The following is a 276,850-nucleotide window of genomic DNA, read 5'->3' as shown; positions in this document are numbered from 1 at the left end:
AAACTTCCCAAAGTGCACTTTAATTTTGAATGGTTTCAAAAATACCTCAGTAGATATGGATAAGATATTTGAAAGAAACTGTATTCATCTCTGCGTTTCATAAATTATGCATTAGTGACTAACTCGTCACATCAGAGAATTCAAACTGTCAAACTATCAATTTCCAGCAACATCCATTGCATCTACTTAGCACAGACAACACAAACATACTTGTCAAGAAATGGCACGATTTAGAGGTACTAAAGGTCTCGGTTATCATAAACGTGCCACAGAATCAGCATAATCATACGTAAGAGATTGCTAGTCCTCACCTGGGTCTAAAAGCAGGTCGCTGGTGAAAAGGTTCTTGACGGACATGTTGGCACACAGCTTGATGCTCTTCAGGTGGCTGTGCCGGCGGTTGAGGTAGACGGACAGCACGTACTGCAGGTCCATCATGAGACAGATCCAACGCACCATGGGGGGGGCCGGACCTACAAGGTCTGCAGCACGCCAGCACAGAGGTTCCTTTACTAAACTCCACACAACTCACAGAGCCATCAGACCGTTGTGCTTTCGTCTACCGGACCCCGTGCTGTGTGTGGTAACCGTGTGTGCTTACTAGGGGTGGGAATCTTTTGGTACCTCACAATTCGATTCTTGGGGGTCACGATTCGATAAAAAATTGCGATTTTTAACCCCCCCCCCCCCCCCGCCAAATTGTAATAAAAAATAAATAAATAACATTTAACAAAAAAGACTGATTCGCGATTCAATTGTGAATCAATTTTTTCCCCTACCCCTGGTGCTTACAGTGTGTGCTGCTTACCGTGTCTTGCCGTTTTGGCGGTGCTGTCGTACACAGAATCTTTGGCTGCTCCACACAGGAAGGGGAACTGCAGCCAAGTGGCCGTGGACTTGAACTCCTTGAACAGGTTGGAAAAAGAGACCCGGATAACCTGGCTCTCCTAATAAATAAGAACAGAGGCCAGAAGTATGTTTAGATAGGCTACAATGTCCAGTTATCTGTTCAGTTGGTATAGTAGGTTGGGTACAAATATTGTTATCTGTTCAGTTTAGGACTGGACCCAAGGAACACACACAGGACATAATAATAATAATACTGTTCGGAAATATTGGGTCTTGAATGCTTAATGTAATGGTTTGAGACAAAAACATTTCAGGTTTATAGTGCAAGAAAGCTTATAGTGGTGGAAATTATAAATGCAGCCTGTTGGGGAAACAAACATAAAGGATACCAAAGTGAATAACTATTTTAAAGAGTTAGATAAGTATAATCACTGTCAAGATAGAATAATTGAGGGTCTTTCAAGGCACCTTATCATACTTGTCAATCAGATCAGTCAATCAGATCCTTCTCAAGGACAGAAGTTATTCAAAGCCCATGCAGATCTTGTGTCAAATGATATACCTACATCTCCAATCTTCACCTCAAGTGTAGAACTAGATCGAGCACACAAGTGTGTGCTTGTTATCTTGTGAGAATGTGCCAGGGATCAGTGTAGGATCAGCTGTGAATTTGACAGGCCGCTTGTGGAAATTAGAGCTGAATATTGAATCCCTGCCTGCTCAGGTAAATGTCACGATATTAAAATGTCAAAAACATAGCATAGCATAGATGCACATAGGATCCGTCTGAAGAGAAAAAGACAATTCAAAACTTCTCCGTGACCATCACTGCTGGAGCAACAAAAGCCAGGTAATTACCGAGCGGCTGCATTCTCAGGTAATTCGAAGGAGAAATCAAATAAATTTTCTGAGGGACAGACAATTAATTTCCAAGAGCAATGAGGATTTAAATGTCATTTCGAAGTGCACAATAAACAGCTATGGATTCAAGAGCTTTTAAATGGGGAAAAGCTTTAAAAAAATGCAAGGACACTTAGATCTCAAGATGCCGGCTATCTGGTGGTTCCCAAAATTAAGAAAAAAACAGCTGGAGGTAGGGCGTTCTCATATAGAGCGCCTCTTCTCTGGAATAAACTACCCGTCTCAATTAGGGAGTCTGATACTGTTTCGACGTTTAAAATTAGGTTAAAAACGTTATTGTTTAGTCAATTCTGCGACTGTTAAAAGTAAGTATGTTACTAGTTGGAGGCAACGGGGGACGGGTTGTTTCCATCCTTATTCTTTAAGTATAACTTATTTTAGAGTTCTCTTCCCCTGGAACAGGTTTCATGTTCCAAATGAGGGGGGCTGTCGCTGTCTTGGTGTGTGGGGTTGCATCAAATTCCCCTTTTTTGCTCTGTTAAATTGCTGCACCAGTCCACACTTGACCGGTGGGGATCTCATTCTATTATGACTGTAACTGTTAGCTGCTCCTGGCATTCTCTAATCCCTGCTCTCCTCTCTATGTCCCCCCCACACACATCCCTTGTGGTGTGGGGGGTTTGAGTTGTCAGCACCTGCCTGGTCGTCGGTCAGCCAACGCTGGACCTGGTCGCGAGTCTCCCGGTCCTGTCCTACATCTATAAAGTTGAATAATGGATTTTGGCGTTTTAAAAACCCATCGACACTGTATGACTATGTTTAGCCTGTGTTCTGCTCCTCTCTCCCACCAACCGTCTCTGGAGGAGGGGATCCCTCTCTGAATTGCTCCTCCCAAGGTTTCTTCCATTTTTTTTTCTCCTGTTGAGAGTTTTTTGGGAGTTTTTCCTTGTCTTCCTTGAGGGTTTAGGTTGGTTGAGGGGCAGTTCTATGGGCATATGTGAAGCCCTCTGTGACATGCTTGCGTGTAAAAAGGGCTATACAAATAAATTTGATTTGATTTTAAATGTGTTTGGACAAGTGAACTCAACAGTATCTTGCAGCACCTTTACAAACCACAGGCTGCCTCATTCACAGGCTAAGGATTTTGTTCATTAAATTAATTGTTAATTTGCAAAGACAGGTGCACCTTTGTGATAAGATCTGAAAACTAAGGCAAAAAAATACATCGATGATAGTGTCTCCAAATTAGCTATTCAAGTGCCACAATAGGAAAATTAAAAATAACTGCAGCACATCAACATCAAACTGTCTCATGTTTATGATGATGCTGAAATCCATGGATATATCGCTAAAACCTGGCAAAGATATGGTAATCTTTTCTGACACAAGTAACAGTAATCTGCATTCTGAACTTACATGTTGTTAATAATAACTAGGCTAAGTAATTAGCCTGCAGCTGTATACATTCTCTATTACTTCTTGGGAACTGTAAGTCTATCTGATGTCCCCTACAATTTGAATGTCCCACAGATTCAGTACAACATAGCTGTATAAAAAAAATAAATAAAATAAAAAAAATCCTAGCTTAAAGTTAAATGTACTATATGTGAAAACAAAAACACACATGAAGATATGTGATCAGTAAAGCGTACCTCTGCTGCTATGTCCAAATGTACCACAAAGTGTTTGGCAGGACTGGGTCTGAAAAGGAGGTAGATGAAACGTCCAGTCAGCCCCAAGGACTGACTGCTGGTCTTGGGTAAGAGGATGTAGTTGCTGGCCGGGATGGACCCACGGATTCTGAACACTGAGCATTTCAAAGTTTTGTCCTGGCAAGAAAAATAAAATAATTTACAATTGGCTTTGGTAAATTGCTGTAAACATGGGAATAGTGTGTATCTAGCTACCATGTAAGCAGTCACATCTCCTTCTCTTGAAGACTTCTTCCACTCTTCAATCTTGATGTGCTTGAAGATGTTGACGTACGGGTGCTGCCACACTGTCATGACACAGTTTATATATTAACGTTTAGCCAGCAGCGCAGCACTATTGCAGGTGTGTGCTACAAACTCATTGCTAGAAAACGTCACTTTGCAAGTGCAGTTGAGTACATATTGAGGGCTACCCTGATGCTTTGAATATTCATCCATTACCTCTCGAGGCCATTGTTGGAGATTAGCGTTCAAAATATCCACCTGTTGACTCGAAGATAAACTGGCGGATGTTGCTTTTAGCTAGCTAAAGGTACAGCCACCACAGTGTTAACGGGCCGCTTAGCTACTTACTAGATCTGGACGGCGTTATTTACTAGCTAAAACAGATAGCTAACGTTACTCGTATGGCAAACTAGTTAGCTAGCACTCGCTTTTGAACAGAATATTATCCCCAGGCTTCAGTAGGCATGAAATAGTAGGCTATGCATGTTTTATCTGACATTAGACTTAGGTTTTGTTTTACTCCAAACCTCTAGCGAGGGTAGTGCATGAAACTCTTCTTCAACCATCTCCATGTAAACAAGCCAGCATTTTTTTTAGAATGTCTCGGAACTCCCGCTACTTTCACCGCCGCTTCCAGTGTCGGTAGACTACGTCCCAAGATGACTCTGGGAAATGAAGTCCGTGAGATTCACGAGAGATCAACTTGCACCCTTGCACCTGTGGAAGTTTTTCCGGTCATAATTCAAACGATAAATGAAATGCTCAAATGATGCATTAACTATTAAAAAACTATTAAAACTAAGTATCATGTTTGCAATAATTTTTCCATATGAGAATGCATTTATTGTAGCAAAATTAAATGGAAAGTATTGCATTGTCATTTCAATGCCGTCCAGTAGGCTATTTTTTACTTGAAAACATATTTATTTATCATTTGAGCATTTAATTTATAATTTAAACCTTTAATAAATAATTTGAGAATCACATTTTTCATTTGGCTTATAATGGGAAACATTCGTCCATAAACCCAGGCCGTGCCGTTGTAAAGCAACCGATGCCTGCCTGTGTAGACAATTGTATTAATCACTCTCACTGGGTAAATCAAATTGACTACATAGTTGATACACTCCATTGCGTAGGCTAATGCTTAGGGTTATTCATTTAGTCATTTAGCAGACGCTCTTATCCAGAGCGACTTACAGTAAGTACAGGGACATTCCCCCTGAGGCAAGTAGGGTGAAGTGCCTTGCCCAAGGACACAATAGTTATAGGTTATAGGTTATAGTCTATTTCTAGAGGCACGTAGCCTAAATGTATATTATCTGAATAATTCAGAAAGACACATCTCCCAATATCTCTTTTAATATAATTTTCGCATATTCCAATAATATTTTTTAAAATAATGGATGTGCAAAGACATGCGACTTGTAAATACAAATATATTAACAATATATAATATAATTCACAATATACCACTCTTGATGTGGATAAACACAGAACAGAACACATCAACATAAGTAGGCCAACACAAGTAGAACATCACTTAATCAGAATCTACATCTACAACGTTTGGAGGGAGCTCCACAGGGTCTCTCAGGTGAACCAGAAAGGACACCTGCATTGACAGAGTTGACCCTGTAGCCTCATTGCGAAAGGACTCTGGCACGTTGTCGTGGTTTGCCTCAGGGGGGCAGTGTGGTAGAGAGGTCCGTGGCGCATGGGAGATCATCAGAGGTAGCTGCCTGACAGTTTGCGAATGTGGAGCCAGTGAATCATCCGACATGGCTCGAGTCGGCGTGGCCGAAGACACGTTATCCACTCGGGCGGTTGCGATGGAGAAGGGCTCGACTCGAGATTCCGTTCCGGTTAGTCACTGTCTACAGCACATGGTCTCCACATCCATCCTCCAGTTACGCAGTTTATTTCGCAGCTCTGTCTTTACCTGACGTCACAGCAAACAAAACAGATAAACCACCCAAAGCAACAGACATTTGACAGAATGGAATCTGGACAGATGCATAAGCAGTCCGGCCAAACCGGCTGCTGGAAAGCTACCAACACAGGTTATTTTCTAGCAGCTTCCAATGGAAGCATAAAGCACTAGATTAGAGTTGTGAGGCAGAAAGGGCACAGGACGGCACTGTGTCTTTCAGGAACAGGGATGGACAGCACTACTCCAGAGACCTGACCGACTTTCAGTAGTCAGCAAAGGGAGAATATCAGAGAATTTCGAGAGACACATACCTCTTTGTTTGAGTAACAGTAAAGCACAGCCACCAAAAAGCCCTGGAGAGAGAAAAGTTGTCTCTAAATTGCCATTGCAATATGTTGCAATAACTGTTGGATTCTCACAAGAAACCATAACCTTCTGTCATGTACTGATGACATGATTAGCAAGGGACAATGATCTGCAGTGTATAGGCACAGATGTATCAGAAATGTATCAATACTTACCTTACGGAAATACTATCTTTGATATTTAGCAATAATATGACGGGTTGTACATCTTGTCCACCATGTAATATGTTGTCTTATACACAATAATGGTATAGAATTACTATACAACCACAAATGTACATTTAGTCATTTAGCAGACGCTCTTATCCAGTGCGACTTACAGTAAGTACAGGGACATTCCCCCGAGGCAAGTAGGGTGAAGTGCCTTGCCCAAGGACACAACGTCATTTTGCACGGCCGACAATCAAACCAACAACCTTCTGAATAATAGCCCGACTCCCTAACCGCTCAGCCATCTGAATGTAACAGCTGAGACAGGTGTAACTTGGCCGACTAAATAAATCATCACGGACACGCTTTTGCTCACAAGCTCCTTCTGCAAACAACTGTTATTGTACAGGTGAACGTAGGAGAAACCGACCTAAAAAACGGTAGGTTTAGTTTTTGAGCATACTAATCGATGAATTCTGCTGTAATCTGCTGAGATCCTGAACATAACACCCTCATCATTTGCCTCGGGGGAATGCCATTTCACCTGCCATTTCACGCCATTTCATTTTGCATTTCACCTACCTGAAATGAGTTGAGAAACAGCGTGAAAAACACTTTGATGTAGCGCAGAGTATCAGTGGTTTGTTCATCAGTAGCGAAGATGAAGATGACTTCATGTATACCAAACAGAGGGATGAGTGTCAAGGTAGCCTTGGCCAGCCTATTACATCACAGGAAAGATAACCTCAATTATTGCACTTGGTATCTAATTTGATTTTATCCCCTTTTTGTCACAATCAATTACTTAACTGCTGCAGATGAGGTACATGATATCCATGCAAAGTAATACCTTTAAGTCAGAGAGCAAAACATATGCTAATAAAATCTGATTATAATAATCATAATGGCTTCCATTACTTACCGGAACTTGTAATCAGGGTAGCCATTCTGGTTGCTGGCACGCAGTTTGGAGAGTATAACCTTCACAATCTTCATGAATATCATAAAATTGATCTGTTGAAGTTATTGAATAATCTTTTTAAAATCTCTCAAAACCAACAGACCAACGTGAGACAACACAAACCATGCAACGAAAAGCACAGGAAATACATTTATGTGTGTGATCGCACACAATTATGCATGCACACATATACACAAGCATCCAAGGGGTTTGACAAGTTTACGCTAGCTATCCTCACCAAGGAAGCAAACAGGATGGGAAAACGAATTATCCACCAGTAGTTCATGTTCTCATTAACAGCCCAGCATCTGAGAACACAAATGTTTTTGTTTACTACAGTTTTTCACATAGGAATCAATATCACAAAGTAATTGAGACAACATGGGAACACACACACTCACTCATTGTTCTCTTTCAACAGTTTAGCCAACATCCAAGGTATGACAAATAATAAAGGAGTCCCTGGGGAGAAATGAAAACATCACAACAAATACAGTACATGTGCAATACAGTAATGACCAGAAATTTACCTTGGTTTGAGAACGCAGCACTTACCCCAACCAAGGCAGATGTATGGGAGGTACTTGTTGTGGTCTATGAAGACTGAGGCAATCAGCACGGAATACAAGTAGATGGCTTCTCCAAAAAACCAATAATGATTGGCCAGAACACAGTACTGCATCAGTACCTGGGCTAACCGGCAGCCAATTGCAGCCTGGGAGAGATTGAACATTTATAATTATATAAAAGATCAATCAACAAATACAAAATGCTAGAAAAACCATATCCATACTGTATCTCCTTACACTTGCGTAAATGTCTGCAAAACACTCAAATCTGATTAAATATGATATAAATATAAGCCATATGGCAAATGACCCATAGTTAGCTTCTTATACTGATGCCCTACTGTTACCCCGTTGAACTTTGTAACCTTAGAAGCTTTAGAGAAGAGTCATGGGGTTTTACTAGGCTGTAACTAAATCATCAAGGGATGACCTTTGACACCCAACCCACCTGGTGACTTAGCATCTCTCCCAAGTCCGTCTGCCTCATGATCTCTCGGCCCCAGTGACGCTCCAGCATCGTATCCTTGACGATAACTGACACAGCTCGCAAGATGAAAGACACAAACAGATTGGCGTGGATGTAGTTCCTGGTGCAGTGTAGTTTCCTGTCAGGGAAGCAAAACAACATTTGAAAAGTCAGTTTTACTCTTAGATATGAGTACATAATATCGTGGAGTTCAGCATTATAACATTATGTTTGAATGTCTGTTGTATAAAGAAATGTTTGATTATTGGCATTATGTTTGCGTATTAGACCAAGTTAGGTGGGTAAAACTGCTTTCACACACTTGAATGAAATAAGTTTTCAAGAAAAATCTCCCAGAAAGAGTAACTGTTAATTACTCAGTGTACATTTACATTTTACATTTAGTCATTTAGCAGACGCTCTTATCCAGAGCGACTTACAGTAAGTACAGGGACATTCCCCCGAGGAAAGTAGGGTGAAGTGCCTTGCCCAAGGACACAACGTCAGTTGGCATGACCGGGAATCGAACTGGCAACCTTCGGATTACTAGCCCGATTCCCTCACCGCTCAGCCATCTGAGCCATCTGTACCCCTTTCTGAAACTACACAATTATGTCTGTCATATTTATTCTTTATTTGTTAAGAGGCCATCTGGGCATTTATAATGAAATATTCAGTCAGAACATAGAGTAGCAATACTATATTTCTCATTATATGAGGTATAGAATATCTCACTGAACAGCATGGTTAGTCTGACATTATTCACATTACTTATGTTATCTTGTGGGTAATAGGGCTTCCTGGGAGAATTTCCTTAAGGAGTCCACGCTGTGATTTGTTTCTGAGGCCATTTATCATTGTGAGTGCTTACCTTATTCCCAGGAGAATGATAAGAGCTGAGATCAGGGTGCAGAGAGACAGGGTGTAGCCCACTGTGTAGAGAGTTTTGAAGCTCACCATCAACTGCTTGAACCACAGCTGTGAAGACAAAAGGGTGACCAGGGCAACTCATGTTGTTGTTGTGATAATAACAAGTATGATTCAGCAGCAAAAAATGATTCTATGTTGGATGAAAAATGTCTGTGTAATACTGTTTATTGACAAACAAGGTGCTTTGGCCTCAGAATAACACTTTATTCTAAATAATACAGTAAATACAGTGTTATTGTTCGGTATGTGGCTAGACACCACAGAGATTTCCTTCCAACATTTCACTTACCAATAAACTCTATTACCCTGTTTCCCAGACATGGATTAAGTCCTCAAGTAAGAGAAAAATTATATGAAGATCTCCATTGAAAACGTTTTTATCCATGTCCATGTCTGGGAAACTGGGCCTTTATCATCGTTTTTGATACCACCATCTGAAAACACCATTTCATTCTACAAATTACTAGTTAATAGAAGTACAAACTATTCAAAAACTAGGCTGCTGTTACATATGGGATAAAAGTCAGTGTTATGCATCTGAAGTTTTGGGAGAAGCAAGTTCCTCGATATACCTCGTAAGACGTGACATCCGGCTCGTCCTCGCATTGGGACATGTCTCTCCAAACCTGTCCGTCCTCAATCAGCACCCAGCGTCCGTTAAGACCACACTGGCGAAGCACCACACCGTGAGACACTGGACAACCATGTGTGACAGGCACAGAGATGCTGTATGAGTCACGTTAGTGAATGTTAACACACGTAGCCACAGGTATGCACAGACACTCGCAAAAAAAACATTTGCTCACATGAACACTAAGATTAATGCTGAGATGCAGTATGCAGTTACGTGTCCTCCATTTTCCTTTTCTCCAAGAAATTATACAATTAATTCAGTTCAAAATCTTGAATTGCATACAGTTGTATTAAAAACAAAAAGCTTCAGGGTTTTTGAAATAACTCGGAAGAAAGGAAATTCAAATGACCACACGTAGATTTGTCCATGCATAGAGTTATATAAAAAGTCACCCTTGTCAAACCAAGGCAGGTAGGAGGGACAGGACACGTTGATCAAAGCCCCTGGTGTCCCATCAGGCCAGCAGGCATATCGGTCAAATGTCCTGTTGCAGAAAAGGCCTACAAAAGAAGTCAAAATTTGCTAACTTTTCTGCACAGTTTGACAGAAATCAGTGAAGTGAGACAGGAAGGTTCTGGGGAGACATGCAGGAAATGGCTTAGGCTGGTTTTGAACCCATGCCCCTGTGGTAAGGCATCAGTTTACATTTGGTTTTACCTTGAGGAAAGGGCTCATCTTGAATCATTTGTCTACACTCCTCTCGGTACTGGATCCATTTAAGGTAGGTTTCTTCCAGCACCTTTCCATAGACCATTTCATACTAAAAAAAAATTAAATAATGCACATTTTATTGTCTTTTTCAACACCAGACGTTGTACAAGATCTTTCCACAAACCGCCATTGACATTATAATTATTTTAAATGGTCACCTTAAGTACATGAAAGATCAAGAGGCAGGCTAGGAACATTTTCATCACTCTTTGTGGATGAGCTTCAATCTGTGAGGGCAAACAACAATAACACATTTTATTTGAAAGATATCAGCATATTAAGCATATCAAATTGCAAATTGCTAAATCTTCCTTCTCACCTTATCGCCAACACCTGTGTGTGATAAAAAATATATGAACCACAAACGGTCTATATGTAAATCTTGTCCCATCCATATTAAAATGAATCTTGCATACTTTTTAACAGAGGGTTAAGGTTAATTGAGCTAGCTGAGGCTCTATAGGACATTTGTAACTTTTCATACAGCACCTGTATTAGTTGCTAGGCAACATTCTTGCGGTATCTTGGCCTCCTGACCAATGAAGTTGAGTTGTTGATGGAATACCGTGACACAGTATCAGAATGCTATTTTTGTGAGCTCGTAAGTACAGTACAACATCTGTTCATCTACACTAACCTTTCAAGCCTGAGGTAATCTATAGTTGAGAGGTCAACAATAGATTAGAGAATTTTCTTAAATTATTGCTAGCAATTGTCATTTGTATGCAATCAATGCCTGAACTCTGAAATCTCTAGCTATGGCCTGTATCCATAGGTTATGGCATGTTCTGAGGAATCAGATTACATCATCATATATTTCTCTGCTTCTGTGCAAAATCTTCTGCTTTTATATAAAGAGTTTCAGCCCTCGAAATCTGATCTGGCACCTTCTGATATAATCCAATTCACTTTGTTGATCCTGAAGGAAATTTCCATTACAAATAACTATTATTTGCAAGCTTTGGTTACAAAGGCTTGTTGTTTGATTGCTTGTCAAATGTGAAAATAGCTTTCTTAGCTGACTGTAATCTAAATTAAACCCTCCTCCCTATAACTGACTGATGAAGTGTAGGATCTCTGGCTTTGCTTATAAATGTAACAACCTGTAACATAAACTGCAACCAAGACAGGTGGTCAAATTAACTAAGAATGTCCCACAACCAGGTACAAGGGATGTTTGAATACTGGTCCTATGTCTCAAACAAACCAGTCAGCTGTGGCTGAAAGGTAATGTGCCAGAGATGATGAGAGGTTAAAGGATCTCCCATGTTGGGAAATGAAGAATCAAAGAAGGATGGCAGAGGGGGTAGAAAGGTGAAAGTAATCTGACCCTATGAGAGGCTCATACTTCCTGTCTATAACACTACACAGCAAGCTCAGGCACAAAACAGTCATTTAGTTTGTCAGCGAATATATTTTTTCATCTCAAGCATAGTTCTACCAATCGGAAGTATCAGATGAGAGCCACCATAGTTATTGACAGTGCAGTCCTTCGAAAACAAACACACTGTTGTTTCAATAATTCTATTTCACCTTGAAGATGAAAGGCAAATGTCACAAATCTGTCAGAGCTTTTATAGACAAGCTGTTTGACTGCATACTGAACTGTTTATATATGTAACAGATGTGGTCTTGCAAGGGTTCGAACCTGCCACCTCTGACATCCCAAGCGCCACCACTACCAACTACGCCAACGAAAAGCTAGCAATACGTTGACGCGGTTGGCCTGTTACATACCTGAGGAGTGAGTTTCACCGATACACACTGGCTACATATACATTACTTTTTCTGTTACCATACCAACACACAACCAAACCCAGCAAGGGCAGCTTTGTGGTAAGTTAAGATATGGGGAAAGCTCCAATATATTCTTAGAAAAACTTAAAATAATGAATACAATAGAGAGGAACTAAGGAAAATAAGGAAACTTTTAACCACTTTTATTTGGGAGAGACTTGAATCCAAGAACATCTCGTAAAATGCTGCTGAATGTTCTTTACAATCTCTTGTAAGGCACAACAGTTCTTATCACTCAAAACAGAGTGTAGGCAAAGCCAGAGTTCACAGTTACACCCCAAGGGACTTTGGGGGAAATGACTTGTGTCCTACTGAATCTTGTTGATAAATTTGATGTGTGGAACTCACAAACCGGCCACAGTCAAGTAACATAGCCTGTGGTTGTGACATGTTCATCCACTTCATGCTAACCCCATGAGCCTTCCAACACAGCCACAACAACACACACAGGACAGCTACAATGCTAATCAGTTAGCCAGACACCTGGGCCTCTGGAGCAGCCTGCGCCACAGGTTAGCATCTCTGTGCCTCCTGGGCTGACAAACACAGACACGTCAGAATGACAGAAAGTACTTGGGGTTTTTTCTCGCCTGGCAGGAGGCTGCTGGTTAGTCTTTGCCTGTGGCAGACAATCGCAAGAGTCCCCATGGAAACAAATCCTATTGGGTCTTCTGACTGACACAAAAGCAAGAAATTGTGGCTACTGGCATGATCCTAGAGCAATGTGGGCTACCGCAACATGTTTCGCTTTTCCTATTCTGTCAAATCCTTGTAAATGTCACTGGTAGGGAAATAACCCTGCTCTACCGTCAACGAAAAAAGAAAAATGTCTTGGAGTGAAAATCTGGGTGGGTTCATGTCTATAGAACAACATCATTGAGTGTCAGGGGGTAGGATGTAAGGAAATCAGTGTCAGTCATGTCCAACAGGCATGGCTCACATACCAGGCTTGCTGTGCTGTGTAAATCTCTCAAGATCACAGTGAAACAGACTTATAATTCATTATAAATTGTCCCGCAAAATGATTGTATTTTCATCACCACCACTTGCTGGTATTTCACAGAACTTAGGAAGTTTAATACATGGCCTGCGAAATATACACAAAAAAAACGCCAAGGAAATAACAAATAAAGCATCATAAAAGAGATACAACTAAACTATAACGATCCTAGAGTAGTTCAGACCTAAAATATTTTAATATCGTGCTCTAAGGAAGGTCATATGCTGAAATTTTAGCATCCTTTGTTTGGTGACCGTAATAAATTGGTGAACCTGAGGAACTATCCCTGTTCTTTTTCTCAAAAGTTGGTGAGTGCTACCATAAATCCTTTTATGTTTTTTTCTGGAATATGAAACGTTCCTTATTTGTTTACATTTTATCTTTAAAGTCTGATATATAATAATCATTATAATAAACTCTCCCTAACCTAAATGATGGGTAGATATTGAAAGTTTGTTACATGTGGACCTTACCTCATTTGAGGAATAGTTGAGCAAAAGATTAAGTTACAAAAAGTAATTTACTATTTGTGTTCAAAGCAGATTAACTTACTTAATTACTTTTAAAAACATTAAATGTCTGGTTGTGAATATTATGTTACTAGGTTGTGAAAGGAACTTGGTTCCTGAATTATAGATGCATGTGATCCAATGGATTTGGCATTAGGAATAAATCATCATACACACATCAACTAAGGCGCATATGGGAATTCACATCAGCTCCCACCATCCAACGATTTAACACTCTACTTGAACAATTCCCGGTGCTATCTAACATTAGGCAAATACGTTTATAATTTACATAACTTTCTAGATACAGTGGTCTCTCTGTATTTGAGGGGCACACAAATCAACAATCCCCCCCGACCAAAAAAAAAAATATATATATATATATATATATATATATATATATATATATATATATATCACACGCGCATACTTACAATCTATTGCCAAAAGCAATTTCCCATAAAAGAAACAATGTCTGAGGCTGTGATAATTGATGGAACCCAAATTGCTCCAACATTGGAAGTGTATAGCCACTTCCAATTAACCTGACAACCTGGGTATACGGAGATCGAGTGATGACTCACACTTGCAGATGATCAGTTAAAACGGTCTATTATGTATATAGGATTCTAAATGAGCTAAACAAAGTCATCGCAGATGTTCAAAAAACATTTTCCACATTAAAAACTAAGAACTAAAATTCTAAATGACTAACTGTCACTTCCAACAGGTGATACAGATTAGCCACTGAAGTATCTATAAACCATATCCTACTTTATGTATTAAACGGATATGTACTGTCCTATAATTTATAGTAGGCTACGTTTAACACACGATCCAAACATCCAAGCATCTAAATAGCCAATGACAGCGTGATTGTGCAAAATATTTTTTAGAAAGATGCTCACAATCCAATAAAGCCTTTTTTTTTAAGTTACATTTTGAGGAGAAAAAAAAGCTTATGTAGAAAGAGTACAAAAACATTCCCCAACACTGGAATGTTACAATGCAACCAAACACAAGCAAGCAAACAAAAAATAATGTTGCAAACAGAAAATTACCAAATAATTCTCATCATTTAAAATGCATACAACGTAGTCGATGCGAAACAGAATAACCAATAGATGGCTAAATATGACCTTTTTTATAGTTGATTCATTACATGCATGCAATAAAGAATGACACTGCTTACAGTCAGGGTTCTTGATAAGATGCTCCGTGGAAGATGTTGTCTGCTGCAAGACAGCCTATGCAACCATGTCTGCGCTTTCGAGTGCGCGAGTGATACCACGAGTTGAGAAATAGACAAGTAGACAAGTAGAAGCAGGGCCGGTTCCAGGGGGGTGCAGGGGTGGGAGCGCCCCCCCCCCCATTCCCCCCCCCCCCCGCTCCTTCTGACTTCAGCCAAAAATGTAACATTTACATTACATTTATTCATTTAGCAGACGCTTTTATCCAAAGCGACTTCCAAGAGAGAGCTTTACAAAGTGCATAGGTCACTGATCATAACAACGAGATAGCCACAAAACATTGCGAGTAGCCAAAACATGAAGCACACATTGTGAACAACCAAAGTAAGTGCCAAAGGGAAGAACCATAAGAGCATGTAGTTAAACAAGTTACAATTAAACAACATGAACTGCTATAAGTGCAAGTGTACCTGTGGAAAAAAAAAGACAAGCAACAATAAGAAAAAACAATATATCACAGCGAGTACAAACAATTTTAAATCAGTTACCACTAACCACAAGAGCAACAAGTCTCTGAGCAAGAGTCATTGTGATCCTTGAGGAAACTAACATCGGGTCAAGCGAACCATTCCTAAGTACCGTTGTACTCCCGGAACAAGTGCGTCTTGAGCTTTTTCTTGAAGGTGGAGAGACAGTCAGTGTCTCTGATGAAGGTGGGGAGTTAATTCCACCACTGGGGGGCCAGACAGGAGAAGAGCTTGTGTTGGGACCGGGCGGTCTTGAGCGGTGGGACCACCAGGCGGTTGTCTGAAGAAGACCGTAGGTGACGGGTGGGGGTGTAAGGCTGCAGGAGAGACTTGATGTAGACGGGTGCGGGGTAACATGGGAGCGTCTGGGTAGATTGTAGACCAGGCGGGCCGCTGCGTTCTGAATCCTCTGAAGAGGGCGGGTTGCACATGCTGGGAGACCAGCGAGCAGCGAGTTGCAATAGTCCAACTTGGAGAGGACAAGTGCTTACATACAGATACGGATATTTTGAAGGATTTAAAAAAGTAATCTGATTGTCACAAGGTTCCATGACTTTGTCCACAAAGGGCATCTGAACACACAAAATACATTCTGCTGATTTTCATTTCATTTTATTTTTTTACGCGATTACCAATCGCGTTTTCGATAGGTCACTGATTTTGGTAGGCTTCAACACTCGTAACACGTAAGTAATTAACATGAAACGAACACAACTGGAACGGTACAACAGAAAAGTTTCCTAGCCTACTTCGTTAAAGCCATTCGAGTGTCAGTGTACGAGTCTTTCTGTGTTGCCTAATACATTTGACACCGCTGGGGTTCCGTTGTTGTGAACGGATTCCATAGAGACGGGCAAATGCCAACCACAAACTGGTAATCAACAAGCTAGCTATTCAGCTAGGTAGCTCTCCAATTTCCAACGTTTCTGGGGTGTTTTTTGATGAGGTAAATAATATTTTAACGTTATTGTGACCGCGACTTTGGGTACAGTATATACTAAGCATACATGCATTTTAAGTATTTACATTTGACGTCGCTTGGTATATGTCATGTTTAATATGTATGGTGCTTGCTAGCAATGCTAGGTACAGTAACGTTGCGAGCTAGCTCAGCTGGCTCAAATTCAACTCATCATTCAATGAGAATTAAATTACATTTTTAGCAGTCAAGAGAAGAGGAAAAGTAAAATATCTCCCACTGTCTTATTTCAGATATCTTGTCTGGGGAAGCAAAGACGCGGCACAGTAATTACGTTAGCACTACTACTGTACTACAATACAAAATACGATGTCCTTCAGAGACTTGCGAAGTAAGTGTGAACTTTCTAAAGTCGATCTGAGCTGATATCAGATGTAACTCGTGCTGACAATTCCAACTAGTCGATCAATACAACATAGTAAAATCAGATCAGCCAACTTTACTGGGTCTCTGTTTAGATTTTACAGAAATGATGCGAGCCCTGGGCTATCCTCGTTTAATATCCATGGAGAATTTTAGGACGCCCAACTTTTCTCTGGTGGCAGAAATTCTAATATGGCTGGTGAAAAGGTAAGCAATATGGAACTGTAAGTTTGACAGTCGACTAATACAAATAGGCACCACCTTGAAGCTGTCCTTAATGTACTACTGCTTAAATATCTCTTTGTGTGTGTGTGTGTGTTAAAATTCCTACAGATACGAACCCCAAATGGACATTCCAAGTGATGTGGACACAGAATCTGACAGAGTTTTCTTCATCAAAGCAGTGGCTCAATTCATGGTGATGTTAACCTTGATGTGCATCAACAATTTGGCATAATTGGTTACAACCATTTGTACCAGTCATTTCCATCACTACTAGCAATGTACTACTAGTAACATATTTCTTCACACGCTTGTGAGAGGTGTGCATTGACTCTTGACATGTAACAACCTCTGATTGCACCTGTTTACAGGCCACTAAAGCTCACATCAAAGTGAACACCAAGCGCCTGTACCAGGCTGATGGCTATGCGGTGAAAGAGATGCTAAAGATCACCTCAGTGCTGTACAGTGCCATGGTCACCAAGGAGATGGTCACCAAGGAGATGGCTTCCGGGGACAAAGTAGCAGAGGACAACAGCAAATTCAAGTTCGACCTGGCCTCAAGGGTGAGATTGACATCTGTGTGTTTTATGTGCATAGAGACTGCTGGTAATATCACATGCTGTTTTTTGACGCTAGTCGACAGTCCCCACAAGACTGATGTTCACAACAAAAGAGGCCTAGACCAAAGTGCAGTTAGTGGACAGCCATCATGATTGACACATGGCCCACCTCAAAGGTCCTGTGTAGCTTAGAGGTTGATAAAAAATTAAGTCCTACAGTGCAAAGGTTACATGCTGTTTCCCTATGGTCCCCTATGGGTCATTTGCATTGTAATCTATTCAGCCCCACAGCCAAAGAACCCTGACTGCCGTCTGAGCAGTACAAGCATAACAGCACCCCGATATTTAGATTGCTCGGGGTCTCCCCAAACTCCTTACTGATAATATGCAAAGTTGAGTGTCTTTTAAGTTTATTGAAGTAACTATTTGAGAGAAGAATTGGAATTAATTAAAAAGGAGTGAGATTCTAGAAAGGTATTTCTCAACTTAGTTTGACAGGAGCACTACTGCAAATCACAACTAACAAATGTGAATAGCTACCACTCCAAAGTGTGTGTGAGGGGTTATCTAACTATCTACATCCCTGTATAAGACACATTCAATCAATAATAAGCAAGAAATATTCCTTTGGATATGTTGGCCTTATTGGCTAGAATTGTTATTGTTTAGGCTAGTATTAAGCATAAATTCAAAATGTATGCAACAGAAGGTAGTATGAAAATTAAGTATAGGACAATCCTTTTATCTTTCAAAAATACATCTGAATACAGATCGGTTTGAAATAATTCTGTTTAATAATATAAAAGAACTGCCATAGGCTCAAGCATTGCTCTGTTCCCGATTCAGATTGCAGAGCTGAAAGCAGCTAGACAACTAGCATCGGAGATCACATCCAAGGGAGCATCTCTGTTTGACTTGTTGGGAAAGGAAGTTGACCTGAGGGTAAGGATTGAGGAACACACAGCCACCAAACCCCAGCCAGCCTGAGAATACGAATGAGACAGACTGTCTCCTGGGAAGAGCTACTGTTTAATTTAAATCAAATTCAATATAGAGAGATCTCAAAAGAGACTTGGTAACACCTTTGTACTTCTTCACATTCTCAAAATCAGGCTCTTAAACCTTTGTCTTGAATAGTAATATTTATCTACATGCAATATTATATTTCAATTTTTGTTCTAATAAGAGAATAATTGAAGGTTATAGGCTTTATAATATTGAGATCCCTTATGTCTGTCTCATAGGAAATGAGAACTGCTGCTATCGCCAGACCACTGGAGATTAATGAGACTGAAAAGGCCCTGAGAGCAGCCATTAAGGAGGTTTTGGTGTGCATCGTCCTGACTTGGACAAAACGCACACATTGACACACACACACAAACATACACACACACGCACACACTGACACACACACACTGACACACGCACACACGCACACACTGACACACGCACACATTGACACACACTGACGCACACACTGACACGCACACACTTACACGCACACACTGACACGCACACACTGACACACACACCAGTACAATAAGACCATTTCTGAGATCTCTACTTCACACCACAATGAACTCAATTCACTTTTTCTTTTTTAACATAAATCTGCTTTGTCTCCTGTCAGGAGAATGTTGAGAAGACCAAAGACATGCTGAACAACGTCTCCTCAGATGAGACCAGTCTGGAGGCCAAGATGGAGAAGAGGAAACAGGAGCTGGAGAGGAACCAGAAGAGGCTCCAGACGCTACAGAGTGTGCGGTACGATTCATCTGTGAACCTGTTTGCCACGGGATTCATCGGTGAACCTGTCCGCCACGGGATTCATCGGTGAACCTGTTCGCCACGGGATTCATCTGTGAACCTGTTCGCCACGGGATTCATCGGTGAACCTGTCCGCCACGGGATTCATCTGTGAACCTGTTTGCCACGGACTGCCTCACACGCACAAGGACACACCGAGCGGAGAGGAGTTCACACACGCGCGCGTGAACGCCTCTCCGCTCCAACTGGTGTGTCCTTGTGTGTGTGCCACAGAGATGTTGACACTATCAATTCAATTTCACTAAGGATTTGGTAACCAACACCAATGTAAACAAGGGATCATTAGCATGTTACCACTCCCAGCAAGTACTGTACATCTCTTACACTCTCCCCTTCCACAATTGTTCTCTCTTTCTCTCGCTTTCTCTCTGTGTCTCTCTCTCGCTCTCTGTGTGTCAGACCGGCTTTCATGGACGAGTACGAGAAGATCGAGGAGGATCTGCAGAAGCAGTACGAGACGTACGTGGAGAAGTTCCGTAACCTGAGGTTCCTGGAACAGCAGCTGGAGGACCACCACAGACTGGAGCAGGAGAGGTTTGAGGTAGTGGACACGTTCTTTTCTTCAGAAGGATAGAGATCAGAAGTCGGAGACAACAATCCGACAACAATCTTTACTCTGGTACCCTTTCTCGGCTGTTCAACTCTACAACCCCCCTGCTTCAGCATTCCTTACTGGAGACTAGTTCAATACATGTTTCTGCTGTACAGGCAATGCAGCTCAGACCTAGGCCTTCTCTTCCTCACCACTGAGTCCCCCCCCCCCCCATGTCTGCCACCCCCGCCCTATATCAATAAACCACGACAGTAGCCAACGTTCCACAGCAGAACCCTTGTCTGATATTGTGAATCTCTTGCTCACGCTGTCCTCCTTACTGGTTTTCTCCCTCACAGGAGACAGAAAACACCTTGAGAATGATGCAGCACAAATTGCGAGAGGAGGAGAGGAGACTGATGAAGAATGGGGGTGAGTCTTACACACTTGTGTGTGCACACACACACTACACTAATATTCCAATACATGGTATTTTAGTGCAATACACACAACTTCACGCATACGGGCAAGCTATTTTCAACCCTCACAAACAGTCATGACGAAGTGAAAGCCTTAAATTGGAGTCAGGTGGCTGAGCGGTTAGGGAATCGGGCTAGTAATCTGAAGGTTGCCAGTTCGATTCCTGGCTGTGGCAAATGACGTTGTGTCCCTGGGCAAGGCACTTCACCCTACTTGCTTCGGGGGAATGTCCCTGTACTTACTGTAAGTCGCTCTGGATAAGAGCGTCTGCTAAATGACTTTAACGTCAGATTTAATTCCTTTTGTTGTGCCAGCCAAAGACGAGGACTCGGACATGGACATCCCAGAGGACGAGGGCTCTGACAGTGACATGGAGGACCGCAGACCTCCTAAGCCACGGCCGACCCGTAACGTGCCCGTAACGGGTACACAAACATTACCCCCCACCAAACCATACTCCAATCTAAATTTTTGATTCCTATATGTTTAATGTTTGCACCTTCCTGCCAAAGCAAATTCCTTGTCTGTGCAAACTTTCATGGCGAATAAAACCCATTCTGATTCTAAACATTACTTCCATCCCAAACATTACCCCCCAGCAAGCGATACTCCCATCTAAACATTACTTCCATCCCAAAAATGACCCCCATACAAACACTACATATAATAAATATATATATAACCTATAACCGATTATTAGCTTCAACCAACCAGTATCTTATTATAAGTGAAACACCCAGCTCTCCTCTACTTATACGTATTGACTACATTGTACACCAGGACTTTCCCCCACCCCAAAAAATAACACAAAATAAACGTTTCTCAAACAGGAAGAAGTGGAACCCAAATCATCGGCAACATGCAGGGAGGAGACAGCGATGAGGTCAGTAAAGTGGTAACTATGACGATGCTGGCAGGTCCAAAGTGTCAACCTCTAAGTAAGCATTATATACACCTTTGTCCTGCTTAATAGGTATGTCTGGGGATAGCTTTTGCTGAAGTAGTACTGGCTGTGGCTGTGAATGTGAATTTAAAGTAGATTGACATACTGGTGCAGTACAGACAGAGATGGGCAAAAATACATCAAAATGTATTTTGATACAAAATACCCCTCAAATAAATGTATTAAAATAAACTACAAAATACTGGTGCCAGAAAATGTAACAAAATACATGTACAAAATACATGTACAATGTAACATTGTACATGTACAGTCCACTACTGCACCTGGAGAGGACCCTCCACCTGACGAGTCACACAGACTCTCACACACACACACACACACACACACACACACACACACACACACACACACACACACACTGAGGCGTCAGAGGATGAGTAGGCACTCACTCACTCTCACTCACTCACTCACTCTCACTCACTCTCACTCACTCACTCACTCACTCACTCACTCACTCAGTGAACAGGTAACTTAACAAGTGAGTTGAGAGCCAACCACTGAGTAGCCAGTTTAGTTGCCTTTAAGAACAACTAACGTTTCCAATATTTCTGGGGTTAACCGCCTCCTGTGCGGATTGAATATTATTCCTGCAAACGAGAAGTCTCTCAACCGGAGCTGAAGAGGGGAGGGTTGTGTTAAATCGAACAAAAAGGAGCTTGATAAGAGGGTACTGCTGAAGAGAAAGCAGGTCTTTTCTGGTGTCCTCCAGAAAACGAAGGATCTCTAACTCAGCTTTGATCTGAAGACTGAACTTGTGAACTGTTTTTTGATTCATCGAGAAAGTATTTTGAGTATTTTAAATACAAAATTACTCCACTCTGAAGTATTTTGTTACAAATTACATTAGATTTTTTATCGGCCCTATCAAATACAAATTACAAAATACTCAAAAGTCTTGAAATGTGTATTTCTAATACAAGTAATTGAAATACTGCCCATCTCTGAGTACAGAAAGTGACTCATGCTCGAGTGAGAAAGAGTTGATCAAGGGGAGGGTGATTGAGTGATGGAAAGTGTGAGAAGAACAGACTTGAAACTCATGCAGGAGTACTCGGAGAAAGGACGGGGGTCAGAACAGAAACGTGACATTGCAGATTTGTGTCAGTCTGTTTTATCTGTAGTTGTTTTTGCTCCTCGTCGTCTTTTTCCATGTTACTTTTATCTTTCTCCCTAGAGCTCCTTAAAGAGCTGTTACTTAACGTCACTTAAATGACCAATTTCTTTCCATTATATGCCTTACTAAAGACCAAAGCAGCTCTGTCCAGCTCTCGCCCTCGTGCCCCCACAAGGCGCAATAAAAAGGTCTGTGAAGGATATTCCAGTCTGCAGACTGATCTCATAGTCCCTCGATCTGACATTAGATTCTCCAGAAACTAGCTAGCTCCTAAACCCATGTCTAGTAAGTAGCTAGCTCCTAAACCCATATCTAGTAAGTAGCTAGCTCCTAAACCCATGTCTAGTAAGTAGCTAGGTCCGAAACCCATGTCTAGTAAGTAGCTAGGTCCGAAACCCATGTCTAGTAAGTAGTTAGGTCCGAAACCCATATCTAGTACTGTGTCCTCTATAGGCTGTCCTGTAGTTAGGCTTTGTGGCTCCAGTATAATGTACCGTCATGTTCAAACCTCAGATGGTTGTTAGCACCAAAAACTAGTAAACCTGTGAGCCCGCGTAGTGAGTCTTAGGAGTCGGCAAGCTTTATTGGGTGTCGCAAGCACACCCTACAATTTCCCCAGAAATTTCCCCAGAAATTGTACCCTCTCTAGTTGTGTAGTACAATCTTTAGGAACGGGTCTAGTTGCACCCCATGGCTAACTACCAATGCCCTATACAAAGCGATTGGTCAGGTGTATGTAATAGGCCTTAAGTACAGTACTTTCACAGTCAACCTTCCATGTGATGGATGATTGGCTTTAGTGGCAATTAACTAAAGCTTGAATGGATCTTGAAGTGCATGAAGGGATGTAATTTCTAGTAAATGCAATCCCTTACAAGTCCATAAAGATTCCATGTGCTGGCTATGTACCTGTGAGCAGAGGGTGTACCTGAAACATCCTGGGCTAAGTTAGTGGAGGCGTCTACAGTCGGGCCTGTTTAGTGTATATTCAACTTAGTTTAATTAAAGATTACATTTTGGATGGCTTCTGTTGTTTCGGGAGAGGTTTACGGCTTAACGACCCGCGGACCTTATTAACCACATGGGACCGGTTTGCTCTTTGCAGATGGAGGACAGTGAGATCGATGTAGATGAGGACGACGAGGAAGGCGACGAGGAGGACGAGGCAGATGATCTGGAGGAAGATAAGGACAGTCTGGAAGCTGCTGCTTCCAAGCCAATGCGGCCCCCCAGAGGATCTCTGAGACCCCAGCTCCTGGAGGAAAGTGACAACGACTTCTGAGCCTAATGTGCATAAACAAAAATATATATTTATACTGTGTATATATATATATATATATATATACATATGTACATTTATATATGTACTACTGTATTTGTGTGTGTCTATGGCTTTTTTCAAGTTCATTTCAGCCTTCAGTCAAGGACTTAAGCAATCACTTCTGCACTGTACAAAAAGGTATCTGTTTTGGGAAATTATTCTTTGAGGAAATATCCATGGTTTATTATCACAATACATTATGATAAATTGTTACTTATTTTTTTTACCTTGATAAAATGTTATATTGCAGGTAATGTTATCACATATGCAGTTGATTATTAAAATACATACACAAAACACATTCTGTTGCTAGGCAGAAAGGGTAGAGTGGCACTAGGTTTCATGGACATCATTTCCTCTATATCCATTTAACAGACGCAGGTTTGTACAGTGATAATGAAATGTATTAAAATAAATATTGTGTACATAAATATAATTTCATTTTCTGGGTTCATTTGCTCCTGTCATTATTTAGCTAAGATACAAATCGTTTTGTTTACCATCTATTTAACTCAAAACGGGTGAATAATTTACATAGCAACCTCTGAACAATTATTTTAATTGTGGTCAAGTTGGTTCTAATCAGCAGGCTTCTTTCCAATGATGCGGGTCAGACAGTGGTCAGATCTCAACCATGCAGTCAGAGGAGTTGGTTTTGATTGCATCAGCGATGACCTTTGCCCCCGACTCGCCGATGCCATTCCCTTGCAAGCTGTAAGAATGAAGGTTTACTATAAACGCGTGTGGATTTTAATGTGTGGATAAATGTAGAAGGACGCACTTACTTTATGTAAGTTAGTTGGTTGTTTCCTTTTAGAGCCGTGGCGATGAATATGGCTCCATCCATACCAAGAGAATTCTCCTGAAGACTGCAAGAGGCATGGAGACAGATTTACACGGTTAAAAAAAACGGGACAAATACAGAAACTAAGTACCCCTTTTCCACCCACACGTTTGGAGTGGAGACTTGTCAATCATCTACACAAAATTGTCCATTGTGGGGGTTTTTTTAACAGAAAATCTAATGATTTCCTCACAATGGAGCATGGTTGAGGCAACAGCAGGTGATTCTAGAAGAATACCTGCCTCAGTCAAATAGAGACCCGGACCTAGAGGTTCACATTTCAGCAACCAGGAACACAGTCAAAGCTAGACTGAAGTGGTTTATAACCAAGAACAAGAATGTCTTCAAGTAGCCCAGACCTTTTGTATAAATCTGTGACTGGAAATGTGCTACAACTCACAAGCAGTGCCCATCTGATTCGTCTGAGTTAGAGAAATACTGACGAGAAGGAAGTGCCCAAATCAAAATATACATTGCTGCTAGACACTTACCTCTTAAGACTCAATTGTAATTGAAGATAGTTACTACCATGCAAAATTACTAACTGAGTGGCACATTTTTCTACAATCTAGTAGTGTTGAGTATGTTGTGTCCATTAAATTATAAAAATCCTCATTGCATTCATTTCAGTTTTAGGTTACTACAAAAAGGACAATTGAGTCAGTGCAAACATACTGTACACTGTTAATGTATTGGAGTGATTTATTGACAATGGCACATTTGGACCTTTACCAGACCTGGATTGGAAATGATGAAAGATTAATTGTGTTTGGATGATTGAGAATGGCATCAAATGCTTTACCCACATGGTTGCACATAAACACTACAATTATTGTACATACCTAAAAACACGATCTATCTGCCTTTATTGGATGTATGGATGCATTAGGACACACATTGCCATGGTAACCTATAAGTCCACTTTACAGTATGTCTTAGCTCAAATATTTCGAATGTAATGACGTCATTAAATGGGTTCTGACTCACAATTCATAATATGTTTGATTGGCTGCTGATGGACAACATATGGATGGAATTTTCAGCTTTAAGTGAATTGAAGTACCGGTAACCATTTATATTAATGGCAAAATAGATACGTACATGTATTGCATAATGGCAGTTGTGCATACAACAAACTGCTGGTCCAATATAACTCACTTTAAAGACTTGAGAGTTCGGTTGGTTTTCAGCGCTCTGGCCAGAGCCTTGGCTCCCTCCATGCCTATCGTGTTGCCACGGAGACTGAGAAGAGAACCAAGGAGACGGTCAAGAAAAGGAAACAGGATGGAGACTCACATTGTCGCTTCATCTGGCTTTAAAAGGCTAGGTTGGAAACCTTGGAAACCACATAGGCAGTCAGTTTTTTTTTTTGTCGGAGCGACAGAAAAGCAAGACAAGCGAGACGCGAAGGGGACAAACAACATTGAAAGCAAAAAGATGGAACAGAGAGATATGAAGTACACACTTGTACAATGGTATAGTAAATACTTACTCCAAAGTGTGCAGGCTTTTGTTGACCATAAGTGCCTCAGCCATGGCAATGGCTCCATCTCTGCCTGCTGATACACCCTGGAGACTTCACAGGGATGAAACAACACACACACACACATACCAACACACACACACACATACCAACACACAAAGAGATTAGTGGTTCTTTCCATTTCAATAGAAAGGTATCCCATGGGTAGCAGAGATAATCAGATTTGAAATGAGAACGTATTAATAGCATGGGGCACCAACCACAGAGTACAGAGAGATGTGTTGGTCATTAAGGCCACTGCCAGAGCTTCTACCCCTTCATCTCCAATTGCATTCTCCTGTAGGCTGTGCGCACACACACACACACACACACACACACACACACACACACACACAACCTTAACCACAAACACGTCTCTTGATGTTTGAACTGTCTGATGATCCACTTGTAGTTCGAGAAACAAAGTTTGAGTTTAAAGATCGAGTGCATAGGAGATAAGTGCATAGGAGATAAGGGAATGAGGACACAGAGAACAAGGATGAAGGGGAGCTACCTGGGCCAAGTAAATAAGTCTGATCATATAACAGCACTCACTCAAGAAGCTGCATGGTGGTGTTGGTTAGCAGTGCATCAGCCAAGGCTTTGGTGGCGGTGCACTTAATGAAATTCCACTGTAGGCTGATAAAAAGAAAGAAATGTCAGTTAAGCTTGGAAGTGTGAAGTTTCATTTAGTGTGTTTGTGTGTATTTTTGTCTGCAAGTGTATTTTTGTCTGTGTGTTGTGTGTGTGTGTGTGGGAGAGTGAGCGGTACGTACTGTAAGGAAGTGAGTGCTTGATTGACCTTAATTGCTCCAGCTATGGCTTTAACTCCTTCATCGTGTAGCAGATTGGCTGTAAGACTGACCCACATACACACACACACACAATAAGAGAGGGAGCAAACAGGAAACCTTACACTGTATTATGTTTTCAACCTCCTCTCCTAATACAGCCTTTTGTATGCATGTTATTTGAGTGAGGTGAAGAGGGTTGGGCTCACTCCAAATGCCGGAGAGAGTTGTTCTCCTGCAGTGCTTCGGCCATGTCTCTCGCCCCCTTCATCCCGATAGAATTCTCTCGCAGGCTGGCATAATGACAGAGGAATATATAGAGGTTTATATTTCAATAGGCGAAGATGCTGTACACTCGCAAAAGTAAAAACTCAGAAAAGTCCACTTGGGGGGGGGGACGGGGGGGGGACATCTGGTCAAAATCCAAGAAATCCCTCTTCTGATTAGACTACAGTTGGTTTGATGTTTTTGTCATGATGCTGCACCCTCCAGTACGGCTGTACACAGGTTCATTCGTGCCATGAAAATCACCAGAATGATTGGAAATGGAAGAAATCAGGATGCACCTGCCCACTGGTGGCACAATCAACCTCATGATGTGATCTTTCAAGAAGAAACGTTTACTGTGGCAGCAGGTCTAAAGCAGCATGGTTAATAGAGACTGAATGAGAACACTTCAGGTGAGCAACAAACGTGTGTTAACATCGGCCCTGCTCACTTCGGTCGTACTCACTTCAGGAAAAGGAGACCGTGGTTTGACCTCAGCGCCTTGGTCAATGCGGTCATTCCCTTGTCACTGATGGAGTTACTCTGGAGGCTAAAATCACAGCACGCAGAACAGACGTTTGAGCCGGTACACTTTATGCTAACTGAACTAGGCCCTACATATAGTGTTATTTAATGGAGGTATAAAGGGTTCATATACACGTTAACAAATTCAGTCTGCTGTATCTGGATGGAACTTTGTTTATCTCCAAAAGGAAAATTCAATCTACTCCATTATCCGTTCTTGCAACCTTGTATGTGCTGACAACAGCGTACTTATTAATCCATACATTACATGTGTGCTTTAAAATGACTATAAATAGATGAACTGTGTGGCAATCCAGTTGTGTGGGTGACTAACTGCAGAGAGAGGAGGCTGTGGTTGCCCATCAATGCCAGGGCCAGGGCTGAAGTTCCTTTGTCTCCTAGCTGGTTACTACACAGGCTGCCGACAAAGAACATAAGGACAGAAATTTACATTTAGTCATTTAGCAGACGCTCTTATCCAGAGCGACTTACAGTAAGTACAGGGACATTCCCCCCCGAGGAAAGTAGGGTGAAGTGCCTTGCCCAAGGACACAACGTCATTTGGCACGGCCGGGAATCGAACCGACAACCTTCTGATTAATAGCCCGACTCCCTAACCGCTCAGCCACCTGACCCCCTAAATCTAATGTAAATGTTTTGTAAAATGTATGAACACCAACTTTAAGTACATAAATAGTATTTAAGTTACGGTTTGAAATACAGTATGAGCTGTATTCAGTCAATATATCTGACCAAGTTTTTAGGGGAAATTAAACTGGAGAAATTTGATGGGTTGTCTCCAAAGTGCATTTGTAAATTATATTCTATTTAGACAAAAATTCAACATCTTCTTTCAAATTATCGATCAGTAATCAAAAGAGAAGATGACCAAAGATTTGGTTATATAATATATCATCACATTAGCTCTGTAAGAGTCCGGTTTGTCTTCAGCGCATTTGCAATCCACCTGGCTCCATCTGGTCCGATTGAATTCTTCTGTATGCTGGGAACACAGAGGTACATACTTGATGTGCAAGAAAAACACATCCATGTCATGCTGTCAATCTATATCCCTTTTTCTCCCTCTCACTACGATCTCCCTCTCTCTACCCCTGTTTCTTCCTCTCCCTCTTCCATCTCCCTGTCCTTGTATATCTCCATCTCCCTTTCTCTCTTTTCTCTTTCTATCTCACTCTTGCTCTCTTACTCTCTCTCACTATCTCACTTTCTCTCTTGCCGTCACACTCGCATCTGTAAACGTTGAAATGTGAAAAATTTGAACGTCTCAAAATTTGACAAGCTGGCAAAGTGAGGCAGGTGGGAGACTTACTTGAGAGAAAGCAGTCTGCGGTTTGACTGCAGAACCTCAGCCATGGCTCGAGCTCCCTCCTCTTCGATCTGATTATTCTGAAAACTGTAGAACACCGCGGGAATTCACACATCCACTGACACAAATTACAATTTCCAAGACATGACTGGAAAATTATTAAAGGTGTTGTTTGTGTTCACAATGTTACACTCAATGATTATCTGGGACTCACTTGATAGACACCAAAACTTGGTTCATTTTGAGGGCCTCAGCGAGAAATTTGGCACCTTTAGCACCAATCCTGTTGCCACGGAGACTAGAACCATAAAAAAAACGGATGTTAGGCAGAAAGTAGAGCTTTCTACATGCAATTACATAATATAATGTCAACAAATCAATCTCAATTCACAGCTTGTGGCAAATCGCTTTGGTATATTTTTCTTACTTGCAAAATACACCATAACAAAGTTAAATGAAAACTTTACTTGTAAATTGCTTAGATTTATGAACGTTAAGCCACAAAGACAAACCATTACTAACTGTTCTTAATCGCCAGCATAAATCTGACTTCGGTTGTGGAACCCACATGGTTGGGTGACGCAAATGCTCCTGACTCACTCAAGTGTGGATAAGGTCCGGTTAACCAGCAAAGCCCGACTCAAAGCCTTGGCTCCTTTGTTGGTGATGCCGTTGTCAGCCAGACTGAGGAATACATCAAAAGTTACACATCTGCAGTACTGACATTTACCCAACTGTACGCAAAGTACTTTTTTACTTCTTACTTTGTTTTGCATATTTGCCTGACCTGAATCCTGTGCCTATAATTACACAGCTAGGGGGTCAAAACATTTCTCCTTCAGTCGTGAATGGTGATTACTAAAATGGTCTCTTCACAGAAATGAATCTAACCTATTATTTTATTATTAGTCCAATCACTACCTCTCAAAAAATTTTACTAAATGCCATTTATAGGAGTTTCAACCAAACAATTGAACAATGTTTGATATAGTACTAATGTACAATGTTTGAACATTAACAAAACTGTGCGACAGCTATAGAAAGAATATATTTATCTACTAAGTCAAAGCAGCTGTCTGATGTGAGAATGATTTAGTGAATCTGACATGAAGGCCATCCAGACCTTAGCTTCTGAATGTGGCAGTCCTTGGCACTGAGCAAACTCCCCAGGAGTTCCATCACATCATCTTTGAAATGATTATTCTCCAACCTGTGGATTTAACAGACAACTAAACTATATAATTGTGAAATATGATTGTTGTTTTTTTTTAATGGGTGGTATATAAACATAATCACTATGTGCTACTGACTATGATGATTATTAACCGCATATGGCTCAAGCAAGACAGTATAGTATGTGTAGTAGTCTAGTATAAAGTAATGGCAATACTGTCAACCACATAGATGACAACACAGAACAAAACCTTGTGTGATACAATAAATGTGTGTTCATAATTAGGATCGATGTCTATGAATGACTTCATTTTAACGCTATTGCAAACTCCTGAGATTACCTAAGATGGTTACAGTAGAGCAACTGTGGCAGCAGGCTCTTCACGGTGGCGATGTTCATACAAGATGACAGGTTTGTCTCCTCGGTGCATTCTGGGGACACATGCAGCAGATACGCCAGAGTCACGCAGTGCGTACGAGTCAGCTTCCCTCCAAGACTTCCGTTCTTCAGGTCTTCTTCTACGCTCCGTAGCAGCTCTGTGTGCTGCAGTTCCTGTAAGCAGTAGGCGATGTTTACGGAACGCAGTGACACCACAGCGCCCCCGCTGGCCAGGAGGCTCTGCAGCAGTCCCGCAGCCCATCCCTTTAGTCCTCCATTGTCATCCTTCCCCAGTGCCAGCAGTCCTGCTAGTGGGCGCACCGCCGTTGGGCACAGCAGACCTGCCAGAAAGCGTACAAACACATCCAGGTGGCCGTCTTCAGCTTGCTGCGAGCGCTGCAGGGCGCTCCTGAAGTGGTTCTGGAAGCCGATCTTGGGCCAGGACATGGCGCTCTCTGTGAACAAGTCGAAGATGGCTCGTTTGGAGGAGGTGTGATAGTACGTGGCTGCCAAGAACTCCTGGATGGACAGGTGGGTGAAACGGAAGGCAACACAGACGGGAGATTCCTCGCAAACCAAAACTCCACTTCCCAAGCTGCTTTGCGTGGACGGCAGGTCCACTCCATATGCCCTCATGTCCTGCTCACTGAAGGTGTGCTTGTGCTTGAGGAGTCCATAGAAGGCCAGTCGGCCTAGCGCTCCCAGCAGCTTCCTGTTTCCGTGCAGCTGTTCTGCCTTCAAAGGCTCTCTGCCTCTGGGTTCTCCCGCTTCAGCCTTCATGGAGCAGAAATGGGAAAAGAACTCTGTGCAAGTCCTTGGTAGTCCCTCCTGACAGCCACTCTGAAGGAGGTACCTAGCAGTACTGGCTAATATCCAACAGATGCCAGGAACATAAGACATCACCATGAATATCTTATTGGACACTAAGTGGGCCCATATCTGACCCACCAAGTGCTTGTCAGAAAAACAGTTGTTAAGAAAGAGCTGGATGTCCTTCTGGCTGAAGCCAGGAATCTCCGTCACCCTGTCGACAAGTCCACCAGGGACATTTGAACCAACGGAAGGTCTTGATGTTACCCAAACCGCTGCTTCCGGAAGGAGATTGCCTCTGATGATGTTAGTGACCAAGTCATCGATGGGCACTTCCTTCTTGGGGTCATTGCAAGGTGCTGCCTCCGAAAAGTCTAGTGGACAACGGAACTCATCCAGACCGTCCAATATAAGCAACGTCCGACAGGAACCACTCAGGACCAGACTAGGATCAAGTAGGTGAGGGAAGGCCAGCTTCACCAGCTTTTCCGCCGAGATCTTCTCCAAAGCATTCAACTCCCAAAAAGCCAAGGGCAAGATGAAGCTCACATCCGTACAGATCTCTCCTTGGCACCAGAGCTGAACAAAGGCACGGACCAAGGTGCTCTTTCCGATACCAGACACCCCCAACGTGAGGGAGACCCTGGGGGGCAGACTGATCCGGGAAAGAGGTTCCAGGAGCTTGGCCAGACCCAGCTGCCGTATATGGTGTCTCTTAGTCCCGCGTGTGGCCTCCACCTGCATCAGGTCGTGTTCCTTCTGCTGGAGGTCTGAGAGGCCGTCGACCAGGAGCAGGGCTCTGGAGGCCACGTTCAGGCCGGGGTGTTCAGCTGGAAGGCCGTCTCTGTGAGGCCCGAAACGATGCTGTAGAACCTCCTTGTGCTCCTTCACCATGTCATCTGTAGATAAGAAGGTGAGGGGAGAGACGGCAGTGGCTGCATGTGCATGAAGGAGACTGACACATATCAAGAAAAGTTATTTGGTCTTTCACTAACCAGTTTGGACATGTTTCTGTTATCTAAAAGACTTCCAGATGAAAGTTTATGCAGCCTGAATTTCCTAAAAACCTTGTGATGCAAAGTCCTACGAACTACAATGCAACGCAGCTGCTTACCATGCATCGTGATAAGCTGGGACACCTGGGAGTCGTAGTTCTCGATGAACGCTCTGAGGGCGTCAGAAGCCTGGGGCTCCTTGCTCATCAGGATGGTGGTGAATGTGTCAACCTGGTCCTGCAGCTTGTCTGCTGCCTTGATCTGGGTCTCCTCGTCTGCACAAAGCAGTTCCAGCATCCGCATGTGGGTCACGGCCCCCTCCAGGAGATGTCTGGTCGTGAAACGACAAAGCGCTCCTCTGTGCTCCTTGATCCAGCCAACATCTGATCACAGCAAGGAGAAGGTGATTGGTAACTACTAACTACACTAATATTCTGCCCGTCATCCATTATTTTTTGATAATGGACGCCACATCGGGCATTAGCAGACAGATAATCAGAAAAGTACAACAGTAAAAAAAGAGTTTAAGGGTACTATGTCTAGATTTGTCAGTTGGATAACATATTTTTTAAGCTTAGACTACCTTGCTCTACTTTAAATGAACACATCCATGACATCAACTACAGTGACATTTTTGACACAGCGTCATGGTGACAGCAGAGTCAGGAAATTACCTTCCATCTCTGCTTTTATGGATGGATTGCTGTGTGTAGACTGGAGGTCTACATAGCAGTCCCCTTGCCATGTGATGCGCTTGTTTCGGTCCAGGATAAAGTCACAAAGGGAACTTTTCTCCATGAAGGCCTGGACTTGTTCCTACTCAAAGAAATCCCAATCTTCTGCTCCTGTCCATGCCTAAGCCTGTAAGACTGGAATACAAATGATGAGACTGGAATTTATATGAGGGGAAACCATTCCTGCTTGCATGCTAGCGGATAAGCAAATCTGTTACATACTGAATTAGATGTGAATTGTCTCCATTCTGCAGAAACCTTAACGGACCCATCGTTGGCCATGTCATTGAAGCAATGGGTAATGAGCAGTACATGTATTCCCTGTAAATAAACTGGTATTTTTCCTTCTTAATGGAAAAAAATTAACCTCAGCCCTCCCACAGTCCCTGAACAAAACAATTGTATTTTGTATAGCAAGACACAGACGCAGAATACACAATGAACAGCCTTCACTGTAGCCGTAAATATATTTACAGCATTTGCTACAACTATATTTTCACAAACGTTTCATTGGATGTACATGTGCTCCTCCCATGTGTGTCCCATCTCCTCTAAGCAGACACGTCTCATAGGCCTGACTGTAATCCCAAACTGAAGTGCCTTCAGTGAGTTGAAGAGATGTGAATGAAAGTCAGTGAGAAACTGCACAGGTGTAAAAAGTTAACCTGGTTAGACGTCAGTTTGGAAAGTGGATTACATGTTTGCATACTCTGACAGGCCCTCTCAGAGGGTGAGAGACAGAAGCCCTACAGTATCACAACTGTCACTCCTGGAGAAGGTTGCAATTTGTGAAATTCAGACATACTTTCCCAAGGCCTCATTCAAGCAATATAATGAACTAAAGTGCAGATCTCTGTATTGAATTCCCTCAAGTTGTTTAACAAAAATGTCAAGGGAAGATTGAATCTTTATATTGTTGCTTTTAAAATGTAGCACTTGGACTCATATTTTGGGGCAATGTTTACTCTGTCATCTTATCAGCATAGAAATAAGTATTCAAGCATTTACTGCAATGATAAAATGTGATACATAGCGGGAATAATAGGAGCCTAATGGAAAGATTGACAAACTAAAACGTACACACCTAATTAAACGCAGTCTACCAATTACCAAACATTATTGGTGGTGTATTTCTTTCATTTTAGAGAGAAAAATTACAATAACTCTATGACATATTGGGGTTAACAATTTCAAAAGGTCTGCAGAGCTACCAATGCTCCCTTCCTGTATAATTTGATGGCTATGTTGTGTCTGTGCTGAACGGAAGCTGACAGAAACCAGCACTTGTGCTGCAAGCTTACCGCTCAGATTTCACAAACAGAAGAATCTGTCAACGTAGAAACCCCCTAATTCTCTGTCTGTGACATAAGCAACATCACAGCCATTTATATTTATACATTTGTAAAATCCGCCACCAAAATAGACAACCTGTATTATGTCGTTTTGAAATACATGTAATCTAGCCATATCATGTGCCATATGGTTCGGACCCCTTTTAAAAATAAATGAGTAAAACATTACTGCCCATGCTCCAAATAATAAAACGTCCCAGAGTAATAGGCTAATAAGGCTATGCTTTAGGTCGGTGGTTAGACCTTAGGCTACTAAAGTTCAGGTGCTAATTACGGGCCTGCACGTCGGCCTACTACATAAAATAGACAGCTCACAAACATCAATAGGGGAAAACAATGTATTTGGCTATACATTTATAAGCAGGAATGGTTGTTGGACTAATTGACTGAAAAGAGAAACCAAAGTATGCAAGAAAATGAAAAGGGTCATTGACAAATGATGTTCCCCATTGTGGACGTCAGGTACGAAAGTGAATTCAGTTATTATTCCTGATCCCAGGGCCCAACTGTTAAAGAGGGAGAAGTGTGAAAGCTACGCATGTAACCTCTGCAGAGGGCAGAGACAAAGGCCGTAGCCATGGAGTCAACATTGGGGGGGACGATTTTTTTTTTTAATGATAATTCCGGACAGCGTGCGTGGTTGCCTGTCGTAGCGTAGCACATTTATATTTTTATATCAATATATTGGGGGGGACATTTTGACCAGATTTATATGTATTATGATTACGGCCTTGGCAGAGACTAATGGAAAAATCAAGGAGAAGCTATTGCGGGAAACGATTCAAAAGAAACATTTCTTTTCATATACATGTAGCCTAGCAGAACAAACATGAGACAAAAAAATAACGTCTCTAAAATTTGAAGTGAATGAATACCCTGGATTGGTACATTACACCCCTAGCTGTTAACCATTAAAAGGAAATGCAGTTTACCACAGAGCATCTATGAGCTCATGCTGGGTTCCCTGCATCTGTGAGGAATATCTCGAGAGTAGGCCTAGGTTAGAATCATGGTAACTCACCACGCGTGATGAATACTGCAGATCACCGGGAGGCAGGACGGGGGGAGGGTCATAAACTGGAACGTTTTCAGAAGCAGATCGATGTTCTATTTTACGACCTCTTAGGAAGGTGTTGCTACAGGAACTGAAAGTACACGATGTTACCTACTCGGTCTATCTATGGCTGCCTAATACACGAAAGTTGAGCAAAAGAAGCAGTTTCTAGCAAACGCACATCTCCACGGTGATTAAACATGCAACCAGCACGGTTCGCATCTATCTGGCTGCCTGGTCTATTGTGAATACCTACTTAAGAGTCACAGTAGGCTATGAAGTCAAACGCCACCTTCCTCTTGCCGTTATCTGACTTCCTGTGCTGTGGTTTGAGGTTGAAGAGATGTCTATGACATACATATTTATGTTCAAAAAGTGCTGTTTTTCATACACACTAAACCATAGTTTTGAATGCATGTAAAGCCACCCATGTCCTGTTCTCTCACCATTGATTGATTGATCACTATTCAACTTTATGTAAAACAAAAATATTAACAATACCAGACTGAATGAATTTGCTCACCACCAAGACAGGAAGCTAGCAGAGTGTCTGGTTGTTAAAGAAGAACAGTCTACAGCCTGTGTTCTCTGAGTCAGGTGGCTGAGCGGTTAGGGAATTGGGCTAGTAATCCGAAGGTTGCTGGTTTGATTCCTGATGTGCCAAATGACGTTGTGTCCTTGGGCAAGGCACTTCACCCTACTTGCCTCGGGAGAATGTCCCTGTACTTACTGTAAGTCGCTCTGGATAAGAGTGTCTGCTAAATGACTAAATGTAAATCTGACAGTTGGTGTTAGGCAGGCGCTGTGTATTCTGTAAAGCTAATTCCATAAACAACTAAGACATAGGACACCAGAGAACACTAGTAATGAACATCACACTTCTATAATGCACTGAACCTTAGCTGGACGTACCCTACAGGATACATCTGTCTAATCATGACACCTTGTCTTGACATCCTATTTTCACAGTCCCTGACCTGGTTTTAAACTGGTAGGAAGGACTTGGACATGACTCTGGGGGAACAGGAGGTTCACTTAGGAGCAGGTGGTAGCATGTGTGGAGCGAGAAAAAGGCAGTTATTAATTGTAACTGTGGACAATAGTACCCTGACAGCTTCCTACCGAGAACAGCTGATGGTCTCATTAACCTGCTAACCGTCAAAGAACGAGATGAGAGGAGAATGGAGGGAGATTAAGTGCACATTGGAGGTAGTGACACATCAAGGATGGGGTGGCAAGAAGCTGAAGCAAATACATGTTTATATACGTACATCTGATGAAATATATTTTATTTTGATAAAAACTTGCTACATGGCATGGAAAAATATATCTACCAAAAAGTGCATCACCTTCTCTAAGCACAACTCATGATTTAAGTGGTCAAGGCTAAAAAAAATAAAATAATAATAAAATAAAATACATTCTTAACATCTGTATCTAACAATGATCAAAGTAGTTCGTACAGCTGTATCTTCTGTCCTTGTACCAAAAAAGAATACCTTTCAAAGCAGAAATGTTAACTTATCATGAAATAACAATTGTATTTAAAGTTGTTTTGAGATTTTCTTGGATTTTTAAAAAGTAGTTTTTTTAATGTTACAAAGACTGTTTGGTTCACCTACAGGTAAAAACTAGGGGATATGTTTTTGGAACAGAAATTTCAGTTATCAACGGCCATTCTGCAAGTTCTAAACACACTTCAAATAGGGTAAGCAAGCTTGCTTGATTAATAACTAATGGGAGTGATGAGCAAGAAACTGACGTTCTGGCTTAACAAGTGGTTACCCAGGTCACCAAGGTAACAGATGTACAGCCCAGTAATGCTGAGGAAAAGCTTGACGGGTTACAACACAACAGACGGCAAACTACATTTTGGAATCCATTGTACATTATTATAACAATTTTCTTCAACTAAACTGAAAGAAATCTATATCAAAATTACTGTAAAAGTATTAGAGTGCGTAGTTTTTGCTTGTTATTCAACAAATCTTCATCTCTCCTGATATATCAGCATGAAAAAATAAGTGATTGCAAATATGATTCTCCCAAACTTTTGAAAACATATTTACACAGAAAGCCGTTGCAGGCAGACAGATGGGTTTCTCAATGAATAATGTTCAGCCAACAAGCCTTGTATGAATCAGTAGGAAACCTACAAAAGGCACACAAAAACATTCCCACAATCGAAACAGTTTTAGGACGGTACCGTTTCCTGAAAACAAAGAAGATACTTTTGACACTTTCTAGAGTCTCCGAGGACCACAGATTTTTACAGAACCAAGCAACAGTCTGAGGCGTGTGCAGGCAGAGGTTTGAAACCTATCAGAAGGAATGAGGTCCCTTCACATTCCTTTTTTAGTTTTCAAGAAAATGTAAACATGTTTTCAGCCGAAGTGTTCATAGACACTCATCACAAGTTAATGAAAAACCTTCACATTACTTTAAAAAGCAAGAATGTTCTGCCACTAACGGGTGCATGTTAGATTTGCAGTACCATCCCTTTACTAATACAATGTCAAATGAAGGTAAGTTAAAGACTAAATACAATACATGGAAACAGACTAAAGGAATTGTTGCTATAATCATTTCACACAACATAAAACTTGCGCAACATAAATTAACAACAGAACGAAAGGAATGTGAGCAGACTGCAACTCTTACTCCTCACAAAAAAAGCTTCTGTATCGTAGCAGGATCATGATGTTGACTGAATGATAGTATTATAACAAGGTTCAGACAGGTAGTTCAAACTAAAGCCTTTGCTAGAACAGTCAATCAATATCACTAACTTTGAGGGGGGTCTGTCATTCAGTACTGGCTAACAAAAGCGAAACACACTGTTCAAAGACACAGGCAGAAGTAACACTTCACCTTATGATGAACCAATATCTGCCCCTCCACCCCCCCCCTTCCCCACACACACACACACTTCTCTCAAACCTTTCTTCCCCTGTTCCACCTCCCACACATGAACAAGGTTCACCCAACAGGATGTCTAGGTTACAGTTCAGACAGTCCGTCTCCATGTTCATTCAGCTCCATGGAGTAATAGTCCAGAGGACGCCTACGAGCAGACAGACATCATATACATCTGTGTGAGCTGAAAGCCATGTGAGTGGATTAAGACATTCAAACTATCAATATCCAATTTTTTACAGTCTTATAAAGCACATGAATGTGTGTGTGTGTGTGCGTTTGAGTGGTTAAATGCAGTATGTCTGTGTGTGCGTATATGTGTGTGTGTGTGTCCTCACCTCCTCCTATAGAGGTATGTAAAAAGTGCTGCTCCAAGCCCCAACAGAAGCAGTACTCCAGCCACCAGCCCTATCTGCAGACCCAGGGCAGACTCTGTAACACACACACACACACACACACACACACACACACACACAAACCAACAGTTATCAACCCTCCCCCAGGACACACACACACCTGCTTCTACCATCACAGTACCAACACCAGCCTTATTTTCTGATAAAACGCCCTGGAGCCTCGTCTCTGGGGACTGTTACAAGGTGACCGTTTTCTGTTCTCTGTGTTGTGATGGGTCGTCGTGTTTGGGAGGCATTTGGGAGCCAAAAGAGACGGCTGTTCTTGGTGAGCTGAGCCGAATGAGAAAAGAGCCAGAGAGCTCATCACTAATGTCGAAGAGGGCCACCTTCTGGACAACATGAGTAGTGCAGGTTTCGAGGTAAAGACTTGGATGAAACGTACAGATAATAACTACTAGTTAAAATGTGACTCAAATCCTAGGCCTTGAGGCAGCTGCAAGAGATAAACACTCCCGTCTGCCAGCCTGACTGAAGGAGGTACAGTTCATCTCTGAAAGCATGGGATAACCCAGAAAGCTCAAACTCACAGCCTTGAGGGCTTTCCTGTGTGTTTTTGCGTTCATTCCATCCAGTATCCTGTGTTTTGATTGGCTTTTGGCACTTAGCTGTCTGCCATTTCTCATTTCTCAACATCTGGAACACGTCTAACGACTGGACACTGCTGTTGTTTTCAGTCGAAAGAAAACCGTTTATTTATTTGACAGACTTTGTGCGGTCTACGTTTTCTTCTTACTTGTTACAGCAAAACGTAGCTTGCAGTTCCTGTCTAACCTTCAGAAATGTAAACAAGAGGTGGATCCAGGTTGGTCAGGTGAGGAGGCTGGAGAGTAAAGGGGTACTGCAGGACTCACCTGGGCTCATGTGGCGCCCAGTGGCAGGGGAGGAGCAGACGTCCCCCTGTAGAGGGGAGGGCTGTGTATGGGACATCTGGAGGATGAGCGCCCTCTGGTGGGTTGACAGGGCCTGGATGTTCCCTCGCACCCGCAACCAGCCATCCACACATGAAAAGTTAGCCCCTGTAACACGCACACACATCATCATCATTCAACGATAGGTATTTACATTTGCATTTAGTCATTTAGCAGACGCTCTTATCCAGAGCGACAAGTAGGGTGAAGTGCCTTGCCCAAGGACACAACGTCATTTTTGCACGGCCGGGAATCAAACCGGCAACCTTCTGATTAATAGCCCGACTCCCTAACCGCTCAGCCATCTGACCACCCAGATACACACGTCATACAGTACGTGTGTGCTCGTGTGCGTGCGTGCGTAGTGTCTCACCCTGCAGATAAAGAGCAGAGATGCCACAGTGACATCGCTGCTCCAGATAGCCCGCCACCTCCATGACTCTGCTGCCCTGTATCAACCCACTGCAGTCTAGACAGACAAGACAGATCGACACAAAGAGTGAGAGCAAGAGAGACAGAGGGAGGTAGAGACAGAAAAGAGAGAGAGAGACGGAAGGGGGAGGGAGGGAGAGAGAGAGAGAGACAGAAAGGGAGAGTCAATTAATTCATATAACAATGGCTAGGCAACAGATATATCTTTTTGCCATGTGTCATAACAACAAGATTGTCTGAATCCCTCTGAAACAGTCAAACATATAATCATAGCTATGCACTATAATTTTCCAGTTGAAACTGCGTACTTCCTGAATGCTCCTGCCAATCACTGCTGAGAGGCCCCAGGCATAGGTCAATGGCACTGGAGTAGGCGGGGCTAGGACAGAGGTTGGTCAGGTGGGGGGTGGGGGAGGAGCTTGTCCAGGAGAAGGCGCTTCTGACATCACAACACGAACAACGACTGAGGGAGACGGGACCGTCCTCTACGGACCTGCGTAATGACACACATACACACCAACACACACACCCACACAGAGCTCGTCTCACTCTCTTCACTAATACCCGTTATTCAGGGACGACACGCATATGGGGAGCTCAGAGCCAGTGCGACCTTACCTGAGAGCAGGCATCACCTGCTGCCCCCAGCTGGCGGAAACGGTGGAGAGCAGCGGCGGGCTGTCGCTGAACACCAGCGTGTCTCGCAGGCTGCTGTTGGACAGGGAGGTGCCGGCTCTGCACACGCTGAGAGAGCCATAACACAGGACCACCGCCCCGCGCACCGGCACTGTGGCCCCGTCAGGGAAGGCCTGGTCTGGGGGGGGGGGGGGGGGGGGAGAAGAGAGAGAGAGAGAGAGAGAGAGAGAGAGAGAGAGAGAGAGAGAGAGAGAGAGAGAGAGAGAGAGAGAGAGAGAGAGAGAGAGAGAGAGGAGGGGGATGGATGGATGGATGGCATTTAGAGAGATAGAGAAGAGAAGGGTGAAGGGACAGTCGCAGAGAGAGAGAGACAAGGAGGGAGGGAGATAGGGGGAGAGGAAGAGAGAGGTGTGAAGAGAGAGCGATGGAGAGAGAGAGAGAACGAGCGAGAGAGGTGGCCGTGTCACTCGGTTACTAACGGTTCCTCTCTACCAGCTCTGCCCTCACCTGCTCCGGTGACATTTCCAACGAGGTAAAACCCGTCGAGGTTGGTGAACCGTGTCAGAGGGAGGGCCATCACTGTCCAGGTGTGGTCCTGTTCAAACACGGTCAGGTATAAACCCTTCAGAGCGGTCAGGGGCGGTCCGAACAGCTCCACAAACGCCCTCTGCTGGCTGTGGTTGGTCCAGCGGGCGCTGGCCACCTCGCTGATGACCAGACCCTCTGGAGGGGGGGGTGGGATCGGACAGGCGTTGTCCTTGAGAGGGGTGGGCACGGCCACCTGAAACACAAGTAAAAAAAAAAAAAAAAGTTTTGTCGTTACCATCTAGGAGAGAGATGCGCCGCACCCTGCAGCCATGGCAACCGCAACCGCACCCGTGCCAAAAACGAGGGATCAATAATTCACGGCGCCCCCGTTTCAGCGTCTGTTCCTCGACCCCGATGACTCAAGAGCTGGCAGGCGCTCACCGTGAAGGCGGACAGGTCTGCAGGCTGCAGGCTGCCACAGCGACTCAGCCCCTCGTCTCCCGCCAGCGCCTCTGGGTCCTCCAGCAGGGGGAGCTGTTCCGGCGTGAGCGCGTCGCTCAGCTCCTGACACTCCTTGTCCGAGCCCCTCAGGCGGTACACCACGGCGTCCAGCAGACCCCGGGTCGGGATCCCCGTCTGGCCGGCCGAGGGCGGGCTGTAAGGGCTGCGGTAGAGCGCCACAGCGTCCGGGCCGTTCTGGATGGTGTTGGGCGGGAGGTGGACCGAGGGGGCGGGCACCATCTTGTCGCTGCCCACCAGGAAGAAGCCGTGGGCGTTGGTGTAGTATCCACTCAGGCTTATCTCGCGGTAGGGCTTGCTGTTGTGGCCGCTGAACAGCAGGAGCCAGAGGCCGTCCAGCGAGGCGCGGCGGGCGGACGGATGGAACAGCTCCACGAACTCGCTGTCCTCGGCTGAACCAGGGGTGTCGCTGTTCACCTCGCTGATGAGGAAGTCCTGACGCGCCCATGGGGGGAGCTCAGGAGGCATGTCTGTACCCACAGGCACCACTGGGGAACCACAACACATGGAAGGAAGGAATGTTCAAAAGAGGAATTATGTGTGCGTGTTCTCACCCTAACCCTTTTCTTTACAATGAGATATTAGATATAGACCAGGGAGTCAGGTGGCTGAGCGGTTAGGGAATCGGGCTAGTAATCTGAAGGTTGTTGGTTCGATTACCGGCCGTGCAAAATGACGTTGTGTCCTTGGGCAAGGCACTTCACCCTACTTGTCTCGGGGAGAATGTCCCTGTACTTACTGTAAGTCGCTCTGGATAAGAGCGTCTGCTAAATGTAAATGTAGATATGGCTTCTTATTTGCAGTGTTTACAAATAGTATCAACTAGGCTTTGCACAGGGGGGTTAAGCTATACAAAATATATTTTAGCATGTGTTTTTTTTATGCATCTGTGTTCTGTTAAAATTAATCCAGTTAACTCATCTTCCTTCAAAACAGAGTTGCTTAGTTTTGGTTGAATTAACAACATTAAAAAACCCGTGCATCCCAAGCCAGTGTGGTAAGCTTTAAGCAGTCTGCAGTGCCCCTCACCCGGGTCGTGAGGGCAGATCTTGGGCCAGGGACACTGGTTGGGCTGTCCTGGTGTGGGCGGAGCCTCCCAGAACAGCCCTGGGTTCCTCGTCCCACTGGCCGTCCCACAGCGGCTCAGGGGGAAGCCGCCCTCTCTGAACCTGAGGGGGTCAAGGGTCAAGGTCCAGGTCAAACGTACCGTCTCGCCAGCATCCGCCAAACAGGGTCAAATCCCCCCACGCGAGAGTGTGGGAATGAACAAAGGATGTTGGGATGATAGACTCACCAGAACAGTAAAGAGTTTGCAGTTTACATTGTCATAGGTATGTGCTATGCATAATGTCAATGGAATGAAGGTTTTGCTAATATGGTTGAAAGGTTACTGCAGGGCAAGGTTACGCAGTACTAGCAGTAAAAGGTTAGTGGCATCTAGTTTGGCATCGAATACACTAACACTACAGTGAGAAAGCTCCCTGCAGGATATTTACTGTACGTAGCACCCGTGTTGGCCAAATCTGCAGACACGACATCCTAATCTGCAGTTTACTAACATAGCTGGGAAAATTAGAGCTGTTTTTCACTGTGGATCATGACTTGTTAAATAAGTTATAGGAAGAACGACATTGAAAACAATCCAACAATCTGTTGCAGGGTGCGGCTGAGAGGACAGCAAACAGAAACTACCGAGCCCACATATGAACACACAGATACAGGAGAGGTTTTATACTGTAGCATGTACAGCTCTGGACAAAAACTGAGAGACCACTGCACCTTTTTCTTTCATTTAAAAAAAAGTTGGCAAGGACAATTTTGGGCTAGGAACAGAAGGGTAAAATTTAAGAGGCCATTGCAAATTTTACCCTTCTGTTCCTCACTCAAAATTGAATCAAAAAAATGAAAGAAAAAGCTCAAAAAAAGAAGGATCGCTCGTTAAGACAGAAGGATCACTCCTTAGGACAGAAGGATCGCTCGTTAAGACAGAAGGATCGCTCGTTAGGACAGAAGGATCGCTCGTTAGGACAGAAGGATCGCTCGTTAAGACAGAAGGATCACTCGTTAGGACAGAAGGATCGCTCGTTAGGACAGAAGGATCGCTCGTTAGGACAGAAGGATCACTCGTTAGGACAGAAGGATCACTCGTTAGGACAGAAGGATCGCTCGTTAAGACAGAAGGATCGCTCGTTAGGACAGAAGGATCACTCGTTAGGACAGAAGGATCGCTCGTTAGGACAGAAGGATCACTCGTTAGGACAGAAGGATCACTCGTTAGGACAGAAGGATCGCTCGTTAGGACAGAAGGATCGCTCGTTAGGACAGGAGGATCTTGCCTGCTGCTGAGCTGGTACGGCTCTGTGTCTGGCACCAGGGTCTTTACAAGGTCGTCACTGGGCGGGCTGCCGGGCCCAGCGAACACGAAGGCGTCCAGGGGGACCTCGGTCCTGCTCAGGGCGCTGCCCGCGGGGAAGTCTGCCGCGCTGCCCCAGTACAACGCCACCGCTCCCGAGTCATCTCCTGGGAAACACACGACACACATTCAAAACCGCTGCTTCGCCGGAGGCCAACACTCATGGTGGCTGTGTTGGTTTAGCAGAAGCTAAAAGTACAAGGGGGGGATTTGAACTGGTAACATCTTAATCTCCGGGTCAAATGCTTTAACCACTGAGCTATGCCTTTCTCATGGTATTCTATTCTATTATTTTATTTGCACTCTGCGACATAGGGAGAGAAGAGAAGATGACTGAAGGCACTCCAGAGCTCCTGCCACACAAAATTGTCAGCATTCATCGTGACACAGCTGGACAAGGATCCTTTAGATAGACAAAAAAGTAGATTATTGAAACTAATGAAAGTAGATCGTCACAATTGAAAAAAGTCTGCTGGGTCACTCTCACCTTTCATGTTGTTCTTTCCTACGACGACGGTGACTATGCCCTTTCTGGAGACGTCTACATCCACACTCATGCTGACTCTGTCCGTCCTCCCGTCCAGTACCACCAGCGCCAAAGAAGCAGAAGACAGCATTTTTATCTCCACGTACCCGTCCACCTGACCGCCTCCCAGCTTCAGCTCGTTGATGACTGAGGTGTCAGCGGGGTACCCTAAAGTTGAACAGTTGTTGCGCTGGCCGGGAGAAGGCGCCGCCATCCGGAAGCCCCAGTGGTCCCAAGACAGGAGACACCTCTCAAGGGACTCGTCCCCCTCGTAGAAGCCTTCATCCTCCACAAAGGCCTCCTTCCCGGGGGTGAGGATGTCCGCGAGGACCTTCGGAGATCCTCCGGACCGCCACGACGTGTAGACGGCCGCGTCCACCAAGCCCACGGCCGTGACGTTCATCTTCTCGCTGTAGCGGGCGGCCGACGTGTGGTAGAGAGCGATGGCGTCCGGGCCGTTCTGGACCGTGTTGGGCGGGAGGAGGATGGCCGGTTTGGGCAGCATGTCCACCGAACCCACCAGGAAGAAGCCACGGTCGTCGGTGGAATGGCCCTTCAGGTCCAGAACCTTGTAGGCCACGTTTCCATTGCCGTTGTAGAACACCAGGGTGTAACCGTTCAGGGAAGCCCTCTGGCCACTGGTGTGGTACAGCTCTACAAACTCAGTGGTGTCCAGTTTGGGGTTGTCAGCGTTGATCTCGCTAATGATGAGGCAGGATTCACCTCTGACCTGCAGCACCACCAGGGACACTGAGACCCAGACAGTGACCACAGGAAAGGAAAATCTTAACACCATGGCTTTCAACTTCCCCAAAACGATAAGTCAAAGTTGAAATGCATGGACGGGGGTTGAGGTTCTGCAAATTAAAATAGAGGATAATGCTTACTTAGACATTCAGACGATGTGGGTATTGCAAAATAATCTTGCAAAAGGGATCTGATAGTTGAATACGAACAATTGCAGGCTTTGGGAGTGTAATTCTAGCAATACTGTCTTACAATCTTACTCATCACATTCATTAACCCGTACTGAGGTTGAAATACTTTAATCATGAGCGATTGGAAAAACAACAAAAACCACATAGGGCCTACCTGTCTATTTTCAACAAGACTGAACAAGTTGAGAACAATATCACAGTCAACATTTTGTGACTGTGTTGAAAAAGGGCAGACGTTTAAAGGGCAGACGTTTAAAGACAGTTTTGTTTTCCCAAAGGACTGGCAATTCTTATAAGGGTTGTTTACTGCATGTGGAATTATTCGTCTGTGGAATTAATGTGGAATACACGTTTCAGACAGCCGCGAGATGTAGTGGGGGTAAATGCAAGCAGCCTTTTCTTGATCTGCCACTCGGTGATGTCGAGATTGAACAGACTTAGGTATTGTACAATGTTGTGAGTCAATGGTAACATTCAATGAAGCTTCATAAATCCAATGAACCTGTTGGTGGATGTTATTCTGGACATATAGACCAGGCTACATTTGACAGATTTGCGTAGATTATTTTCGACGTATTGGACCAAAATACGATAGAGAGGCGATATGTACGGTCATATTGGTTACAGAGTCATGGACAGCCAACAAAGTTTTTTTTTTCTTCAAGGCAAGCATTTAGTTACAAATATGCTATATGGATGCACGATCCAACAACTGGAACTTCGGATAAGAACAGTGGGGTGTGATTCACTCGTTATATCCTACCATTCATCACCGCAACAGTTATTCAAGCCACGATAACGTCGGCTATACTAGCTTTATTCTTCGCTTCGAAATCGGTATTCAATCAAATGCCACACAAGATTACAAGCGGAGACATGACTTACCCTGGTCTTCAACCACCTTCTCCTGCGACGAAACGCTTGCTATACTGTTACAATCCCACGGTCGATGACTAAAATGCAGTAATCCGAGAGGGATATTTAGAAAACTTTGTTACTGTCTCTGCCGCTCCCAGCGTTGTGAGTCTCCTCATTGACAAAGCACTTTCTCCCCCCTCTCGCGTGCGTGGGCGGTCGGAAGGGGATGATGCTTTGGGATCCTTCTCGTGCTGCGTAACATTCCAGGCCAAGTTCAGCTCTGTGGCAGGCTGGTCTTAGAATACAATGTGTTGAAATGTTAACTCTAGATTATATTCCTGTTGCTGCAAAGGGTATCTGGCTTTTGTAAAAAGCGTTTTACATTGTTCCTAATCATTTAGAGATTAAAGGAATGTCCTGGAAGAGTTTACTGCGCCTTGATTTACGGCCTCTGTCAGTAAAATCGTCAAAGAATGCGTGATTGACATGGAAAAGGCGGCAAATAAACCTTTGCCGTAATATAAAACAGCAACAATGTATGAACCATTATATATATATATATATACCTATAAATATATATATATCAAATATATTGACATTTGGTTGCAAGGTATTAAACATTTTAACAGAATATCTATAGGCCTATATCTAAAGCCAAAAAACCTTTCTGTAAAAGGTACCCCAGTCAGTGGAGCTGGGGCATTTTGCTGGACATTGTATGAAATATGTTGGGGTGGGATGGTTTATAAATCAAATCCATATCCATTTTAATCAAAAGTAATAATTATTTAAAAAGCACGACATGTGCAGTAGCCTACATTCAGTAAGTTACATGCAACCACAGTTTCCCTATCACACGTATAAATATATCTAAAGGGTTAGCTTTAGACCTATCTAAGGAGGAAACAAACGGTACAAATCCCCCCAATATTCAAATCTGGTCAAAATGTCCCCCCCAATATATTGGTATAAAAATATAAATAAAATATAAATGTGCTACGCTAAGACAGGCAACCACGCACGCTGTTCGAAATGATCATAAAAAATGTAATCATATTCATAACTAAACGTAAAAAGTAAAAAAAAAAAAAAGACTCCATGGCTACGGCCTTGTGACTGCAGAAATAAGGAACCAGTTGGATGCAGAAAAAAAGAGTGAAAGGGAACTAAATGTATATATTTTTTTTAAGTGTTGGGTGTTGGACACATTTCACAAGAATTTTGAGAGAAACAGAACGACTGCTATGAAATAGACACTCCTCACCAAGTCCCTGAAGGTAGGTTCAGATGAATCGGGCCACCAATCAGAAGGTTGCCGGTTCGTTTTTACGGCCGTGCAAAATGACGTTGTGTCCCTGGACAAGGCACTTCACCCTACTTGCCTCGGGGAGAATGTCCCTGTACTTACTGTAAGTCGGGATAACTGTGCTCTCTATAAGAATAGGAACAGTAAAGTCCCCCCCATTGTTTGGGGGTGCCAGAAATAAAAAGTGACAATCATTCTCATATTCATTCACATTTTCATATGGCAAATTAACTTAAAATTCTGTATTAAACAATTGTAGACAAATGCACTAAATATCCACTAGATGGCCCTATCTGCACAGTTATATAATTACATTTTGAACCTGAAAGCAGGGTTCATATTACAGGGGATTTGGGGGGGTCTGACCCCCCAAAAAGAGGTAAAAACAACAAGTCGGTGGGGTCGATACATTTATAAATTGGTACCTGTAATGTTGATAGTGTCTCTTGTTCTGGTACAGCATTGTTTATATATATATATAAATATATAATGTTAACCCTATTTATTAAAGGTAGGTTAACCTGGCTGCGCTATATCTGACGTAAATGTAAAAAAAAAACGTGTCTGGACTGCAGCCTCGAAGCTGGATTGTGCCGATTCATTAACAGACAGGCCACTCTCGTGCCAGGTCCCCACCGGAGCTATATTGTCTGGACTAGTTTAGCGTTGTTTGTCTGTCTTGAATGCAAAACACTGTCATTCAATTTGTATGCCAAGGTATGAACTCGTTAACAAAGTAGTGCCTTAACCCCCCATTAAATTACAAGTTTCAGCCCCGTTCGCTGAAGTCTGGTCTCGCGCCATCTAATTAGCCTGTGTTCTGCACCTAGCGGAGTGTGAGACGGGCACACAGCGGCCCGTGCAGCAACGTTAGGGGAGAACACAGGAGAAGGGAGACGAATTAACAGAAGCTAAAACTGTAAAATGCCAAGCTAGTTGACAGTGACTTCACTGTTCAGGTCAAAAAGTAAATGAAATTGTCAACCATTGAAAATGAAGGCCGGAATTGCGAACTTGTGAGAAACTGATTATTTCCTGTATAAACTGTGGCATTTGTTAGACTCGTCAAACCGTTCACAGCAATGTGTTTATTAATTGGGAAGAGTAAGAGCTAAAAACATCCATTAATAGGCCTACATCAGCTTTTGACATTGAAGAAGGTCAACTGGAATGTTAATGTGGTACACTTGTGCATACCAACCGCAACCAAAAAGCCTGTCAATGACATTTCACTCACTGTGCATGTGAGTCCTTGAGCATTTTCAATTGAATTTCTGTCAAAACACTTTTCACTGCTCAAAACGTCCAAGCGGAGACGTCGACAAACCTGCAAGGTATTCTCTGACAGCCACACACCCCTTCCCCCCTCCCCCCTCCCTCCCTATGTGCTCCATATTTCCCTCTCTCTCTCCCTTCAATCATCCAGATCAGTTTTTCCTTCGGGCTACACTCACAGGCTTTTACAAGCCTCAACTGGCAAACTACTAAGATAAAACGAGAAGCGAAACATGACAGAAAGCCCGGCGTCATCAGACCTATTTAAACGTGCGTTGCGGTACAACGACATTGGCCCATCCATCCCGGCACAAATAGGATCTTGATGTTTCTGTGAGGCGGATGAATGTCACGTCGCTCACTCTGTCAAAGCGTTGGCGCGCCCGTGCTTGGATCTGAATAGTGTTGACTCATTCTGGCGACAGGAAGATGCTGAGCGTCAAGCCTGAATCATCTCGTAGATTTTACCACCAGCACCAGCCTGGCCTGTGGGAAAGCATATGCACTCGCCCGGAGTATTTTGCCAACCGCAAGAACAACACGGTTCAAACAACAGGCACAATCCCAGAACCTCACACATCCTGCCTTAGACTCCCTGTGGAGAGCCACTTGAATTGCAGCACAAAACAAGAAAAGCATCGATAGTGACCTAGTGGACTCATGTTCCTGAAATAAGCCAACCTACCCATCTGTCGTGGTCATGCAATTTCAGTGCTGGAAAGCGGGAAAAAAGATTAAAACATCGTCTTTGATAGGCCCTTGGTTCCTACATGAGCATAAACATCATATCCCCGGATATACCACCAGTTTTCTTGTCTGACTTTGCATGCCGAGGGCCCTGATGACATCCCAAGGGTTCTCCAACCTCATTTTCCGTCTCATTAGTCTGCGCCGGATGAGCTTGGCATTCTGGGTCCAGAACCGCGTTCGTGGAGGAGAATGTGGGGTAGAGCTCAGGAGGCGGGGTAAGGGTGGAGTTAGACGTGGACTGGGGGGTTTAAACCATCGTTTTTAAGGAACAAAATAACAACGAGATATGTGTTTGGTAATGATGCAGTTCATGTGTGTGGTGTGCGTGTATTGTGTGCAGTCTGTGTGAGTTAGTGTGCGTCTGTGTGTGAGTGAGTGTGTGTAGGGTCTACCTGGGGCAAAGAGAGTATACCTCACTGGTATTTGACATTGATAAATGATGAGAAACAGACTATGTTGCCTCTGTGAGACACACGCACAAATTAAACGCGCGCACACACCCTTGACACACACACAAACAATGTACTACCCCATCCTACTCTACTCCACGACAGCTGCCCAGACCACCCCATCAGCATTCACCATGCATCATCACCTCACTCCATCCAATCACGTAGGCTTAACCATGTACAGTGTGTATGGAGCTCACGCCAAGAGAGAATCCTTTTGTGTTCCCTCAGTATTCCCAAGGTCATCTAGAGGGATTCTACATTGCCAGCTCGTCAATACTTCAATTACCACCCCCCCCCCCCCAAAAAAAAAATTAACATTTGGGTCAGCCAACTGACACACACTCATGCATGTTTGTTATTTATACACGCATGCATGTATAAACAACAGTTTGTGTTTATACATGTATATATTATAGTCAGCTTCCAGGTTAATGATGATGACCACCAGGGTGTAGCCGGTCAGATGCTGTCTGGATAATTGATGGATGTGGTCCTCTGCTGACTCCCTCCTTAAGGAAATTAAACCCACCCGTCTATCAACCGTATGAATCCTCACGGTCATGTTATGCCTGTTCAGCTGATGTCCTGTGGGAATTTCCACACATAATCTAGGAGCGGTCCTTTGAAAGGGTTAAAAGTAGCGTGGAGAGAATGAGGGACGAAATACCGTATTTGACATCAAATTCAATCCACTTTATTAATCCCGAACGAAATTCAAGTGTTCATGAAAACTCTGCGGTGCAGGATCAAAGATGAAGGTTCCTATGGTAACTACTGACCTCGACGCACCTGACCTACATATGTTGGCGAAAGTACGTAATGGCGGAATGCTAACCATCTGTTGTCAGCACTCTTTCCCTTCTTTTGAAAAACCCATCAGATCTTCAAGAGCAAACAGGCAGCACTGGGCTGTTGTCCTTGGTTTGTGGGACAAACAACCTTCCAGACAAGCAGTGCCAACACTGACAGCTATTTTCTAAGATAAACAATGTAGACTGTGTAAGTTAATCTGAGACGTCTTATCTCCACCGAAAACTGACTTTAATGTAGAAACATTTGGCTTGAAGTGCATTCTGTTGAAACGTGCTCAGTAATTGATGGGTGGAGTTTTCAATGGGATGCAGAAGTTCATGGGTCTTGATTTATGTTTCATCATCAATAGACAGGATCTGTATTGTATATCTGTCAGACTGATGGAAGACCTTTCCTAGTTGGTGGCTATTGATGTATCTCACAAGAATGAGGCACTACATTTAGAATTAGTAGAGTCTGTCTGACGGGAAAGAAAGTGTCTTCCGCGAATAGTTGTTCCTGGATAATAGCATGTTTGTTCTAGTTCAGTTAGTCCTGATCTGAGACAAGGACGGTGATTTGTGATCTAGCAATGTGAGACCCAGCGAACGGAATCGCAACTCTCACCATGGGCCAATGAGGAGTGTTCAGACTTGACGGAAGGTCAAAGGTTAAAGAGCCTGTAACCCCTAACCCCCCCTCATGCTCTCTCGTCTCATTTTCCCCTTCTCTCCTTCGCTGGGAGCCTGTCACTGCATTCTCTCTAGGGTGCCCTGCTTGCGAAAAATAACCACTCTCCATTCCCTCCTCCATTCTCTTCTCTATGCTTCTCTTCTCTCCTAGTTTCATTGATTCTGCTAAGACAGGGCAGAGGACAGTGGTTCCCCATGGGGCACTCTGGGTAATAAATCTAATTCCTGTCTGCATGTGTGGAGGCTCGTGGGAAACCGATGGCCCAGTTTTCGCCCGGACCAATATATCCACAAAATTGCAGAAAAGTGGGCCAGAAAGAGGGTTTAAAGATACACCTGGACGTTTGTCTGCTGAAACAACCCGACGATGGTGTGACGTTGTGTAGCTTTACAGGAAGAGGGAGGTTTGTTTTGCCAACATGTTGTCTTGGTCATTTAGAAGGCAGACCAAGGGCTTGTGTTCTTGATATAAATTATTTTCAGAGAAAATAAGAGACTGTAGAAGGCATGAAGGTGTTAAGGAATGTTGAAGGTATATAATGTTATTTTACATCTTCTGTCTTGTTCCCGTTAAGAACAACTTCAAGAACCACAGAAGTGTCAAAACTTGCTCCATGAACAAAATATGTTGACCAAAACCTGTGGGTTGCTTGAATAGACCCACTTCTACCAGAATGGAATCACATTTTTGTTCAATGCTTTCCAAGTTTATTTCAAGTGTACCCTGTCTCCTCAATGGCAGTGGAGCATCCAGCCTTAGACTCTGTTCATACACCGCAAAGATTCAATGAAACTGTCTTATGACGTCTCCCCTGACAACCTGACTGCTCTCCAGATTCACATTGCTCCTGTCCGACTCCGAGAATGCCAACGAGGCAGACAAAATGTCAAATCTTAGAGAGAGGCTCTATTAAATGTGATATAATACCCAGCCTAGGCTGTTTGACAATACGGTGGGTCTTAAACGTCAGAGAGCTTCGGCTCATGAAGGTGTTCCCAATGACTTGGCTTATTTTTTTTGTTGGTGTTTTTTTAAATGAAACGTCAGTTTAGAGACTGTTCTCTCTCCCCTCCCACAGCCTTCTCTCAGAACATCTGAGAGCTTCGCCTTTTCCCCTTGGTTCATTTGCATAAGTCATCAGGAAGTGGGAATGAGTAACCGCAACACATCTCCAGTGATGGGGGAAAGATGTGAAAATGTCATTTACAGGACCTCAGTGTGGCTCTCTTTTCTGCTGTGTTGAAGAATGAACCTGTAGAATAGGGGAATAGGACTGGCCAGCTATGACTGGAAGAAACATAAGAGCATGTAGTTAAACAAGTTACAATTAAACAACATGAACTTCAAAAGTGCAAGTGTACCTGTAGGAAAGCAAGCAACAATAATATAATTCACAGCGAGTACAAGAAGTTAAATCAGTTACAACTAACCAACAAGAGCAACAAGTCCCTCAATAAGAGTAATTGTTTTCCTGGAGGAAGCTAACATCAGGTCCAGCAAATAATTCTTAAGTACCGTTGTATTTCCAATGTCCACATCTAGAGATACTACCATAAGTGTTATATACTTTACATACCATGCATAACGTTTGAGAACAACCTAGTGGCAGTAGCAGAGAGTGTTGAGAGGGAGGGACTCAGGTGGCTGAGCGGTTATGGAATCGGGCTAGTAATCTGAAGGTTGCCAGTTCGATTCCCGGCAGTGCCAAATGACGTCCTTGGGCAAGGCACTTCACCCTACTTGCCTCGGGGGGAATGTCCCTGTACTTACTGTAAGTCCCTCTGGATAAGAGCATCTGCTAAATGACTAAATGTAAATGATGAAGACGGAAGTGTTGAGGGGCATGCCGCTAAACCAAACTGGGATGTTAACTTTGACGTGGTCCCACCAGGGTTTTTGCAGAGTACACATTGTCCCAAACAAAGATCATTGTTAGCTTCCAATCCAAGTGGAGGTGACGGTGAGCAGGGAGGATACAGGCAGGAAGACATCTAAGTCCACCAGTCTCTACACTACTGACACAGAATCCTCTCCTATGCCCACAGAGGCCTAACCCACTTTAACAAGGCTTGAATTATGCGAAGGCTATACGGAAAATAAAAAAATAAAAAATAAATAAAGAGAAGCTCCAGATCTGAGCGCTGGTGTTAGAGGTGCTGTTGCTGGGAGGCAATGTGGCAGCTAACAGATGAGAACAGATGAGACAGACTGCTCTAAAGATAGGCTCATGTTCATGTACATCAACTGAGAGGTTCATAGGAAACTGTGACGTCAAGCTGTCCACAAATCAAAACAACGTCTCATAAACATGATCATGAACATGACTTGTCTACGTGAGCATCTCATTCACATCAACATGCATAGATGTAGTATGACTAGAGAGACAAGACAGAGATATATTTTAACCCAGATGAACACTGCCTGCCCCCTTTAATGTTTGTTCTATTATGATAATCTCTTCACTGAACAACTCTAAAGAATCATTGCAGTTCCCTCAGGCAATTACTGCTCAACCTAGCAAAGCCTAGGGGGAAAAAATCCTTTGCATTATCACAGCCAATCAGAGAGCTCTCTGGTCCCCCCCCCCCCAGCCCTTTCATCCTGAATAGAATTAATACGCAATGCAATAGAACTGTATGAGTTTTCTGTCAATTGCCCTTGCCCGAATGATTGTTTAATTATAAATGTTAATCGACTGGACAGCAACCATTTTTTGAATGGTTCATAAAAAATATATTCAGGGAGTCAGGTGTCTGAGCGGTTAGGGAATCGGGCTAGTAATCTGAAGGTTGCCAGTTCGATTCCCGGCCGTGCAAAATGACGTTGTGTCCTTGGGCAAGGCACTTCACCCTACTTGCTTAGGGGGGAATGTCCCTGTACTTACTGTAAGTCGCTCTGGATAAGAGCGTCTGCTAAATGACTAAATGTAAATGTAAATATGTTTTGAAGGAAATTGTTATGAGGAATGATGTAACACACTTCCATGTCTCCTCACACCTCCCTCCTAAACACATCAGAGCAGAGGTGTTGTTAGACATAAAACTCTACTGGGGCACAGGCCCCTATTCGTATTCCTTTTTTTCTGTCAAGCTTGCTGCGCACAATGCACTATAGGCTATAGAAACTCCCCTTGCTTAACCCACTATACAACAGTTCAGGGACTCAAGTTTGATATCATATTTGGAAGGGACATCAATACTTAATACGAGCGCGCACATTTCTCTGCATTCATTTGAACGCAAATACAGTTTTTTTTATTTTACAAGCGTTTATTGGGATACTGCGTAAATGTTTTCAGAGATTATCAATCTAAATGAATGCACTGACTAATAAAGTAAATTGTTCAAACTCAAATTTTTGATTTTACTGGGGCACAGCAGATTTATACTGGGGCACGTGCCCCAGTAAAAAGGGTCTAACGACGCCCCTGCATCAGACTGTGTGGCACGTTGTGTACATTTGGGTTCCTCTGAGAAACCCCATGACCCAAGTCGTTCTGTTAAAAAAATTATAAAATGTCGGCACCCTGCACAAACCCTGAGGAAAAAGCTTACATTTGAATTTCGCTTCATGCCAATGTAAAAATCATGGTCCGAAACAATTAAATACTTTAGTCTTTTTTTCAGTTTTGGGCCCACATCGTTTCCTCTCTGTTGCCTTGGGGATAATGTTTCCGCAGGCTCGGAGACTTAAGACACAAAGCTGTGTGCTGATACGGTATGCATGAGGAACTACCGCAATTAGACTGGATCGCTTTTCCCTTCCCCAAACCATCTTTTTCACTTTTATCTCCTCTCCATTTGCACCATTAGGGGTTTATTTTTGCATTGCTCACTAGTCACAAAGCGAGGACTACATTGCAAAGGGAATATGTGAGGGGAAAATTATTACACGAAGAGTGGCTTTGTTGAATGTATTGGAAGCTTCGGGAGTATATTCCTCTTTGAACAAAAGTGCAGCTGGTTGGCAGATAAATCACATTCGAGTCTTCAAAATGTTGTCTTTTCAATTGACTACTCCGTGATTTTTTTCTTTTCTTCTTTTCATTTATTTTTCTCGTTGTTTTACGACCTGAAATGTTTTGACTATTTGGTGACTATTTCACTTCACTTACAAGCTCATGCTGATTAGTGAATGTCATTAGCATTGTTAATGAGAGCGTGTATACTAGGCCAAAACAGACACACCAACACATACACATACACTCACATAGACCAATGTACACACAAACACACGCACACACATACACACACACACACACAGACACAAACACACAATCACTGAGAACTACAGCCAGAACTCTTTCATGATTCCCCTACAGATTTTACATGAGTCATCGTTTGTTATAGAAAAATCCAGTTGGAAGCACAAACAACAAAGAAAGCACCTTGTGAAATAATTAATGTGCAATGATGAGCAGAAAGTTCTTGTTCCGCAGAATCATGTGCAAAACCCTCAACCCTCAACACAGCCTGTAAAATGCTGGAGAAATGTTGATCTGGAACAACTTAAATGCCTTGTACAAGATCTGTTCTATTGATGTTGCTGCTATGCATGTAACCAACCACAAATGCTTTGATGATTTTTACATTGGCTAATTTGGCTTTTGCATTGTCAGGTTTCAACCTCAACAAGCTCCTGGAATCCTGCCTACGTAAGAATACAAAGACGTGTTGTTTGTGAGCAGGATTTGATATGAGAACAGAGAAAATCTACACTTCTTCTGTAACTGAGTGGACATGTACAGGTCCGAATTATTGTCATTACAGCAATCAAGCCTGATAGAGTTCCAGTAATTATGATTATAAAATGGATGGCATTGGCACTACTGTGCAGACCTTGTTATTTCATCTTTACACTGCCATTAAATGCTGGGAAAATAAAGACTTTGAATCAACAGTAAAATAAAACAAAATCAAGACATTTACATTTATGCATTTAGCAGACGCTTTTATCCAAAGCGACTTCCAAGAGAGAGCTTTACAAAAGAGCATAGGTCACTGATCATAACATCGAGATAGCCCTAAACATTGCGAGCAGCCAAAACATGAAACATACATGGTGGAAAATCGAATAAGTGCCAAAGGGAAGAACCATAAGAGCATGCAGTTAAACAAGTTACAATTGAACAACATGAAACTCCCCCAATGAGGTATGACAATGAGGTACATGATAAAATACCAAACACAAAGATATGTCAGCCAAGACAAGAGGATTTTACGAGTACGCATTTTCTTGTCTCTGAAGACAAGCCATAAGGTTTGTATTATTCGTCAATTACGATTCCAACAGGCAGAAATAGAGATAAGTGTCAGGGCCTGGTGCCAGAAGCAATGACTGGTCAGCACCTCAGGAGCACTGTATCCTTTCATGGTCAATCTGGGTGCACCTGGAAATGACCGGAACTGATTTCTAAATGTACGTTATTAATGTGCTGGAAAAGCGAGTGTTCCGGAAAGTCACTAACTCCTAAACCTTACCCTTACCCATGCATTCAATCAGAGGGGCTTAACGAGTTGTAGAAATTTAATCAATGAGAAGGTCGTTAAGAGCACTCAAAGATGCCTCGCTGTATTACAGTAAGAGAAGGAAGCGATTCCATATCAGTGTCCTGTTACAGAGCAGTCATGCTCGGTTGATCTGTAGAGACAGCAGACATCTGTAAAACCCGAGATATAGAGTGGATCGAGGCTGATCACGACACAGATGTTGAAACATTTGGAGACTAAGAGCAGAAGAGAACATAGGACTCATCCCTTCCAGGAATGGGGAGAGGCTGTTTGTGAAACTTTATTCGATCACTGTTATCTCTTTTTTATCTATCCCCCTCCCTCCCACCTCCCTGTCCTACCCCTCACTACCCTCTTTCCTACTGACAATGCAGACTATTTTAAGTCACTTTAATCTTTACCGACAATGGTGTCACATCCCATAAAAATTACACCATGTGTTCTCTGTGTTTTGCTGCAGTATTGAATTATTTTTCGTTGTTCTAAAGTCTCAGTGGCAGAACCAAGATACATCACTGTCTGTGGCTTATTAAAATACAGGATCATTTTGCTTTATTGAACTCCTCTGTGATGAATAACAGCTATCAACATATCAGCCATCTCTCAGCCTCTCCAAACACCCATTCATTCTTTCATTCTGCTGCTGCCTGTTTGTTGAAGTACACTGTAAGGAAATAGAGGTTTAGGGATGGACACAGACTGCAGCTGTGAGTGCGTGTGTGTACAGTAAGTGCGCATGTGTGTGTGCGTGTAAAGGTCATATAATAGACACAAATGACAAGTACTGCAATGTACATGTGTTTGTGTGTGTGCGCTCACCCATGAGTTGCTCACCCATCACCCGTTCTGTCGGACCACTCGGTGGGCTCAGGAAAGTGGGTCAAACAGGGATGCAGACACAGAGACCAGGACCAGCACTGCTGCCTCTACAGACACAGAGACCAGGACCAGCACTGCTGCCTCTACAGACACAGAGACCAGGACCAGCACTGCTGCCTTTACAGACACAGAGACCAGGACCAGCACTGCTGCCTGTACAGACACAGACACAGAGACCAGGACCAGCACTGCTGCCTCTACAGACACAGAGACCTGGACCAGCACTGCTGCCTTTACAGACACAGACACAGAGACCAGGACCAGCACTGCTGCCTGTACAGACACAGAGACCAGGACCAGCACTGCTGCCTCTACAGACACAGAGTCCTGAACCAGCACTGCTGCCTGTACAGACACAGAGACCAGGACCAGCACTGCTGCCTTTACAGACACAGACATAGACAATGACACAGACAATGACTCAGACACAGACATACCTCGCAGAGCGAAGGAATGAAGAATATCCACTGTTCTGGAAGGATAAACTGAAGCAACTGGAGTACAATATACTAGATCAGTGCTGCTTTGCTGAAGGTTACCCATGGTAACCCTGTTGCAACTTCCTTTACTGATACAGTAGATGTAGTTGTGGGAAGAAAGTAATGTGTGTGTTCTCACATCCATCTTTCCTAACCCCAATCTTTTTCTTTCAAAATAAAAATGTCACACTACGGTCTTCCAAGTCATACCATGATATTATCATAAGTGGGTGTTTTCATGAGCAGACGTGTGTATCATATCTGCTTTTACAATATCAAGATCTGAGTATGTTGCCCTTCCACAAGCCATGTTGCTATTTTTAGCATCCTGTCAGAACCACTGCTATGAGTCAGTATGCCAGGAACAGATGGCATTTTCTACATAAGCCCCAGCTTTCTAATAAAGAGCAGCATATTATGAGGAGATGAGAGAGAAAAAGGGTTGGCAGGGGGCTGTTGTAGAGAGGGGAAGCCAGCCTATCAGTGTGGGTAAATTAATTTGAGCGTCGTGTAGGCCTTGTTAAAAACATGTTTCCCCCGAGCTTTTGATTCAGACGCGAGCCGCCTCAGGTAATGTCTGCAGATATATCCATCTCAGGAATTTGAACATCCTTTTTTGTTGCTATTCATGGTTTCAATATTGTAACAAGGATATTTTGGAGGGAGGACATTTGGGGACTCGAGTGTACCTGCCAATTAGAGAACAAAAAATCATCACCAATCAGTGTTTTGTTATTAAATTGGTGGCTCTATAGGTTGGTAATTAAACAAGCACCGCTGAATACTTCCTACTGGCTTTTCCCTTGCAAAAGGGATTGAAATACCTAATCATTGAGAAGACAGAAATACAAAGTCTTCTTCCTCTCTTTCATATTTGGGAGCTGATAGGCCTTTGAAGATAAAAGCGAGTGATTAATGAGAGATAAGTCCCCGAGCAATAATAACAGACTAGTTGTCAGTGTCAAGGTTCTCTCTCTCTCTCTCTCTTTCTCTCTCTGTCTCTCTTTCTCTCTCTCTCTTTCTATTTCTCTTTTCTCTTTTCTCTTTTCTCTTTTCTCTTTTCTCTTTTCTCTTTTCTCTTTTCTCTTTTCTCTTTTCTCTTTTCTCTTTTCTCTTTTCTCCCTCTCTCTCTCTCTCTCTCAGAGAGAGAGAGAGAGAGAGAGAGAGAGAGAGAGAGAGATAGAGAGAGACAGAGAGAGAGCCCATTAGCCCATTGCATGAAAGTCTACTATCATTATCATTATGCGTGAACATGCCAATGAACCTTATGTTGGCTGCCTGGTACCTGGACCCACCATGCTCACTTCCTTATGAGCATAAATATGATAATATTTATATATGACATGTCACGTTTAGAGTTCAAGGACAGACAAAAGTAGAGGCCTACCAAAACTTTCTAAGCTGGATAATTTTTTGATAGATGGTGTGCTGGTGTTTGTCGGAGGGAATTTCAGTTCCTTACACAGGTTGGTGTCGGCTAGGCGGAGGAAAGATTTTCTTTGATCGCGCTACATCCCCCTTCAGGCAGAAAGACCTGCAGGGGGAATTTGTCCTCCTGTGAAAATAAGTGTTGGCCCTCCTTCTCCCCCTCAACACCTCCTGTGTGTTTTCTGGTTCTCTACCTCTCCATCTCAACGGTCACCCCCCCCCCATGTGTGTGTGTGTGTGTGCGTGCGCTTACTTTTTTTGTGGTGTTTATGGGTGTACATGTCTTAAAGATCAATAGTGTAGCTGCAGCAAAATAGATATTCTGCCATGTTTTATATAATCCTGCAAAAACCTTTTTGTCTGGTAGTCTGGGCAACTCCATCCACATTGCAAGAACTATAAAGGACAGGTTGGCAACATTTAATACGTTTATGACAACTAATATTTTCAATTCATATTTGTAGGCTGGCTTGCTGATAATGGAGGTGTTGATCGATGTATAATTTGGGGTCCACACTGTACAATTTGTCTGTGGCAGCATGTGTTCCAGATGGCACAAATACATTCAGTCACATTCGCTCCCTTTATCTTAACACAAATCAGTCAAATCTCCATCAATTACAAACTGTTTAGCGGAGTGTGGCGTACATGTACTAATATTAAACCAGCAATGGCTTCATCTCAATACAGTATGATATGTTCTAACCCTCTGGTCCACAGGGTAGGGGTGGTTACAAAAGACTGAACCCTTCTCGAAGAGGAGGAGGTAAATGTACAGTCGATGTTCCTCTTTTTCATGGATAATTATGCCATCTACTTACTGAATGATAGTGATCCCATTGGAGATTGAAACCGAACCATATCACTGTACACACTTGCACTGCAGAACGGTTTGTAATATATGAGGAACAAAGAGGTTTTGTGATTGGCAGAGTGTTTGAATTACTTGGTGAGAATGAGACAAAGGGCTAGAGGTCAGAGGAAGAAATGTCCGTTCAATGTCAGGTGGGAAATTCCTGAATTGTTTAACAATGCGTGCCTCAACAAGCCTTGTTCAAACATGCTAATTTGATTTACTGGGTGAAGCATGGTGTCAATGTTTAATCATGAAGGTGATCTCAGTGTGATCCCTTAACTATGAATTAATCATAGCATAATTTAAATGCAAACTAGAAGGGAGTGTGCTTCTAAAGCTTTGCATCACGCTTGCTGATATAAAATGGTTTTAAACACTTAACAATTATATAAATTATGTAACCTTAGGTGTTCCATAAATCACTTCATGCCTGTTGCTTCTGCACATGAACATTGTTTATGAAAAAATCCAAACCCTTGATTGGATGTCATTATTTAGGACCACATGCTTTTCCCAGTAGTCTAGTCTGAAGATAACAATAGCTTTGGCGCAAGAGTGACTTTCGTGCAGTCACACAAAATGACAAAACCAGAGCATGTAAAAAAGGAAAACATTTTAATTACATACATTTTTTACTTTGAACCCCTCTGGTCCCTGTTTCCATGGCTGTTTCTCAACTGATACAGACCCCACTCTAACTGGCACAGCCCTTTAGGATAATTAACCGCCCCTCATATTACCTCCTATTACACAGCATCTTAATTGGCGATCCAGGGACTTTAAGAAACAGCTTATGTAATACAACCCAAACCTAATCAACTTTTACCACCCATGCAGTGTTGCGCAAGCAGCTTGCGTCAGAGCCCAAACATATTGTAATTATGTCTGGCGGTTTAATCCAGCTATAGAGGTTGACATGGGTCACTTGATACTTATTCAGTTGGAGGCTGTAAAGCTGTTTTTTTTCTTCATTCAAGTGTGTTGGAGTTAGTCTTGATATTGTTTAACCCTTGTGCTGCCTTCGGGTCACATGACCCAAAGGTTCATAACGAACCATCGTTGCGTTTACCCAATTTTAAATACAAAAACAAATAATTTTCTTTTAACGTTCGCAATGTGGGGGGTCTGAGACAGCCCGACGGTTAAAAGAAAATGCTTCACTTTGTTTTTGTATGCGGTAAAGTTGTCGCAATACGACGATGGGTCACAATGACTGATGGGTCAGAATGACCCGAAGATAACACAAGGGTTAAACTGGTCCTGGCTCCAAAAACATTGGTATTTGGTGTTGTGTTTTGGCAGAATTTCTAAAGGGGTGTTTAGGATCTTTGCATTGCAACTAAAAATGCATAAATGTAATGTAAATGGGATTGTTTGATCTGAAACCGCCTAAAGTAGATGAGATGCTGAAATGATTCTGGATTTTCTTACATTTATTCCCCAGAGGAAAGTAGGGTGAAGTTCCTTGCTCAAGGACACAACCTCATTTTGCACAGCCGGGAATCGAACTGGCAACCTTCTGATTACTTGCCCGATTCCCTCACCGCTCAGCCACCTGACTCCCTAGAAGAACAGCTTTCCACGTGCTGCCAACTCATGCAAGTTTCATGAAGATGTTCGAGGCTAGCTGTAATGCAGACTGTAACAATAATTTCATCCATGATTGTAACAGTATTTGTAATACTGGTTGTAAGTACTTTGGGCTCTGACATTTAAACATGCGTTAAAGCACTGGTTCTGGAACCACCATGGCAGGCTCTGTCAGCTTGTTTTGTGTCAGATGTCTAGAACATCCTCCATATTGTAGCAGCTTGTGCAGTCTGCTAGGGTACAATGCTCACCCTTCACAAACACTTCTACCGCAACTCTGACGGAGTGTTCTACATATCCCCGGCACGTCATTCGAAGCAAACATGTCCCCGGAGGGGCCATGAGAGAACTCCTTATTTAATTACATCGATGCCTTAACCCTCGTGCTGCCTTCGGGTCACATGACCCAAAGGTTCATAACGAACCATCGTTGTGTTTACCCAATTTTACCCAATACAAAAACAAATTAAAATAATTTTCTTTTAACCTTTGCAATGTGGGGGGTCTGAGACAGCCCAACGGTTAAAAGAAAATGCTTCACTTTGTCTTTGTATGCGGTAAATCTGTCGCAATACGACGGTGGGTCACAATGACTGATGGGTCAGAATGACCCGAAGATAACACAAGGGTTAAGAACAACACCTTGAACCGCACAGCTTCTAGTCCCTTTCTTGCATTTCACTCATTTTAAGCACAGAGCAAAGTTTAAGGGGGATGACTAAGACCCACTTTGATGTCAACCATCCGTAAAAACAAAAGGAAAACAAACAAAAAAAATGCTTTCATTCTCAGAATATCATAAATACAGATGGCAGCGCTGCATAAGGTTCTGCAGGCAAGCTGAGCCCCATGCAGACCCACACCATGTCCCTGGTGAGCCTAGCTACAGCATCTCTGCTGTGGGGCAAAATGTCAAGATCTGATGAATGTGCTGCAAGATATGCTCTGTGATAAGGGGCCATGGTGACTGTGACCTTCATTTGTTTGCCCACAGCAGTGACCTCATCAGCTGGGTATCACCTTGCCCCAAGTGGCCATCCAACAGAACAAGCGTTGCACACTTTCACGGCTTGTTGAGCTGAAGAAGTGGAAGGAAATGCTTTAATCAATGTTCCGTGCAAAGCCAGGATTTATTAAGGACTTTTTCTTTGGTTTTGGTTTCTGACAGAATTACCAAAGTTAACCAGATGGGTCTTTGTAATCTTTATAAACTGGTTGATACGCGTAACACAAGAGGTTCTTCAATGGAATTAAATTTATTTTAGCGAGGGATAATTAACGACATCATCGGTTGTCTTTGGTGCCAAACCAACTACTGAAAAAGTCTTCACCTGCATGCCATGTCACCACTGAGATAATAAATAGTATCTCATCTCCATTCATGTTGTGTCTTCTCTGGGAAGAGACCAATCAGGAAATGAAAAACCTTGTCAGCTATAAAAGTAATATATGCTCCTATGAGAGTTCCCTCTGTTTAAACAGTTTGATTAAAATCGTCATATCCTGTGTCTGAAGATGGTGATGGATTACGATTACCTAGGCAACAAGACATTGGAGTTATAGGCTACTGAGTGCACAAAAAAGTGAAGGGGGTCACTGCCAAAAAGGTGAGTATGTCCTCTATCAAACTACCCTCCTCCAAAGCAGACGAACAACATCCGACTTTTTCATGAATGAATCGCTGGTAGGCTGTGTCAACATTACCCACACCTTCTCTGCGGTGCAAGAATGATTCACGACCCCCTGGGGTAGGTACGTAAGTGTTGAGAGTCATTCACAGTGTTGATAGCTTGCAGCATACAGCAAAGCGAAGCATGTTAGAGTTGCACACCTTTATCTTCTGTCTACACAACACTACTTTTATCATGACAGGCTGAACATTCTAAACAAAGTGTCTGGTGGTCTGGATCCATCCCGCGGTGTTTTCCGATCACTGTACAATAGCTAAGAGCCGCGACTGTACTGCAGCGCCATTAACAGTCTCTCTCACACAGTCAGGAATAGATCGTCAACAGGTCCCTGTGGTGAGGTCACAGCTAGCAGCATGTTAGCGCTAGTGCCTGGTACCGAGAGCGGAGTCACAGAGCAGTGAGGTCACCATGTGTATTAGCCCACACTTGTTAGCAGACACTGGTACGAGTTGTGAAAAGTGCAGAAAGGAAAGGTGTAGGCTATTTGACGACAGAAGCAAGAGTTCTTTGTTAGCCTGCGGTGGAATGAATGCAGTGGGATGCTGGTGGTGTGAATGCTGTGGAAAGATCCTCGGCTAACGAGTGAAGGTGTAAAGGACGACTTGCAGAATGTGTTCTCACGAAGCACACGGAGAACGCCCCATCCCTTTCCTCCCCACACTGCCGAGAAAATCTCACAATGTTTGGTGTCCAAGATTCACTCTACCAATCTCCATCACTGCAGACGAAGCAAACACAGACATTTTAGGGTTGAACGACGACCCGCCTTTTCAAGAGGTCTGTAAACTGAAAACCGAAGACACATCGGTAGAGCTTTAGTAGCCTACCGTAAAACACGTCACAAAAACAACACAAAACAAGGATATTTACCTACATCATCTAAAAGGATAATATCAGCTTTTTATTTCAAACCGTAAACCAGCTGAATCCTCTGGAGGTTTATAGAGGCTTAAGTGACATCTCCACAGACAAAGAAACAGTTTAGAATAATCGAATCAAGAGAATGCCTATGTACACCACGTCATCATGTCCAGCTGGCGATCAGCACACGGAGCCCAGCTGTAATCAGAGAATTAGACTGTCTTGAATTATCGTTTTTTCACCGACTGTAATTCGTGTGTCACAGCTGTACATATTTCACTATGCCGGTCGTTACCCAGACTCATTAGAGGGTAATTAAAAGTAAAGACCGCAATTATGAGCAGCTCTTCAGCAGCATCCTCGGGGACAGTCCGCCATTTCTGAACAGGCGACGGCGCGGATTATGCTATCGGTGAGGGTGTGCAGTTGCTGTTCACATGTTTATTCATTTGTTGTGGATTTTTTTGTGGTTTTGTTTGGTCGTTGCAGGGTGTCTGAAGACGTGCCTGAGCGTCAGGGTGGCGGGGTTCTGATAAGTAGTTCATTTAGAGAGTGAAAATTGATAACGGGAAAAGGGGAATTAGGACGATTCTAAGGGCGCTGGTCAGACGGGGCCCAGTAGAAATGGGACTTTTGGCCCAGAGTACAAATTACCCTTGGGGCCCCAGAAACCCTAGCAGCGCCCCTGATTGTAGCAAGACAGGTCTTCAGGAACTAAAGCAACAGCTCATTGGCGCCATCCGAGTTCAGGTGTCATGGATGATGACAGGTGTTACTGGGTGGCAAGAGCCCCTTCTAGTTTACAGACTTCAAAGAGGAAGGAGAATCTCTACGGCAGATGAAGGCAAGCTGCTGCCGGTCCAGTTAATTCAGTGGAATAATTGGATTCACACAGGGATAAAACAGGATTCAAACTACACAGTGTTTTACGGGATCCATACAAGCTGCTAAATCAACTCAAGAACGTAATGGAGTGGATGATTCTTTTTTATTTTATGGACAAAAGATTCACACATCCGTGTCAGCAATACAGTGGGCTTTCTGCAAAGTAACTGTGTGCTGGCCTAGGATCCAGACCATACCAGATAATGCACAAGGATGATACAGTGATGAAAAAAAAAAGAATCTCTCCAGAGATGCAAGCTTCTGTTCTACTCCTTTGTCAGTAGGAACCATGGGATACACACACACACACATACCAATCACACAACACACACACTGACCAGTGCATATTCACAAATGTGGCCACAAACACAATCAAATGCAGGCACAATAATGGAGAAGGTGATGATTTCGCAGCCCGGAATGCACAGGATAAACTGGACACGATGTAAATTTCAGAATCGTTCTAAATTGGGCTCGCCTTGGTTGCTATGGAAACGGTGTCAGACGGCCCGAGAGTGTCTTTCTGGCTCCGGTAGAATTTAGAGAGACATTTCTAACAACAGACACACAACCACACACATCCCTAAGTACAGGGACATTCCCCTGAAGCAAGTAGGGTGAAGTGCCTTGCCCAAGAACACAACGCCATTTGGCACGGCCAGGATTCGAACCAGCAACCTTCTGATTACTAGCCCGATTACATGTGCAATGCAATTCAAATGGTTCACAAATATACTTCACGTTTTATCCTCCAGTGTCCTCTTGGTGGATGATCCTGCATGTTGTCTGTGGGGGTTCAGCTGGGGTTATGGTCTGTCTGGTCAGTGTGAAGTGACCTTGTCCTCTTGGTACAGTCAAGGCTGATGGAACCAGCTGTCTGAAATTTTTACCAGTGACTGTACATCCCCATTATGCAGACTCCCCACTTCCTAGGTCTGTGGGGAGTCAGGTGGCTGAGTGGTTAGGGAATCGGGCTAGTGAAGCCCGATTCCGGGCTAGGGCTATCTGAAGGTTGCCAGTTCGATTCCCGGCCGTGCAAAATGACGTGTCCTTGGGCAAGGCACTTCACCCTACTTGCCTCTGGGAGAATGTCCCTGTACTTACTGTAAGTCGCTCTGGATAAGAGCGTCTGCTAAATGAGTAAATGTCTAAGTAAACATCAAAAACTATACTGTACACACACACACACATGTTCACAGCTGACACAAACACATCTGTTCCCGTTCTTTTCCATGACACTTTCCTCTGACACACACACACACACACCCTCTCATGCTGTGTGATCTGACAGCAAGAAGAGAATCGTGTTTCCATCTCCCTTAGACCCAGATATGACAGAGCGCAGAGCATCCCAGTGCTGTCAGCTGTCACGGGTTCTAATAATCAGATCAAGACCTTTACGCTTCTTCTGGGGTTCCCCACTCTATACAGAGAGCCTGTTTCTTCTTCACTAAAATATATGACACTACCAGTCCATCTTCCTACTCGGGGGATTGTAATGTCAACATACGTAACCATGAGAAATCATCAAAACCCTCCATTGGAATTATTCAAATAAGAGCTCATCTCAAAATTCAAAACCTACAATTTTGTTTACTAAGGCATTAATTATTTCTTAATTAGTGAACCCTAAGGCGTAATGTGTGACCCACATTTGACTTAGTTGTCCATTCAGAGGCGTCTACTGATGCAAACCAGGTTATTCTTCCTCCAGCAGCTGTAGGCTGATGCATCATACATTCACAGTTGACCAGCCTAGTAGTCCCACTCCAGAGTGGAGATTATTCTGTTTTCTGACGTTAATAAATAGGAATATGGTGCCTTGTTACCATCTGATTGGAACGTCTTGATTTTGAGCCGTCAAAGAAAATATAGGCTCACAAACAGTAGCTCATGCAGTCCTATCGTTATTATTGATGTACACGCCGTGTAATCATGTATGCGTTGTAGCAATCAACATTCGGATCTAAACTGTCGTTCAGATGAGACATTGGTGCGTCAAACTGGTTGAGAGAGTGGGCTGCTTGTCAGTCACAGTCCACTCATATTACCGATATTAGTCTCCGCTGAGAAAGCGTAACCAGAGAGGATTTAACACATGATATGCAGACAGCTGCTATCCAGTCGGTTCACTTTATCCTGACAATTCCGACTGAATTTTTCGTCCCCATTACAGGCCTACGCTATTCTGCCTAGTAGGGCCTACTTGGGTTTATCCAAAGCCATAGCGCGCTAGCAATTTTTGCTTAAATCTAACCTCTGAAAACCACAACACTTTGTTGACCAATTATTCTGCCGTGACGTATCACGGACACGGAGTGTAAGATAAAAGTCTCCCTAAAACCATGAAACTGCAGCGGCGAATGCTAACACAATTATCCTCAAATTCATTAGCTAAGTGTAGGCCTATTTCCAATGCCTGTAGGGACCCGGGAACAGGCTATCGCATACGACTTGTTTCCACTGGCTAAATAAGCTCCATGTGCCACGTTGACCTTTGCAGTGCGTCCGCACTGTCTGAAACGATTAAGTTTAGTGCTGTGGCTGCTAGACTACAATGCAACCACCAACTGTCCCCAACTGCACAGCTTCACGAGGAATACAACGCACGCAGAAGCTTGGGCCCCGGTGATAATTGTTATTGTGTCGTCCGCGGTGCTGTAGTCTAGCCTACCCATTTCTCATTCTCATCCCGTTCTTCGAGGGCTCTCGATAACTCCTATCTACGGATGTGTTAATTGGGCTTTCAGCAGGAAGTTGGCTTATTAAAGCCATCTGACATCAAGCAAACGCACCAGACCAAAGCCTTGGGAAATTAAATGCTATTTGAATTGACCTTCAGCCAATGTGCTCACATGGATAGTTCTGAAACGGCTCTTGATATGCAAGGGGTAGCCTACATGAATAGCTGTAGTTTAAAAAACAGCTCTCCACCGCTTTAAATTAAATGCTAATGTGACTTCAACCGTTATTTTAGAAGAATTCAGTGATGAGAAATTGTTAGTAAAAAATACTTTCTGTTAGAAGTTTGAATTCAATCTGCTATAAAACATTTCTTTATTTATTCGTGTTAAAGACACAGTACATATGGTATTTACGTCAACACAATTAAACTTCTGGTAGAGACAAGACAAAATGTATCTCAATCACTATAGTTATAGTAACACTTACAAAGATGAGATCCTTGTGCTTACATAACCTTCTCTTATGATTTGACATAGTTCTCTTCATAACAGTCCATGTAAATCTGTCATGATGTGCATCATGTTGGACAACATCGAACTTCAAATATTCACATTTCAGCACTTCACAGTGCATGCGACTTGTCCCAAGTGGAAAGCTGCACATTTAAGTTATGCACACATTCTAACTGCTGTTTTTAGAATATTAAACTACCTACAATATCTGGCTATCCACATTATTGCAGACAGCGGGACCTATGGCAGGGCTAGTTTGCATCCTGAACCTAACTGAACTGAACACAAGTAACATGGGACTGTTGCCACATGAACCATTAACAGATCTTATCAGTCATCATCTGATATTACCACACATATCCCCACACACAATCACCTCTGACCTCCTGATCAGCAGGTAGAAGATGATGAAGATGAGGAAGATGAAGACCAGAAGGAAAGGAAGAGGAGATGGAGGGATTTGACAAAAATGTACTATGTGCTGGTGAACAGAGAAAATCCTATGTTTGTGCAAATCAGTGTGGTGTGATGTTCCGGCAGTTGCCATGAGAACTCTATGGCTCAGATGGGGGAGAAGCTGCTCGTATTTGGGAAGTGTTGCGGAAGGAAAGTCGGTCAATTATGTTTGATGTGCGAAAAGTGGACGGGCTGGCACAGCCACCAGAAAAAAAAAAACAGAAACTTGTCACTATAGCGACAGAGATGATAGGCTTTTGTGAGGGAGAAAGAATCAAGCACACACACGCACACAGAAACAAACACATATTTATGACATAACAGAACTGCAGTAGGTAGACAGGAACATTTAGATAAGCACTGAAGCAGGTTGTGCTTCTTAGACGCTTACATAATTCTATCTCATCACTAGCTCAGACAGCAGACTGGAGCAAACTCGATCGATCAGCAGCCCTCGGCACAACAGAGGAGGGGAGAAAGGTTTCTTCCTCCCAGACGACAACACAGCTGGGTTCAGCCGCTCAGGTGCAGGGAGAAGGATAATCCCTGTAGGGAGTCAGGTGGCTGAGCGGTTAGGGAATCGGGCTAGTAATAATAAGGTTGCCGGTTCGTTTTCCCGCCATGCAAAATTATGTTGTGTCCTTGTGCAAGGCACTTCACCCTACTTGCCTTGTGGGGAATGTCCCTGTACTTACTGTAAGTTGCTCTGGATAAGAGCGTCTGCTAAATGACTAAATGTAATGTAATGTAAACCCAAGAGAGATGGACAAGAAAAAAAAGAAGAAGAATGAAGATGAAAATGAGGGTGAATGTGAAAGGTGGTGTGTAGGATCAACGGGGGGGCTTGGGAGTGCCTGGAGCATGGATGAATAAACTATTAGAACTGGCTTTGATGGAGTCGGAGAATGAATGTGAGCAGTACACCAACGTTCATGTGCTGGGAAGTGGTGTACTTGAACAGTGTCTACAGAGAAAGGGAAGAGGGAAGTCGATGGGACTGTACCAGAAAATTATGCACTACTGATTGAAATGTGGGGGACATGGTTTAGGTCACGACGAGGAGGAAGAGAAGGGGTCTGGCCATATATATATATATAAAGACTAGATGTCTTGCGGCGGAGTCTAGAACGTCCGCACATGGCAGCCATCTTGCTACAGTCAACTCGCAATGCAGTGGCGTAACGAAATCTCTGACATTGATAACAAACCAAACCGTTTAAAAATCGGTTGAAAATTTAGCAAGTTATGGTCATTTAAAAAGTACATGTAGCATCAACACAATGTTATGGGTGAGCGAGTTGACTGTAGCAAGATGGCCGCCATGTGCGGACCTTCAACTCCGTTGTCCGGCAACGCGGACGAGACATCTACCCTTTATATACATCTATGGGTCTGGCAAGGTGGACAGCAGGAATGACCAACACCCGTGAATCAAGCTTGGAGATATCAGTGTTATACAGTACAGTGCTTTAATGATCCTTGGTCAGGTCTCACCCACACAGTCTTTGCTACACTCCACCACCTAACATTGTGAATCTAACCACTATAACATATTTTCATATATCTTTATATTTTGTATACTGTACATACTTTGTGTTTCTCTGTTGCTACATACAGCGCATTGTTCAGACAATGAACTTAGAACCCTGTCACCCAATCCCAGCTGTAGAAAAACTGGAAGAGCTACATGATTGAACTACCTGACATTACAGTGCACCGCTTGACATATTCAATATTTACAGTATAAAGTAGATTTTTCCACTAGCGATTAACTCCCGTTACAAAGAACTTGTGCTTTATTTGTTCAAACGCTCATGACCATACACCCATATCCACACATGATAGGTATAAAAGAAACCATTCCTGTATTCAGGAACAGTTTCCTAACATTTGAATGTCTCTAAAATGCATTTAATTTGGAAGAGGCCAGTTAGATATTTTTTTTTAATGGTTATTTTAAACAGGAAGTCACCTATTACTCTCAACCTTTGAGACAGGAAGTGACCTGCTGATGTGCCCCGAGAGCATGTTGTCTGACAGCAGGATCCCAACAGTTAGTGCTACATGTGGGGTTCACATTGATTCACATTGTCCCTTCTTGAGAGCAATTTTCAATTTTACTTTTTACACTTTGGATACAGCATTAGAGTTCCAGTTGTTTTGTTATGTGTCCATCAAATGTAGTCGAGATCAAATGCCTAAAGATCATTGGCCCATTTTTCTTAGCCTAAGTTTAGCATAGCACGTCACCTGACCAGCTGTCACATAGGCCTCCCTGGGGCAATTTTATAAATAGATAGATGATCGAGAAAGAGGGATTTAGGGAAAGGAAGGTGGGTTATGGCAGAAAGGACTAAACATTTCTAACAGACAGTCTTGAAATGGTGAGTCTTGTTTGTAAAATTAGAATCATTAGGATGGTTATTTTGTTTTCCAACAAAGAAAAATGACAAATGGCTCAGCAAAGCAACAGCGCACTTGTCAACATTGCCTCACCAGAACTGTAAACGGTGGGTTGCAAATCAAAATGACAAACGTGTGCGCTGAAAATGGCTTGTCCAAAGGAGAAAGCGTGAGTTGAGTGATGACGTTTATCTCGATGGCATCAAGATTCGATACGGGGCTGAGTTCAAGGCAGTGCACGTGGTTCTCTTCAAAAAGCTCTCGTCTCTTCGTCACTTATCTCGGCAAACGCCCGCAAACCCCGCCGCTCTTCCTGCCGCCCTCAAACGCAGATCTCGATGGCCGTCGCCATCACCATCTGGCTCTTGGCCTTGTCTCGGCCCGGCGAGTGGTGCTGGCCGGAGTCGTCTCTGGAGGAGAGCGGATCGGACAGGACGCTCCGCTTGAGCGGCGCCGGGCGGAGGCAGGCCGTCCCCGGCGGCGTGGAGGGCTCCGGGTGTCTGTGGGAGGAGCGTAACGAGGAGGAGGACGAGGAGGTCACGCAGCTCCCAGGACACACGCCGGAGCTGGACCTCTCGCTCCTCTTGGCCCGGCAGGACGCCCGGCGCCGCAGCTCGCTGACCAGCTCGTACTTGACGAAGCAGAACACGTCCTTCACTCCGCAGCGTTTCTCCGGCTCGGCGGCCAGAAGCCTCTGGAACATGCGTAGGGCGTCGTCCGTGAAGCGCCGCCACTGGGACGGGTAGGCGCTGGTGGGGCACCCCGCCCTCTGCCAGCGCCGGAACTCCTCATAGAAGGCGTCGGAAGGCAGCGCGGCCTCCCAGGGGAAGTTTCCCGTCAGCATGCAGAAGACCAGCACGCCAAACGCCCACACGTCCAAGCTGGTGGTCACGAGGAAGCCGTCGGCCCGGCTGGCCCGGCAGACCTCCGGCGCCGTGTAGGGGATGGTTCCGCTCACACGCTTCACCCGGCAACCCACACGCCGTGTCATGCCGAAGTCAGCCAGCTTGACCCGCCGGCACTCGCGGTCGAACAGCAGCACGTTCTCGGGCTTGACGTCGCGGTGTACCAGGCTCTTACTGTGCATGAAGTCCAGAGCCAGACCCAACTGCTGCATACAGCGCTTAACCATCTCCTCTGGAAGACCCACCTGGACAGGGGAGGGGAGGAGAGGAGGAGGAGGGAGAAAGATGGAGGAGGACAAGAGGCGGAAAGGAGGAGGTGTGGACAGATGGGGTTGGAACAAAAAAAAAGGTAAGTACAAATTAATTGAGTACCGTGGGACCAAGAGAAGAGTACAATACAACACATTAGACAACATTCAGATGAAGACAAACAAGCTTAACAAAAGAGGCTCATTTCTAACAAGCTTCCGTAAGCATGTTGGAGCACAGCATTCTCCCACCAAGACGTGACAAAACGAGAGTTGTTCTCTGCCCAGTTACAGAGAGGCTCCAATCCCACGGGAGCTTGTTAAAACTACGATGGAACCATAACACTGCATCTGATTGGACGACAGCAGGAAGCTGAGATGATGGGACAGGAGGAGTGCCCGGGAGGAGGGGTCAAAGTCCTACCTGGGGGGGGATAATGTCAAACAGGTCTCCGGCGGGGGCGTACTCCTGTCCAAACACGTAGCTGTCCTCCGTCTCGAAGAGGACGTCCAGCACCTTGATGATGAAGGGACTGCAGCCCAGGGTGCCGGTGAGGCTGAACTCTCTCAGGAAGCTTTTGAGCTTTGTCTTGTTCTTGGTGACAAACTTTAGAGCCATTTTGGTGCCTGACGTGTTGAAAAGACACAGACATGTAGAGGGTATACATATTCTGAATTAAGTCCGGGAGTTCATTGACTCGCACATTTTATTGATTCATTTGAAAATGCTGTGTTACGCTGTTAGAAACACAAATCACTTCTGGATCACACATTTTATTGTTGCAGGAAACAACGTGAAATTTATCTCAGAGGGACAAGTTCACATTTCAACTGTCTGTAAGTATAAATTGTGGGTTCACGCCTCATTGCCTCTCAGTACCAGCTGCCAGTCTGCGGTGACGAACACAAAGTTTCACACACACACACACACGCAGCTGTGGATACAGAGCTTCTTAGAAAATGAGCACAGCACATCTACCTCTCAAGACTCATTCAGTATTCAAGTGTATCTCCTGAGCATTTTCAGACACTCAGTGATGCTCTTTACCCCACAGTAGCCTCTCACCCTATTTAACCCTGCCTCTCACTCTGAGATAAGCACAAACAACCAGGCTGACACCAAAGTAACTTCTGACCTCCTTAATCCTTCCAAAACTCAGTGCATTATCTCCACTTTAAATTCACATCAACATCCAAAAAGATACACTGTAGTAAATAACATCCTAGAGCAGGCACCAGCCTTAAAAACTAACTAAAAGATTATGCCGATCATGTTGTAACCTTGGTCTCACATTGACTCTGACTCACCCTGTGTGCGGTGTGCCACCAAGTCCACCTTCCCATAGGTGCCCTTGCCCAGTTCGCGGATGTGCTCGTAGTGCTTGGCTACGTCCGCGGCCGACAGGGTGGTGATGGCCAGGGCCTGCATGTCCTCGACCGGTACCCCGCCACTGTAGCCCACCTTGGAGGAGGGTGACCCTCCGCTGCCCCCGCGCCCGGACGGGGACAGAGACAGGCTGGCCTTGACGCTGTGTGGCAGGCTGGGGACGAGAAGACACAGAGAAGAAGGACATGTGACGATGGAGGGGTTTCCAGTCAGTACGCAGGGCTTTGTGATGCTGTGCACAGGTGTAAGGATCGGACCTCTGACGTTGTTTGCGTGTGTGTATCTGTTATCTGTGTGTGTGTTTATGCGTGTCTGACATGCATGCCACTGGGCGTGTACGTGTGTACCTTCGCATGTGGCTGTGTCTATGTGTGGAGCTGACAGCACTCAATAGAAACTCATTAACATGCGATCAATCAGTGAGTGGAGGGCTCAGAGGAGATTAGGCAATGTGCTGGGTAAACATATCTGACTCCAAGTCCCTGTGGGTAGAAAACTGCTAAAACCTAAACCAGAGAAGCCCCTCTGACCTGACTGGAGTGAGATCAACACACAATACTGTCCATTACTGGGAAATCGATATGGGTAGGTGGAGGCAGGCAAACAGCTGACACAGACTGGGTTAAAGTGAGTTGCTATGGAGGCATGGTGGACATTTTCTACAGCGGAAACGCTAGGCTCAGACCTCAGGTACATATTCATCTCCATACAATCGATAGCGTGACAGGTGTAAAAGGGATTACTTTAGCAGTGCTCAGTAAACATATTTGGATTGTGGTTGCTCCGGGCAGTCTGGTGAAGTTGCTGAACCCTAGAAAACTCATGGGACAGTTTAGTAAGGAATGCAGAGGGACCTCTAGGAGAAAGTGCCTTGTGTCTTTAGCATAAAAAGATTGATTAGATAATGCCTGATAAATCGTGGATCTAAATAAGTAGTGATTTGTATCAAACCTGAGGCCTTTGATATGTTCATTGTGTCTGTGTGGAATGGATGAAACTGAATCGACTCACTCTCTCTCTCTCTCTCTCTCTCTCTCTCTCTCTCTCTCTCTCTCTCTCTCTCTCTCTCTCTCTCTCTCTCTCGCACACACACACACACAAAGAGATGAGTAATCTATCACAGACACAATCAATTGTTAATACATTTCACACGTAGATGTAGTATTAGAACTGATCTTGCAGGCGCATGCACAAAACACACGCACACACAGACTATTCTACGCCTTTTCTCTTCCTTTCCTCCCTGCTTTTGTTCACTGTTCCACTCTTCACTTGGCCAATTAGGATTACTCAGCTATGTTGCAGGAAGACTGTAATAAATATTGCAGCATACATTAAAGAGGAAAAACACTGCGGATGCAAGCGCTTGTTTCCCTGCTGCCTTGTTGCCCTCCTTGTTTTCTTGATTCCTCACACGCAGAGGCTGAAAACAGCCGCAACAAACTCCACCAAATGTTTTCGAACTTGCCATCCCTTTTAGATCACGTTGGAGGTCACAAAGGAAAGTATGGAACCTTGAGTATGGAAAACTCAAGGTGTTCTACTGAAGACAAACTGTATGTTCCTCATACTAGGGAGTCAGGTGGCTGAGCGGTTAGGGAATCGGGCTAGTCCGGAAGGTTGCCGGTTCGATTCCCCGCCAGGCCAATGACGTTGTGTCCTTGGGCAAGGCACTTCACCCTACTTGCCTCGGGGGAATGTCCCTGTACTTATTGTAAGTCGCTCTGGATAAGAGCGTCTGCTAAATGACTACATGTACTTTGACTAAAGCTTGGTAAGCGATGAGGGACAGTCAGAAACAGGCTGAATGAAGTTGACGATCCATCCTGCTTTTATAGGTCCATTAATCATAATGCACTCAGACAAGGGAGAGTTTGTTTACCAGCACTCCTTCAGTGCTGGCGGGCTCCACGCTCCCTGGGCTCTACAGAGTAGGACACATGGCTAAGGCGGCGAGCTTAATCGCATTACTCAACCCCCAGAAAGATAAAACCACCCTGAACCCAGGACGTGCAAGCTCATTTCCTTTGCACAACATGATTAGGAGACCCCAAATGGGGCAAGGGAGGAAGGGAAAGATGGCACCTTCCGCTGAAGTGACGCTGTGAATGTGAAGTGGAACGCTTCCGTTTGTGTTTCAGCTGTGTGGATGTGGTGTGTGTTTGCATGTGTTTGTGTGAAGGTGAGAGTGAGTGACTGAGTGAGTGAGGGGAAAGACAGACAGAGAGAGAATGTATTTGTTGTGGAGAGTGTGTGTGTTGTGTGCACTTGTTTGTGCTCACGTGTAAACACGTGCGGGTGTGTGTGTGTGTGACTGTGTTTGTGTGTCTGCTAGCGGTTTGGCAGTGACAGCCCTATCAAAGAGTTCCATTGTGGCCCTATCTCTGCGAGGAAGCAGCTGTTGGGCTCCAGGAAGCCTCTTCTGGAGTCAGCCCCAGCCCTCCTCGGACACACACACACCCTCACACACACACACACACACACACACCACCTCCTGTCAGACCAGGCTGAGGAGGAAACAGGCCAGCCAGGACACACATTTAAATGGGTTTCATTCTTCCTGGGTTCATGTTTTTTTTCTCAGCTTTAAATCGCTCACAGCTTTGATTGGACACTTTCCTCAGACAATGAGCTTGAGTTTGAAAGAGAACACATCCAAACTTCTTCCTTCATAGTAAATGGAACAACAAAAGCAAAAGGCATCAATTGCCAGGGTTCAGGCAATCCAGGCATTTGCAGTCCCTCTCTGATTACCAGGACACTGTTATATGCACAAGACACAGGCCACAATGTGTTCTTCAGGACTATATCACACCTTCCTGTCAATGACAAGGATGCAATGACAAAGTAAACCCTCACAGGTCCAGACTCCAGAGGGCTCAAGGCGGAGCCAGCTGACCTTTGCTGAGCGAACACTTGGCAGGACATGAGGATCACACTGAACCCTACGAGACGATTGGCGTCCACATCTTTTGTTTCTATTCAGCCTCGATTCAGACTCGAGTCTGTCACAAAGAGAGGCCTTTTCTGTTCCTTGTTGTTGTCGAAAAACATGGGAAGTGGTTGGCTTTGTTACAGAACGTTTGAGTTCATTCGTATTCCCTGTTCCACGTAGCGCGCCATCTATGCTATCCTACTCGAACGTTTTGAGAATTGATTAAGCCCAACACAGGGACACAGTGATAATTAGATCGTTTGATCTTACAGGAGTCGGCGTTGAGAAATTAACATTACATTTCCATGGGAACCATTTTCCTCATAATAGAATGCAGGGCCGCTTCCAGCGTAGACTTTTTTCCTTGAGTAATGTGACAGATCATACATTCCCTGTAACTGTTTAATATCTACTGTGCGCTAACTGTCTCCATTCAAACTGTTTTCATACCTTAATGCAATCAGGAGGAAATTCACTTGCTGATGAGCTGGTACACCTCGTCAGTGAACATGTGTCACAAGAGGAGAGGATTGCCATTAGTGAGGTATGAATAACAGTTTGATGAATCACTTTAGATATTATACTTTGTCACAGCATCGGTCGATTAGAAATTGGACCAATTTTAACTCAATTGGGATTTTCTTTTTTGTATATGTATCACCTAATAGATCAGATATTATTTTTAAATCGATGAATGTGTTTCATTCAGATCACTCCCTGCTTGTATATAGTTTATACTGGTTATTTTTTTCTGGTATCTCTATAAGCATCACACAAGGGTTAGACAATCGTGAATGTCTGATTGATGCCAATTGTCGATAAAAAATAAATGCAAGAAATAAATTGATGTTCCACTTTGTCATCTGTTGTACTATGAAAATGTAATTTGCGGCACCAATTTAACATGAGTATAGAGTGGAGGCTTCTGTTGGTCTTTCTGTGCTGTCCATTCCATTCTTGTGGGTTGCCTGGCGACCTTGAGGGAAGGGGGGCTGGGTTAATGGGTGGGTAGGAAAGGGGGAGGTGGGGGGGGGGGGGGGGCGATCTGACCAAGCAACTTCCCAAACAGAAAGCCAATCACAGGAGGTTTTCCTCCCATTTAAAGCCAAAGAAGTCTCTCTTGGAAATGTAAACATGGGACTAATCAAATAAATAATTAGATTGTGGTGTCTGCATCACATCTCTGTTGCGCACTGACCCCTCCTCCTCAAAGACAGTCATTATCTGTTCAGACCGATCTCCTGTGTCCAATTTCCCATCAGGAGCCCAACCTTTGCGCTCTGAGCAGCCAAAGTGCTCACACTGCTTTTGTGTAGCGCAGACTGGCCCATCAGCAGCTTCATTGACAGCCTCCAGAGCCCTGGCCTGTAATGATGAGAATTATTCCGAACTGATCTGTCAGCGATTGGGTCTCGTTAAACCAATCAGGAGTCCATTTGGGGTAGGGTTTATCTCCCTTATAGTCGGTACAAGGGGCGCTGATTGGGCAAGTCATTTTCCTGATGGCTGAGGTAAGGGCCTGTCTGGGGTAAGATTGGCGGACTGTACCAGTGATGGGGAAAATAGTGCACCCATGTGGATTCATCTGGGTTGAATTCTTTGAATCACCTTCGGCTTAACATGTCACGTGTGAAACTCTTTGTAACTGATATTCTCTGTCTGGAAGAAAATGACCATGCTGTCATTTTCTTAATGTCATTTTGTCACTTTCAATGTGTTTCAATGCTGTCAAACTGTTTCAATGTGTGTCTTTCAGTTTGCATTCATAAGAGAATTGTACAAAAGAACAAAACGTCAGTCATCCTGAGAAGTCCTGACTTTTCACTTCCTGTTGGCTTTGGCAGTCGTTCAGTCTCCAGTAAATAACTGAATCATCTACCTTAGCAACTCGAGCGGCAGCGCCCAGGAAAGGGGGGCTAGCGAGTTAGAAGGCCTGGCGCCCTCCTCAGTCAACCACACACACACACACACATGCACACACACACACGCACACAGATGCATACGCGCGGCCACACACACGTAGCCTAGAACACCTCCAGACGAGCTGTGATTGGACGACCAGGAACCTGGGCCACGGCCACTCATTTTGACAAATCACCTTTACTCGGCCGAGCCTGCTTTCATGCGAGCGCTTGCTTCGTGTCCTCCGCACCCCGCTGTGGTCCATGCGTACCGTGTGATCCCCTCTCCACTCTCTCTCCCTTCCACCTTCCTCTCTCCATTTTCACCATATCTGCCCTGCCCGCCCCCCCACCGACTAGCGCTCTCCCTCCCTCCCTCCCTCCCTCCCTCCCTCCCTCCCTCCCTCCCTGCCTCCCCCCTGTCCCCTTCCACTCTATCCACCCGACCCCACCTCCCCTCCCTCCTCCCTCCCCCCCTGTCCCCTCCCACTCTATCCACCCCACCTCCCCTTCCCTCCCCTCCCCCCACCCCCCCTCCCCTCCCCCCCACCCTCCGACCCCCCCTCCCTCCCTCCCACCCCCCCCTCCCTCCCACCCCCCCCTCCCTCCCACCTCCCCTCCCTCCCTCCCACCTCCCCTCCCCTACTCTCCCCTCCCCCCCTCCCTCCGACCCCCCCTCCCTCCCTCCTACCTCCCCTCCCTCCCTCCCACCTCCCCTCCCCTCCTCTCCCCTTCCCCCCTCCCTCCGACCCCCCCTCCCTCCCTCCCACCTCCCCTCCCACCTCCCCTCCCTCCCTCCCACCTCCCCTCCCCTCCTCTCCTCTCCCCTCCCCCCCTCCCTCCGACCCCCCCTCCCTCCCTCCCACCCCCCCTCCCTCCCACCTCCCCTCCCTCTCTGAATTCTAATTGCACCCAGTCACCCAATAAGAGAACAGCCTGTACTTTCCCCACCGGTACGCACGCGCATCTCTGATGCCTCGGAGCACTGGGAGCGATGTAAGTTGGACTGAAGCGATGCATCCGTCCCTAAGGCGGATACAAGAGAATGGGGCCCTTTGATGTGAAATGGATTAGGGAGTGTGACTCCACGGGTGTTTGTGTGTGTGTGTGTGTGTGTGTACAGTACAGTACATGGGCACCAAAACCACTAACGTAGGGGAACGACTGGTTGTGGGTTGATGGGTTAGGGTGGAGGATGAAGGTGGAAGTGGGAAGTCTGAGGGGGGTGGGGGTTAGGGTGGAGGGCCACTGAGATCCAACAAACCAAAAATAAATGACCAACCATTTAAACGAGAGAGGAACCATCTCTTCATACACACCAATGAAACACCATGATGTTAGGATCCAGCATCCAGCTCCTAGCCTTTAGACCTTAATATCTGAATCCCTGATGCTGATAACCAGGGGTGCTGAGTAGGAGAGCTGCAATCCAATCCATTTCAATCCCTTCCTCTATCCCTCCAGTCTGCCTCGGTTAACTCATTCCGGAATGCAACCTCAAGAGAAGCTTCGACCTGCCCCTCCACACAACCCAGCACATCACATGACCTGTCCCTAAACTCTATCATCCCGTGGAAGCCTCCAGCTCTCTCTTTCTCTCTCAGTCTCTCTCTCTCTCTTTCCCTTTCTCACAGTCTCTCTGAACTGAACTCCTCCTCAGTGCACTGAGAACCTGTCTACTACCAGCCAGAGCACACAGCTTTTTCACACCCCTCGATGCAAACTGTGAAGCTTGCTGTGTTCTGTGATGTACGCTACATTCTGTAGCCGGGCCATGAATTATAGAGAGAGGTGGTGAACTGCTGGGGTATAAAGGAGCACTCGTTTATTTCATTGTTCTGTGACGGCATTTGAACAAAATATGACCCTACGGTGGTGAGCTGAGTCAATGTGTTGTTGACAAGGCATAAAGTGTGTGTGACAAAAATGAAACACACCCCTTAGCACCAAAGACCATCATTAATAGTCCATTATGGACACAGGGCCTGGCTGCTTTTATTGTCCGATAGAGTCAGACATGCATTATCCGGCATTACTAGGCATTATGAGTATTATATTACCCTTCCCCGGACTGAAGTCTGGGCCATTATGTCTTGAATTATCCTTACTGCCCTCTTTGTTGATCTGTTTTTTTGATGCTGAATAACAAATGCAAAGCATTTCTGTAAAATGAACTTCTGATTTAATATTTGCTGGCACCATGGAGAAAAATCGAGAACCGAAACCATCCAAGCTCATGAATAAGTATAATTTCATTATATATCTGTATTCAGGAAAGAACATATTTACATATTGAGTGCTTATATTGACTGCAATTTACCACCATAACATTTTAATGCTATTGACAGCTCTCCACTGTATGAAGCTCAGACCTTGTTGAACCTTGGACTGATTTTAGGATTGCACCATTGCTATGTTGAAGACGTCACTTTCTGTTCACAAAGTGGGCATATGCTGCATATTTACAACTGATGTGTGGATGTCCCCAGTCTTACTGACTTTGCTATCGGTAAAACGCCGAACATATTTTGCATTTGAACTGACACGATGACGCTCATTGGGGACGAGCTTTACTAATAGAAACAACCGAACACAAAACAATAGAGTCAGTGCATGTTCAACATTAAGTTATCATTAGCCAAATGGATTTTCACGGTATTCAAGAAATGTATGTGTTGCTAAAATTAAGCAATATTCATAACAACGTAACATGTAGGACTTGTAGTCCAGAAAGCACCACGTCCATTTACCTGCGGGCTACCTGTCTCTCTTCTCCATGGTCCTGCATCGCGCAGCAAGCAGAGCACCTGCGCTCCGCCTCTGACCGATTGATCCACCAGTGCCAATGGCAATTAACAGAATGGATGCTCTTCTGATCAATTAGAATTGGACTTGGAGAGAAAAGCAAATGACACAAACATACTACATGAGTTTTCCTTCCAAGTGTTGCAGAACTTCGACAATTTATCTGGGCTTCTGATGAAAACCTGTTCTATAATCTGTCTCAAAAACGTAAACACTCCGTTTCGTTTCAGTGTCCGTTTGTTGTTTGTTGTTTTCGTGCGTAAAGGCGCGTCTATGTTTCAGGCTGTTCTTTGGCAAGGTAGATAATTAGCTCCTGGCTCGTCAGAGATGAAGGGATGCCTTTTGCAGCTGAAGCCGTGAAAAAAGGTTCTCCAATTCTGTTATATTCTTCTGTGGAGAGCATACACCGTCTCAACCTGCGAGACAGTGGGAGGCGGGTGCGTGTTTATCTTCTGCTCTTCTAGGGGTCTGCCTGACCCAAATAAGCATCTCACTGTTACATGCAGGTCCTTTCGTTGACAGTGCTCCTTTCAGTATGCGGGTGAAACTACATGTTCTTTCACCTGTAAACCCATTCACTCGGCGGCTTCATTTAGTTTAATGTGTAACAGGCGAGATGGGTCCGTTACTTGAGGACTTCGTTTTCCAACAGCGTTCACAACAGTTCGCCACTCCTTTGACACAACGAGCCAGCTCTTTCATTGTTCGCTTGCGCTTGCCTCGGCGTCTCCACCTTCTGGGCATCACTCAGGCTCACGTGCACCGGGTCCTAGCGCCTGGTTCCAAACACTAAATAAATGGCTCTTGCTAAGCTTTTACTCTGGATGAACCCAATGACTGTTGCATAATTCAGTTGCTTGGGACTTTAAGTACTTTATTGGGTAACAACGTGGCAAGACTTTCTATTAATTTAAGAGTGGTTGTGGTTCCCATCACATGTTTGCCAACAGGCAGTCTCCCAAACATGTTTTGCCGACCAGCATAGATTGGATTGAAGCAAGGGGATTGAAATAACAGCGATGGTGTTATCAACCTCAGTGCGTAGTCCCTAATCCTCTTTGTGCATTATCAGAAATCAAGGACCACAGTAGTTGATTACTAGGTTTGTGTATGCGGGTGTGCGTGTGTGTGTGTGTGTGTGTGTGTGGGGGGGGGGGGGGGTGTATGCTTTGGTAACCAGTTATTTTCCTAATGCAGTCATTTCTTCCACTTAACCCTTATGTTATCTTCGGGTCATTGTGACCCTTCAGTCATTGGGACCCTTCAGTCAAAGACAACTTTACCTCATACAAAAATAAAGTGAAGCATTTTCTTTTAACCGTCGGGCTGTCTCAGACCCCCCACAGCGCAAAGGTTAAAAGAAAATGCTTTTTATTTGTTTTTGTATTGGGTAAAGTTGCCGCAACACAACGATGGGTCGTTGTGAACCTTCGGGTCATTGTGACCCGAAGGCAGCACAAGGGTTAAAACACTCCAACTCCTAAATTGAGACAAGCCCACATGGAGTGCAAGATAAGCTGTTTACACACAAACAGGGCAGGGCAGTCCACAGAGGAAGAAAGTAAGGGAGAGGACGCGTAGCTTGTCAGTGCTAGGAACATGACCAGCCAATGTTTTGAGATGTACCTTAATACCTTTTCCCTGCTGCCGTTCAGCTGTTTTCTTGTCCCACACTGAAAGACATGTATTGAATACTACAGTCAGGGGGACCGTAACTGGGGGTAAGATTACATTTACATTTAGTCATTTAGCAGACGCTCTTATCCAGAGCGACTTACAGTAAGTACAGGGACATTCCCCCCGAGGCAAGTAGGTTGAAGTGCCTTGCCCAAGGACACAACGTCATTTGGCACAGCCGGGAATCGAACTGGCAACCTTCTGATTACTAGCCCGCTTCCCTAACCGCTCAGCCACCTGACTCCCTTTAGGACGAGATTAGGACGACTCTAAGGGAGCCGGTCAGACAGGGGGCCCAGTAGAACACCATACTTTCCTGTAGGATTTAGATTTGAGGGCCCAGAGTACCAATGAGCCAGAGGCCCCAAGAAACCCTAGCAGCAGCCAGGTCTGGCAGTTCTGTACTTCACCTCTTTCAAGAGGGATTCAAGCTTCACACTTTTGCAATTGGGCAAGGGTAGATAAGACAGAGAGTTTCCTCCGGGTTACCGTGGGAACCAGGCTGCCATAAATCATGTTGAAGGTCAAGTACCCTGAGCTGACAGAGTGAGAGGGGCGGGTCAGACACACTTGGGGTGGGGGTGGGGGGGGGGGGGTTGTGGTGGGGGGGGGGGGGGTGGACTGTAGGCTGTAAACAAATGGAGCAACAGTACTTGTCTCCCTGTCTCTCTCTTTCTCTCTCTTTTTCTTTAAAGCATTCTTTCATCATTCTCCTCCCCCTCTCTTTTTTAAGACACCAGCCGACTTTTTTCCACTCCTGTCCTAGTTTTCTTTTTTTTTGGTGTCACCTCAAGCCTTCCACCCTGCGATGTAGGGTGGCCTCATTCCTCGCTGTCCTCAAACTTGTTGTTCTGTTTCCTGGACTTCAGTGGACTTTATGTAAGGATATTCAAATTGTGAGGAATATCTCATCTATCTTGTCCTAAAGTAGATCATTGTTTGCATAAGGCAGCTCTGAGTCATCCAGTATCAATATTCTCTCTGAAGCAATCCACCCTCTTCTTAATTATTTGTTTTGGCTAGGGTTACTGGTGCACTCGTCTGTATGAGAGCGTACTTTAAAACCCAAGTCTTTACTTCCTTCGCCTAATTAATCAGCTTTTGTTCTATGTTGCCAGGACAGGATATCTAATATCTGAGAAATCTTTGTGAGCACAGTCAAGTAAATAGCAGACATATTGATGTTAATGCGGAAATTATAGTTGACTTGAAATGGGAATTGAAAGGTAGCCTACAGGTGAAAATGTATCGAGCCTTTTCACATTTCACAATGTATCTAGACTTTTCACATCGTTTGAGGTAGTCTGCTACTTGGGAATATATCATTACATATATATTAAATAAATCGTTTAGCGATAAACTAATGTGAGCAGAGGTTCATGTTATTCACTACATTTCCCATAACCCTCTCAAGAGCTCTAACTCCTCTCCTCATCGGATTGGCCGAGTAGTACGTGGTGGGTGACGTCTATTAGCGTGCGCCTTTAACCTTGTGCTTGAGTAGCATCATCAAACCTGCTATTAAGGAAGTTACACAAGTGATTTAATGTTGTTTTAACGTGTATATTCCTGACTAACAATGAGCAGATATATATTACCAGTTTCGGTGTTTGGAACAGTGTTTGGGTGCGCTGTGTTACTGAAGTGAGTATGGAGACAGAGTAGGATATAGCCTAATTATTCTTTGTGTTTTTAGTTCATATATGTAATCAACCGTTGAGCTATATGTTAAGGCTTTAGACTCATTTATGTATCCTGCTGTCATTGAATACATCATTATGATTGTGTTGAAAGTTGTCCACAAATGCAAATTCTCAATTGAAGTGCATGACATAACTAGGCTTTTCATCATGTGTTGCCAATCACTTGAACAGTGGCGATTTCTTTAAGACTGCAAGGGAAACTCGACTTCCCCTAAAATGTCCAAAAATGTATGGTCAAATATTTACTATAGTGTTAACATTTTAAATGTGTAAGAACACGTTCATCTCGAAGACGAGTTCGTTCAGAATCAGCTATATTAGCAGGTCGACTGACTCGATTTCCTTCTCATACATTCTCGTAGCTTCACAGTGCATTTCCCTGTTGAAGCCTGGCGTTTCAGTGCTTCAAAACTATACAAGAGCCCGTCTACGGAGAGCCTGTCCACTCCCTATTGAGTCCCTATTAAGCCCCATTGTACCGAATTTGAGTTCCACTGGGGGTGATCGCGGGCGAGTGCAAAATGAATGGGTCTATGGAGCTAGACGGCTAAATTGGTCTTTTTCGCTTGATTGTCGTTGAGAAATCTCAGATTTGATTGTAGTTTTTGCAAGTTCAATATGGATTATAGGTCAAAAGTTGAATGAACTAGTACTTATGTCCTTTCGATAACTTACAGGGTGAGTCGTTGTTGCCCATAAATTTCCCGAGAGTGGCAGTTCTCCCCATATTAGACATTATCTGACTATACGGTCATTGGATAAATGCTGCGATTATGTCCCGCCCACGGACGCTCAGCGTCTCTGAGGGTGAATGGAGGAGTGAGCTGGCCTGGACTCCGAGCTTCTGCGTAGCTATTGCTATTTCATAAAATTATACACCACATTCCTTGTTTCAGTTTAACCGAATTCCCACAATTCCTCCCTCGAGTTTAATATTGTTTCGTTAGATTGTTCGTTCATTAACTCAATACAGTAGGCTAGGCTAGTGTCGTAGGGGTGAATTAGCCAGCTACAGTAGCAAACTGCACACGATGGCAGACAATGCTAATATTGTCGACCTGATTTTGGCGAAGCCATTTGAAAGTCTTCCTTACGAGGAGAAACTTAGAATTAAACAACAGGGCAGATCAACACATAAGATTGATTTGGTTCAAAGTAACAGGTCTTTTCAGCTCTCCTGGTATGACAAAGTTAGCTGGCTGACTGGAAGTGCTGTGACAAAGAAAATGTACTGCTGGCCATGCCTCTTGATGAAACCATCTCACGGATGTGTTGTTTGGTCAAAGGTGGGGTTTGGAGATCTGTCTAACTTTGACAGGGCATATAAAAGGCATGAAAAGAGCAATGAACATGTAAGGTCATGTGCAAGATTAAGTTGCATGGGCAAGATCAAGGTTGAGCATGCAATCAATGAAGGTGCTCGCATTCAAGTCGCTAAACATAATGAAACGGTCAAACAAAACAGGGCCTTCCTAAAACGCCTAATTGATGTGACGTCCTTGCTTGGCCGGCAGGAGCTGTCGTTTAGGGGACGTGACGAGAGTAGTGAATCATCCAACAAGGGGAATTACAGGGAGTTCACAGAAACGTTAGCTAAATATGACTCTGTCTTGTCTGCACAATTCGAGTCCTCAACTGTGTTTTCTGGTATGTCCCAGACTATTCAAAATGACTTGATCTTTGCTCTTGCAGCCACCGTTTCTGATGAGATCAGAGATGAAATTCAGGATGCTCCCTTTTTTGGATGGCAGGTGGATGAAACAACTGATATATCCTGCCGTGCCCAACTCTCTGTCATTGTTCGCTATGTGGATAGTGCAGGTCAAATTCAGGAGCGCTTTATTGGATTTTTAGATGTTTCTGGGGGCCGAGATTCCCGGTCTGTTTTTGATGTATTAAATGAAAACATGCAGGGCTATAATTTTAAGGATAAGCTTGTGGCACAGACCTACGATGGGGCTGCTGTCATGCCTTCAGCTCTCAATGGTCTGCAGGCTAAAGTGAAAGCAATAGCCCCCAGTGCCATGTTTGTGCATTGCTATGCACACAGACTGAATCTGGTGCTGTCACAGGGTGCTAAATGCTTGCCTGAGTGCAGAATCTTTTTTGCATCACTCTCTGGGTTTGCCAATTTTTTTTCCAAATCCACAAAGAGGACGTCTTTCCTGGAGTGTGCAGGCTGTTCAAGGTTTCCCAGGAACGCTCCTACTCGATGGAATTTCACATCACGGATAGTGAGCACTGTGGCAAACAATTATGATGGTCTCCTGCAGACATTTGATAACATCATTGCAGATACGACAATGGATGATGATACACTGGATGGTGCCAAAGGCTTTGTGAGGAAACTGGATGATTTTGAGTTTGTGTTCATGTTGTACACATTTGAACAAATCTTCTCTGAGACTGATGTGGTCTTTGATATTGTCCAGCAGAGGGCTATGGATGTCCTTTACTGCAAGAAAATAATTGAGTCTGTTCTCGCATTTGTCAAAGAGAAGAGGTCAGAGGGGGCTTTCCAAGCTGTTTATGCCAAAGCAGCAGATCTCACATCAGACCCACGAGATGAGCCCATGAGAAAGCGCCGTCTGACCCAGGATCCCCAAGAGCGCTTCAGAAATCTGTACATGGCCATCCTTGATAACATCTTGGAGCAGATTCCTCAACGTTTTTCAAATTTGGAAAGTATGCTCTTCTTAGAATTAGTCAATCCAGGGAAGTTTGATGACATGAGACGAGCGTTTCCAGAGGAGGCCTTCCAAAGTGTCCTGAAAAGTTATGGCCGTCACTTTGATTCAGGGAGACTGAGGTCTGAACTTCAAGTCCTGTATTCAGATCAGGACTTGCAGGGTAACAGGGGAAAGCTGTGTGATTACTTGGTGTTCCTTAAAGACATGGAGTTGGACAGTGCAATGCCTCAGCTTTACAAACTGTTCTCATTAGTGGCAACCATTGGAGCTACATCTGCAGGTGTAGAAAGGAGCTTCTCCTGTTTAAAGCGGCTCAAGTCCTACACCCGTAACACAATGGGCCAAGGCCGTTTAAGCAGCCTAGCTCTGCTGGCCATTGAGAGGACACTGGTCAAGTCACTGGAAAAGACGCCTAGTTGGTACGACAGGGTCACAGAGCATTTTTGAAAAGGAACGTGAGGGTTCGAACTACCTTGAAGAGAATGTGCATTTCAGTCAGTGACGTGAAGGTCTGGAACAAACTACAAAAAGAGCTGAAGCAAAGTCCAAGGATGAGGCTGTGTAAAAAAAAAAAAAAGGCTCAAACTGGTGATTTTCAGCAGGTACTGTGATGAAGAGGGGAGGTGAATGGTATCACTACTCAGCACTGTATATATGTGTGTATGCTATGTGTCTGTATGTGGGGCATTTAGGGGCGCTTGGCCCACTTCACTTCTCCTGGTCCTCTGTTGCTGCATCCTGAGACTGCAGTTGTTGATGTCTGGCTTCTCTCGCTGGGGGTTTGGGGAGGGTCTCTGTACTCTGTGTGCTGAGGTACAAGGGTGTGAATGTGTATTTAGGTGTGATCGTCTCACAAGGGCCTGCTGTAGGGTTGTTGCTATATAGGTTGAATACAGTTTGGTACGTGGATATGTTTTTTAGTTTGTTTTGTGAATTTTGGATAAAAGCCTAGTAATCAAACAGGAAGGTTACTATAAGGGCAATTAGAGGGAGAAGGGGTATGAATAAATAAGTTTTGCTTCTTCATACCCCTTTTCAGACAATTTGTATTAATTCATGTCTGAAGGTATATATACTTACACGTTTATTCAATTGGAAAACTTGTTTATATTATCAGTTTCTATTTATGTTCAAAATGTATATATGAATATGTAAGTATTAGCTGAGCTAATACTGGTGAATATGTATATATTGTTCGGGATTGTTCTTTTCTTTTTATAACTACTGTTTACCAATCACTTTTGTGGTAAAATTGTCTGAAATAAATTCATTCAATAAATTCATTCATTCAAACGTAGGGCTAAATTTACGTATGAATAAATGGACCATTTTTATGATGTAGGCGTGAAAATTAGCTTCCCCTCTTTAAAAAAACAGCAACCGCCACTGCACTTGAACTACTGTGGTGTTCATAGGAACCATTTGACAGGTGGCCCCTGTCCCAGCAAAGCCACCATCAAAGGGAAGACAGTGGTCATAACAGGAGCCAACACAGGCATCGGGAAAGAAACAGCTCGAGAACTGGCAAGGAGAGGTAGGCTACTGAGCTGTGAATGCATGCAGTCTAGACACCCCAGTATGGTTTGTGGAGATGGGAAATGTAGTTCTAAGCCACTTACTTGTTAATGTCGTAAACTCATCGTTGTGCTTGTTTCATGAGTGCCTACTCGGACCTACCTCTTCTCGTCTCCATACCGACAGGGGGTCGGGTCATTATGGGATGCAGGGACATGGAGAAGTGTGAGGACGCTGCCAAGGAGATTCGAGGGAAGACTCTGAACCCTCACGTGTATGCACACCACATCGACCTGGCCTCCATCAAATCCATCCGCCAGTTCGCAGAGAGGATCAAACAAGGTCTGGAAGAGCTGCATGGAAAGCGGCACGATGATGCAAGAGGATCTCTTGGTCGTTGTGTGATTTTCATGCGTGTTTGATGTGCGTATTGTGCTTCAGAGGAGAAACGTGTGGATATACTGATAAACAACGCAGGTGTGATGAGATGCCCTGTTGGAAAAACTGAGGACGGCTTTGATGTACAGTTTGGAGTCAACCACTTAGGTAAGCTTTTGACTTTCAATGTAGGTCACGTGGACTATACCTGGCTTGATCTGGCTGGCTGTCATGCAAACAAGTAACACTTTCTGGATAACCCTTTCAGGACATTTTTTGCTAACAAATCTTCTGCTGGACAAGTTAAAGGAGTCTGCCCCCAGTAGAGTGATCAACCTGGCTTCTCTCGCTCACATCGTTGGGGAAATAGACTTTAATGACCTCAACTGGGAGAAGAAGAAGTTTGACACCAAGCGGGCCTACTGCCAAAGCAAGCTGGCCAACGTTTTATTCACCAAAGAGCTCGCAAAGAGGCTTGAAGGCAAGTTCAGCTCTGTGTGAGCAGTTAGTATGCTGTATAAGTATGTGTGTCTAGGGAGTCAGGTGGCTGAGCAGTTAGGGAATCGGGCTAGTAATCTGAAGGTTGCCAGTTCGATTCCCGGCCGTGCCAATTGACGTTGTGTCCTTGGGCAAGGCACTTCACCCTACTTGCCTCGGGGGAATGTCCCTGTACTTACTGTAAGTCGCTCTGGATAAGAGCATCTGCTAAATGATTAAATGTAAAATGTGTGTGTGGGTAGTGGCACTGTATTTTTGTTCACTGTTTGGTCTGGATTACAACACCAATCCTACATTGTAGCATTTACCTTTCATGTGTGTTGTTGTCATAGGGACTGGGGTTACTGTAAATGCCCTGCACCCAGGGGTTGTTGCCACAGATCTGGGGCGACACACTGGCCTGCACCAATCACAGTTCTCCAGCTCAGTACTGAGTGAGTACAAAGTCATTTCATTGGTTGTTGATACTAGGTTATGTTATATGTACAGTAGATGTTTAATTATTCAGATGTTGTCTAGAATGTGTAGATCCATTAGCCTTTTGTGCATGTTGTTGCACATAAATTTGTCATGTGGTCATAATTCACCATATTGTACTCCAAATTGCCCTTACTTCCACTGATTATTTTATTTTCCATAGGACCAAATGAGTTTTCTCCCAGCTGTTAGAATGAGCTCTTTCGCACTCAATCTTGTACTGACCCCAACTCTACATTACTGCCATACTTCCCCACCTTCTCCTCAAACATTGTCTGAATAAACTCAGCCTAGATTCACTGTACTGGAGCCTTCCACTGACACTTCACTATTTACATTTAGTCATTTAGCAGACGCTCTTATCCAGAGCGAATTACAGTAAGTACAGGGACATTCCCCCGAGGCAAGTAGGATGAAGTGCCTTGCCCAAGGACACAACGTCATTTCGCACGGCCGTGAATCTAACCGCCAACCTTCCGATTTAATAGCCCGATTCCCTAACCGCTCAGCCATCTGACTCATCTTCGGTTCCCCCTGCAGGTCCTTTCTTCACGTTACTGGTGAAGGGTCCGGAGCTGGGAGCCCAGCCCAGCGTCTACCTCGCGGTGGCCGAGGAGCTTGTGGGGGTGTCGGGACGTTACTATGACGTGATGACAGAGAAGGAACCGGCGCCCAACTCCCTCGACCAGGAGGTGTCTAGTAGGCTGTGGGAGGCCAGCGCCAGGCTGGTGGGGCTGGAACTGACAGGAGGGGAGACGGAGAAGGAGCAGGCCAAGACGCCCACGCCGACAGCAGCACCCGCAGAGACTGTCCCCCATCCATGCAGCCCAGACACAGACACAAGGAGGGAGCCCTGAACCTTGAATGGGAGTCAGGTGGCTGAGTGGTTAGGGAATCGGGATAGTAATCTGAAAGTTGCCAGTTCGATTCCCGGCCGTGTCAAATGACGTTGTGTCCTTGGGCAAGGCACTTCACCCTACTTGCCTCGGGGGGAATGTCCCTGTACTTACTGTAAGTCGCTCTGGATAAGAGCATCTGCTAAATGACTAAATGTAAATGAATGTCAGTCTGACACTGTAGCCATGGAGACCTAGAGTATTCATATTGGCTCTGACAGGGACAAGTAGCCTTAGAGGAACTATTTAATTGAGAATGCATTATTGTTATTGACTTATTTTGACTGTGTATTGGGAGATTTTTGGAAAGGCATTGTGACAAAAATTGTTCAGCCCCCAAAATATTTTTTTTTATGTCTTGGCAGTCACGTCAACTTGGGTTTCATTTGAACTATTGTCACAATAAAGTAATATTTATGTAAATTGGATGTGTAGAACTGTACCACAAACTAAAGTCCTCTGAGATCTCCTCAGGATATTCCATATCTTTAAAGAATGTCCTCTAACGTGATCTAGTCGTAGACACTTCTGTTGCTCCGTGGAGCTATTGAAGGGCTCAAGGGGAAATATTGCTTGTAATTTATTTAAACAACTGACATCTGAAAATTCAATACACAGTTTATTAAAAGCTTAAGGGACATTTATCATTGAATAAACTATTATTGCGCAATGAGGCACAGGATTAGGGTTGGGGGACAGTGTCCCTGTGACAACAAGCTTGGACCTCCTTGTGGCCCCCCTAAATGTAGATTCAAAATCATTTAAAAAAACGGTATTTTGCCAGTGAAGGAAACCACATGACAACAATAATTTTTAATGTCCTAAAATGTTAGTCTGTATCCTAATCATGAATTGGCTTGAGGGGTAATTACATTCAAAGCACTGACAACACCGTAACCAGATTTACCTCGCGTCCTCTTAGATCCTAGAACACACACATAAGGATTTGCCCAGGCACACATGATATTGTGTACTTGGGAGTCGAGAGCCCCAAAGCAATCCGTTTTACTCGTTTTAGGCATTTGTGGATTTGTTCATGGTTTTGCTCTTGTCTCTCTTGATCTTATCATGTTTAAATAGCCAGTGGCTCTGTGTTTACCCCTCTCTGGTTGGAAGCAGCTCGATATCGCCATCTGGGGGTTACAGCCGATGAAATACAAAGAATGAAGCTTCACTTAGTATTGATGCGTGTCAATTCTTTCTCAGACCTGAAATTATGTTAATTTAATCTCAGGCTCTTTGTGGTGTATTACTAACGAGTATGTCTTGATCTTTATCACATTTGTCCTCGGAATTCAGCCATCTACAACACTGTATGACTGGCTCATGTCCTGAAAACTATCAGAAATATTGCCTGATCTAATGCACATTCCTTTCACTGTGAAGCAGAACATAAAAATACAACCATTAGTTAATCTATACAGAATTGTGGTCATTTCTCTCTAGACATTAAGCAGAGTAGCCATGTAGGCTGAGTGCTTAGAGAGTTGAACCCTGCTTTTTTCAGCGATCCATTTCATGGGGCTCTTCCCATCGATAAATCCCCTACTTCACATGAGACGAGGGCTTTCTCCGTGGTAATGCACCGTGCTCAGCATCGATCCTGGAAACTAGCAGCACCCAGGCTAGCAGCTAATCTGGTGTCGGTTTGCAAACGAAGACGGATACGTGGAGCCATCGTAAAACAACAGTCACTGGAGGAGGAAAAGGGGATCGATTTCTGCAAGACTCATGACCTCATTGGCACAATCTGGAACATTAAGAATGTATTTCAGTTTGGATGTAACATTTTGATATAAGTGTTATCTTTCAGTCTTCAGGATTGTAAACCAGTTTAATATAGAACTTTGAGTGAAAGTTATAGCTACAAATGTACTACTTTTTAACTTGTTTGAGGTATTCTGTAGAACAATGATGATCTTGTTTTGCACATCTTTTTTGGCCTTGAAGTAGCATAAACATTTTAACCAGCCGTGAGCCGGTTGAATCAAGATACAGATCTCTGTCCTTTTTTAAGCATGACTGCTTTAGTATATTGAAAACATATAACTCTCTTTACCATGTTATAATTCTGATCCTGAACCTGTCAAAAACTGGGTCGATTTGTGCTCTTGAACATACAACTTCGCTGACTACATTTCCCACAATGCACCAATTACAAAATGGTCCAAAGTGTAATGTATTTTGATGTTCAGGGGGCATATTTGCTTGGCATTTTTCTGCTTTTGTGAAGTCTTCAGTCGTGTTTTGCCAGGCGTTTTGGATAAAGGTAGCACAAAAGGTAGCACAGTCTTGGTGAGTTTGTAGTGCAACGACATTGTTTTAACTGTATGCCTTGGTAGTGTTCGTTTTTTGAGGCAAAGAAACAGCAACGTAGTCCAATCGCTTAGTTTGATAACTTGTTGCCTATACTTTCTGTTTCATGACTGTATGTGGGCGTACGTAGGGGGGTCACATACAACAACTTGCAATGCGTTTCATGCTCATGAATGTGTTTTAATTTGTTTAATTTGGTTTTGCCTGTCAGTAGGTATGGCACAACCGCAAAGAGTGGGGGACTTGCCCGAGGATGTCGACACAGATGACTGCATGACTTCATACACACACATCTACAGTCCTGATCTACTCAAGTAAGTGGCTGTGGCTAAAAACCACAGCAGTGTATCTTAGCAGAGGATGTTGTTTTATATGCCTAATGAAAGATTGAAATGAAACTTTATGGTACTGCTCGTTACAGAACCTTACATAAGAAGCAGAGGTGAAAGGAGAGAATTATGCAAAGTTTATTCTATTTTTACATTCAGAGACCAAGTGGCTTTCATCACGGGTGGAGGGTCTGGAATTGGACTCCGCATAGCTGAAATTTTAATGAGGTACCTGCACAGGCCATACTCCTCGTGCCTCATCATGAAGTTAACTGTACTTTAACCCCAGGTATTATCAGAACCTTGGTCTCTCTGTCTTCACAACTCTAACCCTGTTCAAAGCTTATCACTTACTTATGAGGAAATGCATTCACACGTGAAATGTTTACACACATTCATACTACTGAACATTTACACATACTATTTACACAACGATGGTTTGTTATGAACCTTTGGGTCATGTGACCCGAAGGCAGCACAAGGGTTAATGTGGGGCCGGGTCGTTCTGTAACAGAAAATTACATGGGCCGGAGTGACTACCAGTATCATTGTGGAGATTTTATTATTATTTTTAAATGTATTTATTATGCTAGATTAGTTTATTTTTTTATGCACCGTACATACTTACTAGTCCTTTGCCTTTCACCTTTTAGATATTTCCCATCCATCTTGTATATTTTAACACTAAAGGTGTCTTACCTCTCGTCTTCTTGGCCTTACGTTGTCTCTATGCCTGCACATTCAATGTTTCACCTGAACACTCATAACGCCTGCTCTTACAGACACGGATGCGACACCGTTATTGCCAGCAGAAACCAGGATAAGCTAAGAGAGGTAGCCTTATACATGTTTATATATTCTTTAGATTTACATTTACAGTTAACGGAGATTCAAATGTTCTTATTAAAAGTATGATGTAATTTGATGTAATGATGTAATTTTGTAGCCTAATACATATTTATTTGATTGACAGTTACAGTTAACAGAGATTAAAAAGTTCTTACTAAAAGTACAAATGATGATGCAAAAATTTTTTTTTCCAGGCTGCTAATAAGCTGACCGCAGCCACTGGTCGTCGTTGCCTCCCCCTGTGCATTGACGTGCGTCAGCCTGAGACGATCGGAGTTGCCGTGGACGACACGCTGAAGGAGCTGGGACGCATTGACATCCTCATTAACAGTCCGTGGTAGTAGTTCTCTGGTTGAATGATTAACTTTTCACAAGTTACATCTCTGTTTATCTTCAGAGACCATCAAATAATCTCCTCCAGCTCTTATGTCATGTTGTGATAATGCGAAGATACAGATTCTTCTTGCACAATAAGATCGAAGAGTATCTCTTTACTGTTAGATTTTACTTTATGTATTTATTAGGTCCCTTTTAATTCACATTTTATCTTACATATTCCATCATCTCAATGCAACACGTGTTTAAATGTGAAATTAGGTACAAATGTACATATTTACCACGTACTGTCACCTGAATTCAAGACACCTGATTTGTTTTGTTTTTCAGATGCTGCTGGAAACTTCCTTTGTCCAGCAACGTCCTTGTCCTTCAATGCCTTTAAAACGGTTTTGGAGATAGACACCATGGGCACTTTCAACACCAGCAAGGTGGTCTATGAGAAGTGGTTGAAGGTACTGACCTCTACCAGCCTCCAACAATCTGGAAAGAAGCAATTGCACTAAAGGTCTTTGTGTAAATACAATATAACTGGTAAATAATGTAGTAAGGGTAAAGCATAGGTTAATATAAAGATGCAAGACTATTTGTGATTTGTTTGTTTTTAGGATCATGGAGGTTCTATAGTGAACATCTCTGCAACCCTTGGCTACAGAGGACAAGGACTCCAGGTGCATGCTGGGTCTGCCAAGGCCGCCAACGGTACGAAAAGTTCTTCACAATGAATAATTTCTTATTCAGAATTTTTTTTGCAACTCATTCTTTAACTTTGACTTCTCCTATCTACCACCTGACCCCCAGATGCCATGACCAAGCATCTGGCTGTGGAGTGGGGGCCCAGTGGGGTCCGGGTCAACACCCTGGCTCCTGGCCCGATCTCTGGGACTGAGGGCTTCCGTAGGCTAGGTGAGGTGCTTCAAAACTTCAAAAATATATTTCTCTGTGTGTGTGTGTGTGGTGGTGGTGGGGGGGGGGGATCGCAATCTCTTCATGGGGACCAAAATAGTTCTCAGCACCCATGTTCTCATCCCTCTGTCTCCTGTCCCTAGGTGGTCCCAGAGGGGAGACTTCCGGAGCCTTCCAGTCCATCCCTCTGCAGCGGGCTGGGAACAAAACGGAGATGGCCCACAGCGTGCTGTTCCTGGCCAGCCGTGCCTCCTCCTATGTGACGGGCGCCATCTTGGTGGCGGACGGTGGTAGCTGGTTGACCTCTGCCAATGACGTGTCCATGCTGCTGGGTATAGCCTCCTCTAACTCTGCTAAACTCTGACACGGCCCCTCTCCTCCGTCACCCAGGTGTGTAGGACGGGAGAGGAGACGGAGCTGGAGGGAGGAGGAGGCAAGGGGGGGGCTGTAGGGAGGAGGAGACATGGGGGGGGGGGCTGTAGGGAGGAGGAGACAAGGGGGTGGGGCTGTAGGGAGGAGGAGACAAGGGGGGGGGGGCTGTAGGGAGGAGGAGACATGGGGGGGGGGGGCTGTAGGGAGGAGGAGACAAGGGGGGGGGCTGTAGGGAGGAGGAGACAAGGGGGGGGGCTGTAAGGAGGAGGAGACATGGGGGGGGGGCTGTAGGGAGGAGGAGACATGGGGGGGGGGATGTGTGGTCCTGGGACCGTGGTGTGGTGTGGAGATAGTTCAGCAACTCCACTATCTAATTAGTGGGGCATACATGTTTAATATAAAAAGCTACTTTTTCTGGAGCAGTGGCATAGTTTGCTTTTTTTGTGGTCTCAGTTATATTTGGCTGGCTTGCGTTCTATTTTTCTCTCTTTCTGAAGTGAGGGCTTCGGGACACAATAGAGAGGAGGGTTGTTAAACAATGCTGACTGATGAACGTGATAATTCTTTGTTTGTTTTCAGGTTACTGGTCATCAGAAATGAAAAGGAACAAGTGAATGGTGAAGATGGAAAAAAACTCCAACTGCCTTTGTCCTTGATGTGCCATTTTGTTTAGTGTTACCCGAAGATGCCTAAGCTGTTTTCTATGACCCCCAAGCTCTTGATGCTAATGATAATGAAAGACAAACACTGACTTAGTCAAGAAAACATATAAAAAGATGGACCAAATCATATTGAAGTCTGAGGATGAATAACTCAACTTGACAAATCATTAACTTCAATAAATAATTAAGAGTTGTTGGTAATATATTGAATATCAATGTAAAGCACCAACATTTACATCAAGCATTGTCACTGTCCTGACACTTCCTGTTCATATTTGTGGAATGACAAAAACTAAACTGTCTGATGGGTCTCTGAAGGCAGATGTGTGCATGTACTTTTCTTAATTAAGCTTTTGTAGGCCCTTTTTTTCCGCACAGTTTTCATCACAAGCCAGAGTGCAGGGGTGTGTGAAGACAGGGCTAACATACCCCAGTAGTCCGAAGTTATTTTAATTAGTCTGTATTTACCTAGCTCCAGCGGAGAGCTCAGAACAACATCTGTAGACTATGTGACCTACTTGAAAGATGTAGTAGGATAGGATAAATACCGACAGTGAGCGCCTGATCAGATTTGAGAACGTTTATTCCCCTTCAAATAATGCATCTATTGAAACGGCCGGATGAGGGCGCTGATGTATCATGCGGCACAATTTTATAATGCAGTTGGCACATAATTACAATTTAGTGTGAATAATGTGGTTGGAATTTTTAATAAACAGCTGTAACTATAATCGCTTATGGCCTTTTTTTTATCATATTACCTCTACGATAAATCTGATTATAAATACACCACTTCAGATACACAGCATGGACATCACATTTGGCGTTGCATCATGCATTCACGAATGCAATTTATTTCTGACCATTGGTACAGTAAACTGTTCAATAAGTGGGATGTTTATTTGGCATTTTACACCCCCGTTTAGGAGACTGCGGTTCATTCTCTACGCGTGCGTGAAACGTCAACAGTGTATGCGGCTGAGGAGGAGCGGAGGACAGGGACATCGTTGCTGATGCTGATGATGCGAGTGCGTTTGGCCTCGGTGTAACCTCGGTGTATTTAAATGGACTTTTGAACATTTTTGTATCGCTGTTTGAGTATTTAAGTGCCAGAATATGTTGTTGTTAATGCTGTAGTATGTCTGAGACTATTTGGCATCTGGACTCGACGATTTTTTTGGACCAGCAAACGTTGTTATTCCTCTCTTCCTGACTGACACAGGTGGAAGGTTCTTGCTTGGAATATCTTCTATGATTCGGGAAGAAAAATCTTGGCTGGCAAATTCAAGAATAAAATCGTATCTTATAACGTCAACCTCAAAACATCATTAAGGACAGGGGGATCATTTTGAAGACGAGAATTCGGCAGACCAGTCAGTCTCTTTTGAGCTAACTAGCTAACTGATTGGACTAAAAGAGGCAGATACAGACGAGTCGGCCAGTTAGCTCGTTAGCCAACAAGCGAGCTAGCTTAGCCATCTACTTTAGCGACTGCGCCGCGGCTCCAAACAGGATGCTCTGAATTTAAAAACATCTGTACAAGTCGGTATTTTTACTTGAATGGCTGCATAAACCGTAGAGAAATTGAATTTTGTTGGCGATAAGGAAAGGTTGAATGTGCACTTGATAGCATCAGTACTGTAATTAGCCAACTGGAGTGTTCATATTTTGCCGGATTTGCCAGGTCCAAGTAGCTAGCTCGTTTGACTTAATTGACATTTTTCTTAATCTGTTTTAGCGATATGATATGGCAATACACGGCGATTACTGAGCTAGAGCTACCTTGACCTGTAGTTGTCTAGCAAGGTGATGCACTCGTACAACAATATGCCTTTTAAGCTGAGACATAGACACAACCTGTGACAAGCTGTTGCCCCAGAAACATTGATTACAATGCAAATTTTTCTTTAGTCTTTGTAAACTATCAGCAAAGTATGATCATGCAGTCAAATGAATTAAGATGACGCTCATAGGTTTTGCATGTCACGCCTAGCACATATAGTTGAAACATACTTAGGATCGATTCTGTAAGTTGGAGATAGGTGTCTATGGGTTCACTACACTGACAACTACCCATGGATCCTTGTTGGTGACGTCCAGCGCCATGTGTGGCATTATGACGATAATTCGTGTGAGGAAAAATTGGACATTGACTGTCAAATAATACAGACAGCTTTCTTTTCCTCTCTTGCTCAGGAAGAATTTGCTTAAATGGAACAGACTTTTATGTCAAGCCCTTTGGGTCATTCGGAGTGGGAGTCCGAACATAAACTTTCCCATGGATTTCTCCTTAGTTCAGAGAAAGGACCTGTCTTGCCTCAGAAACAAAATAGCCAGACAGGTTTGGATTTTCAAAGGGATGACCAGAATATCTCTTTAAGCCTTGAGGAAATTTTCCACGAAAATGCCTTAAATCTTGACAGCCTTTTTAGGGGCTCCAGTTATACAGGAGAGCCAATTTTGCAAAGGGAGGCAGAACAATCAAATAATTTCGAAGGTGATCATAATATTACTACTCAAGGGATATTGGCTCTTCCAGACAAAACCGAAGGACAAGGGGATAGCAGTGATGGTTGTTTCTCAGATCCCTTTTCACTTTCCAACACCACTGACTGGCTTGGGGACAACTTTGCTGGTGAGGAGGCACCTAGGAATGACCCTGAATCTGCCAGCAGTCTTGACCAGCTGATAACCATCCGTGACCCTCCCTCCCTCCAAAAGGTTTCTGATAGAACTCTAGATACCAACACAGAGTCTCTGTTGGTTGATCTACTCTCTGAACCCTGCCCGAGCCCTCCTTCTGTACAGGCGGACCCACAGGGTGTCAGTGGGGAGCTGTTACTCCCGTCACTGGACGAGCACAGAGGCCTCCCTCTCTCGCTGGGCGGAGAGATTGTGTCGCCCGTGTCACCTGAAACTGGGAACAAAGGTTTATTCCAAGAACCCGTGACTGACCCAGCCACAGTCGGTAACACTAGCCCTGAAGGTTTACCTGAGAGTTGCCTCTCACACGACGCTGACCCAGCGGATGGCCACAGGGAACTGCGGGAGGCCCTGGAAGGATCCTCACCGTTGTTGGATTCGGAGGTGCCTGAAGGGGACCACAGCCTCAGCCTGTGTCCTGTCAGTTTAACTTCTCTCACCAGTACAGGTGCCCCTTCAGATTCACATGCAGAGGACCCAGAGCAGGAGCTCACATTGGCTTCTCTTTCGACCGTGTCCTCGGGGCACCTAGGTAAAGGGGATTCGTCATCGCCACAAAGCAGTGTCTTATTGACTAAAAGTGCTCCTCGAGGGTCTCTCTCTGATGGAGACGCTTTGGGTTTGGCTGACTTGCCCAGGGACAGCAGCAGCCCTGAGCATGCCTGCCAGGATTTGATGGACAATTTTCTCTGCAATGTCAAACATGAGGAAGATAAGGAAATGGCTTTGGATCACAGCTTGAACGCAGATGAGCTGCAAGATAAGGAAATGGTAGACCTGAAAACACTCAAGGGTGTACAGGAGGGGAACGTTTTATCTTCCCAAACGGGACAGGACGATGGGGACAGGTCGACAGGTTCGGACCAGGTCAGACACCAGGATTGTCACAAAACAGATGCCTTTGGTTTTCCAGACCAGGAGTTGACAGATTTTTCTCCTGAGGCCGGATGGACTAGTGAACAGACATTGGAGACCCTCTCTCTCTCTGAGATGGTAGTGTCTGACTCCATGGCTGGGGTTCCCATGATGAACCAGAGGGAGGAAGACCATTCCCCTCTAAAAGCTGTGTTCGACGCCCTGGATCAGGATGGAGATGGATTTGTCAGAATTGAGGAGTTTCTGGAATTTGCTGCAGCTTATGGGGCAGATCAGGTGAGATTCCACACATTCTCAGACCCATTTTTGCCCTTTTAACCTTTCTGTGGATGATGCAGTATGAAGTCATGGGGGTTTAGTAACGTGAAAAGGTTATTGTATGCTTGTTAACCAAGATCTTAAGAGGCTAGGTTTTTGCGTGAATGGTTTACTATTGATTTTCCACTTTACTTCAAAGAGCTTCTTTTAAAAGCTTGGTTAATTCCATCAACTGAAATCTATCCCTTCTGATGTCAGTAGTTCCAGATTCTGAAAGCCCTCAGGGATTTTTTCTTGTAGCTAGTAAATAGGAGGATTGTATGCAAACCTAAGCAGAGCTGGTAAGCTAATGGGTCTTGATGGGTTGGAAATTCTCTCTAAAAATCATTACTGTAATAGGCAAGTCAAAATGGTAGACAAATACGGTTGAGAATGTTGAAGTAAGAAGTGTCCCATTTAGGCTAGCCCAGTACTGATCCACTCGGAAACATTTTCTACGCGTTATGTGTTCACTTTTGCTTCAATTTCCCGCATACTAGTGTACATTTTGATTTGCAATATTTAGTCTGAATTAGGTTTCAAAACATTTAGCCTAAACATTAGGCCATCTGTAAGATTTGTACTTTAATCATCGTCTAACTTTGTCTTGGTACAACAACAGTTTAAAACCAGAAGAATAGTTAATAGGTTGCTTTTTAACCCTCGTGCTGCCTTCGGGTCACATGACCCAAAGGTTCATAACGAACCATCGTTGTGTTTACCCAATTTTACCCAATACAAAAACAAATAAAAATAATTTTCTTTTAACCTTCGCAATGTGGGGGGTCTGAGACAGCCCAACGGTTAAAAGAAAATGCTTCACTTTGTTTTTGTATGCGGTAAAGTTGTCGCAATACGACGGTGGGTCACAATGACTGATGGGTCAGAATGACCCGAAGATAACACAAGGGTTAAGAGCGTCTGCTAATATATCAAAATCTCTCCAGATTGATATTTAATCTCTATTTGGAGGTTGTTAAAAAATTGGGATTGGGGTCAAACAGTTTCGATCCTGACAGAACGTATTGACTGTAATGACTTGTGTCAGGGCTTGTGCCTTTTCATTATGTCAGTAATGACTAAACATGATGACTTGCTCTCCCATCTTACCTTAGTTATGGGAAGGGATTGAATCTCACACAATGTGGATTCTTCCCCACCCCTGACCCACTCAGAGAGCCCCCAAAACACACACACCTCCGGGATTCCATCATTTCTGTGGTTTTGCTCAGGAGGTGAATGTCAAGTTGTGGGAAGTTGGAATGTGTCAAATGTTAGTTTGATTGGCATCCATCCCTTCTGAGGAAATGGCCTTGCAGTAGTTTATTTGACACTGTGTTAGTGTGCAGACAGGGCTCTCCAATTCCTTGCTTTGTTTTGGTTTCCCGTACTTCCTTATAATGTTTTACGCTGCTTGATCCACCCTGCTTGATTCCTATTCGAGGCCATTGGGGTCATTCTTAATCATAGTTTGAATAAAAGTACAGGGTTGAGTTATATAGTCATTTTTATATATTATATAGTCATTTTGATGAGTTGATGTGTTGGTTGTGGTATTTTCAGTGTTTCAGTAATTTCCTATAAAAAAGGTCTATAGCTTGCTCTTTTATTAACCCTTGTGTTATCTTCGGGTCATTCTGACCCATCAGTCATTGTGACCCACCGTCGTATTGCGACAAATTTACCGCATACAAAGACAAAGTGAAGCATTTTCTTTTAACAGCTAGGCTGTCTCAGACCCCCCACATTGCAAAGGTTAAAAGAAAATTATTTTAATTTGTTTTTGTATTGGGTAAAATTGGGTAAACACAACGATGGTTCGTTATGAACCTTTGGGTCATGTGACCCGAAGGCAGCACGAGGGTTAAACAAACTAAATGGCCTTATGTTATTTATCTTATTTACACGACGGCATGCCATTTCTGTCTCATGGTCGCACCCCCCCCACACCTAGGGGAAACACTTATTTTTATACAAAAGCTCAGTACTTAACCCTTGTGCTGCCTTCGGGTCACATGACCCAAAGGTTCATAACGAACCATCGTTGTGTTTACCCAATTTTACCGAATACAATAACAAATAATTTTCTTTTAACCTTTGCAATGTGGGGGGTCTGAGACAGCCCAACGGTTAAAAGAAAATGCTTCACTTTGTTTTTGTATGCGGTAAAGTTGTCGCAATACGACGGTGGGTCACAATGACTGATGAGCCAGAATGACCCGAAGATAACACAAGGGTTAAACAAAGACGAGGCTTTTAAATTAAACAAAGTGAAACGTTTCTCTTGGCTAACACGTTTGTCTGTATGCTATCCCCAAAGGTCTGATAAGAGGGTCCACAAAATTAAACAAACTTTCATTTGCAAATAGCAGCAAAAGGTTGGATGCAAATGTTGATGTAACTGGTACTACCAGCAGGCTTGCACTCTGATGGAAGGAGCTTCTGAAGGTCTTTTTCAGTTAATGAATGATCAGAATGAAGAGTGGTTAAAATCAGTGTCATGTTGTTTCTGAACGAGGTAGGCCTAACCTTGAATGGCCCTTAAACGAGGGCCCACCTGTCTTTCACAGGACTTCGTTTAGACTTCCTTTTTCTTCCAACGTCATGTTCAGAACACACCACATTTACATTTACATTTAGTCATTTAGCAGACGCTCTTATCCAGAGCAACTTACAGTAAGTACAGGGACAAGTAGGGTGAAGTGCCTTGCCCAAGGACACAACGTCATTTGGCACAGCTGGGAATCGAACTAGCAACCTTCAGATTACTAGCCCGCTTCCCTAACCGCTCAGCCACCTGACTCCCGATCACCAGCACTACCATGCCATCCCGCCGCACACTCACTTTACTTTTCAAACCTCAACAGTCAACCAAACCCACACAGTGATGCCATCACCAACTAGACCTGACGGTTTGCTTAAAAACATCTCTCTCCAGTTTCCAGTGGGGTGAGATTAGCAAGCTCTGTTGCTAGTTGACTAATCAGCCCTCTAATCCCCCTCCCCCAGTTCAGAAAGCCTGTGTCGCCCCTGTTCCTCCCTGTGCACCCCCGGAGCCCTCTCTGGCTCCCCAGGCAGACTGATTTGGGAGGATTAGGCTTAGAATGTGTTCCCCCCCCCCCCCCCCCCCCGCTACCTGAAGTTGACCCTGTGCTTCTCACATGCCGGGAGAGGGGGGATGACACTGTGGCTGGAACACCTCCGAGGATATCTCCTCCATACTTTACTTTTGGTGTGGGGAAGATAAAGGAGCATCTAATGGCGTTATGAATGCCTCCCAGTAGAAAGCTAGCAACAATAAAGTGGTTTTCTGTGGTTTCTGCTGGTCTCCTTGCGTGGTATGGTGTAGTATTTGGATCCTTGTGGTTTCCTCTGTGTCTTTTGTTTCTCTGTGATTTGCTTTGGACGGCTAACTAGATCGAGCGGATGGATTACTCAGTGTGTCTCTCTTTGAGTGTTTGCTCAAACAGTGTCCGGTGTCCCAAGACAGCCAAAGGGCAAGTTTGTGCCTTACTGTGGCCAGCCAAGTTCACTTGTTTTGCGGATGTCTTGCCTTTTTGGAAGGAGAAAAGAGGCATGGCATATTAGACCTGTTTGCTTTTCATGAGGAACAAAGTAATCCAACAGATTAGACAGACTTATTTTTAGAATGTGAAGAATTTGACGTAATAACCTTTGGGTAGATAGATTTGGTGTTGGTTGATTCAACCAGTCTTTAGTGGGTGTGGCTCCACACGGTTTCATCCGCCCATGCAGAGCCCAGATGAAACCTCTCTCTCACCCACACGACTGCTTGAGTGAAACATGAAGTCAATTAAAAGTAGGTTAAGAATGTAGAAAAGTAGAATGTGGTTCCTTATTGGTAATTTTGAGTTCCGATCGAATCCCTCTGAACAGTGTAGAATATTGTCACACTTACTCATAGGTTTCACAAAAAGTTTCACATTACGGCCAAGCAACCATCATCATTTTGGTTGAGTATATGTACCCACTACTTAGGGGCCACTTTTGGGCCTTCAGCAGCAGTAAAATGAAAGATTTGAGTGAAAAACTCACAGGCCTATACAATTTTTTTACTACTTGGCTTAGCCCTTCATGGTTAGGGTTAGTTATCTGCCCTTGTGGCTGTTTTATTCTCCCTGTAAGATTCGCAAATCATTTCATTACAGTGTGGTTAACACTGTTGACACGCCTAAGTCTTGTGTAAGCTTATGTTTTCTATACAGCTGAGAAATTAATGAACCTAAAACCATACTTTGTCCCTACAAGCTAGGTTTAGGACAGTCTCCTTTTGGTGGAGGTACGTGGGTGGGTGTGTGTGTGTGGAGAGAATGATAACAGACTATTTGCATGAATGACCTGATATGTTTGCTGGTACCTCAGAATTAATGTTCAGAATGCAAATATCATTCCGGAACTTATCCAGGAAGAGGATCTGGGTACGCCAGGTAGGAGTGGGATGTGATTAGGAGAAGGAAACACAGGCACATCAACAGGAACTACTCACATAAGGGGTCATGAACCTAATGGATTCATGACCAGTGTCCAGTATTGAACGAATGTCACAAGAGATAAAGAAGACTGTGAAGTTTAGTATTTTGTTAAGTTTGATCGTGACAAGTTAAATTCAACCGCAGTGAAATGGGATCGATCAGGGATGTGAATAGGATCTTCCTATTGTTACAGGAGTCAGTTGGCTGAGCGGTGAGGGAGTCGGGCTAGTAGTCCGAAGGTTGCCAGTTCGATTCCCGGTCATGCCAACTGACGTTGTGTCCTTGAGCAAGGCACTTCACCCTACTTGCTTCGGGGAGAATGTCCCTGTACTTACTGTAAGTCGCTCTGGATAAGAGCGTCTGCTAAATGACTAAATGTAAATGTACTAAAAATTCATCTGGGAGGCTTTAGGAGGGAGTAAACACATCGTGACCCTTAACTCAGTGTCTTCGTTAGCATGTTGACTGGGGTCAGGACTGCCCCCGGAGAAGGGTCATCTAGAAGGGAGTATTGTGAAAAAAAACACTCACTGGGGCTCTGACCCTGATTCAACACAAAGCCCTGTCTTCTGCTCTGTGGCGGACAGCTCTTGTCCATCCATCCAACCCCTGCAGCCAGCCAGCCAGCCTCCCTGCCCTGCCCCTCTTTTATGTACAGCCCCACTAATCCTCAATGGAATGTCCCCTGTGTAGTCTGAAATATCCTTTCTCTCCCCCTCTTTCTCTCTCCCTCTCTCCTCCCCCATCCCTCTCGGACATATTGCTGTTCACAAAAAGCTTTCTCATTATTAGACAATGATAGATCTTCCTATCTGCTGCTGATGAAGCGTCCATAATAGCATAATAACAACGTTGTAATGCACCGTCTTCTTGAAGTATGCACGGCCTTGTTGAAGTCATTATGGAACCACCCCCTCGTAGGGGGAAAATTGCCTCTCGCCGTCAGCATCCAAGTCTCTGGGGCTGTGCACAACTGAGGTCTGTGTGGGGGCGACCAGGCATGCCCAAACCCTGATTAGACTCACATGGAAGAACCCTAGAAAACCACCACCCCACCACTGCCCTGCAAAGCACTGAAAGGACGTTGCCATTACGGTGTAGGAGGTTGGTGCTGGTGTTGTGACCCCTGTTGTCCCAGTGCTCTTCATTGATGTTCTTGATGAGGTCTGTGGAACAGTGTGGTGGTTGGGGGAGGGGTTTTCTCTGACGTAGAACTTTGAATGCTCAGGCCTCTCACACACTTTGCTGTTACCTCTCTTGTGAGGCTGGAACGAAACTGTGTTTCCTGTGTGCACTGTATACCGTGATGTCACGTTTTGAGGTGGATCGCGAAACGAAAGTTCCATCGCAGGCAGGCAGGGGACTGATGAAACCACTGAACCCCCCCCCCTCCCCACCCCCGGTCTTCCATGACACTTTAATTTGATGAAAAATCCCAACCTCCTAAATTGGTGAATATTTGCTTAGCAGGAGCCAACAACGGAACAGCTCGACGCCACATTCAGCCTCAACTCCTCTGTCAACATTTCAGTGGTAGCCACAATCTTTGTCAAAACATTCAGCTGGGTTTCATTCACAGGGCAGAGAAAGCAGGCTCGGCGTCTGTAGGGTCTGACAGTCTTCAGATCAGTCAGTTCAGAGTTTGTTTTTTTTGAGAGTTTCAGCAGATCTTTTCCAAGCTGAGCGAATCAGAGCTCAACTTTGGTAAGCTGATCCGCTTGGTTGTGTGTGTAACCAATACAAAAGCACAGGCTAACAGGCAGGCCTATTCACTGCATGTTAGCTTATTGGCTTGTTTAACTTTATTCCCCCCGAACTACTATCTTTCCTTTGCCTTGTCTGACTTTCCCAAGGCCTCAGTTTGTGTTTGAGCCACTGAAACCCCATGCTAGATCAACTTCCCTAATTGCAAATGATACAGGCTCAAAATGACAGTGTCCGTGAGAAGCGAAATGTTACGAAACACCACATGTAGCCTCCTCTGTCATTTAAATAAGAAGCACATCTTATATTTTTGGAAGGATCAGTGCTGGTGGGCTCCCAATGTAGGCTAGGTTAGTTCCTTGGAAACATATATCATTAGGCTAACTTTAATAAAGTAGCATTAGGCTCATTTTAATCAATTGTAGAAATGAGGTCATAGGCGTGATTTACTTAGCCCCATTCTCCAAGAAACAAAGCCATTCCTGGTTGATTTTGAAGCCGAGACAATGCTAGTTATTTACTGGAAAGTGTTGCTTGCCTTTTAACTGTGTTTTATGGTGAAACATTACACAAAGCTTGCTTGGATACCACCTCTTGTTGCCAGGTTACTTAGTGAATGGATACTGGGACAGAACACCACTGATTGCATCTTGTCATTTGAGTGCTCCTGAAGGGGCACTGGATGAAGTTTGAGTTTTTTTGCTTTTTTAAGGGTGCCAGTTTCAGACACTTCAATTGTGTGTGTGTGTGTGTGTGTGTGTTTTTACAATAGTGGGGTTGTCATATGAAGTGGCTAGTTGTGTGGTGGGGGTAGGGGAGAGTAAGCTAAACTCCCAATACAGTATCTGTATCTCCTTGTGAAAAGTCACTCTTCAACCTTTTAGAATGGTAGCTGACCTGCGTACCTTGTAAAAGAATTGTAAAATAAAAAATATGTTGACAGTGTAGTCAGTGGAGGTCATAGTTCGGATGTTATGTCTCTTGCCGGGGATAAACAGCTGAATTGGCAGTTGAGTGGTAGTCAATCCCTAGAAACTGAATCATGAGATTCCCTTTACTTGCCCTTATATCTCCCCATTACATCATATTCATTAGGACAGAATGCAATCTAATTTATTTATGAAGCTCTCGGGCCAGAAAAAGCCTGATTTGGATTATGCAATTCTTTTTGATCGAGTTTTGAAGCGTTCTAACTGCTGTCTCTTTCAGGTGAAGGATCTGACCAAGTTTCTGGACCCCAGCGGATTGGGGGTGATCAGCTTCGAGGACTTCCATCGTGGAGTCTCTGCCATCAGCAGTGGAGGTGAGCGTGAGATTCACCCTACAACTTCAGTATTTCACTGACATTCTCCTAGTCATAATATTAATAATACATTTATTTTGTAACGTATTATTTGTAAGTCAGGGCTTGTTCTGCCATTTTTTTTATATTTAGAAAAACATTTTAAGATATCTACATATAGTGTGCACATGTTTTATTCGTAAATTTTTAGTTTGAATAACTGTTTAAAAAAACACATAATTATGCTGATGATAGGAACTTGCACTGGCTGGCAGTTGTAGGGCCCAGCAGCCTTATCAGTCCCAGGATCTCCCCAGAGGCTGCGGGCTTTGTCCTGTGTACAGTATGTCTACATTCATCTCCAAACTGAGGTGACAAGAGGGTGCTAGGAGAAGAAAAGACTGACCCATTTTATTTGAGACCGCACTCAAAATATCGTTCTTCTTCTACGGAATGTTTTTCTCTCTCTCCTCCCTCCCACTGTCCCATTTTGGTGAGGTCTGAACAGTGGGAATGTACGCATTAGCCTGTGGAAACAAAACAAGCTGTTTATTACAAAGTCACACAGCCTTGACTACCATGTCCTCAGGTTTCTCAGATTTGATCTCAGCCAGTTCTGGAAAAGGAGTGGAAATGTTACATGAAAAAAAAAAAAAAAAAAAAGAATTACCAGAAACTTGTTTGTTTTTCTACCTCCTTCTTTCCTCATCCTACTCCACCTGTGGTAAACACCTGTGGTAAACACCTGTGGTCACGAGCCAGCGAAAACCTGCCAGACCGAAAAATGACTTGACTGTAAACCAGGCGACTGGTTTATTACTGGCAGCCGCAGTGCTCATGGTGCTGACGTTACCATCAGGGAACTTGGACTGGGTTGAGACGGAGACATCATAGACAGTGTTGACAGCACCCCCCTGCTTTGTTGACACACACTGCACATTGTTTGTTGATATCTTGCGCAAATGGCGCGTCATCCAACCAGCAAAGCCTCTTTCTGGTCGCTGGTCTGTCGAGTCCTACGCTGGTGTTTCTGGGCTACACGTCTCCAGTTACCCGGACCGTTAATAAGTTATGTGCTGGAAAACATGAGACCCATAGGCACATGGGCCGCTAGGCTTGATTTCAGCGAGAAAGGGAGCAGAGGAGGGAGGCAAAGAGTCCTATTTGCCTAAATAATTCAGTGTCTTCTCTTTGCTGTCCCCTTCTCTGGTTCTCTAGCTCAAGTTGATTTGTTTTTCCCGTCCATAAAAGTCCCCAAAAACGTTTCACAAGCCTTCACATAACCTGACTGCCGGTAAGCCACAGGTCCGCCTATGTAGCCAAGCTAAGCACACTTCCTATTGTGTACCGAATACACTATGACTCAACACTTTTTTTTTCTCTCCCTAGAATAGCCCTGTGAAGGCCTCATTTGCCATTGTCTTAGTCTATTATGTATAGCTAATGTATTTGTTTTAAATGAGAACGTCTTAGCTGGTAACTATTTTGATTCAGACCTCTCCCTAATTCTGTTTTGGCGTCAGCCTGTGAAGATCAGACCACGAACTTCCCAGACTTTTCACACTATTCTGCCAGAATTCCAATTTCTCTGTCTATCATTCATAACCTGGCTGTGTGCATAAAGATCCTGGTGCCTTTCAGCTTCACTAGTTCAGTGCCTAAGCAGGCTGTTTGTTTCCTCAGTTGTAGTCCACCCACCTCTGTCCCCCTCCCCCCTCCCCCTTACTCCAGCATCAGCTACCTACGTACAATATTAGGGTGTTTATGTTTCAATATGAGACTTATGTAAATGTAGCCTTCCAGTTCCAAACTTTCCAGTTTCACTTACTCATGTCAGAGGTCGCTGCCCTTAGGGAAGAGCAACCCTTTAAGGGATGGAAATGCCCCCCAAGGCCCCTGAGTGGAAGAACAGGGTGAATGGATGAAGGATGTTTCTCGCCAGTAGCGCTCTCTGAGATGGTTCAGGAGACTGCGGTGCTCTGACAGAATCACTCGGGGGGGCTTCTTCAGTGAGCTTACATTTACATTTAGTCATTTAGCAGACGCTCTTATCCAGAGCGACTTACAGTAAGTACAGGGACATTCCCCCGAGGCAAGTAGGGTGAAGTGCCTTGCCCAAGGACACAACGTCATTTTCTCACGGCCGGGAATTGAACCGGCAACCTTCTGATTAATAGCCCGACTCCCTAACCGCTCAGCCATCTGACCCCCCTCTCCATGCTCTGAGTTCAATTCAGAATGAGATTTATTCCACCCCGACTGCACAGTAGTTTGCAACAGTCCTGCTGCAGCGGGGTTACGCAAGAGCAGGGTACCACTTCCCCACGGGCCTGCCGGCAGCTGTCAGGAGAACTGCTTGTGTTCTTTTCTCTCAGCAGGGTGCCTTTTTCCCAGCTCTGTTTACGAGCCCCTCCGGCCCCAGTGGTTGATGGGATACCTTTGCACCGTATCAGGTTCCACTGCTTGTCTGCAGGTGCTTTCAGCCAAAAAAGGGTTTTATTCACAAATATGATTTAAAGACGTGTCTTGTGTCATTTGTTCGTTTACGGTTTTATTTTGGCCGTTTTTAAGTCGCGTTGCACGCTCCACAAAGCTACTGTGCGTGGACGTGTCGTGTTACGTTGATTTGTTATCTTCTCTGCAATCGTAGAGAGAGAGACAGGTGGGAGGATGCAGGCCTGCTGGAAACACACATACAGATCGAAGTATCTGGAAGGAATTGAGGGCCGTTTAATTCGAGAGACAAATGAAGCAAACCCGAGTATTTCACCGTATTTTACAGTATCTGACAGTATTTGACAGTATTCGCATGTAATATTTGACTCAGCTGGTGTGACTGGAGCACATTTAACAGAACAACTGCAGTGTTGTATGTTGATGCAAGGGTTCACTACTTCTGTCGGCCTAACTGGCCTACAGCTCTGACTGTATCTCCCTGAGGTAAGTACCGGAGCCGCCATTTTCCTCATGTTGACCTACAGCGCTCGAATCCAAGGACCACAAACATGTTCAATATTTTAATCCTGTCTAAGCTGTGTCCTTAACGGTATCAGGTTAATGACGTCCTTTTCCCAGTGTCCTCCCCCGTATCTTGGCAGCTGTTTGTTTTTCTGTGTGTTTGAACAGCCTAACGGGCGCTGCACATGTTTTCAGTGAGTGTTTGATCGCCGCTTGCTGACCTTGTGATGGTGTGACCCCTGCAGGTCCAGAGCCACACCTGTACGATGTGCACTTCAGTCCCGGGGACTCTGCGGGAGGACGTCAGGAGGAGTACGACGAGGTGAGCACCAGGAAGGGCCTTCACATGCACGCTTCACCACGACCCTTTCACCGCTTACGTCTAGTCACTAGTCTCTTTAGATGCACCTGGGATGTGCCAGATCACACCATAAACACAGATGCTTCATAGAACTATAGGGAATTCCTCTGGGTATAAGGTTCCTGATAGAATTGTGTACATTCTGAAAGCTGCTGTTTGGAACCGCGTGCTGTTCTGTCTGACCTAAATAAGGGTTCTGTTCAGAATCAAATTTCAGTCTCACATCTTGTACGATGTAATCTTGCCAGTAACAGACAAATCCAATTACAAGTGAACTGACGTCTACCTCAAGAGCAATGTGCCTCAGTATATAACAGGGTATGTCAAAGCGGCTGACCTAACATGGTGGTTGACTATGAACGAACAGGCCTATGTGGTTACTTTGAGTGAGTTCTCAGGTCTGTGTGGTCCGGTGAGGGTTCCCCTCTGCCCTGATGTGCTGTGGGGCCTACACATGGCAGTATCCAGCTCCCAGACTGACCTCTCTGTGCACCCGCACGTCCCACAGTCATTCACAGAATGGCCAGCGAAGCTGTGATTACCAGTGCTTGCATGTCCCACTTGCTGAACACTAGGGTTTGGCACAGTCCCCTTACATCTGGCTGAATTTTCACATTTAACTTCCTTCTCCTATGCAGGAATATCGAATGGCTGGAATGTGGTTGTTTTTTACGTGTGTGTGTGTGTGTGTGCGTGTGTGTGCGGCATTCTGTTTTTTCAGCTGTGGTTAGAATTCCTGGAATTACTGGCTTCTATTGTGCACACGGACTTCGTATCATTTTCTGCGGCGTCTGCGAGTTGAAATTGCTTTTTAAATTCAGTTACGTGCCTTCTGAGCTCTTGTTTGGGCGATTGCAGTGTATCCTGCACTGCACCCCCACGCCACGCAGTATCAGCGCCCCCTATTGGTGTGGTGTAGAAGTGAGGCACTAGAGTTTGTTTGCAAACAGGCGCGTGTGTACAGTACATATCAGCTACCACCATGCTGGTTACATGGCAGAGTGCCCATACTCTGGTTCTTGGATTCATTCCTAATGAGACCAACAGTAACATGAAAAATATAAGTAGGCTATTGATATTCAGTTGTTTACTATAATGTTCTGGAGGTGGTCACGTGAAAGGAAATTACAAACACGCTTTACCGTGTGTGCGTGTGTGTGCGTGTGTGCGTGTGTGTGTGTAACGTTCCTTCTAACAGCTTTTTTTTTCTTCTTCGTGGGTCGACCTCGAAACAGTGGTAGCTACTGTGTTTAATGTGAACGTAGCTCAGAGTTTTTACAGTAAGACTTTTAGTAGGGTAGTTGATGCTTTTGAAGTCGTCGCCACACCTGTGTCGCTGCCCCCGTTGTTTTTCCCCCTGGGTTCCTGGCAGTAAAGGGTCTCTCCTCAATGGCCGCGCTGTTCCATGCCTGTTTGCTTTCAAAACAGGCGAGGCTGTCGGGAGGAGGCATGCGCTGTGAAAACTAAACACCCCCCCTTCCCCACCTCCACCTCTTCCTCCTCCGTCTTTAGCCTTTCCTGTAACTCATCCCCCTCTTCCCAGACCGCTTGATGAGGTTTCCAACCGAAGCCGCTGAACAACAATTCTCCCTCCCTCCTGTCACGGTCACATGTGCGTTTCTCTGGAAGCTCAAGGCCGTAGCTGCTCTACCTGTTCTTGTTGAGGAGAGCTGAGTTTTGTCGAGCTGCTCTCCTGTTGTGTCACCTCTCACAGCCTGAGGTTGTGGTTCTGACATGACGTCTCGCTGCTTTTCCTCCTGAAGGTAAACACCCAGTCGGTTTATGGTGGGGCTGTATAGTATATGGCCTCCTCTCAGTCTACATAATGCCTGTGGGGAGCAACAGGCAGAACATGGCTTAATGATTCACCCTGTCATATTGGTCCAGTCAGCTTGGCTTAATGATTCACCCTGTCATATTGGTCCAGTCAGCTTGGCTTAATGATTCACCCTGTCATATTGGTCCAGTCTGCTTGGTTTTACACCAGCAGGAAAGAGATCAAAGGGACAATCTCGTGACATATAGATATATATTTATTTAAAAAAATCACGATTCAGTGAGGGGAGTGGACTTGGGGGTGTGGGGGTGCTGAGGGGAGTTAAGGGGGGGGGGGGGGGGGGGTGGCAGCATAGCAGGATGTACCGTTCTGTGTCCCAGTCCTTAGGACTCTCCCTCCCTCTGTCTCCGCCCCTCTGGTGCTGGACGAGGTGTTGCACGTCCCCCTGTTTATTACTCTCTCTTTCCCTGAGAGCGAAAGGGAGGAAGCTCCACAAGGCGGATTTGTAGTGGTCTCCTGACAGGCCAGTCTTCCTGCCTGTTAGACCCAGGCAGATAGCATGGTTTTGGGCATGATGGCGAGCCCTCTGGGCCCTGCGCCTGCTGGAGTTCCAGACAGACAGGTAGGATCCGGTTCACTCACCAGATGTACGCTTGACTTGACTGACAAGGCTTTGTGTACAGTTTAATGGCTAGTGAGGTTTTGGTTGTTAAAGTCCAATAAGGGTGTGCAAAGTCTATTTTTTTTGTACAGTAAGTTCGAACGGTGACTTTGTGTTGTAAAAGCAAGCATCCGCATGGAGGGACTGGTCTGTGTGTGTGTGTGTGTCGAGGCACTGGTCTGTGTGTGTGTGTGTGTTGAGGCACTGGTCTGTGTGTGTGTGTGTGTGTCGAGGCACTGGTCTGTGTGTGTGTGTGTGTGTGTGTGTGTGTCGAGGCACTGGTCTGTGTGTGTGTGTGTGTCGAGGCACTGGTCTGTGTGTGTGTGTGTGTGTGTGTGTGTGTGTGTGTGTCGAGGCACTGGTCTGTGTGTGTGTGTGTCGAGGCACTGGTCTGTGTGTGTGTCGAGGCACTGGTCTGTGTGTGTGTCGAGGCACTGGTCTGTGTGTGTGTCGAGGCACTGGTCTGTGTGTGTGTCGAGGCACTGGTCTGTGTGTGTGTCGAGGCACTGGTCTGTGTGTGTGTGTCGAGGCACTGGTCTGTGTGTGTGTTGAGGCACTGGCCTGTGTGTGTGTGTGTGTGTCGAGGCACTGGTCTGTGTGTGTGTCGAGGCACTGGCCTGTGTGTGTGTGTGTCGAGGCACTGGTCTGTGTGTGTGTCGAGGCACTGGTCTGTGTTGTTGACTCGAGGTGTTGACGGCACAGCCCATTTTGCTTGGCACAGCGATCTGAAACTCTCAACAGATTGGGCCTGAAACATGTTTAAGCTGTAGGATTTTGTTTGGACTTTTCTCTAATTGCCATTTTGAGCCATGCATGTTGCCCCTTTGCTCTTTTCCACTTTCGCAGCTTGATGTCAGTAGATGAATACCTGTACAGCCAAATTTCATGTAATGGACTGTAACATGTAACACATTTCTTTATTCATTGTTGGCTGCCTCTTCATCTATAATTGCATAACATCTTGTATATTTTTGTTCCCATATCTACTCTGGATTAAATGAGTGTCTTGTAGAGTCGCTTTTCATCCTTGTCAGCAATACTAGGCTAGGAAAAAAGGCAGTGTAAATCTTCTGTGTAGGTAAACATTAGTTAGACAGGCTTTCTCAACTGGTAAGACTTAACACATAGCTCCAAGCCTCTATTTGAGTCATTTGTTAATAAGTCCACTGAATACTTCAACCGGTGCGGTCAAAACACACACACGACTAACTACGTGTCTCGTCTTGAAATCTTCTCCTTGGCTCCCCCCCCCCCCCATACTGTATCAATGATCCATGATCACCATGATCATCCATGATTACCGCTGTAATAGTATGTCACAGGTGGCCTAGTCTACAAGAATGTTGTTAAACCATCCAACCCCCCCCCCCCCCCACACAGCAGAACGAGGTGACGGACAGCGCCTACCTGGGCTCGGAGAGCACCTACAGCGAGTGCGAGACGTTCACGGACGAGGACACGGGCGCCCTGGTCGCCCCGGAGATGCACGAGGACGTGGAGACGGACAGCGGGATCGAGGCGGCGCTGCACGACCATGAGGATGGCAGCAACAGGTCAGTCAGAAGCCCGTCTCCCCCTACCCCCCCTCCCAGGCCTAGGACCAGAGAACTTCAAACCACAACTACAGGCCACTAGGCCATACCCCTTGGCTGTAGTTAAATGGGTTAGGGTTAGCACCTGTATCTTAAAGTTTAACTCTGCATGAACTGTTGAGCGAAGCATAACTGCAGCTGTGGGGCAGCGTTGCCTAGAGAAGAAGTTGAGGGATCGTCTGAGCTGATAGGGGGGTCAGATGGTGGTTAGGGAGTCGGGCTATTAATCAGAAGGTTGCCAGTTCGATTCCCGACCGTGCCAAATGACGTTGTGTCCTTGGGCAAGGCACTTCACCCTACTTGCCTCAGGGAGAAGGTCCCTGTACCCTGCACTGTAAGTCACTCTGGATAAGAGCATCTGCTAAATGTAATGTAAAATATGATAGGCCGGCGGTCCAGAGCTTCCATCATACCGGTTGAAGTCAGGCCCTGCATGGAAGGAAGGAGTCCTTGATGATCCATTCAGCCACTGTAGGTCAAACCCCTGGGTACTGTAGTGCACCAGCCCTCGGGCTCTTTCTTGGCACTGGACTACATGGATTCTATGTGGGTCACCAGACATAGAGATTAAAGAGAGGCTATAACAGCCACCAGAGGTACAATGGCCTAGCTCTGTAAGTGCTCTGTTCACAGATACAGCACAACGGTGCCAATCTAACTGAAGGTGCTCTTAGGTTTGTTTTCTCATGCAACCTCACGCTTTCAGACTCCCTGCACGCCCACAGCCTGATAGCTTTCTAAGAAGTTGTAGAGCTTTTTCACTCATCTGTGTGAGTTTCTGGCTTTGAAAAATAAGTAAACCGAGGGGAGGAATGTAAGGCTAACAGATCATTTATAACTAATGCCTGGAGAGCTTTGGTGCTTATTGTGAGCAAGGATTCAATTGATTAAGTGGTTATCCCAGATTTTTTTTATGGCTTTTCAGGGCTGTCATGAAATAATACTGACAAAGACCAAAAAAAAAAGACCAAAAAAAAAAAAGTTGATAAGATAAAGATAATGGAGCCAGAGAAAAGTTTTCACTGGTTAGACACTTTTTTTTTCTTCCTACAGTTGTACGACGATAGAGTTGACAAATCAGAAACCACTCAGACACAATGTTCCAGCCTGAGACCTTGAGGGGTTCTTCAGACAGAGATCAGTAGCAGGTCCTAGCAGCAGTCAGTTCTCTGCTTCTACCACGGCTCATTTGAACCTAACTCAGAACTTTGGATATCTGCTCATTAAATCTGTGTTTTTGACCGCAATGATCACAGTAAGTTCATATTTCCTATTGGACATGATCAGTCCTGTCGTACTATGCCTATTGCCACTGTATATTTTTCATCATGGCCACTCTTAAACCCCAATTTAGCTTAATTTGTGCTCTTTGTCTAAGGCTTTGTTTGGGTGGGGGTGGGGGTGATGGGGTAACCTGATGAAGAGAAGCAGAGATGATTAGCCGTGGGTTTTGGCCTGTGTTTTCCTCTCCTCCTCCCAGGAGAGATTAGAAGTGGCCACCTGTTAGGAGCTGGTGCACAGCAGGCGCAGGGGGCCAGACTCCGACTCTGTCACGTCCTTTCTCACTCCGTGAACATCGCGAGTCCTAAATCTCTCATTAGTGTCGGGTGTGTACATGGGGACATATAGGAAGTGTAGGGAGCTATCAGGGAGTCATCATGTCCCTGTACTTACTGTAAGTCGCTCTGGATAAGAGCGTCTGCTAAATGACTAAATGTAAATGTATCAGGCGTTCCTGGTGCATGGCATTATAAGCTGTCTTCAATAGATGCCCCATATCCCTGACTGACTGACTGTCAGGTCAGATAACCTGCTCGAGGTGTGTGTTTTTGCGCGTGCCTGTGGGCTGGTGCTCACGCCAGGGACGAGGGAGGAAGTATAGGGGGGGTGAGGTGTTATCTAGCTGACTGTCTGACCTGGTTCCTGGGCTTCATGACGGCTCTTAGGGCTCCGGCTGACAGGGATATATGTGTGTTTCCCTTCCTCAGCTGGGCCCTGAATTCTAGGAAGTGTGGAGTTAGCTCTTTTTTTTCGTGAGGGTCTATCTGCCCGACCCCCCCCCCCAGCTCCCTGCCACCTCTTTCCTTCATGCTGAGGTTAGCCAAACGGCCAGCCCACACGCAGACGTCTACATTCCCCTGTTTCAGCAGTCCTGTTCTTTTTGTACATTTGACAGGAAATTGGAAGGTCGTCACTCGCTGAACTTCCCAGAAACTCATACTTTGTTCTGACCTCCCTGTGGCTCAGCCTTGCCACTAAATGGCATGTGGTATTTTTTTTATATATGTTCTGTATCATTGTTCTTACTGATGCACAAACTATTCCTCCTCTGGGGACAGATAAAGGTCTGCTTTATTACTGAATGGAATTATATTTCGATGTAATACCTCCGTTTTTGTAGAGAAACAATTCTGTATTCTCAAACCTTTCTGTTCTGGTCCTCACCAGTCATCTACAAAGCTATAGTTCCTCCAAGTAACAAGTAACAATAAAGCACAACTTTACTGCGGGTGAATCACCTAACACATCATGTAGATTCCCTTTGTCAATACACACCTTAGAGCCATTTAATGTAATATTGACTTTTTAAAGGTAAGTTCACATTAGCAATTAAAGTTTCTTTCCTGGATTAGGACGTTTTCTTTGTCATTGGAAAGGTCCCATGACAGGGTTTAACTGCACTTTGTGTGCAGGCACAATAAGACCTGCTGGTTAAATGTTGTGGGGGGGGAACCTGATACTCATTTCCTGTCCACATTGTGACTCTATATTGTCAGGAACAGATAACACAAGAGCTTTGGTTTCGCAACACATCTTTATCTGGCCTAGTGTAGCCTTAGCTAGCATCTCATCCATGAGGAGACGGACGTTACATGTATGAGTGCATTCGCCTATCAGGGGGATTAGGATTATTAACAGGATTAACCACCCCCCCCTCCCCGGTCCCTGCAAAGCCCATCACCCATACATGGTGTCGGCCTGGGCGGGTCAGCACACTGGCCTGTTGGCCCTGCTGAGCCCTAAATCTGATTAACCCTCAGCCCCTCACAGCCAGCCGCAAGCCTGCCCGACTGCAGTCATGGCAACAGCGAGACACGGGTGACTTGTGAGGAACTGCTGCGTAGACTGACGGTTTGAGAGGACGTTTTAGGGGGGAGTTTTACCGACCAGGGACAAACGGTTTGCCGCTGTCTCCGTGGTTGGGGCACGGCTGAGAGTACGGAGTGGGCGTGTCCAGCGAGACTTCAGGATTCCTCTCTGGCTGTCTGGGGTTCTGTCTCCAGTTGCTCCGAGGCTTTCGCGCCAGGGCAGCGGGCGGCGGGCGAAGATGCGCTCTCTGTCCTCCCCCGCCCTTCACGTGGGGGACCTGAGTGTGGGCCTCAGCAGGGGGTAAGTGACATGGGGTGGTGACGTGGATCTGAAGGGGTCAGATCCACTCTGAAGGGGTCAGATCCACTCTGAAGGGGTCAGATCCTCTCTGAAGGGGTCAGATCCTCTCTGAAGGGGTCAGATCCTCTCTGAAGGGGTCAGATCCACTCTGAAGGGGTCAGATCCACTCTGAAGGGGTCAGATCCTCTCTGAAGGGGTCAGATCCTCTCTGAAGGGGTCAGATCCACTCTGAAGGGGTCAGATCCACTCTGAAGGGGTCAGATCCTCTCTGAAGGGGTCAGATCCACTCTGAAGGGGTCAGATCCTCTCTGAAGGGGTCAGATCCTCTCTGAAGGGGTCAGATCCACTCTGAAGGGGTCAGATCCACTCTGAAGGGGTCAGATCCACTCTGAAGGGGTCAGATCCTCTCTGAAGGGGTCAGATCCTCTCTGAAGGGGTCAGATCCACTCTGAAGGGGTCAGATCCTGTCAGAAATTCTCTCGTCGTTTCCCCTCACCTTCGACGTGGCTGTTTGTGAACGTGACTCAGAGTTGATTGTGTCGTATTGGAGGAGGTGACGAGCGCAGCAGGTTAGGATTCTGCTGAGTGAGGGACAGCTGATCGTCTGGGTGGGATACAAAGGGTTCATGTTTCTGGCCTCCGTCCTCATAAACGCCAGAGAGAGACCATGCCATTGTATGGTGATGACCCTGAGGCGGATATCCTGTGTAAGCACCACAGAGCCATCACTCATCCTGTGGGCTAACAGGAAGGACTATCTGCCCCCACCGTTCTCTAGGGACAGGAGTAAGTGTTACCCCTCGCATATTTACTCAACTTCCACGACCCTGTTAAAATAACACCACAGATAAGCGTAACGTGTCTAGCCTGGTGTCTTAACCTGCCTGTTAACGATGGCTCTGTATCCATTTGTGAAAGTTAGCCGGCAGCTAATTTTAAACTCGACAACTGTCGGTGTGTTTCTGTCCTTAGTTAAAGCCACTTCCTGAAGCCTAGCCTAGATGAAGGCCTCCTCTCTCCCCCACCCCCCCAGAGAAGCCAGCGCTGACATGCATCCAGTGCTGTCATCCCAGGCACTATGCTTTTGAAGCAGACACTTTGTTTCTGCCAAGCAGACTCAGGGGATTAATGTAAATTAACAGATTACCCTTTAAGACAAACTGATTAAAAAAAAAAAACTCATCCAGATTGTTTCCTGACCCTTTAATCTCTCCGGTCCAAATGCTCTTTTCAGGATTGAGTTATTTTGAGGCTTTTTAATTCTACACCGAGACAGTGTGCCATCTTAATATGGAGTTTGGCACAGCTCACAGGGAGCCTGAAATACCTGCACCGTCTGAAAACTGTTTAGAATAGAGATGCTGCTTGTTGGCTAAGGCCTCTGCTGTGGTATGTTGGGAACTGTAAGGACACAGATCTGTATTAATAGCCCAGTGATAAACAGATGGAGGCTAGGTAGGAAAATAGATTCCAGACGTAGCCACGGTTTTCAGCCGGTGATGCAGGTGAAGGGCGGCAGTGTACACAGACTTGAGCTCACCTGAACTGAGACGCTTGGTCAACACACCGTCTGTGTGCAGCTCACTGACCTGGCTGGTGGTGTCCCAGAAGTGGATATTTCATCCTCCTCTTCTCGTACTCCTCTGGTGTCCAGTTATGACGATGACTCGCCAAACTGCGGATCGGCCAACATTGTGAAGTGTATTCATCGCTTATGTGTCTGAACTCTCTCCCTCCCTCCCCCCCTCCCTCCCTCCCTCCCCCCTCCCTCCCCCCCTCCCTCCCTCCCTCCCTCCCTCCCCCCCTCCCTCCCTCCCTACCTACCTCCCTCCCTCCTCACCCCCAGGTTCTCCTTGAACTCTGAGCTCCATGACCACTCCCTGGTGACGGTGATTGGTGGAGAAGAAGAGCACTTTGAGGATTTTGGGGAGAGCAACACCTCGGAGCTGCTGGAGACCAATGAGGGGAGCGAGGGTGAGCCCTCTCACCTCCAGACCCCCGACCAGGTGGACTGCTCCTCCCTGCTCCTCTCTCCCAGGTACGGGTCGACCAGATCCACCGCAGACCCGTTCGATTCAGGGTTCATATCTGTGCAGTGAAAGAAAATGTTGACATGTACAGTCAGTAAAGAAAGGACCTCTTCAAGGACATGTAGTTGCAAGTGCCTTCAGTTGTAACAGTATGTTTTGTTCTAGGTTCTGCTACACGTAACAAAAAAAACAGACTTCTCTTTAACTGGTGCTTTTTACAGTGGTTCCACTTGATAGAATGTGGGAGATGGTGTCTGGAAGTGGTGACATTGTTGTCAGCCGCTTTCTGTGCCGCAGTCTTCCAGCCTACCCTCCACACTCTCTCTCTCTCTCTCTCTCTCTCTCTCTCTCTCTCTCTCTCTCTCTCTCTCTCTCTCTCTCTCTCTCTCTCTCTCTCTCTCTCTCTCTCTCTCTCTCTCTCTCTCTCTCTCTCTCTCTCTCTCTCTCTCTCTCTACCCTCTCTGTCTCTCTCTACCCTCTCTGTCTCTCTCTACCCTCTCTGTCTCTCTCTACCCTCTCTCTCTCTCTCTACCCTACCCTCTTTGTCTCTCTCTACCTCTCTCTTTCTCTACCCTCTCTATCTACCCTCTCTCTCTCTACCCTCTCTCTCCCCCCCCCCCCCCCCAGCTGTGTTAGGAGAGGTCGGAGGTCGCACATTGATAAGAGAGTGGAGTCACCTTTCCAGTTCCTCCTGCCAGCTCCTCCTGAGGGTTGAGATTAACAGAACAAGGCCAAAGATCAGTTTCCAGTAACTACGCTACTTCCTTCTGCTCACTCACTTATTTGGCCCTTAATGACACACCTTCATAATACACTGGGAGGGGTTTTAAACAGATGCTCCATTTGAGGGACCTGGTGAGACTGGGTGGAGGTAAGGCATAGAGTATGCTTGCACCAATCCAGGCCTCTTTTAATCAAAACAAAACCATGTCAGTGAGATTGAGATAGTTTCGACGGAAGAGGACACACTGTGTTTTGAAGCGGATCTGAGAGTGAAACTGAGGAGCTGTGACCCTCTGCAGTGGGGCTACACCTGAAACACTGTCCCTTCTCTCACTGCTCGCTCGTTTGCCTGTGAACGCCCCGTACAGCAGCCCTCTCCCCCCACCACACCTCTGCTACCGCTCTCTGTTTTCATCAGAACCTCCGAAGCCGGATCGCTCCTAATCCCTTTTTGGGTGATGTATGTTTCCCCATCTCTCCTGCCAAGAAGCTCTTAGTGATGCTAACTGCCTAGCGCTCTCGGCTCTCTTTACAGTATGCAAATAAGCTGCCTAACTGGATTAGGCTTCCCTGGTTTGTTTATAGTTACAGATACACAGAAGCCTATTGATATTTTTTTTGTCTCGTCATTCAACCTCAAAAGCCCGAAAGCACCACAAACATTCCCCTTTGGCGAGCAGGAGCAGGCAGTGCGGTACTTGTGGAATCTGCGTGGTTCTGCGATGTGTCATTGTCATGCCTCCTTCTCTAGGGTGTCTTCTTCTGAAGGTTCTTAGTGCAGTGCACCTATTTGGGCCAGACCCTTTACTGAATCGTGGATAACTGCTCGGACTACCTTTTTAAGAAGGTACACACACATCAGTGTGTCCCTAAACCACTGTGCCCTGTGAGGGAGCTTAAACTGCTGCCACCCACATAATGTTCTGAATACAGATTCAGACTGTTGCACCTCTACAGTACACAGTACACACACACACCGCTGTGGATGTTACTTAATGCTCAGAGTCCTTCACGCTGGCCTGCAAAAAATGCCTGATGCAGCAATGATTCTTAGGTGGCAGTGATGACAGTGTGACCCACACACACACACACACACTCCTCCACCCAGTACACACACGTACAAAACACCACGTGACATGCCATTCCTGCCTTCGCACACAGGAAGCAGGGCAGCGTGTTGCGTAACGAGGAGCAGACGAGCTCTCTGAATGATTAACCAGTCAGGATGTGATGTCAGGAGAAGGCCGCTGCAGCTGCCCACACAGCCCCCGTTAAACACCCTGCAGCCTGCAGCCCACCTCCTGGGGCACTAGCTTCAAACCTACACTGATAGTGCACTCCTACATTGTCAACAACAACACTATCTCTACGTGAGCTTAGCGTTGTGTTCTGTAAAGCCACACAGTGATGTGACCTGTTTCAGCTCTCTCCGACCAATCAGAATAGACTTGGCTCAACGTTCACTGCCTGGCCCCTTCTGTCTCACCGAGGCCCTTTCCCTCTTCCTCTCCTGCCTGAAACACGTGTTGGCTCTCGACCTCGTTCACTCTTCTACAATCCCTAAAGCTTGTTCCACACCGCACCTTGATCACCCCTCACTTTTTTCCCCCCTTCCGTCATTCACTCCTTCTCTCCTCTCTTCCTCTCCTCCTCCTCCTCCTCAGCGCCCCCTCTCTCCCCGCCAGCTTTCAGAGCTTCCTCAGAGAGGAGGTGCTGGACTTTTTCTGTAGCCAGTGTCACAAACAAATCAGTCGTCTGGAGGACATCTCCACTCGTCTCAATTTCCTAGAGATGAATAGGTAACACCCCCCCACTCCTCCTGTCCCCGCGTGTGTGTGCGTGTGTGTTCTGACTGCAGTGCCTTGTAGATGCAGCAAAACATTCATTCCCATTCTCCGTGTGTGTGCTGTGTTGCTATTGGTAACATGCGCGCACACACACACACACCTTGTGTTTACCGTGTGTGTTCTGTTGACATCTACACACACATGTACACGGAGTGTGGTTGATGGTGTGCATTTGTTGACCAAGTCTCACACATCCCTGTCACTCCACCTCACCCTCCTCCTCCTCCACCTCACCCTCCTCCTCCTCCTCCACCTCACCCTCCTCCTCCATCTCCTCCTCCACCTCACCCTCCTCCTCCACCTCACCCTCCACCTCACCCTCCACCTCACCCTCCTCCTCCACCTCACCCTCCTCCTCCTCCTCCACCTCACCCTCCTCCACCTCACCCTCCTCCTCCTCCACCTCACCCTCCTCCTCCTCCACCTCACCCTCCTCCTCCACCTCACCCTCCTCCTCCTCCTCCTCCACCTCACCCTCACCCTCCTTATGCACATCTGTGTGTGACTTGCAGTGTTTGGCTTGGTGTTGGGACCCCTTCTCAAGCTCAGACTTCTTCAAGTGTGTGTGTGTGTAGTAATCTCAGGTCGCGTTGTAGTTTTAGCACGGTGAGTTTGACCAAACCGATTGTGCTTCGCTGTAGCTGTTGGTCCTGAACGACCAACAGAAGGTTTGCTCTGAGTTTCCATGGCTTGTGTCTGCATGTATCAGGGGGCTGAGTGTTCATGCGTACCTACATGCACACCTCATCTCACATGTCTCAGTGTCATGCTCAAGGATAGAATGTGAACCTCACAGAGAGTGAAAGTGAAAACTAATGTCAAATATGTTCTATGTAACCCTATAATTACATTTCCAGGTAGAGTAAGTAGTGAACATTAGGGAGTGCGAGGGCTTGTGTAATGGCTTTCATTCTCCAGTTAGTTCGCCATCGTTGAGTTAAGACAAGATGTAAGATATAAGGGAGAATAAGCGCTCGCGGCAAAACAAACCTTTTAGATACACGTGATTGCACGCCTAATTCTGTGTTGGTTGTGTAGCTAGTTGCTGTGTTCATGAGTGTGTGTGTGTGTGGCCGTGTGGTTTGTGCCGTAAGTGTTTAAACATAGTGTAGTAAATAATTACATTGTGCTCTTTTTTGTACTACTACAATATTTACCAGGAAGAGCTGCCTGTCTGGTCCTCTCTGCCTCTCTCACTAGCAGGCTATTAGTCAGTCAGCAGCCTGGCAGCGAGAGGGGCGGGATGTCGAGAGATAGTGTCTCTTCCCTCCATCCTTTCCCTCTTCCTGACTGGTTTCCTGTTGTTCTGTCCTCCATGCAGCACGGGGAAGAGGCTGTCCAGCAAGAAAGTAGCGAGGTGAGTCTGAGTCCTGGTGGTGAGTCTGAGTCCTGGTGGTGAGTCTGAGTCCTGGTGGTGAGTCTGAGTCCTGGTGGTGAGTCTGAGTCCTGGTGGTGAGTCTGAGTCCTGGTGGTGAGTCTGAGTCCTGGTGGTGAGTCTGAGTCCTGGTGGTGAGTCTGAGTCCTGGTGGTGAGTCTGAGTCCTGGTGGTGAGTCTGAGTCCTGGTGGTGAGTCTGAGTCCTGGTGGTGAGTCTGAGTCCTGGTGGTGAGTCTGAGTCCTGGTGGTGAGTCTGAGTCCTGGTGGTGAGTCTGAGTCCTGGTGGTGAGTCTGAGTCCTGGTGGTGAGTCTGAGTCCTGGTGGTGAGTCTGAGTCCTGGTGGTGAGTCTGAGTCCTGGTGGTGAGTCTGAGTCCTGGTGGTGAGTCTGAGTCCTGGTGGTGAGTCTGAGTCCTGGTGGTGAGTCTGAGTCCTGGTGGTGAGTCTGAGTCCTGGTGGTGAGTCTGAGTCCTGGTGGTGAGTCTGAGTCCTGGTGGTGAGTCTGAGTCCTGGTGGTGAGTCTGAGTCCTGGTGGTGAGTGAGTCTGAGTCCTGGTGGTGAGTCTGAGTCCTGGTGGTGAGTCTGAGTCCTGGTGGTGAGTCTGAGTCCTGGTGGTGAGTGAGTCTGAGTCCTGGTGGTGAGTCTGAGTCCTGGTGGTGAGTCTGAGTCCTGGTGGTGAGTGAGTCTGAGTCCTGGTGGTGAGTCTGAGTCCTGGTGGTGAGTCTGAGTCCTGGTGGTGAGTCTGAGTCCTGGTGGTGAGTCTGAGTCCTGGTGGTGAGTCTGAGTCCTGGTGGTGAGTCTGAGTCCTGGTGGTGAGTCTGAGTCCTGGTGGTGAGTGAGTCTGAGTCCTGGTGGTGAGTGAGTCTGAGTCCTGGTGGTGAGTGAGTCTGAGTCCTGGTGGTGAGTCTGAGTCCTGGTGGGTTCAGATCATCGGGGGGGGGGTTTCTTAGGGAAGCGCGGGAGGGAAGAGGGTTGGACGATAGCAAAAATGTCTTTGTCTTTATGAAAATTAGTACTAAATGAGTAGCTGTGTGTGAGAGGTCATCTGTTTAAGGAAGTTTTAGCTGGAGGGTGAAGTGGTAACCTGTGTGTGTGTGTGTGTGTGTGTGTGTGTGTGTGTGTGTGTTGGATTAGACACCTGCTCCACAACAGCTCCATGACGCTGGACAGCATGGGAGAGCTGTCCAGAGACATACTGGATCTGGCTGACAGTGACATCACAGACAAGGTGAGCGATTATGACAGTCCCCGCCCCTTCCTGGAATCAGAACTGAATCATAACCATAACTGCATGGTTCAAGAAAGACAAAGGGGGAAAAAAAACCCCCAGGGAAAACTCACTGAGAATGAAATGAACACTCGTAAGAAAGAAATACATGTAAATGTAACAGCCTTCCCACCCCCCACCCCCCCCCCCTCCTCAGGTGCTGCTCCTGGAGCGTCGCGTGGCGGAGCTGGAGCAGGACTCGGAGGCCAGCGGGGAGCAGCACACTCGGCTGCGGCAGGAGAACCTGCAGCTGGTGCACCGGGCCAACGCCCTGGAGGAGCAGCTGAAGGAGCTGGAGCTCCGCGCCGAGGAGCAGCTGCACCAGGAGGCCCGCCGGCACAAGGACGCGCTGGGCAAGCTGGAGAGGGAGAGGGGCCTGGAGCTGGAGAACCTGCAGACCAGGTGGATGGGGGAGTGTGTGTGTGTGTGCCTGTCAGGATGTTAGGTGTGAGTGTGTGAGAAAAGTGGTTCAGCTAGCTAAGCCGCATGATGTATGTGTACAAAGTGTACTTCCTTGACTAGTTTACAGTACATGCAGTGTTTGTGGTTAGTAGTTCACTGTTGTCATTTAAACAAAATGAGGCATCACCACTGCCCCCTGGTGGTCAGAGGTGGCGCATGTCTTACATCAGATGAAGCCAAGCGCATGTCTCGCTGATTGTTGAGTTGATTGATGCTGTATGATGCTGTATGGGTATAGTGTGTGTGTGTATAGCCCACAGGATATCAGTGAATGTGAAGGGTTATGTTCTCCTGTCTCTCTCTCTCTCCTTCTCTCTCTCAGACTGCAACAGCTGGACGAGGAGAACAGTGAGCTGAGGTCCTGTGTTCCATGCCTACGGGCCAACATCGAGAGGCTGGAGGAGGTGAGCAGAGTCTCCCCCTTTCCCCCCCCCCTCTAATCCTCATCCCCCGTCCTTTTCTCCCCTTTTACTCACCCTCCTTTTACATCTTTGACCTTTTACTCCTTCGTTCAACCCTCCTCCACCCGCACTCTCCCCCCACCCTTTATCCCCTCCTCCGACTGCCCGTCTCACCCCTGGCTCACCCCTGGTTCCCTGTCTCACCCTTGGCTCCCTGTCTCACCCTTGGCTCCCTGTCTCACCCTTGGCTCCCTGTCTCACCCCTGGTTGCCCGTCTCACCCCTGGCTCACCCCTGGTTCCCTGTCTCACCCTTGGCTCCCTGTCTCACCCTTGGCTCCCTGTCTCACCCCTGGTTGCCCGTCTCACCCCTGGCTCCGGCCGTTCCTCCCCCAGGAGAAGGGGAAGCTGCAGGACGAGGTGGAGGACGTGACGGAGAGGCTGAACGAGGAGCTGGATTCCCGCAGGAAGATGGCCGACAGGCTGAGCCACGAACGCCACCAGAACCAAAAGGAGAAGGAGTGCACCCAGGAGGTGAGGGGTCACGACCCCGGGGTCACGGCCCGGGTCACGGCCCGGGTCACGGCCCGAAGCCTCACCTACACCAGCAATCAAATCACGACAGACATGCACTCGTACTAGGATTCTTCCAGTGCGAACCCGGTCTCTCTCAAGGCTGGAGACGCCACAGAAAGTTGTTGTTGTTGTGTGCCAGTAGTGTTTGATTTGTTGAAGCACGTTGTGCTGTAAAGTGCTGTTCTGCCCCCGCCCAGCTGATCGAGGACCTGCGTAAGCAGCTGGAGCACCTGCAGCTGTACAAGCTGGAGGCGGAGGCCAGGAGGGGGCGCTCGCCCAGCGCCGGCCTGCAGGAGTACCAGAGCAGGACCCGCGAGGCAGAGCTGGAGCAGGAGGTCCGACGGCTCAAACAGGTGAGGTCCCCCTGCAGGGTTCCTGTAGGAGCGCAGATACTGCAGGGTTCCTGTAGGAGCGCAGATACTGCAGGGTTCCTGTAGGAGCGCAGATACTGCAGGGTTTCTGTAGGAGCGCAGATACAGCACGGTTCCTTTAGGAGCACAGATACAGCACGGTTCCTTTAGGAGCACAGATACAGCACAGTTCCTGTAGGAGCGCAGATACTGCAGGGTTCCTGTAGGAGCACACAGATACAGCACGGTTCCTTTAGGAGCACAGATACAGCACGGTTCCTTTAGGAGCACAGATACAGCACGGTTCCTTTAGGAGCACAGATACAGCACGGTTCCTGTAGGAGCGCAGGTACTGCAGGGTTCCTTTAGAAACACTTCTGAAGTGTTGCCATGTAGTGTTTTTGAACAGAACATCTATAAAGCTATACAGGCCTCTCCATTTAAATTGGTGAGGCTTTCTGGTGTTAGAGGTTTGTGCTGTAAATTCTCTCTCCCCTAGAGAGAGAATACTGCACATCTGTTTCTCAGAGGCTGTCCTGGTCCTGGTTGTGAGTCTGACCTTTGACCCTCTGTTTCCGGCAGGACAACCGAAGCCTGAAAGACCAGAACGACGAGCTGAACGGTCAGATCATCAACCTGAGCATCCAGGGAGCCAAGAGCCTGGTGACGGCTTCCTTCTCCGAGTCCCTGGCCGCTGAGATCAACTCTGTGTCCCGCGGAGAGGTGAGACTGGGGGTCAGATGGCTGAGCGGTTAGGGAATCGGGCTTTTAATCAGAAAGGTGCCAGTTCGATTCCCGGCCGTGCAAAATAACATTGTGTCCTTGGGCAAGGCACTTCACCCTACTTGCCTCAGGGGGAATGTCCCTGTACTGTAAGTCGCTCTGGATAAGAGCGTCTGCTAAATGAATAAATGTAAATGTGAGACTCCTCCCTCTCTCTCTCTCTCTCGCACACACACACACACACACACACACACACACATACCAGGTCTCTACTGACACCCACATGGTCAACAGCCAAACACACAGGTCTCTGTCGTTGAGGGGAGAATCACAAGCAGAACACTAGGAATCAGATTAGATTTTTATGCTGTGTGATTTATTTAGAAAAGGGGGGCAATGGACCACAGTTTCCGGTCTGGTAGGCTAGCAGTCTGGAATGACCGAGAGGTTTAAAGATGCGTCTATTTCCTCTCTGTGCTTTTGCAGTTGATGGAGGCCATCCACAAACAGGAGGAGATTAACTACAGGCTGCAGGACTACATCGATCGCATCATCGTGGCCATCATGGAGTCCAACCCTTCAATCTTGGAGGTCAAATAGAGGCTGTCTTGAACAGCAGCTGTGGGCCTGAATCACGGGCTCTATGGACTGCAGCTCTGGCAGAGACCAAGAAAGACTAGCTACTGAAACTCTGAAGGATATATATCAGATTATTTGACTAGGTGGAAAATAAGCACTCATCCAATTCCAATTACCCTTGAAGATTTAAAGAAGATTAAAAAAGAAGATTTATCAGCATTTTGATCACTGTTGGCATCCATCTTAAATAAGCTATGTTTTGTTTGATGTCCGTCGGATGCTAGTGCTCATCTGTGTGTGTGTGTGTTGACTGGCCAGCACAGGTTTTTGGTTCTGATGACTTCCATGTAGTTGGGTAGAGGAACCAGATTGAGGTAATGTGTGTGTGTGTGAGTTTTCAGAGTTAGTCTCTTTACCCCTTACAAAATCTCTTAATCCGGCCTGGTTCAGATATGAAATGTATCCAACCAAATCTGTCCAAAGCTCAAATTACCTTAAGTATTTCCAGTCCTTAGACTCACAGCAGCTGATTGTTACCTTACAGTCAGCTGTGTTCTCTAACCAACCTCGTGGTGGTTGAGGCCGTGTTCCCCAGTACCAGACTGAATCGTGTTTGAACCGCCTTGAGCGTTTAAACCGCATGAAGCACTGGCTGGGAGGTGATCGGAGCCTGGCTTGCCTCTAGTTAATGGTGTCCTGTTTGCAGTGTGTCTCACCTATATAACCTGGAGTCTCCTCCCTGTGTGTCCTGCGGGAGAGGAGAGGAGGGGAAGGGAGGGAGGGAGGGAGGGGGGAGGAGGAGAGGAGAGGAGGGGAGGTGAGAGGAGAGGAGAGGAGGGGAAGGGAGGGGGGAGGAGAGGAGGGGAGGAGATGCCCTGAGGGGTCATGTATGCAAGGTGGTTGTTTTTTTGTGTTTTTTTGTTTTTATCATTTGTGCTTTGAGTTTAGATTGTTTGGTGAGTACAGAAGGAGTTAAACATGCTTGTTTCATTCTTGTGAGCCTTACTGGTCTCTGATGAAACTGGGTTTGTTTATTATTTGCTGCATCTCCATTTAGTTTTTGCAATGAAACAGAGTTGCTATGGTTCAGGTGGGCTGAAGACTTCAATTCCCATCACTCCCTCCAGATGTACTTCAAAACTGACATGGAGAGGGGGAAGTGTTTGGGTATTGTAATTCTACCTGGTATTAACACTGACATACTGTACAATAGATGTAAATCATTCTAACAACAGTGCTTTATAGACACTACAGACATAGATTGGAGGTGTCTCGCCAGTACTGTAGTATTCTCTTGCTGAGTGAAAGTAAGAAGGAGCCAGCTAATCCTAGGTTGTACGTTACCATTCATTTTCATTGGATAAGTGACTGACGTTCAATGAAAAAGAAATGTTTTGACATGCTGTATGAAGTAAGTAATGAAATGGGTTGTACTTTGCACTCAACCTTTTTTTAAATTTTATTATTAAGACGAGAAGTTTCTCACATGTTTGTCAAAAGAAACTGCTAGTTGTCAAGGGATGAAATACAAAACTGAAGTAAAATATTTAGGATAAGGCCCAAATCAAGAATTCTGGATAAAAAAACAATGACTTGTGTCTAAGGGGAATGTCAGAGGTTAGCTTTCTTCCTTTTCACTTAACAGCTTTTTTTGGTCTGAATGAGCATAGCAAAAACACTTTAGATTTAGCAATAACACGGAACAGTGGACTTTGATGAAGGACTGGCATAATAACTGACATACTCATTGAACATCTCTCTAAACCAGAGACCAGTACATCTCTCCACTAGTGCACACTGGGACAAACTGGACATGTACGGATGGATTTGACCTTTAACCTCCTCAGTGGCTGTAAAGTTCAGAAAGACGAACTTGCACTTTGTTCCCGAACAGCATGGCATCCTGCATCAAACACAGCTGTGCTACAAGGATGGGAACCTCCACCTTCTACACCCTACAGACTCGCTGCATCACTGCTCTTCTCACTTCGGCACTCCATGGGTAACGGCCTTGGATGTAAATGAATTGTAAAGTTTTTTTCTATCCTTGTAGATTCTAGATATTTTTATAGTCTGGAAAAAAAAGAGATGTTTTCTTTCTTTGTGTGTTCTGCTGAGGAAGGTATCCTTTCTCCCGTGAGGGGTGGCCTGTATATCGCTCCAGCATGTGGCGTGTACATGTCAGACTCTCACGTGTTTGAATCAACATGCAGATATTTATTCACCGTCTCACAGAAGTCACACTTGTATAAATATCTAACGATTCCATTGGCTTCTGCCCTAAAGATGTTTGTTAACAGTATTTTTGTGGAGATTTGAAAAGGGAAGTTCACATTCCGGGATTTAACGGGAATTCTCTTTGAGGGAAGATTAATTTGATTACAGTATGGAATATATAATCAAGGTCATGATTTTCTTTATTCAAATTGGATTAATTAATTGAATTCACGAGCATTGACATGCCTCCGCATTAAGTCTGATCGATTCAAAATGTCTGCCTTTTCTGTTAAGATCATAACATTTCTGCCTTACTCTGATAGTGTGGGTGTTGTGGTGATCGCTACAAGGGCCTGGTTATTTCCTCCCTCACAGACCAAAACAACTAATACTATTAGATCCTTGAATATCACAGTTTTGATCAATGAGTAAATACTTATCCAAATGGAGAGCAGTGTAGCTGTTCTGTTAGTGAGGCCACGTATATAGGACACGTCTGGTATGTTCCATCTGGCCCAGCAGATACAGGACCTCAGCCAATTGTTTTCCCATCAGCCATTGGTGCGTTAGGAGCAGGAAACCATTGAAACATATCTATACTGTACTTTCATCTGGCCACTGCAACAGATACTTACTGTTTCCCCCCCAGTTTGTCTTTGTCAGACAGCGAGTGTGAAACCTGATTACTGGCTGTCAGGTTCGACCAAAATCCAGTCCAGACATTCCCTAGCAGGGTTCAATGGTATTCTCGAAATGCACTTTAACAAGTTCCAATTTCATTTTGACCCCTTGCTTTCAAAATGACCAAAGACTTGATGTTTTGACTTTGAACAGACCATTTACCTACATTGCTCTCAGTCTCTCCTGTTTCGCTTAAATTTTATATCTTCATCACAGAAACGTATTCCTACCTTCGCAGTTGACTGAGTTGGACTCTGCCCTGAAAATACTGGCCTGCTAGTCTTATCACTGTGCCTCTGTCTCATACACTCCTACTGACCCGAGGAGTCCTGGGAAAGCGCTGACTGACGGGAGCTGTCGGTCTGTTAAATTATGATTATAATAACTGAAATGTGTAAATATAAATGGTCTTTTTTTTGTGAACTTTTGCTCTCAAACTAGCTTCCGATGTCCAAAGAGAGTTTGCTTAAGGCACACACATCACTACTGAAGTAGTGCATGGCTTGCCGTTTAAATGACACAATGGGAAGAAAAAAAGACAACATTATAAAAACTAAAATTGTAAACTGAAGGATAATGTATAAATTATAATAACAGTATTGTTTACTGCTGTACATTTTTTTTTTTGAAGATCCCCTGAAAGATGTAATCCTAATCGTTATTGGGGAATTATAATTTCAAGTCATTGTAAAAAAGGTAAAAGAAAACAGTGAAGTAAGATTAGAAAAATAAAACTGAAATAAAATGACCCAGTGTATGATGCCTTTTATGTTGCATTCTTGTCTATAGATGTTCTAGTAACCATGGCAAAAATATTGGTTTCCATGGATAAAGAATGCAGTATTCTTTAAGATACTTTTGTGATAGAAAATATTGTTTTCTGGATTCATTCTTTACTTTCAGAATATCTTGTTTTCATAGGTTTTGGAAGTCTTTTCTATTTTCAAGATAAATTAACTATCTAATCTCATCATATTTATACTTCATATTAATCATGAATGCAACAAGTCTGGACTTAAAAGGTAAGTTACAGGCATATAAATACTACTTTAAACACGTTCTACACATTTTCTATTTCAAATAAGTCGGTATCAACATAACTGCATATTCATGAACTTTTATTTTTGATAGGATACTAGAATTGACAGATAAAAAGAAAATGCTATTTATTGAGTTATTTGTGTTGAAAGGATTCAAGCTTTTCCCTTCTATCCCATATTCAATTCAGAGGACTCCTGTTCCTCTACATCATCCACCTCACAGGGGTGTGGGCACCCTGTCCTGCCCAAGAGCCTCCTTGCCCCCAACAATAACAACGTTTACCCCTACTACCAGTCCCCCAACGTCTGGTTCCCTCCATCTCCAACCAAACAGCGCCACCTGCAGACCAGGAATATGTACTACCACAGCCCTGAAATGACCTCTTTCTACTGGGACGTGTACAGTCCTGTCCATAGGCACACTGACCAGCAGTATGTCAGCCTCCACCATCCGTCCTCTGGTCAACACTACCGTAACCTACCCAACCAGCAGCTTCAGACGATGCTATTGACACCTGTTGTGACTGTGCCACAGCCACCCACCATAAACAGGCGGGTATTGGAAGAAGAAGGCGCTGTTTGCCCGCTGATGGTGGCTATGGCAGTGGCGGGTATACCCATTGTCCCTGTGCCAGGGGTGGGCTTGGGTAGTGTGCTGGCAACAGCGAAATGGTTCAAAAGATCGCATCCAGGGATGGATACGGTATGGGATGCTGAGATGGAGGAGATATCAGGATCGTTGAGAGAATTGCAGTGAATCGACATAAAAACAATACTGCCAGTCAATACTTCGATGAGTAGTAGAAGTACAGAAAGATTTTGCACTGAGCATATTTATCAATAACAAACTTTACTTATTGGAGCTGTAAACATATGTGTAGTCATTTTTCTCAATCCATATTTACAGTTCGTACATATTCATATACATACTTTCATGTTTATGAATTTTCCTTGATCAGGTTGTTCATTGTGACCAAAATAACACAGAAAATAACACACATGATGGCAGGACAGACCCTTTGCATGTCAGGGGAAGGGGTACACATTATATCAGGTGAAAAAAACGGCCTGATATAATGTGTATCCCCTCTGTAACTTTTGATAGAAAAGAGCAGACATCTCCATATCATCTCAGGTTGTTTATTGTGACCAATAGAACAGAGAAAATAACACACACGAGAGCAGGACAGACCCTTTGCATGTTAGGGGAGGGAGTACACATTATATCAGCTGAAAAAACGTTGCAACGGTGCAACACCGGAACGTTACGTAAATCGTGTCATCAAACACGGACATGTTCTTACAGCGTACTCAAAGAAACAGCAGGCGGCATTTATCAAAAATGTTCTGTTAGCTACTTGGCACAGGTAAGCATTTGTTACCATGATCATTAACATTACCTTAAAAAGTTCGATAGCTAGCGAGCTAATTTTTCAGCTATACAGTAGTAAGGCAACATAAGCCATTCAGACAAGAGCATGCTAGAGGTTGGTAGCTAACCATCCACACTATCAAATGTTTACAGTCAATCTCGCACTATGTTAATGTATTTGTCAATTGTATTCACGTTTACCACGTACCAGCCAGTGTCAAAAGATATTAAGGTTTGACTAACTGTCTAGCTGTCATGTTTATATGTCATGATGTCTAGCACTAGTTCATGTAAACGTGCTCTGCTACCATTCTTGAAAGCATCTCATTAAGAAATCATGCTGCCAGGCGCCTTCCACTTTTAAGAAAGCACAGTTTGAAACATAAGGCAACATTTCTTGTCCCCAGCTGGTACCTGGCCACATGAATGATGCAGGCCCTCACCCCAGACACTGACGTTCGCCTAGCGGTGGGCCAAAGTGTCAGAACTCTCACCACCTCCAGGAACAAGGAAGAGGTGGTAACTGCTCTCCACACACTCAACAGTTATCTGAATAAGGAGCCAAAAACTACAACTACCACAGTTCAGCGAGATGAGTTCAGTCGAGCCCACTACACACGGACCCTGCAGTTTTTCATCAGCAGCATCAGTGCTGATTGGGTCCAGTTTCTCACAGCTGCTCAGCGCACTGAATTATGGGATGGCTTGTTTCTCAAAGGTCCTGCTGACCAGGCTCTGATGGTACTGATGGATGGCATAGGCTCTCTGAGGTGAGAGCTGTTCCAACATGGTCTATTAGTTTAAATGTGCATGCAGGGCTGTACATTTCCCAGATTTTCTTAGTTTTTTCTGGTGTGTGTGTGTGACTGCAGATCAAGAGATCGCAGGTGCAAGTTCCCCTCTACTGTACATCGCTTTAGATGTATAGATCTTCTAAATTAATACATTATTATTTTTACCCCTAGCAACCCCAGTGCTGGTCTGGACCGATTGGTCAGCATCCTTGTGGAGTTCCTACAGAGCGGTCGTCTGATGGACTTGTTGTGGTCGTACTGCCAGGGAGCAGGACCCTCTGACTCTCCCCAGCTCAGAGAGACCTTGCTGGGCCGTCTGGTGGCTCTGCCAGACCTCACTGCCAACCGCCTGCACCCAAACAACAAACCCCTCTTCCTGCCTCAGCAGTATTACCCTCTACTGGCCAGAGAGATGCTAGCAGCACTGGAGAAGACCTGCAAGGCACTCCGAGGTACAGGTCATGTCCATTTTATACTAGAACCTCTTTAAAATGGGAGTTGGCATACAAGTCACCAATGTTTTTTTTTTATGTTTTCCTCACGGGTAACAAGTACGTTTGGGTCATTTACATGTTTCTTTTCAGATGGAAAAGACTGCTCTCTGACATTTTTGTCTCAGACTTTGGGGAAGGTGTGCGTTCAGGGACACAGTGGTAAGTTAGATTTACTTTCATGTCTTCAATGTTGAGACTAGTAATCCTAATCATCAGTGTCTGCACCACTCATGCACGCCCAATCAGAGATGGGAAGTAACAAAATACAAATACTTCGTTTGAAGGTTGAAAATATTTTTGGGGAAAGTTTTAGAAAAAAAGATTCGAAAGGTTGAAAGAATATTTTCCCAAAAAAAGTTTCTAAATAAAAGTTTAGAAGTTGAAAAAAAAAATCTGTGTTCTCTTTTCTGCAGAGTTGGTGTTCAGGGATCTTGCCCCTCTCCTCTCCTCCTACACTCGCTCAGACATGGTGTGGCAGAGGGTGTGCTGGAAACTCCTGGAGAATGTTCCGGAACGCTGGTTAGAGGCCGTGCTCACTGGGCTAATACCAGCTGTGGATGGGTATAGATGCCTAACTGACTGGATATCCAGTTGTGTGTGTCCATAGTAACATCTGCCTTTCTATGCTTAGTGTAAAATAATCCCAAACTGGTCTCTTCCACAGGCCAGATGCTTTCGGTCGGATCATGGGAAACCTTGTTCTGAAGAATAAAAAAGCCCAGTTTGTTATCACTCATAAACTGTTACTGCTTCAGTACAGGCATGAGGTGAGAGAGGTTGGCTGGTACCATAGAGTCACTAGTGACAGTACAGTTACACACAATTTAAGAAAACATGAAAATGCATGACAAAAACAAAGATGTCTGTGACTGACAGCTTTCTCCTCCTTCTAGACTCGTGTTTTGAGGATTCTTCTGGGTTATCTTGCACAGGACAGAGAGAGAAGGCCACTACTTACCCAGGTGTGTTTCTAGAACATTTACAGTAGGCTGTGTAAAACGAGAGGGTACAATTTCTTTGTTGAGGTGTGCTTGCATCAGTTGCAGCATGAACCATGGCCTGTGGCGTTTCTTTTCGCAGTTTCAGCTCCCATCTCCCAGAAGCTAACGAGCTAGCTGAACTGAGTACTGTAGGTAAACGCGCACAGGTTTGTGACTGTGGCTAGCTAGTTATTTATCTCTACAGTTACTAGCTACCGCTACAAGCAACGCTTTCTGGATCAAGACAAACATATTGAAACCGACATTGTCTATGTAATGAAAAAATTGACGAGTAGTGAGGGTGGAAAATAATACAAAATAAATAAATATATATATGAGCGAGAATAATAAGTTGTGCCCTTGCCAAAGAGGCTAGCACACCCAATAACGATGAAAAAAAATTACACATTTGCAGCGTATTACCTGCAGTATTTGTTGTTGACTGACTGTGTGTGTGTGCTCAGGTCCTGCGATCGCTGTGCCAGACCTGGGCCAACCCCAGTGCGGTGAAACACACCTCCCTGGAGCAGCAGATGTACGTGAGCAGAGCCCTACTGCTGTGTGTGGGCCTGCTGAACGACGCAGAGCTGCAGGAGCTACGGGCAGGTGACTCAGCACTACTGTCCCCGCCAGTCAAATCAGTACAGGATGAACACTGAATATCAAAGCTGCAAACAAATGTTTCTATTGATTAATTCCCTATGAAAGTGTGCCTTGTTGTATGAAAACATGCTGAAGCTCATTGAAGGTAGCTCAAAACTGTCTTACCTCCTTAACATAATTGAGTTATGTCCCTCCCCTCCTTTTATCAGCATAATGATACACATTTGTTATTGTGACCCCTCTCCTGCCAGAGCTGCTGCAGTGCATGCTGGGAGGCATGCAAAGCCATCTGGACTGCAGTGTGGTGGGGGTGAGGCGCATGGGCATGGCGGTGGGAGAGTGTCTGAGCTCACGGATGGATTTAGGCGGTACCAAGCTCAAGTTTGAGGTAGAAATGACCAATGCCAATGACCCTGTTCAATAGCCATACGGATGATTGATTATAGGCTGTCTAAAACCCACATTCGAGTAAAACCTTTCTATTAAGTGCTGTGACTGAAAACACTTACATTTAGTCATTTAGCAGACGCTCTTATCCAGAGCGACTTACAGTAAGTACAGGGACATTCCCCCAGAGGCAAGTAGGGTGAAGTGCCTTGCCCAAGGACACAACGTCATCTGGCATGGCCGGGAATCGAACTGGCAACCTTCTGATTACTAGCCCGATTCCCTAACCGCTCAGCCACCTGACTCCCTAACTTGGATTTGTCTTGCTCTGTGTCCTGGGTGTCATCGTCTTGCCTCCTCCTCCCAGTATGAGCAGAATGAGGACACCCTGGAGCTGCTCTCTCTCATGACTCCTCCTCCTGATGAACACCAGGAGCCATCTCCCCACAGGTCAGCCATCATCATCCCTCCTCCACAGGGCTAGGCCCGGGCGGCTCACACCCACCTACACAGCCGTTCTCTCTGGTGTCTGGAGAGCTAGCGATATTTATTTTTCTCACCTGTTTGCAACACTTCTTCTCATCACGTTGGCAGGATGAGCCCTGACAGAGAGGTCAAAGGGCAAACCTCACCCCTTCAGGAGGCCCCGCCCACGGCTACCCAGCAACACAGAGCAGGACCAGACTCAGATCTGGATAGGTGAGAATGAGCACTGATCTCTGTGTACCACACACAGTATGTGCATGGAAAACAATATGCTACTAATGCTGCGTGTGTGTGTGTGTGTGTGTGTGTGTGTGGACCAGCGATGATGAGCTCACCCCCTACGACATGTCAGCTGACCAGGAGATGAGCAAGACTGCCCCCCCGCGCTACCTCAGAGACTGCCTGGAGGGTAGGTCCTAATCATCACTTGCTTCGGCAACTGTTTTGGTCAGAACCCATGTATCCATCAGTTCGTCTATCCATCCACCTACACATCCGCCCATCTATTGATTCATCCGCCCTCCTCCCTGTCCAGCCTTCCTGACATCTGAGGAACCTGAGCGTGTGGAGCTCTGTTTGAGAGCTGTGGAGGGCCTGGTTAGGAACAACCCTTCTACAGCCCAGGAGGTAACACTCTCTCACACGCACATACACACACACACACACCAATGGTGTGTATGGCTAGTGTGTAACCTGGTTGTGTGTGTGTCCAGGTGGGCGTGCAGCTCACCAAGGTGCTGCTCCACATGGAGGACAGCTACAACACAGCTGGCTTCTGGGGCCTCAGACAGGGCGCCATGGTCGCCCTCGTCGTCACCGACTGTGTCCCCGTAAGAGGCCTCACCTCCTATGTGCTGTCTTTGTTGAAATCCACTCAACGTGAAATCGAAATAGTTGGTAGACGTACTGTCAGCCCAAAATAGCCCATGGCCTCACTGTAACTGAATTTTAAGATTTCATATACGTTTGATATTTCTTTTTATTTAGCTTTAGTCGCCAAATTGACACACAAACCGTAACTCTCCATCCCCTAGGTGACAGAGTACCTGACTACTGAGTTCTTCTCCATGAACTACAGTATCCGACAACGCCTGGATATCTTAGAGGTGAGGGAAACGAATGCTTCTCCACGTCTTCAGTAGTCACAAACCACACTCAGGTGACATCCTTTGTTTACGGGGTGTTCAAAGTGTTGACCTGTCTCTTTTGTATGTCAGGTCCTGGCAATGTCAGCCCAAGAACTCTCTCAACCAATCACAGCTAAAGATGGCCTGTCCAAGGGAGTTTCTCCTGTTACCATGGGTATGATCCCTTACCCCGGCAACGACCCTGTTGACTGGCGACAAGTGGTAGAGAGGCGAATCCAAAGTAAGACGACGCGTATCAGCAAGGTAGGTTGCATCTCAACTTCTTGGTTTTGTTTGTTACAAACAACAGTTTGATGGGCAGTCATTCGGAAGTGCAAACTCAAGCCACAGCTCATGTCGGGACCTATTTGACGGTGGATGACTCTGTTGTTGTGATGCCTACAGGGAGTGACTCGCCCTCCAGCCAAGGCCACCCCAAATCGCTACGCCCCTGTGGCTGGGCACTTCTTCTTTCCTTTGCTCAGGAACTATGACAGGTGAGCGTTCATCCCTCTTCGTCTCGTGTGTGTTTGTGTGTGTGTGTGTTTTTGTCTGTGTGTGTGTGTATGTGTGTGCGCAGGGCCGATGGTAGAAGGTTGTGTCTGTATTGGGGAAACTACAGCCTGTTATGCACATGGTATGTCGTAACAGAACTACCATCAGTGTCTCCTCACTGTAAAGCCACACTCCACCTCGTTCCCTAGACTTCAGGTGACCTTTGACCTCATGGGGGGGGACCACCTGGTTCTGGGAAGGCTGATTCAAACCCTGGGCCTCTTGATGCACTTAGCTGTCAACGCTCCCGTAAGTTAAAACACAGGCCTCGTCTTTAATCTGGTGTCACCTTGTGAAATGCTTAGTGGCTAGTGAATGTGTTTGACTGAAGTGTCCGTCACTGGCTGCAGGTGGCCACTCAGATGGGCCGCGCTCTTTTGGACTTTGCTTGGGCGGTGCGTTACCACGTCGACCAGTGAGTACCTATAAAGCAACGTACAGTACAGAAAGCAAAAAAAAAATATGTTGTTAGGGTTTTATGAAGTCCCGCTATCCTTTAATATCCTGCTAACCCCAAATATAATACAGAAAGCTGTCGGATAACAAGATGTTTTAGATACGGCGACAGGAAATAATTTTTTCTCATCTCTTTGTCTTAAGTCTGAACCTGTATCAGCCACAACGGTGATGACAAACAATCTCTGTTTCCAAAACAGGACGGTGCGGCGAGGCGTGCTCTTCGCTGTCTGCTCGGTGTTCCTGAGCATGCCCAGTCAGAGCCTGCTGGAGGAGCTCAGTGATCAGCTGTTGGAGACCAGGGCGTGGCTCGCAGGTGGGAAGACCTCAACCTTAATGAAGCGATTCATGTATTTGTTTAGCACTTTTATCCAATGCGGCCGGACGGAGGGGTATGTGAACCTGCAACCTCTAGATCTGCAGTCATTAACCACTGAGCTATTACTGTCCCTCATGTATTGTCCTCAGAAAACGATCTGGCGTGCCGTTTTATAAAAATATATGTTAATGGAATCAGATTAAGATGGGAGTCCCTTGTAGTAGACAGAAATAAATTAGGATCACGTCAGGGTTTTGAAGTTGGTGTATTGGCATAGAAGACGGTTTCACTGGTTTTTCTTTACCTCTGGAAACTATATGGATTTGGTCGCATTATAGACAGCTGCATTCCACGGGTGTTCCAGTTCTGTTATTGTTATTATAAAGGATCTTATACAGGAATAACTACATAGGCCTTGTTCTGGTGTTGCAGCTGTATCGTGTGCGTCAGTCAGAGATATCTATTACACCCCAATACACACACACGCACACGCGCACACACACACACACAGCTGGTAGGAACATTTCTGGGAAATGGTGTAGATCCAGGATGTTCGTCACAGTAAAAGCTGGGATGTGATCTGCGCAACACTATCAATCTCAACCCACAAAGGGCCCAACTGGTTTACAAATGTCAAACTGTCAAAATCATGAATCAGAATCTTGTTACAGCAGCACACATGGCCTGTGTAGCCTTTCAGAGTGAATGCTCTGGTTAGCGCCGATGCTAGCAGTACTGACCTGCTGTTGTGTTGTTGGCAGATGTGGCAGAGAGCGACCCTGACGCGGACTGCAGGAGTCTGGCTGTACAGAGCCTGGTGCTGCTTGAGAAGAGTCTGAAGGCCGGTCTGGAGAACCCTGCCCTGGGCTCACAGTCATGACCACCACACGGGTATACCAATGGGGCCAGAGTCTTCCTTGGTCGGATAAGGCCAGTGTTCAGTTAGCTGGTTCTGAGTGCACCGGCCTTGGGACACAGGCTGGTACGGAGGGAGGCAGAGAGCAGATGAGGACCACCGGACACGGGCAGGCAGAAGGGGTGAGAGGATGTGGAGGACCCTGGACATGTGTGGAAGTGCCCTTGTACTGGCCTGCAGGTGCTAGCCTTACTACTGCATATCCTGGAACACGTGCCCAGATGGAGGACTGACACGCACGCATTTATTTGATTCCTTTACCAGAAGAAGCCTTTAAAAGGCAGTAAAGAGGATGTCATCGGACCAAAATAAAAGGATTTAAATGTACCTAAGGAAGATGTCTTTTTTTTCTTCTTTCCTGTGTGGGAACCTTACTGTACCTCTGGCTGTTTGTTTACACAAGGATGTCCTGTAAATGGACTGACACACACACACACAATGAAAATACTATGCATCCTTCCCTTGGTGAAATACCTCATTGATGTATTTATGTGCTATGATTTGTATACATAAATAGTCCTATTTCCCAGCATCGGGCAAGAAAGGGTAGAATGAGGTCGGAACTTTTCAAATATGGCATACTTGCTATTAATAAAATAATAAAATAACTGCTTCATAAGTTGAGTATGACCTAGCTTACCCAATGATTTGTAAACCGTGTGAATCAGTTGAGTGAAACAATGATTATATCAGTGCTTTTTAAACCCAAATTAATATTTTTCTATCATTGCTGCAAACAATGGCCACATTTAAGATTGAACTCCCCATGTTCACAAATCGAATGTATTATTTATCATTCATCATTTAACATAGAATGTTTGGTTTTAATGTATTGAGATTACATGTTTGGTTTCGCAGAATGTATTAATTTGCGCCAAACTCAAAACGATTACCCTTATTTGCACTCAGTTATAGCATTAATTACACGCAAATATACACCGACCATGGGCAATACAAGATCCGTGATCGATCCTCCATCCTACAGGTAAGCGTTTTCGATAAATTGATTTTAGTATTTATCTGTAGGCATAATACAAAATAAAATACGAATGCATTGTTTCTCCTAAATCAAGATGTTCATGATGTTCGCTTTGCACATTAGTCCAGAACATCGTGGCCAGATCTCACAAGAGCAGAACCTTCCGTCAGGAGCTGGCGAAGCAGAAGAACTCTAGAAGATCTATGGGGAGTACTGCAAGAAGTTCTCAGGTCAGTCCCTGGGGATTGTGACCTTCTCCCAGGATCAGGACAGATGTCTGGTGGCGCCGGCCAACATGGTGTCTAACCTCCTGGGGCACCTTCAGCCTCGGCTGTCCCGCTCAGCCACCCAGTTTGACCTGAGCTCCTCCTCTGAGTCCCGGGGCTGGGCCCAGCCTGAGGGAGGAGGCAGGGGGAGGCAGGGGGGGCTCGCCTGCTGCTGCAACGTGTCCAATGAGGACATGGAGGTCTACAGGAGTCAGGTGGCTGAGCGGTGAGGGAATCGGGCTAGTAATCCGAAGGTTGCCAGTTCGATTCCCGGTCATGCTAACTGATGTTGTGTCCTTGGGCAAGGCACTTCACCCTACTTGCCTCAGGGAAATGTCCCTGTACTTACTGTAAGTCGCTCTGGATAAGAGCGTCTGCTAAATGTAAATGTACACCATCTCATCTCCACTCAGGAACGACATCTGAGCTCCTTGATTCATTATTCATTTGACATTTTAATAAAATCGTTAGCAGTAATATTATTTTCTTTTTTTCTTTTGTTGGTTTGTTTGACAATTGTAGGCTATGTATTGCAAGAGTTATTTGCAAGTTAATCAGACTTCAAACCTACTGGAGTGATGGTTGACATACGTAACTGAACTTCTACCTGAGCCCACAGGAGAGCAGTCTTATTAAACATTTAAAGCCTTGGAAAGCAGCTTTGTAGTGTTTTCCCCTCTGATTTCGGTTGTGTAGGTCAAATATTTGTGGATTTTAGTTTTGAATTTTTCAACCGTTGCAAAATGTTAACCATAACCAAAGCTCAACTAGCAACTTTTTTGTGCGAACTACACGGTGGCATTTTTTCTGCACTCGGTGATTTCCGTTACTCCTCCTCTCGAGTCTTCGCGACGTTGTCGGGGTAACTGGAAGGGACGCTTAAGTTCCACCCGCACAGAGCAAGAGGTACCAAACACAATACTAGACTAGATAGCGATTTCAACTGTAACAATCCTATGCTGTCAGGAGTATTTATCAGGTTTACGACTGCAGCATTTAGGAAGCTCTTCAGGTAATTCCTTATTCCGAACATAATACAACATAAGCTTAGCAAAACCTTTATACGCTAGCTAGCTGAGCTTTTTCCACACAGGCCTCTGCACACACTGGTAGCATCAACTGGATTAGCAGTTAGCACAAGGCAAGAGCGAGCTTGATTAGCTAGTTAGCTGATTTTTGGGGGTACTGATGTACTACCATTGCTTACTGCATGTGTGGTTGTATGGTTTCACGCACGTTTACAGAATGGGCCACAAAATGGGAATACATATGTTATACTTAACCTAGTTGTAATATCAAGCTATCATGTAACATTGCTATCAAGTTGGTTACCCACTTAGCAATGGGAGACAGGTACAGTAGATGGCACTAGCTATTTTTTCTACTTCCAAGCACGCTAATAAGGATGGGTTACAGCTCGTCTTCTGTTTGTATATTTGCCAGGCTTACTTCTCAGTCCCAAATCTGAACATGTAACGAAAAGTCAGATCTGTACATAATCACGTTAAGTTTAAAGTCCATGCTCTACATGTTCTATCAAACAAACAAAATTGTAATTCTATCTTTATTTTGGTCAACAATAATATATTGCTTGCTCCTTATCTTTCATGATCTCTATCATCCTCATCCTTCTGCTCCACAGAGCAGGGCAGCCGGGACATGGCGGTGTACTTTGATCACCGTATTGAGGCCCCTGAGTCTAGCGGGGCCCCTTCCCAGGTAGCATGGCACTCCACCCAGCCTGTACTGGCTGTGGCATCCAACAGCCCCACCACCGGAGGTAACATAGACCTCTATCTTCAACAGGTGGGCGAACCTCCTCGGAAAACACTAGCTCACTTAAGAAGGATAGATGTGTTCATATTCAATGTATAAAGACTAAAATGTTATAATAATAATTAACAGATAACAGTAAAACTTTTATAGAAATATATATATTTAAAAGTATTACTATTATACCTGTTTAATGTCTCCAGTGATGATTCCCGGTTTGCTTTGTTCATCCAGGGGGAGTGTGTGAGCAGCTGCCATGTGGACCGTCCCTTTCAGCCCACGGTGCTGGCCTGGCACCCCACCAAGCCTGTGCTGGCGCTGGGCTGGGAGACGGGCGAGGTGCTGCTGCTGCCTCACCCCTCAGGGGAGCAGACGTCCCTGCCCACCACACACACCGCCTGCATCACCCTGCTGGAGTGGAGCAGCTCTGGCAGTCGCCTGGTCACTGGGGATCAGGTGGGTGTGAGGAGGAACGCTGTAGAAACGTACACACACTCTCACACACACACATGCACTCTCACGCACACACATACACACACTCTCACACACACACACACACACACACACACACACTTCTCACACACAAGTCACTGGTTACGTCCACAGATGGGAGTTCTAGCGGTCTGGAAGATGGACGCCAGAGGACGACTGCAGGGAGGTCATTTTGTGAAGCACGAATACAGCAAACCTTTAACCTACTGCATCTTCAGACCAGCTCCACCAGGAGAGTGAGTAACAAGAACCCACCAGAACTCCTCATTGACTTCCAGAACCCTCAAGCTAACTACAGTCTGCCTAACCCTCTCCAGCCCGCTCCCCCTGCAGCAGAGGCAGTAGTGTCACGCTGATGTGTGTGTGTGTGGCGGCAGGGATGTGGCGATGATGGCGAGAGCGGCGGTGAGCGGGGATGAGAGTGCTCTGGACATGTTCACCTGGAGGAAGGCTGGGAAGGGGGTCCCCCTCAAGATGGGCCCCCAGGAGGGACTGCTGTTCTACGTCAGCACGGCCGATGGTTAGATTAGATCAGATATATGTTATTGAGAGACACCCTCAAAGTCTGTGTGTGTGTCTGTGTGTGTCTGTGTGTGTGTGTCAGTATTCGAGTGTGTGTTTACGCGTCTGTGTGGTGTGAAAGAGATATTTCACTCCTGTGTTTCCTGCTGTTTTGTTAAAAGATGTGAGGGTGGGCTTGATGTTAACTGTGCTAACCCCATGTGACTGTGTTTCCTGGCGTTCCCCAGGCAAGGTGCACTGTGTGGACGAGCGAGGCCGGAGCAGCTCTGTCCTCAGTGTGGAAGGTTCCATCCAGAAGCTCTTCTATTTGGAGAGGAGGGATGTTCTGGGGGTTGTCACGGAGACACTGATGCTGTCGCAGTACACTCTGGGACCTGAGGGGGGAGCCCAAGAGCTGATGAAGGTACTGCTTCACTGCCGCCATGAATTCTTCATACGATTATGTGAATAAATCATCAACCCATTCAACTATTGCCTTTATCTAATACTGTTTATTGGGTATTGCTTGTCTAACAGGCATTATACTGTTATTCACAGATGTGTGTGTGTTTCTGTGAACAGGTCAAGCTAAGTGGAAAAAGTGGTCAAACCACAGACATCGTCTGGACAGACAATGGACTGCTTATCACAGCAACAGGAGAGCAGACAATCAGGTCAGACACACACACACACACACACACACATAAATATACAGTCCCACACAACAGGACACATAAGGACAATGCAGTTGACCTTCTGTGTATGTGACCTGGCAGGCTTTGGGACCTGGAGAGGGATGATAACTACGTCCTCTCTCTGGATGAACGTCTGGGCTTTGAGAAAGGAGAGCTGCTCAACTGTGTCTCCTACTGTCCAGGCAAAGGTACCGTCAATACTGCTGATGTCTCCTGATGCTGCATCAGGGTATTCATGTGTTACCAAACGTTCAATGGATCACTCTGGATATGGGAAGGATCGTGATTGGATCGTGATTGTTCTGTGCTGGTTGTCCCAGAGATCCTAGCTGCAGGCACAAACCGTGGGCGTATTGCTCTGTGGAAGATGCTGGTCCAGCCCAATGCACGGAACGACAGCAGGACCCAGTGGAAACTGCAGACGCCCACTGAGCTGGAGGGCAGCATCAGCCAGCTGCAGGTACGCCCCACTGCAAGGCACACCATGCTACATGTGACTCATCAAGAAAGGCCTTACCAAACTACAAGTACACCCCACTGCAAAGCACACCGTGCTACATGTGACTCATCAAGATAGGCCTTACCAAACTACAAGTACACCCCACAGCAAAGCACACCTTGTGACATGTACAATATACTTTATTGTTCCTTTGGGGAATTTGACAATTCAGCTCGGTGTCACTGCATTTAACAAATAAAATGTGTGTGTGAAGGGAGTCAGGTGGCTGAGCGGTTAGAGAATCGGGCTAGTAATCTAGTAATCTGAAGGTTGCCAGTTAGATTCCCGGCAGTGCAAAATGACGTTGTGTCCTTGGGCAAGGCACTTCACCCTACTTGCCTCGGGGGAATGTCCCTGTACTTACTGTAAGTCGCTCTGGATAAGAGCGTCTGCTAAATGTAAAATGTAAATGTGTGTGTGTGTGTCTCCAGTGGGGTTCCAGCCTGAGCTTGCTGGCTGCCAGCAGTGAGAGCTCAGTTCAGATCCTGTGTGAACATGTGATGTCGGCCCACTTCAGCCAGCAGGTGGCGGCGGTGCAGCTCACCCCGTCCCAGCTCAGCCTGACCCTGTTCAGCACGACCACACAGCTCACCCTGCGCTCAGACATGCACATCAGGGGCGTCTGCGTCACCAAGGTAACCGGGGCTCCCCCCCCGGCGTTCGCCGTAGCAAGGCTTTGGGCCGTCGTAGCGTCACGCGTGCATGCGTGTGTGGTTCTAACGGACATGGTTGTGTGTGTGTGTGTGGTGTGTGTGTGATCGCCTCGTCCTCAGAACGCCGTCACCGTGTGGAACGGGAAACAGGTGACCGTCCACGAGATGGCCGGAGATGTCCTGCGCAACACAGGTGACACACCCAGCACAGGAGACACACCTAGCACACCTAGCACAGGTGACACACCTAGCACAGGTGACACACCTAGCACAGGTGACACACCCAGCACAGGAGACACACCTAGCACACCTAGCACAGGTGACACACCTAGCACAGGTGACACACCCAGCACAGGAGACACACCAAGCACAGGAGACACACCTAGCACACCTAGCACAGGTGACACACCAAGCACAGGAGACACACCTAGCACACCTAGCACATGAGACGCACCTAGCACAGGTGACAAACCTAGCAGAGGAGACACCCCCTCGCTGGGCGACACTCACCCAAACCAGAGGCTGGTGTTCTGTCCTGCGGTCTACGCCTGAGTCTTACCCTCCTCCCATCCTTCCCCCCTCACACCTCCACCTCCACCAGGGTCTTTCCAGTGTGAGTCCCAGGTCTTGGCCGTGCACGATGAGAACATCTACTCTGTGGAGCCCAACAGGGTGCAGGTCCGCACCCCTCAGGTCAGTACCCCTCCTGGAGTCCTCCACCCAGCCTTCACTGTCCCCCCCCCCACTCCTACACACAGAGACACATGCACGCTCACTCACACTGTTTGTAGACATGAATGCACACACACACACTAACACACACACACACGCAGGTATGTGGTAAGGTAGCCTGCCTGGTCAGTACCACAATGTCACATGATTGGTTTGTGGGATTACTTACACACACACACGCACAGATATTTTTCCACCCAGGTGAAGTCTTGTTTCTAATACCTGTCTACTTCTTGCCTGCTGCCCAGGGAACAGTCAAGCAGCTGTTGGCTTTCTCTGAGGCGGAGGGCAACCCTGTCCTGCTCAGTGTGTGCCAGGCCTACCTGGTGGTTGGCACGGACACCGCCCACATCAAAGTCTTCGATCTGACCCGCAGGTCAGTCAAACTCCGGATAACAGCTTTACTGAAGCCACACATGGTTACACATGGCGCAGTCACAGCTAACCCGGCTCCTGCCGTACTTAACAAGGCTGCTTCTTTCAGATCTGTTGATTTCCGTGTCTCCGCAGGGAAGCGAAGGCTCACTGCAGTGCCAAGAACCTGGGGGAGCAGATCCCCAACCTGGGGGCACTGCGCTCCGTCAAGTGTAACGCCAACGGCAACCAAGTCAGCATTCTAGTCACACAGGTAGGTGGATGATCACACTGACATAACTACACGCACACACACACTTACACACACACACACACACACACACACACACACACACACACACACACACACACACACACAGACAGACACTTAGCTTATTCGACTGTTCTCTCAGGGAAGTTAAAAGTGACTCTTGGATTGTAATTCTAATCTTAACACGTTTTGTAGGCTCACCTGTTTGTTATAATTCCATCTTTTCCCCTTTAGGTGAATGGGAGACCAGACAACAAGGTGTACTTCTATGACGTGGAGATGGACACTGTCACATACTTTGACTTTTTCACTGGCAGGCCACCAAGTGGGATCTCCCTGGCTGAAGACATGGAGAGGTACTTCCCTGCGGTGTGTGTGTGTGTGTGTGTGTGTGTGTGTGTGTGTACGTGTGGGAAAGCGTGTGTAATTCCTGTTGGGGTTGTGTTCCAGACATCACTCCCAGGCCTCGGAGCTGAGTGGCCGGTGTCCCGTGACTCACTGCTGGGACGAGAGCGAGCCCCGCCTGTTTGTGTGTGAGACGGCTCCTGTGAACAGCTCCTCTCGCCATGACGACACAGACGAGGTAGGGCCTACAGCTCCTCTCGCCATGACGACACAGACGAGGTAGGGCCTACAGCTCCTCTCGCCATGACGACACAGACGAGGTAGGGCCTACAGCTCCTCTCGCCATGACGACACAGACGAGGTAGGGCCTACAGCCACCGCTTCAGCTCCAGACAGATGTCTGTGGCGGGCTCCCTCTCATTCTGACAAGCTGCTTGTAGGGATGCTCATTTTCGAAAAAAAATTATTGGCCGATAACCGACGCTCGTTAGCGACCATTAACCGTTAACCGACAAGATACACTTTTTGAATGGACGAGTGTCTGTGACCCATAAAAATAAAAATAAAAACATAAGGGGTTGATTGTTAAATAGCAGCATAAACAACAACAGAACAAAAACAGATTAATAAAACTGATATCCATTTCATAAAACAGACACACAAAATATATCTGTACATGTTAAGGTGGACATTTAAAGCATTGAATGTAACCACCAGACCTCACCCTACCACCTTAACTAACACATTTTCTGCGGGAAACCCTGTCCCTAGTAGTGTGACACGTGGGGGTGAAGATCCAGACAGATGTTGGATCTGAGGGAAGGCCTATCATGATGTCATCCCCCCTCTCTCTCTCTCTCTCTCTCTCTCTCTCTCTCTCTCTCTCTCTCTCTCTCTCTCTCTCTCTCTCTCTCTCTCTCTCTCTCTCTCTCTCTCTCTCTCTCTCTCTCTCTCTCTCTCTCTCTCTCTCTCTCTCTCTCTCTCTCTCTCTCTCTCTCTCTCTCTCTCTCTCTCTCTCCTCCCAGGTGGATGTGCTGGTGGTGACGCTCTTCTGCACCCAGGAACATGGGCTCCTCCTGCAGGACTCCTTCCCCAGGTCTGCCAGCCTGCAGGCCCTGCTGGCCCTGGACGTGCCCTACTACTACTTCACATGCAAGGTAGGCCAGGCGGGTTGTGAGGTCATCACCTCGTCCGGGTTAGGGCCTCCCTCTCATAGTATATCAGAGGCCACGTTCATATTTTGACCTTTTTTTTTTTTTTTTCAACATTGTGCAAAATTAATTTCATGTCACGCGCATTATCTGTGTGCTTGGTCTCCAATCACACCGTCTGTGAAGCTGTTGTTTCGGAGGGGTGCTGTCTTTCTACCGGAGGTAGGTCGTCTTAGCCCAGCGCCGAGCCAGCTATACCCTGCCCTGCCAGTGACATCATCAGCAGGCCTGCGGATGATGCTGTCGTCCTAATAGAACCCTCCTAGGGGGTTAGGAGGATACAGTACAGTCTACCCCCAGTTAGGAAGCGATAACACAGGATTGAGATGCAGCCTGTAAGCTAGGCACCCTGTATCTCCTTAGGGCCAGTCCTCTCTCTTAGATGGCTTCTCCCATGCTTGTGCTGCTTTGTGTACCTCTGAACCTCAGCTCTCCCCACGACAGGCCCTGAGTCTGATGGTCATGTTAGCTGATGGCACTGAGAGACTAACCCTGGTTTGACCCCCCTCCCCCCAGCCTGGTGAGAGAGATCCAGAGGTGCAGGAAGTCCCTTCCTCGCCCCCCTCCTCCACCTCCCCAGCCCAGGCCCAGGCCCTGACCCCCCCGGCCCCCCAGGCCCCCCACATGGTGTCCAGACGAGCCCTCCGGGACTTTGTGGGCCTGGAGGGCTGTGAGAAGGCCACCCGCGACGCCATGCTCAGCTTCAGCTTCTACCTGACCATCGGGGACATGGATGAGGCCTTCAAATCCATCAAGCTCATCAAAAGGTATCACTTTTTGTTTTGTTTGCCTTTGCAGTTTACCCCGGCCTTGACATACAGCAACAGTTGCTCGACAACGGTACACCCTAGAACCTATAGTTTTACTTGAGCCTGTTGGTAAACACATGGGCTGTATTTGTGCTAGTTTCTGGATCCACTTGTAGAACTGTGTGCTCGTGTGTGTGTGCTTGTGTGTGTGTGCTTGTGGGTGTGTGTGTGCTCGTGTGTCTGTGTTTCACATCGTTCGTGTGTGCCTCGGGATAGCCCATCCCTAGCAGTGTACAGGAATGCTATCCATCACCGCTAGCGTGACTGAGCGCGTGCGTAACTCTGAGTGTCCAATCAGAGTGCGGGATGAGACGTGCAGGATGGCATGCAGGCTGCTATGCCGTCGCCACTTCCTCTGTTTTCTGTCATCACTTCCTGCTCCGGTGGTACTCACCAGGGGCCAGTTAAAAGCCTGAGAGGGCGTCCCAGGCTCAGGAAAGACTTCAGGGATGGTATTGTTAGTCCGTCCTTGACTCCTGGCCGACTCCCTCGGAGGGTTTGTAACAGGAGACCCTGGTGGCAGGTCTGAGGGCAGTCTGACGTGGACAGCGGCCATTGTTGACCCTCGCTCTTTTGATCAGGCTCTCGCATCACTCCACGCCAAGGCCTGTGTAGGTGGCGAGGGATAAGGAGGTCAGGCCCGACCCTCCACCCACGGTCAGAACGTTCCACCGACCCTCCACGTTCCACTCAGTTATGAGTCTTGGAACTCTGAGCCGTTTTCTCAGAACTCGCTCGGAACACGGATATCTGAGCTCCATTACTTTTTCTTTACTGAGGTTGAGCCCTTGTCTGTTAAGGATAAGGCAGTTGGATGCTCAAGTGGAAATATGCAGTTAGTGTTGCGGTTTTAGTTTTTTTTGAACATATTTACATTTAGTCATTTAGCAGACGCTCTTATCCAGAGCGACTTACAGTAAGTACAGGGACATTCTCCCGAGGCAAGTAGGGTGAAGTGCCTTGCCCAAGGACACAACGTCAGTTGGCATGACCGGGAATTGAACTGGCAACCTTCAGATTACTAGCCCGATTCCCTCACCGCTCAGCCATCTGACTCCCTATTTATGAGGCGGATGAAGTGTGTAGTGCTGGCTTTGCTGTGACATGATCACACCCCACAGAAATAACGTTGTCTGTTTATGTTAAGTGAACTTTTAAACACAGGACACACACTGTGTGTGTGTGTGTTGTACTGTAGCCTACATCGTCCTGAGGGGATGTGCCTATCTAAACACGCTGGGGCACAGACATAAATCCCCTCTGTCTGTTTGCTCTAAATAGGAGAGCCATTCAACCAAACAGAAGGTCAAACAGGGGATGTTCCGGTGTCCCATGCAGGCTGATGGTATCAAATGTGAATGACTGTACTGAGGATGTGTGTATGTGACAGAGAGGCTCACCTCAGTGAGTCCTCCTCCATGTCACACTACCGGACCCTTATACGGGAGTTTAGGGACTAAGTCTCTAAACTCCCCCTGCTGCTGGGTTACAAAGTGCACGTATCAACTTGCGCAAATGCGTCTTTAAATAAAACAAAACAAACCAAAAAATGTCAGAATAGCACATCCCTTGAAAATACTGAATCCCATTGAGCGGATATGCTTCAGAGCTTAATAGGTGTGATGACAGCTTTAGCAAGTTCCTCATTGACAGCTATTTTTACAGCTGATTCTTTTCGTCAAAAGGATAGAAGCCTGGAGGCATTGTGTTCGATTCCCGTTTATCCCTGCCTACAGGATGATGCACTTCCTGTTGTGTGTCACACCAGCATCAGCTCTCCCGTGCACAGCCCAGACTGACACAGCCTCTGCACAGCCCAGACTGACACAGCCTCTGCACAGCCCAGACTGACACAGCCTCTGCACAGCCCAGACTGACACAGCCTCTGCACAGCCCAGACTGACACAGCCTCTGCACAGCCCAGACTGACACAGCCTCTGCACAGCCCAGACTGACACAGCCTCGCACGGAGAACTATTAACTACACAGAGTAACCCAGGCAACTCTCATATTCTCTCTTTATTCATAGCAAAGTGTTATATATCATAGTTCTCTCCAGTGTTTGCCCTAGATTTACAGCTTTGGGGGGGGGGGGGGCGTCGGCGGTTGGGGGGGGGTCGGCGGGGGTCGGCGGGGACGGGACGGCGAACATGTAGAGACAGAAATGACATGCCGTCGTGTAAATAAGATAAATAACATAAGGCCATTTAGTTTGTTTAATAAAAGAGCAAGCTATAGACCTGTTTTATAGGAAAGGTAACCTTAAATGACTTATTTTGTGATCGGGTGCTATATATATATTAAAACATTTTTTACTTGACTTTCCAGGGGGGGCGGGGGGTGCCGTTGGGGGGGCAGGGCGCCCCCCTAATATAATGGTAGGGGAAACACTGCTCTCTCTATATGTTCTCTCTCTCTCGGTTCTCTCTTTTTCTCTCCTCTGTTTCTCCTGAAGCGGTATGTCAGATACCATGTGGGATGTCTCTCCTCAGTCCAGACCTCCAGTGCTATTTCCTCTCATTCATGCTGTCCTTGACATAAGGCGACACGCAACAGGGTTATCTGTCTGAATGAATGCAAACCTTCACTTGCAAATGTTACTTTGCCATCAGCCCTTCTATTTAAAAGGATAATACTTCATCTTTTCCATTTCCCAGTCAGACAAAACACTTCTGAAAGTTTCCAGGGCTGCAGCCTCGAGTATGTTGTGCATGTCAGCGGTCACTTGTACTGAATACAGCGCTGCTGCTGTCAAGTCCTGTTCTGTATTAATAACCTTTACTAATTAATACGTTTTGTAGCCAAACAAAATTATAATTTACCTCATTGTCATCCTAAGAAAATGCTCATTAACTATTAGCACAGCCCTCAAAATGAAAAAAAAACTTTCCGGAATCAGTAAGGCTACAATACTTTTACATCATTCTTGGCCTCTCTGGATAGGCTGGAACTCCAGGTAACTAGTCTACAAACCCAGACTGGAATATTACCTGAGTGGCTGTTTACAAGAGATCAACGAACTGAGAGGAAAAACTGTCTTTTATAAATAACGTGTACACAGAATATGAATGGTAAAACTATGGCCATTTCCATCTCCTCAATGCAGACAGGCATCTGGGTGTCTTCTTCTCTGCCCTCTTGTCTCTGTTCTGCGGAACAGAGACACCTCCTCCTGGTGCACCTCCTCCTCCTGGTACACCTCCTCCTCCTGGTACACCTCCTCCTGGTACACCTCCTCCTCCTGACACACCTCCTCCTCCTGGTACACCTCCTCCTGGTGCACCTCCTCCTCCTGGTACACCTCCTCCTCCTGACACACCTCCTCCTTCTGGTACACCTCCTCCTGGTGCACCTCCTCCTCCTGGTACACCTCCTCCTGACACACCTCCTCCTGGTGCACCTCCTCCTCCTGGTACACCTCCTCCTCCTGACACACCTCCTCCTGGTGCCTGCCCTCCAGGGTGGCTCGTAGCCTCTGGCATCACAGAGCATAGTCACAACCCGAGGCTACTGGCCACGGTGCTCGTCTAAACACTGCATTCAGAGTTAGGATGTTTGTCAGTCGACGCGCTTACCTGGGTCTCCTCAAACAGTGTGTCTCCCTTTGACTGAAACTCCTTCATCTCTTCCATGACCTGCAAGAGGGAGGCAGTGCATCGGTCTAGTTTGGCCTCCTCAGCTAAGAGAACGCTCTTTTAGAACGGAGAGAGAGAGAAACGGAATACTTGAAGAAGAGGAGTCAGGTGGCTGAGCGGTTAGAGAATCGGGCTAGTAATCAGAAGGTTGCCGTTGTGTCCTTGGGCAAGGCACTTCACCCTACTTGACTCGGGGGAATGTCCCTGTACTTACTGTAAGTCGCTCTGGATAAGAGCGTCTACTAAATGTAAATGTAAGAAGAAGAAAAAATCTAAGACATCCACGATTAGTAACTCAACCAATCAGTGAGTGTGTGGAGACCACAAGCCTGTACCTCCAGCCTGGGAAGGTTATTTTCATTCACCACGACCCACTCTTCTGCCCTCTGCAGGGCCCTCTCCTCCCTCTGCACCTGGGGAGCAGAGGCAGGGCTTGATTTTGAAAGTGATCCCCAACGATATTGTTCCGCTATATAGTTGTCGTTATTGTTGTGGTGTGGACTCTGCTATTGTTTTAAATATAGATTCTTAAAACGATATCTTTATAGCTATAGTTGTCGTTATCGTCCTCGGTGTGAACGGGTCTTTAGGACGGTTGTGTACCTTCATGTGGAGCCGGTCGCGTTTCTTCCTCAGTTCTGCGTTTTCTGTCTCCTGCGTGGGTTGCAAGACCGCAGAGTGCAGTGACTAAGCATTTAAAACATCTACCCAGTCTGACATGGAAAACTACTGCTGAGTCTTAGCATTTCCATTCGATTATTATTTTTTATTATCATAATTTTTTCCTACATCATTAAAAGACAATTTGTATTCATATGTTAGTATGTTTGTAGTTATACTTTGTAGGTATAATTTAAGTCATACTTTTCCGCATGGGTTAGTACTGAGGCATTAGTGGAAGCAGAAGTGTCGAGCCGTACGGTATGTCTCACCAGGGCATGGATCCTCAGGTGCAGGTTGTAGTGAGTCAGGACCAGGGGGTCAGTCACATCAGGGACAGAGGTAGAAGCTGTCACTGGGTCACCCAGACCAGGTGGCCCACAGGGTCTGGGGCGCAAGCCCATAGTAGGAAGAACAACTGCACCAGCACAAGACAGGGACATCTTAAAACTACCAGTAGTTGGTACCAGAATATACCAGCCCAGTTTAAAAGAATCAATCTTATTGGATGATATCGGCTGTAGGAATGATGGCTTGTGGCTTTTCAGTGAGGAGGTGGTTTTTGCCGCAGGGTCCTAAACTCAGTACTTAAGGTTTGGTGGAAGGTGTTGAGTACTTGACAGTGTTTTGGTTTCAATGTTGCAGTTAGAGCTACGTTGCCGTGGAAACCAATCAACTTGAACATGAATCTAGAATCTGATTTGTTTTTCTAATCGAGCACTGCGACTACAATGACAAAAAACAACAAATCTCAGCATTGCATAATAATGGATTGGATTCTGTTCAATTCATGTTATACGCAGCAAGTCAAAGCACAAAGTAAATCACACCCACACCACACACAGTGTCCAATATATCTGGATGCGTATCCATACATTTATTGTTTTGGTGTCAGTCATCTGTTCCTTCATGCACACCCTCCATTTGTTTATAAAAAAGTGACTGTCACACTTTTCTATCAGCGGTGTAATATGATAACAATATAACAGCAACACTACCATACAATTGTATGACATTAACTTCAGTACATGTACCACAAGCGAGCAGATTACCAAAAGGAAAGCATCACTACATAAATGAGCATAAAGGTTCAAGGTAATTGTTGTAATTACTACCACTGTTCAACAAGCTGCACTGCCATTTTGAGCAAACCTAGTCGAAAACAGGCGTATTGGACTAAGCACTGAGCATGTGAAGTGGTTTTAATATGAGTAGTTAATATATTCCTAACTTTTCAGAACGTGTCACATTGTTATCAAGCTTTTGTGGTTTGAATAGTAAACAAGGATTACTGAATTTGTGCCAAATCACCCAGGTCAGTTTGAGAATACTACGTTAGACAGTGTTTGTGTGGATACTGCAGGATGGGGTTAACTCATTTTTCAAGTCGATGCTATCTCAGGTTATAACTCTAAGGTCGCTTTTAATATTTATAATAATAATATAGATAAACAATTTGCAGGAAGTATGTGTCATTACGTAAGTGCACATATAACAAAAACATGTCAAGATCCAGCTTGATCTTTTCCTTAGAAGGGGCGTTTCAGACATACAGGAAATGCCAGTCAAGATTCCAGGTCAAACAAACATTCATCACATCTCAGCTTCAGTGACTAACATGTTTACCCAAACAATAAATTCACCACATCCTATGTTTTGATTGATACATAACTGTTTTGTCATCTCGGAGATGTATGTTTGCTGTATGGATTGGATTCCGTTTGTACATAACGGGAAACAAAACAACGGGATGTCCACAACGTCTGTTCAAATAAGCAGACAAAAGCAGAGGAGATCTGTGAGGCGTGGTTTGTGATGGAGGGAAGGGAGAAGGTGATCTGCCCAGCACCAGACTACAGTCCAGCACCAGATTACAGTCCAGCACCAGAATACAGTCCAGCACCAGATTACAGTCCAGCACCAGATTACAGTCCAGCACCAGACTACAGTCCAGCACCAGACTACAGTCCAGCACCAGATTACAGTCCAGCACCAGACTACAGTCCAGCACCAGACTACAGTCCAGCACCAGATTACAGTCCAGAACCAGATTACAGTCCAGCACCAGACTACAGTCCAGCACCAGACTACAGTCCAGCACCAGATTACAGTCCAGCACCAGATTACAGTCCAGCACCAGACTACAGTCCAGCACCAGATTACAGTCCAGCACCAGATTACAGTCCAGCACCAGTAGAGCTGCAGAGGGGTCCTTTCCTCCACACTTCCAGACAGGGGCGTCGAAGTGGGCCTGACTGACTACCCACAGCCCCAGTGTCAGGGGTGGTGGGGGGGGTGAACTTGAAGGAAAAAACTGACAACCAAAATGGGGAGGGAGGGGGAACCAAAATGGAATCTCTTCATGGGGTCCAACTTTTTTTAGCAGCGTCCCTGCTTCCAGATATTTAGGAATGAAATTGTGTGCACAGCTCAGAGCATAGTCCGTTTTCTCTGGCCTGTGAAGCGTGTGTGTGTTCAAGGACCACACCTCAGCGGTGTGTGTGTTCAAGGACCACACCTCAGCAGGGTGATTCCACGTAGTCGTTGTCGCGCCGGGCGTGGAAGGGCGCCGCTAGAGAGCGACTGATGACGATGACCCGGGGCGTGAGGCAGTCGTCTCGGCGGTGCAGGATGTTCCAGATGAGCATCGCCGCCGCCAGGGTGGCCAGCAGACAGGCGGCGATGTCTACGTAGCACGAGTAAGAGAGATGTGTGTACGGGCCGATTCTGTAGAAGGTCACCAGGCCGATCACCAGCACAAAACCTGGTGAGAGAGACAGAGAGAGACAGGAGCTATCGTCAAAATCGAGTCACATTTCATTTGTACAGCCCTTTTTATGAGCAATGTCACAGAGGGCTTCACATACGCCCACAGAACTGCAACTACACACATTAATTAATTACGCATTATCTTCATTACATACACTCATTACTAATACGACGATGTTTAGTTACTTCAGCTGTGGTTCAGTAGTTCATTATTGATACAGTAGCAGGTGGTGGGGTTCATTAGAGAGTCCTTCATATGTAAAGGGTTTAATATAAAGGTTTCCACCCCTATCGTGTCCATGCTGATGTTCTTGTATCAGTGATGTGATAGAAGTTCAAAGCCCTCCTTGAGGGGTCTTTGACTGGAGTTTCCTCTGAGGGTGAACTTCAGAGATCTCAGGATGAAAGTGTTCCTCTGTGTATAAATATCACTTAATCCGTGCTTCTCAGAACTACCTGCACAAATAACATGTGAGAGCCAATCAAATGAGGTTCTGCTGTGTCAAGCCTTGGGGTAGTAGATTGACAGGATCATTGGTTTTCTCTGTAATCCTGTTTTGCAGTCCACAGTAGCATAACGTCTGGTTCAAGGACTCATTATCTCTCAGAATGGATTGATCGTTGCTGGTCAAGAGAAACTTCTGTTCACAGAAGATGATATCAGGAGCCGGTCAGTAGTTTAGCAACAAAAAACTGGTCACACAGCCGTTTCTCAGGGTTACCGGTGGAAGTATAGGAACCAAAAATACTCCCCAGAAACGGAGGGATGTTGAGCCAGTAGGATATGAATCAGTTTGTTTCCTCTACCTTACCAGAGCCAGTGCTCTGGCTGTGTTCTTCAAATTGTGTGTGTGTGTGTGTTTCCCTCTCAGCATTAGTTAGGGGCCGTCTATTGTTCATGTGATAGATAATTGGTGCAGTGTTTGTGCTACTTGTGCCTGTGGTTCACAATGTAAGCTTGTGTGTTTGTCTGACTGAATAAGTGTCTTTGTCTCCCTGCCTGTCTGTCTTGCTGTGTGTCTGTATGTCTACCTAAATGCCTGTCTCCCTGCCCTGTCTGTCTTGCTGTGTGTCTGTCTGTCTGCCTCCATGCCTGTCTCCCTGACTGTCTCCCTGCCTGCGTCCTGTGGTTGCGTGCAAGTGTTAGCCTGTCAGTCTGCATCAGTTTAACCTGCCTGACTCCTTTTCTAAGAATGACCAGTCCCTCTCCTGGTTCCAGGCTGGGTGTGCTGTGTGAACCATCGTTTTGGCACGGCTTAATCTCTCTAACTTCCTTCCCCTTCTTCCTCTTTCCATCCTTCCTTCCTTCCCTCCTCTCCACACCCCCTGCTTGAGCTTAACATATTCAGTGAACCTTTCATATTATCCACCAAGAGAGTCTGACCTTCATAAAAGACAATGTAAACCCGCCTGGTCTCAAACCACGTCCTGAAAATCCACTGGAACCCTCCCAAACGGCTTTATCTTTACAGCAGAGATAACGGATAATGGTCAGGTCATACCTAGACCGTTCCCATTCCTTTTATGGTCTCTAAATCTTTTAAAATACCCAGACCGCTGAAGCGTCTCAGCCAATCAGTAACGGTCTCCAGCTGTGCTCGGTCAGGCTCAGTCCTGAGGCTCCCTCTGCTCACATTCCTTGACTTCTCAGCCCCAGTGCTTTGACTAGTTTTCTCTCCCTTCAAGGACAAGCACATATTTCAGTCTGTATTGTTCTTCTTGGAAGTGCTCATTGCCTGTTGTGCATGAGACAGACACAATAGCCCAAGGCCACGACTTGGGCACGGCGCCCACTGCATAATCCTCCAAACTCCCCTCACTCCTTACTTAAAAGCATCGGAGTGTAAATGTGTCCCTCCAACCCCCTTGGATCCGTGACCTATGACCTAGCAAGCTCTGTCTGTTGAGCCAGACATTCCAGAGTCGTCGGAGAGGAGAGACACTTCCAGCACTGAGACAATCCAGACTTAGACTTGGATCCAGTGTTCATATCACTGAATGGAATTGGATTTTGTTATTCCACTGTCTGAATGTGATAGCCGAGGTTTTTTTGGCCAGGGTCCGAAAATGAAAACAGCCCATTCCTGAGAAAGAGGCTGCTGGGTAAAAATAACTCCATTCATTCAGGGCCCAGGCTCATTCAGTGGCTCAGCGGGGGAGCTATGAGGGATGAACTGCGGAGCGATTGAGGTCTATGAAATGACCCATCCTCAGGAAATGAATTTCTTATGTATAGATGAAGTGAGAGCAGGACTGGTGCTGGAAAATCACTGAGCTCGCTAGCAGACAGCTGAGCCTACGCCCGTTACTGACTGTCTCTCTACCAAGACTCTGGCTAGCTGTCTTTGCATTTACAGTCTTAAAACACAGCTACAATCTCCTCCACATTCAGTTATCAAGGATCTTACTGCTTATCACTTGTCTGGGAAAAATGCCATAGTTATTTTAAATATAAAATCAACATTGTAAATTTTGAAATTCAGGCTTATTCACCACAGTGACAAACACGCTTGGCAATGTGCACCATAATATATTCCTGTGCAGATTTCCTGGTGTCTGTCAAAGGGCCTAAATATAATCATGTGCTGTTCTTCACCAAATACGGTAAGACATTCCCAGAGTGCTATATCGGTAAAAGGAATATGTCATTTTTTCCAAAGAGCAGCGTATTTTTAGAGATCAGGGAAGTAGGTGTGTACCAGTCTCATTAGTCATGTTTCTATTCATACCTAATGTCAACATGTTTGGAGGGTGTTTTAGGTTCATTTTTAGTCTGTTTATGAAAATAGCTGAGTGCGGTGACCATCTACATAAAACTGAGTAACAGGATATTAAGGACCTATTTTTACATCAAATGAATACACCCTACATTGACAGGGCAGATTAATATTCCATACGCATAATTATTATTTATGAATATATTAATGCTCATACTTGGTCTCAATAAACTGTATGACCGTGAATCAATCGTTTGGGTCGACCTCTTTATCTAGAACCTTCAGATAAAAGACCTTGACCAGGATGGCTTTGCGTGCAGAAGAAGATAGGTTTTTATCTTGTTTCTCTGAGGGGACTCTTTCTTTGCCCCTGTTCCTGGAGATGTTGTAAACACAGGCATGAAAGCCAACACAGCTTCCAGCACAGCAGCTTCTCCGACCCACTGTGATGTGTACGAGAGGACCACCCAACAGACACACACACACTCTCATACGCTGCACACTCAGGACACTCACACACACAGCCCCCCCCCCTCCCTACACACACAAACACACAGTCCCTGTCGAGCTGTCTTTTGCGTCCGCTCCCCCTCCTCCCCCCCTCCCCACGTCCCCCTGTCTTTCCTCTTGCGCGGGTTTGCATAACAGGTAGTCGCAGGCATTTCCTCGTCCTGAGCAGGGATATCCTGGCGCCCGACAGTCGCTCTCTGGCTCGCTGCAGCTCCGGTCCGACAACACGGACGAACACGTCGCTAAATTTAGCTCGGACCCCCCCCCGTCCTTGCCTGGCCGTGCCACAATGCTGCCCAGCGCCAGACGCCTCCTAAACAACACGCCGCGGAGCGGCTAAGATACGACGCCACACCTACCCAACAGGGGCACTGGGACAGGCCACGCCCACCCTGACCTACAGCCCACTGGGATAGATAAAGGAGGAAGGATAGGGAGGTGCAGAGAGGGGGGGGGGGTTGGCTTGCCAACAGTCACACACTCATACTAACAATGCTATTCCTGGTGGTGCTAAGCTTTAATTTACTTTCTTAGACAATTCCGTCTTGGACTGATAAGGCCTTTCCTGGTTTTCCTTTTTTTTCCTTTTTTACTCTGAGTTTGATTTGTTTGGTCTTTCAGGGATTTATTTACATGTCTTTTTCCTGGCCCAGTCTCTTAACTCTGCCTGCTTTCTCTCAGTGGGAACCCGGTGGGAGAGGGTCTCTTTATTGTTCAGTGGCAACAGTATTTCAATTTTCGGATGTAGGAGAGGAACTGTGTGTTGTGATGTTGCATTCCAAAAACACTCGCTTAATGCTTACCTGACATTCTTTTTAAAGTGATTTCATTCAGCCTGTCTGCTCACCTTTCTGCTTTTGCTTGATGTAACTGGTGTTGACAACAACCCACCGTGTCTCTGGTGACGTAACGAGCGCTAGTGTTGTTTTGGTCAGAACAGAGCTGTACGGACAACACCAGACTACACCACTAGAGTAGGGGGAGCTACGGAACGGGAGACGAGACACGGTTGTGGAGTACAGATCCTGCTGACGGGGGTGTTGGTGGTACTCACTGGCCAGCTGGAAGAGGGCGGCGATGGCTTCCTCCCACCACTGGGAGTCCTGGGTGATGAAGGGCAGCTCCATCAGGCCCAGCAGGAAGATGAGCTGGCCCGCCGTCAGAGCCACGGTGGCCATCAGGTTACAGGCCCGCATCATGTCGAACTGCACTGCAGGAGGGGGGGGGGGGGGGGGGAGGGTTAGGACTTAACCCTGAACACCTGACAAAGGTCATGACCCTTCTGAAGTCAAACTGAAGGCCTACTATGTATATAGAGACCAATAAATTAATGAATGAACTATGAGAGCGAGTTCAGATAGAAGTTCCAAATATGACAAGTGCTTGATTTCGTTAGAATTAGAATGCAACAAGTTATACCAATTGAAAAAGTTAATATAATGTTCTGTACATTCTTTCAAATATTATTTTTATGTAGGACCTATATTTAGCCCTTAATACAGCCTAATCATTTAGAGAGAAAACAGTAACTGTAGCTAGAACATTTTACATGTATCTACACGCACATACACACACACACACACACACACACACACACACACAATCATATATCTGAGGTGAGAGGTGCCAATGATTGGAACAACATCCTTTGGTTCATGGCAGGCCAACTGTGCCTGCTGAAAGCTCCAATTCATCATGATTTCATCATGATGTTGGGGCTATGATGTTCGAGATCAGGTTACACTGTTTGGTTAACCCACAGTGACCTGTAGGGTTTAATGGAAATGATCCATCATTGTCAGCAGACAGTAAACTGTGGTTCCTCCTGCTCAAACCCTTAACGGTTTGTCATTTATCCATCACATACACGCCAAGAGATCATCTCTGTGGGTTTTAGGTCATCGCTATACATCTTCCATAGACTTCTCACAGTTTGGACTTTCTGGGGGGGCAGGTTTATACCAGAAACATTCAATTCAAGCTGTGTTAGGCATGGTTACTGTATCAACTTTGTTTTGATTCGATTGCAGCAACGGTGTGAATTTATACATTTCTTTGAAAACCAACACTCACCCACACACACACACACACAGATACTCTCCGCCTACACACACACCCCACCTCTCCACCACACTTACGTTTCACCGATGTGCGGGACTCCTGGTAGCCTGCGAACTCGGAGCCCCATCCCAGGTCCGCACACTGTCCCTGGCCCTTCTTCCCCGCCCCGGGGTCCTCTCGGCCCCGCTCCCCCCCGGCGGGGCACATCTTCCACAGCCCCACGCTGCGCTTGCGTCCGTCCTCCAGGGCTTGCAGCACCCAGCTGGGGGTGAAGGCCGCCACGTTGTTGAGGACCAGGGACAGCAGGGCCACCGCCACCGCCGCCACCACCAGCCTCTGCACGGCCATGCGCTGGCCGGCCGCCACCTCTCCCTCCCCTCTCTCCTCCTCCGCGTCCCGTCCTCCTCCTGCGCTCCGCTGCTCCTCGCCGGCTACGGCGCCGTCGGTGCCCGTGGTCGGGAGCGACCGTCTCTCCTCCTCCTCCTCCACGGCCACTGAGCTAGCGGCGACGGCTGACTCCTTGTTGCAGCGCTGGGCGCAGGGGAGAGGGTGGGCCAACGGGTGGTGTGTTGCGGCTCAGCTAGAGAACATCTCCGTTCATCCTCATTCAGGACGGATGGTGGCAGCGGAGTCGTCTCAGCCTTCCTCCTCGGACTGCACGGTGGGCAGGAGTGGGTTAATCCTACAGACACCTGGGTCCATTCCACTGGCTTGGACCGGCTGCAGCTTGGCGCTCTTAGATCACTCCCGCTCTCCCTTCTTGTCTTCTCAGTCTTCTTCTCGTCAGACGCTCCCCCTCTCCGACACTCTTTTTCCGCTTGGTTCTGCAGCCGGGGTTGAGCTTCTCTGGGTAGATCGTCTCCGTCTTTCGTTTTTTTTGTCGTTCCCTTCGCTCTTTTTCTTTTTTCGACTCTCTTTTTTCTTTCCCCTTCGGTGGCTTGGGGGGTGGCGGGGAGTGGAGGAGACGGTAGCGTGGGTCCACTAGGTAGTGCTGCTGAGGGCTGGATCACTGGTGGCTTCGCTGGAGCTTAACCCAACCAACCGCTCTCTCAACTGGAAGAGCTCCTACTGCACATGCTGTAGTCTACCTCCCTCCCCCCTCTCTCCCTCCCTCCCTCCCTCCCTCCCTCCCTCCCTTCTCTCTCTCTCTCTCTCTCTCTCCCTCCCCTCTCTCTCTCCCTCCCTCTCTGTCTCTCCCCTCCCTATCTCTCTCTCTCTCCCTCCCCTCTCTCTCTCCCTCCCTCTCTGTCTCTCCCCTCCCTATCCCTCTCTCTCTCTCTCTCTCTCTCTGTGGGAAACAGTGTCGGCTCTGGCACAGCTCAGTCCCAGGGGTCAGAGTTGAAGTGGGGAGGGGACAGCTTGGTAGTGGAGGGTCTGTGTCTGCAGCAGGTCCCAGGCCAGGAGACACCCCTCCTCCCTCTGCTTGGTAGTGGAGGGTCTGTGTCTGCAGCAGGTCCCAGGCCAGGAGACACCCCTCCTCCCTCTGCTTGGTAGTGGAGGGTCTGTGTCTGCAGCAGGTCCCAGGCCAGGAGACACCCCTCCTCCCTCTGCTTGCTGAGGGCTTGTGCTTGGGAGCAGACCCACTGGGGGGAGTGTTTTCTTTTTTCTTCCTCCGAGAGCCTATAAGCAGCAGCGTGTGTGTGTGGGGGTGGGTGTGTGTGTGTTACACACAGGCCCCTGCAGTCCAACCAGCAACAGGATGCGTTTCCTGAGAGGAAAAGGGGCGAGAGGGGGGAACAGGGGCAAGAGAGGGGGAACAGCAATGTCTCTCTTCCCTTTTTTCTGCTGTTTGTTCTTTCGTTCTTAGTCTCTTTTTCTGTCTGTTCTTCAGACCCCCCTCCCCCCTACACACACACACACTCTCTCTCTCTTTCTCTCCCCCCCCTCTCTCTCTTTGTGAGCCTCCCTGTAAGATGTGGGCTGTGTGGAGTCGGCCTGTGACGGTGGGGATTTTCAGGGCTGCTTTCTTTGAGGTTGTGGAGAGCCTAGTTTCGGTTGCCAGTGGCTACGCTGGTCTCTCTGCTTGGCCTTCTCTCCCTGGCCTGATCCAGGCCCCCTAAAGATTCTGGGAATGTCCTGTTGCCTAACTTTAATAAACATCCCACATCTGCATCGGAGGGGAGGGAGGGCCTTGCAAATAGAGACCAGATGGGTGTGGAATGTGTGTGTGTGTGTGTGTTGGATAGAGCTTTACCATGGTGTACTTCTACTTCTAAGGGCTGGCCTACAGCCTTGGGCTTTGAGACTGGATTCTCACACACACACATATTGATGCAGTGATTAAATCAGTGCTTTTGTGTCAAAGGACTTTGGTTGGCATCTGATTGTGTTTGATGTTGATTGTTTATACTGCACAGTATAAGACTTATCCCTTCTCTCAGACATTAGAAAACGGTTTGCATTGGTCAATTAATTCAATTGTCATACAACAACTCTTAGATCCAAATGAGATTTCCAAACCAGCTTATAGGAATGAGAAGGTTTTTCTATTTTCTACCAACATTTCTCAAGCAGATTTTTTCATGTACCCTATGCATTGCATAAAATCTAAGCTCTTCGATCCAATGTGTTTCTAATCTATCCCCTAGCTAAAGTATGAGCCAACCAGATGCCAGTGTTGAGAGTAAAACAAACTAATGTCCTGTTCTCTCCGCAGCGAGGCGGTGTGGGAGAACATGGCCAGGATGTGTGTGAAGAACCGGCGCCTGGACGTGGCGCGGGTGTGCCTGGGGAACATGGGCAACGCCAGGGCGGCGCGGGCGCTGCGGGAGGCGGAGTCAGAGCCGGAGCTGGAGGCCAGGGTGGCAGTGCTCGCCGTGCAGCTGGGCATGCTGGTGAACATGGCCGCCCACCACCAACACCATCACACCAACACCACATCACACCAACACCATCACACCAACACCACATCACACCAACACCATCACACCAACACCACATCACACCAACACATCACACCAACACCACATCACACCAACACCACATCACACCAACACCATCACACCAACACCACATCACACCAACACATCACACCAACACCACATCACACCAACACCACATCACACCAACACCATCACACCAACACCACATCACACCAACACCATCACCACATCACACCAACACATAACACCAACACCACATCACACCAACACCATCACCACATCACACCAACACATAACACCAACACCACATCACACCAACACATAACACCAACACCATCACACCAACACCATCACACCAACACCACATCACACCAACACATAACACCAACACCACATCACACCAACACATAACACCAACACCATCACACCAACACCATCACACCAACACCACATCACACCAACACATAACACCAACACCATCACACCAACACCATCACACCATCACCACATCACACCAACACATAACACCAACACCACATCACACCAACACCATCACCACATCACACCAACACCATCACACCAACACCACATCACACCAACACATAACACCAACACCACATCACACCAACACCATCACACCAACACCATCACACCAACACCACATCACACCAACACATAACACCAACACCACATCACACCAACACCATCACCACATCACACCAACACCATCACACCAACACCACATCACACCAACACATAACACCAACACCACATCACACCAACACCATCACCACATCACACCAACACCATCACACCACCACATCACACCAACACCAACCATCACACCACCACATCACACCAACACCATCACACCAACACCACATCACACCAACACATAACACCAACACCACATCACACCAACACCATCACCACATCACACCAACACCATCACACCACCACATCACACCAACACCAACCATCACACCACCACATCACACCAACACCATCACACCAACACCATCACACCACCACATCACACCAACACCACACAATGAGCTTCATATAGTAAAAAAACTTGAATAGAGAGGGTCATTTCGTCCACTTGTTAGAGATGCCTCGTCTGTGAAGATAGATGCGTCAAGTTTGGATGGGAGTATCCCACCATAACTGAATTCCGTGTTTGTTTGTTATTCCGTTGAAAGAACATACAGCGTTCTGAGGTAACTGAAACATCCACATTGTGTGAAATGACCCTACCTGCATTGCCCAAGGATACAACGTCATTTGGCACGTCATCGAACCGGCAACCTTCTGACTAATAGCCCGATTCCCTAACCGCTCAGCCATCTGACCCCCTGAGCAGGAGGATGCAGAGAAACTGTACAAGAGCTGCCAGCGCTACGACCTCCTCAACAAGTTCTACCAGGCGTCTGGCCAGTGGCAGCAGGCGGTGGAGACGGCCGAGACGCAGGACCGCATCCACCTGCGCACCACCTACTACAGCTACGCCAAGTACCTGGAGGCCGTGGGAGACAAGAACACGGCGCTCGTCTAGTAAGAGACACGCCCGCGCTGAAGTTACTGGGTTACATCTGTTTATTTTATTGTAATAAAAAAATTATTATATTTTTACAGTGGCAATGCACGTTACTGAACATGACTGTAAATGTCCAGATTATGATGTGTGTAAATGCCTTATGTTGTGTGTCAGAGGAAGGGCCTTCTGCTGTCGTCAGCGGATGTGTCCAGTACTTGGTTCCTGACTGTGTGTGTGTGGTGTGTGTGGTGTGGTGTGGTGTGTGTGTGTGTTGCAGCTATGAGAAGTCAGACACTCACAGGTTCGAGGTGCCCCGCATGCTCCTGGATGACGCGCAGTCGCTGGAGATCTACGTCAACAAGACCAAGGACAAGTCAGTATGGGGCTCAGGCCATGCTCTGTTTGACCATGTGACCATGTTGACCATGTGACCATGATGACCATGTGACCATGTTGACCATGTGGTTCAGGTTATCATATTTAGGGAATATTTGGAGTTTTTGGAAACTTTCGACCAGAAGACTGGCAAACTGGCAGTTATTTAACATGTTGTTCTTTACAAGATGATGCTGTGTTGCACATTCTAGAAAGTGTACTATACCCCCTATGCCATGCCTTGAGAAGCCTTGTGACATGCTGCCATCTGGTGTGTTGCTGCAGGAGCATCTATAAGTGGTGGGCCCAGTACCTGGAGAGCCAATCAGACATGGAGTCAGCGCTGCGCTACTACGAGCACGCCCAGGACTACCTCTCTCTGGTCCGCGTGCACTGCTACCTGGGGAACATTCAGAAGGTAACACCCGTCTGAGACAGGGCCCGGGGGAAGGTTTATCAAGTTACACACTTCTGACATCACGAAAGAACTGTCAGGGGTCGGGAAGAGTTCAAATATAGGTTGTTTGTTCGCGTGTGTAGTCTGGTAACGTCGTAACCATTGCTCCGTATTTGACAGGCGTCCGAGATAGCCAATGAGACGGGGAACCGGGCGGCGTCGTACCACCTGGCCCGTCAGTATGAGAGTCAGGATGAGATCAAACAGTCCGTCCACTTCTACACACGAGCACAGGCCTACAACAACGCCATCCGCCTGTGCAAGGTGCTCCACTGTCCTGCTGCTGGACGCTGCTCAGAATACCTCCACAGTCAACATGCTACTTATCAAACTCAATGACCAAATGCTTGTCCTTTTTAATAATTTATAATTATTTTAGCGATTTAGGCTTTATTTAGAATGAAACTTGAGGCTTTGTTTCCTGTCGAGCCGTTAAGTGTTTAGTAGCTGGTGTTGACATGTTTGTTGTTGTTGTTGTTCAGGAGAACGGTGTGGACGACCAGCTCATGAACCTGGCCCTCCTCAGTAACCCTGAGGACATGATGGAGGCCGCCTGCTACTACGAGGAGAAGGGCACTCACATGGACCGTGCCGTCATGCTCTACCACAAGGTAGGTAGGGGCACGCCACTCCTGACCTTACAGACTGTCCGCTCGGAACAACAACCCGTGCATTCAGCTGTGTGCCACAAGGGGGAGCTCCTGTTCTGAAATTGCCGTAAAAAGACAGGCAGACATACACAGCTTCCTTCCTCAGCCCCGGTCTTGACGTTTACGTTTGACTCACTCATTTATGTTTGATGCATCTTAATGGGAGGCACTTGAGATGACCATTTGTCCCTTGCATCTCTCTCTCTGTATCTCTGTCCCGCAGGCTGGCCACTTCTCCAAGGCGCTCGAGCTGGCCTTCGCTACCCAGCAGTTCACAGCCCTGCAGCTCATCGCTGAGGACCTGAATGAAAACTCTGACCCCGCCCTGCTGGCACGCTGCTCCGACTTCTTTATCAAACACGCCCAGTACGAGAAGGCAGTGGAGCTCCTGGTGGCTGCCAAGAAGGTACCTGAGTGTGTGTGTGTGTGTGTGTGAGAGAGAAATAGACAGAGAAGCAACATGCACAGTGCTAAGTTAACGTGTGTGTGTGTGTGTGAACACCCCCAGTTTCACGAGGCCCTGCAGCTGTGTTTGGACCAGAGCCTGACCATCACAGAGGACCTGGCTGAGAGCATGACCGTGTCACGGGACTCCAAAGACATGTCCGAGGAGGCCCGCAAGGACCTGCTGGAGAGGATAGCAGACTGCTGCATGCGCCAGGGAAACTACCACCTGGCCACCAAGAAATACACACAGGCCGGCAACAAGATAAAGGTGTGGGGGAGTTACACACACACACACACACACACACACACACACACAAACACATTGACGTGCTGTATGTCACGGACACCAGACACAAGCCGACACGCTGTCACACAGTTGACTGATCTATTTCTCCTACCCATCAGGCCATGCGGGCTCTGCTGAAGTCAGGTGACACAGAGAAGATTGTCTTCTTCGCCGGCGTGTCGCGTCAGAAGGAGATCTACATCATGGCTGCCAACTACCTGCAGTCTCTGGACTGGCGGAAGGATCCGGAAATCATGAAGAACATCATAGGGTTTTACACTAAAGGCAGGGCCCTTGACCTGCTGGCTGGCTTCTATGAAGCCTGTGCCCAGGTAAAGCATCATAAATATATCAATTAATCATCTATATACTGTACACACGTTATTACTTAAAGTCTTGATCAGTTCACAACTTCCGGTCAGCTACTTAGATTGTATACAGTTCGGATGTCGTGGTCTTGATGTGTTCAATGCGTTCAGGTGGAGATCGATGACTACCAGAACTATGAAAAGGCCCTGGGCGCTCTGACGGAAGCCTGCAAGTGCCTGTCCAAAGCCAAGGGCCGCAGCCAGGAGGAGCAGGAGAGCCGCATGGCTGAGCTCCAGCACAAGATCAACCTGGTCAAGAGGTTCGTCCAGGCACGCAGGTGAGGACACACCAGTCACTCCGCTTCACGGCACTGTAGCGAGAATATGTGGATTTTTACGCTTGTATGTGAACTTTATGTGGAAAAACCATTGGTTTTGAGCGCTGCTGTGCCCCCTGCAGGCTGTATGAGGAGGATGCTGGTGAGGCGGTGAGGCTGTGCGAGGCCCTGCTGGAAGAGGGAGACCTGGACGCTGCGGTCAGGATAGGAGACGCCTATGGCTTCCTGGTGGAACACCACTGTCAGAAGGGCAACTTCCAGGTGGTCAGTACTGACAAAACATCGTAGAGGAACCCATACACTCGTGTTTGTATATGTACTTTTTCCCAGTAGCTCCCACCATCATCATCATCCTGTGCCCTCCTGTCTGTGCTCCATAGGCCTACCGCAAACTGGAGGAGCTCCAGAAGATGCTGCCGTCTCTGAACATCAGCTACTATGTGAGCCAGGGCAGCCTGGAGGCCCTGCAGAGAGCGGTGGGCCTACCCCTGGGGAGAGGGGCGCTGGCCGACCGGGGAGACAGCAGGGATAGTGGGGGTGAGGAGGACGAGGTGGAGGAGGATGAGACCCTGGAGTCACACCAAGGGGACTGATCCACACCCTCTACACCTGTAGGCAGGTGTGTAGCACCTGTAGGCAGGTGTAGAGCACCTGACTGGGACAAAAGCTTGTACACGTTGAGGTCCATGACAAAGTGGATACAAGCAGCTATAGAAACCACACAGACACTCCAAATGGTGGCCTTGTTCTTCGACAGGGTCACCTTATTCAGCTTGATACAAGGGGCTTGACCTACTTACACTCTGCTTCGAGAGAGGATGAGTAGTACAATGTAATCAGTAGCTTATAATGTTATCATACTACTTAAATCCATTCAAATACTCACAAATATCACTTAAATTTATTTATCAACCGACTTACATTTCAAATGTTTTGAACACTTCTAAGCCTGTATAGCTTTAAGATGAGAACAAAAAATCGGAATACCTCACACAATTGCTTATTACATTTCAAAGCTCATAAATTAATGTATTTTGCTGACACCAGTCTGCAGTTTGCCTTATGCAGTATGGTATGCAGGATATTGCCTTTGGGGACAAAACATTTGTATCTGAGGCATCTGTTTGGCTTTGTTAATTCCTTACAGAACACATGTATTTTTCTAGTCAGTACATCTAAAGAAAAGACAATACATACATTGTTATGTCTTGAATTTAAGGTGTACAATGAATATAAAACATTTGGATAAATATTTAAATAAAGATTCTGCAGCTGTGTTTTACCATAGCTGAAATACATTTTATACATTTATATGATCATTTGTTTTTTTGTGTGTTTGTGTTAAGATTTTGTACATGACCTTGGTGTTATTAAATCCCGAGATATATTTTTGTGATCTGTATAGTATGTTGCTATTTTAAATAAACTGTTTATACTAGTACATTGCTCGGACAGATTAGTGTGATTTGACATGGGTGTTGGCCTTGGCACTCAGGGCTCAGCATTGTAGCCTAATTAACATGCGAAAATGTGGTTAGCCGGTAAATTTTATTAGTCTTCAACAAATCTAGATCCTTGAAACGTTTTCTTTTTGTCTACTAATACAGTTCAAAGCTGAGCTAGAACTAATGTAGGCTACTCTAAATAAATGCCAAAAACCATGCCAACAGCGAACAAGTGCTGGTTCTCAAAGTTCAGAGTCAGAAAATTGTCCTTTTCAACATCCCACAGGGCTCGACTAGCAATTTTCACAGTCTGGCCTCTCTTTTCCCCCACAATCACCCTGACAACGTATCTGTAGCGGTCGCACACCTGCTCTTTGGTGAAGGCCAAGATATCAGCGGCGACTTTGTCAGCCACATTTCGACATTTGTCGTGTTCGTAGATCAATTCGCCGAAAGCTTGACTCATCAACTCAGTGCCTTTCTTCCTAATCAGATGGGGAAGGAATTGTACTTTTGGTCCCAATCTGTAGGTGTTGCCAAGTTTGCCCTTGAACCCTGATTTCCATACAGACGACCCCCTTTTCAGTTGGTTTGTGTCATCGTCGTCATATGGGTCAACGTCAACATTTGATCCTCTAGGTCTGTCGGCGTAGCTATCCTTGCGAAACCCCTTCGCAATGCTCATTCGACGACCACCAGACATTTTGAGTACGAAGTAAAGAACACGTTTTCTTGCGACTGAACCGTAGCCTACTCGCTCTTTGGAAACCAATATTTTGGTTGCCAGGTGTAAATGTGGTGTGATCAAGTTTCAGCATTACCAACTGCCGTAGCACGCGCGCACTCGTTGTTAAGGGGCCCGTGCACTGAGAATATAATTTACAGAACGTTGAAAAGAATTCTGGCAAAAGAAAAACAAGCGTATTTCTTAGTATTCTTAGTATAAAAGATAAAAGCATGTCTCAAAAATACAATCTGAAGCAAACCCACACACAACCCGGTTTATAACGTTTCTTCCTAGTGTTTGAAGGAGCCATAGCAACACTGTAGATAGTGATTGAAGCTCACTAACAGCCGAGTCAAACTTTTCCAAGCACATTTAATATTCACTTGAACATTAGTACTCCATATTAAACAATGGAATCTCGTGACCTTCGACCTTCTTTAAGTGAGCTTCAGGAGCGAATACGTTCTTTAACTGAAGAAAATGTAAGTCTGTATAATATTTTAGTATTTTACCAGCTACGACTATCAGATTTGTTATGTTGGTTCAGTTTCCAATAGGCCCATTTGTCTGACAGACAGAAGATATATTGTAAAGCTCATAATGTTTTTTATGAATGTGTAGGCCATCGACTGTTTTGGAAACTCAAACTCTGTCCATTTAGGTCCAGCTCCGTGACAAAAACGAGCGCCTCTTTACCAAATTGGGCTACTTTGAAAGCAGATTAGGCCATCTTGCAGGCTCCAAGACAGACCTGTCCTCCAAACTGGTTCAGAGTGAAGAGGAGAAACTGAAGGTATTTCGGAATATTCTTAACACTTCAACAGTGCATGATAAGATGCCATGAAATAAATATCCATATTTGTGTGTATTAGATATCAAAGGAGCTTGTGGAGGTGCAGATAAAAGGCAACAAGATACGAGAGCAATATGAAGAGGAAACCTTTGAGTTGAAAAACAAGGTGATCAAACTAAACGTATCCCGTTGCTTTGGTGTGTGAGCCTATAAGGGTGACCGCTTTTATGTGCTCAATTTTTTTTTCCCTCGTTATCTATGTATGTCTATGTTTATTTTATGCACCTTCCTGCCACAGTAAATTCTGTGTTTGTGTAAACTTACATGGTGAATAAACCAAATTCGGATTCTGATCTCCAACGAATTCCCCCCAACAGATTCTGAACCAGGAGAGTGTGGTGATGGATCTGGAGCTGGAGAGAGACAAGCTTGGTAGGGAGCTCCAGTCCGCCACAGCTCGTCTTCAGCTGGCTGAGAAGACCAGCGGGGACCTTGCGGAGGAGTACGTGACCCTGAAGAGGAACCACCTGGCCCTGACTGAGGCCCAGGAGCGAGAAGTGGCCCAGAACGAGGAGCTGAGTGCTGAGCTGCTGGAGATGGCCCAGGCTCAGGATGCTCTTCGCAGGAAGCTAGAAGAACTGCAGCGAGATCGGGCCTCCACTCAGGGTCTCTACGGGGAGGGGCAGGAGCAGGATAGGGTGCGGGCGCTGGTCAGCCGCATGTCACACAACAGAATCAGGGTGAGAGGGGAGAACTTCCATTCAAACTACTTATTCCATCTTTTTTTTTTTTTTTTACTCTTATACTTGATTTCTCTTTTTTGTATTCCTGTTATTCATCCCCTTTTTTGTATCCTGTCAATCTATAAGTCAAGAGAATAACTTTTCTGTGTTCTTAACAGCCTGAGGACCTGGCTGTGATGGACCAAGCACGTAAAAGCATGGAAAAGAGTGTACGTGTATCTATCTTAACTACCAGAAGTGCCAGTGGTTACCCCTCTCTCTCCCCCATCTCTGTGTGTGCCTCTCTCTCTCTTTACATCTCTCCCTGATTTGTGTGCGTTCCAGTTGCTCGGTAACCAGGATGAGATCAAAGACATGCTGGAGAAGATGAAGCAGGGCTACGAGGAGCAGCAGCGCAGGCTGGAAGAGAGAGTGTGAGGGTCTCCACTCACCTCAGACCTCCTCGTCTTACATTTAGTCATTTTTTAGTCATTCTTAGACTCCTGCACTGTAAACAGCAGAAGCGTTGAGGGATACGACCCCCTCAATCAGCATCAAACGGTCTAACTCGTCTCAGGACGCCCCCGGAATGTTCCGCGTCGGTTTCCTGGTCGTTTTGTTAAAAGCTGTGGTTTTAGCTTGGTTTTGTTTGTGATGTGGTCTCTTTGGTCCTTTTGACGTGAGTTCCTCTGGGATGTGGTTGAACCCTCTGCAGGGTGGCCATGGGCAAGGAGCAGCAGGAGAACAAGAGAGGCATTCGAAACACCCAGCAGAAACTGTCTGAACAGACTGCGGTCAGCAGCAGGGCCCTGTTCCTATTATCATGTCATCAGACTAGTCGTCTACCTCCAAGTCCATCGCAGCCGCAGTTTCACCTAAACTCACTCTGATTGTCTGCAACTTGATGGTCTGTCAAGAATGTATCTGTGTGTTGCTTGATTATATGTTTTGAATTGTGTGTTTCTGTCAGACCCTCCTGAACTCCCAGAGCCAGCTGAAGGAGGTGGAGGAGGAGAACTCTAAGTTGCAGATGCAGGTGAAGGAGCTGAACGAGGAGTACCGTGCCAGGCTGGTGCGCTACTTACATGACCTGGCTGTGAGTGAACTGCACACTTGTTTTCGAAACTTTTTTCCCAAAATATTTCTTTCAACTTTTCAAAACTTTTTTTCCACACACACAGTGAAAGGAAAAGAGAGGAGAGACAGATATCATGCCACCAAATACAGATTTAAACTAAAGTAACGAGCCTGGCTTGAGTAAGAAGTAGAAAGTACAGATACCAGAAAAACAAACCTTAAGTACAGTTCCCATCTCTGGAGCTAACACACACACACACACACAAGGGCAGCCAGCCGCAAACCACATCTAGAACATTGAGGGGATTCAAAAGGCACGCCACCCATGCTGAAACATCTGGTGTGGTGTTCTGTGTTCCTTTCCAGGAGTACATGGACGGCTTAGCGGAGGGAAAAGGGGGGAAGGGCCCCCCGGAGAGGGTGAAGATGAGGGGCTTTGTGGACAGCATGCTCCAGGAGGTGCGCTCCTCCTACAGGGCGAGAGAGGAGCAGCTGGCCTCCGCCGCTCGCTCTTACAAGAAGAGACTGCAGAGGACCTCCAAGACCCACCGAGCCCTGCTCATCGCGTACAGGTGAGCCCTGCTCATCGCGTATAGGTGAGCCCTTTCCCTTGATAAATGCATATGGCGATGTGTGCTGACAGCCAGTGCTGTGTGTCAGGGTGCTGAGGGAGCAGGTGCTGGCCCAGCCAGAGAGCGGTCTGGACCCTGGCCTCCCTGAGGCCCACTTCAGCCTGCAGCCCAGTGAGCTGAGCGGGGAGACGGAGAGGGAGTTGCAGCACCTGCGCCAGGACAAGGCCTCGCTGGAGAGCCGGCTCAGAGAGGCCCAGCAGCAGGTAGACAGCTAGATCAAATCAAATGTATTTGGATAGTCCTTTTTACAAGCAATGTCACAGAGGGGCTTCACATATGCCCATAGAACTGCCCCTCAGCCAACCTCAACCCTCAAGGAAGACAAGGAAAAACTCCCAGAAAAACTCACTAGAGGAGGAAAAATGGAAGAAACCTTGGGAGGAGCAATTCAGTGAGGGATCCCCTCCTCCAGAGACTAGCTCGAGGGGAGACCGTCTGCTCTGAGCCTCTGGTCGATCCGTTTTAGTTTTGTCAGCTTAGCTTGGAATTGAACTGTTATGCTCTTAACCCTCGTGCTGCCTTCGGGTCACATGACCCAAAGGTTCATAACGAACCATCGTTGTGTTTACCCAATTTTACCCAATACAAAAACGAATACAAATAATTTTCTTTTAACCATTCCAATGTGGGGGGTCTGAGACAGCCCGACAGTTAAAAGAAAATGCTTCACTTTGTTTTTGTATGAGGTAAATTTGTCGCAATACGACGGTGGGTCACAATGACTGATGGGTCAGAATGACCCGAAGATAACACAAGGGTTAACCTGATTTTGTGTTCCGATATACTTCTAAAGTTTTTGTTCCTTATTTTTAGATGCCTTTTTTCACCAAACCAATTCAGACGGTCAACTTTCAAGAGTGAGTCTTAAAATAAACTGTTAGAACCTGAAAAGAACTACACTTACACTAGGTGTAAAAGTATATTGATCATGCTGGGAACTTGTGTAGTGCTGGGAAATCTGGACCAATTTCCGATCTGGCCTGGGCAGACATCAGGAAACAGCTACGAGAGATTACCAACTCTACACAGGTGAATTCATCTTTGCACAAAATCCCAAAACCCAAATAGAGCAAGACAGTTACAAAAAAAAGAATGAACTAGTGTTATTGTATGAATCCATACCATGTTCCGTGGAAACGCATATGTAGCCAAAGCAGTGAGACATCCAATGTTCCTGTTCCCTCACTAGGAGGCTCATGAGAGAGAACGTGCTCAGCTGATAACCAGGGCAACTGTTGCCGAGGAGCAGGTTTTGGAACTGCAAGATTATGTTGACAGACACCTGGGCAGGTAACAACAAGAACTTGACTACTTTGTTAATGGCCAGCCAAAAAACACATTTCACTGACATAAAAAAAAGCCTATCTGACTGGAAGGTACAGTCTAGTCACAAATTATGGATAATAATATTATCTCATCATCTCAGAGTAGGCTGAAACCAGACATACATTCTCTGACAGGTACAAACAGGAAGTGACACGTCTGCGCAGACTGCATGGGCTGGAGGAGGAACGCTCACATAGCGCTGAGGCCCATAGGCCACGCCCACATGGCCGCTCCACCAGGAATCCCAGCCATGAAATCTGATCACCCTCTCTACCATCATCTAAAATGGATTATTCAGAGTTGCATTTAAAAGATCTAGAATAATGTTTGTTAAAATGTAATGGGATTAATGACAATTAAAATTACATCTATATTATATATCAGATATTCAACCAAATTGAACATTTCAGTTCTGTCAATAATGGTTTATGCAAATGCAAAGTGGAACTGAATTGCGATTAGACACAGTGATATTATAATAGTGTACACATTTAATGATATAAAAAAATATATAACATACAACTGTATGCCATATTCTATAAATAATCGAAATCTCTAGTGTGTAAATTATGAACTTAAAAAGAACCGGGCGCCGCTCTTGACGTATACAGCTGACGTCACGAGAAGATGTGGTTTTGTCGGAAGATATATAGTTAACACTGACAGGTTGAACAACACCGAGTGGTGTACTTGTCGTAACTGCACAACAATGCCAACAGAGACCGAATCGATCTGATCAAAGAGGCAGACCTGCATGACCTGGGTGTTGGTGGTCCACCAAAATGATCGTTCATCATTGAGCACAGGCTCTTCCCCATGCTGTGTGAAGAGAAATACTTTTTATTATATGTGACCTTATCATAGGCAGTGTTTCCCCTACCATTATATTAGGGGGGCGCCCCGCCCCCCCAATGGCACCCCCCCCCCCCCCCCCCCATGTGGAAGGTTAATTTTGTTAAAAAAAATATATATATATATATTTTTAGTTTGTTTAATAAAGGTGGCCGTCAGGTGGCTGAGCGGTAAGGGAATCGGGCTAGTAATCAGAAGGTTGCCAGTTCGATTCCCGGTCATGCCAACTGACGTTGTGTCCTTGGGCAAGGCACTTCACCCTACTTGCCTCGGGGGAATGTTCCTGTACTTACTGTAAGTCGCTCTGGATAAGAGCGTCTGCTAAATGACAAAAAAAAATATGTATATATAATTTTAACATTTTCTTTAACTTTTTTATATATAGCACCAGATCACAAAATAAGTCATTTAAGGTTAACTTTCCTATAAAACAGGTCTATAGCTTGCTCTTTTATTAAACAAACTAAATGGTCTTATGTTATTTATCTTATTTACACGATGGCGTGTCATTTCTGTCTCATGGTCGGGCAACCATGTCTCTACATGGTCGCCCCGCCTGCCGCCGCTAAAAGCTGTAAACCTAGGGGAATAGGTGTAACCTTTGATCTGAGTACTTATGTCATGCTATGCCAGGTTGCGTTGTCTTGTCCGTCCTAAGAATATCAGTGCTCGGTCTGACCCTGTGTTGTTCTGTGCATCTGACAGTAAAAGACTTGAACTTGAAAGTTTGGAGCGCCCTATAAATAGCTGGTAAGTTTCAGTCACTAGTAACCTTCAAGTTGTGTGAAACATGCTCAATGGTTGAGTTGATAACTTGTTTGCTAGGTTAAACCAGAGCCATATAAAAAGAGAGTTGCGACACTTCCATAGACTCCCATTGTTATCGAAGAATGCGGAAGTAAAGCGTGTCACATGCGACCTATAGTTCCAAACATCAGGTGAGTCCTTACGTCCAATCACGTGAAATGATGTACACGTCAATATAAGTTATTTGGTAAAGTTTAAAACGTTTTTATTATCAAATGGAACATTTTCCTCTTTTAGTTGTCAGATAAAGTTTTGTGATCTTATTTTAATAATAATATGAGCCGTACTTCATAAATCAGTTCAGTTTCACAAAACATCGAAATGCCTCACAGAAAATCTTTAAGCTACTTCTGCCAATCATTTAGGGGAAGTGGTTTTCTTACATTTTTGTCAGTTGGCTAGATTGTTATTGAAGTTTGAGAAACAGAAAGCACCATAGCAGGTAAGATGTATGTGTACAAAGTTGTTCGTAGTTTAAAATAAACATTAAAAAGCCTTTTGTATTTTTGGGAGGTGATGACAAAATATAATACATTTTCTCCTCACAACTTAGGGGGGAATGGCATTCTCCAAAGTTGAAAGTAAGTTTTACTGTGTACATCTTGAATAAACTGAATTTTGCTTTAGAGATGAAGAAAGTTCTGACATTTCTGTTGGCAATCTACAAGTTTAGTATTTTGGTATATGATTCTGCATGAACTTATTTTGCTGAGTAATGTGTTAACTACACTCACAATAGCTACTAGATTCTGTATAGGGTCAAGTTACGGGATAAATCTGATTGCCATGTTTTTGTTATGAGAACTGGATGGCAGGCCTGAACTTTTTCACGAAATTAGGAAGTGGTAATCAAAAATGCTGACCTGATGCTGGAAATGTATGCTGTTGACTGCATACAAATTTGAAAAAAGAAATCATTTGATTACATTACACGGTGCATGATGACTGCTCTATGACTAGTACAATTATGTGAGCTTCAATTAAATTCAAATACACTACCTGTAATTAGGAAACAGCTTTTTGGGGGATATACATGTTTCCTATTTATATAGACAATATGTTAGTCAATGTATTTCTGATATACAAACAAGACAGTTTCTCTTTGTATTAACAGGTCATATTAAACTTGTCACTGGAGATATTGTCCAGACAAACTCTGGCAATGAGCTGACACTCCCCTGCTTCCTTGATCCCAAGATCAACGCTAACTTCGTAACAATCAAGTGGTTTAAGGAGAGTGAATGCATTTACTTGTACAGGAGTGGCTTTGTGACAGAGGCAGTGGGCTATGAGCACAAAGTGAGTGTGCTCCCAGAGGAACTGGAGAGAGGTAACGTGTCTCTAAGGTTGAGAAACGTTACAAGTTCAGATCGTGGAGTCTATATCTGTCAGGTCATCAGCCAGGGACAGATGCTTGAGGTTGCAGTGTGGTTATGGGTCAGCAGTAAGTGGGCACATCAATTCTTAAAGATGAAATCCATAGACATTTAAATAAAATATGTTTCGACAACTTTCTGTCTTTTGTTTAGTTGAGTATCTATTAATGGATTGTGTTGCATAGCTACAGTATGTGCAGTAGTAGACTTCGCTAACCTTTATATTATCTGACGTAGACGCCAAAGCTTACTTACAATCTGAGACGTTGATAAACAAGAGGAGAAGGATTGAATCTGCAAACATGCTGGGTATGTTGAAGCTAAGAATGCCATGCGGGTTTACATTTTTTATCAATGTAGTGAAATTATCATGGAAATCGCAGGTCACTTTATTTGTAAAAAAAAATATTTAATCTATACGCCAGAGACCAAGAAACCACATCATTTGATTATCAAAGAACCTAGACAACTAGACAAACTTCAAGAGGAAAAAGACAATTGTAAGATGCTTCTCTCAAGCTTTTTAATACAATGTTGTTCACTGTCTGTGTGTGCATACAAATGCAAAATATTTTGTGTATATTGTTCTGTTGTGTTGTTTTTGATTGTATACATCAGTGTATACCTCATGTACTGAATGTATTCATAGGGCAATTTTAATAGTCATACAGAACATAAAACAGTATTAGTATTACTAATATTTCCAAATGTCTGTCTCACAGTAAAGCAGGATATCCCTAGAAAAAGAGCAGTGACAGAACCCATTCAACATTTGATGAACAGAACCAGTAAGAGGATTCTATTCATTCAATCCATTGTTTGTATTCCTAACAAGCTTGTTCTTTATTTATTTAGAACTCAACTATAACTATTTTATAACTTTTTACATTCATTTACTTTTTTAAATGAATGATATTGCTAGTAGTATGATCTGTGTCATGTGTTGTGTTGCAGTGGAAGATATAAACCAAGCTCCAGCACAGAGGAGGATAACCATCTCTTCATGCAGTAAGAACCAGTTCATATATTCACATCTTAAAATTTGATTAGGTTTTGACATCATCAGCAACTCATAATAAAAATTCATTCCATTATAATTATCTGCTTAAAATTCTTACAAACACGAGTTAACTACAGGGACAACTCCTACATGATGTTCCTTTGGTTGGATATTGACCCCAGGGTTTTTTGTGTTGCAGTGGAGGCAGAAAGTGTGTCTGAGCTGAGAGTGGTGCTGCTGGGGAGGACAGGAGCTGGGAGGAAGGCAGCAGGAAACCTCCTCCTGGGCAGAGAGGAGTGTGAGGCCCAGGACAGCCCCGCTGAAGTCACCCACAGTGGGAGGAGAGAGAGGGACGTGTGTGGGAGACGTCTGGTGCTGGTGGACACTCCGGACTGGTTCTGCCCTGACCTCTCTCTGGAGGAGAGGAGACGGGATGTGGGGCGGTGTGTCCGTCTGTCAGCACCAGGACCTCACGCCTTCCTCCTGGTCGTACCTGTGGAGCCCCCTGAGGGGGAGGAGAGGCGGGCTGTGGAGGTAATGGAGGAGATGTTTGGGGAGGGATGCTGGGGACACTCTATCATTCTATTCACCCACGCTGGGAGTCTGAGAGAACAAAAGATGGACGCCAGGAGTCAGAACATGCAAATGCTGATAGAGAAATGTATGAACAGCTACTGCATACTCAACATCGAGGACAGGACCCGTGGCACTCAAGTTTCAAAGCTGCTGAACCAGATAGAGGAGATTGTGGCTGGAAACAGAGAGAGCTTTTACAGCAGTCAGATGTACCAAGAGGCCCAGGCCAAAAGGATGGCAATGGAAAATGTTTGCAGGGAGAGAGGAGAGAATGCAGAGGGAAGCGAAAAAAAAGAAAGACACATATGAGTTGTGTTTGATGCTCTTGAAGAAATAGAGGAGGGAGGGATCCTCTCGCATGAGGGAGGCGTCAGAACACTGCGTGGACAAACTGAACTAAAGCAACAGATGATTGGAGTGGGACAGAGGAATGGAGGGGTTGAAGAGATAGCAAGGTATAAAACTGAAAGCTTTGGATCAAAGGGTCGATCAAATGTAAAAATATCAATGTAAATATGTTTTTGAATATGCATACACATACAGGCAATTATTTAAATGCTACATTTGTCAACGTGAAGAGACTATGAGTTATGGAGTATGGTTGTTGTACAAGATACACATTCGAAATTTTCCAGTGATTAAAAGTATTTACAATATTGTTCAGGTATCTAGGCTCAAAATTAGCATTTTAATGGCAAATAGTTTTCACAGACTGGGCTTCAGGACGATGGCGTTGCAGGCTCGTGTTCTCTCCTGCCACAGGGGGGCGCTCACGCTGCTGGTCCCCTCTATAAAAGGGCCCAAAGAAATCCAGCCTTGAGAAAAAATGCCAGGAATGTTTGGAAAGCTTATGTCAATTTCACGAGCTGGGGAGAAGAAAGCGTGCTGACAACGAACGGTAACCTGGGTGACAATAATGTCATTACATGTTATCCAGGGACACACACACATGTGAATACTACTCCTCTAAGCTGAGAACCGTGACCTAGACGACCCAGGATCTCTGAGAATGTGGGCTCGTATTGATGACATATAGGCGGTGCGGGTGTGAGCCAGTCCCTACTCCCTTTAAATCCTTTTACCAGTGAAAGACCCCTGGAACTGCACTTGTTCCCTGGCCTTGACACCAACAACTATAGTCTCTGTCTGATGACTGATGTTCAGGGCACGCCAACACGTTACAGCTGACATATAAATAAAGATCCCGTCCCTTTGAATAATGCAGCGGTCCAACTGTTTAGTGTGACTCTAGAGTTCCTCTTTACGTGGGAGCAACACTGGAGAGTGCAATGACAGCTGTGTCAGGACACACTGACTCTACTGACGGAGAGAGAGAGGGAGAGAGAGGAGAGAGAGAGACAGGGAGAGAGAGAGAGAGAAAGGGATGGAGAGTGATGGAAAAAGAGAGAGGGGCTAGAAAGACAGAGAGAGGATGCAACGGTCATGTTTGGCATATCCACCCCAATCCCCTTTATAGGGGCCATGCCAGCCAAGGGAGGCAGGGGGGATAGAGGATGGGTGGGAATGATTGTGTCAGTAATGTATGACACTCCCAGAACCTTGGGAAAAAGAGGGAGGGGGATCAGGCGGGGGCGGGGGGTACAGGCTGGGTTTGTGCCAACGTGGTCACCGTGCCAACGAGCTGTGGTGCCGGGCACGACTCCTCTCACCGGCAGATCTGTGGTGCCGGGCACGACTCCTCTCACCGGCAGATCTGTGGGAAAATCATAACCAGGTTGTGTTGTGCTGCAGAGCCGACAAAGACCGAGGGAGATGAGCGCGGCGCTGCAGACATGCAGAGCTGCAGACATGCCGAGCTGCAAACATGCCGAGTTGCAAACATGCAGAGCTGCAGACATGCAGAGCTGCAGACATGCAGAGCTGCCAGCGACCGGCTCAGGCGAAATAGAAACGGTTAGTTGTGTGAGTTCTGCATAAAAGCTTCCAATTTGCATACCATTACAAAGTTTGAGTTATCAACAGCAGAGCTCAATGAAGGCCCCTCCAAACTACTACTCCACCACACGATGACAGGAACGAACGTACTTAATACTGTTCGTAATGTGTTACATGCAATAAACCTCTCTGGTTCCCTTTATCATCTGAATATGCTAATGAGTGCTGAGGAGCCAGCCTGGTGGAGGATGGACGGAGTGGGAAAGAGCGTGGATGAATGTGTCCCTGCCTGGATGGGAAGCAGGGTGAGGAGGAAGTGGCTCACATGGCATGCGATGGGCCGCTGGTAAAGAGGGCCTTTGTTTTAAGGGTCTAACGCCTAATTGATACAGGCTTAATGAGAACGGGCTGTGTGTGTGTGAGCCAGGGTGTATGAGCTGGGAGGGGGGGTGGGGGGTGGACTCTCCGACTATAATTGGAACCGACAAGCCTTGTGTGTAGGAGAGCAGAGGGAATGGATTTGTGGGAACGCTAGCAAGAGAAGAGAACGAGAGGGAGGGGGTGAGGAAGAGAAGGTGACAATGGAAGGGAGGAATGCGGAGGCGGTGAGAGAGGAATTCAGTGTGCGATACTGAAATTATTGCAATATCATGAGAAAGAAGAGGAGCACAAGGTCAGAGGCAACCGCAGGTTCAATGAGTACTTTCCCATGGGCCTTTGTGAAACACATCCTCGCGTAAGGGTTGCCGACGGTGTCAGTTAGGCTTTCAGACAGAATTCTGACAGTTATTGTGCTATTTATTGTATAGTTTGTGTTGAGTTATTTTTTTTATTTTTTATTCATTGCCTAAACCGTATTTACATATTCCTGCTCCTGTGGAATCAATTTTTAGAAATGTACAAATTGACTTTTAAAATCTAAACTTTGAAAACCCTTTTTTTCTGAGGCACCTGTCTTTTCTTTTGAGTCACTGTTGCCCTGCCTTCCAGCTCTGTAGTTCCACACCATTCATGAGAGAGTCTCCTACTCCCCTCTAGACAAGCTTTCAATCTGAAGACTGGAGAGGGGGGGGTGGGTGGTACTGGAGCACAGATGAGCTGTGCTCTTCAGAAGACTTCAGAGAATGGAGCATGAAAACTTTGGAGAGCTGAGAGAGAGAGAGCGAAAAAGAGAGAAAGGGGGTAGTTTAAGCTACTGTAAGGAAAAACAAGATGAAAGGTCTACTGACTGTCATTAATGACCGAGGGGAACAATTAATTGACAGAAGAGAGATGAATTTTGTGAAATGAGAGTAAGGTTCAGTGAGATGTTGGAGAAAGAGAAAGAAAGGCAAGGGACCCAGGATTAAAACGAAAGTAATTAAGCAGCAAGTCTAAGAGGACGAGAGGGAAGGGAAAGAACTGAATATAGGGTGAGAATGTGAAAGAAGAAGAATTACAGTAAGGGTGAGGGGGCAGAGAGGGTGAGAAAGACGAGAAAGGGAGGGAGCGAGAGGAACAAGAGCGAGTGAGAATGAGGCTGAGGGGGCAACCAGAGAGAGAGAGAGAGAGAGAGAGAGAGAGAGAGAGAGAGAGAGAAGGAGAGAATTTCCCACACTGGGGTCTGTTCCCACAGTGGAGAAGCTAATCCCTGTCTTAATTGGGAGAGAATTCCAGCACACATGTTCCCCTGGAATGAGTGCAGTGCTGAGGGAAGGCCGGAGGATTGCCACCCTCCAACACGCTGAGACACAGCCCAGACCGGCTGCACCCGTGTGTAGGAGTGCACCGTGTTAGAAAAACATGCCACCCAACTGTCAACACCTCGCCTGCTTAAATGACATTGGCAGGTTCTCTCTTTCCTTCTTACCTCAGAGTTTAAAAGTAAAACACCACTTTGGAATTATTAGTGACATTCCACCTCATTAGCTAGCTTCGCTAAGAGAGTTATCAAACTATTGTAGTTTCTGTGTGGCTCCGTGAATAAATGTATAAAGTTACTTTCAGAGCTTTGGCCCGAAGAGAATAATAGGTCTCAGATATCACGGTTGAATCGTTCAGGAAAATGTAATCTCTAGAGATTTTCTTTTGATAAATCAAGGGCCCACAGGCCCCCACTGAAAGGAAATGAGAGAGAGTAGATACTCACAGGTAAAGAAACGTAACAAAAACAAACATGATTGGCAGTTTCGTTCCAACCTCTTTCAAACCTCACGCCCTCTCAACTGGACATGAACAATTGGAACAGCAGACACAGTGCGTTAAGTTTCTGTGGAGGTTAACTGAAGATAGAGAAGAGAGAGAGAGAGAGAGAGAGAGAGAGAGAGAGAGAGAGAGAGAGAGAGGGGGAGGGAGGGGGAGGGAGGGAGGGAGAGAGAGAAGGAGAGAAAAGAGAGGGGGATCAAGAGGCCATGCTTCAGTATTTACAGGATTAAGAGGGGGAAATATACGAATGTGTGACCGAAAGGGAGAGAAGAAAGCGAGAAAGATTGAGAGAGACAGATATGGTTGTGAAAGGACTGTACCTTCTCATAGGGAGGTTTCTCTCTATTGTTCAGGCACTCTGGTGGGTTTTGTCTGTGAACCACAATCCTGGCTGTTAATTGCAGGGTTTTAGGGGCCAGGGAGAGACAGGTGTGTTCTTCTGCAGAGGCTAGGTTCTCAGCCGGGGGCTTAGCCCGGCATCCAGCGAGACTGACGTCAGGCAGACAAGCAAAACAAGGGAGGGAGAGGAGGAGTGGAGGGAAGACAAATGTTTCAGCCTTGGAGGAGTGGAATGGTGAGAAGAAGAAGGACGCTCACATGTAATATTAGAACGGCATCTCTCTTAACGTCACATTGTACCAAATGTAAAAACCATACTACTGCCTTCGCTTCCAATACAAGAAATGTGGACAAATGAAAAAAGATTATAAATAAGTGCCCCCTGCTGCTTCATGTCTATCGACAGCAGTGTGTTTACGCCGGGTGTTGTCAAGGACAACAACAATTGATACCGTATTTCAGACATCTTGAAGACTTCCTCCCCCTTTGGGGGGAAGTTTTTCCAGGAATACAAAGCATACAGAGTGAAAGAAGGACTGACTCATATTTATGTTAATGTTACATGGGCACCATCACAGAACATTTGCTTGGGAGATGAGAATCTTTGTGAAGTTATTGTTTTCGATCAACAAAAAACTCGAACCAGATGTCCTCTTGAAATTGCCCGCCTGAAATGCCCTTGTTGCCCTTTGTATTGCCGTATGAGTGTTGCTATGAATAGCACCATGAACCCTCCCATATACAAGGCACCCAATTCATGTCATCTATCCGGTGCTTTTGATCTATAGTGAGAGCAAGACAATAAAGTGAGAGTGTGCACCAGCTCCTGCCTCTGAAACCTCTGTGTTGCACAGGTTTCGTGCACTTGCCGCCTAAAAGGGTTATTTTTCAATAACCTGAGAACAGAATGGGTGTGGGTCTCATGTCCTACACCCTTACTTGCTCTCTCTTTCTGTCTCTCTCTCTCTCAAACACACACACACATACCCTCGCACGCCCTCAATGGCTGTTCAAATGGCTCCACTCGCTTGTAATGTCAGGGTTCCCAGGTCGTTTTGATCTGACGCCTCCCGCAGGTCGCTTACATCCACCCCCCAGATCCTGGGGAGTAATGGCAGCTGTGTGCAGCTGAAACGTGGGCTGTGGGTGTTTGGGGGTGTCTCGCACGGAGGGGGTTGCGATTCACTCTCCCCGTCTTTCCTTACAATGCTGCTTTTTGGCGGGAAACGGTCTAAGACGCAGCCTGCCCTAGACGTGGGTTTCTTGTGTTCAGGGACCCCTCCCAGAGAGACGCACTCTCCCGCCTCTGCAACCACACACACCATGTCCACCCGCTCCAGATTGATTTGCTGTGTGCTTTTGGAAGGGGATTACAGCCATCTGCAAGCTCTTGAGGAACAAAAGTGGCTCCTTGCACCCCTTCGCCGCCACCCCTCCCTCACTCTCGGTCCTTCAGAGGGATAACACGGTCAGATAAACATGGTCTTGGCCCGCTCTGCACCGCCTTGTCAACCCATGTGGAAGGAAGCACATTAGAAATCCCTGATTTCTCCCACACCCTAACTACACTCACAACACCACCCAAACTACACTCTCAACACCCTCCCAACTGGCCTCATAACCCTCTAGAGCTGCCCCCATGACCCACTTGAAACTGCACTCTCAACCCAAACCCAAACTGCCCTCTCAACCCATCCAGATTGCCCTCTCTTGCCCCTCCAGAGGCCTCGGTTCTCACCAGGATACCATCCCTAGTCTGTACGAAAGGGGAGCGTCTCCAAACACAGTCTCAGAGTCCCACCACTTAAACTCCATCCCACAACTCCGCAGAAAGCTTGAGGAGTAGAGAACACTGAAGTGAGGGAGAAAAATAAAAAAAAACGTTCAATGGATGCTTTGTTTGAGTTCTGACAAAAGAAGAGTCCCTGATGCCTTGGTAAGAGACCTTACTCTCTGAGGGCATTTGTGTGATTTCCATTCTCTTTTGGGAACCATCATCATCGTTTCTTGTTCTGGGGAATGTTCTGGGAAGCATAGCTGGTCAGCTGGGAAGCCTCAGTGTGGTCACAGTGTTTAGGCTCTCTCAGCTGGAGAGAAGCTGACTAAGTACTGCCAGGGCGCTGGCTGGTGGGAGCAGCTCATATAACCCGCCTGGAGACGACACATGTGGGAATGATTCATTCTGATGTTCTGTTTTCCTGGTTGGGAAATCACCAGGGCAACGTTGAATCCTCGGGATCTACTTATTCCACCTGGAATCTTTTCGCTAGAATCTTGTGGTGACGAGCTGGTCTGCTCTGCAGAGGGGGCATCGGACAGTCCGTGTCTTATCGTACGTGTTACGTTTATTGTCTGTGTCCTTCGACAGAAACAGACCTGGGAACAGCACAGACGTCGCTGGAATGCGTTGGCTAGAAATAGATTGAAGTCGTTAAATCGAGCCTTATTCATTTACGGGCTAACTTTAATGTTTCCTCCGAGACAGAGATTCTGTCCTAATACTAAAAGAATACGTCAGGTCGATGGGTTTATGCCAGTTGAACATTTGACCAGAGCTCTTGCTGTTAATGCTATGAACTGGCTGTGTTGTTGTTATGTTGGACTACAAGGGAGTGTCCTGGAGCACTTTGCCCCTGTCTGCACTCTCTCTGGGGCTTGTGCTCCAGACACTTCCCCCGGTCTCCCTCTGGGGCCTGCGGACCCCACCCACCCTCTCCCATCCCTTTGGATCCCTCTTCCTATGAATTTCCTGTTTTCCAAATTCTATGCATCCGCCCCCCCAAACCATGCCACAGAGGGATATATATATATATATATTCCCATATTGTATGCAGAGAGAGAGAGACAGAGAGAACTTTGTTACATGTCCCTGCTCACTAAAGGTCTACAAATCCAGACACAGTCCTGTGGCTAAATCCTCAGATTCTGTGTTTCTTTAGTTTTTTTATGGTCAATGGAATTAGCTAGTCAGCATGAAATACCACACCAGAATGTATATAAATGACTACGACTACTATATTCTTCGGGATACTGTTTCTCTGTTGTTCCCTCTTGAAGGCAGTTGGTCCTAGTTTGGAGGGGTGTTGTTGTGTGAGACTACAAAGGTCACACTGAGGTTAAAATTGAGTGGGGGGGGGGGAGCGAGCTCACCCGAATGTCACAGGATGATATATGACTGCAGTGCAGTGGGCATAATTTAAGTGTTCTTTGTTTCGGCTTATCAGCACAAAAGCAGACAGCTCAAATGGACTTAGAGGTGGAGGAAAGGGGAAGGAGGGAGGGATAGATGGAGGGATAGAGGGGTGCAGGGGCCCAGGGGGGCTGACAGCTACTGATGCAGAGGCAGAAGGTTTTACCAAGGTTTGAACGAAGGGAAGTAAGTGTGTGTGACACATGCTTGTGGTTCTTCTGCATGAGTCTTACACCGTGTAAAATCCCCCACCTGCTCGCTTTCAAACAGATTTACAGTATGCAGTAAATGTGTGAGGTTTTAACAGACGAATGCATTACATTTTGAAAACGCATATGGGCATTGCAGTTTGTGGATGCCATTTATTATGGTTTTATTGGGAAATCTGCTGAATATGCTGTGGGGGGGGGAAAAAACAGGTGGTAAATTTAACAAAGTGGGTTAGTGTTATGAGTATTACATGAGTGAATGTCAGTCCGTTCTTATTGTGTTAGTGAGAGAGATTACCCATACAGAATGCCAACTGTAGTCTCATTATCAGTCGGCTTGATAATCCATGGTCACATTAGTGTGAAATGGGACTCAGACTTTAGCGCTGGCTGGTCACTGAGATAAGACTGGGGCCCATTAGTGCTCTGGTTCAGACAGCCTTGGATTTAATGGCGGTGCAGTCTGCAGAGCTGTAAAGGTTGTCTCTGTCTGAGCTGGGAGGCTGAGCAGGATCGAAGGCAGGCTGTCTGGGGGCAGGATGGAGAGAGCGACTGTGTGGCACCTCCAGTCCGCCTGCCATGGTGCTCTGCACCCGTAATGGGGATTTATGACTTCCTGGATCATGAGGCCCTCCAGCACAACAGGATTCCGAGCGTGGCTCCTACGCCCACCACCACCCAGCCCCACAGAGCCCGGAGCATGTTAGCACACCTCTAAATCTCCAGTCGCTTTCGTTTATCTCTCCCGTTAGTCGTTTGTTCTGGGTCTTAAGAGATCCGGGACTGGGCTTTTCTATGTTTGGACACTGAGTTATGACGGCGGTTTGGATTCCTGAGATGTTTTAAGTTTGTTTGTTATTTAACTATGTGAGAAAGGACCGACATTTTTACGTATGATGTTAGTGAAAATGAAGACTGAAACATCTGTTCTTTTCAACAATTTAATATGGCCAAACATAGGCCTACACATGACAATTTCCAAACAATGGTTTACCTCCATAATAACGTTTTTTTCCCCTAGAATATCTTATTTACATATTTACATTGATTTTTTTTTTTTTTTTTAAACACATAAAAGACATTGAAACAACAAAAACAAAAATCACACAAAATGGCGGTATAGCTTTTATTCTAACATACCGCTCCAGCACATGTTAATTTGGTATTAACCCTTTCCCTTCATTTCTATAGTGCACTTAAGACAGTCAGTTGAATAACCAATGCAGTGGAATCGTGCATTTTTTCTCTTTTTTTGCTAGCCAAGTCCAGATGTAGCAAATGCACTTGTTGTTTGGAAAGAGTATATTCCATATATTTATCAGGCATGGCAGTGTAGTTGTTATTGCATGAAAATAACTAAAGACATATTTTGACCAACAACGTCTGACACATTGTAGTTTTTCACTGGACCATCATTCCCAGTTGAACTCCCATTAACAGTTATGTTTATACAACATTAAGTTTTGTTGAAAATTACATACAAAAGGTGACAAAATAGCTGCTTTGGCAACAGTGCTGCAAAGTAATGGGTCGACCGAGAATGAACGCTGTCAAACCAAATCTCTGAAGTCAAATGGAATAATATAACAAATTTGCAGACATAGCATGGCAACCAAAAGTATAACGTAATTACGTAACACAACAGCAAGCAATGAAAATGCTGAAACGTTCATCATAGACATTTTTATAACATCTTTATACAGGGATCTGAGAGTCAGAATGACCCTGTGTGTACAAAGAGAAAAAGAATCTCAGAGTTGGCTACAAATGTGAAAGTGCTCTCAGCACTAGCTTGCCAAGCGTCGCTAGCATCAAACATGCTATGCTAGCTCTGGCCTAGCGCTAATTATGCGCTAGCATCGTCTGGTCATATATTACGTTCTTATCGCCCGTCTATGCTACATATAGTTGCTTTTTATTTGGTTTTCAGTGCTTGCAGAACCAGGCTTTCCAGATCAGTCCCTTTCCCTAATCAGTGCAAATTCATATTTTCAATGACAACCTTTCAAAAGAATACCTATTCTTCATCTCTGCATAAAGAACAGTAACATCGAGAATGGTCTCTCAATGATAGCTACAGATACATGGCATTTATCATGGCAATTACTTTTTTTAAACTGTTCATGAATTCAAAACAGCGAAACACTGATGGCCATTTTGAAGCCTTTAAACACTTGGATTTCAGTTCAACAATTAATAACAATCTTCATAAAACTTCTCATATATTTTCCTGAGTTTCATAAGACACAATCACAAATGGACCTGAAGTCATGCCATTCATTCTATTGGGGACATTTGAACCAAATAAACGGTGAAATCTGGAGAAATTCCTAACATCCTGCCAATGCCAAATGCTTTGGAGCCACAATCCACCATGTTGCCTGTTTCACACCTTCGTAGGTCTTCGTAAACCACATGGCATATTGCACTGGGAGTGGTGCTACGCAACCAGACAGGGAACTTCTCCATGCTTTTACAGGGCAGGATCCACTGGAGCCATCATGGTGGCATCTTCCCACAGTTGCACACTACAGGCTTCATCACACATCAACCCTTGTCTGAGGGTTGCGGGAGGTCAGGGGGGTGCAGCGAACAGGCTTGCCTCCCAGCCTTGGTTCAGTGTTACAGAAAGCTGAAGGCTCAAGTTCCAGTCGGTTCAATCCACATCCAGTTCGCAGGGGATCTCCTGGGCCTCTTTGGCCATGGTGTAGGCCCGCTGGAAGTCCTTGTAGCGGGGGGCGCAGCCAAGCCACGCCTCGCCAAAGTGGACCCGGCCGGTGAACAGGAAGCTGCCTGGCCCAGGCCGGACCCCACACTGCAGAAGGGTACGAATCTCGCCCGACTGGGTGAGACGGCCCGCGCCAGTGAACAGGGCGTACTTCTGACGGAAGACCCGGGTCGCGCTGACCTTGATCACGGCCGCCCGCAGATCCTCATCCTCCTGCACCGCCCGAATGTTCCCTCGTACCACTGTGGAGAAAGGAGCAGTTCGATGTCAGCTCAGTGTTGGATCAAACTACACAAACAGCCCATCATGTAAAGCATCGCAATACATGAATCATTTGGGGCGGGGTACTGCGGTGGATGATAGATCTATATACACATTTTGTGGCTCGCAAGGAAAATCTCACAGGACTGTTGAACAGCTGAAGTTATATCCAAGGCCAGCAGAGGACCTCACTTGGGATAGCCACAGGGATACGGGGGGAGTGGGGGCTAATCTTTAATCCCTCCGACTTTGAGTTGCCAAGAGGGGCCGGCCCACAGTCAGGTTACAGCTCAATCAGAGCCACAAGGATTAGTCCACTACTCTGACTCTGAAGGGGGGGGGGGGGGGAGTGAGGTTGGGATTAGTCCACCACTGTGCCCCAAGGAGGGGGGTTCTAGGAACTGGAGAGGATAAAGAAGTGCTGTTTCACCTCTGACCTCTGAAAACATTAAGTAGACCTAAGGTGGGAGGATTCGGATCTGAGCACTGTCGCCCCAATTTTAAACCTGGCCCCAAAAAACCCCTCTGCATTTAAGCTGATTAGACACGACGTTCCTGAAATCCTGACACAAAATCATTACGTTCTTTGGCTGCATAGAGGTAGCTGGCACCATTTGGTGGTTAAATAAATGTACTAAACCTGCCATAGAGTGGACGGGAGGGGGACGGGGGGGTCATTACACAGTCTTTGTACTGTGAGTTTTTATTGTTATATGACCAGAACTAGCGTAGGAGGCCGGGTAGTAAAGAGGGAGAGCTCACCAAAGTCGCTGGTGCAGACAGCCATTAGGATCTCTGTGTTGTTGCAAGGTCTGCAAGCACCTGGGGAGAGAGAGAAAAGGGGGGAGGGAGGGAGAGAAAAGGGAAAAAAGAAAGAGGGAGTCAGTCAGCGACCTTCACTAATTAGCGAAACTACAATCACTACGTTAGTATCTCTTTTAGGCTTTATTTACCACCGTATTGTATGGAAGGCCATGCAGGCCTAGCTTGAAGTTACTAATTGAAAGCTCTTTTTTTTTTCTCCCCTTGAAAGCTCTAACAGTGCAGGGCTTCAAACCGATCATCTACAAACATATCCTGTAGCAGACATGAAGGACAACAGCTTTAGATCAAGTTCCCAGGCGACACGTGACGGGGATAACCAGACCTGGAGCCCAAGCACACACCCCCACACTGACCCACCGCAGTGGAATGGCAGACAGCTGTTACTTTTACGGTTGTGAAAACTTAAAGGTGTGAGAGACCTCGATCCAGACGTATCTTTCCGCCTCATGAAACTTCCTCCCTAAAGCCAGCGAGGGTGTCTGTAGTCACACCTCGTCAATACAGAGACTAGACAGGGGTGGTGGTGGAGGAAGGGGGCTTTATAACTTCAAAGGATTTAAAGGGGCAAAAAAAAAATCCACTTCCACTTTTCACAAGAGCCTTCCCTTCCTACTGGACTGCGGTAGCTTCGTTCACAGCTGTTTATCAGTTTAAAGAACTTCAGAGGGAAAGGAAGTACAGAAGAACAGTCCTTTAGATTCATAAAAGGAACTGCAGATGGCCACAAGAAAGAGGCTGAAGCGAAACCAACCGCTAAACTATGGCTGCATTGATGCCACAGGGAGAGGGGAAAACACCCGAACATTTTTTAAAGTTCTGCTGGCCTTGTAGTTGTGAGAAAGGTCTTTTGCCTCCCCCTCCCCCCCTTCTGCTTCTTGGTGAAAAACTCTTGATAAATGAGATTCCTTCCTCCTTGGGCCATAGCAAACCTCCCCCTATCCCCAACCGGCCAGACTATGTGTGTGTGTTTCAGGGAGTGAGTGGAGGGGGGGGGGGGGATATACTTCCAACAGAGGAGCAGTCCAACAAAAGAAGGGAGCATCTCAGCTGGGCAGAGGCCTTTGGGTCGCCACGGCAACGGCAGTAATCCCAGAATACTCATGCTGCCCCCATTGAAAAGGGCCTCTGGACTCTGGAGAAGGCCCCACATACTGGGCTATTGTCCCACAGCCCTCCCCTCCTCCCTCTCTCTTTCCCTTTACACCCCCTTCAAACCTAAACCAGAGGCCTGATAAGATCTGCATGCCTCCAGGGAAAGTTTGGATACATTCTCCTACTTTCTGCCTGGGCAGTGGAAACTCCTAAAAGCCCCCAAAAGTCTGTTGAGAAACCTCTTCCAAAGGGATTTGGGAAAATAATGTGACAGGATTCATTGTTCTATTATGCAAAAGTAGTTTTTTTTTTCTAACTATAAATTTTTATGGAATTGTATGAGAGCATCTGATATTGCACCGTCTTTAAAGGTGAAACTTAGCCTATTTATATAACTTTCTATTTTCATTTGACCTCAAATGGCCCCTTTTTGGCAACGTCACTGTGAGCCAAAAAGTCTTCCTTCACTTCCTGTCTCATTCTTCTCACCTTCACTGCTGATTGGGCTGGAGTCGAGTGACAGCCGCGCCGTCCAATCCCCTCTCAGCTCATAGCGGAAGGACGCAATCCTGCGACTGATGTCCTGGTGCGGCGTGGCCTGGAGGAAGAGGGCCACCCTTTCCCCGGGCAGGCGGCTGAAACAGCGCACCCGCGGCGGGGGAGAAGACTCCAGGCGGTCCCCCACCAGGAGCTCCAAGACGCCATCTCTCTCCAGGTACAGCTGCGCCCCGTGGAAGTGTTCCGAGGGTTTGACACAGGCCGTGATGAGACCTGAGCTGCTGCTCCCAGGCCCAACCGCTGCTGACGGCAGGCGGGGGGACAGGGTCAGGCGGAGCGCCCCCTTAGGGTACAGCCAGTCTAGTGTACCCTCGGAACAGTGGAGGGAGATCTGCTCCACGCTGCCTTGTTGCTGGGAAAGGCCACTGTAGGAGGTGAAGAAGGAGGGAGGGAGAACCGTGTTACAAGCAGCCCTGCCATGACCCTTGGCTTAAGACAGAGTTAGCAATTTCAGTGACCACCAGCATACCAGCTATGGGAAATTATGCTATTTATCTCCAACCATGAAGGAAATGGTGCAGGGTTTGTGGTTAGGAAAGGTTTTAGATGTGGCTAATTGGGGTTGGGGAACTTGCAGCATCAAAAGATTCTGACCAAAAGTAAGGAACAGATTAGCGATTTTCCACTGCAGCTTTGGTGTATGAAAACATTAAAATAGGAACGTTTCACAAATCTGAGCGTAGTTGGGCATCAGAACGTTTCATGGTTAAGAGAAAGCGCCTCCTACTGGACACTTGTATAAAGGAACGGTTACGGTTGAAGCATTAGTCGGCGTTAATTTTAAAGATTTTTTAAGAGCTGCGGTGAAATAAAAACCCGCTTTTAAGTTTGAAATGTGCAAGTAAAAATTTAACAATTACTTTTTTAGCTTTAAGATAGTCTGCGCATCACAGTTGGTCTCATCATGACAAGTAAGGGCGCAATAGTTTGGAACGGTGCACATGAGAAATATTCAATTAGCCTATAAAAGAGACCTGTCCTAACTTTTTTTTAGCAACTAGGCCTAGAGGACACTCAGGAATGCTCACCATCAACAAGGTAGAACACGCACACAAATGTACAATCACAGAAAATCAATTTACTCTGGGTCTAGGTTTTTAATTATAGATAGATTTTATCCAGTATATTATTGGTCACACTTGCCTTCCTCTCCAACTGCACTGGTCTTCAGAATAGTTTGCCACTACCAAGTCAAAAATGGCAAACAGTACGATCCACATTTTGTTATTCCAAAAAACGGTCATTTTTCTCCTCTATGAGCAAGACGTGCAGAAGCACGTTAAGAGTAGTCTGCTGCCCAACTACTAGAAGTAACAGTTATTCCAAAGAAGCTGTCGCGTGCAAGTCACTTATAAATCTAACCGTAAATGGCTGTACTTCACTATCTCCATAGTTTGGTTATCCTCCCGCTCTAACAGATAAGATAAGATAACACTGTGCTGCTAGCTGAGACTAAACTATCAAGTGTCCATACTTCTATCTCGACTGTAGGACGGTGTAGTGACTAATGCAAGTAGAGGACCGAACTTAATCACAGTAAGCAAAAGTTCGCCGACCAATCAGAGTTGGAGAGTCGTAACTTTAAACCACTCACACAGAAGAGGGGGAGGGGTGTGGTCTATCGCTCGTGACGAGAAGAATGGTCTATCAGTATGCAAGAATAAACGATGTTTAAAGTAGATAGCAATGATGATAAGAATAAAAGCTTTCTAAAGGTCATTAGCAGCAGAGGATACAGATACTATGTTTGATGAATTAATTAAACCTCAATAACATAAACATATGTTATTAATTATTAATTATAAAATTGTAAATAGATTTACAAAAAGTGTATTCAAATAAAAAGTCTAGCCTATCGGTCTTGAAATCGTAGGCTATAGGCTATTTCCTTCCGACAAAAAGTACGATATAAGCTACTATTCTTGGCCTTTGAAAGACCTGTTATCCATGGACCGCATGCGGGTGTCAAGCCGATTTGAAGAAAGCACTTTCTTAATTACATCTGGAGATGCATGCGTATGTTTCTACTAATGTTCTCTCTCAATTTACGGTGACGCGCATGGAGATATGAGAGGCCGAGGAGGATGATGATGAAGGGTTGGAGGGTGCCCCCCTGGTAGTGCCCTCTCTCCCCCACCCCTACTGAGCTTCTCTTTCATGTGGCGGTATTATAACCAAATCAAATATTCTTTTGTGCTCATATTGCCATCCATCTCACTGAAGTGAAACAGTGACATTGAATGTACGTGTGTGCGCAAGTGGCAGGGGAAAAGAGAGTGTATAAGACAGAGAGAGCGAGTGAGCTTGTGTGCGACTTGAGAGTGTGTGCATGCGTGTGTGTGTGTTAGACTCTGACGGAGTTATGACAAGGACTCAAACCAACACAAAGACACATGTGCAGACATCTAGCTGTGCTATTGTCTCAGTGCACGGAGCCCTGTTCGCTCCGGGGAATTTCAAAGCCCCAGCGCTTCAAAGAGAGAGATGTAGGGGGTAACGGGAGTCCTGGAGAAATGAATATATTAGTACCTAAACCTAGTTAGCCATGACACCATGACCATGACTTGGCATCGGTGTGCATGTACCAACATTCATATATGGTCATGTAAGCATCCACGCAAAATGCATTGCAGCCATCACTAAATTGGTGTGCAGTAAACTAGCTTGACCCTAACAAGCAGACCTGAACAGGTGGGCAGCTGGATGTGTTTTGATTTCAATTTTGCTATGACTTTGTGCTCTATCTACAGAGGATGTTCAGGAAGGTCTGTTTGTATCTCTCTCTTTCACCTTCTACCCTTCTTTCTTTTTCTCTTACAGTTCTCTCTCCCACACTTTTTCTCAGACTCTGTCTGTCTGTATCTGTGTTCAGAGCATTCTCACTGGCCCGAGAATGCAGTGTCCTTAAACATTGCTTTTGTACGCATACGAGAGTTGGTATGTGTCTGTTAGTACTGTGCATATTTGTTTGGTTTATTTATGCTGCTGTGTGTGACAAAAGAGAGGGTATTTGTGTCAGTATGTGTGTGTATGTGTGTGTGCTTGCCATAGGAGGGACTGGCGGGGTAGTGTGACTTACGTTTACGGAACCTTGACTCTGTAGCAACTCCCGGCCTCTCTCTCTCTCTCTCTCTCTCTCTCTCTCTCTCTCTCTCTCTCTCTCTCTCTCTCTCTCTCTCTCTCTCTCTCTCTCTCTCTCTCTCTCTCTCTCTCTCTCTCTCTCTCTCTCTCTCTCTCTCTCTCTCTCTCTCTCTCTCTCTCTCTCTCTCTCTCTCTCTCTCTCTCTCACACACACACACACACACACACACACACACACACACACACACACACACACACACACACACACACACACATTCATGGTCCTGACTAGGCTTTCCCGGGCAGGTAGGTCGAGATTGGGGACATGGATGACCTCACCTGGTGACCTGCTCTGGGATCAAAGCCCCTGGGCTACAGTGCAGTGCTGCTCAAAGGAACTGGATGGCTCTGATGTATAGGAACCTGCAGGGATTGGCGAAGACTGTGAAAGCCTACTTTGTGGACTACCTCGTAGTACAATTGACACAATGATTGAGAAGACAGATTTGTCCAGATCTGTGTGACTGCTGTACTGTGCATGCATACGTTCAGTTTGTGTGTGTGCATATTTCATCTTTCAAACAGTACTCATTAAATAAGCACATTCCGCTAAAATTCATGTTTTATAGGATGTCCTCTTGCAACAAATAGAACAAATCTTTCGAAGATCATATCAGACCCATGGGAATGTGTCCTCCTGGGAATGTGTCCTTCTGGACAGAAACTCGAGAGTGGACGTGAACCTGCAGGTTTTCAGTGGGGTGGGATCGTCGAGCCGAGCGAGTCGTGGGATCGTCGAGGCGGGCGTCTTCCCATCAGCAGCAGGTGAGGGGCTCCTGTCCTGTTCTCAGAGTCATGTGACCGTCTTTCGGGTCTGGCTGGCTGGTCAGGGCAGGCTTGTGGTAAACACTAACACAGGGATCCCACACAAACTACTGTGTTTCCCCTCCAAGCCCCTATGAGAGCACTATGTGAAAACCAACACCTGTCTCTCATTGCTCTTTCTAAGGGTTGTGTTTGTTTGTGTGTGTGTGTATGTATGTAGTAGGAGTAGTTGGTGTGCATGTTTGTTTATTTATGTGTGTGTGTGTGTGTAGGGCCCAATGGGACAGTCAAAGCTACGAGAGTCCTAAAAGATAAACACAGAGTGGGTGTGGATTGCAAACGCAGCTGGAACCGCACAGAGAGACATTGAGAATGCTACTTAGCTCTCATAAACAGGTAATGCACCATTTAGCTCAACCACCACAATACTACCATACACACTCAACATGATACTCAAGACTCAACATCCTCTGTCACGTAAATCTTTGACACGGGAAAACATGCAGAAAGATCCATTTCACTTCTTGTTTCCATGAGTAAACCCAGGAACATTTAATCTCAAAATATCAGGAACAATTCATTTATCTCAGATCCTGTGTGTTGATGAAGGAATTTAGCATGAACCAATCACTGGTGGGCCTCATGGACCTTACACTCAACCCAAGTGACTTAACGTAAACATAGACTCACTTCCGGCCCTTGCCAAGACAGCTCAGGGGATTGGTCTAGAAATATAATGTAATTAGTGCTCCAAGGGTCAGGGGTCACAGCTGGGTGCCCTTGAGGGTCTTTCATTACTGAAGTGGAGGGAAGAAGGGTGCAGGTGTGAGGAGGGGGAGGGGAAAGTGGTCTTTACTATCTGGAGTGGTCAAGTCATTTTTCTTTCAAATTAGCCTTAACGGTCTTCACTAAACTTCAATAAAACTTCAATGAAAAAAGGATATATTTCTCATAAAGGTCCAGAGAGTATGTTACCATCATAGATACGATTATCAAGACAGTATCAATCCAGATGTGACGTGTGTATTTTACACTGTTCAGACTGTGTATGTTGAACTGTGTATGTTGTTCAGACATTCAGAACTACTGTTTAGTTACCCGCATTGGCAGTGTGTTAAAGAGAAATATTGATCAAGCTTGAGATATATATTATTCTACAAGAGAGAAAAGGAAGGAGAGAGAGAGAGAGACAACGAAGCTGACAGAGAGAGAGAGAGAGAGAGAGAGAGAGACAGACAGAGAGAAAGAGAGACAGAGAGACAGAGAGAGAGAGACAGAGAGAGAGACAGAGAGAGGGTGGTCTATGTTCTGTTATCTCACAGTGTAAGCAGATAACGATAGTATCATTGAAATGAAATGGGCTTTCAAAAGGAGAGGGTCAACAGAACAGCAGTCATCCCTGACGGTCGCTTGCTGGCTCTGGCATTCCTCACTGCTGAGGAGCACATGAAGAAGAGCTTTAGCTCCAGGGCAAACAAGAGCCAGTCTTTGTGAGGTGGGTCTCCTCAAAGGCCAGTCAGCAGAGAAGACAGACGTTGACTTATGACAATCAATGTAAAGTCACAAACGAGAGACTCTTCATGTGTGTGTATGTGTATGCGTGTGTGTATGAGAGATGAGAGAGAGATTGAGACATGGTGGACTATTTAGGACTGATGATGTTTCCAACATCCATTTTGGAAAGTGGTTTTATATTTATATGAATGTCTGTGTGTGCGTGTGGGAACTGTGTGTGTGAGTTAGGGGTGAGTATATTGTGTGGTGAGTCGTTGGGGTGTGTGGGCTATGGTGGGTGTGTTTTTGGAGGGAACTGCACTTTTGTCTTCTGACTTTTAACCTCCCACCCCACCCCACCCCACCCCACCCCACCCCACCCCCTGCCTAGCCAACACCCAACATTCCCCCCATGACCACCACTGTATGTTTATGAGGATCATTAGCCTTTACTGAAAAACTACAACTCCCTATACCACTTACAGTGGCACACAAGAGTAAACTGCTATTGCCATGCTATAGTAGACAACAGTAATGATGCTAGGCTGAGGGTCAGTGTTGTCAGAGTCCAGCTGGGGGTCAGACAGAGGTGTTCCAGTCTCTGACTCCTCCCCCACCTCCACCCCGAGGTCCACCATTGGCCGAAGCATCTTGGAGGGAAACCTTAAGAGTGGTATCCCTCCAAAACTGACAATAGGTAGAATGTTTTACAATTAGCCATAGCAAGACAGATGTTGCCAGGGTTGTATCCACCCCTCTTCCTCCACAGACACACACACACACACACACACACACACACTTTGTTTTTGTACAATGAAAGTCAGGACAAAAGTTTTTTGGCGGTTAAGCCCTTTTTCTTGAGTCCCTGTCATTGATATTATCACTATGTAATGAGATCTCTGAGAAGCAGAGTTGTGTCAGTGTTGGAATTATAACGATATAATCTGGGAGACATGCATTATTCAACAGCAGTTTAATCAGATGCTGAATGGTTTCTTCCCTGAATAACAACAAAACAGTTATAATAAAGTCACACCGTGTTTCACACAGTCATTATTGTAGCTTAGTTCATATGGGCATTTACGGGCACGTCAATGTAAAATACATCTTCTTGTGGTTTGTTTTTCATTATAATTAGGTATCAGGGAATCAATCAATCAATCAGTCGTTTGCATAAGTATACTACGATTGGCTGAATAATCTTGGAGGGAAATTCAAGAACCACTATCCCTCCAAAACTGACAATGGCTGTGGTGTTTAACATGTCCATAGAAAGCCCTAAGCAATCTGTCACCCCCACCTACACCCCTATTTAAAGAGCATATTTGAGATACAATGCAATTGAGAACAATTTATGTATATTCTGGCGGTCAAGATGAGCCTTTCAGATCTACGGACACCATCAGTAGCAACACAAGACAACAGACAAAGTTTAACTGTGTCTCGTTTGCATCGCTGACTGAGGTGGTGTTCCATTACGCTGTTGATATTTTTTATAATATCGAGGTATTCGTTACTGTCATTTTGTTAGACCACATATTTTCCCTCTGCCTTAGTTTTTCTTTTTTCTCTTTCTTTATGTTTCTCTCACAAACAGCCACACAGACACCACACACCCCCTCCACACCCACTGTCGTGGCAAATTCGAATTGTGTATCAAATCCACTTCTGTCAGCAGTAGGCACAGTTAGTCTTGACTCGTTATTTGTTGAATCGGTTCTTTATTTTCATTCTTAACCAAACATTTCCCCGAGCTTCTCTCAGACGGGATCCCACAATGAAAACTATTTCCAATTTTTTTCTTGGTACTCACTTGTTACAAACTTCACGTTATCTTTACGGTCAAAAAACCATTTCGCTCCGCCGTTACTGCTAACCCACCCCTTTACCTTAGAAAACCACACCCTTTTATCTGTGTAGAAGGAAACCACACCCCCTCATTGTAGCCTGGACGTAAAACCACAGTAAACTTAAACATTTAGAAAATACAAAACTCAAAATGTCTTTTCGTCGGCTTTGGTTCCTACACCCACACACACACACACACATACAGAAACAGAAGCAGTTACACACCATGTATTCAGTCACAAGGCCTGCACACATTTAAGTTTAGGTTCGCCCATGTGTTGCACGCATGGTTGGTCTTCTTCTTCTGCAGTCTTGTTAGACATTCAGCTCCCCTCCTCCAGAGCTTGCTCTCTGCTTCTGACTTCTCTGTGCATTGTGTTCGAGGGTTCATCCATGGCTGCACACCACATAATTAGCCAACATACACACACACACACACACACACACACACACACACACACACACCACACACACATTTTTAAAGATCCATACAATGGTAGGTTCAGACAATAGACACATGCCAGCCCCCCCCCCCCACCCCCACCACACACACACACACACACACACACACACACACATACATATACCCTGTCTCAACTTCGCCTGCACCAAAAGCCTTAATTTTCTCAGCCCCCCCACTTTCCCATCAGCAGTATAATGAAACTGTCTACAGATAGGATTACGCCTGAGACAATTCACTCACCCATTTCTCTCTCTTGGGTTACAGACTCTGTTGTTGTGATATGAGCAGAAGTATACAGCCACATATATTTCCATGATGTGTGTTTCCACAATATTCAGCAAAATTTCCAAGAAAATACATTCACTTAACAGTTTCATGTATTCATATTAGGTTTTATTGAGTATTAATATATTTGATTAGTGTCTTGTGGTTGTTATTTGGCAATATCCCGCATCCAGAACCATTTAGACTGTCAGATGCTGCATAATCTATACTTCAAAGAGAATTGTTCAGCCTTCTCAGTGACCTTGGTATTATCTGTGCGCTGGTCATGTTTCCTTTTGAGATGCCATCACACAAGAGACGCTGTCTCTGCCGAGGTCTCTCAACACCTGAGCCCTGCTCTGGTGACCGACAGGACTGTCTTTTAAAAACCAACACATCTGTTGCAAATGTAGACTCTTTGTTGGGGGAACCCCTTGAGGGAACCGCCAATTTTTGGTGTCCACCCATCATTTAACTGCCCCCTCCCTCTTCCTACCCCCCCAGCACTTCCCCCCTTCTACTCATCTCTCCCCATGGGGGTATCATGTCACCTGTGCCCTGGGGACATACTGGGGGGTTGTTTATATTGTCTTGGCAACGTTGACATCCGTTTGAATGTAAACAACATGCCATAGCTGGCATGTGCCGAGTGCCTTGGTGTGGCTGCTCTTTAACGGCTGTCTTTTTGGTGTGATTAAAACTAACTGACTTTGGTGGTTTTAAACTAACTTGTTGCCACAATGACTAGAACCAAACGAAAGTATAACCAAATCCAGTGTCAATAAGTATTTTTTTTTATGTATTAAAAAATAAGGTTGGTTTTGAATGATATTGTTTAATTTTAAAACATTTTCCACCTTTAAATCTTTTACTAAAACGCTAAACGTTCGGAAGTGACCAGTTACTGGCTGTCTGAATTTAAGATTCTGTAAAGCATCTTTGGAACGCTAAATATTTATCTCACAGCTCCATGTGGTCATTTGGCTCTCTCTGTGAATGATCCCGAGGCCGTCGAAAGAGTACAAGAGAGGGAGCAGACAAAACAGACTCTGTCCTGCGACTGAACGACTCTTGAATGTAGCGGGACTGTGTGTCTGCGCCGTGAACACTGTCTGTAGAGAAGTGAAGGAGAGAAAGAGGGAATGAGACACAGAGGAGAGAAAAGGAGAGGGAAATTGTGAATAATTACAGACCATATTGGAAGAGTGTGCATTTGTCTTTCAGTTCTGTCACACACAGACACACACACAAAGCCCTGACTTAAGGCTTTAGCTCGGGTCTATCAGCACATGCATGGGTCCTAATCAGCCTCTTCCATAGAGAGTGCCTCTGGGTCAGCCAGGGTGAGATGTTTGTGATGGAAATTTGGACGGCAGGCGTTGGAAAACAAAGATGAGACAAGACGCCCCGGAGACGACATACTTTACACATGAGATAACACGCATCCAGAGGGTGAATAAAAAGTACCAGGACTGGGGGCTGTAAGGCCGCTCTGTGGATTACTCTTCTGTGCAGTTAAGCCCAATTTCAGTGGTTTTCATGGACTTGATTGAACACAATTGGATTGTAAAAGCAACTTGACTTTTTGAGTTTTACATTTTACAAGAAATTACATAAAATGTTAACAGAAATAGCTTACATGAAACCAGTTCTTGGAAATAGTTGGTTTGAATCCATTCAAACATGCTTTTGAAAAACTTTATGATTATGATTTCCATCCAAGTTTCAATGGACCTGTATTTCACATTGATGCACTGGAATGCAGCATTTTGTGGGAGGCTGATTTGACCATTCGTCGCTGTATTAAACTATTCATCAGTGTATATTCATCTTATTTAGATCTACTAGTTTCTGATCTCGCTCAGAATAGATTTTGAGGGACAGGCGTGAGCCTAAACCAATTTCCCCCCTGCCAGCCAGCCAGCTAGGTTCTGGAGGAGAAGCCCATTCCTGCACTGTTTGAACCCCAGGCCCGCAGAGGCCTGCAGAGGCCTACGGAAGCTTGTCGATCCTGGAAAATATGAGGGCATCCAATGGAACCGCTCCACACTGCGGTATTGCACAAAGATGGGATTTAATGACCCTTCGATTGAGCAACTTTGAAAGGGTGACCTCCGACCCCTAGCCTTGACCCCTGGCAACCCTCACGTTCTCCGGGGTCCAGTGCTTGTCACTGATCGTCCGTCAAACTCTTTTCACTGATCTGATTACCGCCCAATTTGGATTTCGCCGACTACACACTTCTTGAACCACAAAGAGATGCTTTCAGCAACTTTACATGACAACACATAACTGGACCGACAATTTAGAAGTGGAGGGAACCAGGGAACGACAGTCTAGTGTTCAGACTTGAGAGGAGTACCAAACTTATCATTTTAACAACCGCTGGCTGCGTTCTACAAAATTCCATCTGTGTCTACCCATAAACAAGCAGAATCATCAATATGAGATATGAGGTGATAAAAGTGTCTGTACTGACTGTGAATCGTTGCAGAGCTGATAGTTAAATTATACTTTTTATACGAAGCAACATGGTCCCTCGTTCTATGTGCACCAACATACAGGTGTGTGTGTGTGTGTGTGTGTGTGTGAGTGAGTGAGTGAGTGTGCGTGTGCTTACAATTATTGAGTCTACTGTAAAGGAATGTGCTGTCAGATATTGTGTCAGCCATTTCCTGCCTCTCCCTGGATACCCCTTCCTTCCTCTTTTACCTCAGAACTCTGTCTAGCCTCTCCTAACACACACACACACATACCGACACACACACACAAACGTATTTAACCCCTACCCCCTTTCTGTCTGGCTAAGCTCTTTAGGATTATACTGGGGGGAGGTGGTTGCGAGGAGGTTACTGGGGGCTGGGGTAGGAGGGGTGGGACTGTGACCCCAAGACAGGATGACTTTATGGGGCATGGGGGTGTTGGGAGGGAGGGGGAGGGTACATCTCCCTTGGGTCTGACACAGTAGTTTTGAATTCCCTCCAAAAACTTAATTGTTAAACACCTCCCCCACCGGTGATACATGGCATGGAGCCGTTACCCACACCCCCAGCCACCATACATCCATCAAAGCAGCCAGGGTGGAGGTGAGAGGGTGGGGGGCCAGTCCAGGGCGGTGCAGCATTAACCCCCCTGGGTGTGAAAGATTCTAGGAAGAACACCTAGAATTAAAGAACAAGAAGAATTTATTCAACTTGTATTTATTCAATTTATTCAACTCAAAAAAAAAAAAGTTTAATAAAAATTGTATTATTAAATGTACATTACATGTTTGAAACAGACACCATCTTTCAGATAGGTTAATGTATTAATCTTAAATGTTTATAGATAGTATTTTTCTATGTTTATATTAGTCCCTGTTTTCTACTGTATTACTGCCTTATTGTACTTATGCAAGTACAGGCAAATACAGTCTGAATCCATGAACTCTGAGCCTTTAGGACAGGTCTGACCGTTTCTGGAAGTGGACAAGCATGAATGTGTTTTGGGGTGCTCGTGTGTTTCTGCGTTTGTGTGTGTGTGTTTATCTGAGTTAAAGACGTTGATGTATCTTTCCCTGAGGGCGCCAGGAGGACAGATGTTATTCCACACCCCTTCCCCGAACAGGAAGCTTAATCAGGCCCACCGAGGTGTGTGTATGACCTGTGACCTTTTAGGTGTCACACACACTGAAGGCCCTGGCCTCACACAGCCTCACACTTCCCTTCACATCTGTGTCAGGATGTTGACTGAATGGCCCATTGAACTACGATAAATATAAAATATACTGTGTTATACTGTAACGCTATTGTTAAAATGAAATCAAACTTTATATTTGTGGCCCATTTTACACACAATGTCATTAGGGACTTCACAGTTGCCTACAAATCAGCACTTAAACCAACAGTATCTAAACCCTCTGATCCCCTCCTCTCAAGACCATTGATAATACAGAAAGGTGCAGACTAAACAGACTGGAGACAATCTTCAAATAAGATTAACAACAAACCGTTTTTAGATCAATTGTTAGTGAAGTCAATTATAGTGAGGGGTAGGATTCTCCTCCAGCCTCACAAAATCGTTATCTTGTTCTTGGCTTAAAACAACAATCAATGGCCATGGTACCTTGGGGCACGCAAGATCTAATCTGACCATGCCACCACAACAAGCCTGGGCATGTCCACCTCAGACAGGGCCTGGCCAGTCTGACCAGACAGGAGAACAATGCCCATCTGCCTTTTCGGTGTCAGCATTGATTAGTGGTGCATTCTAATGTTCTCCAAAAGGAGGCTTGAAACCGCATGCATATTCACTCATCACTCAAACGTCAGCATGCTTGTCTCATCAGCCTGCACTACATTGTCCAATACCTGTTGCCCAAGTAGGCTATATTTGTTAATTACCATTCCTAGTAAGGTTTTATAACATTGCACTGCGAGTCCTGGCTATATCTTGTGTTTCCCCCGGAGAATGAGCCGAAATCCTTGTTACAAGGCAAAGCCATATAATTAGTCTTTTGTCTTTCCCTTTTAAACTTGGACACCGCTTCAGTGATAAGGAGAGTGTGCTCCCCTTCCCTCTCTTGTTTGAGCTTGGCGGTGAATGAGGAAGGCCACTGCCAAAAGGCTACACAGAGACAGAGAAAAGGAGAATCAATCAGGAAGTGACATCTTTTCAGCTGTGCCAGTGAAGCCTGGGCAACTTCCTGGTGGTGTTACCAAGGTGACTGAAGGCCTAGCCAGCTGGGGGAATTGGCAAATGGAAGGGGTGGCAGTTGGACGCTGGCAAGAAATGGAAGAGAAGGGGGTGGACTTAGCAAGCCTTTGGCCCATGTCATGTGTTTCATACTGTAGGGAACAAACACTTTTGAGTAAAAAAATATTTAGTAAGTCATCGCACACCAAACAAGGAAACCAAGTCTGCAATTACAGGTGTGTGTGTGTGTGTGAGAGAGAGAGACAGAGAGAGAGAGCGTGAGACACAGAGAGAGAGAGAGAGAGACAGAGAGAGAGAGAGCGTGAGAGTGAGAGTGAAAGTGAGAGTGTTTGACATTGAGGTCTGACAGTTAGCTACATCCTAGTCATTGCTGGCATTCCTCCGTCCATCTATGTGCTGACTGGTATGCAGCTATGTGTGAGAGCCTGGCGTTGTGGGATAAACTGGTGATCATGAGTAATACTCTGATACAGCTGTGGTCTTCTTTCCCCCCCTCTCCCATGGCTGAGGGCATGGGGGGTGTGTGGGTGGGGGGATATGGGACCAGGGGATCCCATGGCCAGACTGGGGGCTCTGGGTAAACACAGCTGGGTCTGCAGTTCTGGTTGGTCCCCCCGCTTTAACGACCCCTCACACATTATCAGTGTGTTTGCTCAAGGGATGGACCCTAATCCTCGCCCACTGATCTGTGTGCAGACCCACCATACTCTTTCATCCTCTATCCCAGCCATCATACGTTGTATCCCTCTGTCTGTGCACCCCTCCTGCCCTGTAACACCAAGGCTAGGGGCATGGATGAAAGTGACCCTTGTCATACCAAGGCTAATTCCCCTGTTAGTAGGTAGTCAGGTGGCTGAGCGGTTAGGGAATCAGGCTAGTAATCTGAAGGTTGCCAGTTCGATTCCCGGCCGTGCAAAATGACGTTGTGTCCTTGGGCAAGGTACTTCACCCTACTTGCCTCGGGGGGAATGTCCCTGTACTTACTGTAACTCGCTCTGGATAAGAGCGTCTGCTAAATGACTAAATGTAAATGTAGTAAACCTGAATGTTCTTCCTACAGTAAACAATCCTGGTGGATACCCAGAGAGACAACATTATCTTTTATAGCTCAGTGTATCTATCTGTAAAGTATGTCTGCAAAGAGTGGATGAGAGAGTAGATGGGTTAGGCTTGGTCTAAGCCTTGGTCATGTCCTGTCATGTTCTTGATTGTTTATCAACCCCCGTGCATGCACCAAAGTGAGAGAACTTTAATTTAATTCTGAGATCTGTAATGCCATGGACATTAACATAGGTCTGACCATTTAAATTCACAAGGGTTTGTAGGGCTACAGTGATGCCTGAAAATAGGCAATATTTTCATCTGTTCATTCACAGTACCAAAAAAAAGAACAAAAAAAGTGAATAAACTTTGCAAAGATAGTATAGAGGATTCAAACTTTTCTTGAAAACAAAAAGCTCTTTTCGACTTCAAAAACGTTTATAGATCTGGGGACATATACTGCCCTCTTGTGGACTTTAGGATCGCATCAATTTGAAGTGATATTCCTAAAATCCTCAAGAGTACGTAAAGAAATAATAAAGACAGATTCTCTTCTCTCTAAATATATTCCTTTTTATACTTGTCTCGATGTATATTGCTATTTTCTGAACGACATCTGAGCAACGTTAAGGATGTTCAACCAGAGAATGTCTAATATCCTTAAACAGGCTCTGGTTCAACTTTGCTAAAATGCAGGAACCTCGTAGGCTTCCGTCTAAAAGGACATGACGTCAGTATAACAACAAACGATGACAGCCCGTGGTGGGAAAAGCTAATCAATTAATAAGAATTGAAATATTCCAACATCTCTGTCATCTGAATGTGAAATTAATTTCCTAAGGTAAGGTGATAAAAGGTGCGTTTTAGTGGTCGGCATCGTAAAAGTAGCATTCTTTAGAGCGAAACGTAGTGGACTCGTAGATGGCTAGCTTTGATGGTCGCAGCCGCTGGGTTGTTGCAACGAAGTGTTTTTCTGCTACAGTAGCTCTAGGCTACCTGTAGTCTGTGGACTAGCTTAGCTCTCTTGCTAGCTACATTTGGGGCCTTGTTTTATCCTTATGTTCAATAAGGATAAATGCATCTAGCTACCAAGTGTTTCTGGTGTCAGTCGAATTAAAGCTCGGATTAGCTAGCCAACAATTACCCTATTAAGCAAGCAACGGTAAACTATTAAATAAATATGTTTTTTTTGTGTGCCTTTCTACCAAGCAAACAATTTAGCTAGCACTAGACAGGTAGCCTGGCTAGGGATTCGTAAACGAGCCTTGGCTTGCCTGATTGTCAGAATAGTCGTCGTGTTGCACTCAGTACAGTAGCTAGCTAACTAAAGTGTTTACAGGAACCCCGACAGGTAATTTATCTAGCAAACGGCACCTAATAGAGCTCTTTAGTCTCTATATTAGTTGGCTAATACTCAGTGGCAAACCTCTGCAATTTTTTGCAGTTTCTCCCCCAGGGGGTTGGGTTTGCTAATGTTTAGCTAGCCAGCTAAAAGCTCCGGCTATTTCTTTTCAAGTCTTGACGTAAGCTAGTCGGCTGGCTAGCTACATGCAGTTAGCTGGCCCACAGATATGGGGATGCTGATGTGATGATGGTGCACGTTCATGGGGTGTTTTTGAGTTGCCACAGCGACTGCACCTCACCACAATTTCCCAACGCAATGCAGGTGCATTGCAGCAACGCGTCAACAAGGCTTAGCTTAAATATTTTCTTTTTCGTCTAGTGTGTGAGATAGAGAAGTGACAGGACGGTCTTCAACCTGTCAGCTAGCCAGCCGGAGAAACGGGGAACAGGATAGGGAAGCAGGGCGGAGCGGGCGCCGCGGACCCGGTGGAGAAGATGGCGGGCAGCCCAGAAAAGAGTTCCACGGCGCAGGAGCTAAAAGAACAGGGTAACCGGCTTTTCCTTTGCCGCAAATACCAAGAGGCGGCCACCTGCTACAGTAAAGCCATCGTGAGTATTACTAATTTAAAGCTGTACATTGTCCTGGCCCAATTCAGTCTTCTATCACAAGGGCCTTCTTTAAATTAGCGTCACAGTAGTTGAACGAACTCTCGCCATATTAACCTGTTCTCTGAGATTTAAAGTAACCTAAAGTCAAATTAAGACACTACAACGAACGTCTGTCTGTTTGCCTTCTGTGTGCAGAACCGTAATCCTTCAGTGGCAGTGTACTACACTAACCGGGCTCTGTGCCACGTCAAGCTACAGCAGCATGACAAGGCACTGTCGGACTGTAAGCACGCCCTGGAGCTGGACAGCCAGTCGGTCAAGGCACACTTCTTCCTGGGCCAGTGTCACCTGGAGCTGGAGAACTACGACGAGGCCATCGGCAACCTGCAGAGAGGTGTGACAGGATCTCGGTCCCCACACACTGACAACGTCTCCGTGTTTGTCGTCTTCTCTTTGTCAGCTATCTGGAATGTACTAGGTCGTCTTCCCATCACATCCATTGTGAATATCTAGAGGTCTACTGAAAGGCAGTCTCGAAGTCTAACCTTATTGAAGCTATTTGGAAACCTGTAGTTGAAATGCTCTTATTTATGTATATAGGATTTTATTTTCTTCACGTTTGTGACTTGATGTTAGTGTGACTGCAATTTCAAGGCATCTCACTGTACCGTGCTGTCTCTGCCTTTCCCCAGCCTACAACCTGGCGAAAGAGCAGAGGCTGAACTTCGGAGACGACATCCCCAGCGCACTGCGCATGGCCAAGAAGAAACGCTGGAACAGCATCGAAGACAAACGGATCAACCAGGAGAACGAACTGCACGCCTATCTCACCAAACTCATCCTGGCCGAGAAAGAGAGGTGAGGGAGACCAGTCATATTTAGAAAAGGGTTCAGCGTTTGTGTGTTTGTGTGATATGAATCCGTTCTCGAAAAAACGTACATGTATTGGCTTTTTATGTTCTGTTGTCTGAGTTGAACTTGTGCTATCCCTGCAGGGTATTTGTATGTCTTCCTCAATATAATTTTTTTTTTTCTCCCCCGTAGGGAACTGGAAGACAAACAGGAGGAGGACAATCAAAATGGAAGCAACGCTGTCAAGATCAAATCGAAACATGTTAGTTCGGCTTGGTCATTTTGTGTGAAAAGAATCCTCTGGTATTCCTTTGTGTCGCGTCCCTGTACTGACATTTGTGAGCGCTGTAACTGACCTACTAACCTGTCCTGTGCAGGATAGGTTTCTTAAGGACATGGAAGAGCTCTTCTCTCAGGTGGACGAAAAGAGAAAAGTAAGTGTGTATGACTCACGCTGTGTGTTAGTGTTATGGGCCAGCTCTTTAGTAGAGCCAGAAATGTGTACTATGCATGTCTTTACGTCAAGCAAAGCCTGGTTAATCAAATAATAACATAATGCAGTAGTTATTATGTACTGTTCAGTTTAACCTGACTTTGCCACAGGAGTTTTTAGGCTGTGTTTTAACATATTTCACCTGTCTACTGTTCCCCTGACCAACACCCACATTTTGGCTCTCGTCTCTGCCATTGTTAGAATATACCCGCATCCATCTCCTTTTTCTAGATCAAGCTGTTTCTACGGCAACCGATACCTCCAGTTGCTTGTTAGTCGCAAATTAACTATGCTGTCTTTGGTGCCTAGCTTACTTAGCTCATTGTCATGCAGTTGCTAGTCAACAATGCACCAGTAAGGCTTCTTGTCACAGAGACTGTTTAACATTAGCATGGTTTACTTTAGGTTAGTTTGACGAGTGCAGTGAAGCTCCGTACTATATTCTTCCGTACTATAACTTGGTTACAGGAAGGCTATAAATTGACTTGAGTTATTAACTGGATAACTGGATGCAGTACATACGAGTGCATGCAGAGGGCTATGACATGTTGTGTCATCACCACAGAAGCGTGAGATTCCTGACTACCTTTGTGGGAAGATCAGCTTCGAGCTGATGAGGGAGCCGTGCATAACCCCTAGTGGCATCACCTACGACCGCAAAGACATCGAGGAGCATCTACAGGTAAGCTACCATGGAAACCAGTGAGCACGTCAAGTACTTCAAAGCATCAAAGAAACATGCGCCTAGCGCGGATGACGACATCTTCTTTCTTTTTGAAGCGAGTGGGACATTTCGACCCGGTGACTCGGAGTCCTCTGACCCAGGACCAGCTGATCCCTAACCTGGCCATGAAGGAGGTGATCGATGCCTTCATCCAGGAGAACGGCTGGGTGGAGGACTACTGAGCACCTATGCTCCGGGCTCCTGCAGACCTCCACTGGCCTGCAGAGAAGAGGAGGAATGTCTGGAGAGAGGGGATTCGAACCCTGGATCCCCCCCCCCCCACACCGGATATGCACTTTACACACACATGCAGGAGGGGCTGACGGTCACATTATGGACTACCTTAACGGGAGCCATCGTCTCTAGGTCTCCATTCTTTCGTGTCTGCTGTCCATCCTCTGTGCCCCCAACTAAGAGCCTTGTTCTGCAGGTCTCTCTCTCCCTTTAATGTTGTGTCATCTCCATCCTCTCTCTCTCCATCTTGCACTCCCCCATGGTGAAGGAAAACCCGCCCACCCCCATTTCTCTTTCTCTCTCTCTTGCTCTCTCCCTTTCTCTCTGTCTCTCTGTCGCTCTCTCTCTCTTTCCCCCTCTCTCTCTCTCTCTCTCTCTCTCTCTCTCTCTCTCTCTCTCTCTCTGTCTGTCTGTGTCTGTCTTACTGTCTCAGTGCCACAATCCTCTCTGAACACATCACACTGCACTCAGGTGTTTCAGAACTCCCTCTATGTACAAATACCAGTTTTCTGTCTGATATAACCATCAATATTCTGCTGAAACATATTGGCCTTTTGTTTGGCTCATCATCCAGTATTGTTTATTTAATTTAGTAGTTTTTTTTTTGGGGGGGGGGGCGCGGGGGAATTGCATGTATTGTACTTAGTTTATTACTAATGGTTTCCCTCAGTTTGTGTTGGTTCCCTAAGACATGTTGACATGACCCAGATGCCAAAATGCTGTTTTCAACAAATCCAGAGTAATTCATTTTAAATGCAGAATGTTGTTTTGGAATGGGTTCCGAAGAACTAACTAACCAAATTGAAGTCTGCATCACATAGTCACCAACAGAACTAGAATGTTGTTCATTGCATATCAGTACCGGTTAACAGACAATTATACTACGTTGAATGTACTATATGCAAACGTACAGTAAAAGTGAATAGGTTTAAGTCTTCAAGTTGTATGTATTATTAGCACCAAAAAATACATTGTTTTCATAATCCTAGGTTGAGTTATGAATGGTATAAAATTAAGTGAGCTGGAACAGAAATATAAGGGGTCCCATCTATATTTGGTTCATTATTGAAATGTCTAATGAATTTAATTTCTCCTGAGATCTATTTTCCTGTTTCTGCTTGATTTTTGAAGTTCTTGGAAGCTGCTTTGGGAAATATTCTGTAATGTTAATGCTGTAGGAAGGCAGTGGGCTGTGAGCTTGGACAATGTTTTGGGCTGGAGGAACTGCTGTTTACATAAGATGGCTTTGAGCACCTATGGAGATGAGTGTGAAGTGACTCAGATGTGCTTTACCAAGACAAGCAAACAGTCGTAGACATCTAGCAACAGTGATTGAATTTGTTCTCCCCTCAACCTTTATTTTTGAAACAAATTCTACTTCCATAATGTACACCAATCAGAAAGGTGTTACACCCGTCAAGGAAGTATTTGTAAGAACTGCAATTAAAAACGACTGCCTTTTCCATGAACCAGTGCAGAGTTTTCAGTAGGTTTGGGGTTACTCATTAAATTGGAAAATCTTCTGCCTTGTTTCGGCTTTCTAGGTAGATATGCTGTAAAGGTAGGACAATCCACATGACAGTTTCTTGGTTAGGGGCTTTAAAATGGGCATGACATCCCTTCAAGGAGACTGTTCTCTGCCCAGGTCCAGTAGTTAACAGATATCTCTACTTCCTCTTGTCTAAAGGTGTGTTTGTGCTTGGTTGAAGGTGCTGGCTATGTAAATATGTTTGCTTGCAGATCTCTGATTTTATTTCTTCTTCATGGAACCAGTCGAAGCTTAGTGGAACTATGGAGAGCTTGAAAAAAAACAACTGTATTAAATGTAGATATGTTGATAACACAAACATCAGACTTGTGCTGTTCTTTTCTCAAATCTAATGTCCATATTATAAATATGTAAAAAACTATCTAGAATGCAACAAATGGAAAATGCTTCAGCTAGTCTCAGAGAGGTACGCGGCATAAAGGTGTAGATGTCAGGTGGATGTCAGGTGGCTGAGCGGTGAGGGAATCGGGATAGTAATCCGAAGGTTGCCAGTTCGATTCCCGGTCATGCCAACTGACGTTGTGTCCTTGGGCAAGGCACTTCACCCTACTTGCCTCGGGGGAATGTCCCTGTACTTACTGTAAGTCGCTCTGGATAAGAGCGTCTGCTAAATGACTACATGTAATGTAAATGTAGATGTCCAAGTTTATCGTCCCATGAGGGCTGACCTGAACACTGCTGCCTTCACATGTCTTGTTCCTGGCAACAACACTGTGTCTGTCTGAGGCGAACATGACCAAAGATGAAAGTGTGTGTGTGTGTTTGCTTGTCAGACAGACACCCCAGTGTCAGTCAGCTCCAAAGCCACGCGACCCATTGTCACTGTAAAGGGCTGCTGAGCTGATGTCATGGTTTGTGCTAGGAGGGAAGAGGACTCAGACTCCCTGGCATAACTACCACAGCCAGCCTGACCGAGTGACCATCACAAGGCCCTCTGGAGAAATAAACATGGTAAGAAATGTTATCTTTATGTTTGAGTTATTCCAATACAAAGTACTCTGTAGCCAAGATAAGCTTGACAATGATAGGCAATTTGCTGAACAATGGATATTGGTGTTTGGGCAGCAGAGCTAGTTGTATTGAGAGAGGCAGTGTGTATTTTTGTTAATAGTTTGTCATTTGTCTGCTTTGTCTTGGAAGAGTGTCTGCAGTGACAAGGTTGCTGGCATTCTCATACTGTGCTTCTTTGGCATGTGTTCAGCCAGTGAAGGTATGATATTGAGCATAATGATTTTGAGCATAATGTGAGCATAATGGTGTCACAAATGGACCTGTACTGTTATTTGTAATATGAAAATACGATGAAAAAGGATTATGTCGATGTGTGCCAGTGCCAGTTCTGATGGAAAACAAATGTGTGTGTGTGTGTGCTGATGGCCTGTACCAGTGGGTCTGGGTGGCAAGGTCCTGGTCTTCCCTTACGAGACAGACTTCAGCTTCGTAGCCCTGATGCCCCAGAAGGAGATGGAGCTGCGCTCGTTCACGCTGTGCATGCGCGTTGCCACAGAGCTGCAGGGCGAGCGTCAGATCATCCTCTTCGCCTACCGCACCTCCGACTACGACGAGCTCAACGTGTGGCGCGAGAAGGACGGCCGTGTCTCCTTCTACCTGAGCGGGGACGGCGTTTCCTTCCACCTGCCGCCCATCTCCACCTTCCGCACCAGCCTGTGCCTCACCTGGGAGTCCAGCTCTGGGCTGTCGGCCTTCTGGGTGGACGGCCGGCGCAGCACCTACCAGGTGTACAAGCCCGGCCACACCGTGAGGCCCAAGGGCACCGTCCTGCTGGGGCAGGACCCAGACAAGCACCTGGGGGACCTGGAGGCTGTGCAGAGCTTCGTGGGGGAGGTGACCGACCTCAACATGTGGGACTACGTGCTCCCCAGGAGCCAGGTCCAGGCCTGGCACTACGGCCACCATGTCCCCAAGGGCAACATCTTTGACTGGACCACCATCGAGTACCAGCTGAATGGGAACGTGATGGTGGTGGATGATGACTGACTCGGCGTGGAGTCACGCGCTCACACAGATGAGTATGTGTGTGTCTGGACTGGGCTGGTGATACTGATGTTTTTCTGCGGTTGTTTTTAACTTCTCGTCTGTGTGTCGGGCCCTCTATTCTGCTGGTCCTGAGGAGGGAGGTAGTCCTGCATGGACTTCCTGTCGCCTGGTAGTTGCCGAAGTGGGAAATTATGGGTTCACTCACATTATCTCGAAAGCCATGAACTGTATATACAAGAGAAACTGAGCACTGGATTGATTAAGGTCATTCATCTTCCCTTTGTTCTAGGCCTTAGTATTCACTAAATAGAGGGAAAATATATTTAGAATAATCTTGGTTCTCCTTAACCAAATCCATTCCTTGTGTTATAATATTATCGTGTCATTTAACTAAAAGGATTTCAAAAATAAGGATCATTATTTTAAACGCTAGCTATTACTGAATTTTTCTAATATTTTTTTTAAATTGTGTCAACTTCTCGTGGTAGTCTTCAGCCAGGCTCTGACGTCCTGCACATCCCGAACACTGGACAGTGTGACGTTAGTGCTGTGCAAGATGTTGCCACAGGGGGGCATGATTGCTGCTCTCAACTCTGCAGACGTAATTTGTGTCAATGCACGAAGCAACACACCGGTGTGTTATAACATTATTTTATGCTCAAGGTTTCAGCAGCAGTTATGTTATATATAATATAACATAATATACCGAATTTGAAGAAAGATAAATGCTTTTGGAAATGGTAAGCACTAAGGCAGTGCATATCTTAACATATTTTCACGTCTGTTTTCTTTTTCTTTAGCCTATACTTTTTCGTTGTTTGAGGTTCTTGTGTAATTCCTACAGTACATCATATTTTTATATGCCCTATGGTTTCTCTAACAAAGTGCTCTTGCAGTGCAGTGCATAGATATCATATGTACACAATCTTGCTACGTACTAATAACTAAGGACATATATTGTGAATATGTAATGAAAAGGTGAAAAAGTCCGAGAGTGAAGTTGATTTTAATCTATACAGTAGGCCTACATATAGAATTCACAGAAAACCGTAAAATGACATGGTTTTGTGTTGTCAGTAAAAGGTTATAGCAAGAAATATGAAGTATGAAAAGGCGATTCATTATTTCTATACTTAATAATTTAAAAGTGCTGAGAGACAAACAGCAATTACAATGTTTAAAAGCCACTGCGTTAATGTTGCCTTTGGTTAGCACACTCACTCTCATAAATGTTCCATGTTTTAAGCTGATGTAAGAATGCTTTTGGGCCTGAAATTAAATCTTGACATGTGCATAACTAAAAACGTGTGTTAATAAAGAGAAATGATGTCTTTGAACTGTTCTGTATCCTCTAAGTAGAGGTATAGCCTACCTTGATGAAATAAATGGGATGTCGTTAAAAAAGAAATTGACTTTAGAAGTCAAAATTAATCTGTCATGTTTTGGTCAAATGAAACACGACACAGGTTTCAACGATGCTCTCGCATAGCAACGTGGCATCCCATGCCAACTTAGTTGACGTTAAATAGTCCCTTGAGAGGGAGAGAGTGTGAACAGTTAATCACGGCTTGTATCCTTCCACCTTTGACCACAGACAACAAACAATCCGCACCATGTTCGGTGTAGTCCCTCCGCGCCCTGCCCCAAATGCTGTCTAGTTCCGTGCACTCCCTCTCCCCAGTCACCACCATCTTGACCTCTTTGGAGAAAACAGGAAGAAGTTTCCAGGCTCCCTTGAGGGTGGGAAAGTGCGGCGTTCCGAATGTGTGTGTTTATTCTGACCGAATCCCCCGTCGGCTCTCTGGCTCTCTGGCGGCTGCTAAATGAGGAGGAGGCAAGCAGAATGAGTTCTGACTGCGGGTCAGCTGCCAAATGTTCCACCTTCTTGAATGTTGCAATGCATCAATCGCAGTGCCCACTCACTGTGTGGTAACACCTTTCTGAACCATCTGCCCCGATTGGCTTCTCAGCCCCCTGGTCCAGACACACGGCCTTCTCCTCTCTCTCCTTGTTCAGAAGGAGCCATTCCTTCCAGCACCAACATATACACGCAACCGCCCCCCCCCCCCCTTCACCTCATGTTATTCTTGCTGTTCTACATCGAGGGGCTAACTTTGAACAAATATGGAGTACAACGGTATGTATGAAAGATAAATATTTTCAACGGTTAGGTGAGTACATTCTCCTGGCCTCTTACTTGAGTTTTTGAGAGCCTCTCCTTCTACGTTCACATTGCTTAAGCCTCAATAACCCAATCAAACAATAAGTTAGGTCTGTGTTTCATTGTTTAAACTTGTCAACATGATTACTTATTTGATGTAATATGATTATTTATTTTTCACAAAGCTGTGCAAGTTAAGCAGACTTTAGATTTCCTATCGTGATATTTCGGATATCAAGGTTAACAGACTAGTAGGCTACTGCTGTAGCAACCAGGTTAATGTCATCGAAATTGTGGTGATACAGCATAGAAACGTAATATGGAAACTACATGCTCATTTGTGCAGATAGTCTGACATGTAGACTAAATTAATATTTTTGAGATGGAAAGAATACATTTGTCAGTATAAGTCCCCAGAAACTTTAGTGACTTAAGAACTCAAACGGACTTATCCTAACCTGGTTGCTCACCCGGTTTAACCTGGTTGCTAAGGCTACACAACTGGACAAGTTAGTTGCGGGCGCCTTGTCCTGCCTGATGACAAGCCCAGGAGCAGTGGCGGGCGGCAGCCTGGGAGATCTGCATAATAGCCGGTGGTGGGGCCGTCGGATGCTCCGCGGCTGGCTGCATGTCCCTGCGCGTGCGAGCTGGTGAAATGTCTTCCATGCGAGAAGAGATAGACCGCGAGAGCGAGGCCCGCGTGAGCCGGTGGGGGAAACAGAAGGAGGCCCGTTCTGGATTCCTTCCAGCAACTCCAAATAGATTTCCAGGCAAAACATATTTGCATACGCAAGACAGTGCTACGAGCTATCTGAGTGAGCTCTGGCATGTAAGCATTGAACAGATGGATTTTTTTTTTCTTATTTTTTTTTCTTTTTCAGCTTTCTTACAGAAATTACATATCATTAAGTCGAAAACGTAGATATTTAGCCATGTTTTTCTCTCATAAAATGACGCTACATGTTGGCACAATATAGCCTATCATAATTATTCATGCTGTATTCAGTTTTCAGAAAGATAAGGCATAGTAAAACTATGTCAGTTGAACATATTTACGTCCACTGGTTAATGTGAATCCATGCATATACTGATGTTGACACATGCAAATGTTCGTTGGAGGGTTAAGAGTGTGTCTGGTGTTTTATCTAATTCAGAAAGAAAAACATTTAATTGTGTGGTAAAACAAAAACTGTACACAAAACTGGCCAAAAAACTACAACTTTACCCCTTAAAAATAACTTGTCAAAATATGACAGCAGCTGTGCAACTTCGTGCTTATGCTCACTGTGGGTATAGTTTGTCCAGAAGGCTCAACGCTCTCAGGGGGACAGGAACCTGAACGAGTCTAAACGAATCAGTTTTAAGGCGCACCGTTCTGAATTATTTTCTTTCAGTACTTTCTTTTTTGTTACCCTTGTGCAGCCTTCAGGTCATTGTGACCCACCGTCGTGGTGCAAAAGGTGGGTCACAATGACTCAAAGGCAGCACAAGGGTGTATTTTATTGTGTCAGATGAACACATTTAATTTTTAAATTATATATATATATTTTTATTACAACCAATACAGTAAGTTTATTTGATTTCTCAGAAAGAGAGCAGCACAAACCCATATAGATGCAGTATATAGTTACACCGCTAAAAAATATGTCGGAAAACAAACAAATGTAAATTATGAATGTAGGCTGTAATATAAAATTGCTATCGATTTTCATTTTGAAACATTTGTACATTTTCTGTGGCTGCAAGAGAATGGTTCTACTACATCGGACATACAAAATGTGTTGGAGCTAGTTTCAGTTTTGTTAACTACTTTTGAGTATCTTCCACATGGCTAGCTGCATAGAAAGTGTGGTGTCTCTGGTGATTCTTGGCTTCATGTTGTTTAATAATTGGACACTGTACTGTCTGTACTGCATCAGCTAAACTAAACTTCTGCCATGTCTTTCTGATATCTACAACAGATGTACCAGTGAACAGCAAGGAGGATATGGGACATTGCTCTTTGTCCACCCTCCATCTCTGTCTCTCCCTCTCTCTGTCTCTCCCTCCCTCTCTCTGTCTCCCTGTCTCTCTCTCCTTCCCTCTCTCTCTCTCCTTCCTTCCCCCCCCCTCTCTCTCTCTGTCACACTCTCCCTTCCCAGAGCTAGAGGTCCATACATCCCCATCTCTCCCCCCCCCATCTCTACTCCTCCCAGACCTAGAGATGGAGGTCCATACATCCCCAACATGCTGGGTGCTCCTGGCCCCCAGGCACTATGAAACATTCAGCAGGGCTCCCCATTAGAGTCGCTCTGAATCAGGCACCAGGCGTTTCCATGGCCGCCTTCCTGGCACTTCTACCGCTTGCGACTTAGCAACGCAAATGTAAAGTTTATAAAACACACACACAAAATCACTGGAATTTCTCACTCCCCCTTGGTCTCAGAATGGTAGTGTCACCCAACTCATCACACACTTGTGCGGGCTAGCTTTTATAGACAGACTGTTAGGCGTGTTAGGCAGGTACCTCAGTGTGTACACAAACACACACACACCATAGCTTGTGAAAACATTTACATTACATTACATTTAGCAGACGCTCTTCTCTAGACAACTTACAGTAAGTACAGGGACATTCTCCCCGAGGCAAGTAGGGTGAAGTGCCTTGCCCAAGGACACAACGTCATTTTGCACGGCCGGGAATCGAACCAGTGACCTTCTGATTACTAGCCCGATTCTCTAACCGCTCAGCCATCTGACTCCCCCAAAAAACAGAGGCGTCTCTGTCATTTCACACTTCAGGTGTTAGGCTTGACCTTTGCAACGGCATGAGAACAGGAGAGGCTGGTGCTGTCCAGTGTTCCAGCTCCAGGCTTGGTGTTGTAGTGGGTTTCCTTTCAGCATCTGGCCTGTCTGCAGTGTGTCTGCTCAGTGACATTCTTCTCAGCCTGGGAACAGCGGCTCTCCGGATACGCTACAGTATGAAAAGTGAAGTTAAGTGTGTTTGTAGATTATCTTTGAGAGGATTAGGGTTCTGAACAAATGAACACTTTAACTGGCAACGCCACCGTCTGAGGATGAATTAAGGCGGGCTCACCTCTCTCAATACCACAGCACAGTGGAGATGAACTTTGAAGAGGAGGAGGGGGAAAAGGAGGAGGACGGGGAGGAGGAAGTGGAGGTGGGCTGCTGTGGTTGACTGCCTGCGTTGCGGCTTTTAGCGTGGTATTCCCCTCCGTCGCCTCTGGGCTGGCCCCTCCTGTGAACATATGAGCCGTGGCAGGGCGCGTGGTGCTGGAAGCCCGGCCAGGGCACTGATTAAATATTACAGCTCTCTAAATGGATGGAGATTAGCCTCTGTGGGAATGTTAGGGCTTAATATGCCCCCCGGCCAGCAGGGCCTCCCCCTACTCAGCATTCTTAGGAGGAGAGTAAATGGTAAACACACACACACACACACAGATGAGTGGGTAGTGTTCACACATGTAAGGGGTTGTAGACTAGGTCATGGCTATGGCTCTGCTTGCTGGTAGCGTGCGGGAAGGGTTTGAGAAAAAGACATGTCATTAATAGAAAGTCAGCAAAGATCAATAAATATGAGATGGATTAAAGCTGAGTGCAGAGAGGAAATCTTTAGGAACGAGGCTAATGACCTTGTGTTGAAAAGGACGACATACGTCATCAGTTATCTCTCATATTAGCAATTATAAAGCACGATATAACAATATTGTCTGACTTCCCGACAGTCCTGTTGGTGAGTAGCTATTCATTAATTTCGCATTAATAAATGAAACTGTATACACATGCAATTCTGTGTTACGATGTGCGACAGAAAATAAGCCTGAACTGATTTGACTCCAACAGGGCACAGGGTGTGTCTTTTTACAGAATCATTTTAAATCAAACAAAACAGAGAGAATTCTGGAGGGAATTCACATCACAGATTACCACTGCTCTGATTGCCTCTGAGAGTGACTCGGTGCGAGAAGAACACCCACATCATGCATGTGAAGTAAATGACTGTCTCTTTTAATTGCGGCTGGGTTCCCCAAACCTAGTCATGTCAGTTGGACATCTCTTCGTGAATAATTGATCTGTTGGTTTGTAGCTCGCTAGGACTAAAATGCTTTTACGTGTGTGTGTGTGTTTTGAGGTTTTGGCATAAAAACCCCTAAGTGTATTATTTATAAACACACCTTAGCAGGTCTGGATTAGTTTTTCATAGTTGTGAGCCTTGCTCTTGATTTGCTGTTGAGTTCAACTTTCTACATGTCCTGGTTTAACCAAGTAATACAGTGCACTTTGGGCAAGTTTCAAATATGGTGTGATGTGAACCATCCACCAAAATGTATAGTCTTTATTCTCAATTTACGTTCCTCTCTGAATAAACACACACACAAAGACCTCACATAAACACATAACAAACAACAACAGTTCGTCAAACAAATGCCGACACACACGCACACACGCAAACACACACGCACAAGCACTCTGTGCCACTGGGCAGGGACTAGCCTGAAAGATTGAAAGCAATTAAAACTATCATCTGCAGTGGCTCTGGGCAGGCCCCTGGCTGAGGGGAAGCTGCCATGCTGCATCAGGCTCTCTGTCTCAGCGACACACACACACACCAGAGAGGAACACAGCGGTCCGCTCCAACACTGAGGCTTCATGTAAACAGTCCACACACACACACATAAACACACACATAAACACACACACATAAGCACATACTCACTCATAGACATACGCACAGACACACACACTTACTCATCTATACACAGGCACACAAACACACATGCATAGACTCACACACACACACACATATAGACACGCAGACACAAACACCTACACAGACCGCAACATCAAACGCACATGTGATCACAGTGTGGACGTAACTCCGCCGATCGCTTCCACGTACAGAGACCCTCCACACACAACGATATTATCTGCTGCTGTGTGTCGCACCACAGCAGACAGCTGGAGGTGTGGTTCAGCTGCAGCTAACGCACCAGAGAGCCAGAGTCTGGGGCCCGCTAGACCCAGCCTGAGGATCAGCGCGCCACCATAATGACCCACGCCAGCAGCCTGAAACAGCCTCAGTGTCCGGGAAATGTCCTCTGCTCTGGAGGACCCAGCCAGGCAGGCAGTGCCCACAGTGAGCCACTACCACCACCACAACAAACACATCCAACCAATTAGCTCTCTGGTGAGATGCCGGGTTCATCTCATCTATCGCTTTAAAACAGCCCTCTGAGCGTGGCTTGGATTGCCATGAAAATCCACGTGGCTTTTAGTTAGAAAGTTTCGAGCCCTGAGAACAGGAATGCTGAGTTTGTATAGAGTTGTTTTATAACATTTGTCATTGAAATACAGAGAATGATCGTGTGAGCATTTAGAGTCAATCACTGTCGAAGATGAAAGATAACAATGATCTGTGTGATCCTTAAATGCAGTTTTCCTTAATGTAAGCATGCTCTGGAAACAAATGCACGCACACACAAAACCATCCTCGCCTCCCACTGACATAAAACTCTGATATAATCTGTGGGAAGATGCTGTGAGCTGTTTACTCATAGTTTACCTGGCTTCACATCCCCAGGAACAGTGAGTGTCTGTCTGGTCTGGCCTGGTCCCTAACAAGTCTCCCCAGGACAGCCTCACCAACATCATCAGCCACTAGTTAACTACTTATCTGCTCTCTCTCTATCCTTCTCCCCCTCCTTCTCTCTACCTCTCCCTCTCTCTTGCTCACTCTCTTTCTCTCTCTCTCACTTTCTCTCCTTTCTGTCTTTCTCTCTTTCTCTCCTCTCTCCTTCTCTCCCTCCCTCTCCTGTCTCTCTTCCTCCATCTCTGTCAATCCTCCGTCCGGCTCAGGGCTTGTCACTACTGTTTAGCGTCGACATTAGCACCGGTGGTTTCTTTTTTTTCCCTGGCTCCCTCTCCGGGTGCGTTTGAATACATATCCTCTTGATTCCCCGGCCCTGGTTCATTTGACAGGGCCTGTTTTGTCAGGCTGACAGGCGGATAGCAGGGACACTAATAGGCCGCAGAGACCACCAGCAAAGCACCAGCCAGGGCAGGCCCAGAGGTGCCAGTCCCCATCACCCTGGACATCTCTTGGGGCGGTGTGGAGGCAGGAGAGGGGGTCAGGCGCGGGCGTGAGGGGGAGGGGGGGGGGGGTCAACCATTAACCCTGTCCCACCGGCCGCAGCAGACTGGGCCAAAGCTGACAACCATCAACCTTCGCCCCCCCTCCACCCCCGCACACACACCCCACCCCTCTGTCTCCACCGCACCCTCGCCTCAAACTGGAGGATAAAAAGAGCAGCCAGTGGGGGTGGTGTGGAGATCTGATGATTCAGTCTGCCTCTCAGAAACCCCCTGGTTGATCAAATCCCAGTCAGGGAAGCCTGACGGCCAGACATGCTTGGTGACGGACACTAGGTGAAACAGCTGGGACAGGCTCTGATGTGCTGGTGGTGCTGTGTGTGTGTCTGTGTGTGTGTGTGTGTCTCTGTCCTTGTCTGTGTGTGTTCGGTCCCTCTAGGCTGCTTCTGTCCGACTGTGACTTGCCAAAGTCTGATTGGGCTTAATTGGCAGGTCGAGAGGTCTGGTAGGCAGGAGGGTCTGGAAGGTGGGGGGGTTAGTCTGGCCAAGGCAGGTAGCCTAGATTTGAGTAGGCGATGGGTGTGTTTTTTTCTGCCAAGTCTAGCTGTCGCCAGACAGTGGCACATGGAGACACAAACATGCCAGACAGGAGAAAGTCCCTCTAAACTCTATTAACCACATTAAACCTCACATCGTCAAAATGAAAAGGGAAAACCCTGTCACAGGTGCACACTAGAGAACCGTTAATAGAAGACACTAAACAAATCTACAAAGGACGATCATGTTGTCAAAATATCAACTCCTTAAGGACAAGATACCTCCTGCCTTTCATCAATCCAAACCAAAGCGACGGACAGAGAGGAGAGGAGGAGAGAGAGAATGACAGGAGAGAAGGAAAGGCCTCCTCTCGGGTCTTGGGTCTAGTGAATTATTAAGGTTTACTAATACTTGGTAAATCCCTCTTTGTCCTGTCCATTAGCACCCTGTCACATCCACTCTCTGCCTTGAGACTGACTTGTCCGCTTCATTTCGATGACAGAAGTTAAACTGTGCTCTCCTTCCAGGGGAGATGGAGGGGGGAGGGAGGAGGGGCGGGGAGGGAGGGAGGGAGGGAGGAGGGGAGGGAAGCAGAGAGAAGAACGGAGTGGGTTGTGGAGGTGGGGGAAGGCGGGAGGAGGAGAGAGATGAAGGGTTGGGGGCAACAGCACACTGTGGAGGAACCATCCAGGCCCTAGGGCTGGATGGTTCTGGAGGGTGCAGGCTTTCAGTGTGTGTGTGTGGGTGTGGGTGTGTGTGGGTGTGTGTGCAAGCTCTAAGTATGCATGTGCCCTCTTTGTGTGTGTGTGTGTGCGGACCATCTTTCTGTGTGTTGCTACAGGAACACCCAAACACTTTTTCATATGCCTCTACAGAGTGAGTATATGATTTTGTCTAAGTAAGTGTGCTTGTATCACAGTTCCTTATCTACTATCCACCCACCACCAGCAACGTTGCGTCCCCTGCCCCGCCCCCGCCCCCGCCCCCTCCACCTCCCCTCCTCCTCCTCCGCCTCGCCTCAGTGCGTGCCTGGCGGACTCTCCGCGGTCTCGACAGCCGAGCTGGTCATTGCCCCGAGCGCCGAAGAGCTGTCGCCTCTCGTTAGCGTCGCCATGCCGACCCAGAGTCCTGCCTGCCTGCTCCTTGATTAAAGAAGCGAGGTGGAGGGGCGCAGGGAGGAGGGACGGAGGGATGGAAGGAGGGAGCGAAAGGGGAGGGGAGGTGAGGGGAGGAGAGGGAGGGGTGTGTGCCTACTCACTACTCCCCCAAGCTGCTTTTAAAGATCAGTGATTTGGTCAATTGGTCTGGCAACTCCAATCCCACGGAAGGTCACTGATGACTCAATGGACCAGTCAGAGAGGCAGGCTGTTTGTCAGAATATGTGCGTGTGTGGTGTGTGTGTGTGTGGTGTGTGTGTTGTTGCTTGTGTGTTTGTGTTTTTTGCGTTGTGCGTGTGTTTTACGCACGCACAACGCGAGTTCGCTTGTGAAAGTGCCGCTCAAAGTTGACTTTACCTCAGTTGACTTTACCTCGCGCAACCACAGACTCTCCACATCAACCGAAACATGTTAGCAGATTCATGCCACCAGTTATTGGCAACTTGACAGACACATTTTTTTAAATGTCTGTCTGGTGTGGTCTTTTATAGTTGAATATATAGAAGTTAGTCGACATGATGTTTGTTTGAAGTAGGCCACAGGAAGTGTGGTCATCATGGTGGACAGGGTCTGACCTTGTGGTGACCCCCAGCCGTCTGCCTCTGCTCTGGTGAGTCCACACATCCCTGGGGGGCACAAATACTCGTCGCACTCTTAGTGATGTCACTTCCTATATGCCCTGCCCTGGGCACAGCTGTCCATCTCCGGCCAGTTTTCTCTGCCCAAAGGGAGGTCTGACTCGCCCCATGGACAACACACACACACAATGTCCATCTGTTTTGGACTGTCCTTCATTCACCTTCTCAAAATCGTGAATAGAGGACTCTATCCAGTTTAGCAAAGCTGCTCACAATTACAATTGAGGGCTTGCTTAGTTACTTAGATTATTTTAGCTGTAAATCATCCCAGGCACTGACAGCATGGATCAGCGGTGTGTGTGAACTAGTAAGCTGAGGTACAGTAGGTTTGAGGCAACACAACGTCCAGACATTTGAAGGAATGCCCAACACATTTTTTTATAACACAAAAATGAAGCTTATCATTTACATCAACAGTGGTACGATTGAAGGATGTGTCATTCTGTGTTTTTCTATTTCAAGAAATAACTAAAACGATGACTACTTATCTAAGACAAGAGAAAGGAGGCTTGAGAGACTGCATGTGTCTGAGACAAATGAGAGAAACAGAGCAAGAGAGAGAGAGAGACAGAGAGAGACACAGAGACAAAGAGAGAGAGAGACACAGACAGAGAGAGAGAGAGAGAGAGAGAGAGAGAGAGAGAGAGAGAGAGAGAGAGAGACAGAGAGAGAGAGAGACAGAGAGAGAGACACAGACAGAGAGCGAGAGAGAGACAGAGAGAGAGAGAGACAGAGAGAGAGAGACAGAGAGAGACAGAGCGAGAGAGAGAGACACAGAGAGAGAGCGAGAGAGAGAAACATGAATACCCTCTGGCTATAGCTACTGACTTGTTTATTTGCGGAGTGGGTATAAGGGGGGGAGGGGGGGCGAACATATGGTCTGCTAAAACATGGGCTTGTAGTAGGGAGGCTGGGAGACCCCAAGGGATGGAGCTGAGGGTCCTGGGTGATTGGGCCCTGTCTCCCTCCATTCCTCCCGCTTGGACAACCAGCGATGACAGTCTCTCTCTCTCTCTCTCTTTCTCCCCTCCTCTCCCCTTCTCCCAATGGACAGCTATTCCTCTCCAGCTGTGCCCCCACACCCCCCCCCCCCCTTGCGTTGCTGCAAGTCACACCCAGGGAGGGGGTCTGGATGCTGGAGGTCCTGAGGTCGAGGGGGCTGGGGGTTCAGAGGGGATGCATCTGGGCCTCTGACTGACACCATCTCCTGGTCCCTGGTCCCCAGAGTGTGTCTGAGGGGTGGCCTCCGCTCTCAGCTCTGCCGCTGAGGGAATAGCATCTCCGGTCTCTTCAACAGGGCCATGCTGTTATCACGTCCCATGTGTCGTAGGTAGCAGCTAGCTGGTTAGCCATTAGCATGGTGTGCTGTTTAGGTTTGGACATGCTGGTATTGTGTTCCCTTGGGTATAGCTTGAAGACAGCTTCGTATATTTGCTAGATTACTGTCATACGATGAAAGATTAAATAAGTGTGAGCACTGGACATGATGTTCTGCCTTAATGATACAGCTTGTGCTATCTGTAACCCCAAGGAGCGCGATGTTTGGTGATTTGGGCGGAGGTTCTCCATGAGCAGAGGAGAACTAGATGAACGAAAAAAACGATTCTGTATGTATTCATCCGCTTGTCAGTGCACTGGGACACACACACACACACACACACACAGGCACAAACACCCTCCAGGTCCATGTGTTTACGGACACACACACACACTCCCAGGGTTCAAGGCGTTAAAGTACACACATGCACACCCCGCACTGATGAGCATACACATGCATACAAGCACACCCTGTGGGTCAGTGAGTTGATGCGCAACACACACACACACCAAACAAACACACACTCGGACACACACAAATAAACACACAAATAAACACACTCTCGCTCTCTCCCTCACACACACCCGTGCGTGCACACACCCTGCAGGTCGTGGTCAGATTGACAGGAGTACTGATGCTCTGTGACAGAATCTGCTGCTACCCTTCATCTCCACTTCCTATTCCCCCGTCAGGTGACAACCACAGGTGCCCTGGCAACAGAGACCCCGCCTCCTTGGGATGCACATGGGGGCAGCTGTGTACTGGAGGGGCGGAGGGGGGTTTGGAGGGGGGCAGAGAGTGACACGATGATATGAACCAAGAGTGTGAGCACCAGCTGCTTCCTGTCACAGTCTGACTGGAGAGGAGTCGCGAGTGTCAACACCACATCTCCCCACACTGACAGACATATCCATGTCGCTACTTCGGCTCCACATTAGATGATGGCTCAATGGTGTGTCCTTCCATATGAATAACTTTGATTTCTGTCCGTCCAGTTCACCTGTTGTGACGCAGGGCTACACAAGCTTGCCTTGGGCTTGTATCTCATGTGTGTTTACGGAGTTGGAGAGTGGAGAAGGGCATGGATATCTGGAGAGAAAATCAAGAGAGTCATCCATCCAGTCATCGTGACTGAACTGTGATATTTGCTCTTTTCAGACATGAACCAGGCCCATTTGTATTCCAATGTATTTTTTTGAGGGGTTTGGAACTTGGCCATTACTCGTCTGCCCTTCCTCACGGTAATTGTGAGGATTCATTTGAGGGTAAAGCTGAACATGTGTCAATGCAGACTCACTGGGCTGTTCCCTCCCTCCGTCTAAGGGGGTTTCACCTTTGAGGAGGAGCCTCTGTCAAGACTGAGTCATTGACGTGTTCAAAGAGGTCATATCCATATCTGTTAGCAGCATCAGAACCTAAACAATATAGAAGACACCGAACCACCAAAGATATTTCAAGTTGTTTTTAACTGAGACTGTGTGTGGTTAAAGCAGGGGTTGGATGCTTGAGTTGTTCTTCTTTGAAAAACGAGGGGAAGGAGGAGGGAGGGCCGCTGAATAATTGATAGTGGCTGAGAGCGATATGAGTTTACTTAATGTGCCTGGCAGCAGTGGCTAAGAGAGCAGCTGTTAGCTATTCCTCCCCGGGCCGTAAACTCAGGCGGTCGAAAAGGCACGAGGAGAACACACCTGGGCAGAAGGCTATCGTTTAGTAGTCCAAACAGCACTCTCATCTGGCTCCATCCAGCCATCCTTCCATCCTTCCATCCATCTACGTACCTCTCTTTCTACAGCAAGGAGTCCTATGGGAGTGTGCGCATAGCTATGCTTCAAAGACTGCATACTGGAGATGTTTTATCCCATTAGCGTTGCACCGTGTGTGTGTGTGTGTGTGTCGGAGATGCACAGCTGGATCTCCCCAGCAGCAGTGTGTTAGCTGCCCTCAGGTTCCTGTCTCTGAGTCTTAATAGAGTGCTCCTGTCATCATCCCAGCTGCCCCTCCATAAGGACCCCCCTCTGCACAGCTCTCCCACTCGGCTGAAAGAGACACGCTCTCACCAGGATCCTCCGCACTCTTACCTCCACCGCACACACTGTCGTCTCCTTCAGACTCTTCAGTTTAGCATGTCATCACGCTTCCCAGAAGAGAAAGTGCACTATTGCAGTTGGCTTGTGTCAGGCCCCAGTGTTTCACAGTTTTTCCGTAGCTTTGGATTCAATTCAAAATCGAGTTTGAAGGGGGATGGGAGCTTAGTGACGGACAACGGACTGTCCTTTCTCTCTGCACTCAGTTAAACTAAGGAAGGAGGAACTGACGTCTCCTTCCAAGCCTGTCCAAAGCAGCTGAACCAAACTCATTTCATCTGACACCACCTCCTAAGTGTCCTTGCTTTGGGAGATGGATCTCTCTTCTTCTCTGTCTCGTCTCCATTGAACATCTCCTCTCCTGCCCTTTCCCCTCTCCGTCCCTCTTTCTCTTTGCAAAACCTGACATCACCTCCCAAGTGTCCTCACTTCAGGAAGAGACAAACCTCTCCCCCTCTCTATCTCTACTCATTTCCTTTACCCTCTCTCTCTCTCTCTCTCTCTCTCTCTCTCTCTCTCTTCTCCATCTCACGTTCGCTCCTCTCGTTCCTCCTGATTTACCAGACATGCTCTTCTTCCCCCTGCTGTCACATTTGGTACAGATGGTTAGGCCCTATGGAGCGGCCAGTCAGTCTCCATTTGCCCAGCGCTGTGTGACAGCGGGCCTGATGGCTCGTGAAGGGCCCCCGACTCCCCCAGCACACGGACACTGGCATTTCTCAAAGGGGCCCGCACACTCCTCCCACACAGCCAGAGGAGGAAAATGAAGAACCTGGAGTTGACCCAGAGCCAGCCACAGGCTAAAGAGACACGAAGGGAAGGAGCAAGGGAGGGATGGAGGGAACGAGGGAGGGAACGAGGGATGGAGGGAACGAGGGATGGAGGGAACGAGGGAACGAGGGAGGGAGGGATGGAGGGAACGAGGGAGGGAGGGAGGGAACGAGGGATGGAGGGAACGAGGGATGGAGGGAGGGAGGGAGGGAACGAGGGATGGAGGGAGGGATGGAGGGATGGAGGGAGGGATGGAGGGAACGAGGGAGGGAACGAGGGAGGGAGGGATGGAGGGAGGGATGGAGGGAACGAGGGAGGGATGGAGGGAACGAGGGAGGGATGGAGGGAGGGAGGGAACGAGGGAGGGATGGAGGGAGGGAGGGAGGGATGGAGGGAGGGAGGGGGGGAGGGGGGGAGGGAGGGGGGGAGGGAGGGATGGAGGGAGGGAGGGAACGAGGGAGGGAGGGAGAGGAGGAAAGGGAGAGGAAGAGGTAAAACTGAAAGTTAGTGAGAAGGAGGGAGAGGAGAGGAGAGAGGGACTGAGAGAAAGGGATTAAGTGTAAGATGGGAGACGAAAAGAGCGAGAGAGTGAAGAGAAAGATAGCTGAGAGAGGCAGAGAGAGAGGGGGCGAGAGAAGGAGAGAGAGAGAGAGCTGTCAGATAAGACACGCATCCGTCACTGCCGTTGGATGTGATCTCATGGCTCAAGTCAGTAATCTATCCAGCACTCTGGTGCTACTGCACTAATCACTTCCCTGAGAGCAAGACAGGGCTGCGCTACACGCCAGCCTAGTGTATGTCAAACCAAGCAAAGGAGAAAGAGTTTCTATCCACCCTGAAAATGTACTTTAACTTGACATCTATATCCAATCGTACCCACAATTTCAGTTTGTGAGCCTTTGTATTTTATTATTTACTGGTTAAAGTTAATTATACAGCTGTGATATTAATTAAAGGACACAAACTAATCTGTTATTTGACAAAAAAGGGGAAGGTGGGTCATGGGTCATTCTTGTCTGACAGCTAACCAGTATGTACAGTGTTTCCTGCAGCACGCGTCACAGCATGGGTTCTCTATTTTACAGGTCTGCTCATCCGGAACAATCTGACACTTAAACTGACAGATGTGGAGAGCAGAACGATCCCCACGCGCCTGATAGACAGTTTGGTTTTTGAACAATTTCTTTGTATAGCTTCGGCTAGTTGTCATTCTTGTGTCAGTCAAGTCGTGCGTTTTGTATAGACTTAGGCCTATATTAACTTTAAAAACATTATAACTATAAATGTGCATATTAGAAAACTATTTAGAATAAAGTAGGTTTGTAGCTACTCGAGACAGTTCTGTGTCAAATAATTTATTTACTTCGACTTTACGGACAGATAATATAAAAAAGTATTGTGCTGAAATATGAATGTGTGGCTAAAACCAATAGGCTCTCCGCGTGCATGACTGAATTACAAACGTATAAAACCAAACCGCATAACTTCTGCAGGCTATTAAAATGTTTAACTGGGCCACTGCACGTCTGTGCTGCACAATAAAGTGCACCTTGACCATATTCAGAGACATATTATTTCATATTTTGATGCTCACACTTATCCCCACAGTAACGCAGCATGGAATTCATCCAACAGATAAAACAGGCCTATCAGTTTCACTCGCGCGCAAGCAGGTGCAGGAACAAAGAAAAATCCGCCAAAGAATGATGACATTTAATTAACCACATTTTGTTTGGCTTCTATGATATGACAGAGCTAATTAAGTGGCTTAGTTACTGATTATCTCCAGCAAACATTCAAATAACGAACATCTAAGGTACGTTTAGACTTATTATCATGGTAAAGATAGTTTTGTATGACCTATGGTCAAAATCATGTAAAATGTATTATATTTTAATCTAGCTATATATCTATACCCTGTGGAGGATACTTACCAAATTAAGTTTGCCAGAATAACATAAAGTCTCAAATGATCTTAAATTCTCTAATTCCATAAATGTTGAACTAACCGTTGTCAGTTATCTATATAGTTGAAGTCGTTACTGTATATTGTTGCTGCAAGGTAAAGGTACATGTGACGGTACCGAGTAGGGAGGAGGCGCTTCGGTGTTGTGGCGCCCCAAGGCATTGCTCCCAGTCAATATATATCTCCCAAACACTCTCTATCTTCTCCCATTTGAGCGGAATATGCGCTGTCCGCTTGGTACCCGTAACGCAGCGAATTGACAACACACCAGAGACACACACGGAAACGGACCAGGTAGGAATACACGTTTTTCTCCCACTTTGAAACACCATATGGCATTCAATTAATGTGACATTTGGAAAAATATGGAGTTTTATCAAGAGCCAATGCCACGAGTTTGTTTATCTGTAGCCTTGTGAGGAATGCGGGGAAATGCTTTATTCAACCTTCATAGCAACTGGCAAGAAAACATTTAGATACACGACCTTGTTCAAAATATGTACCTTGTTTTGTGTAAACATTTTAACATATTTTGAACAGGCCTACGTATCCTAGGCTATTTCATATAGGATACCTATTTATCATTTAACCTATAGAAAAAGTTTTTGTGCAAATTAAATTGTACTGGAGAGGCCTAATTAATGCCAGTTTTAATAGATCTACAATTGTAGTACTTTATCAGTAGCATTTACTACTTTTGTGTTAATGTGTAAATATTTTATTGGTTGCAGTTATTTAAAGAAACTTGAAATACGACTTGAATTATCTCTGATAATTAACAGTAAAGTATAATTCATCAATAGTGACCCCTCATAAACACAAGCGCATTTTGTTGGCTGTTGATGTTATTCAAATAACTGACACTTCCAGTGAGTCAAGTTAATACAGTTTGTGTCATATAGATTGCACATATCTATAGAAATGTATACTGTTAAAAGTCAATTAAATGTAAATTTTGGATGTATATATACACTGAAATATGTTGTGAATAAAGTTTTTAACACGTTTAACACGTTAAAACAAGATTCTAATCTCTAGTCTTCCTTTTTTCAAGGCTGATTCCTCCACAGACTCAGAAGACTCAAGATCATCCCTCACACATCACTACTCTCGCAACCATCTTAGGTAAAGCTACACTTTACATGTATCAGAGAGTGAATGCGGAAATTCTGTGAACCATTAGCAAATGCCAGCTACATAAATACAGACTGAACATGCTCAAAATGCTTAATGTCCAACTCATATTTTATATCAAACTCATGATACAGAAGAGGTCTAATACACTAATACAACTGCACGATAACACACTATAAAGAATCCTAGTCTTTAACACAGTTAATTGAAATGTACCCACAGCGAGTAAATATCCATCTGATGATATTGCCTTTTGGAACACTACCCCCTCCCCCCTCCCCTCCCATCGCCTGATATCGGTTTGTTATTGCACGCAGCTTGTCAATGCTTTTAGTGAGGCCAGCCTTCTTAATTGAAACAATAGTTGTTAAAGCTGAAGCGATCAGGCTCGCCTGACCATGAGCCCTAAAAGCTTAAAACAAGGCCGTAGGGCCTGGAAGGGTTCAGGGTCGAGGCATTGGTGTAGGGTGGGGTGGGGGTGGGGGTAGGGGAGTGCACAGCACAGCACAGCTGATAACAGTGTCCGGAAGAGGGAAAAAGCAACTGTAAAAATGATTTTTATTGATTGGTTCCTAATAGCAGCTGTTAGGCACTGTTCTTTGCTAGGAGCGAGGGGTCAGTGCCTCAGGGCTGGACAAGCCAGCCAATCGAATGGGCCGATACAATCGCGCTTTACTTGTGAGGGGGTCCAACCAGGACGAAAGTTGGCGAGCGGCCTGCCACCCTGTGTTAGAGTCAATGATTGGCTGATCAGAGTCGAGGTGTATTTGACACTGACTCTAGTCACTGAGTCTCCCTGGCTAACTTCTCAATGAGACACCCGCATGCTGCAGCGATGGTTTACTCACCACAATACCGGCACTCTTAAATCAAATTAGATCTCAGGAGATAAACATTGATGACAGAGAATTATGTTTAAAGCTTAATGAGGGAGTACAAAGTGGCTTTGTAAAGTTGTACTTTTTTTTTTTTTTGCCTCTGACTTGACCCAAACTGTTTCTCTGTCTTTCATTCCTGTTTGGCCTGAAGGAAAATAGAAACCAGAAGCCTCCCAGTCACAGGGGGTCTCTTAGCATGAGGAGCAGCTTCGCTAACATGCTCCTGCAGGGGAAACCCAGCGGCTTGGCTCTGAGGACAGAAACTTTCTATTCTGTTTTCTTCTTTTAATAGAAAAAAATATACACCATTCATTTCGGCTAGCGCTCGAAACAGTTTGAGAGAGAACGAGCGAGGGAAAGCTGAATGTGTTTGAAATATAATATATATATAATTTTTGATCATTTGAGATTACAATAAATCGTATTAAGAGGATGTTTGAAATAGTCGTTGCGGATAATAGAGTTTCTCAAGTGTATCAAATCTGATTCAGATTTTTGATGTTAAATGAAATTTTATATTTAATCTACGGCTGACTGATTTGACTTATCTCTGGGATAATTAACAAATTACATGACAAGAAGTCTGTAATTGTATTAACTTAGTGTACTGTAGTAATACTTTAGTTTACAAAATCTCATAGTTTTTTTGGAAAAACTGTTTAGTAAAGAACACATTTTGGAATACATCATGTATATATGTATTCATCATTGCATTGTTTTTTCTGTAAAAATATGAGCAGGTGAATATGTATGTAGGTGAAGATAGAAGCCACTGCATTTTAGCTCTGAAGATTCTGCATTTATTGTTGCATGATAAGTTGGAACACTTGAACATTCATTATTTCATGCATTTATTTGTTTGGAAAAATGTATATAGAACAATCTTTACCTTAATAGATCTTGTTGTTAAATAAGTAAATCATTTAATATTTATAGTAAACATATCTTTACACCAGATTAAAGTTTTCTATCTAACAGTTTTCAGAGCAATTTAGGATATATACTGTTTATCTATCGTTTTATTTTATAAAATATTTGAAAGATTTACTGAGTAGTAGTGAGTGAAGTCTATGATATTGTAGACAACAAAAAAGTTACGTAAAAATTCTGTGTCTTCAACAATCCACTGGGATATCAATATTGAGTTTTAATCAGTTAGAATTGTTAGAATATCGTATAAACTTAAAAAAAAAAAAGGGAGAAGAAAAAAGCAGACAGAAAGAGCAGTTGAACTTGGGCGATGTGCCTTGACCCAGATCTCAGCACTGGCACTAACGACGCCCTGTGGGCGCGATGCCAGGCTCTCATTAACAACCAGGGCCCACACCCCCAACCCTCTCCCCTCAACGCCCGCCCTCTGCAGCCCTCACCCTGGCCGCGCCGTGCCCATAACCGGCCTCCAGGGCCCAGCCCTCCAGCCCATGCAGGCCCGTGAGTAAGGCCCCCTGCACAGGTGTTGAGCCCCCTGGGGGCCTGCCTGTTTGCCCCCCAGCCCTGGGCCCTGCTAGTGCCTGGTGCTGCACTGGAAATAATGAGTAGTGGCAGGTACAGTGAGAACTGAGTGTTGTGACACCGCCCCCTCCCCTCCCCCTCCACACCCCCAAGTTAGGTTAGTGGCTATGAGGCTCAGGCAGGCTGAACATGACACACTACACTTACACATATGCTCATGCTGATACACAGCACCCCACGCCCCACATCCACAAACACTCAAGATTCATTAACATTCTTGTTTTTGCCATATGGTCCACAGCACAATGGCTTGTCTCTCATTTAATATGTGTTTTGTTCACTGTAAAGAACCAAGATATGAATTTAATGGAAAATGTAATATATTGTATAATTTTTCAGTAAATTTCTTTAAAAAATGTTTTACTTACAAGCACTGTTAATTTTCTATCCACAGATTGAGCTTCAGTCATACGCAAAAATCATGCAATTTATCCCGCTGACTTGTACAGTCTGAAGAACCAGAGAAGAAACTCTGTTCTGCTGAATCTATCCTGGAAAGTCCCACATCAAACCTTTTATTCAGCAACAGCAGCACAGTGCGACTCCTATCCCAGCCATGTCTAAAGAGGACCATGGCTGTAAGGTCATGTCAGCCTGCAAACACAAGGAGCGCAAGCCCAAGAGGCCCCACTACATCCCTCGGCCCTGGGGCAAACCCTACAATTACAAATGCTTTCAGTGTCCCTTCACCTGCATGGAGAAATCGCACCTGTACAACCACATGAAGTACAGCCTGTGCAAGAACTCCCTGTCCCTGCTCATCGAGTCCGACTGGCCTTACAAGAAAGGAAACATCCTGCACCCGGACCAGCTCAGGCCTCTCCAGCAGGCACAGGGGCTCCGTGGGGCCGGGAAAGAGGAGCCAGGGCCCGGGGCGGGGCCAGAGGAGAGGCCCCGGGCACGGAGGCCCCTGGAGGAGGAAGGAGAGGAAGGGGAGAGTCAGGGAGGAGATGAAGAGGAGGAGGAGGGGGGAGACGGGGCGGAAGTCGTTGGCATGACCAGAGAGGACTCCAACCACAGCGGCAGGGAGTCGTCGTCTGAAGGGGCGACCAGGAAGGCCAAGCGGGCCGAGTCGGAGCTGCTGATGGCCGACATGTTCTCTCTAGAGGACCAGCTCCTGAGGGCTCGCTCAGTGGATGTGGAGGCCCAGCTGAAGCACTACAAGCTGTCCAAGACCAGCCTGACGGCTCCCGGACTCCTGTCAGAGCAGTGGAGGTTACTGGCCACCAGCCACACTAAGGCCAAGCCCGAGGTGGCCCAGCCTCGAGTGGGCAGCTCCATCCCCTGTTACCCTCCTCCCCCCAGCCTGGCCGACTACCCGGACCCCACCGGGCTCAACCTGTCTGTCCTCGGGGTGGGCTACCCGCTCACCCCTGGCCTGTTCTCTTATGTCAACTCGGGCCTCCCCACCTCTGCCAACAGTCTCACGGCCCAAACCCACGCCCAACTCGCTCAGCTTCCCTTCCTGGCTTCGGCCGCTCAGCTCATGCACCCTGCCTCCACTGCACACCCCCACGCAGACAGGACCCTCCTGCCACCTCGATTCTACTACCCTTTCCTCTGCGAGCACACCTTCGGGGGAGGAGCAGCCTCCGCACAGAGCGAGGCCAACAAGGGGCTTAAGACCTCCACCAATGGCCTGGAGTCCAGCCCCCCCAGCTTTCAGCCCAAAGTCAACCTGTGGAAGGTGCCTGCCCTGCGGCCGAGCGCAACTCCTGCCTCCCCTGCTGCCTGGGCGCCCCCCCAGAGAGAGTCTCCAGACCCCAGCTACAGGGCGGGGGACAAGCTCCAAGAAGCAGCCAAGGAGGGGAAAGCAGGCTGGGGCCTGAAGAGGACAGGGGCCCCCTTGGGGATCCACGAGGCCCCTGTGGAGAAGAAGCCGGCGCTGGGATTCACCTTGGACTTCCTGAAGAACATCCAGAACAACACGTCTATCGCCGTGGCAACGGACAAGCTTCTTCTCCACAGCAGGTGAGATATTTTCTGCTTGTTGTGATCACATGTTTGCATAACGTCCCCCCCCCCCAAAAAATTGGGATTTTATCACGTATTCTTATATTTATTCACTTTAGTTTTCGAACCTTAAGATGTGAAACCGTTTCAAAATAACTCAAATTAATTAGCATCCTGTTCTTTTTGCAGTTTCCATCGTGCTCAGACTCAGTCCCGTCAGCTAGACCAGTGGTACTCAGACCCCCCTGCCAGCCCCAACAGTGGGTCCTCCTCCCCACCCCGATGCAGCCAACCCAACAGCCAGGACTCTACCACGGGCCGAGGGACGGGGGACGCATCCTCCCAGTCGGCCGCAGCTCTCCTCAGCGACCTGTCCAAGGCTCTGCAGGAGTACCAGGAGGCTGAACGCAAGATCTCCCACCTGGAGAGAGAGGACACCCCTGCTCAGGGACACCTGTGGGAACACCTGAGCAAAATACGCAGTGAACTGTCCCACATCCACCAGGCTCTGGAGAGGACAGCCCGCCAGAGCGAAGGACCCCTGGACCTGTCGGTCAAGAAAGACCCGGCCACGACAGAGACGGCTGCCGCCGGCGACCAGGTCGCCACGAGAGACGCGAGCCTCCACAGCAACGCCACGTCGGAAACGGAGGAGGAGGACGAAGAGGCTGACGAGGAGAAAGAGGACGAGGAGAACGAGAAGAAAGCCATGAAGGCCTCGCTGGAGAGCCGCAAGCAGTCGTTAGACATGCTGATCAAGATGAGCCAGGCGGGGTTGTCGGTGGTGAAGACGGAGGTTCTGTCTCAGGGGGGATTGAGGACCGGTCCAGCTGAGGCCTTGTGGCCCGGTAGAACCACCAAGTGTGAGGCAGACTCGAGTGTGCTGCTCTGCCCTGACGGAAGGCCCGTGGTCTTCACTGACATTCCCTCCTCTGCCGCCAAAACCACAAAGAGGCCGCCCTCCATACAGCGACTAGAACCACACTGTCCACTTAGCCCTCTGACCGCAACGGACTCTTAAACAAAAATGTATTTTATTTAAGAAACAATGAAACTGACTTCTGAGAACTCTCCAACACTCGCAACACTATTTCATTGATTTAATTTGTTCTGTGTACTTTAATGTCCAGGCAACTGTATCACCATTACTTTGAAACTTTCTCTCACAAAACAGACCCTTCCTGAGCCCAACTGACACAATTATGTCGATGCTTAGCACCTTATGAGTAAAAGAATGGATCAGAAGATAAAAAAATAAGACAAAGAAGTCGTAATAATGCACTAAAACAGCAAGTTCTGCTTTTTTGAGATGTTAATTGTTGAGGATTCTCTGGCAAACTAAAAACAATCTTAGCCAGTGCTTGAACCTTAACAAAAAATAATTAATATGTGCACTTATATGCACTTAATATTTAAGCTTCATAAAAAATGTGAGAAACTTCTGATAGAAAATCCTTTGATGTACATAATGTAATTTTCTTCATCAGTGTAAGTAAAATGAATTCATAAGTAAATGTTACGTTTTATATGGAAATGTGTTGTTGAATTGTATTATTGTGAGTTTGATTAAAACAGTGCACAGTACACCACTGTAAGAAATGCACATGTATTTGAATAAACAAAGATATTATAAAACCATGCTGCTGTCCTTCTCATTGTTAGTCGCATATTACATATACAAAAGAACTATGAAGAAATATGCTTCACATTTTTGGTGATTTACTGCTCAGTGGATAAACTTAAATCATGGATTAAAAGTACAACTCTGATATTATGTTACACTGTAACAATACAGTGTCTAAAAAAGCAAAGTGCCTTTGTAGAGGTTTATACATTATGGGTTATACAGGTTCTGATAGTACAGCTGGAAGACAGTTTATACACAGTGGCATGGCCTCTTCTCACACGGTAGGGTGTGTGTGTGGTGTGTGTGTGTATGGTGTGTGTGTTATGTGTGTATGGTGTGTGTGTGTATAGTGTGTGTGTGTCATGTGTGTATGGTGTGTGTGTGTGAGGTGTGTATGTGGGGTATGTGTGTATGGTGTGTGTGTTGTGTGTGTGTGGTGTGTGTATGTCTGAGGTGTGTGTGGTGTATGGTGTGTGTGTTGTGTGTGTGTGTGGTGTGTATGTCTGAGGTGTGTGTGGTGTGTGTAGGTGAGGTGTGTGTGTGTGGTGTGTGTATGTCTGAGGTGTGTGTGGTGTGTGTAGGTGAGGTGTGTGTGTGTGGTGTGTGTATGTCTGAGGTGTGTGTGGTGTGTGTAGGTGAGGTGTGTGTGTGTGGTGTGTGTATGTCTGAGGTGTGTGTGGTGTGTGTAGGTGAGGTGTGTGTGTGTGGTGTGTGTATGTCTGAGGTGTGTGTGGTGTGTGTAGGTGAGGTGTGTGTGTGTGGTGTGTGTGGTGTGTGTAGGTGAGGTGTGTGTGTGTGGTGTGTGTATGTCTGAGGTGTGTGTGGTGTGTGTAGGTGAGGTGTGTGTGTGTGGTGTGTGTATGTCTGAGGTGTGTGTGGTGTGTGTATGTCTGAGGTGTGTGTGGTGTGTGTAGGTGAGGTGTGTGTGTGTGGTGTGTGTATGTCTGAGGTGTGTGTGGTGTGTGTAGGTGAGGTGTGTGTGTGTGGTGTGTGTATGTCTGAGGTGTGTGTGGTGTGTGTAGGTGAGGTGTGTGTGTGTGGTGTGTGTATGTCTGAGGTGTGTGTGGTGTGTGTAGGTGAGGTGTGTGTGTGTGGTGTGTGTATGTCTGAGGTGTGTGTGGTGTGTGTAGGTGAGGTGTGTGTGTGTGGTGTGTGTATGTCTGAGGTGTGTGTGGTGTGTGTAGGTGAGGTGTGTGTGTGTGGTGTGTGTATGTCTGAGGTGTGTGTGGTGTGTGTAGGTGAGGTGTGTGTGTGTGGTGTGTGTATGTCTGAGGTGTGTGTGGTGTGTGTAGGTGAGGTGTGTGTGTGTGGTGTGTGTATGTCTGAGGTGTGTGTGGTGTGTGTAGGTGAGGTGTGTGTGTGTGGTGTGTGTAGGTGAGGTGTGTGTGTGTGGTGTGTGTAGGTGAGGTGTGTGTGTGTGGTGTGTGTAGGTGAGGTGTGTGTGTGTGGTGTGTGTATGTCTGAGGTGTGTGTGTGTGGTGTGTGTAGGTGAGGTGTGTGTGTGTGGTGTGTGTAGGTGAGGTGTGTGTGTGTGGTGTGTGTAGGTGAGGTGTGTGTGTGTGGTGTGTGTATGTCTGAGGTGTGTGTGGTGTGTGTAGGTGAGGTGTGTGTGTGTGGTGTGTGTAGGTGAGGTGTGTGTGTGTGGTGTGTGTAGGTGAGGTGTGTGTGTGTGGTGTGTGTATGTCTGAGGTGTGTGTGGTGTGTGTAGGTGAGGTGTGTGTGTGTGGTGTGTGTATGTCTGAGGTGTGTGTGGTGTGTGTAGGTGAGGTGTGTGTGTGTGGTGTGTGTATGTCTGAGGTGTGTGTGGTGTGTGTAGGTGAGGTGTGTGTGTGTGGTGTGTGTAGGTGAGGTGTGTGTGTGTGGTGTGTGTAGGTGAGGTGTGTGTGTGTGGTGTGTGTAGGTGAGGTGTGTGTGTGTGGTGTGTGTATGTCTGAGGTGTGTGTGTGTGTGTGTAGGTGAGGTGTGTGTGTGTGGTGTGTGTATGTCTGAGGTGTGTGTGGTGTGTGTAGGTGAGGTGTGTGTGTGTGGTGTGTGTAGGTGAGGTGTGTGTGTGTGGTGTGTGTATGTCTGAGGTGTGTGTGGTGTGTGTAGGTGAGGTGTGTGTGTGTGGTGTGTGTATGTCTGAGGTGTGTGTGGTGTGTGTAGGTGAGGTGTGTGTGTGTGGTGTGACAGGGCTAAAGGTGGTGTAGCTCCCTGAGCTAAAACACGGTCACCTGTGACTGGTTCACAGCCCTCCTCCAAAGGTCAGGACTGTGAGGCAAGGGGCTCCAGATTGGCAGGGGAGAGGAGTGCCTGTCAGCCCCCAGGAACGGTGGACTGCACTGGGCCGCCCTGCTCTCCCTGGTCCCCTCCGCGCCCTCACACCCAGCCATGGCAGCAAAGGTCAACTGCCAGAGCTACAGTGCCCAAAATGGTGAATGGTTTGGTTGTGATGAAGAGGTCAAAGATGCCTGTCTGTTTTCTTTACTCTATTGTTTAGTTATATAAACAAGTGTCACTTTAATCATGTTCGTTCATCTGCCAACATTAAACAACGCATTCCTACCACTATGTTACTTTCTCACCTTACCAGGAGGACATGTGTTACATATTTTTCTTTCATGTCTGTGATACAGACTATTACAAAAAGTTTATTAAAAAATGATAAACAGACTTTTTTTAAAGAACACTTCAAACAACACAACATCAGTTAACAAACAACTATCTCTAGCTTTGTGATTACAGGAAGACAGGTTTCATCATTTGTTTGCCTATAGCGCCCTCATGTGGACAAGAATAGATAACAGCAGCGTCAGCCTGGTCCAATCCTTGGTCGTTATTCACATGTTCAGATCAGATTCTGTGACACAATGATGGACACTTATAATGATGGTGGGTGTGATAATTATACATCAATGCATGCTAGGTATGATGCTAACCCTAACCCTTTGGTCATTTAATCCAAAACACACATGCTAACCCCTTTGGTCATTTCATCCAAAAAACACATGCTAACCCCTTTGGTCATTTACCCCAAAACACACATGCTAACCCCTTTGGTCATTTCATCCAAAAAACACATGCTAACCCCTTTGGTCATTTACCCCAAAACACACATGCTAACCCCTTTGGTCATTTACCCCAAAACACACATACTAACCCCTCTGGTCATTTGATCCAAAACACACATTACAGTAACAAAGTATTTGTCCTTTGTTACTTCCCATCTCTGACGTAGACCCATCCCAGATCATGGCTAACATGCAAAAACACTGTAGTAAAGTCTGCCCAGATAACAGAACAGCTTTGCCTCCACCACAGCAGCTGTTTGGTCAGACTGAACCAAGGACAAAGCTCGATGAGGATGGATCGTCTAAAAGATACTCTCTCCAAGGCTGTCTTTACCCCCTCTTCTCTGATGTCTTCCAGGGGGGGCCTGCACATGTCTCAGATCGTGCTGTGTCTGGTCACCTTCATCCTGGCCGCCATCCAGGGAGAGACCCAGCACACCTACTGGAACTACGCCCTGTTCGTTTGGGCCTTCTGTCCCCTCTTGACCCTTTTCGTCACCATCATCGAGATGTTCGCCCTCAATATCCTGCTGGATTTCTGCATGGACTGGGATGACTTCACCACGGGCGTGGCGATGTCCTCCGCTCTCATGACCCTGTCCATCTTCATCATCTACGCCAACTTCTACGCCTGCCGTGTTTGTTTCTATTCCTGGGTGGTCAGCGGCTTCGCCCTCCTCTGCGGCGTGTTGTACGCCCTCGAGGTGATCAAGGATAAGTTCCTGGACGGGAAGACAGGCAGATACCTGGCAGCTTTGCCCGGATTCTGGAAGGTGCTGGAAGCTTTTGTCAGCTGTATTATTTTTGTCTCTTTCACAGGCTACGATGGAAAACTGACCCTGATCCTGTGCCTCATAGCTTACATCATTCCCTTCCTCATCATTCCTTTAATCATTGCTACAAACATCCTAAAATCCCTCAAGAACTGTTTGCCGTTTAACATAGACCGCTTCACTTTTATATTCTTAATCATATCTGTGGTGCTTTATTGCTGCACTGCACTTGCCTATCCAATCTACATCTTCCGGAACAATCCTCGACCCAGTGACTGTCCAGGCAGCTTCTGCATATGGGCCATTCAGTTTATTGTGGCCTTTATGACATATGTTAACCTGATTTTTTTCATAATAGACCTGGTTTTTACCCTGCTAGGAATATGTGGTTTTAAACGAACATAGTTAAACAAAAATGTATAATGCTGACCTCTTTGGTTGTGGGAATGTTACATTTTTTTTGTTTGTTCAATAAATACATTAACACAGAATACTTGTCATCTTTTGTTGAAAAAGAAAATACTTTCTGGCCGAAGAGGAGCTTTCACAAGGAATTCTAAGCACAGATTTTTCATCAAGAAATGTTTATAGAAAATTATGTTTGTCCTACTGGCTTTTGCTCTGTTATTGGTTCTAATGCAAAATACTCTAGTGAGTCATCAAATCAAAATAAAAAAATCTAATCAAAATTGATTTGTATAGCCCTTTTTACAAGCAATATCACAGAGGGCTTCATACGCCCATAGAACTGCCCCTCAACCAACCTAAACCCTCAAGGAAGATAAGGAAAAACTCCCAGAAAAACTCACTAGAGGAGAAAACATGGAAGAAACCTTGGGAGGAGCAATTCAGTGAGAGATTTGAATTTGAATAACGAGGAGTGGCTTGTAGTTTATAGAATCCTCCGATGATGTCTGGTCACGCCTTTCAGGAATAACTTTCAACTCCAGAGACATCTTTGGCAGAAATGGAAGAACTCTCATGGTAGTGCTTACAAGGAAAAAAGAAAGCCTCGCAAACTTGTCAACTACCCGGAGGAAAACCAGACAGCAACCTGCACGATTCACAAAGTCGATTGAATTTAGACCGTGAAGATGTGTGGCCCATTCAAGTCCCTGCGCAACTGTCTGAAACTGGTGGAGATTATCTTCAGCGCTTTGGCATTCATCATCGTCCTCTTCAGAGGCAGGATGGTGAATCCCTACGGCGTCTGGTGTGAGTTTGTCTGGGTGTTCTGTGTCGTCGTTCCCGTGGTCATATTGGTGATGGAGCTCATGCTTTGGAACGTATTGCTGGCTGCGTTTCTCCCGCCCTGGGACGACCTGAGGTGCGGGCTCACCATGCTCTGCACCCTCATGATCACCTCGGCAACGATCATCTTCGCCGTGATCTTCGCCTGTCCCTACTGCATCGTCAGCATCCTCTGTGTCATCTTCTCCTTTATTGCTACGCTGGCTTTCCTGGTGGACGCCGTGCTGGCCAAGATGAAGTGTCCTCGGGGGTATTTGTCCAACTGCAGGGGCGTCCTCAGGTTCACCGAGGCGTTCGTGGCGTGCATCCTCCTCACCGCCGCCGCCAATTACTTCCTGCAAGTGGAGAGGAGATTCCATCATCCAGCGATGGTGTTTTGCGTGGTGGTTTACGTGGTCTGCCTGCTTGTGACTGTGGTCATTATTGTCCTTCATCTTATTAAGCTGTTGAGATGCCTGCTGACGTTCGGGATGGAGATTCTGGAACTTGTGTTTAACGTCATCGCTGTGTTGTTGTACGTGATTGCTGTGATTCTCTGGTCCATCTATGGTTTCAGGTATTATCACACTTACGACCCGCTCCATTGTCGTGACTGTACCTACAAAGACATGATTGTGGTTCTGATAGGGTCCATTGTCAATCTGGTGCTCTATATTGTGGACCTGGTTCTATCCATCTTGGCTAAACTCAAAGCCTGAACAGGCTGCGATTATATTTAATTGTATGTGTTACCTCAGTTTTTTGCCTGTACCTGTTTACACAGAGTAACCTGAGAATTTGGATTTCTTTCAGGATTTATCAAGTTAATTGAATTGAGTCTCATCTTGGCTAAATCTGAATTCTGAGTATATTGTCACTTACTAGATAACCTATGTGTTATGAAAATTCACTGATATTCATATTTTACAAATGTTGGATTAAAAAAATACCTCTATGATCAGAATTTTAAGTGATGGAAACATGTTGTTTGGAATAAAATGTTTGCCTTTTTATTTTCAGTTAACAATAAAATGGTTGATACTGTATCGCACGGTCAAGCAGGCATTGAAACAATTTCATACAAGTGATAGTATGCAAATGACTGACACGTGCCACATACTCCTATAAAACTAGAATAAACACAATAGTTTTAATGAGGGAACCAGTAAGTTCAGTTGAATGTAGCCCTCCATGGAAATGAACTAAGATAGCTGATGCAAATGTTTACTGTATTTACCAAAGGAGCACACAATGCATAGCCTCCTGATTACTGTTTATAAAACATGCTTTACAGTTAGACAAGGGCGATACGTTATGCCTTGAGTCATTTGCCTCTTGCCAGGCCGTCTTTAAAAAGAAGATTTTGTTGCATAAATGGTAAAAAAGAAAATATAACGTAGTATTATCGTATTACAAAATCACAGTGTAGTGAACTGTTTGAAGGCTTGTTTCTCAGACAGAGAGAAAGCCAAATCCGTAATCTATCAGAGAAACGCGGTTTGAATGTTGGACTAATTACTCAACATATCTCAGCTCTCCTCTGGTTCTTCAAACTGGGCGGTCTCCAGAAGCCCCTGAAAGCAGAAGTAGTGGGAGTTGCAGTACATAGGCGGTTTGTTTGGACAGGACCCAACCATTTCTGGTTTCAGTGAGGCAAAGGGGTTGGGCCCACTGCCTTTCAAGTCCATCTCCAACTCCAACAGGATCTGCAGTGAGTAGGTCATCTCTGTCTCACTGTGGGAGGAGGAAAGAGGAAGGAAACAGGGAGTTTCACGTAAACACGAGACAGAAACCCAGAAGTGACTGAGAGAATGTGTGATTGAAATGAACACATTAATACAATGCATGATTTAAGTAAATGTGCAATGCACATTGCAAAGGATTGGACAGTAGACAGCTGACATGTTTAGGTAATGGTGAAGATAAGGTGTTTGTTGTGATCATGTAGAGAGCAATACCATACTGTTGGGGGTATACAAGACTCTTACTTCAGAGCAGTGAAGAAGGAGGGGATCTCATAATCTCTTAGGAGCAGTAGTGTCGGTAACCACCCCTCATCCAGGCCTTGGCTTGCATCAAAACCTGTAGGACAAAGGAAATCAAAACAGCTTAGGCCAGATAAGACACATAACGTCATCCTACACATTCAGGAATTAACCTCTTATTAACAAGTCAAGAACAATTATGCTTAATAGTGTTCTTATGTACGACTTTTCAAAGAGCTGCAAGATACGTGAAAGAGCTTCTCACCTGGGTGAAATCCAACCACCAGATCAGGCTTGGCCGCTTCCTCTTTCTCCACCAGGTCCTCCCAGAACTGGTGGTAGAGGCCCTTGTAGGCGCTGATGTAGACCCTCTGTCTGGGCCCGAACGCCCTGAGAGGAGGCCTCATAATGGGGCCTTCCACCACCTCCGGCCCCACCATCACCACCTCCAGACCCTGGTGCCCAGGGAACATGCGGTTGAGCTCGTCGTAGTCTGTCAGTCTGGCCCCCGTGGTCTCACTCTGGCCTGCTCCTACCAGGTGGATGGTGAGGGGTCTGGAGTAAGGGTTCAGGCCAAATAGTCTCAGCCCTAAGGCAATGCTGAGTGGCCTGGAAAAGAACTCGCTTGAGACTCGCCACAGCGACTGCCTCAAGTCATCGTCCTCTGGTCTGGGCCTTCCGGCGTTGTTCCACAAGTCTATCATGTTAGCACCAGCCATGATGGCGTCCTGACGGGGGGTGAGGTCCCCCTGCATGGCCAGCCAGTCGTCCCAGGTTTTGACCTCGGACTGCGGGCGTGACCACTTCTCTGTGGGGAACGGGAGGTCTCCTTGTCGTTGAGAAAAAAAGACAGAAAAGGATAGGGAAGCTTTTATCAGTTGAACCAAAGTTTTCATTTATATTTAACAAATTGTATTTGAGGTGATCAGAAAAGAACAGATGGTAAAACTATTGGTTCACCAATTGTAGCATTAAAGCTTTTAGCCGACATGTTCACTGGGACTAGATACAAATAACTAGACGTGTTTGGCCCCTCACCTTTAAACACTAGCCAGTCCACAAATCTGTCAATGGATATGAGGCGCAGCTGTGAACAAAACGTCTTGTGCTTGGGCCAGTCAGTCTTCTGACATTGTTTGCAACAGTAATACACATTTAGACATCTGCAACGTAGGGAAAGAGAGAGAGAGATAGAGAGGTAGAGAGAGAGAGAGAGATAGAGAGAGAGAGAGCAGAGGGAATAGAAAGGAATTAACAGAAAGAAATGCTTCTAATTGAAGTGCTTCTAATTGAAGCTCCTCACTGGGATTCAACTGTACGTATGAAACATGAACAGGGTTGTTTTCTGTTGCACTGCACCTCACACAACGCTTCAGTGTCTGTGTGTTTGAAAGTTGACCAGGCTTCGTTTCACAGTTAGCACAGAACCTGTACGATTCCTCCATCTTCTCAAACATCTCTTTCTGAGACCGGAAGGCCATGGGTTTGCCTTTAGCCTCTGGGGCAGTCCTACAGTAGTGAGAGAGGAGAGAGAGAGAGAGAGAGAGAGAGAGAGAGAGAGAGAGAGAGAGAGAGAGAGACAGAGAGAGAGAGAGGGAGAGAGAGAGAGAGAGGAGAGAGAGGGGGATAGGGAGACAGAGAGGGAGAGAGGGAGATGGAGAGGGAGAGAGATGGAGAGGGAGAGAGATGGAGAGGGAGAGAGATGGAGGTAGGAGTGGGTTTTAGTAGCGACTTACAAACAATATACATATTTATTGTGTTTAAATTAATTTGGATGAAACATATTCATACATGCTCATATTTATTTCTCTACACATCTGACTGACCAGTTACTGGCTATTTTAAAACCTGTCCTTTCACTCATGTCTATTCTTAGCTTACAACATGTGTCTGCCATATATAGAGGAGAAATAAGGGGAAGGTTTCAGTGAGGAATTACTACAATGTCACAAATGAGACCTAATCCAAATCAAAAGTATTTAATAAAATTGTATGATTTCATCACTCATAAATGTCCTGTAAAAATCATGCATTTTCATATCTCTTGTTGTTCTTAAGGACTCGAAAGGGAACTGTTCTATAAGGGTACAATGTCAACAGAGGTATCTAAAAAGTTTGGCCTTTACTTATGACTATGACATGCATATTAAAATAAAATAGTTTCTACTCTTGTGACTTCAACGGTCCATGTCTCCCGATTTAGAAGGCTGTCCCTAACATACGTCGTCAAACGTTTTATGAGGTAGACATTCAAATACTTTACGTCGGCATGCAAATAAGAGCATGCGACTGGGGAAAGGCCGACGAATGTTGCCTATTAAAACTTCAAAAGCGGCTTACCTCTGGGATTCTGTCATTAGGATTTCTTTGGTGACAAGCGTTGTTGAATGATTCTCTTTGCGTGGGGTAGGCCTACTTAGATTCGGACCGCCAACTGGAGACTCCAAGTTTATACCACCTGTGCTCCCCTTTCTAGAACAGTCTGACAACTCGAGACGATTCCCGAGAATTCAGGTTGTTAAGGCAAGCGCTGTTATTTTACACTATCAGCCTTGCACATATACTCCTCTCACAGAGCACAAATGTACAAAAATGTAAACAACAAAAAACACTTGTTATTCGTTTATTTAAATATTTTTTTTAAATCAATAGGTTAATGTTCAAATATTAATTTCACACTGTGACACGTAGGCAATACAACGACATTTCATTTATTGCAACTCAGAAGGCTGAGTACAGAATATAACATCAAGTGGGATAATAATTATGCATTTACAAGTTGAGTCCACCAGAGTGCGGTGTTCCCTTTCTTACCCATCCCTATTTGTATCGTCTCAATTATTATTCAGTCGTTATAATGTCTAGACATGTTCTTGTTTTAACCAACACACATATAACAAAGCAAGGTGTGTACATGTTTGATATGCCAGTTTACACAGACAGACAAAACATTGTTTAATATTTTGTTTAACAAGTTTAATCTCACACAAAACCCAGATGAATCACCACGCACTAAACACCATAAGTAACACTGTAAAACGTATTTTAACAGTCCAATAAGCGGTCTCCAACAGTAAAGGAATGTTGTAGGCCCAATGGGCATTTCAGTCCACTACTGGCTTTCCTCTAACTTGTTTCTCTCCAGCAGGCCCTCAAAGTACACGTAGTGGGAGTTGCAGTACACCAGCGGTCTGTTGGGACAGGACTGGACCTGCTCTGGTTTATGAGAGGTAAACGGGTTTGGCCCACTTCCCTTGATGTTCATCTCCAACTCCAGTAGGATTTGTAGCGAGGAGGTCAACTCCATCTCACTGTAGGCAAGCATAAACACACAAACACACACACACACACACACACACACACACACACACAGAGATACACACACACAGAGAGATACACATAGACCCACACACACATTCACACACAAATGTTACTTGATAAAGCATGCTTTGAGGTCAGGTTCAAGCAAGGTCTGTGCTGACAGCATGTGAGGCACACAGGACAACAGGACATTTTGTTGGACTCACCTGAACAAGCTGAAGAATGACGGGACCTCGAAGTCTCTGAGTAGCAGCAGGGTGGGCAGCCAGCCCTCCGCCAGACCCTGATTGGCATGGAAACCTGCCATGACAACACACACGCACCACCAGTCAGCTAGTACAACAGGTATTATATACCGCAGAGCCATTAACCATAGACGATTAGTTAACAAGAAAGTTAAGCTATTATGAATGAGAAAGTATCGCCACAACCAGAGAACTTTTGTCTCATTAGGACAATCCTCCCCTCCCATCATTCCTTCACCTCTGGTGGGCTGGAATTGTTGTAACTTTCCAACATGTTTATCCATCTCTCCTCCCCTCACGTGCAGCAGACATAATCTCTCACGCCAAAGCATTTCTCTAACAAAAAAAACGACAGTATACGAATGAGCTCAGGGTGGCCAAGACTAGTGTCAGACAGGGTTACCCAAAACGCTAGCCTCCCTCGAACCCCCTCTGTCACGCACCCAGGAACCCTGTCTGGGATGTAAACACAACTAGGCAGGAGTGTGTGTCCAGATGGAGGTCTCATATAGCCTGATACAGGTGCAGGGTCTGGGCAGACTGCAGCCCAGGATTATGTTGGCACACCAGGAGGATCATATTCTACACTGTCTCGCCACAGAACACCAACCTTAGAAGGAGATGATTTGTATATGAATAATGTATGCTTTGATAGGCACACCGCAAGATAAAACATTCAACACAGGGTAAGCGTTTAGAGTTTAGGCTATCTGGAGATAGAGTGACAAGGAGTTCTGGCTGTTAATGACTACAATGACTTTTTGGCCATCTTGAGTTTGAAACAAAGGCACTTTGTACTGTCAAAGCCTTTCTTGTTATCGGGTTTAATCTTCAGTTGTGTCTGTGGGGTTAATACGCCAGAGTAAGGGGAGAAGGCAGCACACATGGATGGTCTTTGAATAGCTTAGTTTTCCATCAGAGGGACAGTAGACAGACAAGGGCCGGGTTTCCCAGATTCGTTAAGAAGCTCTTAACGCTATGAGCTTCTTAGGAGCGTTCTAAGAGCGTTCTAGAGCGTTCTTAGAACGTTCCTAAGAAGCTCTTAGCGTTAAGAGCTTCTTAACGAATCTGGGAAACCCTGCCAAGGTGTTTATATTGTGTGTGTTGTGAGGTGTCTTCTTACAGGCCCTTCGTGGGGTGAAGCCTCCACGAGGTGACAGGTCAGTTCTCTTGGAGGATTCAGGAAATTCAAACCATGTTAGAATGTGTCCTATCCCACTCTGACGCTCCACCTCTTTATCCCCCGCCCACTTTTCCCTTCTGGGATAAGAGCAGACGCTCTTATCCAGAGCGACTTACAGTAAGTACAGGGACATTCCCCCGAGGCAAGTAGGGTGAAGTGCCTTGCCCAAGGACACAACGTCATTTTACACGGCCGGGAATCGAACTGGCAACCTTCTGATTACTAGCCCGATTCCCTAACCGCTCAGCCACCTGACTCACCTTTTATCATTTCTTCCTACATTTCTCCTTTTCTATCCTCACTGCATCTCCTCTGCCTAGCTTCAAACCCAGACGCATTTCCCTGCCTCCTCTCTCCCCTGTTTCTCCATTGGGAGGTGCAGTGCAGTGTTTTGCCAGGTTTGCAGTATGAAATATGGTCAGGCTGTCAAGTGGTTTACCAGAAGATGACTTAGTCCTAGTATATTTAGCTCCCTCGAAGCCCGCAGTGATAACTGAGACAGGGGATGGAGCCTGGTTAAGGGGGGCTCCACTTCTGCTCAGCAGGTTAGAGAGGCTGGAGACCCAGGCAGCTGTCAGAGGGGTGGTGGAAGGGTGGTGGAGTGGTTTGGAAGGTAGCCCTGTGTGCAGCTCAAATTAATTTTAGCTACCAATACCCCCCACCCCTACCGCCTGGGAGTGGCTCATATATCAGGCAGCTAACACCAGTGGCAGTTATGGACGTTTCTGGATTCAAATGAATCCAGAAATGATGATTGGTCGTGACTTTTTGCAGGTTGTAATGTATGGGAAATCTGAACCATAAAGATAGTCTTGTTTTTAATTTGTTTTGCAACCGAGGATGCGAGTGGCATTTAGATGGCTTTGGCAGGATAGTTGGGTCTTGTTGTGGTGGAGTTTGGAAGGGAATGGAGCTGAAACTCGCTTCATTTTCTTTACAGCAGGCTGGCTATGGAGATTGTGCTGAGTCCAGGGCTCTCTAGCCAGATCGGCCCCAGCTGTCACCATTAATCACCCAAATGTCTAATAAATGTCTGGCACAAAATAGATTGCCCCAAAATCTAGTGAGTTACCTCTCCCCACTTATAACAATCCACCCTTCAACCCTGGAAAAGGAGACGGGAGGTCAGAAACCTGGCTCTGAAGGAATTTACTTTCACTCTCCAAGACTTCTTAAGCTTGACCCGGGATAATAATAGTAGCTGTAATCAGCGAGTGTACTAGTGCCAATATGAAGGAAAAATACTGACATGTTCTACCTGAATTTATATTTTAGGATCATATAAACACATGGCCTTATGATTGTGTATAACTAGATAACGGAATTTTGAACAGAAAATTTAGATCTATTTACCTGGGTGAAACCCAACCACCAGATCAGGCTTGGCCGCTTCCTCTTTCTCCACCAGGTCCTCCCAGAACTGGTGGTAGAGGCCCTTGTAGGCGCTGATGTAGACCCTCTGTCTGGGCCCGAACGCCCTGAGAGGAGGCCTCATAATGGGGCCTTCCACCACCTCCGGCCCCACCATCACCACCTCCAGACCCTGGTGCCCAGGGAACATGCGGTTGAGCTCGTCATAGTCTGTCAGTCTGGCCCCCATGGTCTCAGTGAGACCCGCCCCTGCTATATGGACGGTGAGGGGCTTAGAGTAAGGGTCCAGGCCGAACCGTTGAATCGCCATGCCAACGGTTAGCACGCGAGACAGGAACTCGCTCTCGACCCGCCATATGGACTCTCGGAGGTCTGTGACCTCCGGCCTCGGCCTGGTGACGTTCTTCCAGAGGTTGCCCATGTTGCTGCATGACAGGACTGCATCCAGGCGGGGGGTGAGGTCCCCCTGCATGGCCAGCCAGTCGTCCCAGCCCCGCACCTCAGGTGCCGGCCTGGACCACTTCTCTGTGGTGAACGGGAGGTCTCCTGGGAGGGAGAGAGAGAGACAGAGAGAGAGACAGAGAGAGAGAGAGAGAGAGAGAAGGAGGGGGAGAGAGAGAGAGAGAAGGAAGGAGGGGGAGAGAGAAGGAGGGGGAGAGAAGAAGGGAAAGAATGGTTATCCGCTGAGTAGTGAATGCTAAGTTAGGCATGATTATAGCGAGCACTCATTCGAATCACATAGTGTAGTTTTCACGGCAAAAAGACAGAATTATATTAAAACAAACTAAAAAGAAATTGAATATATAATACATATATTATATATTATATTGAATATATATATATAATTGAGAAAAAAAGAAAACAAATGTTTCTTCGATGGATCCTTGTGGCACCCCGTTTATGACTTTTCATCATTTCCGGTACTTTTTCTAAGCTCCATACTGTATTTTCCAGCATTGTTAACTGGGATGTGTTTGGACTGCATTATCAAGCTGCTTTCAGTGAGTTGTCTCATTCAATCGAAGGAACAGTCGGGTCACAATGCCACAAACGTCTCACCTGCAAACATGAGCCACTCCACCAGCCGGTCAATAGCCACCAGTCGTAGCTTCTTACAGACTTTCTTGTGCTCGGGCCAGTCCTTCACCTGGCACTCCTTCGTGCAGTAGTACACGTTCAGACACCTGGGGGGTTTCAAGGGTTGGAGAAGAAGAGGAGTAACAGAAGCTGGAGGATGGATTGGGGAAGAATTTTTAGCACCGTCGGAACTGTCACGGAAAATCATGAAACAATGTCATACACTTCAATCAAATCAAATCAGCGTTTCTTTGTGAAGCTCTTTATACAAGCAACGTCTCAGAGGGATTCATTTACGTCGACAGAACTGCCCCCTCAGCCAAACTACCCCCTCAAGGAAGACAAGGCTCCAATCAAAATTCCTCCTTCAGTATCACATCAGAGGCCTGCTCCTCTGACACTGAGACTTGTTTGTGTCTGTGTATATTAATAGTGAATGACACAAGTCTGAATTCATGTCACTCAGTCTTCAAGTGTGACCTCTGCTGTCAACGGACAACTTCTCATTAGAGACTGACAGATTCTGTTCTGTTTTAGAGAACAGCTGGTGACAAGGTAAGAGCCAGACTCTAGGATGGAATTTACTACTGAATATGCAACCTTGAGCTTGTGTCGGACTTTAGGTGGTGAGGTAATGGCTGTGTGATGCCCACCTGGCACCTTTCCAAGGCAAGGATGCCCTCTCACTTCAGTCACTTTGAACCTGGAGGGACTTTTACATCAGTATGGATTCATTTATTAGGCACCACTATCTTTGAATCAAGACATTCGAATAACCAATACACGATCAGTACTGGACACAGTCAAAGTACCAAAGTAGATGGATAGATGGCTACTTTGTTCATCCCGTTGGGAATTTGTGTAAAAGCAAGCCATTCCTCTTTCAAATGCCGATTCAATAAGCCTGTGAAATAATTACGTTAACAGCATCATGACACATTGTAAACTCAGCCATTAACCAGAGTAAGAGAGCTAAATGTTTAAATTGATCTAAATTTCCACTGCGGGAGTAATCAAATATTAGGAGAGCTCATAAAGAAATGTTAATAAAAATAAGTTGATATTTAAGGACGTTGCTTAGTGCTAGGGTTGTAACAGTCCCTTGGTTCTCATGGTGATAATCCTCTGATGCCAAAGGCCTTGCCACCACTCTAGAATTGTTGACATTAAACTGGTGCCAAGTGTAAACAGTTCTGTGTCACCTAAAAGTCTGCCATTGATCCCTTGTGTGAGAAAACTTGAGGCAGCTGAGAATTGCAAAGAAACTATTGGGAACTCCAGTGTGTGTGTTCATGTGCGTGTGTGTGTGTGTGTAAGTTGGGGGGCTGAGTGTGTGTGTGTCTGTGTGCATTAATGTGTGCAAATGTGAGTCTGTGAAAACAAGCAAGAATCAGATGGCCTTGTGGCTTCCACAGAACAATGCTAATGAAAGACCTGTCTACATGTGTGTGTATACATAGCACTGGCTTATCCCTCCATTTGGTCCATTGTTGTGTTGAAATATGATGGTGCCGATGTGCCATTATCAACTGCCAGTCTGACTAGGATTTCTGCTACTCACTCTCTCAAAGTCAGAGTTGCTGAGAGATGAGCCGGGGATAGAGAGATTTGTCATATGGGTTTCTGGCTGAAGTCCAGTCTACCACTTTGTCTGCAACTAGAATATTTGTCATGTTTGTGTTTTGATTGTGTTTACAGTGTGCTGGCTGTCATTATATGGAAGATAAATAGAACAAGATTAGAGTTGATAGGAGATCTTTCAGGCCTGGGCTCATCTATGAGGTAACTAGATTGTGATAAATAATTACTAGTGCAGTTTATATGAGACAGTGGGCCATAAAAAAAAACAACAATCTACTTTCGATCCAGCACCTCCTGCATTGTCACTCACTTGACACAGCGTTTCAGGGTCTGTTCCGCTGGGAGGTGGTCTGGGAGCTTGTGACAACCGGCACAGAACTTAAACGTCTCCTCCATATTCTGGAACATCTCCTTGTAGTTACGGAAAGCCCCTCCTTTCTTCTTCCCCTCCATAGCAGCCCTGGCGTGAGAGAGTGAGAGAGAGAGAGAGAGAGAGAGAAGTATATAAATACATAACCAGTATGTAGAGAGATGGACAGAAAGAAAGACAGACAGAAATCTAAGACAGCACATACATTTACATATTTAGTCGACGCTCTTATCCAGAGCGACTTACAGTAGGTACAGGGACATTCCCCTGAGGCAAGTAGGGTGAAGTGCCTTGCCCCAGGACACAACGTCATCTGGCACGGCCGGGAATCGAACCAACAACCTTCCGATTACTAGCCCGACTCCCTAACCGCACAGCCATCTGACCCCATCTGACAGTACTACATACTTTACCAAAATACCAGACGTAACATTACAAATAATACATGCTGTATATGCATGGTTTCAGTTGGCTTGGTTGTCACTAACCAGGTTTAAGAGGTCAGGGACACCTTCCTGTTCTGCATACCTGTACTCTCCATAGTCCTTCATGTTCAGCTTGTTGAGGATTACCCTGGAAAGCCCTGGAACATTGGAATCCAGAGAGTAGAAGCCCTGCTGGTCTGAAAACACCCCGTAGGGCCCCGGGGCGTAGGACTGCGGGAGAGCTGGGGCGGGTCCGGACATTGGGAAGGTGTTGCTTCACGCTGGCAGGAGACACGATGAGAGGGAAGACTCTCCATCATCTGTTGAATGTTTTGTTCACTGAGTGTGTGTATGTGTGTGTATGTGTGTGTATATGTGTGTGTATGTGTGTGTATGTGTGTGTATATGTGTGTGTATGTGTGTGTATGTGTGGATTTTATGTTTTGTTGGGTTTTTTTTTTGGCGAGGATATGAGGAAGATCTGAATCTTACACGAATCGTGATATAAAAAGTTTCCTTCATGAAAGCGTGTGACCTAAACACACTGTCCACAATTATACACCAACCATTTTCTCCTCAGCATTGCTATTACCAGTCACTGATACGCTGAGATATTAGATATGAGATATTATAGCATATCCTGGCTACGCTGGGCAAGGCGGGGGTGGAGGGAGGTGGCAGGGGTGGAGGGAGGTGGCAGGGGTGGAGGGAGGTGGCAGGGGTGGAGGGAGGTGGCAGGGGTGGAGGGAGGTGGCAGGGGTGGAGAGAGGTGGCAGGGGTGGAGGGAGGTGGCAGGGGTGGAGAGAGGTGGCAGGGGTGGAGGGAGGTGGCGGGGGTGGAGGGAGGTGGCAGGGGTGGAGGGAGGTGGCAGGGGTGGAGGGAGGTGGCAGGGGTGGAGAGAGGTGGCAGGGGTGGAGGGAGGTGGCAGGGGTGGAGAGAGGTGGCAGGGGTGGAGGGAGGTGGCAGGGGTGGAGGGAGGTGGCGGGGGTGGAGGGAGGTGGCGGGGGTGGAGGGAGGTGGCGGGGGTGGAGAGAGGTGGCGGGGGTGGAGGGAGGTGGCAGGGGTGGAGGGAGGTTGTAGGGGTGGAGGGAGGTGGCAGGGGTGGAGGGAGGTGGCAGGGGTGGAGAGAGGTGGCAGGGGTGGAGGGAGGTGGCGGGGGTGGAGGGAGGTGGCGGGGGTGGAGGGAGGTGGCGGGGGTGGAGGGAGGTGGCGGGGGTGGAGGGAGGTGGCGGGGGTGGAGAGAGGTGGCAGGGGTGGAGGGAGGTGGCGGGGGTGGAGGGAGGTGGCAGGGGTGGAGGGAGGTGGCAGGGGTGGAGGGAGGTGGCAGGGGTGGAGAGAGGTGGCAGGGGTGGAGAGAGGTGGCAGGGGTGGAGGGAGGTGGCAGGGGTGGAGGGAGGTGGCAGGGGTGGAGAGAGGTGGCAGGGGTGGAGGTGGCAGGGGTGGAGGGAGGTGGCAGGGGTGGAGGGAGGTGGCAGGGGTGGAGAGAGGTGGCAGGGGTGGAGAGAGGTGGCAGGGGTGGAGGGAGGTGGCAGGGGTGGAGAGAGGTGGCAGGGGTGGAGGGAGGTGGCAGGGGTGGAGGGAGGTGGCAGGGGTGGAGGGAGGTGGCGGGGGTGGAGGGAGGTGGCGGGGGTGGAGAGAGGTGGCAGGGGTGGAGGGAGGTGGCGGGGGTGGAGGGAGGTGGCGGGGGTGGAGGGAGGTGGCAGGGGTGGAGGGAGGTGGCGGGGGTGGAGGGAGGTGGCAGGGGTGGAGAGAGGTGGCAGGGGTGGAGGGATGTGGCAGGGGTGGAGGGAGGTGGCAGGGGTGGAGAGAGGTGGCAGGGGTGGAGAGAGGTGGCAGGGGTGGAGGGAGGTGGCAGGGGTGGAGGGAGGTGGCAGGGGTGGAGGGAGGTGGCAGGGGTGGAGAGAGGTGGCAGGGGTGGAGGGAGGTGGCAGGGGTGGAGCTTGCACGCAGTCTCCATTAGCTACGCCCTTGTAATGCCTCCAAAATCAGTCAGCCAGCTTTCTGCCCTTGATGCCAAATCCCGTTTGGCCACAGCACAGCCAAGCCCCTGGCCTACGCTTCCACCTGCATTAGCACGGACTTTGTGCCAGATATTTTAAGTGTTGTAGCAGTCATGGGGATGGGGTGGGGGGTGGGGGTGGTGGCATGTCTCACATCCCCACACTACAGCTCAACGCAAGTAAGACGCAATAGACTGTTAGATAAAAATATTTAGGCTGTCTTATTTTTTGGGTTGCTGTGAACTCTGTCTCACACACGGACACGAAATACTGAATGGCAGGAATCAATAACTATTCCTTTAGAGCAGTCTTTTCCACGTGGACATTAAGGAACACTATATCTGATCTCTCTCAGCTTGTCCCAGGGAGGGTGGTTTCCCCCAGCAGATACTAGACGAACTGAAACCCTATCTGGGTTAGCTCCAAAAGCATGCAGAAATGCACTCAAGGCACAATGTTCCCAGACATTTCCATGCCTGGCAGGTGTTTTAGTTATAGCTCCTATAAAAAACAAACCAGGCTACACAGACCTACTAGTACTAATGCAGTTCAGTCCAACTGGTTAAACAGAAGGAGGCATGAAAGTATTTTCATTAGTAATACAAGACTTTAGTCATGTCAGAACCGCAAAACATTCAATTGCATAATTAAGTAAAACCTGTGGGGTTTTTTAAATCCAAAAATGGGCTTCATCTTTAATGGAGACAAATTGAAAGGACAATCTAATTAGTTCTTTCAAATCTTCACAATGATGGAAAAACTTGGAATTAATAGATTTCCCATGAGACAAAGTTTTAATTATTGCTTCTCAAATTTCTGGCCAAGAGGTCAATCATGTCTCCACATAAGTCTGGCTAATTTAAACACGATCCCATCTCTGTGTTCTAAATTTAAAATAAGACAACCGTCAGTAGCTCTGACGAAGCCAACAACCTTCTGCCTGTCCTCAAGCAACATTCACAACTCCTGTCAGTACACAATACCTGCTCAGCTCACTAGACAGGCTCTTCTTCAGGAAGGAACTGCAGTCTTCGATGGATCCTTCTGGATCATTCTCTGTCCGTCTCTCCTCTTCTCTCCCGCCCCCCCCCCCACACCATGTCTGTCTTTCACTGCACACCCCCCCCCCTCTCTCTCTCCACAGCGGAAGTGCTGTGATTGACAGGGTCCACAGGTTGGAATATGCAAGAGCAGCAACCCCCCTCCAGAGGGCTGGGTGTGAGTGTGTGTGTGTGTGTGAGGGGGGAGGGGGTAGTGAAACCAATCTCCCATGAGCTGGGTAGGGAGGGGGCAGAGTGATGAGGCTTCACCTTTACAGGGTTCCTGACATGGGGGTGGAGGGGTACAGGAGCGGAGGAACGGGGCGAGAGAGGGAGACGTGGGTTGGGGAGAAAGAGAGCGGAAGAGGTAGAGAGGAAGGGACGAGAATGGACAGAGGAGAAATGAAAGAAAGAGAGGGGAGGGTGGGGAGGAGGTGGGGTCGATTAGTAAAGATGGAGGTTGGAGGCAGGAGGAAGCTAGGGTGAGGTTGGAGGCCCGGAGGGGGAGGGCGGGAGGGGGAGGGCTTGAAGGCCTGGGACAGAGTCGGAGGCACATGATGACCTAATGTTGCTTCTTATGGTTCGTCAAGCCTCATGTCCACTGGAACACACCTAGGAGGTTCTAAGTGACTGAATATATGACATCTAGTGGTCGGAGGCAGAAAAAAACACTAGTTTAATAGAGGAAACTTGCGGGGAGAGAGAAGACAAGTTGTCTTTGAATTGATTACATTTAGTCATTTAGCAGATGCTCTTATCCAGAGCGACTTACAGTAAGTACAGGGACATTCCCCCGAGGCAAGTAGGGTGAAGTGCCTTGCCCAAGGACCATCCATCCATCCATCATCTTCCGCTTGTCCGGGGGTCGGGTCGCGGGGGCAGCAACCTAAGCAGGGAGACCCAGACTTTCCTCTCCCCGGCCACTTCCACCAGCTCTTCCTGGGGGACCCCAAGGCGTTCCCAGGCCAGCCGAGAGACATAGTCCCTCCAGCGTGTCCTGGGTCTTCCCCGGGGCCTTATCAGATGCCCGAGCCACCTCAACTGGCCCCTCTCGACGCGGAGGAGCAGCGGTTCTACTCTGAGCCCCTCCCGGATGACCGAGCTTCTCACCCTATCTCTAAGGGAGAGCCCGGACACCCTGCGGAGAAAACTCATTTCGGCTGCTTGTATTCGCGATCTCGTTCTTTCGGTCACTACCCACAGTTCGTGACCATAGGTGAGGGTAGGAACGTAGATCGACTGGTAAATAGAGAGCTTCGCCTTTCGACTCAGCTCCTTCTTCACCACAACGGACCGATGCAGAGCCCGCATCACTGCGGACGCCGCACCGATCCGCCTGTCGATGCCCAAGGACACAACGTCATATTTCACTTCCAGTGAATCGAACCAGCAACCTTCTGCTAGCCCGATTCCCTAACCGCTCAGCCACCTGACTCCCTTACAGTGGAAGTGTGTAAGCGAAATGACGATGAGCTTTCCTTTTAATTAAAAAACCTTTATTTGGTCCATTGGAACCTGAGATTGAAAATTAAACGTACATTGTTTTTTTTTTTATACATATTCTCATATATTTCCCCCCCACAAAATCAATAAAATACTCTTTATATCACATTCCTGACAAACAAGAGTTCCATTGTATTACAGCATCAGGTTTGTTTTGATTGATCTTTTTTACAAAGTAAAATGCTTGGATCACTGGTTCTGGTTGTATTAGGTATCGGTGTCTGTACAATTTACAAGGAGACAACCACAGAGATCTACTGTAGACAAGAGGATGTTGGCTGCTGGATGAGTCGTATGTGTGCTCAAACCTCTGGCTATAGCCACAAATGAACACCAGGGGGTGCCACTGCTGCAAGGAAGAGTCTACCACAATTCAACAAGAAGATAGATTTCACAGGACAATGGAGAATGTCAAAAAGACAATAATAATGATGATTTAAAAACATTTATATAATTAAAGAAATCAAGCACACGTCCATGTAAAGTGAAACAGCAACAGTAGTTTAGGACTGTGACGCTGAATATTGAGGTGTCTTGATTTTACATATCAGTGCAGGTTCAGTTTTTGACAAGCTAGTCCCACTGGGCTAAAAAGAAGAAGAAAAAAAAAACAAGAGAAAAAAAAAATCCATGAATTATTCAACATTCCTTTTCTTATCACTTATTGATTGATTTTTCATTCAGTATCCTACAGTTTCAACACTAATATATCTGCCTTTCATCCTGGCACATCCAAGACAGTAGAATAATCGCTTGTGCTTTAATCAATTAATTTGTACATCAAACAATAAATAAACACACTGAACAGACAGCTTGGCTGTAGTCACGCAGAGCCAAGCTGACATTGGGTGAGCGGTCCACATCACCCTTTAGTTTGGAACACAGTGTGCGTCATTAAATCTGTTTGCTACACTGACCCGAAGCTGACTTCCTCAAGCCTCTACCGATTGGCTGTCCAACACGTTTCTAGTGGTTACGTTGTACAATACCCCGTACATTACGACACTGTAAGGCCATGAGCAGCCCACATGGGTGAAACTGCTTCAGGAGATCATTAACAGAGATACCATAAAGGGTCAATGGATACAACTGGTTTATCTTAAAATTATTAGGACAAAGAACTGCATTGTTAACGACAGCATTCCGACGATCTCTCAGGGTCCAATTAACGGAATACATATTTCTGGAAACTGCATTCTAAAGATAACGAATGCTAAGATCAAGTATAGCTGAAAATCATTAAAAAGGAACGTCCAAATCTTAAAAAAAATTACAAACTAAAAAAAAACATAGAGGGCACTCAAATTGGCCTTCCAAATTTCAAGTTTTGCCATTTCACTACATTAGAACAAGTCAAGTCTTAACTGACAAATCTCTCCTCCCTTGTCTGCAGGCTGAGACTGTACCGTTTAGTTCTCTGCGGTCTCCCTCCCTCCGTTTCAGAAGGACTGAACCATCTCAACTCCAAACATGGGACTTATGTTGTCTGATTGAAGCAGATAGCGGCGGCATGAAAGGGGGATGGCGGCGGTGACATCGGAGGAAAGCGGTGAAATCTCTGAGGCCGTGTCTTACGGCTCTCTAAGCATCCTGGGAAATATGGCACACAATGTACGGGAGCCACCGGGGGGGATCAAACTACATTCTGCATCGTTTCCCTATCCAACGGGACATGAATGTGTGTGTGTTCAAGTTTATGATGAAGACAAGTGTGAGCGCATAAATGTGTATTTGATTGATAGGGAGAGAAAATTGTGTTTTATTATTTTTGTGTTTGCCCAATAAAAAGTAATTTACGACAGAATAACAGACTTTGTTTTCCTGTGCTGTAGCTGTGCCCCCCAGAGAGCTCCGATGTTCAGACACACCAAACAAACTAAACGCTTTTAAAACTCATTCACTCAGATCCAGTTCCTCTTCAAAAAAAGATCCCATATCAGATGCCTTACAAATCAATTTCAAACAATCACAGCTTCTTCAAATATTGTAACAGTACAGAGCTAAAGGGAACCAATGACAACGCGGAACTGAGGAAAAAAAAAATGACACGGAAACTATCCACTTACCTACACTAACTCTTCAGACCGCAAAGCAGCGCTTCTCCATTAAGATTATCTCCCGTCACAACCAGACCTCTCAAAGTGAACCCAGCGGTGCTGTCCGCGACCCATCCGTCTGCCTCCAGAGAGCCAGCCGTCTGCCTCCAGAGAGCCAGCCGTCTGCCTCCAGAGAGCCAGCCGTCTGCCTCCAGAGAGCCAGCCGTCTGCCTCCAGAGAGCCAGCCGCCTGCCTCCAGAGAGCCAGCCGTCTGCCTCCAGAGAGCCAGCCGTCTGCCTCCAGAGAGCCAGCCGTCTGCCTCCAGAGACAGAATCTGCAGTCACTCAAATAGAGGTGGACCCACAGACAGAATCTGCAGTCACTCAAGTAAACCAACCTGCCAATGGGATGAATACACCGTTTATAGAATAATCTCTGACCCTTCAGCAGGTATCCCTCCTCCACAGGGGTTAGAATGACGGAGGAAGAATAAAGGTTCTGTAGCCTCTGTGTTGAGGAGCCTTTGCTCCACAGAGAGGCCAGCATCTCCCCATACAGGGCTCAAGCTTCATGGCTGGGTTCAGCAAGGTGGAGATACAACAGCACTGGACAGCAAAAGCTCCAACCAGCTCAGGATAGGTTACCTAGAAGACCAGCTACCACAGAGGTGATGAGTTTCATCTGCAGAGAGAGAGAATGAGAGAGAAAGAAGGAGAGAGAGAGAGATAGAGGGCTGCCTGTGCACTGTGTAGAGAGCGACCTTGGACACAGTACCTTACAGATGGCTTGGTGGGTAATTCAAGAGCACGCACGTGCACGCGCTCACACACACAGACACACACACGGACAAAACAGCTAAAGAAACGTGTAGATGTGTAAAAATTAAACAAATCCTTTTCTTTAAAAAAAAGTCATATAAAGATTATGGATCAATGATTGTGGTATTCATGTAACTGATTGGGTTTGGCTCATCAAGTACCATGTTTTGGCGTTGGGGGGGCCCCCCACACCACTATCAATAGTTGACAACTCCAGAGACGTGGGGGGGGGAGAGTTCCCCCCCCCCCCCAAAGACAACCCCCTCCAAGATCCACCCTGTACGCAGCGCTGGAGGAGCGGGTCAGACCAGGCTGGCTGGAGCTGGTAGATTGGCTCAGTGGGGAACAGCCAATAGTGGCTCAGTAGTTACAGCACTGCACCCCGACCTTCGACCTCAGAAGAACAAGGGGGGGGGGGGTCATTGTCTGGTTTTTGAGGGGAATCTCCACGTAGAGGAACCGGAGGCGTTCTGGTCCATGTCTGTTTGTCAGTCCCACACACAGGGCTCTTGCTGAGGGAGGGACTACTCTGGGCCCCCCACCACCCCCACACCACCCCAGAATGGCACGTTCCATTTCTGCAGGATCAGGGAGGGTTTGGCTGGATGGGGTCCTCCTCACACCGGGATGAAGGAGGAGGAGGTGGAGGAGGGACAGCGTCATCCTGTCCGTGTTTGATCCCCCTCCCCTCTCCTTACATGTTTCCACCACAGCCCCCCCCCCCCCCCATTCCTCCCTCCACCCTCGTCTAAAGTATAAAAGTGTCAGCCTAGGTGTGTGTGCGCTGGGGGGGCGGGTGGTCATAGAGGCCGGGGCCGATGGAGGCCGTCGATGTCGGGGGTGAGCTGGGGGCTGTGAGTGGCCTTGGTGGGGGTCCAGTCCCCCAGGGAGGCCTGGGCAGCCTTGCGGTGGGCCAGTCTGTGGGTGATGGAGAAGCCGGCGTTGCCCTCCAGCTGAGACAGCACTACCAGCACCTGCCTGCAGGGGGAGCCACACCCAGAGGAACACAGCAGTGAGGGAACAGGACAGTCACTCTGGTACACACACACACACACACACACACACACACACACACACAAGTATATACAGACACACACACACGTATATACAGACACACACACACACACAGACAAGTATATACAGACACACACACACGTATATACAGACACATGCATACACACACAAGTATATACAGACACACACACACGTATATACAGACACACACACACACAGACAAGTATATACAGACACACACACACGTATATACAGACACACACACACACAGACAAGTATATACAGACACACACACACGTATATACAGACACATGCATACACACACAAGTATATACAGACACACACACACGTATATACAGACACACACACACACAGACAAGTATATACAGACACACACACACGTATATACAGACACACACACACACAGACAAGTATATACAGACACACACACGTATATACAGACACATGCATACACACACAAGTATATACAGACACACACACACACGTATATACAGACACACACACACACACAGACAAGTATATACAGACACACACACACACGTATATACAGACACACACGCACCCTCAAGTATACACACACACAGCCTAGCAGACGCTTTGTCCAGAACAGCGAGTGCACATCAGTTATTCTCTGTGTACCTGACAGAAACGGAAGGCTTGCTTCAGGCACTGAGTGCTGCTTCCTTCCATCAGCTCAGTCCTGTTTCAGCGTTATTTACATTTAGTCATTTAGCAGACGCTCTTATCCAGAGCGACTTACAGTAAGTACAGGGACATTCTCCCCGAGGCAAGTAGGGTGAAGTGCCTTGCCCAAGGACACAACGTCATTTGGCAATGCAGGGAATCGAACCGGCAACCTTCTGATTACTAGCCCGATTCCCTAACCGCTCAGCCACCTGACTCCCTTATGAAGAGCTCCTAACGAGAGCAAACACAGGTAGACTGCGGGAAACCTGCTCTATCCTAATGCTCGAAATCAAATAAATCACAACACTAAGTGAGCAAAACATTCTTATAAACAACACCATGTTTCATAAAATCAGCCTAACAAACTGGGCTAAGTCTTGTCTTAGTGTTTAATGAGCAGGAGGCCTCGTGTCGGGAGGAACGGAACCATCAGGTGGCTGTCTGGTGCTCATCCATGCTGGGGTTTAATGGTGGCGTGCACGGATGATCTCCCAGAGATAATAAAGTCCTTAGACATTCTCATTTCATAGCACTGTCTTTAACAGTGACATTACAGTCATTCATGAGTGGAATTTTTAAGTCCAGTTTCATCTGCTATTTGCCTGGTTTTTAAGTGCTCCTTTGGGGAATCTGATTCCATTCCATTTTTCTAATTCCATCAAATTTAGGTCTCACAACAGTCCTGTTCCATTGAATTAGCTAGGAACACTGGAATCAATCTGGCATTAGCCTTCTAGCATGGTGACGTTTAGGTTCTATACGTGGAAGTGTGGTGTGTCTGAATAACTGAGTGTGTGTGATGATAGTGTGTGTGTGTGTCAGTATGTGTGTGATGATAGTGTGTGTCAGTGTGTGTGTGTGTGTGTGTGGCGTACCTGTGCAGTGGCGGGACGCTGTCGATGGTCTTGAGGCTGCCGCGCGTGGACACCACGTTAAAGCTGTCGGTGCAGTCACATGACACATGGAGGTAGTACTTGGGGTGGCGGTTCTCCACCACAACGATAAGCCCCGCCCACCCGTGGGTCAGGTAGTAGCACGTCATGCCCTCGCGGCCCTGAACACACGCACAGTCATGTTTTAGTGCATGTTCAGTCTCCTCAGACGACATGGTCAACTTCCTGTTGGTGAGCTACAGCACAGCTAGAGGAGACCCACAGGGAAGCATTCAGCCTTTTATTGAACTATTATAAGTCCATTTAATGGCAATTACACTACACATAAGCCACTTTTATCTCAGTATCTGATTGCACTATGTTGACCACTCATGCTGCTCCTTCTTATTCTATTTTTATACATACTTTATATTTAAAAATTGTTTTATTTTTAGATTGTTTAGTTCTTAGAAATAGTTAAACTTTTGTACTTTTACTAATTTAAGATCCATATATGTTTATTGTTTGCACCTCCCTGCCACAGAAAATTCTGTGTTTGTATAACATACATGGCGAATAAACCAAATTCTGATTCAGCTGGAACATTAGTGGGTCGCTACCATTTAAACACGAGTCTTTTGCCAGTCAAATGTGTGTGTGTGTGGTCCTCACCTCGTGCCTCTCTCCCTTGTTCTCCGTCAGCAGGATGATGGCGTCGGCCAGCGTGGTGGGCGTGGCCTCCACCTGCTCCACCATCACCTGTCTGGAGCTGTAGATGGCCAGGATGTACCCTGGGAAATCCTGCAAGGGCCGGCGGCCGCTGGTGGGGCTGGACACTACGAGGGGAGGGGGGAGAGGGGGGGGTCAGTGAGGTCATCTCACTAGAGCTTTTATAGATGTTCAGTTCAGCACATGCTCTGCCCTCGTCGCCCTGACGACACCAGGACAAGCCCAACATGCGCCGCTTCACCTCATCTACCAAGGTCATTCTGTCCAGCCCAAGAGCTGTAAGATACATTTATTCATTTAGCAGACACTCTTATCCAGAGCCACTTACAGTAAGTACAGGAACATTCCCCCCGAGGCAAGTAGGGTGAAGTGCCTTGCCCAAAGACACCGTCATTTTAGCATGGCCGGGAATCGAACTGGCAACCTTCAGATTACTAGCCCGATTCCCTAACCGCTCAGCCACCTGACTGCCATACGTCGATGCAGATACACACCTGGCAGATGACCGCTTGTGTGTGTCATTAATTCTGCACAGCGAAGGCCGTGTTCCCACAAGACAACCCGGGAGCTCAGTCAGTCAACGACTCCAAATGAAATGGCCATTATGGTTCTATTATGAATGATTGGGCCATTCAGTAAGGGCAAATCATTCTCTGCTCAGAAAGCTTTTGCAGATTCTCTTGTCAGTGAATACGCTGTGAGTGTTGGTGTGTATGTGCCCAAGTGTGTGCGTGTGAATTCAGTTGTGTGTGTGTATGTATATGTGTCTGAGACAGTTGTTTCATCTGGGAGTGCATGTGTGAATGCAGGTGTTTGTGTGTGTGCGCTGGAGAGATTGTGTGTGTGTGTGTGTGTGTATACAGGGTAGTAGCTAGTGGGTGTGGGACCCCCTGTGGTGTCTACGCAGAGTGTGCGTAAGTGAGAGCCTGCTGCTCTGCTCTGTGTGTCTGTGTGTACGAATCTATGAATGACTGTTTACCCACACAGCCCTCAGCGCCCAGCGTTTCTGTGTATCCTGTCGATTTTCCTAGAATATGTGTTTTGTGTTTCTGTTTCTTGACTAGCTGTGTGTGTGTGTGTTTTCTTAGAGTAGCATACTTGCGTGTGTGTGTGTATGTGGTGTGTGTGTACCTGGCGTGTGTGTGTGTACCTGGCGTGGGCGGGCTTCCGCTGCCGTTCATCTGCCAGTGGTTGAAGGCGCAGCAGACGAGAGCGTACTCTCCAGGCTCCAGCATCACGTCGCAGCCCACAAACTTCTTGACGGCCCGCTTGCTGTGGGCCAGGAGCCGGCCCAGAGTCAGCTTGTTCCCACTGCCGAACGACGCCCGGAACACCATGATGCACAGGTCCAGCAGGTGGCTGTCCGCCGTGTCCGACCTCCTGGGGGGGGGGGGGGGGGGGGGGGGAGAGAGATTATTCAGACTGAACTGGCTAGATGCCAGGAGTCTCACCCTAAAAACACAGGTCTGAGACCAGAGGACAAGCTGGGAGACACAAACACACACCTGTTTGGTTTGAGAATACACGGATGTCTAGAGACAAAACACATGTCATACATTTACATTTACATTTAGCAGACGCTCTTATCCAGAGCGACTTACAGTAAGTACAGGGACATTCCCCCGAGGCAAGTAGGGTGAAGTGTCTTGCCCAAGGACACAACGTCAGTTGGCATGACCGGGAATCGAACTGGCAACCTTCGGATTACTAGCCCGATTCCCTAATACACTAATACTCTCCCGTCATACACTCTAACTCGCCACTGAGGCAGGTAGTGTGTGTGTGTTTATGGTACATGTGTGTGTATGGTGTGTGTGTTTATGGTACATGTGTGTGTATGGTGTGTGTGTTTACCTGCTGCCCTCCTGGAATAGAGCGAACTCCAGAGCAGTCCTCTCCAGCACGGTCAGGGCGGTGACCGTGATTGGTCCGCTGGCCCTGGAGGGGAAGCTGCCCTGGAGACGTACTTCCTGCCAGTCAGAATGGATCTTACAGATGTCCACCGAGTCAAAGTACCTGGAAGAGGGGGGAGGGGGAGGGAGAGAGAGAGAGATGGAGGGAGGAGAGAGACAGAGAGAGAGAGATGGAGGGAGGAGAGAGAGACAGAGAGAGAGAGATGGAGGGAGGAGAGAGAGACAGAGAGAGAGAGATGGAGGGAGGAGAGAGAGAGACAGAGAGAGAGAGAGATGGAGGGAGGAGAGAGAGACAGAGAGAGAGAGAGATGGAGGGAGGAGAGAGAGACAGAGGGAGAGAGATGGAGGGAGGAGAGAGAGACAGACAGAGAGAGAGATGGAGGGAGGAGAGAGAGACAGAGAGAGAGATGGAGGGAGGAGAGACAGAGAGAGAGATGGAGGGAGGAGAGACAGAGAGAGAGATGGAGGGAGGAGAGACAGAGAGAGAGATGGAGGGAGGAGAGAGAGGGGTGGATGAGAGAGGAATAGTGTTGGTGTGGAAGGAGAAGAAAGAAGAGGAGGATAGAGTGTCAGAAAGCGTCACAACACTGACTGATGCGCACACACACAGATAGTTCCATGTTAAGACAGACAGGCAGGAAGGACCTCTAGCGATAAGACTCAGGAGCCAATTAGCAGATCAAGCAGAGACACCCCAGCTACTAATACCAGCCACCAGCTACACACACAACCACCCCCACACATCTACACACACACGTTTTAACAAGAGCGTAGTTGGTGATATTTTCAGTGTGTGGCCTTAACTCCTTCATTGGGACTCTACCTTGCTGTGTCTGAAGCATGCAGTCACGCATACACACTAAGGCAGCTTTCATTAGGCTTAGAACACTACAGGTAGAGCACCAACCACTCAAATTAGTTTCACTCTCGTACTATCTCTCACACACAACTCTGTCCCTCTCGCCCCCTCTCTCTCTGTCTCTCACACACACACACACATCTGACACACACACACTGATCTGTTTACCAGTTGATCAATGTATTCTCCCTTGAAGCAGAGGAAAACATTTGCCTTGCTAATACCTCAGCCCTCCTTCAAAGCCAGCGCCCCCAGAGAGACGCCCTCTCGCTGGTTGGCGGCGTTTCATCACATTCACCGGCGGGGGCGGGGGGGGGGGGGGGTTTGAAAAGCATGGAGAACACACACACACGCAAAGACTGTCTGGGAACGCGCACACACACCTCGTAGCGTCCCCATCGTAACGCGCCGGTGCTTCCTGTCTGACGGAGCCTTTCCAGGAGGCTGTTAACCCAGTTTAGTCTGGGATGACATCACTACGCTGTCACTTCCCTCTTCGCACAACAGCCAATAGAAACAAAACAGAGCTCCAGGCCTCCAGTAGCCCACAATGCACCACTCAAGGAGAGGCGGGTTGACAGAACAGACGAGACGGCAGCCAGCCAGGAAGCCAGACAGACAGGGCTCTGGGCCTTGTAACCCTGACACCAAGATTAGCATCACACACACATCCCATACATGCAGGGCCCCAGTATCGCACGGATCATTTGATGGACAGATTGGACATCGATAAGACACACAGACATATCAGAGCTCTGGGCCTGCAGCTGAACACTGCTTAATGCTCATTTGATTGATAGGAAGGACAATACCCAGACAGAGAGACAGAGACAGACAGAGAGAGAGACCGAGACACAGACAGACAGACAGAGAGAGAGAGAGAGAGAGAGAGAGAGAGAGAGAGAGAGAGAGAGAGAGACAGACAGAGACACAGAGGTGGTTGTGCTGTGACCTCTCCTCTCAGACAGGGTGTGCCAGCTCCTTCTTCAGGACAAACCAAACAGACAAGATACAACCAGACTGCATTCCTGTCCCTTAAACCAACCCAGCACAGACTCAACCTGTCTGAGAGGCACAGGATTCATGGACACACACACAGTCACACTCACAGAACCAGGACCTGTGTGTGCTGTGAGGTGCGGAGGTCGTACTTGATGAAGTCGGTGTACTCCATCCAGAACACTCCGTCACTGCTGCCGTGAGCCATCAGCTCGTGGCGGAGGTGCTGCGGCCAATCAGGCCACTCGTCCGACCAGCTCCCGTTCCATGAGAAACGCCCCCAGGGGTTACGCAACCGCAACAGTCTGGAGGGGAGGGGGGGGGGGGAGAGCAAGAAGTTATGAATAAATCCATATATGCCTGTGCACATCTGAGAGCAGCTGGAGTGTTCCTCTCATGTCATTTGAGAGGGGGGGGGTGTGAGAACCATGTCCCCTCAACCCCCCTCCCCTCAACCCCCCTCCCCTCCCCTCACCCCCCCTCCCCTCACCCCCCCTCCCCTCCCCTCACCCCCCCTCCCCTCCCCCGCCCCACCATCCCCCACACTGAGAGGCTGCAAGTGGTTGTTGAGCCAATTACCAGCCTCGGAGTTCAGACCTGGGCCCATTTCCTCAAGTAGGACAGAGGAAGCATCCATGATAAGGCTGTCAGTAACTATCCCCCCGTCAGGGAAGTATCTCTCCTGCAGACACACCTGTCCCCTGCCCCACCTTCCTCTCTCAAACTTCTCCCTCTCCTTGTAGGGCACCCAGCTAGAAACACACTGATCTGGGGTCAGTTTGGTTTGGCTGTTTGTGTTTGGACTGATCTGGGATCTGCTCTAGTGTCTGGAGATTGTGTCAGCTCCTGTGTGCAGCAACATGGCATCAGTCTTCTCACAAGTCTGTCAGAGAAAGTGTAAATGACAACCTGAGGTCCCCTCCTCTCCCCCCCCCCCCTCTCCTCTCCCCCCCATCTCCTCTCCCCCCCCCCTCTCCTCTCCTCCCCCCCCCTCTCCTCTCGTACCTATATCCCTGTACATCCCGGACGTCCAGGATGGAGTAGGCGTGTCGGGGGCGGAGCCCCAGTGACTCATAAACCACGTCATCCACCTTCATGTTGCCTCCCCCACACGACGCCCCCATCAGGAACCTGGAACACACACACCCAACCACACACACCCAACCACACACACCCAACCACACACACCCAACCACACACACACCCAACCACACACACCCAACCACACACACCCAACACATTAAAATCAGCACAACGAAACCCAGAGAAGTGGAGTCTTCTGGTGGGGGCAGTGGCCCCTCCCCCGAGCGCCCCCCCCCCCCCCCGCCCCAGACGCACCCCGCCTCCTTGGAGCTCAGCATCTTGGCCCAAATGAGGTCGGTGTCGATGGGCTCCTCGCGGGGGTTGGTGGAGCTGACCTGCAGCATGAGCGAGTCACAGGGGGCGCCGGTGAGCGTGGCCAGGCCCTCGATGGCCCGGCCCGCCTGCAGGGCGAAGTAGGAGCCGTGGAGCTTGGCTAGGGCCTTCTCTATCAGGGCCACCCACAACTGCTTCCTCTGGGCCTGGGGAGGGGAGGGGGGTGTTACAGATACTACAGCCAGAGAGGAGGTTTATCACATGAAGGGAAGGGCTGGTATCTGAGTGTGTGCGTGTCTGACCTGGGAGAACAGCAGGTATCCATACTCGTCACAGGGCAGCATGTCGTCTACCAGGACGGTGATCCAGGTGCCGTCTTTACACAGCCGGACCTGGTACGCCCCGTCCTGGCAGATCCCCCGTGTGATCATCACTCTCTCCACCAGCTCTGGACGCTCTGCCAGCACGGCCAGGGCACTCAGAAACCTACGCACACGCACACGCACACGCACACACACACACACACACACACACACGTCAGTCGGGCTGATGGAGAGTCAAGCAGAAGAACAGGCAGAGAACACAGAACCTGACGGCCGGTTCTCCTGGGGTTCCCCTGGCTCCAGCCTCTCACAGCTAGTAGGAATGCTGTCACTCACCCTCAAAAACACTCTCACCCTCACACACACTCTCACCCTCACCCTCACACACACTCTCACCCTCACACACACTCTCACCCTCACACACACTCTCACCCTCACACACACTCTCACCCTCACCCTCACACACACTCTCACCCTCACACACACTCTCACCCTCACCCTCACACACACTCTCACCCTCACCCTCACACACACTCTCACCCTCACCCTCACACACACTCTCACCCTCACACACTCTCACCCTCACCCTCACACACACTCTCACCCTCACACACACTCTCACCCTCACCCTCACACACACTCTCACCCTCACCCTCACACACACTCTCACCCTCACACACCCTCTCACCCTCACCCTCACACACACTCTCAGCCTCACACACACTCTCACCCTCACCCTCACACACACTCTCACCCTCACACACACTCTCACCCTCACCCTCACACACACTCTCACCCTCACACACACTCTCACCCTCACCCTCACTCACACTCTCACCCTCACACACACTCTCACCCTCACCCTCACACACACTCTCACACACACTCTCACCCTCACACACACTCTCACCCTCACACACACTCTCACCCTCACACACACTCTCACCCTCACCCTCACACACACCCTCACCCTCACACACACCCTCACCCTCACACTCTCACCCTCACACACACTCTCACCCTCACACACACTCTCACCCTCACACACACTCTCACCCTCACACACACTCTCACCCTCACCCTCACACACACTCTCACCCTCACACACACTCTCACCCTCACACACACTCTCACACACCCCTGCTGCAGCCTACATCCCTGTTTCCAAGCAGACGTGTATTAATAGAGCCATCCCATCTGCTTCAGGGAGCGATGAGCAGTGGCGAGCTGGCCATTTAGACCAATGAAAATCCAATCACATAAAATAATCTAATCAAAATCAAATTACTTTGGAGCCAAACGAGAGAGCGGCGGACTAGGACGTCTCTCTCAGCTCCAGGTCAGCAGGTGATTGGCCCATATGCACTGAGACATGTGTTTTCATTGGCAGTGGGACTTACGGACCTAATGTTGAGTGTGTGTGTGTGTGTGGGGTGGGAGGAGGGGAGGGATTCAAAGATGGAAATGTGGGTTACATCCTGTCATGAGTGAGAGCGAGTGTGCAGTTCGAGCTCTGGGGAGGGTTATTTTTGAGAGGCTGCAGCGTGTGTGTGTGAGAGTGTGTGTGTGTGTGAGAGTGTGTGTGTGAGTTAGGGCGAAAGGAATTGAGGGAGTAAAAAGAGACAAATAAAACAGAGTGAAAGCAGAGAGAGAAAAAAAGGGGGAAGAGGAGAATCAGTGAACAGTGTGAGAGTCAGAGGATGTTCTTCTGTGAGTGTGTGTGTGAGAGAGTGTGTGCGTGTGAGAGTGTGTGTGTGTGAGAGTGTGTGTGTGTGTGCTTCAGGGAGACAGAGTGCGTGTCTAACAGAGGGTGACTAAACACATCCAAGGACGTCCAAAACAAGGGCGTGCAGATAAAGCCTGAGTCCAGACCTACATTCTCATGAATAATCCTCCAGTCACGAGCTGCATCTCTACATCTGGCTGCTCTCCCTCCCTCCCTCCCTCCCTCCCTCCCTCTCTCTCTCTCTCCCTCCCTCCCTCCCTGCCTGCGAGTTTATCTCTTCACTTCTCAGTGATGAACTGAACAGGCCAGTACAGCTCGGTTTTCAAAAGGTCAGTTTTCTCCCTCCCTCCCTCTCTCCCCCTCCCTCTCTCCCCCTCCCTCTCTCTCCCCCTCTCTCCCCCTCTCTCCCCCTCTCTCCCT

General features: G+C 46.2%; 25 protein-coding genes and 2 long non-coding RNA genes across 40 annotated transcripts in view; 15 read left to right on the top strand and 12 right to left on the bottom strand.

Moving 5' to 3' along the window:
* Positions 1-4,303, bottom strand: part of wdr90 (WD repeat domain 90) — a 28,796-nt gene extending 24,493 nt beyond the window's left edge. For all 3 annotated transcript variants that reach the window (XM_062475061.1, XM_062475062.1, XM_062475063.1), the window contains exons 1-5: positions 3,864-4,303; positions 3,618-3,709; positions 3,363-3,539; positions 809-947; positions 312-482 (exon numbers count right to left, since the gene is read on the bottom strand). In XM_062475061.1, coding sequence (XP_062331045.1) covers positions 312-482; positions 809-947; positions 3,363-3,539; positions 3,618-3,709; positions 3,864-3,876 — 592 coding nt within the window. In that variant the 5' untranslated portion in view covers positions 3,877-4,303. The remainder of the gene's footprint in view (positions 1-311; positions 483-808; positions 948-3,362; positions 3,540-3,617; positions 3,710-3,863) is intronic.
* An 853-nt stretch (positions 4,304-5,156) lies between these two features.
* Positions 5,157-10,414, bottom strand: LOC134031417 (glucagon receptor-like). Its single transcript, XM_062475038.1, has 12 exons — positions 10,313-10,414; positions 10,048-10,155; positions 9,594-9,715; positions 8,963-9,069; positions 8,074-8,230; positions 7,612-7,771; positions 7,458-7,518; positions 7,295-7,364; positions 7,018-7,109; positions 6,678-6,816; positions 5,892-5,933; positions 5,157-5,589 (listed from the first exon to the last, which is right to left on the bottom strand). The coding sequence occupies exons 1-12, from the start codon at positions 10,407-10,409 to the stop codon at positions 5,518-5,520; spliced, it is 1,227 nt and encodes a 408-aa protein (XP_062331022.1). The 5' UTR covers positions 10,410-10,414; the 3' UTR covers positions 5,157-5,517.
* A 5,783-nt stretch (positions 10,415-16,197) lies between these two features.
* Positions 16,198-24,204, top strand: cluap1 (clusterin associated protein 1). 2 transcript variants are annotated; one of them, XM_062474586.1, is made up of 13 exons: positions 16,198-16,335; positions 16,602-16,699; positions 16,827-16,938; positions 17,065-17,149; positions 17,325-17,519; positions 18,363-18,458; positions 18,761-18,844; positions 19,147-19,280; positions 19,743-19,884; positions 20,235-20,307; positions 20,670-20,780; positions 21,186-21,250; positions 23,539-24,204. In XM_062474586.1, exons 2-13 carry the CDS (start codon positions 16,678-16,680, stop codon positions 23,713-23,715), a joined length of 1,296 nt encoding a protein of 431 aa, XP_062330570.1. In that variant the 5' UTR covers positions 16,198-16,335; positions 16,602-16,677; the 3' UTR covers positions 23,716-24,204. The 2 variants fall into 2 exon arrangements, with proteins under 2 accessions (XP_062330570.1, XP_062330571.1); XM_062474587.1 differs by having other exon boundaries at positions 16,199-16,335; positions 21,186-21,238.
* Positions 23,887-35,789, bottom strand: nlrc3 (NLR family, CARD domain containing 3). The gene is made up of 20 exons (XM_062474585.1): positions 35,728-35,789; positions 35,495-35,695; positions 33,062-33,256; positions 32,507-32,770; positions 30,545-32,291; positions 30,154-30,240; positions 29,631-29,714; positions 29,245-29,328; positions 29,034-29,117; positions 28,623-28,706; positions 28,038-28,121; positions 27,645-27,728; positions 27,121-27,204; positions 26,897-26,980; positions 26,676-26,759; positions 26,342-26,425; positions 26,091-26,174; positions 25,757-25,840; positions 24,540-24,623; positions 23,887-24,466 (listed from the first exon to the last, which is right to left on the bottom strand). The coding sequence occupies exons 3-20, from the start codon at positions 33,183-33,185 to the stop codon at positions 24,376-24,378; spliced, it is 3,405 nt and encodes a 1,134-aa protein (XP_062330569.1). The 5' UTR covers positions 33,186-33,256; positions 35,495-35,695; positions 35,728-35,789; the 3' UTR covers positions 23,887-24,375.
* Positions 35,790-38,425: 2,636 nt separating this feature from the next.
* Positions 38,426-46,869, bottom strand: si:ch211-183d21.1 (uncharacterized). The gene is made up of 12 exons (XM_062474939.1): positions 46,645-46,869; positions 44,783-45,678; positions 44,219-44,402; positions 42,912-43,051; positions 41,805-42,370; positions 41,343-41,616; positions 40,818-41,013; positions 40,508-40,692; positions 40,141-40,236; positions 39,711-39,875; positions 38,782-38,875; positions 38,426-38,591 (listed from the first exon to the last, which is right to left on the bottom strand). Exons 2-12 carry the CDS (start codon positions 45,615-45,617, stop codon positions 38,528-38,530), a joined length of 2,799 nt encoding a protein of 932 aa, XP_062330923.1. The 5' UTR covers positions 45,618-45,678; positions 46,645-46,869; the 3' UTR covers positions 38,426-38,527.
* A 24,217-nt stretch (positions 46,870-71,086) lies between these two features.
* Positions 71,087-83,019, bottom strand: sbk1 (SH3 domain binding kinase 1). The gene is made up of 4 exons (XM_062475509.1): positions 82,247-83,019; positions 74,582-74,814; positions 73,698-73,900; positions 71,087-73,270 (listed from the first exon to the last, which is right to left on the bottom strand). Exons 1-4 carry the CDS (start codon positions 82,282-82,284, stop codon positions 72,443-72,445), a joined length of 1,302 nt encoding a protein of 433 aa, XP_062331493.1. The 5' UTR covers positions 82,285-83,019; the 3' UTR covers positions 71,087-72,442.
* Positions 83,020-85,448: 2,429 nt separating this feature from the next.
* LOC134030917 (retinol dehydrogenase 13-like) lies at positions 85,449-92,558 on the top strand. Of its 3 annotated transcripts, XM_062474329.1 has the most exons (8): positions 85,449-85,622; positions 89,787-89,905; positions 90,073-90,228; positions 90,328-90,432; positions 90,533-90,745; positions 91,095-91,196; positions 91,780-92,118; positions 92,315-92,558. In XM_062474329.1, the coding sequence occupies exons 1-7, from the start codon at positions 85,558-85,560 to the stop codon at positions 92,094-92,096; spliced, it is 1,077 nt and encodes a 358-aa protein (XP_062330313.1). In that variant the 5' UTR covers positions 85,449-85,557; the 3' UTR covers positions 92,097-92,118; positions 92,315-92,558. The 3 variants fall into 3 exon arrangements, with proteins under 3 accessions (XP_062330313.1, XP_062330312.1, XP_062330314.1); XM_062474328.1 differs by lacking the exon at positions 85,449-85,622 and having other exon boundaries at positions 89,585-89,905; XM_062474330.1 differs by lacking the exon at positions 85,449-85,622 and having other exon boundaries at positions 90,098-90,228.
* Positions 86,146-89,443, top strand: LOC134030916 (zinc finger MYM-type protein 1). The gene has a single exon (XM_062474327.1). It carries the CDS (start codon positions 86,713-86,715, stop codon positions 88,816-88,818), a length of 2,106 nt encoding a protein of 701 aa, XP_062330311.1. The 5' UTR covers positions 86,146-86,712; the 3' UTR covers positions 88,819-89,443.
* Positions 92,559-94,264: 1,706 nt separating the features above from the next.
* Positions 94,265-98,641, top strand: decr2 (2,4-dienoyl CoA reductase 2, peroxisomal). 3 transcript variants are annotated; one of them, XM_062474333.1, is made up of 10 exons: positions 94,265-94,430; positions 94,666-94,765; positions 94,940-95,008; positions 95,563-95,614; positions 95,824-95,959; positions 96,296-96,420; positions 96,574-96,667; positions 96,767-96,871; positions 97,015-97,203; positions 97,823-98,641. In XM_062474333.1, the coding sequence occupies exons 2-10, from the start codon at positions 94,668-94,670 to the stop codon at positions 97,855-97,857; spliced, it is 903 nt and encodes a 300-aa protein (XP_062330317.1). In that variant the 5' UTR covers positions 94,265-94,430; positions 94,666-94,667; the 3' UTR covers positions 97,858-98,641. The 3 variants fall into 3 exon arrangements, with proteins under 3 accessions (XP_062330317.1, XP_062330316.1, XP_062330315.1); XM_062474332.1 differs by having other exon boundaries at positions 94,663-94,765; XM_062474331.1 differs by lacking the exon at positions 94,265-94,430 and having other exon boundaries at positions 97,015-97,261.
* A 239-nt stretch (positions 98,642-98,880) lies between these two features.
* Positions 98,881-133,975, top strand: rab11fip3 (RAB11 family interacting protein 3 (class II)). Its single transcript, XM_062474334.1, has 13 exons — positions 98,881-101,760; positions 109,188-109,281; positions 112,464-112,540; positions 116,398-116,570; positions 121,846-122,037; positions 125,921-125,956; positions 127,108-127,201; positions 127,398-127,642; positions 128,025-128,106; positions 128,498-128,635; positions 128,875-129,030; positions 129,610-129,750; positions 130,237-133,975. Exons 1-13 carry the CDS (start codon positions 100,117-100,119, stop codon positions 130,348-130,350), a joined length of 3,186 nt encoding a protein of 1,061 aa, XP_062330318.1. The 5' UTR covers positions 98,881-100,116; the 3' UTR covers positions 130,351-133,975.
* A 1,557-nt stretch (positions 133,976-135,532) lies between these two features.
* telo2 (TEL2, telomere maintenance 2, homolog (S. cerevisiae)) lies at positions 135,533-143,414 on the top strand. Of its 3 annotated transcripts, none has more exons than XM_062475320.1 (21): positions 135,533-135,634; positions 136,047-136,409; positions 136,605-136,885; positions 137,018-137,086; positions 137,341-137,446; positions 137,592-137,694; positions 137,821-137,889; positions 138,372-138,513; positions 138,762-138,898; positions 139,265-139,347; positions 139,492-139,596; positions 139,704-139,792; positions 139,919-140,010; positions 140,097-140,213; positions 140,418-140,489; positions 140,601-140,774; positions 140,916-141,007; positions 141,215-141,314; positions 141,416-141,480; positions 141,722-141,837; positions 142,602-143,414. In XM_062475320.1, the coding sequence occupies exons 2-21, from the start codon at positions 136,066-136,068 to the stop codon at positions 142,718-142,720; spliced, it is 2,475 nt and encodes an 824-aa protein (XP_062331304.1). In that variant the 5' UTR covers positions 135,533-135,634; positions 136,047-136,065; the 3' UTR covers positions 142,721-143,414. The 3 variants fall into 3 exon arrangements, with proteins under 3 accessions (XP_062331304.1, XP_062331302.1, XP_062331303.1); XM_062475318.1 differs by having other exon boundaries at positions 137,341-137,488; positions 142,602-143,412; XM_062475319.1 differs by lacking the exon at positions 135,533-135,634 and adding an exon at positions 135,661-135,754 and having other exon boundaries at positions 137,341-137,488; positions 142,602-143,413.
* A 1,459-nt stretch (positions 143,415-144,873) lies between these two features.
* On the top strand, positions 144,874-173,355 carry ift140 (intraflagellar transport 140 homolog (Chlamydomonas)). Of its 2 annotated transcripts, XM_062474998.1 has the most exons (31): positions 144,874-145,013; positions 145,644-145,807; positions 146,009-146,230; positions 146,381-146,502; positions 146,644-146,786; positions 147,016-147,191; positions 147,350-147,441; positions 147,544-147,650; positions 147,783-147,922; positions 148,393-148,596; positions 148,735-148,807; positions 149,216-149,307; positions 149,595-149,722; positions 149,857-149,974; positions 150,206-150,327; positions 150,422-150,554; positions 151,342-151,473; positions 151,654-151,689; positions 152,044-152,294; positions 167,345-167,522; positions 168,934-169,124; positions 169,385-169,480; positions 169,768-169,900; positions 170,060-170,203; positions 170,422-170,550; positions 170,813-170,995; positions 171,098-171,304; positions 171,442-171,654; positions 171,802-171,968; positions 172,091-172,232; positions 172,349-173,355. In XM_062474998.1, exons 2-31 carry the CDS (start codon positions 145,661-145,663, stop codon positions 172,559-172,561), a joined length of 4,434 nt encoding a protein of 1,477 aa, XP_062330982.1. In that variant the 5' UTR covers positions 144,874-145,013; positions 145,644-145,660; the 3' UTR covers positions 172,562-173,355. The 2 variants fall into 2 exon arrangements, with proteins under 2 accessions (XP_062330982.1, XP_062330983.1); XM_062474999.1 differs by lacking the exon at positions 151,654-151,689.
* LOC134030931 (uncharacterized) lies at positions 155,726-156,377 on the bottom strand. The gene is made up of 3 exons (XR_009931782.1): positions 156,307-156,377; positions 155,912-156,028; positions 155,726-155,811 (listed from the first exon to the last, which is right to left on the bottom strand). It is a non-coding gene; the product is annotated as an uncharacterized LOC134030931 (long non-coding RNA).
* On the bottom strand, positions 157,474-165,785 carry tmem204 (transmembrane protein 204). The gene is made up of 3 exons (XM_062474933.1): positions 164,766-165,785; positions 163,682-163,837; positions 157,474-159,395 (listed from the first exon to the last, which is right to left on the bottom strand). Exons 1-3 carry the CDS (start codon positions 165,034-165,036, stop codon positions 159,151-159,153), a joined length of 672 nt encoding a protein of 223 aa, XP_062330917.1. The 5' UTR covers positions 165,037-165,785; the 3' UTR covers positions 157,474-159,150.
* A 7-nt stretch (positions 173,356-173,362) lies between the features above and the next one.
* On the bottom strand, positions 173,363-174,383 carry LOC134031387 (dynein light chain Tctex-type protein 2). Its single transcript, XM_062475002.1, has one exon. The coding sequence runs from the start codon at positions 174,114-174,116 to the stop codon at positions 173,604-173,606; it is 513 nt and encodes a 170-aa protein (XP_062330986.1). The 5' UTR covers positions 174,117-174,383; the 3' UTR covers positions 173,363-173,603.
* ccdc78 (coiled-coil domain containing 78) lies at positions 173,810-179,241 on the top strand. 2 transcript variants are annotated; one of them, XM_062475001.1, is made up of 14 exons: positions 173,810-174,622; positions 174,802-174,933; positions 175,013-175,099; positions 175,311-175,673; positions 175,835-175,885; positions 176,001-176,089; positions 176,371-176,449; positions 176,626-176,691; positions 177,099-177,304; positions 177,393-177,567; positions 178,178-178,221; positions 178,312-178,393; positions 178,554-178,654; positions 178,825-179,241. In XM_062475001.1, exons 1-14 carry the CDS (start codon positions 174,551-174,553, stop codon positions 178,949-178,951), a joined length of 1,674 nt encoding a protein of 557 aa, XP_062330985.1. In that variant the 5' UTR covers positions 173,810-174,550; the 3' UTR covers positions 178,952-179,241. The 2 variants fall into 2 exon arrangements, with proteins under 2 accessions (XP_062330985.1, XP_062330984.1); XM_062475000.1 differs by having other exon boundaries at positions 173,813-174,622; positions 176,626-176,751; positions 178,825-179,239.
* Positions 179,242-180,908: 1,667 nt separating this feature from the next.
* Positions 180,909-183,960, top strand: LOC134031692 (GTPase IMAP family member 6-like). The gene is made up of 7 exons (XM_062475395.1): positions 180,909-180,930; positions 181,464-181,793; positions 181,963-182,034; positions 182,151-182,225; positions 182,448-182,513; positions 182,680-182,733; positions 182,925-183,960. The coding sequence occupies exons 1-7, from the start codon at positions 180,909-180,911 to the stop codon at positions 183,608-183,610; spliced, it is 1,305 nt and encodes a 434-aa protein (XP_062331379.1). The 3' UTR covers positions 183,611-183,960.
* An 8,090-nt stretch (positions 183,961-192,050) lies between these two features.
* On the bottom strand, positions 192,051-198,095 carry metrn (meteorin, glial cell differentiation regulator). The gene is made up of 5 exons (XM_062475213.1): positions 197,892-198,095; positions 197,727-197,861; positions 196,515-196,948; positions 194,871-194,930; positions 192,051-194,089 (listed from the first exon to the last, which is right to left on the bottom strand). Exons 2-5 carry the CDS (start codon positions 197,825-197,827, stop codon positions 193,776-193,778), a joined length of 909 nt encoding a protein of 302 aa, XP_062331197.1. The 5' UTR covers positions 197,828-197,861; positions 197,892-198,095; the 3' UTR covers positions 192,051-193,775.
* Positions 198,096-211,011: 12,916 nt separating this feature from the next.
* Positions 211,012-215,482, top strand: stub1 (STIP1 homology and U-Box containing protein 1). 3 transcript variants are annotated; one of them, XM_062474510.1, is made up of 8 exons: positions 211,012-211,135; positions 212,018-212,247; positions 212,443-212,641; positions 212,940-213,105; positions 213,292-213,361; positions 213,477-213,533; positions 214,158-214,274; positions 214,373-215,482. In XM_062474510.1, exons 2-8 carry the CDS (start codon positions 212,134-212,136, stop codon positions 214,496-214,498), a joined length of 849 nt encoding a protein of 282 aa, XP_062330494.1. In that variant the 5' UTR covers positions 211,012-211,135; positions 212,018-212,133; the 3' UTR covers positions 214,499-215,482. The 3 variants fall into 3 exon arrangements, with proteins under 3 accessions (XP_062330494.1, XP_062330495.1, XP_062330493.1); XM_062474511.1 differs by having other exon boundaries at positions 211,014-211,135; positions 212,061-212,247; XM_062474509.1 differs by lacking the exon at positions 211,012-211,135 and adding an exon at positions 211,279-211,456.
* Positions 215,483-216,921: 1,439 nt separating this feature from the next.
* Positions 216,922-219,433, top strand: crp1 (C-reactive protein 1). The gene is made up of 3 exons (XM_062474512.1): positions 216,922-217,050; positions 217,240-217,309; positions 217,487-219,433. Exons 1-3 carry the CDS (start codon positions 216,943-216,945, stop codon positions 218,095-218,097), a joined length of 789 nt encoding a protein of 262 aa, XP_062330496.1. The 5' UTR covers positions 216,922-216,942; the 3' UTR covers positions 218,098-219,433.
* A 15,521-nt stretch (positions 219,434-234,954) lies between these two features.
* prr35 (proline rich 35) lies at positions 234,955-241,920 on the top strand. Its single transcript, XM_062474928.1, has 4 exons — positions 234,955-235,113; positions 235,874-235,944; positions 238,738-240,314; positions 240,486-241,920. The coding sequence occupies exons 3-4, from the start codon at positions 238,900-238,902 to the stop codon at positions 241,315-241,317; spliced, it is 2,247 nt and encodes a 748-aa protein (XP_062330912.1). The 5' UTR covers positions 234,955-235,113; positions 235,874-235,944; positions 238,738-238,899; the 3' UTR covers positions 241,318-241,920.
* Positions 241,921-245,254: 3,334 nt separating this feature from the next.
* LOC134031533 (myeloid-associated differentiation marker-like protein 2) lies at positions 245,255-246,152 on the top strand. Its single transcript, XM_062475210.1, has one exon. The coding sequence runs from the start codon at positions 245,261-245,263 to the stop codon at positions 246,149-246,151; it is 891 nt and encodes a 296-aa protein (XP_062331194.1). The 5' UTR covers positions 245,255-245,260; the 3' UTR covers position 246,152.
* Positions 246,153-246,840: 688 nt separating this feature from the next.
* LOC134031690 (myeloid-associated differentiation marker homolog) lies at positions 246,841-247,695 on the top strand. Its single transcript, XM_062475394.1, has one exon. It carries the CDS (start codon positions 246,841-246,843, stop codon positions 247,693-247,695), a length of 855 nt encoding a protein of 284 aa, XP_062331378.1.
* A 401-nt stretch (positions 247,696-248,096) lies between these two features.
* Positions 248,097-251,458, bottom strand: LOC134031933 (putative protein MSS51 homolog, mitochondrial). Its single transcript, XM_062475693.1, has 6 exons — positions 251,302-251,458; positions 250,321-250,470; positions 250,000-250,124; positions 249,227-249,790; positions 248,965-249,058; positions 248,097-248,710 (listed from the first exon to the last, which is right to left on the bottom strand). Exons 1-6 carry the CDS (start codon positions 251,316-251,318, stop codon positions 248,506-248,508), a joined length of 1,155 nt encoding a protein of 384 aa, XP_062331677.1. The 5' UTR covers positions 251,319-251,458; the 3' UTR covers positions 248,097-248,505.
* Positions 251,459-251,653: 195 nt separating this feature from the next.
* On the bottom strand, positions 251,654-261,613 carry LOC134031932 (putative protein MSS51 homolog, mitochondrial). Its single transcript, XM_062475692.1, has 7 exons — positions 261,518-261,613; positions 258,638-258,815; positions 258,050-258,199; positions 256,141-256,265; positions 255,064-255,627; positions 252,489-252,582; positions 251,654-252,272 (listed from the first exon to the last, which is right to left on the bottom strand). Exons 2-7 carry the CDS (start codon positions 258,793-258,795, stop codon positions 252,074-252,076), a joined length of 1,290 nt encoding a protein of 429 aa, XP_062331676.1. The 5' UTR covers positions 258,796-258,815; positions 261,518-261,613; the 3' UTR covers positions 251,654-252,073.
* LOC134031935 (uncharacterized) lies at positions 253,056-265,097 on the top strand. The gene is made up of 2 exons (XR_009931965.1): positions 253,056-253,213; positions 264,471-265,097. It is a non-coding gene; the product is annotated as an uncharacterized LOC134031935 (long non-coding RNA).
* Positions 264,901-276,850, bottom strand: part of capn15 (calpain 15) — a 38,390-nt gene continuing 26,440 nt past the window's right edge. The window contains exons 4-12 of the mRNA XM_062475694.1: positions 274,684-274,867; positions 274,364-274,587; positions 274,031-274,156; positions 273,178-273,330; positions 271,109-271,270; positions 270,405-270,634; positions 269,198-269,361; positions 268,529-268,707; positions 264,901-266,909 (exon numbers count right to left, since the gene is read on the bottom strand). Coding sequence (XP_062331678.1) covers positions 266,732-266,909; positions 268,529-268,707; positions 269,198-269,361; positions 270,405-270,634; positions 271,109-271,270; positions 273,178-273,330; positions 274,031-274,156; positions 274,364-274,587; positions 274,684-274,867 — 1,600 coding nt within the window. The 3' untranslated portion in view covers positions 264,901-266,731. The remainder of the gene's footprint in view (positions 266,910-268,528; positions 268,708-269,197; positions 269,362-270,404; positions 270,635-271,108; positions 271,271-273,177; positions 273,331-274,030; positions 274,157-274,363; positions 274,588-274,683; positions 274,868-276,850) is intronic.

Source organism: Osmerus eperlanus, chromosome 12, assembly GCF_963692335.1.
Source record: "Osmerus eperlanus chromosome 12, fOsmEpe2.1, whole genome shotgun sequence".
Taxonomy (NCBI): domain Eukaryota; kingdom Metazoa; phylum Chordata; class Actinopteri; order Osmeriformes; family Osmeridae; genus Osmerus; species Osmerus eperlanus.
This window is presented reverse-complemented; position numbering and strand designations above follow the sequence as displayed.

What these genes read in the sequence shown, in the direction of transcription:
- LOC134031417 (XM_062475038.1), bottom strand. Translation starts at nt 10,409, where the DNA reads ATGGTCTATGGAAAGGTGCTGGAAGAAACCTACCTTAAATGGATCCAG. An exon ending in ATACATCTGCCTTGGTTGGG is followed by an intron (nt 7,519 to 7,611) that starts GTAAGTGCTGCG and finishes ATTTCTCCCCAG; the next exon opens with GGACTCCTTTATTATTTGTC. An exon ending in CCATCCTGTTTGCTTCCTTG is followed by an intron (nt 7,110 to 7,294) that starts GTGAGGATAGCT and finishes TAACTTCAACAG; the next exon opens with ATCAATTTTATGATATTCAT.
- ift140 (XM_062474998.1), top strand. Translation starts at nt 145,661, where the DNA reads ATGGCGGTGTACTTTGATCACCGTATTGAGGCCCCTGAGTCTAGCGGG. An exon ending in GCCTGGTCACTGGGGATCAG is followed by an intron (nt 146,231 to 146,380) that starts GTGGGTGTGAGG and finishes TTACGTCCACAG; the next exon opens with ATGGGAGTTCTAGCGGTCTG. An exon ending in TGCAGGTCCGCACCCCTCAG is followed by an intron (nt 149,308 to 149,594) that starts GTCAGTACCCCT and finishes CCTGCTGCCCAG; the next exon opens with GGAACAGTCAAGCAGCTGTT.
- sbk1 (XM_062475509.1), bottom strand. Translation starts at nt 82,284, where the DNA reads ATGCAGGACCATGGAGAAGAGAGACAGGTAGCCCGCAG. An exon ending in GAGAGACAGGTAGCCCGCAG is followed by an intron (nt 74,815 to 82,246) that starts GTAAATGGACGT and finishes TCTCGTCCCCAG; the next exon opens with CCTGCCACACAGCGTCAAGG. An exon ending in GGTGGCACACCGCACACAGG is followed by an intron (nt 73,901 to 74,581) that starts GTGAGTCAGAGT and finishes TCAACACGTCAG; the next exon opens with GCACCAAAATGGCTCTAAAG.
- LOC134031533 (XM_062475210.1), top strand. Translation starts at nt 245,261, where the DNA reads ATGAGGATGGATCGTCTAAAAGATACTCTCTCCAAGGCTGTCTTTACC.
- LOC134031692 (XM_062475395.1), top strand. Translation starts at nt 180,909, where the DNA reads ATGGCATTCTCCAAAGTTGAAA. An exon ending in GGCATTCTCCAAAGTTGAAA is followed by an intron (nt 180,931 to 181,463) that starts GTAAGTTTTACT and finishes TTGTATTAACAG; the next exon opens with GTCATATTAAACTTGTCACT. An exon ending in TGAATCTGCAAACATGCTGG is followed by an intron (nt 182,035 to 182,150) that starts GTATGTTGAAGC and finishes TCTATACGCCAG; the next exon opens with AGACCAAGAAACCACATCAT.
- LOC134031933 (XM_062475693.1), bottom strand. An exon ending in ACACTGAAGCGTTGTGTGAG is followed by an intron (nt 250,125 to 250,320) that starts GTGCAGTGCAAC and finishes CCTACGTTGCAG; the next exon opens with ATGTCTAAATGTGTATTACT. An exon ending in TCCTTCTTCACTGCTCTGAA is followed by an intron (nt 248,711 to 248,964) that starts GTAAGAGTCTTG and finishes CTCCTCCCACAG; the next exon opens with TGAGACAGAGATGACCTACT.
- LOC134031387 (XM_062475002.1), bottom strand. Translation starts at nt 174,116, where the DNA reads ATGTCTGGTGGTCGTCGAATGAGCATTGCGAAGGGGTTTCGCAAGGAT.
- nlrc3 (XM_062474585.1), bottom strand. Translation starts at nt 33,185, where the DNA reads ATGGAGAAAAGTTCCCTTTGTGACTTTATCCTGGACCGAAACAAGCGC. An exon ending in CATAAAAGCAGAGATGGAAG is followed by an intron (nt 32,771 to 33,061) that starts GTAATTTCCTGA and finishes TGCTGTGATCAG; the next exon opens with ATGTTGGCTGGATCAAGGAG. An exon ending in CCAGCTTATCACGATGCATG is followed by an intron (nt 32,292 to 32,506) that starts GTAAGCAGCTGC and finishes TCTTATCTACAG; the next exon opens with ATGACATGGTGAAGGAGCAC.
- stub1 (XM_062474510.1), top strand. Translation starts at nt 212,134, where the DNA reads ATGGCGGGCAGCCCAGAAAAGAGTTCCACGGCGCAGGAGCTAAAAGAA. An exon ending in TCAAGATCAAATCGAAACAT is followed by an intron (nt 213,362 to 213,476) that starts GTTAGTTCGGCT and finishes TGTCCTGTGCAG; the next exon opens with GATAGGTTTCTTAAGGACAT. An exon ending in AGGTGGACGAAAAGAGAAAA is followed by an intron (nt 213,534 to 214,157) that starts GTAAGTGTGTAT and finishes TCATCACCACAG; the next exon opens with AAGCGTGAGATTCCTGACTA.
- si:ch211-183d21.1 (XM_062474939.1), bottom strand. Translation starts at nt 45,617, where the DNA reads ATGGTGTTAAGATTTTCCTTTCCTGTGGTCACTGTCTGGGTCTCAGTG. An exon ending in GATCTGCCCTCACGACCCGG is followed by an intron (nt 42,371 to 42,911) that starts GTGAGGGGCACT and finishes GTGGTTCCCCAG; the next exon opens with TGGTGCCTGTGGGTACAGAC. An exon ending in CAGACCTGTCCGCCTTCACG is followed by an intron (nt 41,617 to 41,804) that starts GTGAGCGCCTGC and finishes CTTGTGTTTCAG; the next exon opens with GTGGCCGTGCCCACCCCTCT.
- cluap1 (XM_062474586.1), top strand. Translation starts at nt 16,678, where the DNA reads ATGTCCTTCAGAGACTTGCGAA. An exon ending in AAGCAGTGGCTCAATTCATG is followed by an intron (nt 17,150 to 17,324) that starts GTGATGTTAACC and finishes ACCTGTTTACAG; the next exon opens with GCCACTAAAGCTCACATCAA. An exon ending in GAAAGGAAGTTGACCTGAGG is followed by an intron (nt 18,459 to 18,760) that starts GTAAGGATTGAG and finishes TCTGTCTCATAG; the next exon opens with GAAATGAGAACTGCTGCTAT.
- LOC134030916 (XM_062474327.1), top strand. Translation starts at nt 86,713, where the DNA reads ATGGCAGACAATGCTAATATTGTCGACCTGATTTTGGCGAAGCCATTT.
- tmem204 (XM_062474933.1), bottom strand. Translation starts at nt 165,036, where the DNA reads ATGGCCGTGCAGAGGCTGGTGGTGGCGGCGGTGGCGGTGGCCCTGCTG. An exon ending in GTCCCGCACATCGGTGAAAC is followed by an intron (nt 163,838 to 164,765) that starts GTAAGTGTGGTG and finishes CCCCTCCTGCAG; the next exon opens with TGCAGTTCGACATGATGCGG. An exon ending in CGCCCTCTTCCAGCTGGCCA is followed by an intron (nt 159,396 to 163,681) that starts GTGAGTACCACC and finishes CTCTCTCACCAG; the next exon opens with GTTTTGTGCTGGTGATCGGC.
- telo2 (XM_062475319.1), top strand. Translation starts at nt 136,066, where the DNA reads ATGATGCAGGCCCTCACCCCAGACACTGACGTTCGCCTAGCGGTGGGC. An exon ending in GTGCGTTCAGGGACACAGTG is followed by an intron (nt 137,087 to 137,340) that starts GTAAGTTAGATT and finishes TCTTTTCTGCAG; the next exon opens with AGTTGGTGTTCAGGGATCTT. An exon ending in GCTGCAGGAGCTACGGGCAG is followed by an intron (nt 138,514 to 138,761) that starts GTGACTCAGCAC and finishes CTCTCCTGCCAG; the next exon opens with AGCTGCTGCAGTGCATGCTG.
- metrn (XM_062475213.1), bottom strand. Translation starts at nt 197,827, where the DNA reads ATGACCGTTTTTTGGAATAACAAAATGTGGATCGTACTGTTTGCCATT. An exon ending in CAGTGCAGTTGGAGAGGAAG is followed by an intron (nt 196,949 to 197,726) that starts GCAAGTGTGACC and finishes CACCTCCTACAG; the next exon opens with TGGCCTTTCCCAGCAACAAG. An exon ending in CAGCCCAATCAGCAGTGAAG is followed by an intron (nt 194,931 to 196,514) that starts GTGAGAAGAATG and finishes CTCTCTCCCCAG; the next exon opens with GTGCTTGCAGACCTTGCAAC.
- decr2 (XM_062474333.1), top strand. Translation starts at nt 94,668, where the DNA reads ATGGCACAACCGCAAAGAGTGGGGGACTTGCCCGAGGATGTCGACACA. An exon ending in ACCAGGATAAGCTAAGAGAG is followed by an intron (nt 95,615 to 95,823) that starts GTAGCCTTATAC and finishes TTTTTTTTCCAG; the next exon opens with GCTGCTAATAAGCTGACCGC. An exon ending in TGACGTGTCCATGCTGCTGG is followed by an intron (nt 97,204 to 97,822) that starts GTATAGCCTCCT and finishes GTTTGTTTTCAG; the next exon opens with GTTACTGGTCATCAGAAATG.
- LOC134030917 (XM_062474328.1), top strand. Translation starts at nt 89,692, where the DNA reads ATGGACCATTTTTATGATGTAGGCGTGAAAATTAGCTTCCCCTCTTTA. An exon ending in GTTTGGAGTCAACCACTTAG is followed by an intron (nt 90,433 to 90,532) that starts GTAAGCTTTTGA and finishes TAACCCTTTCAG; the next exon opens with GACATTTTTTGCTAACAAAT. An exon ending in GTTCTCCAGCTCAGTACTGA is followed by an intron (nt 91,197 to 91,779) that starts GTGAGTACAAAG and finishes TTCCCCCTGCAG; the next exon opens with GTCCTTTCTTCACGTTACTG.
- ccdc78 (XM_062475000.1), top strand. Translation starts at nt 174,551, where the DNA reads ATGGAATCTCGTGACCTTCGACCTTCTTTAAGTGAGCTTCAGGAGCGA. An exon ending in GTAAAAGCATGGAAAAGAGT is followed by an intron (nt 175,886 to 176,000) that starts GTACGTGTATCT and finishes TGTGCGTTCCAG; the next exon opens with TTGCTCGGTAACCAGGATGA. An exon ending in GTTGACAGACACCTGGGCAG is followed by an intron (nt 178,655 to 178,824) that starts GTAACAACAAGA and finishes ATTCTCTGACAG; the next exon opens with GTACAAACAGGAAGTGACAC.
- LOC134031932 (XM_062475692.1), bottom strand. Translation starts at nt 258,795, where the DNA reads ATGTCCGGACCCGCCCCAGCTCTCCCGCAGTCCTACGCCCCGGGGCCC. An exon ending in GGAGTGGCTCATGTTTGCAG is followed by an intron (nt 255,628 to 256,140) that starts GTGAGACGTTTG and finishes TCTCCCTCCCAG; the next exon opens with GAGACCTCCCGTTCACCACA. An exon ending in TCATTCTTCAGCTTGTTCAG is followed by an intron (nt 252,273 to 252,488) that starts GTGAGTCCAACA and finishes GCTTGCCTACAG; the next exon opens with TGAGATGGAGTTGACCTCCT.
- rab11fip3 (XM_062474334.1), top strand. Translation starts at nt 100,117, where the DNA reads ATGGAACAGACTTTTATGTCAAGCCCTTTGGGTCATTCGGAGTGGGAG. An exon ending in CATGAGGATGGCAGCAACAG is followed by an intron (nt 116,571 to 121,845) that starts GTCAGTCAGAAG and finishes CCTCACCCCCAG; the next exon opens with GTTCTCCTTGAACTCTGAGC. An exon ending in AGAAGGAGTGCACCCAGGAG is followed by an intron (nt 128,636 to 128,874) that starts GTGAGGGGTCAC and finishes GCCCCCGCCCAG; the next exon opens with CTGATCGAGGACCTGCGTAA.
- prr35 (XM_062474928.1), top strand. Translation starts at nt 238,900, where the DNA reads ATGTCTAAAGAGGACCATGGCTGTAAGGTCATGTCAGCCTGCAAACAC. An exon ending in AAGCTTCTTCTCCACAGCAG is followed by an intron (nt 240,315 to 240,485) that starts GTGAGATATTTT and finishes TTCTTTTTGCAG; the next exon opens with TTTCCATCGTGCTCAGACTC.
- LOC134031690 (XM_062475394.1), top strand. Translation starts at nt 246,841, where the DNA reads ATGTGTGGCCCATTCAAGTCCCTGCGCAACTGTCTGAAACTGGTGGAG.
- crp1 (XM_062474512.1), top strand. Translation starts at nt 216,943, where the DNA reads ATGTCATGGTTTGTGCTAGGAGGGAAGAGGACTCAGACTCCCTGGCAT. An exon ending in CCTCTGGAGAAATAAACATG is followed by an intron (nt 217,051 to 217,239) that starts GTAAGAAATGTT and finishes TTGTCTTGGAAG; the next exon opens with AGTGTCTGCAGTGACAAGGT. An exon ending in CATGTGTTCAGCCAGTGAAG is followed by an intron (nt 217,310 to 217,486) that starts GTATGATATTGA and finishes GGCCTGTACCAG; the next exon opens with TGGGTCTGGGTGGCAAGGTC.